General features: G+C 33.8%; 1 long non-coding RNA gene across 7 annotated transcripts; it reads left to right on the top strand.

Annotated features, from left to right (window-relative positions):
• The first annotated feature begins 63,729 nt into the window (after positions 1 to 63,729).
• LOC140632712 (uncharacterized) lies at positions 63,730 to 205,622 on the top strand. 7 transcript variants are annotated; one of them, XR_012030361.1, is made up of 8 exons: positions 63,730 to 64,081; positions 81,385 to 81,486; positions 94,050 to 94,118; positions 96,053 to 96,188; positions 134,779 to 134,803; positions 139,653 to 139,843; positions 145,949 to 146,055; positions 205,500 to 205,622. It is a non-coding gene; the product is annotated as an uncharacterized lncRNA (long non-coding RNA). The 7 variants fall into 7 exon arrangements; XR_012030363.1 differs by lacking the exon at positions 205,500 to 205,622 and adding an exon at positions 154,398 to 154,588 and having other exon boundaries at positions 81,385 to 81,469; XR_012030360.1 differs by lacking the exon at positions 205,500 to 205,622 and adding an exon at positions 154,398 to 154,588.
• Positions 205,623 to 288,358: the final 82,736 nt, after the last annotated feature.

Below are 288,358 nucleotides of genomic sequence, written 5' to 3'. Positions count from 1 at the left end.
CCCAGCAGATGAAATTTGGTAACTAGTTTTCACCTACTCATTGTCATCAATCCCAAGAAAGATAGAGCATGCAAAGAGAAACAAAGGGATTGGATAAGGGAAGATTGAATAAATACCAGGATATTGGGACTGCAATATTGTGTTGAGGGTGAATAAACCAGGAGTTAGGACAGATAATCTCAGTAGTTTCCTGGCACAAATTCATTCTGTTTAAAGTTAATTAACCTCCTGCATTAGGGAAAGAGTTGGCAAAGGTTTCTGGAACACACATAGTGCTCAGAAACAACGAGTGATGATGATACAATGTTACCAAATTACTTTATTAGACAAATGCTAGTTATACCATTTCAGTAGTCTATGATTATATTAAAGTAGAAGTTGTCATAGAAGTTTACAATTTGATTTTACATCATAAACTCATGTTTTAGTTCCTTGGGGCGGGGGAGAGAGAAGACTAAATTATTTTTGTCTATATTCTATTTCCTGACAGCCCCAACTTCCAGAAAATAGGATAATCATGGTCTTGGATCACAATCTAAAGCAATTCTTCAAACTATCAGTTATTAGTTTACAGAATCTTCACTTCTATAGTGCAGAGTGGTGCCAGCTGGTGAGCCTTGAGCACAGGTGTGACCCACTTTAACTAAAATAATTATCAAAGCAAATGATTTTTTAAGGCAAGTTACATTAATGGGCAGTAAAGGTAGTTTTTTTTTTTTTTTAGATAGTGTAATACTTTGATAGAACTAACTTTTAAACTATATATATTATATTTACGCATAAGAAATACATTAGTTACAGTGATAGAACACACTCAAGCATATAAATTCTATGTTGCCAAAATTTTAAGTTGCCTCTTTTCTTTTTTTTTTAATTTAAGCACTTCAAATCTTTTCCATGGGTAGAACAAGGACATTCAATAATCCTATTTTTTTAACTCTTTCTGCTTTTCATTGCATGTTAGTAATTAGATCTTCCTTGACCACCTATATTTTACTGACTTTAACTTGATCAGTTTTGAATAACAATGTTTAAACATTTTGCTTATGGCTTTGTCTGTTTTGTTTTATTTCATGTATTTCCTGGGATACTACAATATGAATGTTCTCATACAGGCTTGCTGATTTTTTTTCCAATTAAATCAGTGTATTTAGCTTCTGTCTTTACACATGGTTTCTATCTTATGTTTAAATTTTAAAACAAATAAATAAATAAATAAATAAAAATAAATTTTAAAACAATCAACTTGTGTCCAATATAACATCAGATATGGGGGGATCCCTGGTGGCTCAGCGTTTTGGTGCCTGCCTTTGACCCAGGGCGCAATCCTGGAGTCCCAGGATCGAGTCCCACGTTGGGCTCCCTGCATGGAGCCTGCTTCTCCTTCTGCCTGTGTCTCTGCCTCTCTCTCTCTCTTTCTCTCCCTCTCTCTCCCTCTCTCTCTATGTCTATCATGAATAAATAATAAATAAAATCTTTAGAAAAAAAATAACATCAGACATGGCGTAACTCTGCTTATGCTAAGGACAAAATTATGAACAATTAGCGTGCTATCAGAGCCCTGAGGAATAGATACACATACACACACAAGTATGTACATACAGACCAAAAAAAAATGGGGGGAGAGGTGATTAAACTATGCCTGGTAAAGAATAAAGCAACAGATTTTTAAAGTCCATATTAGTGAAAGAAAAATGTAATTTCTTTTAGAACACTTGGAGAATTTATTTCATTTCTAGAAAGAATATTCTAACATCTGATCTCCAGTCTATTTCACTAATCACGGAAGTGGCCAAAAATATTTCTATGTATTTTTAGGAGAAAGTAGTGACAATTTTATTTTGGCACACTAATTTTGTGATTTCTCAAGACAAGTCTGAAATAGAAAACACAAAAGCAGGGATAATAGAAGTCTTAGGATATGTGAGAATCTAGCAAGTTTAGAATGTCTAAACTCAAGATAATGACTTTGCCTTGGGTGTCTATAGAGTTAGTATATGGCAGCACACAGAAATTAGAATTCTTAAAGATATTGAAATAACGTCTGCATTTGCTGTTCTCATAAATGTATGACAAATCATTCACTGATAAAATGTATTGCTGCATACTCATGGCATAACTCACAAACTGACTGTCTAATTGACTCAAATAAGCATGTGCCCAAACACTTAAAATCACAATTACTACAATCTAACAACTTTATTTTTTTAATTTTTATTTATTTTTATGTTTTTATTTTTTTTCAATCTAACAACTTTAAAAGCCTTTATTAAAGAGCTATGTACATGGCATTTTCTAAAATAAATAAAAATTCTGTTTCTTCCTTAAGGAGCTACAATTTTAGCTACTTATCCTTTTTTATCCTTCTCCTTTGAGGTGGCTGCCTTGAAGTAAGTTTTGGAGTGAGGGGGGACCTACCATGGGATCTAAAAATCTATTAAAATTTCAAATTTTCTTTGTGAATATTTAAATACATGTTATAATGATGAACAATAAAAGGATGATCAAGGTTTGTATCCTTCACAGAGGAAAGAGTCTAGTGACAGGCTTTGGGGAAAGGGATTTTCAGTTAGGTTGTACCACCTTTGCTCCACTTATTCTACATTACGAGGAAATGTATACTGGTATGAATCGTCAGGTAAATTCTAAGATCTATTAGGAGCTTGGCTTTTGCCCTCTTGGTATATTCCTCTGGAGTCTACTAGGAAGAGATATTGGATCAAAACAAGATTTTAGCATTCTGGCATTCCTAGGCCTCTGACTTAATAACATTGTAATCATGTTGTGCCCAAGATTATGTATCAGAGAACCCACCAAGGAGCTGACACCGATGCAAGCACAGGAGGGTTTATTTGCAAGCTCGAGTTTGGGTCCAAGTATACCCACACAGCGGAGCAGGGACTTGGACCCTGAGGTTAAGAGGTGTAGTAGTTTTATAGGGGCCAGTGGCCAATGAAATTGTAAAACATACAGAAAGTTGCATAGTCATGTTGGTCCACACGTAGGTGGCCAATTGAATTAAAATTTACCCTATAATGACCTTTTGAACTAGCCTATCACTCTGGTCAGAATTGGCGCACAGGTTTGGCAGGCAAAAGGCGGGGTTTACAGGCTTTGGAGGTTAGGGGTTCTGCATTCCTATATGAGCCAGTTTCTGGTAAGGGTGTGCTCAGCGGCTTGACTAGGGTAGGGGAGTGCCTTAAGCAATAAGCAGGTCTTGTGGGGGTCATACAGGAGATGGCGGGTGTAGCACAAAATAGAGTTAGTCCTGCTCTGCTTGTCCAGGGGTAGGGGATTTTTGTTAAATTACTTGGGTCCCACAATCATGATCCATTTTTGCATGGCTTCATATGTCAGATGAAATGTAGATAGGGATGGGCTAACATTCTTGATGTTTCTAGTAGACTTAATTTCATAATTTAAAAAAGCATGATGATGGTGGACCTGGGTGGCTCAGTTGATTAAGTATCTGCCTTTGGCTCAGGTATGACCCCAGGACTCTGAGATCAAGCCCCACACTGGGCTCCCTGCTCAGCAGGGAGCTTGGTTCTCCCTCTCCTTCTACCTGCATGCAGCTCTCCCTGCTTGTGTTCTCTCTGTCAAATAAATTAATTAGATCTTTAAAAAAGCATGATGAAATGGCCAGTTCAAAAACAACTATTCCAAAATACTTTGTCTTATCCCATTCTGACTCTTTTTATTCCATTGCCAGACAATCTTGGGATGCTCATGTGATCTCATTGAATCTTCCATCTCCTTTTCTTACACCCAAACATCTTTATTTCTATTCTTGCCACTCCTCTATTTAAAAGCCATCAGTTACTCCTCATTTCCTACAGAGTGAATTCTACGCCGCATACTTTCAAAGCCATTTGTATCCTGACCCCAGGCTGCCTATTCAGTGTATTCCCCATTAGAAGCTCTCTTCCTGAGCCACTATGTATTCCTTTAACCTACGCATGCCTCTCTGGGATCATGGTTTTGTTTATTTTCCTCCCTAATGGCATATACAACCTTTGCTAATTCTGTTATCATTAAATGAATTTACTCTGGCAGGCCTATATTCTATGCAATTGTCTAAATGAACTTTTTAAAGTCACCTAACATATTTCAATATCTCTTGCAATTTTACGTTGTCCATTTTCATGTATTTTTTGTTATGTGACCTATACATCAAATTCTTCCAGTGATGGGTAGGTCACTTGTTCCCTTTCACTGGAAATATGTAAGAATAGAACAGATTTGATGGAACAGCTATACAAGGCATTACATTGCCTCTTGCCTGAGGGTATAGATTAAAAGAATAACCATGTGCCTTTTGATTCACTCAGCCTTCTCTTCTTAGGTGGTTTCATACATTTCTATGACAGTAACCATCCATTAATCTAGTATCCAACTATCTCCTTCTTTAGATTGTACTTTCTGAAATATTGATGTAAAGCAAAATAAAATTTAAAAATACAAAAATATAAATCTAAACAAATAATTAGATGAAAACATTCTTCTTCCAGAATCTACTATTGTCTTAGAAAGCAACCTCTCACTGCCAAGCACAAACTTGATGTTTTCCAGTATATATGCTATCTCATTGATGATAGTTATACCAGAAGCGACTTAGGTTGTAGAGGCAAAGCTTGTGTCTATCAATTTCCTAGTGCTCTTTGTAGACCTATATAGGACTGGTGTGTCAAGTAAACTTGGGATCGCAAAGTATTTATTTTTCTATTTGACTTGAAGGGCAACTCTATTTATAATACTCTATTTCTCCCACTACTCTTTTTTTTTTTTTTTTTTTTTGCAAAGGCCTTTACAAATGTTATCTTAATTTATTCCTCACAATAATTTTAGGAGGTAGCAATTATCATTCTTTTATTTTGTATTTTTATTTAAGTTCGATTTGCCAACATAAGAGTATAACACCCAGTGCTCATCTCATCAAGTGCCCTCCTCAGTGCCTGTCACCTAGTTTTCCCAACCCCTTGCCCACTCCTTTTCTGCATCCCTTTGTTTCCCAGTTAAGAATCTCTCTCATGGTTTGTCTCCCTCTTCCTCTGCCCCCATTACTTTTGTCCTTTCATCCACATGATACCATCCGGTCACTGGATCTTTCTCTAATCTTGCAATTCTTTTTGCCTTTCATTTTCTTTTTTTATGCAAACTAGTATTTTGGGGGGATGCCTGGGTGGCTCAATGGTTGAGCATCTGCCTTAGCTCAGGGTGTGATCCCAAGGTCCACGATCAAGTCCCACATCAGGCTCCTTGCAGGGAGCCTGCTTCTCCCTCTGCCTATTTCTCTGCCTCTCTCTCTCTCTCATGAATAAACAAATAAAATCTTAAAAAACAAAAACTAGTATTTTTTTTTTCTCTAGCAAATCCTGAAACTTTACCAATGTGTTAATAAACTCCTACATTCTGTGGTATTATTGGAAACTGTCAGTATGAGGTCCACACTTTCACAGAAAGAAGGCTGAATATGGAATATACCTGTGATTTTTGCCTAAAGGTGTTTTTCAGGGCTAAGGAGACCACTAGTTCAAGTTTAGGACAAGTCAGTGCTGGGACACAGGTGTCCCAGAAGAGACCTTCATCTAATGACAGATTTGGTATATAAATACCACATAATTCTTACCCCTTAGTAGGAAGAAATGAAGTCTATTATGTTGTCCCCAGGGTACCTCAGACCGTGCCCTCCAGGTATATACAGTGGTAACTGGTATTATAATAATACATACTTCATTGATCTATTTTTGTCACTTCTCCTCTCTCCAAACAATATTTTATTGGATAACTTCCTAAAGAAACAAATTGCATTCAAATCTTTGTTGTCCCATGTCAGCTTATAGGAAAACACAAATCAAGAGAGTTGGAAACAAAATAGGTCTTAGGAAGTAAATCCTGAAAGTGGGATGAAGAGATCAGATCATTTGTTGCACAAATGGTAGACATGACTACACTGCTGAAGTACTTCAGTTACTGAGACTCTAAAATGGTGGGAATTATGATACAATATTGGTAGGAAAGTATGAGCCAATTTAATGAATACTTCAAGCACTTAAGAAATATAAGGAATGCTATTAAATGAATCCTGGAGTTGTCTGGTGACTATAAAGGTAAACAAACCTTAGCCACAGACCTATTGTTGTGCTGCAGATAGTATGATTAAATAGAAAGGTTCAGCACACTTGCTAGCATGTGGTATACTGATGTTGATTTGCTAATCCATTTTTCCTAATCTCTATGAAGAAGGGAAAGCAATATTTCATATTTACCTGAAATGGATAGGACTTTATATTTATGAAAAAAAAAAGAAAAAAAAAGGACTTTATATTTATGACTGTGTCCTAGGGACATGTTAACTCTTTGGTACAAATGGACTTTCATTATATAGATCTCCCATAGACAATCAGAAGTCTACTCTGTTGATGTGATATGAATTGAACTTGTTAAGAAATGATAGCCTGGGTGCCTTTATAAAATATATGAAGATGGGAGACAAAGCTTACAAAGACCAAGCTTCCAAATAAAGCTATTACTTTGGGTGATTTTGGTGGGAGTTTATATGGGGCATGCTGAAACATCCAAGATGAAGACCTTTTACAAAAAAAAAAAAAAAAAAAAGTGTGTGAGAGGGTACTTACAAGCCTTTTTACCTAAAGTTCTCTAAATTTGAAAGAGCTCATAGCACATTCTGGGATACAAATTGGATCCATTCAGCAAGTGATTTGGTCACTTGGTAGGGACAGAACAAAAGATCTGTAGTATGTTCAGGCTTCAGTATACATGATCTTCTCTATTATATCATTGAATCATTTGATCCCATGGAGCTGGAAGTACCTATGGTAGATAAGAATGTAGTGTAGAGTTTCTTACAAGTGTTAACGTGAGTGTTTCAGTGGCAACTTAGCCACCAAGAGTTCCAGGGCCTGGTCATACCATCTGCAACTTAGCCACCAAGAGTTCCAGGGCCTGGTCATACCATCTGCAATTCAGAATTACTATCTGAAAAGTAGCTTCAAGCCTACTAAAGACCCTAGTAAAAATGAAACACTTTACAGTAGGACTGCAAATGATTATGTGACCAAAGGGGGCCCCATTATAAACTATATAGTCAGACCCAGCAAATCCATCAGACTGATTGATAATACCACCAACCTATTGTAAAATGGAAATAGCACATTTAGGATAAGCATGAAGAAGGTCTATGGGATATCACTAAGTCAGATGGACTACCATCGGGGAAAATTATATAGGCTATCTTTTTCAGTGGAAATAAGCTATTTTCAGACTTCAGCCACCCAGTGCATGCACAATGAGCACTTGAAATAGATAAGATATGGTAACATGGGAGACTTCTGTAGTATATTGGACCTGGCAGCCACAGACCAACATGGAGCCTTAGATAACACTACTGACTTAGGACTCAAAGCATTTGACTAACATAGCATCCTGCACAATATCCTAGATTATGTGTTAATGAGGTATGGCAAAGACACATGTCTATGAATTCCTCTGATCCCACCATATATGGCCTGGAAACTGAAAGCTTAATAGAACATCGGAATGAGCTTAAAATATGATGAAGGTTTGACTGCTGTTCTCAAGATGACACACAAACTTTGAACTGATGGCCATCCTATAGCTCTGTGAGCACAATAGCTAGAACACATAAGTTTGGAAGCTAAAGTCTGAAGTACGAGTAGGCGCTCCCATCATAATATCCACGAAATCACACGGACAATTTACACTTCCATCCTTGCAACTTTAGGCTCTAGTGGCCTACAGACTGTGGCTCCCAAAAGAGTGGCTACTTCTACCAAGAGAGGGTTTCTTCTAACATATAGCTATGGCTATTTCCCAGTCACATTTTTGAGTACTCCCACCATTTAGATCAGTAGCAGTTATTCACTCTCATTGTGAGAAAGTGTATTTGCTGCTACTAATTTGCCATAGGAAGAGAGAATCATATGAAAACAGATATTACTAGAATACCTCATTATGTTTCCATGCCTAGCAATAACAGTTGCAGCAATGATAGCCTGCCAAGAACATAACTCAGATTTACCACAGAGATAACTATATTAATAATAACATAAGAAAATAATAAAATACTTGTTCAAATAAATTTTCAAATAACTCAATGTTGTGCACAAAGCTTAATGCTTTTCTCAACTTTTTTGGATTATCTTCCTATTTATAAAAATAATGCATATAAACATTTATAAAAAAGTGATATAACAGGACAGCCCAGGAGGCTCAGCAGTTTAGCGTTGCCTTCAGCCCAGGGCGTGATCTTGGAGACTTGAGATCGAGTCCCATGTCAGGCTCCCTGCATGGAGCCTGCTTCTCCCTCTGCCTGTGTCTCTTCTTCTCTCTCTCTGCATCTCTCATGAATAAATAAATAACATCTTTAAAAAATTGATATAACAACACAAGATGAAAAGTAACATTTAATTCTCCTTTACCCTTTGAATCATTGGTGAGAAATAGCCAATTTCAACCATTCCATTTCTAGTGCTTCTGAAAATTATCATTTTAAGTTATATAGCTATATAAATTTTTAATTAAATAGCTTATTTAGATATCTCCATTGTTTGCCATTTTTAAGTTACGAAGAATTTAGCACACAACTTAGGATCATTCACTATATTTTCTTTTTTTCCAAAAATATTTAATGCACTAAGAGAATCTGTTTCTATTGCCTAGAACTAAATGAATGGAAGATGGAGGGATTCTTTAGACTTCTTAATGAACCTTTCAACAGGGAGAAATGCTTACACATAAAATTAGGCTTTCATTTAAGATTAGACTCTGTATTGGTCTTGAACAGCTTCCCTCATATTTATTTATTTATTTTATTTTTTTTGTAAACTTTTTTTTTTTTATTTATTTATGATAGTCACACAGAGAGAGAGAGAGAGGCAGAGACACAGGCAGAGGGAGGAGCAGGCTCCATGCACCGGGAGCCCGATGTGGGATTCGATCCCGGGTCTCCAGGATCGGGCCCTGGGCCAAAGACAGGCGCTAAACCGCTGCGCCACCCAGGGATCCCAACTTCCCTCATATTTAATCAAAGAACTTGTTCTATCAATAATCCAATATTCTGAATTTCTTTCCAGCCATAACTTTCCTCACAAATATTTTCAAATATTTTATATTAAAATTAAAAAATATATAGAATTTTTCTTCGTCCTAGAGGCTTTTTAGATACTGCTCTCAGACTCTCCCTGTCTTCTCATTCAAGTTTCTCAAAAATCAGTCCACTTCAGATCCTGTCACATCTATTTTCTTGACTTTCTGATGTTCAGCTTCTGAACTTCATTATGCCTTTTACACCCAGCTATCACTTGGATAATTAATGGCCAAATCCAGCATTTGCTTGTGAACCATTATTTAATCTTTTTTTCATCATTCACGTAGAAAATTGATTTAACCTCTAAAAATTGTTTTCCACCTTTGCTTCCACAGAGAAGATAAACATGCCCTCCTTGATCAGCTATTTTTATTTGATTTCTCTTTTCCTCCTTCCCCAACTTTATTGCCCATGCTTGCAGTTAATGATTCACAGGTTGGCACAGGCCTCCCCTGGTTTTCTGAATAGTCATCTTATGCAAATTTATTTACTCTAATAGTTTATATCACTGGCCAAAAGCTGATGAATTTTTTTAAAGATTTTATTTATTCATGAGAGAGACACACAGAGGCAGAGACATAGGCAGAGGGAGAAGCAGGCTCCATGCAAGGAGCCAGATGTGGACTTGATCCCGGGACTCTAGGATGATGCCATGAGCTGAAGGCAGATGCCCAACAGCTGAGCCACCCAGGGATCCCAAAGCTGATGAATCTTAACTCCTTGTTTGCATATATAATTTTATCTTCCTCTGCTAGGTCTGCATCTATGAATGGTCTCCATACACCCCCAAGATTACTAACCCCTGGTTATTCAACCAAACACTAATGTTGGGCTACTGTGAAGAGATTTTGCAGATGTAATTAAATTCCAAAGCCAATCTTAAAATATAGATCAAATTGGCCTGGTCTAATAACATGAGTCTAGGAAAGCAGAGACTTTTCTCTGACTGGTAGCAGTAAAGGAAGTCAGATGAAGCAGCAGATGTCAAGCAGATTTGAAGCATGAGAAAGAGTTGGCATGTATTGCTAGCTTTAAATATAGGGGTGTCACATGAAAAAATATAGGCAGTGTCAAAGCAGGGAGGGGCTTTCTAGCTGATAGCAAGAAACAAGGCCCTAAACATATAGTCACAAGAAACATCTACACGAGGAATAAGCTCAGAATCAGATTCTTTCTCAGATCCTTTAGATAAGAGCCCAACTAAGTGTACCTTAATTTTTGGCCATGCAAGACCCAACCCAGCTAACTTGGGGCATAAACTTCTGAACCATGTGTCCTACTACATTCAGTCATTTATTTATATACTAATTAAAAAATATTGGGGCACCTGAGTGGTTCAGTTAGTTAAGCATATGTCTTTGGCTCATGTCAGGATCTGGGGGTCCTGGGATAGAGCTTTGAACAGGCTCCCTGTTCAGTAGGCAGCTTGCTTCTTCCTCTCCTGCCAGCTTGTCTTCTCTTTTGCTCTCTCTCTCTCACACTCTCTCTCTCATAAATAAATACAATCTTTAAAAAAATAAAAATTATAAAAATCCTAACTATATGCCTATGATACATTGTGGGGGAAAAGTAGTAATATGTACTTAATTGTGCTTTAGTGGGTCATGGTGAGTATATTATATCCTTTTTATGTGCAATTAGCCTCAGTAATTCTAAGTGATTTTGACATCTTGGTATTACTCATTATTATGTGATTAACTTAGCCCTGGTAATGAGTACTGAGCATAATTTTGATACTTAAGATTAACTAAATTGAGGTGTTTTAATTAGGGACACAGGTGGTAGTAACGTTATTACACCTCAGCAAACCATATGTTTCCCAGAAGAATTTTGTCAATAATCATAAAATGACATGGGCAGAATATTTACATGCTGCTGAAACAGGACGTATTTTCCTTACTATAGTCATCCTACTTACATGAAGCTTCAATTCAATCTACATGAATCTTGCCGTATACTTAAGATTTCAAAATTCTGTTTTCCTAAAGTTCTTTCCAAACTTTCTTTGTGGGGCATGTTTAAATAAAGGGGACATTGGGATTGTTTAACTTGGAGCATATTTTTAAAGAATCTCTTCTGAATCCAACCTTTTTTTCTAATTTCTATTTTCCATTTTTCTTCTCTCTCTCTCTTTCTCTGGTATTAGCATGATTACGAAAAAGTTAGGTAGAGAAGGAAATGACTCTCAAAAAATGACTTTAAGATAGCTAATTTTATTTTATCTTATTTGTAATTATCACTAGAAATAAAGATTTTCCAATAACAGAATTAAATAATGCTCCCAAAGAATCTATTAAAGGTTATATTTTCTTTTATTTGCTCTTATTCACAAGGATGAGATTCTCCACAAAGTTCAAGAGAGTCTATATTTGTCATGACATTTAGATTGTAAATCAGGTCATCACAACTAGATGAATGGTGTTTATTCTACCATGTAGATATAACAATTTTATTTTGTTTTCTCCATGTATTAGCCAACGAATCCATCTGAGAACAAGTTCAGGAACTTCTAATACTTACTCTGTCTCTACCTCTCTGCAACAGACAGAAATGGAGAAGAATAAATATAAATCTCTCCCTCTAGATATAGAGATAAATATCAATATCACAGTATCTATATATTTATCGGGATTATCTATCTCTAAATATAAAATCTTTACATAGATTTCTTTATGTATGCATACATATGCATAAGTATATTGATCTCTTTCCAATAGATAGATAGATAGATAGATAGAGACAGAATCAATACATCCAGACAGACAAATAAGGAGACACATAGGTACTCAGATACACTTTGACAGGTAGATAAAATGATGGAGATACTATTGTAAATATACTATCAATAATTAAGACTCCATTTCAATTCAATCTTAACATAAAGTAATCCAAATGTCAATTAACAGTATCTTTTACTTATGTTGATTATTAACTCTAATTAGAAAATTCTTGGGTCTCTACAAGTTGGACAATTTATATCTAAACTATGCAACCAAGCATTAAAGAAGGTCCTATGAATACTTATGTCCATAGTATCCTTAAAACAGGAATTTGTCGCTAAAATATTAAGGTATATTTCTAAACCTTCCCCTGCAGCCTGCTTCAAGTGAATGGTATTGCTAGAAGTATTTTCTACTGATAGTACTTAAATATAGTGTATTAACGTGTTTGTCATGTATAATATTAGCCTTACATTATCAAAGAACATCAATTTTTATAAATATGTATCAGTTGTAATATTCTACAAATGGCATAAATTTTTTCTTAAATCATACTATCTTTAAAAAATACCTGTAGTCTATTTTTATCTATTTGACTTGAACAAAGATTCATAAAATAGTAACCATTGCATTTATAAAGTTAATGATCATTCCTTAGGTATGGGATCTTAATGTATTTTTAAAAATATACTTATATGGCCAAACTCATTCATTATCTCAACAAGCCAAATTTACAGGGCAAGAATCTTAAGTACAAATAAATTAAGTCAAGATCATATACAAAGAAAGTGACAGAGTTAAAATTGAATAATACCAGCAAGTTACTAGAGTTGAAACTGATTAAACCAGCAAGGCAGGATTATTGCTATGAATTGAGAGCAACCTTGAAGACTAGATTATTTTCCTCAATAAAACCTTTTTTTAAAACACATTTTACTATCAAGAAAATCTTAAGCAACAAAATTTCCTGCATATGAAAATGTCTTATTATGTTTTCAAAATAGGAATGGCTCCAAATAATCAAAAATTACGTTAGAAACCTGACATAGGCCAAATAGAATTAATGAGTCTGAAAGGTTTTTAAATCTAAGGAACATTTCATGGGAACTTGGTGCATCACATTTTTTTCTCAATTTTAACATAACAGTCCTAAGTGTGTGCCTAATAAGAGGGCTTCAACATTTCTGTCCAAGCAAGATGAACAGAATCAAGAAAGAGAACAGATCCCAAATGATGGTGAAGATTTTAAAAATACATTTTTAAGCAATTGATAAAACATATAAGTGAATATCAGTTAAATATATAAGATATGAGAAGAAATATCAATAAACTGGTCAAATTGGCATTTACAGAACAATACAAGTAATCCCTACAGAATACGCTTTTTTTTTCCCCCTCATGCCGACTGGCATTCATCACATTAGACTGGCTGTTGGCCCAAATAACAAAACTCATTAAGCTTTAAATGGTTGAAATACAGCAGAGTCTATGCTCTGATCAGAATTTAGGTAAATTGTGTATCAATCATCACACTATATCTCCAGAATCATTAAATATTTGGTGTTAACACATACATAAGTATGCATACGTACATATGTAAAAACAATGAATCAAGAAATAAAGCACCAGAGAAATTATATTTCAAGTTAAATAATTAAAATACAACCTATCTGAATTTGTGAGACAAAGTTAAACCTAATTTAGAGGGAAATTTTCACCACAGAATTCCTATATTGGAAAAAGGAAACATTTAAGAAAAGCAATGATAGATCTACATTAAGAAAAATTTGAAAACTGGCTAATGGTTTATCTATCTTATTAATTCTTTCAAAGAACCAACTCCTGGTTCTGTTGATCTGGAACAATTCTTAATCCATAGTAAATACAAAGAAAGAAAGAATAATAAAAAGCAGTCATAAAAGGAATAGAAGATTGGAAAAAGATTTTTAAAAAAGAGAAAACAAAGGCAAAATTATTTGAAAAGCAAAGCTAGTAAGCTCCTTATAATGCTATTAGGAAAATACGTTGTCTCTGTCGGTCTCTCTCCCAACCAACGGCAGGAATGAATGAGAGGACAGGATTACAGATACTTCAGACATTAAAAGAGGAATAATGGGAATTTATAAATAACTTTAAATCAATAAAATAGATAACTTACATTTAACAGACTCATTTATAAAATTTGGGAAATAATTTCACAAACCTTAAAAAATAATGTACCAAAACAGATTCAAAAAGAAGTGGAATACCTGATTAACCTTTTAGCTAGTACAGATATTTAATATTTAACCCCAAACCTTCCCCATAAAGAAAAGATACTGACAGATTTTATAGATAAATTCTAAATGAGAAGAGAATACTTACCAACTCATTTTTAAGGCCAATATATCTGATTATTCAAATCTGACATGGATGTTATAAGAAAATTACAAATATTCCTTTTATACAAAAAACTCAAAAAATTATCATCATTTTATGTGACAATGTAGAATTAAGTTGAATTTATACCCAGGGATACAATATGTTTTTCAATATTTCAGAAGAAAGTATTCGCCACCTTAACAAAAATATCTTTTCTGGTCATTTCAATAGGTTCAATTTTTTTAAACCATTTGCAATATTCAAACCTATTTATGTTTTTTTAAAAATATGTTAATTAGGAATAGAATAAACATTATTTTCAAATGGATAAGTCAGTTATGAAACACCTAAAGCTAATATCATATTTAATAGTGAAAGACAACACTTTTACTCTAAGATTTGCAACAAAGCAAAAATGTCCCACTCAAAGACTATTCCTATAGTCTTTGTCTAAAAAAAAATGTGAAAGAAGAGGCACCAGGGCCCCTGGGTGGCTTAGTGGTTGAGCCTCTGCCTTTGGTTCAGGTTGTGATCCTGGGGCCCTGGGATCGAGTCCCTCACCGGGCTCCCCCCGGGGAGCCTGCTTCTCCCTCTGCCTATGTCTCTGCCTCTCTCTGCGTTTCTCATGGATAAATAAATACAATCTTAAAAAAAAAAAAACCATAAGGGGCACCTGGAGTGACTCAGTCCAGTGACTCAGAACCAACTCTTGATTTTGGCTTAGGTAATGATTGCAGGGTCTTGAGATTGAGCCCCAATTGGGCTTGGCACTCAGCTCAGAATCATCTTGTCCCTCTCCCTTCACTCCTCCTCTCTCTCTCTCTTTCTCTCTCAAATAGATGAATAAAATCTAAAAATCAAAATCTGAAATAAATCTAAATGTATACAATAAAGTAAAAAAAATGATCTAGGCAAGTTTGAAAATATTAGATTAATGTATGAAGAGGAATTTTATTTTTTGAGACCATGAACAAAAATTTTGAATATGTTATATTTAAATTACATCATTTATAATAGTATTAAACCAAAATTCATGGGATGAATTTAGCAAAATGACTGCTGAAAATTATAACTTTTTAAACATAAAATTTAAGTAAACAAGTTATTAAGCCAAGTATATGGATTGGAAGAGAGCTTCATTTTATTTATTTTTTCTTAAAATTTTATTTATTCATGAGATATAGACAGTGGCAGAGACATAAGCAGAGGGAGAAGCAGGCTCCTTGTAGGGAGCCCAATGTGGGACTTGATCCTAGGACCCTGGGATCACGCCCTGGGCCAAAGGCAGAGACTCAACCACTAAACCGCCCAGGTGCCCCAAATAGCTTCATTTTAATACTAATAAAAACCCCAGCAAGATATTTTGCCTACTTTACAGGAAAGCTTTACAATTTCTTGTTAATGCAATTTTCCTAGAATAGCGAAAACTATTTTGAAAAGGAATTTAAAGGTCAGCAGACACTTTACTGCAGTTTTATATTAAATCTTAAGTGATTCATTATAAAAACAGTGCAAGGGCAGAAAATTTTTCTCCTTTTTCCCTGTTAAGTTTTTAGCTGGTTTCATGATTAAATTGACAGAAGCCAGATTAACAGGAGAACAAATTTAATTATGTATAAACAGGGACATATGAAACACAAGACCCCAGGGGCAGCCAGTAGGGGAAGCCTGTGTAATAGCTCAGGCAAAGGAAACGAGTAGAGTTCTGGGGATCTAAGGGGAGGACGGCCATTCTCAGGAGGATGAGAGAAGTTTGAGAAAGAAAACTTTACCCTCTGGGATGCCTGGGTGGCTCAGCGGTTGAGCATCTGCCTTTAATTCAGGTCTTGATCCTGGAGACCCGGGATCAAGTCCTGCATCAGGGCCCTGCATTGATCCTGCTTCTCCCTCTGCCTGTGTCTCTGTCTCTCATGAATAAATAAAATATTAAAAACAACAACAACAACACTTTACCCTCTTACATGGATAAGTTTCTTAGATAAAATGGAATCTCTGGTGATAACTCTCTTCCAGGTACAGGCCCCAGATGTCAACTTAAGTAGGTGAGGGGAGAGGTGAAGATTTTCTTAAATCTGCTGAGTTTTGCTTTGTTTTAGTTCAAAAGTAAGGTTCATGTCCAAGTGGAATATTTCAGGGAGACATGTTCCAAACCCCTTTAATAGTGTGGCATTGACCTGAGTGCATTTTATGGCATTTGAATTATATTAAAGTACATTTAACTTAAAGGCCTAAATAACAGTTAGTGGTGTGCTAATACAGTGCCCGCGTCTCCTGTAATCTAGCAGATGAACATTCCTTACGTTTACGATGTCAGACATCTGACGTTCCAAGTGAATTGCATTATACGTGCTGGGATGTGGGTAGTCTTGGATACTTCCCTCAAATAACTATTTTCCCAACATAATACTGTGCTTCTCCAACACAACACGAAAAAGAGGCTGGCAGAGAATGTTGCCTTGATTCTTCTAGCATTCGGTGGTTCACCTTCCCTTGTATGTTCATCCACCCCCACTGACTATTGGGACAAAGAAACAAGTGCTCCCGAGCACTGCAAACTGCAGACAACACCTGGAAACCCAAGAACACAACATATTTTTATACCAGGGGCAGCTTAACAAACTGCTGAAACTGTGGCCAGAGCAATATACAGCTCCTCTTACCCCACCCCACCCCCACCACCCTCCACCTGTGGCTCTTTTAAGTAATAAATTAAGTAATAATTAAGTAATTAATATTTAAATAATAATAAGTAATTAATTATTAAGTAATAATAATTAAGTAATAATTAACCCTTTTAAAGTAAATTTGAAATTTTACCATAACTTCTATATCAAATCCTGCTGAAGTAAAAACAGCCAACCCATCAGGCCAGAGAAGAAGATTTAATCACAAAACTGTTTAATCATCAAATCAGTCTAATTTCAGTTCATATGTAACTAATTTTCATGTAGTTTTTTGTGGAACTTGTTTGGTTTTCTCTCCCACCCCCACCCCCCCGCAAACCTCGAGAGCTGGGCCCTCCGAATGCTCCTGCTACCAGATTGCTACAGAAAAACTGTTTTGCCCCAGGTCCCTTCATATTGTCCTCACTCCCCACTGCAGGTTCTGACCATCTGGCAGGCGGCTTCTAAATAGCGCTAGTCTGTCATCTGTCACGTTCCACTTCTCCTGGGGATATCTTGAATAATTGCTCATCCCAAGCAATAATAACACCTCTTAAGGCCAAGAACGAGTTGTTTATATATCTGCACTGCCCCCAGCATTATCTAGGCATTTAAATTGAAAAATTAAATAAGCATTCTACAGCTAGCTATTAACTACTACACAATAGACCAGTAACCTCTAGGTATGTAGGCCAGATCCTATTAATGCAAGCTGCAAGAGACCATCTCAGGTTATGTTCTGTGGACACTATTCAAGAAAAGTGATCTATCACTGCAGGTGCAGAGATAAATTATGTAGAAATGTTAGGGCATCTTTGTATAACAGGTTTCTCCTTCAAATTCTGTCTTTAGAGCAATGAGAATGTTCAGTAATGAGCACAGATTTCATGGGATTTTGAGAGAAAATGAGAATGTGAATAAGAAACCAATGTGTCCTGAATGTCCCCACCAATTCTCTTCTATATGATAAAGCAGGCCATTAAATCTGACCGCATGTGCCCTTCTAGGACCTTTTTTTTTTTTTTTTAATAAATTCAGTATCTCCCTGAGAATGAAAAGATATTCCATCAAATCTATGAATTAAGAGAATACATACATTAAGGGAATTTCTTTGTTAAAAAAAAAAAAAAAAAAAACTCCTGGAAAATAAATGCTGACTGCTGTTTTTCACAGAATTGATATATGAACACATGCTATCAGGTTTGAAAGACCACTGGCCATAGCAGTAAAGCATCTCACCTAAAAGCCCTGACCCTCTAGGTAGAACCTGCGCCATGTCACAACAGAAAGAGAAATAGATATGAACGTATATGTTATGCATTATAATACCAGTTTTCAACAATGTAAAACGGATTCTTTTCCACAGAAACTACTCCTGTTTTATTTTAAAACCATATGTCAACAATTTGCTACTTTTTTGGCATCTTGTTGCAAAATTCATTATTTGTAAAATGAGTTTCAGGCCACACAGAGGGGACTTCCCAGGTGTCTTCCTCTCCCATCTCCACTACACCCACAAATACACAATTACACATCAACGTATTTTCCATAGCTGACAGATTCTTTAGGGTAGAGCCTCCAATTTCTGAATGTGAGTTGAGCAAAGTAATGACAACCTTGTGGGCAATGGAAAAACATATTCAACATGAGGTAACAGGAGTGAAATTTTACTCCATATAAAATTATTAATATTATTATTATTATTTTTGGCCGGGGGACACCTGGGTGGCTCAGTGGTTGAGTGTCTGCCTTTGGCTCAGGTCGTGATCCCGGAGTCCTGGTATCAAGTCCTGTGTCAGGCTTGCTACAGGGAGCCTCCTTCTCCCTCTGCCTGTGTCTCTGCCTCTCTGTGTCTCTCATCAATACGTATAAAATGATTTTTTTAACAGATGGTAGAACATCTATAATTTTAACCCATTCATAAAATATTTTGTAATTAGGAATTATTAAACATTAACATTTTTCAAATTTATATATATATATGGAGAATTTATTATAGAAAAGGAGAGTTATATGTCAAAGCTATTTTGCAGCATTAGATGCCTCCTTTTGGAGGTCATTCCTTAAATCCATTAATATTACACTTGATTTTATAAATCTCTACCAGTGATATAATGAGAGGTGTTGGTGACATCATTAGACAATTTGATTCTGTGAGCAGCCCCATTTACCACATGATGCAGTGACTACATTGTTTAATCTGCCAATTTCCTGTCAATTCACCTTGAGTGACTTTTTCTATAGCTAAACATGGCCACGTTAGTCACTGAAAAATGTCTATTATCAGATTTAGGTGAAATATCACTTAACAACATTCAGACCTAGTAATATGAAGCACAGTAAGTAAAATTTTAGGGAAAAAGACCTCTTCAATATCTATATGCATATGTCTGCAGTGAGTTTGATCTGTGAATGTAGAGCTCAGAAAAGTAATCTGAACTTCATGTTGAGAGTTGGCCATCATTCACATTCAATAGTTGAACTCATGGGGCCACTGTTCACTTATTGGATAAAATATACAAAAGAGAGAAATGGTGATATACAGGCCTATTAAATATTATGTATGCTTACTTAAAGGTAAAATAGAAATTAATAAATGGGAAAGTAGATTTTTTAGGTAAGATTGATATAAAAAATGTTTCACATGTATAACATAGCTTGATATTTGTATACATAACAAAAATGATCACCAACATAGGTCTACTTATCATCTATCATACAGTGGAGCCTCTCAACCCATTTCACTCATCTCCCAACTCCCTCTCCCTCTGGTAACCACTAATAGGGTCTCTGTATCTCTGAATTTTTGTTTTGTTGTTTAGATTTCATATTTATGTGTAATCATATGGTAATTGTCTTTGTCTGACATTTCATTTAACATAATACCCTAAAGTCTCACCCATGTCGTCACAAATGGCAAGACTTTATTAAATTTTATGGCTGAGTAATATTCCATTGTGTGTGTGTGTATGTGTGTGTACATATATATATCTGTGTAAATACATACACACACACTCTACATCTTCATCCATCCATCCATCCATCCATTGATGGACACTTATATTGTTTCCTTATCATGGCTGTTGTAAATAAACTGGAATAAACATAGGAGTGCCGATATCTTTTTGAATTAGTAAGTGCAACTGCTGGATTATATTGTAGAATTGTTCTTAATTTTTTGAGAAATCCCCATCCTGTTTTCCATAGTGACTGAACCAATCTACATTCCTGCCAACAGTGTACAAGGGGTCCCTTTTTGCCACATCCTCTCTAATACTTGTGTTTCTTGACTTTTTGATAATAGTCATCTTGACAAGTGCTAGGTAATGTTTCATTATGATTCTGAATAGCATTTTTCCTCATAATTAGTGATTTTTGAAATATTATCATATACCTGTTGACCATCTGTATGTCTTCTTTGGAAAAACATCTATTCAGATTCTCTGCCTGTTTTTATTGTTTTCAAATCAGAACACTTGACTTTATACACTGATGCAAGTGTGCTATTAGAGTGTCCTATTATTCTATCACTGTAGGTCTCTCCTCTTATGTTTGTTTTAATTACTCTGTATATTTATATTCTCCTATGTTGGATGCATATATATTTATAAATGTTATATCCTCTTATTGTATGAATCCTTTTATTATTTTGTAATGTATTTTTGTGTCCTTCATTGTTGTTTTAAAGTTTTATTTTCTGATGAGAGTCTTACTACACTAGTTTTACATCCCTCCCATTTGCATGGAATATTTTTTCCATCCTTTTAGTTTTTGTGTGTCTTTAGATCTGAAGTAAATCTCTTGTAGGCAGCATATAGAAGTTTTTTTTTTTTAATCAATTTAGCCACTTTGTCTTGTGATTGGAAAATTTAGTCCATTTATGATTTAAATAATTATTGATATATATCTATTGCCATTTTATTGTTTTCTGGGTGCTTTATAGTTCCTCTGTGTTACTTTCTTCGTTTCTTTCTCTCATGATTTGGTGGTTTTCTTTAGTCTTATATTTAGATTCTTCTCTCATTGTCTTTTGTGTCTACTCTAGATTTTTGCTTTGTGGTTATCATGAAGTTCATATATTTCATTCTACAGATAAGAGTCTATTTTAAGTTGATACCATAAGTTTGAGTACACCAAAAATTGCTATGTTTTTATTTTCCTCTACCATATGTTATGTTTTTGATACTTTATTAATATTCTTTTTATTCCATATATCCCCTAGCTAATTATTATATCTAATTTTACTACTTTGTCTTTCATCCTTCATATTAGCCTTAGAAGTTGTTAATTTACTACTTTGCTCTATATTTGTATTTATTAGTAAGGATTGTATTTTTATAGTTTTTTTTTTTTTTTCCTTGTTACTAGTTAGTATCATTTCTTTTCAGCTTAATGAAATCTCTTTAACATTTCTTGTGAGGCTGGTTTACTAGTGATGAATTCCTTTAGTTTTTGCTTGTCTGGAAAACTATCTCCTTTAATTTTGAATGATAATCTTGCTAAGTATAGGATTTTTGGTTGGAAGCCTTTGTCCTTTCATCACTTTGAATATATCATGCTAATACTCTCTGTGGCCTGCAAGTTTCTGCTGAAAAATTAGTTGATAGTCTTATGGGGGTTCCTTTGTATGTAACAAGTTGTTTTCTCTTGCTGCTTTTAATATTTACCTTTACCTGTTGACATTTTAATTATAATGTGTCTTGGTATGGATTTCTTTGGGATCATCTTACGTGGAACTCTTGCTGCTTCCTGGACCTGAAGTCTGTTTCCCTCACACGTTAAGTACATTTTGAGACAGTATTTCTTCAACTACTGTTTCTAATTTCTTTCTTTCTCTTCTCCTTCTGGAATCCCCTATTATGCAGATGTTATTCTGCTTGATACTGTCCCATAGTCCCGTTATGCTATCCTTACTTTCAAAATTCTTTTTTCCTTTTGCTGCTATCTAGGTGAGTTTTACCATTTTATCAACTTGCTGATCTGATCTACTTTGTCTAGTCTGCTATTGAACCCCCTTAGTGTATTTTAAGTCCAGCCATTGTATTCTTCAGCTCTGTGACTTCTGCTTGATTTTCTAACGTATTCTTTTTTGAAAATCTCATTGTGTTCATCCATTCATCTTCTGGGTTCAGTGAGGTTCTTCATGACATTATTTTGAACTCTATCAGGTAGATGACTTATCTCCATTTTATTAGGAAATTTTCTGGATCTTTTTTCTTGTGCTTTAATTTGGAATATATTCCTTTATCTTTGTTTTGCCTGACTCTGCTATGTAATAGATGAAATTGCAATCTCTTATGGTCTTGAAGTAGTAGATTTGTGTAGTAGAAGAAACTTATCATTCAACTCTGTCATAGGTTTCAAAGTTTCTTGGAATTTCATGCCTTTCTAAGTAGTCTGATTTATTCATTTAAAAAAAATGATTTGTTGATTGATTGATTTTAGCATGCACACAGAGGTTGAGATCAGAGGGAGGGAGGAAATCCCAAACAGACTCCCTGCTGAGCATGGAGCCCCATGCGGGGCTCAATCTCATGACCTTGAGATCATGGCCTGAGCTGAAATCAAGAGTTGGACACTTAACTGCCTGAGCCACCCAGGTACCCCAGCCTGATTTATTCTTGATATTTTCCCATTGAGGGTATGCCAAAACCTGTCAGTGTTCCAGGAGGAGGGATTTCAGATAGTGCCTAATTTCAGGTTAATTGTAAGCCAGATTTTCAGACAGCAGCTTAAGGTAAGTGAATATATACTCTGGTGAGTCCACAGTTATAAGCTTGTCTTATCCCCAGACCAGTAGATCTGTATAAGGGTTGCTAAAATTGTAGCTTTATACGTGTATAGTAGATCCTTTCTGAGAGGTATCAGCAAGCTGTAGTGAGGCCAAAGGAGTGTTCTAAGTGTCCCCTTGCTCATACGCTCTGGGGACACTTCTGTAGACTGAATGTGTGGCAAGTCTGATCCTTAGGAAGAAGCTCCAAGATAAGAAATTGACCTTCTTCATATGAGGACTGGGGGTGTTTTTCATTCTATAATTTGTGCAATGCCCTAGTATTTGGTAGCCTGCCAAGGATTGTCTTTCCAATTGTTTCAGACCCATGAGGACCCAGAAATGCAGTCCTCCTATTATCAGAGCCATGTGCTCCAGGGACATTCTCTGCAAGGGCATTATGTGTCTGTTGGCTGTGGCAGGGCTGGCCACAACTGTGGAATGTAGGGATAGAGCACTAAGCCTGTCCAGCTGTTGGAGGTTGGACTTCAGCTGATGTATAAAGGTAAGATGCTTCCACTAAAGTTAGAAACCTGGTGGGAGGCATGAAAGTGGTGCCCACTCCAACAAGACAGAAGAAGAATACAAAAGTGGTGCCTGCCAGCCCCTCTCTTCCAAGAGAGAACAGAGGCTCTTGCCTCTCTCTCAGATGCTTCAAGGTTAGTAAATAAGTTTCTATCACATATGTTCTAGGCACCTTTCAAACTGTTGTTTTATTATGGGTCCTGGGCAAGTAGGTCTATGTGGAAATTCTTCAAGAATTTTTTTTTTAAATTTTTTATAGCCCTCTGATTTTCCTTTCTAGAACTTTGGTGTCTCTTTTCTCTGGGTGGATAGATGCCTGATGCAGGACACAAATCCCTCACTCCATGATGACAAGTTCTGTACTATAGCATCCTTCCCAGCTGTGGTTCACCAAACTTGGGTTTGAGTTTCTTGCAAGGCCACGTTCAAACCTTCCTACCCATTCTGATGCAGCCCTTTTTTCTTTGTTGTGGAGGTACTGTTCAGCTAGTTTTCTCATCATTGTTCTGAGGGAATTGTCCCATATGTAGCTGCAGATATTTCTGTAGGAGGAGGGATGTTCAGGCCACCTTCTTGAACTTAACAGCAAATAATTTTTAGAGAAACAGAAAAGGAATCAATCATAAACCTATACAGATAAGTATCAAAAAAGATATGGGAGTCCCTGGGTGGCTCAATGGTTGAGTGTCTGTCTATGACTTAGGTTGTGATCTCAGGGTCCTCCTTGGGTCCTGGGATCAAGTACTGCATCAGGCTCCCCACAGGGAGCCTGCTTCCCTCTGTGTCTGAGTCTCTGCCTCTCTCTCTCTGTGTCTCAAATAAATAAATAAATAAATAAATAAATAAATAAATAAAATCTTTCAAAAACAAAAAGAAGATATTGTTCATAGGGTAGAATAGCAAAGTTGAAGTAATAGACCTTGAGAAATGTCACTATTGTTGGTATCCAAGTTTTTCCATAGTTGTCCTTCCATAGAGCATAGAAGAAATCCATTTACCACTACATGCTAATAACTCTTTCCCATCTGTCCTCTGGTAACACCAGACACAAATCCAGGTAATCACATTCCTTAATGTGCATCTTGTGAATATCTGTTATGTTCTTTAGTGCTATACTGTGTTGAAACTTTCTTTGAAGAGAAATCATAGCCTTTTGAAGCAAATTGATTTTTCATAAGAGACTAAAGATAAAGGCTGGCATAAGAATAAAATTTTACTGATGGTGATAAAAAGATTAAACTTTTGCAGGAAATTGTACACTTAGAGATCTGTTCTTGTATTCTTGCCCAGATCTTCAGTATGACATTGGAAAACATGAGACAGGTAAATACAATTTTCTATGGAGAATTAAGAATTATTTTACACGTATACATACATATATACAAACACAAATATACATAAATATGATATCTAATGTAATTTATAAACAAATATATAAATTGAATAATATAAGTTAATTTTATATATTAATAATGAATTTTAAAGGCAAGGCGATTAAAAAGCTATTCATTAATTTATAGTAAAATAAAATATCAAAATATGTATTCTTCTGTAGTATTAATTACATATTCCCTCACTTGTAAGATCCTCATCTTCCCATATTTTTATGAAAGTGTAGCTGAGACATGTTTGAAATTCAATAGTATATTACAATTGTGATTAGCAAGGTGGTAGTTACAATGACACTAGTTGTCACATGTATGAGTCTTGTTATTTGTTAACATGACTAGTCACCCTTAGCCTTTTAAAGTTTCAGTCAACAGTAATTTAAAAATTATTGGAAGAAAAAACATGGGTCTTATCTTCCATTCTGCAAACCTTTCATTGTCACCTTTAGATGTGATGAAAAAGAAGGTTCTCAAACTTGAGGGTACAGAGATAAATACGTTGGGAAAAAAATCTCAGAGCTATCATAATTTTTTTTTAAAGAAATCTTGTGTCAGGGCCCCTCGATGGCTAAGTTAAGTGTTTGACTCTTGATTTTGGCATCTCATTTTGTGGTTATGAGATTGAGCCCCAAATAGGGCTCCCCACTCAGTGTGAATCCTGCTTAAGATTGCTCTCTCTCGCTCTCTTAAAAAAAAAAAAAAAGAAAAAGAAAAATAGAAGAAAGGAAGGAATGCTGTACCACTAACACTATTAATGGCACAAAGTAGGATATTGAGTGGAAAACAGACCTTCAATAATAGGAGAAAAATTATTTGGAAGAGTTGGATTCTAAAAATAAATTTAAAAATTTAGGAATATTTAGCATTTTCATTTTATTGCTTTCCTATTTCACATATATGAGTGGATATATATTATAGAAATCTACATGCAAGTATAAATGAACTTTTTTTGTAAATATTAAGAAAATACCATGTTATAGATAATTATCATTTTTGCCCTTTTTCAATACTTGTAGCTCTATATAAAAGAATTATGTATATTAAACTGGTGTCTAAAATTTGATGTAGTGTTTCTAATCACCTTGATATTTCCCTCAGAAAAAAATGTTTTAAATTCTTAAGTACAAATATAGTAGTCAAGAAGTAAAAGTCAAAAAAAATTACCCTGTACTAACATGTTTCCATTTTTACTTAAAAGCTGTGAAATTTAAAATAAGCATGATTTCATGCTGTACTTTAAACAGCTATGTTTTGATATGGGTATGAAAATTTAGTTTACTAATTATATTGAATTATAGTTATATTCATCAATTATTAATTTTTAGGGACATGTTAAAAACTTTAATTATTATTATGCCACCTGAAGTTTAATTACAGTTAGTCTACTCAATAGCCTGTTTTTTTATTATGATGTAAATGTTGTTTTAAGAAATTAACATATTTGAGTCTCAGAGTACAAGAAATAAGATTACTATTGCAACACAATTCACGTTAATGTAATATTCATACAGTAATATGAAAACAGATTAATGCAATTTATAGATATAATTCCAAGAGTCTAATGATATTTAATTCATAAAAAATATAAATTATGTGTATGCACATGATTATCTACAGGTAGAGATATTCCTCAATTTTGTCATTTTAACTAACATTTTGAATATGTTTTTTCTGTTTTATGTTTAATTCCACTTAGTGCATTTTTAAATCCCTATAAGAACAAACACTGCTTTCTGCATAAAGTTTTCTAATCTTGCCTATAATTTCTTTATATACACTTAGTTGTGATTCCCATTGTGCCAACTTCTTGAGAAAATTACTTGTAGAAAAGTATCCCTGGCCCTTGAAAATCAAGGAAACTCTCAATCCTAAAACTCAATCTGCTCTGTAATTTTGAAGGAATATTCAGCATGTCTTTTTTTGAAAGTGTTTATTAGTGCATATTTGTTATTGTTAGTAAAACTGTTATCCTTCCAAAATTTTGAAGGGTATTGAAGGGCAGGACTGTGATGTCATGTCAATCTGAAAGTAATCAGAGCTCTTTGGTTTCTTTGTTTTGTTTTGTTTTGTTTTTTCAATTTCAGAACTTTCCTAAAGATTAGGTAAACCTGTACTCTCAGAAGCCACACACCTAGTGATTTATCGTTTGTTTGCAGCATGTATTTCCAGTACTGCTCCCACCTCCCCCCAAAAAAGAGCAAAAAGCCAGTCCTTTGTCAAAATGACTCAACTCATTTAGATTGTCTATTCCTACTGCTTTTTTTTGTTTGTTTGTTTCCTAGAAGGTTGGCCATTCTTAAAGTATCAGTATGAGACAGAGAGAGGCAGAGGCAGAGACACAGGCAGAGGGAGAAGCAGGCTCCATGCAGGGAGCCCGATATGGGACTCGATCCCGGGACTCCAGGATCATGCCCTGGGCCGAAGGCAGGCTCTAAACAGCTGAGCCACCCAGGGATCCCTGCTAATTTCTTAATTTCATTCTAAATTCCTCAGTTGGAAGATTTAGGCAGTGATTGTATGTCCCACACTGGCTATAATTCCTTGCTTCCTTGTCTTTTATTTTTTTTATTTTATTTTTTTAAGATTTTATTTATTTATTCATGAGAGACACACGGAGAGAGAGAAGCAGAGACACAGGCAGAGGGAGAAGCAGGCTCCATGCAGGGAGCCCGATGTGGGACTCGATCCCGGGACTCCAGGATCACACCCTGAGCCGAAGACAGGCACTAAACTGCTGAGCCACCCAGGGATCCCTTGTCTTTTATCTCTCACTTTGTGCCTTTCTCTGCTAATAAACAAAATAAAAGCAACATGAATTTGTTTTATTCCAGGTTCCCACATTGGCCATTCATTTCAATCAGTAAATGGGTAAATCAAAGTCATAAAAAGGAATGCCTAATTTTGCTAAAAGAATGTCTTAAGCAATCACCTATAAAACATACATCACAAAAATAATGTGTTTGATCCACTAGTTGGAGTGTCAGAACTATTGGACCATAGTATATATAAGAAAATTCATATTAAATTTCTTCTGTGATGGTATTCCTAGAGAAAAAATATTTACATAAAAATAAATATTTCAGTAAACATAGAATTATGCATTCTGAAATTCTGTTTAGAGATGTTAAAACTCTTTAAATACAAGTAAATTGTTGATTGATTAAATTTTTACTATAAAAAATGCATGAACCCTCCACAGACTCTTATTTCTAACTACTTTTCCAAATTTAGCCCACTTCATACTTTGTGAAGTCTTATCTTTCAAGACATCTACTTTAGCATGTGCTCTACAAACTAGAATGCATTATCAATCTTGGTATTCTATGTGTGATCCCTTTTAATGCCTCTCCCTTTATTATACTTTTTAGATGATTTATAAATGTCTTTTTTTTCTACTATATAGCATTTTAGCTGTTGTATCTTAACATTTAACACAGATTTTGGCATTTTCTACTTCATCGATAAATGTTTGTTCATATAGGAAGAGAATAAAATATGGAAAAGAAAAAAACATCCTGGTAACCCACTACGGTTTTTATAGCTTGGCTCATGCCTCTTTGTAATTTCAATTTTGGAGTCCATAAAGAGTATATATTGTCATGAAAATGAAATCAGTATACATTTACTATTTTTTTATTTTTTACTTTCATAAAAATATTTGAGCTTGCATGTGGTCATGACAATAATGTATGCTTTTAATTTACTAATTATTAACCATATTTTAGTCAGAATTTCTTTCCACTGTGGGTAAAGGAATCCACAAGAACAATTCTTCATACTTAACAATGAAAAAAATAACTTCATCTGCAGAATCAGGAGTTTCCCTAAGTATGAGGGCACTGGTATTGGAAGTCAAACAAGTAAAATAAATTCCAGAGGGTGACAAGTCTCTTCAGTGACAGATTGGAAACACAAGCTGTTTCACTTGGTAGGTAATGCGCCTGCCTAAAGCTGAAGAAATAAAACCAAGAAATCACCCATCTCACCAAGAGACTTCCATCAAGAAACAAGTGACCATAATCTACTGAGTTAGGTGCAAGACTGCAAGAGAACCACTCTGGAGAAAATGTGTTAAACCTGCTGTGAAAGCTGAAAGTGGCAAATGAATAGAGAAATCTCCGAATCTCTAAAACTCTGCAAAGCACAATGTAAAGCAAAATTTGAAGACAGCAGTAATCTCAAAGTAATTACAGCCCATACTACCCTCTTACTCCAAAATAAAATAAAAAAAAAAATTTAACTACTGACTATATTGACTGCACTTCACACAAATGTCCTGTCAGAAGAAGAGATGTGAGTACATGGTATGGAGTATAAATATCTTTCTCAAACTAAAATTTTTGTATTCAATTTCTGGCATTAAATTAAAAAAAAAGTAAAAGCAAAATCAACATATCAAAAGTGACTCATTTTTAAGATATAAAGTTATCAACAGTTGTAGAACCATAGAAGAATAAGATTTTGGAAGCAACAGTCAAAACTATTTTAATTATGATTATTATGTTAAGTTACCTAGTGAGAGAGATAGGGAAAAAAATAGATGGAGACTTTTAAGGGAAATCAAAATTTTACATAAAGAATACAATGAAAATAGAATTTTAAAAAGTTTTTAGGGAATCTCTGGGTGGCTCAGTGGTTTAGTGCCTGCCTTCAGCCCAGGGCATAATCCTGGAGACCCGGGATCGAGTCCCACAACAGGCTCCCTGCATGGAGCCTGCTTCTCCCTCTGCCTGTGTCTCTGCCTCTCTCTCTCTCTCTCTCTCTCTGTGTGTGTGTGTGTGTGTGTGTGTCTCATGAATAAATAAAATCTTTTTAAAAAAGTTTTTAGTTTCACAGATGATGAATCACTACTCAGGGGCTGTTAGCAAATTGGATATCTTAGAAAGTTATATACTTGGAAACAGGCCAATGAAAAATTACAAAACCTGAAACACATGAAAGCAGAAGAGTACAGACGAAACAACAAAAAACAAAGCATCCAAGAGCTGTGGATCAATATCAAATGATTTAATATACGTATAATTGAAGTCCAAGATGATGAAGAATGAATGGCAGCCAAAACAGACTGAGACAGTGAGAGTACAGTTATTTTTGTAGACACTGCCAAACTGTCTTCAAAAGGGCTGTGCTATTTTGCATTCCCACCAGCAGCGAATGAGAATTCCTGTGGCTTCAAATCTTATCAACATTTGATGTCAGTGTTCTGGGCCATCTTAGTAGGAGAGTAGTAGTATCTCAGTGTTTTAATTTGCATTTCCCTAATGACAGGTCATGTGGAACATCTTTTCTTGTGCTTATTTGCCATCTGTATATTTTCTTTGGTGAGGTAACTGATAAAATCTTTGGTCCATTTTTAAATGGGGGTAGTTTGCTTGCTCATTGATAAGTCTTAACAGTTCTTTGTATATTTTGAATTACAGTCATCAATCAAATACATGCTTTACTAATATTTTTCCCAGTCTGTAGCTTGTCTTTATATTCTTATGGCAATATATCCTGTAGAGCAGAAGGTTAGAATTATAATAAACTTCAACTTATAAATTATTTCTTTCATGGATTGTGCCTTGGTGCCATATCTTAAAATGTCACTTTCATTTCCAAGATCATCTAGATTTTCTCCTATGCTGCTTTCTAAGCAATTTTATACAATTTTTTTTGTTTGTTTGTTTATTTATTTATTTATTTATTTATTTATTTATTTATTTATTCATGAGTGACAGAGAGAGGCAGAGACACAGGCAGAGGGAGAAGCAGGCCCCATGCAGGGAGCCAGAGGTGGGACTCAATCCTATGTCCCTGGGATCAGGCCCTGGGCTAAAGGTGGCTCTAAGCAGCTGAGCCACCCGGGCTGCCCTATACAATATTTTATATGATATTTTTGCATTTTACAATTAGGTCTATGATCTATTTTGATTTAATTTGGGGAAGACTATAAATTCTGTATCTTGCTTGCTTATTTATTTATTTATGGATGTCCAGTTTCAGCATTATTTTTTTCAGCACCATTTGTGAAGACTATCATTGTTCCATTTTATTGCCTCTGCTTCTTTGTCAAGGATCAGTTAACCACATTTGCAACAATATGGATGGAGCTAGACAGTTTTATGCTAAGCAAAATAAATCAGTTAGAGAGAGAAAAATACCATATCATTTCATTCATGTGGAATTTAAGAAACAAAACAAATGAGCAGATAGACAAAAAAAAAAAAAAAAAAAAAAGTGAGAAAGAAAGGCAAACCAAGAAACAGACTCTTAACTATGAAGAACAGACTGATGGTTACCAGAGGAGAGGGTTAAATCAGTGATGGGGATTAAGGAGCACACTTGTCATGATAAGTACTAGATATTGTATGGAAGTGTTGAATCACTATGTTGTATACCTAATATTACAATGTGTTTTAACTGGAATTTAAATAAAATCTTTAAAAAATAAAATTTTGAGCAAAATATCAGTTAACTATGTAAATGAGGCCTACTTCTGGCTTCTTTATTCTGTTCCATTCATCTATTTGTCCATTCTTTCACCAGCACCACACAGTCTTGTTTACCATAGCTTTATAGTAAGTCTTGAAGTTAGATAATGCCAGTCTTCCAAGTTTGTTCTTCTCTTTCAATGTTGCGTTCTCTATTTTTTTTTTTGTTTTTGTTTTTGCTTCTCCATATAAACTTTAGAATCATTTTACCACTATTCACAAGCAACTTGCTGGAATTTTAATTTTGGGTTGCCTTGAATCTATAAATCAATTTTGAAAGAACTGATATCTTGACAATATTGAGTCTTTTTGACTGTTTCTTTCAACAGAGTTGTGTAGCTTTGCTCAAATATTCTTATATTTTGTTACATTTTTATTTCAGTATTTTATTTTTGGGGATGTTAATGCAAATGGTATTATATTTTTAACTTTAAATTCCACTTGTTCGTATCTCATATGTAGAAAAATAATTGACTTTTAAACATTTACCTTGTATCCTGCAACCTTGCTATGATTACTTATTAGTTTCAAGAATTGTTGATTCTTTTCAAACTTTCTACAAAGATGATCAAGTCATTTTTGGACAAAAGACAGATTCTTTCTTTTTCTGCAATCTGTATAACTCATTTCCTTTTCTGGTCTTATGGCATTAACTAGGACTTCTACCACAATGTGGATGGGCAGTAATGAGAGAGAATATTCCTGTCTTGTTTTTGGTATCAGGGGAAAGCTTCGAATTTCTCACTATTAAGTATGATGTTAGCTATAAGGTTTTTTTGTTTGTTTGTTTGTTTGTTTTTAACAAATACTTCTTGTCAAGTTAAGGAAGTTTCTATTTCTAACTTACTAAGAGTTTTTTTTTTTTTTTTTTTCATCTCCATGAGTGGATGGTGAACTATGTCAAATGTTGGTTCCCCATCTATTTATATAATCATGTGATTTTATTTCTTTAGTCTGTTGTTATAATGGAATGTGTTAACAGATTTTAAAATACCGAGCCAGCTTTGCATACCTTTAATAATCTACTTATTTGCACTTACATAATTCTTTTAGACGTTGTTGGATTCAACTTGCTGATATTTTGCTGAGGATTTTCACATCTATATTCATGAGATATCATTCTGTAGTTCTTATATTGTCTTTATCTGGTTTTGGTCTTAGGGTAATACTGACTTCGTCAAATGAGACAGGGAGTGTTCTTTCTACTTCTATCTTGTTAAGGAGATTGTAGAGAATTGGTATAATTTCCCCCTTAAGTATTTAGTAGAATTCATCATTGAACCCACTCAGAACCTGGAACTTTCTGTTTTGTATGGTTATTATTGATTACATTTCTTTCATAGTTTTAGGACTATTCAGATTACTTCTACATGAATTTGATAGATTGTGTTTTTCAAAAAATTAATCCATTTCTTCTAAGTTATTAAATTTGGTGGCATAAACTTGCTTATAATATCCCTTTATTATCCATTTAATGTCCATAGAATCTGTAATAATATTCCCTTTTTGACTTCTGATATTAATAATTTGTGTCTTTTTCTTAGTTCTGCCTGAAGGAGTACTGATTTTTATTGATCTTTTCAAATAACTGGCTTTGGGTTTCATTGATTTTTCTCTACTGTTTTCCTATCTTCAATTTCACTACTTTATGCTCTAATTTTACGTCTTCTGCTTGCTCTGGATTTCGTTTGCTCTTTTCTAGTTGTTGTCTAAATTAGAAGTTTTACTGCATCCCATGTTTCCTTGATTTTTAACAAATGATTTTGCATTCTTCCTGGCTTGTTTCCAAATTATGAAATATTCAGTTTGTATTCTAGGAAATGAATTCATTTCTCAGAAATGATCATTCCTTATCAGTTATCTTTTAATAAAAATTGGAAATATATTTTTGGTACTTCTTGGTGTTTTTGTTTTTCTTCTAATTGTATTCTTGATAATTTATTTTTAATTTTTATCACTTCCATTAGTTCACTGTGGCCTTTCTCTATCAAGTTACTGAGTAATCCATCATAAGATTTTTCTCTGGTTCCTCAGAATGATACGGTTTCTTAACACTCATAGACCTCAATTTGCTGATATTATGAAGTAAGAGTCAGCCAGTAAGGAATTAGAACAGCTTTTGATCTTATAGCCTGGGAAAAAATAAACCAGTATATTTATTGGGAGGCATTTTTTCTCTTCTCAGTTTCATCAGATACAAAAGGAAGTCCAATCCAAAGTAGAAATTTGTGAATAAAGAACACCAATGCAAGTTTTGTCTTTTCCTGTTAGGAGATTAATTCCTCCCTCTCCCATGCAAATTAAATAAATTAAATACCCTTGGATAGAAAGAAAAAGTTTCTCAGTCTATCATTGTGTCCTTTATATTACATGTCATGTCATTAAAATGTTGATCCTGTATAAAAAAAAAAAGAGCTTTCTAATTTTGAACTGGATATTTTGATTCTTGAGCTTCAGTTACCCCACTCAAGCTGATTCTACTGTCTACTTATTAATGGTGCTACCTCCATAAAGGTCATTAGCAGAAAAAGGGGGTCTTGAATGCAATTTAGTCTGTCTTTTTTTTTATAATGTGATTTAAAAATTAATTTATTTGGTTCATTAGTTTCCTACTTTCTCTGATAATAAATTTTTACAAACAACTTAAACACAAAGTTATTATCTTCTAGTTCCATAAGTAATAAACCTGATATTGGTCTCCCTGGGCTACAATCCCGGGGTCTGCAGGGCCACATCCCTTCCTAGAGTTTCTAGGGAAGACTTTCCTTGTCTTTTCCAGCTTCAGACAAACACTACTTTTCCACTTTAAGACCAACAATATTGCATTACTCTCTGCCTTTCTTTCATAAAAACATATCTCTCTGAATCTCCTCTTCTGTTTCCCTGTTCCACTTTTAAATACTCTTGTGATTACAATAGGTACATCTAAATAATCTGTGATAATCTATTTCCAGGTCAATCAATTACTGATCTTAATTTCATTTGAAACCTTAATCATCTTTGTCATGTAATCTGAAATAGTCACAATTATGGGCATTAACATGTAGACCATTTCAGGAAGCCATTACTCTCATTACCACAGTTTAATTTTGAAAATATTTAATCTGTATATACATACAAATATGAATAATATATTCATAACTTTGTCTTACATAATAACATATTCAAATTGCTTACAGGTGCCTAAGTGGCATAGTTGGTTAGACATCTGACTCTTGGTTTTGGGTCAGATAGTGATGTCAGAGTTGTGAGATAGAGCCCTGTATTAGGCTCTGCACTTAGCAGGGAGTCAGCTTCAGGCTTTTTCTCTCCCTCTGCCCTTTTCCCCTGTGTGTGCATGTGCAACTCTCTCTCTCCCTAAAATAAATAAATCTTTAAACAAATAAATTAGTTAAAAGAGGTTTAAAATGAAGAATGTAGCCTATCAATTAGTATTAACTTAATCACTATATAATATATAGTATTATTAACATATAACTATTATATATAATAGCCTTTCTCTAAAATCATTATTTCTCTATAGTTAAATTTAGTTCCTCATAATTTTTAGTTTCCTCTCACCTGTCATTTTTAAAGATTCAGTAAGTTGATAAAATAACATTTAAAAATAAGCACTAACTGATAGCTCAGTCCTAAAAAAAATATGTAGCTGTAGTATAATAGTTCCTGTATTTAATATTTCTAGGTATATATTGCTGAAAAACTTCTCTTTACTCAGATAAATCTGGTAATTCATAAAAAAAACGTTGCTCATTTTTATTGCTTGACAATTCCTAATTTATGATAAGTGATAAGTCACCAAGTATGCTAAAACACAACATCAACATTAGAGTCTTTAACAAGATTACAAAGATGCAAAGGTAACTCTATTTAGTATTGATGTTGTGCTTTCAGCATTTGTTAAGAAAATGTTATCTAAAAGCCCATTAATTACATTGCTAACAAAAGAGCATTTTTTAAATGTTTCCTAGGAATAGCAAATACAGATAATAAATTGGAGAAAAGAATAACATATATTGAATAATCTAGATTAAATTATTTCCATTATTGCTTTGGAGTTTAGACTAATTGCATCTGTTAATTATATTGACATTTTTTTTCCAAATGAAAACTTTTATATTAATTAGAAATTTTTTTTATTAATTAGAAATTTTAAAGAATTCTAAATCTAAAGGAGGTAAAAATTCTTAACATAATGCAGTAATACAAATTTGAAAGCTTTGTACTTTTCAACAGTACTCTACATTGCTATTTCTGAAAATCCTTGACTTCCCTTCAAGTAACAGTATATGATCAGGTGGAGAATTATACATTTGGTGACTAAAAAGACAATTTCAATACAATATTTCCCATGTGATTTTCAAGTGTTAATCACTGTTTAAGGTTACTGGTAGTTCTAATTTGTTCTGCAGTATTTGACATCATTTTAGCAATATGGAATTAAACTTTCTCCCATGATAAATGGCCCTTCCAGGGAATTATAATGGACACCAGTTTGTGTCAAATGTACTTAGAGATAGAAATGGGCATGCTGAAAGAAAGTGGTGGAAAAAATACATAACTGTGTGTCATAAAAATGTGAGTGACTAGACAGGAAACATGTTTTTTTTTTTTTTCTATTGAATGTCAGAAATGTTTATATGTGACCTGGAATTATTTGAAAGTTTAACTTTAGCAAATCCTTCTTTATAAATAAGAAAATGTAATAATTTAACTACTGGGATAGAATTTATATTGTTACTATTTATTGTATTGACCTAAAATTGAGTAAAATGATTCTAAAACATAAAAACCTGGATTGTAGTACAAAGGTGCATTTTTAGTTGACTATTGTAATTTGGCATATTGTATGTTGAAGTAGCCATGGAAAACTATAGATCTTAACTATACTATTTTTTACAACTGAGGCATAATTGATATATAGCAACATATTTCAGGTATATAGCATAACAATTCAGTATTTGTGGAATGGTCACCACAATAAGCCTAGTTAATATCTATCACCATACATAGTAAAATTTTTTTCATATAATGAGCACTTTTAAGATCCACTATCATAGCAACTTTCAAATATGCAATAGTATTATTAACTATGCTGTACATTACATCCCCATGACATTTATTTTACAATTGAAAGTTTGTAACTTGATCCCCATCACCCTTTTCACTTATAACCAGCCTCCCACCTCTAACAACTACCAATTTGTACTCTCTCTCTATATATATCTATATCTATTTTTTGTTTGTTTAAATTCCACAATAAGTGAGATTATATCTCACTTATTGAGATTTATCTTTATCTTATTTCACTTATAATAATGCCCACAGAGTCCATGTTGTTGCAAATGGCAAGATTTAATTCCTTTTTATGGCTTATAGTATTCCATTGTGTGTTTGTATCACATTTTCTCTATTCATTCATCAATGAACTCTTAGGTTGTTGTAAGTAATGCTGCAATAAGCATTGGAGTGTACATATCTTTTCAAGTTAGTGCTTTTGTTTTCTTTAAATAAGTACCCCAAAGTGAAATTGTTGGGTTATAAAGTAGCTATTTCTAATTTTTTGAGGAATCTTCATGCACTTTTCCATAATGGCTGCACCAATTTATATACCTACCCACAGTGCACAAGGATTTCCTTTTCTCTACATCCTAAAACTGTTATTTCTTGTCTTTTCAATAATAGCCATTCCATTGTCTAAATATGGTAGAGTGATAGTTAATTTTATGTATCAACTTGTCTAAGCCATTGTACCCAGTTATTTGGTCAAAGACCAGTCTAGGTGTTGTGATGGAAGTATGTTTTTAGATGAGATTAATATTTAAATCAATAGTTCAATAGTTGTTGAGTAAATTATAATGCCTTCCATAATGTGGGTGAGCCTTATTCAATCAGTTGAAAGTCTTAAAAGACTGCAGTCCCTGGAGAAAGCAGGAATACTGCCTCTAAATTGCCTCTAACCTTAAGCTAAAACATTAACTCTTCACTGGATCTCTAGTTTGTCAGCCTACTCTGAGGATTCTGGGTTCATCAGCTCCCATAATCAAATAAGACAAATCTCTGTCACTCTTTTTCTCTCACATCCTGTTTTGTTCTGCTTCTTTGGAAAATTCTAATATAGGTAGATTTTGAAAAGTTACTTTGAATCAGAAAATATCTAATGATCAATTTATATTTCTAGTATTTTAATGATAATGATCATATACCTTTTGTGTTTTTATTTGAAACAAACATTCAAGCATACTGTACTATCAAAACCTGATAAATACAAGAAAATTACAGAGCAGATCTCCTGCAAACAATGAAACAAAATATATAAAAATAATATATTTAATAATATATAAACATACGATTGCATAGCATGTGCACCAAGAATGGGAAACTTATTTACCATACAAAAATCTTTTCATGTAATTCGCATTATTAACAGATGAAATAAGGATGAAATAAAAGTTGGAATAAATTTAAAAGGTGTCTGACTGGGTGCCTCAGTGGTTGGGAGTCTGCCTTTGGCTCAGGGTGATTCTGGGATGCCTGGATCGAATCCTGCATCAGGCTCCATACAGGGAGCCTGCTTCTCCCTCTGCCAGGGTCTCTGCCTCTCTGTGTGTCTCTCATGAATAAATAAATAAAATCTTTAAAAAATAAAAAAAAAATGTCTGAAGGAGAAATTAATATCACGCTTGAGTTATTATCACATGTATATTTAACAAAGATACTTAACAATTGGTTTTTGTATTTGCTGAGCTGATAAATACCTAAATTTAACATTTGACCCACATTAAATTAGAAATGGTCGAATTTCTTTACCATAGTTCAAAGAAAGGAATTCAAAGGAATTTTGAAGAATGATAAACACTCATTTTCTAGGTTTTATTCTTGAAGAAACACATGAAACATATGTTGGTGAAAGAAATAAAAACATTTCTTAGAAGAAGTTTGATAGGGGCACCTAGGTGGCTCAGTGGTTGTCTGTCTTTGGCTAACGTCATGATCTCAGGGTCCTGAGAGCAAGCCACACATCAGGCTCCCCAAGTCCCACATCATGCTCCCCACAGGGAGCTTTGTCCCTCTGCCTATGTCTCTGACTCTCTCTTTCTATGTCTCTCATGAATAAATAAATAAAATCTTAAAAAAAAAAAAAGTTTGGTAACTGGTAGCTGTAATGTATGTTAGCTTTGTTCACAAATATTCTAATATTTCCAGAAACTTGATGAATTGTGCATTTTTTCAGTAATTTTTGTCCAATAAAATGAGTAAAGATTTTTTTTTTTTAGATTTATTTTATTTGAGAGAGAGAGAGCTCAAGCAGGGGGAGGGGTAGAAAGGGAAGGACAAACAGACTCCCCATCAAGCATGGAGCCTGACACAGTTCGATCCCAGGACTCTGGGATCATGACCTTTGCTGAAGGCAGATCCTTAGCCAACTGAGCCCCCCAGGTGCCCCTGAGTAGAAGTTGTAAAGACCAATGCATTGTTCACTCAGGCATTGTATAGTATCTGTGATAGCAGATTGTAATTCATGATATGAGTCTCTGAGTCTCTTCAGCCATTGTTGACCTACTGGACATGGAGCATGAGTAAGAAAAAACCTTTTTTTGTGTTAAGTCACCGAGATTTCTGGGCTGCTTATTCAGCATGCACTAGCCCATTTTTAATGCTATAGTCATGCTAGTTTGAAATACTAAAGTTAAAATGACCTTATTTCTGAGGATAGAATGATCTCATACTTACTCGTTAGTAAGAATTAACTCCTGGAGATAAAGTGAGCATTGATACCAAAGAGTCAGTAGAGTCAAGATGGTCATATTAGTCTGAACCAAAAATGCTCTGTAGCTTTTAATTGATCATGGAGTCCATAAAAACCACAAGTTATAAATGGACAAATAAGTTTCACCTTGGCTTATATAACCTCAGAGTTCTAGGTTCACAAGATATATCCTGATACACCATACTAGAGCCAATATAACTGTTCTGCACATGTTTAAAGTTGGCTAAGCCAAACTATGATATTAGTAGTTTAGATGTATTAAATTAAATTTCAACCTAAGATATTTTCAATTTACAGTGGATTTGTTGGGATGTAATGTCATCATAAGCTGAGGAAATCTGTAAATACCTTATTCTGCTCTTATGTAATGCATTAACACTTCATTTCCCAAAATTGAGTTCCTAAGGATCATAATTGCTCACCATCTCAGATGATATTACTCTGTTCCACACATTTATGACATTATCCCTCTTACCACCTGAAAAGCAAGTATCAGAACCTTCTAAGTTAAGACAGCTATGGTTAAGTCAAGTGTCAAAGAAGAGATACTCTAGGGATAATTCAATAGTCTGCCAACCTTTTACATTTCTTATGCATACAGTGGTAAGTTAAAGTACTATCTCTTAATTTAAGGACAAAATGTTATACTCTATTCCTTCTGGCTCTAAGAGTACTAAGCTTTTGTGAGACTACTAATTTTTGAAAACATGTTCTGTTTAGATATGCTATTTTTATCTATATAATGAGTAAGTGAGAAAGTTTCCACTCTGAATGCATTCAGAGTGTAAGAGGAGTTTCTAGCTTTTCACATAGTGTTGGAAGCATTTGGCTATCTTCACATACTAGTTACAAAAACTATAACTAAATTAACTTGATGTCTAAGGAAAATTATGATGTAGCATGGGACCCATGAAAACCCATACAATTGTGAGTAAAACTTTACGGGTTTTGGTCAATAAATCTCCCCTTGATTTTCAGCACCTGGTTTTCCACTGGCCTTGATGAAATATGAGGCCCAAGTGAACATAAAATCCAAGGTGCCTATTCCAAACTTAATCTGACCCACCTAGCCTTTGAATTAGGTACGTTTAATTACAAGGACAATTAAAAATGTGCAAAAGAGATCCGGTTCAAACATCCTGAAGGCATATTCATTCTGACTAAGCAGATTCTTTATCTTCCTACTGCTGTGACCTCTACATATTTGCAGTAATAGGAGCTATTTTTAACTAATTGACTAAAGGTTAGAAAAAAAGTGTGGTAAACAAAGAATTTAGTTCCATCAGCCAGAGTAGCCTGTTACAAATTTATGTCCCAGTGCATTAGAATCTCTGAGGAGCACAAACATGCCAAAATGCATCCAATATATTTATCTTTAAGCAGTACATCTTATACTCAGAATAGGAACTAACATGATAGAAGAAACAAGTAAATTCATAGAAATGACTGAAGTCTTGTCCTATTATAGGGTTGAGTTTAAAGTTTGGGGACATATCAGAATAAGATTTTTGTGCCTCAAACCTTCTGTACTGAAGACAGAAAATTTATTCTCTGAATGTTAGATTTTAGCTTAGTTTTAGCTCATCTTGTCTAGTGGGCTCCTGAGCAAAGTGCCATGAGGGTAATAATGAATATTAAATACTATGCATGGATTTAAGTCCATTTTCACAAGACTTAATTTCATTGCTAATGACTTCACTCCCCAGAAGAAGGACCATACATTAGTTTCTATATTTTATTGTACCTTAAAAAGGCCAGCTGTTTACCTAGTAGCAAGTTGACAATATTGCACTGTGCCATTGTGAAAGGCAGTAATATTTGCTCTCACTAAAATAGACATTTATTCTTTTTTATTATTATTCATTTAATCATGACAGAAAGAGAGAGAGAGAGAGAGGCAGAGACACAGGCAGAGGGAGAATCAGGCCCCATGCAAGGAGCCAAACGTGGGACTTGATCCCAGGTCTCCAGGATCAGGCCCTGGGCCGAAGGTGGTGCTAAACCACTGAGCCACCTGGGCTGCCCAACATTTATTCTTAACTAAGGTATACTTACCATGTGTGCCTTAATTTACCATGTGTAAACATAATAAATACCACTAATACTAAATGTATCCTAGAATCCTATGCAAACTTTCCCTGATCAAAGATCTCTAAAGAGGTCAATTAAAGACTCCATTCCTTTGACATCTTGGTGGTAATATGTTGTGAAGTTGAAATACAAACCCAGATATATGCATGTGCCCTGAATCAACAAACCATACAAGCTATTTTTCTTCTATTAACAGAATATTTAGGTTCAGGAACATAAAGAAGGGAAATCTTTTAAGATAGTGATCTAATGGTTGACTTACAAAAAAGTTCTTTTGTTCCTCAATACTCTGGGATCTGACAGTTTAGATATTTTAAGTTTAAACAATGGTTATTCTTTTATTAAACACATGCATTCAAGGAGAAAAATATTGTCAAGAACAGAGGTGTGTGAAAAGGTTTGATCAGTTTAAACATTTGGAAATAGTTCATTATTGACAAATGATAATTCATTAGTTTAATTCAAAATATATATTGAGTAGATACTCAACGATAGACACTCTTCGATGTTTAAATGCTTTATAGGTACTCACTGGACAAGACATTTAGTGATCCATTTCTTTTTTTTTTTTTAATTTTTTTTTTTTTATTTATTTATGATAGGCACACAGTGAGAGAGAGAGAGTCAGAGACACAGGCAGAGGGAGAAGCAGGCTCCATGCACCGGAAGCCCGACGTGGGATTCGATCCCGGGTCTCCAGGATCGTGCCCTGGGCCAAAGGCAGGCGCCAAACCGCTGCGCCATCCAGGGATCCCTAGTGATCCATTTCTATTGGTATAAAACAATCATAAGTTTTGGGGTGGTTTATCATGGAGCATTAGATAAATGATAAACATTATACAATTTAATGAAAGTCGCCATCATTCATCAAGACCCATACATTTTAAGAATAAACTAAATAGGCAAATTGAATATGGCTGAAGGAGAAATGCCTATATTTGCATATTTCAAGTCCTTCATGGTGGCATTATTCTCTAGAGTCCCCCTGTAGAGATAGTATTGCTTTTAACTTACCACTTTTGAAGATAGAGGCAGTCTTCTAGGGTTCCATTTGGCCTTTCCTACAGTATAAGTCATCATTCCATGTATCATGAAAACCAATGTGGATTTTCTGCCAGTTGGGTCTATTGAAACTATACATTCTGAAACGGGATATAATCACAGAGAGATTTAGGGAAGACCTGGACCAAATATAAAATTAACCCTAATCAAAGCTCTATTGATTACCTGTTTTTTTATGAACTTCTTCTCTGACTGGTAGAATATAATAGCATTGTCCTCCAGATATTAGTTTCAGTTTAACACTAAGACTTTATGAAAAGTCTGTTTATTTCCCCTTTGCCAATGTACCGTACACTCCCACCCCTTTTTACTGTGATAAGGACATGTGACATGAGATCTATCACAACACAAAAAAATTCAATGAATAATTCAGTATCATTAACTAGTGGGCACAATGCTGTACAGCAATTTTCTAGAACTTACCTTGCATAACTGAAATTTTATACTTTTTGAATAGTAGGTCTCTATTTTTTACTTCCTCTCAGTTCATAGCAACTCTTATTCTCTCTTCTATGACTTTATTTTAGATACCTCATATAAATGAATCATGCAGTATTTCTTTCTTTGACTAGCTAATTTCATTTAGCATAATGTCTTTGGGGTTCATCCATGTTGTCACCTTCAACCAGATTCTCTAAGATTTACTAAAGGGAAAATTACAGGGTGACATTGGTTACGTAGCAGGATACTCCTGCAAGGGAAAATGACTTCAAATTTATTTAAAGGTTTTTTGACTCTGTAAACTGGCTCAAGTCTGGGAATTAAGAGCTTTAGTTGCAGCTATTATAGTGATTCCAGTCACATTCTGTTCAATAGGTATAGATGTTTCCTGTGTATGCAAAACAAATATGACCTTTGCAGGCTGCTTGTCTCTAGCTTTTGTTGGGAGCTTGATCACCCAGGCACATCAAAAGGCTAACGGCAAAGGGAATACCTTTGAGGTCCCTCCAGAGAACACCGGTAGAAAGAGCAAGTCTTATCTTATAGATCCATTATAAACTTCTGATCTCTCTTTCTGTCTGTCTCTCTCTCTCTCTCTCCTTTTTGTACAGAATACCCAAAAAAAAAAAATTCTGGAGTTTCAAGTTTATTTTGTTAAATGCCTTTGTGCTTATGGTTAAATCAACTGATCAAGATGCTAGTCATTCCCAGAAAATTGAGTTTACAGATGGGAACCAGAATTTCTCCTGATTCACAAATTGAACATTCAAGCTGGTCCAACACTACATATCTTAGATCCTGATGCATATCTTTTAAGACCTATTCCTATATCTTTTCCATAGGCTTTGTATTAAAAATTTAATTTCAATCTTATATCTTTTCTAAAATAATTGTTGTGATTTTATGAATTTATATAAATAAGTAAAAATAAATCCCATAGAAGTAGGAAGTGGCTTTAAGCAAGGTGGTCTTAATCTTCTCAAACAACAATATGGCAACTATTATCTGCAGCCGTGAATGTCATTAGGAGTGGTGCCATGAAACTGAGCTCACTGAACTAAATGGAGATGATAATATCCATGGTAGCTTGGCTACCTGGCATAAATTAAATGTCATTTATAAAATTAGCTGTTTCCATAATGGGCAGGTGAGTCAAAGAATTAATCAGACTTACTTGGCTCATAGAATTCACATGATCTTGCTATGTCTCCAAGTTTATAGACACCCCAAATTTCTGCTGCTTGTCATATTTTGGGTGGATGCTGGTTACTGTATTTTCTTGTTGAGTGACTGGATTTGTTTCTTAAGGAGTTTTGGGTTTGTTTTGGCTGGCTGGTAAGTCATTTGTGAATCAGTGAAACACTAGATTTTCCATGGAACATAAACTATAACCTTTACTTCAGGGATAGTTCAGTCTTATTACGAGGAAGTGAGACTTCTGGTATCACTGACCCCTAATGATTCAGGTGATCATTGAAGATGACAGTTGACCCTTGAACAATGTGAGGGTTAGAAGTGCCAACCCCCCACACAGTTGAAAATCCACATAAAACTTTTGCTTCCCCAAAACTTAACTACTCACAGCTTACTATTGACTGGGAGCCTTATCAATACCATAAGCCATTGATTAACACATGTTTGGTATGTTATACGTATTGTATAATCTATCCTTACAATAAAGTCTGCTAGAAAAAAGAAAATGTTATTAAAATCATAAGGAAGAGAAAAATACATTTACAGTCCTATACTGTAAAAATATCCGTATATACCTGGACCCATGTAGTGCAAACCTGTGTTGTTCAAGGCTCAACTGTATCTCTTTTGCTTGTACATAGCTCAAATATCTTCCTGTTCTATGGGGTTGATGGATGTTCTCAAGTTTACAATTTTATACTTTTTGTTTCCCCTGGCCTTTTAGAATAACTCTCCACACTTGCATAATTTCATACTCCGCAAATATCAATTGGGACACTATCCATATTTCTGATTTATTTTTCTTTATGGTTCTCTCCTTTCTAGAACTTAGCTCTCTAAATTTCAGCCATCTTACTCTCACCAGATTTCCAATCTCTACAGTCTCTTCTCAGTAGGGCTCTTAGATTCTGTTTTATTTGCCATACCTGATTCTACGATTTAAAAGAAGCATATAGGCAGAAAATCAATATCAAGAATATTTCATTTATTTTCTTCATATCTTTAATCAAAATCTTACACTTCTTAGTGATAAATTCCTGAAACATGTGTTTAATCTCTTGCCAAGTTATTTTGTTTGGTTTTTGGCATTCACTTTAGTTATTTTTAGGGCATAAGTTGTAGTCTTATCCTTATTAATTTGTCATGAGTAGAGTGGATAAATTTAGTTTAAAAATGTAGACAAATGAAATGAGAATAAAAGGAGTCTTCACAGTTTCTTATACTTTATAAATAAAAGTGAAATACAGTCACTATTCTCAACATAAATATTAGTAATTTCCCTGAAAGTTAGCATGGTAGAATTTTGTCAGTTGGTAAACTACAAAAGTAAATAAGTAACACCTGATACATATTAACTTTCTATTGTTTTTATTGAAACTAACAATAAACCTATGAGAAATATTTTTTAAGTGAAATACTACCATGTTATGTAATTTTCATGTGAGAATACTGTATGATTTCTGTTAGGCATTGTTGTATTTTAATAATGTCAAGAAAAAATGAGTATAAAATTGATAAAAAGTAATCATTCTTTTCAATACTTCCATGTTTATTCATAGGTTTTATGCCAAAGTCAAATAGAGAAATGTGTATATGTGTGGTTTTGTGCATGTATGTGTGTAAATATATATATATATATACATATATATATGTAAATATATGCATGTATATTATAAATATATGTGTATAAATGTCAGAATAACCCGGAACAAGACATAGATAAGCAAACTATTTACATTATTCCTAGCTGTTAAATTGTTAGTTTCCTTTTAATAAACATATTTAAGGTTTTTACTTAATCCCTCAAGTTACTTCAAGTATATAATTTATTTGTTCTGATGGTTTTTGTGAACATGGTTTTAATATTTAAACTAATACATTTCTTCTTTCCTGGTTTGAAAATATCATTTCTTTCTTAAATTTATTTAACAAAGTTATTTTATGTATCATGCTGATAAAAGTAAGAAAAGCTCAGTTTGAACGAATTATGCTATTTTACATGAATGTTTTTAAGAAGCTGATAGTATAAAAAGTTACTAAGCCTTTGAGCTATATTGCCCAGGGCAGATTGATTCATATAATTTTAAAGGGCATAATTAGATATTACAAGTACTCCTTTTAAGGAAAGGAGAGGCTAGCTTATATCTCTTAGGTATTGTGTGTGCCTACCAGCCATTTATTATTCTAAACCAATTTATTTGTGTATTGAAATTTATAAAATCCTCACCTGACATATATTTATGGTAATTTTCATATCATTGGCAAACAAGTGTGGGTTAAATCTTTGAGAAGAAATATTCAGAGGATCTAGAAGTATATACTCCCTTAGGACTTCAAAAGGAAGAGAAAGACAGTCAACAGTGAAGAAGCATTTATTTTACCAATAGGGCATCTTTGTTATATATTGAATTTATTCTAAATCTAGAGAGTCCTAATTTTTAAGCCCAAACTTAAAAGAGTGATTAGAATGTATGTAACAAATCTTATTTAGCTCTGAAATAATTCAAAATTAATGAAAATAAGAAAATCATGAAAACTGTATTTTCCTACCAATGTAAACACGTTGCATAAGAAATTATTCAAAGATGCAGTGAATCATTGAATAATTTCTTATGCAACGTGTTTACATTGGTAGGAAATTACATGGGCACTGGGGGGCACTTGACAGGTTGAGCACCGGTGATATGCTCTATGTTGGCAAATTGAACTCTAATAAAAAAATAATTAAAAAGAAGAAAGAAATTATTCAATGATTGACATCCCAAAATTTTCAATAACTATGTTAAATATTTCTTCATTATGGAGTTCAATGTTACATTATTTAAATATTTGTTATGATTAATTCAATATCACATTGTCTTAAATTTAGTAAATATTATGTGGATTTGTATTTAGCTATGCTCTTGATTATCTGTCTCCCTCTCTGTCTGAGAAACAGCATATTACTATGTTTACATTTAATGAACATTTTTTCTAGTCTTTATTTTTTTTTAAGATTTTTATTTATTTATTCATGAGAGACATAGAGAGAGAGAGGCAGAGACACAGGCAGAGGGAGAAGCAGGCTCCATTCAGGGACCCCAACATGGGACTCGATCCCGGGTCTCCAGGATCACACCCTGGACTGAAGACAGCACTAAACCACTGAGCCACTCAGGCTGCTCTTTTCTAATCTTTATTCATGGCTTCATGTCCTTCAATTTCCCAGATTTTTCTTTAGAAACAATTTAGGCATTTAATTATTTCTGTATGTAGTCTGGAACTTCTCATCAGATAGTTTTTAACATTCCTGTTGCCTTTGGCATAAACTAAATGGCACATCTTCTGATTTTTGGCTACCCATTCCAGTGCTTCACAAGGATATTAGAAAGCATAGAATATTTCTCTTTTATCCTTACAAATTTTAGGTGAATTCTGTCTGTGTAAATATAACAGTAATGATGATGATGATTTTGACCGTGACAGTTTTGACAGTGATGACAGCACTATTCTATGTGTATGCTCTTTCAGTTTACTACTTTTTAAGTTAAACTCTTCATGTTTTATATTAACTTAATTTTTTCTAAAAGACTATGAAGTTGACAAGATTATTGTCCTCATTTAAGAAACATGAAAATCAAGACCCATATGAACCTCAATTATGTGATTTTTTTAATGTATAAAGAATCAGAAACAGGTTTCTGACACCAATGCCAATCCTCTTAACAAACACAATCTATTTTCTCTCAATTTATTTGCACTTTAAATCATTTTCAGATAGAGCCAATGTCTATATGAAAGATAATGATACATAGGTAAAACCAATGAGGATTGTTTTCTCTAGGTGGCTTATATGCTGAGAAGAAAAAATTGTAACCAGAAATAATTTTTTCCTCAAATCTCTACAAAAGGAGCATTTCATTAATCAGAACACAATTTAATGAGAAATTAATGAGCATATATGTTTATAAAATTATTAAACTAGCATTCATATTGAAAAAAATTATTAAATAATAGAAGAAAAATCAATTAACATTAAGAAATAGATGCATATGTGAGAGTCTTATTATACAAGACATAAAGGAAAAAGGAATTGCCAAATTCTGATTATAAGTAATCAGATATAAGTTTAGGTTTACATTTTCCCTAAAGCCTTGTGGTGTTTATGGCATGATTTTTGGATACCACATTGATTTTTATCAACACATATGTCATGTTATAGCAAAACTGACTGTGATTGTTATGAATTTGTTAAAATGACGTGAGGAAGGAAGGGAAGGAGGAGAGGATGGAGCAGAGGGGAAGAGAGGAGAGGGAAGGAGTGGAGAGAAATATTGAAGCTTCTAGGCAATCAACGTGGGAGGAAACCCATTGTGTATTAGTGTTTATGAAAGAAGGCAAGAATAAGTTAAATACTCATGGATATTTTATGTAGGTGGAGAGTAATGTGGAGAGTGTTTGTGGTAGGGTCAACGTCATGATTGATATGTGGGAGAAGAAACGAGTTCCATAGAAATAGGAGCCCCCTAATTGGTCTACCTTTAATCCCAGAACATTGGATTTATCTAAGAGCAATTATTAAACTGAGCAGATTGTCAATGTAGCTCTTGGTCTTACTAGTGAATATAAGCTTTTTGAAGAAGTAACACATTTACTTGAATCTATCTTTACTGTGTAACTGGTTAGTGCCTCTGTAAATAAGGGTCTGAGATATAAGATATCAGTAGATTTATATTGAGCAAATGAATGGAATAGTCAGAGAGGAATGCAGTGTTAATAGCTGTAAAATGCAACTTGACTTCCAGTTTTTTAATTCATTAATGTAATATTAAATGTTTAGTTCAATCAATCCTTAACAAGTGACTAACTGACATGTATTGAGACTCTGATATCCCAAGCACCAGACTACTGGGTGAGGTTAAAAGAGAGGTAAAACAAGATTTCTCCTACAGAAGGAGAAAGACAAAACAAAACAAAACAAAACAAAAAACATGCAACTAGAAAAGCTCAATAAAGCTGCATATGAACTACAAATGCTTTAGGTTCCTACCACATTGGGCCCCTCTTATTGTGTTGAGTTGTGTCTCTTGAAAATTCATATGCTGAGGTCCTAATCCCTGGTATCTCAGAATGTGACCTTATTTGAAGATAGGGTCTTTATACGCTTAAATTAAAATGAAATCATTAGGATGAGCCCTAATCCAATATGACTTATGTCCCTGAAAGAAGAGAAAATTGGGACACAGATACATACAGATGAAAGGATAACGTGAAGATGCATAGGAAGAAGACAGCCATTTACAAATCAAGGACAGAGATGTAGAACAGATTCTTCCCTCAGGTCCCTCAGGAGAAAAATAAAAACTAATTAGGACAACACCTTGCTTTTGAACTCCCAATTGCCAGATTGTGAGAAAATAAATTTCTGTTGTTTAAGCCACATAGTCTATAGTACTTTGTTACAACAGCCCTAACAAACTGATACAGGTACTCTAACACATATCATTGGTCCAAGTTCTTTTCCCGCCCTCCTGAGCTCTTCACAATTTCACAGGAGGCTGAGAATCTACTAACTTTATTTCCTAGGCTCCTTTACCAGATGATTTCTATTTGGTTGTCATAATTGGGAATCCCTAATGGGATATTAGAAGGGAATATAAAAGAGAAAATGTATTTCTTCTTCTGACTGTGGTAGAAGAACCAATAACAGATTTGGGGACCTCCAAGAAATTGCTAGTTCCAATACCATTGGCAGCAGTAGCAAGGAACTCTCCAGGTGCATAGCTGCAAATGTAGAGTTGTGGGCTCTAGGTAAGATGTCTTCCATGTTTCTGTAGAATCTCTTTTCTTTTTTTTTTTTATCTTTTGATTTTCAACTTTAGGTCTTACAGATAAATTTGTGACAAAATATTTTTATGCTAGAAATGTCCAGAAGTTGTTTTTGTTCTTTTGTCTGCACTGACACAAGATAGGCTACAGAAGTGAGTAGCACAAAGACAAATTAAGATACTTTCCAGAGGGAACCAAGACCATGGGTGAGGATATGTGAAAGACTATCATTGGTTGTGGCTGCAGTACATAATATAATAAAATTCCAGTAGTAAACTTTTTTTTTATGTGTTTTTTATGTGTTTTTATGTGTTTTATGTGTTTGGTAAAAGAGGTATAAGCTAGACCAAAAAAGTGCAGCATAAGTAGGTTAAGGAGGTTGGATTTCTTTATAAATAATTTGTTTTCATATTTGTCAACTCTTTTGATATTATAAAATCTTTGTGAGGAAGGCCAGATAGCTGTTATTATCTTCACATTACAGATAAGAAAACAACAGGTCAGTTGAAGTTAGTTATATTGCTAATTCAGCAGTTGACCGTTCCTATAGTCTTATTTTTCACAATTAAAAACAATTAACAATTTGCATTTTTTAAAGATTTTTATTTATTTATTCATAAGAGACACAGAGAGAGAGAGAAAGACAGAGAGAGGCAGAAGGAGAAGCAGGCTCCATGCAGGGAGCCCAACGTGGGACTCAATCCTGGGTCTCCAGGATCACACTCTGGGCTGAAGGCAGTGCTAAACCCCTGAGCCATCCGGGCTGCCCAACAATTTGCATTTTGAAGAGCCATGACTTTTTGTCTTATATTGATTTAGTTTAATCCTCTGTAGAATCACCAATCATGTTTTAGTCCTGTTGTTTTTTTCTCAAATTATGCTTTAAGAAGACATTACAACTTATTTTCGCATTCATTTGGGTAAAGATTTCAAAGAATGATTTTAATATTTTACCCATTCATATGTAACAAGGTATATATTAACATGAGCTAAACTATCAGCACATTTTTTCTCAAATGCAGCACTCTTTTTTGATAGCATAATATCCACATGTAAATCAAATGATATACAATCAGAACAAAGAAGCTCAAAATGAAGTTGAAGCATGTTAATCTCAAATCTCAATCAGTATTTTTTTTCTTCAAATTTTATTTAAAAAACTTGACACAAGTTATACATTTATTTGCAAAGTATCTTAAGAGATTATACAAGGGAAGGACAGAGAGTCTCTTATGCTAATATGAATGTCTGGATATTCATAATGAATGTTCAGTTAATAGCTTCATTATAAATTAATTTATAGTAACATTCAAGAAATGCTATGGAAGCCAAAAGTGGTTCTGTTTACAAAGTTCAATCTACTGTAAGACAGAGTTTTACAAAGACCATTCTTGAAAATCAGAGCACATAAAATATAGACCTGGAGAGAAGTCAATCTCAAAAGTATTTCAGGGTATTATAAGTATAAAAGTAAGAATAAGAATAATTTAATTACATTTTTATAATTGTGTGGATACCTGCCCATATAGTCTCTCACATTTGATCTCCTTTTTAAAATTATTCGTGTACATGAAAACATATTTCTTGGGAAGAAAAATCAATAGAAAAAGTAATGATTATATTAGAATATGTTAATATTTTAAAACATTTAAAGATCTATTTAATTTCCTAATAAAATGAGGCATTGTAAAATGACATTAACCATAGCAATAAGTATCCTTAGGCCAACTAATATTACACTTAAGTTTTCATTTCTTCATACTGAGTAGGGGAAGAAATTTGAGAATGTCAGTAGATGATGACCTTGGTCTCTACTGGAAGAAATTATTGAACTTATATTCTGGTAAACCACTTACTATATGTGGATAAATTTGAGTGAGACATTTAAACTCTGTAAACTGAAGTCTTTATTTATAAAAATAGGATATAATAAAACTCCATAAACATTTACAATAGTTAAATGTGCTCCTATGTTAACATATTTAGATTTAGATTTAGAAAGTACCCAATAAATATTATTTATTTAATAATAGCTTATTTCCAAAGTGCTTTTATATGTGTTTATAAAGGGAATTATATATGGTAAAAATTGCTTAAAGGACAAGTAATAGTGAGCTGATAATGAGCATAAAATGTCAATTGCTAATTCTCATTATGTTTGTTTTGTCTCTAAAGTCAGCCTTAGAAACTTAGAATCCTTAGTCTACCCATAACTTTGCACTACCAATTCAAGTGCATTTTAACTTATCACAGTTTAGAATTATTAGTAAGCATTTCAGAACAATCTCAGAGGAAAAGACTATGTATAAATTAAAGAGTGATTGGGATAAATGAAATTTAACTTCTGTTATTTTGTTTCCCAAAATACTAATTTTATTTTCCACTCTATTTGTGTTATATGACAACAAAATAAGTTCAATTAGGTATCAAGTAAATCTGATAGCATATTAAAGTGTGATAGGTTTATGAACAAACATTGAGTGGATATACAGCAGTGTTACGCCAAGGGAGGGAATGTTGAAATTTTCAATGGAGAAGTCAGGCTAGGTCTGAGTAGGAAGGTAATCAATCTTTGAGTGTATGTTATGAGAATGTGAGCCAAATAAATTTCTGGTGGAGAGTTCTAGCAAAAGTTTTAGAGTTTAGAATACTTTGAAGAAATACCAGCAAGAGTTCATGATTCACTGGGCAAAGGACTATGCAGGAAAAGACAAGAGTTGAGGAAAATTTCAATATATTTCATGTGAGGGATAGAAGAATGGGATTGCCTGAAATGAGAAAGACTGGAGTAGAAAAAAAAGGCATGATAAAGCCACTATATTTTGAAAGTAGAAAACTTGAGCTTTCTATCACATATCAATTGGACAATTGGGCAAAAATATTGAATAGACAGATTTATCTGACTTGTGTTTAAGAGAGGGAATGAGGTTTGAAATACAAATTTTAAAAAGTCAGGATATAGATACTTAAAACCATGAAACTAGATGGAGTCACCAAAAAGTAAATACACACACACTATAATTTCCTAAGGATATACACATACACATACTTACTAGAATGTAATTGATAAATTGATAGGTTTTATACCTGGAAGAAAACTCTTGATAATATAGTGATTTCCATCATGAATCAGAAATGTCATTAAATCACACAAGTTTCTTCTTAGGCAACCCTGTCATGTGGCATATTATTTGGCAAGTGATAGAAACTTGAAAAATAGAGAAAGCCAGCATCTATTTCTGAATCATGGCTTATGACATGAAAGGACAAATTGAGCAAAAGGTCAGTAGAGCAAAGCTGAGCATAAAATCTCTCCAGCTGGGAACACAGACTTGCCATGGATGTCACATTCAGCTACTTGAGCAGCTTCAAAGTGTCACTGTGAGCCATCCTCACCATCAACAGAAAAGACAGCCTCACAAATCAACCAGGCCACTAATACTGAATACTTTCGGAGACACATGAAAGTAGGAAAAGCCAGCAACTGCTTCCTGGCTTATTACATAGAATTTACTTAAGGAAAAAACTGGGAGTATAACATCAAGCAAGAAGATAAAACCTAAGACACATTGAAAATTCGCACCTGGAACACAAATGAGATGATTTTTAAAAAGCAAAAAAAAAAGAGATTTTGAAAACTGAAAAGTTATTTGCTTAGTACAGCAAGCCAATAACCAACGTAGGTATAGGTCTAAAGATTGTCATACACTAGAGGCAGTGGCACGGGCAGCTTTATGGTTTTCAAAAAAGATACTGAGAAAGGAAATACATGCCCATACACCATGGCCCTATTTACTAAGTCCATGACTTTGATAAATATATATCACTGTTAAGAACTATGTTTCTTCACATAAATGATGGTTTCTTTATAATACTACTTACAATGTGTGGTGGACTAGAGTAATGAAATTGCAACTGCTTATTTCTTCTGGAAAAGAAAAACTAGATTTTCTACATGAAATATGACCATTTAAAAAAATGTGCAGTAGTTTGCAAAAAGGAAGGGGAAATTATAGATGCCAGAAGTAAAGAATCCACTGAGAACTAGACATGGAAGTAAATAAGATGATACAGCGGCAGTTCTGTGAATTTATTGCAATAGTAATGGTTAGAGTACAGCACTTACAAGCCTACAAAATTCCTATAGAGTAGGTACCATCAAAGGCCTTTAGTGTCAGTGATAAGGAAACTAACTAAATCTGTCACCAGAGAAAACTAAGGTTGCCTCTCCCACGGCTCTGTGGGTGGGGTAAAAATTCTCACAAGAAATCAAAAGGATAGCCTTGCAACTTTGACATGTTTGAACATAAATTTACACTGTGCTTATAATATGGGGATATTGCAAGCTGAGATGGTAGCAATTAAAAAATGATCCTGGTGTGGTGCAAACCCTGGGTGGTCTAGAAATCAAATGCAAAATTGCTCTGGAGAGATATATTAGTCCATGTAGGATTTATAAATGGGGAGAAATCAAAAGAGGCCAGGTTAAGATGAGCTCAAAAGCTCCAGATCAGAAATTAAAACATTCATGGTAAGTGATAGCAGTCAAATGCTCAAGGAGAACTGGAGCTATTGGGTTTAAAACCTCAAAGTAAACCCCAAGAGCATGGGATCCTAGGATGACAGAAAAATTAGACACACATGCATACATACAGGTAGCCTAAGTGTGTTTTAAAGGGATTAAAGAGGTAACATTTGTCGTATGGATAAATGCAGGAAGTTTGAAAAGACGGAATCTTAATTTAGCAGTGGGGAAAGTTAGGAATGAAGTGAATATGTCCCCATAGAGCTTCCAGAAGCTGTGCTAATTAGTGGCAGTAAATGCTAAAAGGTGAAGGAAGGTGACCTTTAAAACAGGTGGACTGGTTCAAAGTCTAATTGAGAAGAAATTAGACCTAAGTATCTTCTTCCCACTCCACGCAGGCGGGAGATTGTAGCTGCCTTGCTTAAGAGGAGACTGAAGGATTGTACTCTAGAGAGAATAAAACACAATTTCTTTTTGCCTGGGGGGAAAAGTTGAAGGTTGGGAGACCATGCCGTTCACATGAGAATTAAGAGATACTTAAAGATTTTTTTTTTTCCTGCTATTTGGTATCCTAACTGGGAGGAAGGTATTTATCCTTCAAGCAGGAAATGGGCTTTAACTTCTTCAGAATGCATAGGAAGTACGAATGGAGGAAAAAATATCAGAGATTTCCACAAGAAGTACCAGCAAGATCAATCTACAGTAAAGGACAAAGAGGACCTGTATTCCCACATGGATCTTAGTTGAACATGATTTTCAGTACCCCTATTTTATATATAATAGATCAACCCACCAGGAAAGTAGCTAATAAAACAAACTAAAGCAACTTCTGAGAATCCGTTTACTCATGGGAAAGAAATACTACTTTATGGAGCCTGCTTAAAATTCCATTTCTCTCTCTCCCTCTGCCCCTCCCACCCTCTTAAAAAACAAAACAAAACAAAACAAAAAAAACTACTTTATACCCTTAAAGATATGAGAAAACTATCTACCAAAAATAATTAGATCTTTAAAAAGCCAGATGTAGAGACGCCTGGGTGGCTCAGTGGCTTAACGCCTGCCTTTGGCCCGGGGCCTGATCCTGGAGTCCTGGGATTTGAGTCTCACCTCGGGCTCCCCACATGGAGCCTGCTTCTCCCTCTGCCTGTGTCTCTGCCTCTCTCTCTCTCTCTCTCTCAAGAAAAAATAAATAAAATGTTAAAAAAACCCAGATGTAATATTTATAATAATATAACATACATATATAACATCTTTATATAATATATATATGTGTGTATCTACAATATTGAATAGAAAAGATGAAAGCAGATGGTCCAGTCTTGTTCTTGAGCTCAAAAGAAAGTATTCAGTCTTCTGTCATCAGACAACAAGTATCATCCTTATCAAAGATGCTCTATATTAGGATAACAAAGTTTCCTTCTGTGGCAGACGTGAGAGTGCTCCACTCAGAACTCTTTTCGAAAGAGAATCTATGCTGGGAAGAGTAAAGTTAGCTCACAACCTCCAGCTGCCACAAATTCATGACCCACCAGAGCATTTTATCAAAGCCACATTTCCCAGTCTACTCCCAACCAAAGACAGAACATGGTGAGGGTACTTGAAGTATCAGATCCTTGCCTCATGTGTGACTCCTCTAATGGACTATCATTGTTATGAGGCTCCCATCATCCTGGCCAGGGCCTGATCAGGGCTGCATTGCAGGCTGAAGCTCTTTCTATCCAAATTTGCTTCTTTTTTTTTTTTTTTTTTTTTTTCTCTCTCCCTGCATTGTGGTCTGATGGTCTCCTCACTACAGTCTTTTTCCTCTATGCTTCCCTGGCATAGAGTTCTATACCTAATCAAACACGAGAAATAAATATGGGACAGAAAATATACTCTGCTTTACTCATTTTTTTTTTAAGATTTTATTTCTTTATTCATGAGGGACACAGAAAGAAAGGCAGAGACACAGGCAGAGGGATGAGAAGCAGTCTCCACGCAAGGAGCCCGATGTGGGACTCGATCCCAGAAATCCACCTTATGACTTATTGTAATATGCCATGGACACTTGAAAGGACTATATATGCTTCAGGGGTGGGTTGCGTTTGTCCTTTAATTATCAGGTCAATTAGATCTACAGAACTTAGGTTGGCTTGATATCCAACCACAAATATCCATACCTGTGCTCATTTTTATACACTTGCCCTGTCAATTACTGAAAGGAATACTAAAATATTTAGCATTTACTGTAGATTTGATATTTCTACCTTTAGCTCTATTAAATTTTTCTCCAAGTATCTTGTAGTTCTGTTAAGAGGTGCACACTTAATGACTGTTAGATCTTTTCAAATAATACTTTATTTTTTATAAAATATCTTTTAAGCTCTAGTAATGCATTTGACTTGAAATATACTTTGTCAGGTATTAATGTAGTCATCACAGCCTTCTTTAGTTTTAGAATAGTAAGTAATTCTTAAACATTTTTGATTCCACTACTGCATCTTTTTACTTAAAATGCATTTCTTATAAGCAAATACACCATGGTCTTACTTGATCAAAAGTCTGATCTGATTTTTTTTTTTTTTTTGCTAATAATCTTAATTCAATCTATAAAATAGTTGGTATGTTTGGGCCATGTTTCCCATCTTGGCATTTGCTATTATTTGGTTCTTCTTTGTTAGTTCTCCTTTGCCTACATCGACTTAATTATATTTTTGCTTTTGGTATGCTAGAGATTTTAATATGCAAATAATATTACTGTACATCATAATAATTTTACAAACCAATCACAGTACATTTACTTTCTCCAAATACTTGTCATTTTTTATATTCCTTTCTATACTCTAAACCCAACATAACTTATTTTGAAAGAAATCACTAGATTTTTAATAATTCAATAATTTTAAAACTCTATAAAATATAAATACTAAAAGAATGCTACTATATATTTCCCAAGAGATACCCCTTTCCTGGTACTTTTTATTATACACTTTAAATCTGGCTATTTGTTAATTTTTCCCTTCTACTTGAAGAACTTCTTTTAACCTTTTCTTGTAGTGAATTTACTGGATAAAATACTCTTAGTGTTATCTGGAAATGTTCCTTGAGACTTGTTAAAATTCAAGCAATATTTTTAGTGAATATAAAATTGTAGCTAAAAAAATTTATTTTTGTTCTGCCATTTGACATTCCATTTTCCCTGGTGGAAGCCATTAGTCATTCATCTTGTTGTCCTGCTGTATGTTATATGTACTTTTCCCTTATCATTTAAGATTTACTTTTTGTTTGCTTTAAATAATTTATGATATGCTAGTGTGCTTTTATGTATATACTACATGCTTAGAGTTTTGCTAAGCTTCCTATACATGTGTATCAATGTCTTTTTAACAGTTTGGAAATTCTCCATTCCTTATTTCTTCAAATAGTTCTTCTGACTTATCCTATCTTTTTTCTCCTTCTGGAAGCTAGTTATATATAGTTTTTCCCTTTGCTATTATGGCATATATCAGAGATCCTCTCTTTCAGTTCTCATTCTTTATTCCTTTCTGTTCCACCTTTACTATTTTTACCTGCCTTAATGGTCACTAGCCTTCCTATTCTGAACCCAGACTGAGGTTAAGCCTATGTAGTGGAAAGTGTTCCAACTAAAACACAGGGAATAACTGATAAAACAACAAAAATGAAACATCACAGTTAAGTGTAATGCAGTGAAAAAGTTTAGTATGCATCTAATTTGATTTATAGGGGTAAAAAGAGAAGAAAATGGAGTACCCAAAATACCTAAAGATGTATTCACTATGAATTTTCCAAAACTGAAGAGATGGCAAACACAAGTTTATAAAGCATTATGAACACCAAGCAGTATAAATATAAAATAACATATATAAACATCATAGTCAAAATATCTGAAAAAAGAAAAATTAAGAAAATTAATTTTAAAGGACATTGTTTGGGGTTTTTAAATTTATTTTATTTTTTTAAGTAGGCTCTATGACCAGCATGGAGCCCAATGCAGGGCTTGAACTCACAATACTGATACCAAGACCTGAGCTGAGATCAAGAGCCAGAGGCTTAACTGACTAAACCACCCACATTCCCCTAGAAGACAGTGTTTTAAATTAAGAACCAATAAAACTGACATCTGATTTCTCAGCAGAATCCTGGAATCCAGAAGACAATTGAATTAGATCATTAAAGCAGTTCAAGAAATGCAAGATTCTACAAATAGTATTCTTAAAAAATTAACATATTTCACAATATTTTAACAAAGAAGCAATTTTAACTATGATTCCTTCCCTATAATTCTATAAAGTGAAAGAAAATTATCCCCATAGAATATTATAGAGATTTTTAAAAAATGTATTGACAAGAAATTGAATGTTAGGATACCCAAATTTGAGATTTCTTAATGAATGTGCCAAATAAATGAATGTTGATAAAATAAATTTAAATTAGACAAAGATATTAAAAGATCTAATATACAAAGAAGATAGCAGCATAAAGGGAATAGAAGTACACATTATCTTACCTCATTATATTTTAAAGTATCCTAACTTTTAAAGTGATGAGATTATATAAATTAAAAGGAACCACTAGTTTATGGGGAAGTGAAAGATTGAGGAACCTCATCCAAACTGTCAGTATCTTGAACCAGGAGAAGCTATGAAAATTAAAGCAGCTTAAAACCAACTTTAAAGTTCTGGTTATGTTGAAGCCAACCTTATGTTTTGGTTGTTTAATTAAAGTGCATTATAAACTGTTGACATTTTGCAAACAAGAGGGTGAATATTTTTTGCACAATAGCAAAAAAAAAATCTTTCTGCAAATTCACTTCAAAGTATGTCTAGTTTAGTGCCTTCTGATGCACTTGAATCTGATGAGTTATGAGTCTCAAAATTCCAAGTCTATTTCCTTGTTTTTTTTTTTAAGATTTTATTTATTTATTCATGAGAGATACAGAGAGAGAGAGAGGCAGAGACACAGGCAGAAGGAGAAGCAGGCTCCATGCAGGGAGCCCGACGTGGGACTCAATCCCAGGTCTCCAGGATCACACCCTGGGCTGAAGGTGGTGCTAAACCTCTGCACCACCAGGGCTACCCCCAAGTCTATTTCCTTGTATCCATCTAGCATGCATTTGTTGGGTTCTTTTGAAATGTGACATGAATATTGCCCAGATTTACCTAATTTCTCTCTCTATAGCTATCAGTTGATCTTATTGTCAACCTAAAAACTTTATAATTCTTTGGGTATTAGAGGTTTGATATCATTTATCTTTATATTCAGTATTTCTCAGAGGAATCATCCTCCCAGAATGTATTGCTAATTGTTAGCCCCACTCACATCCTGTCTTGTTTCTTAAAATGTCACCTCATTGGACCATATGATAAAAGATCTACTACTGCAGGATGCACAATTTTTAAACAAAACTGTGGCTACTCTATAGAAGCTATTGCAATAGATGTATAGTTATTTGGGTTTGTAACCAGCTTGAAGGCCTTAGGAAAGGTGTTCCCTCCTTCCCTAGGCAGCAAGATATCTGTATAGACTAATTACATTAGTGCCCTTTATTTATGGCCTATAAAGTCTAATTTCTCTCTGAAACTGACAAAAAGTTTAACGCTTGTTATTACCAGGAATTGTTCTCATAGTAGGTAGCAAAAGTCCAACCCAAGCTGCATTACTAAAAAAGAGTAAGGTGTAGTAATGATGCTGATATAAGTCCAGAGACTCAAAAAGGGCTGAACTAAATTCAGAAATACAAACCCTTTCAAACTCTACTAGTGTACCAGTTCATTTTTTTTTACATGATTTGTTATCACTTGCCCCATATTTCTTTCCTCCATTTTCAAGTTCACACATCAGAAAATGGCCAGTAACTCCTAAATTGACATGTCTACTATATGAGAACCATATTACTAAAGAACCCAGTGAGATCTGAAAGTGTTTGTTCAGTTACCCAAAGAGCTACTCATTTTCATATATTGTGTCTAATTCCCACTTCTGGTCAATAAGTTATGCATCATAGGCAGTATCTATTCATTTTAACCAGAATATTATCACAGTAAATATAAAGTTAGAATGAAAATAGAGAGTTAACAGAGCAGCCTGGGGAAGGGAGTTTCTAGGGAAAAAATGATAAAGAAATGGAAAAAAATAATATGTCAGTTCCACCAAAATTACAATTCTTGTTCTCATTATCAATTTTTTCATATTTCTTTAGAATTTTAAAATAATAAACTGGAATAATAACAGTGTCTAGTTGGTGCTTTAAGAAAAAAATGATGGCAATAGGTGAAAATAATCAACTTGTTTAAATGAAGTTTAAAAATTAGTCTTTGTTTGGGGACACCTGGGTGGTTCAGTCAGTTAAGCATCTTCCTTCAGTTCAGGTCATGATCTCTGAGTTCTACACGTGGCTTCCTGCACTGCAGGGAGTCTGCTTCTCCCTCTCCTTCTCCCTCTTCTCCCTGACTCATGCATGTTGTCTTTCTGTCTCTTTCTCTCTCAAATAAATAAATGAAGTCTTAAAAAAATTGGTCTTTGTTTAAATAAGCTGCATTATTATCATATGAGAATAAGAGAGGGTATATATAAAATTATATAGTAATTTTGCTAATGAGTCTGTAGGATATGTATATTATATATCCTATATAATATATATCATATATATAGGATATATCCTATAGAATAATAATGATAGAATAATATACTATAGAATATACATATATATTCTATAATATACATTCATCAAGGTTCTATACCTTTCACTTCTCTTTTTTCTGAAAGGTTGTTTTGCTAGTTTTTAAATATATCATGGTAACAATTATTTTGGTCCTTATTAAAGTACCAAGTAGTTGATCCAGAAACTAGTACAAATATTTTAAAAATAATGTTTCATTAAACATGCACACAGGGGCTCCTGACTGGCTTAGTTGGCTAAGCATCTGACTCTTGATCTCAGCTCAGGTCTTGATCTCAGGGTTGTGAGTTCACGCCCTGTGTTGGGCTCCGTGCACACGTATTTATGCCTATATTAGGAAACAAATAGAATGTTAAGGTAAATACAATTTAAAAAGGAACCATTTCTTAGAAAAATAGCATACGTTTTTTTATTTATATTCCTTCAGACTTGAACATTGCAAGGGATAATTTAGAGTTCTATATCTGGTGTCAAACAAAATGAAACAATCTGACTACATAAAGTAAAGTACATTAAACCACGGATGGTGTCAGCTTCCCTCCTGTCTCCTCAGGGAGCAAACATTACAACATCATATGAAAGGTAGTGGATTAATAGTAAAGTTGCCAGGATTCAAATATATGTAAATACGGCGCTTAATCCTTTTGACTCCTTCTGCTAAAATTGACTTGTCTGATATATGTGTACATTTTCAGGTTCAGTAGTTTAAATTGTGTTTTCAGAAGCTGCTGGAATAATCTTTGTAGTTAATGTTTTATGGAGTAGTTATACACCTGGAAGAATCTGATTCCGGATGTGGAAATAACATATTTGTACAAAACCAAGCAGTTTCAGAAAATTCCTCTGTAGACGTAGGGCATAGTGAGATATCTACAAGAAATTATTTTGATTTTTTTACACTTTTTTCAACGAGTATTTACTATTAGTTGAGGCTTGATTCAGGATCCCGTGGTGGAGATCTCCATGTACCCAGGTCCCCCTTCACCACCCTGGGAGAAGGATGGAGGCCAGAGGAGAGGTGGGTGGACCAGTTCAGATCTTCTTAGGCAAGTTGCCTTCTTCCTGGTGGTCATCCCAGGCTGGCACCAGGGGTATGGGGCAGAGGGACTTGTATGCATGCCCAGCACTGTTCTCACATGGAGATGTTATCCTCTTTAGCAGTCATTGGCTGCTCACAGCAGTGGAGATCCAGGTAGTTCTGGCAGCAGTTCCTAGTCTGTTTCTGGTTGGGGAAGCAGCTGTCAAGAGGGACAGTCTGGTAGTTCTCGATTTTGGTCCTGATGCCTTCTGCCCTGGTGCTCACTCTAAAGACACCCCTGTAGCCACTTGCAGCTCAACGTGACCCTCAGCAAAGATCAAGAAATTATTTTTAGAACATACTATTTGACTCTAAAGTATTCAACAAATAAGATGGGAAATGTTGCTACCCACAAAGTACAAAAAATACCAAATAATGGTTTCTGATTTATTTTCTAGTTTTGCTTCATTTATCATTTCAAATGTAGTTAAAATTTGCCTTTCATCTAATTTAATGCTTAACCAATACTATGACGTAAACTGTGGGTTGGTATTACTGACCACATTATAAATATAAAGAAGCCAAAAACTAATTAGGTTCTAATAGTTTGCCATGGTGACAGAAGGAAGACTAGATTATAGAGTTTCTATCCATTTCTGCATTTTATTTTACTGATTCATCTCTGTTTTAGGGCTAAAATGAGAACAACTTTTTTTTTTTTTTGGAGAAATATTTGGATAAAATGTGTTCAAAGCCAAAATTTAACTGTGAATACATTTACAGATCAATTGACTTTACCTAATGATTCATGAATCTAGCAGCATCCTATATATCAAATGGAAATGATCTCCAAAGAGCTGAACAAAATAGGAGATGTTCATAGGCAGAAGGGGACAGGGAACAAGGAAAGAGTGAATTATATCATCTTTGTGGGATGGAAAGGGCCTATCAGGTGAAGTAGCTCATTAGCACTGACCAGGAAATTTCAAATTTACTACTTTAAGATTATTTTCCTGGGACAGATTGAAATTGCAATTAGGTTAGGTATTGAGTCTTGATTTTCTGATGTGGGGTTTAGCACAAGTGATTCCATTGTGGGCCTATTGTCTTTTCTTGTTTTAATTTCCTTCTTTTGATCAAAGTCTCAGATTGAGAGAAAAGAACAAAATTTGAGGCATTGTCACCACTCCCAGCTACTGCTCAGAAGTTCTTGCGTGTTTTTGTTGATCTTCTGTGTGGTATTCACAGGTCATGACTTTTTTCCCCCCTTAATCTCTGTGTTACAAGCCACAACTTCAGATCTACAAATTTTAATTCAGTCATTTTCTTCATACCATTTCTGACATTTCAGTCTTAGGGAGATCGTTTGCTTGGTGATTGACAGGTGCAAATATGCATTTAAAGTTTTTGAGAGAGTAGAGCATGACACAGAGATTACTGTTGAGTTTTAGAAGTAAAAAAAAAAAAAAATCTAGCATATGGAGTGAACTTCAGAGCCACGGTCTCCAAGACACAATCAATCAAGATAAAATAAAGAAAGACACCATTAAGGAATTATCTTTTTAAACCAAGGGGCTAGCTCAATAATCCTACATACTTGGAAAATACCAAGTTTGAATTTCATGAGAAGTGTTAATCCTGGTCTAAAAACAGGTGTTGGCCACGGCAAGATACTAGTACTTGTTCACCTGAAAGATAATCAAATGCTAGCCTATATCAAGAATGATTTTGGCCAAAGAGTCTAAAGATTTTTGCTGGGCAGCTATTGTTTTAGCAGTCATGTAATACCTTCAAGAGTTAAGGAAAACTTCCTGATCATAGCCTCATTTCCACCTATTCTTAGCCAGGGGAGCTGTGATCTATCAAAGGAAGCTAAACTCCTCTTGGTAATTTCCACATGAGTCTATGGCTCAAGACTGGAAAATTTACATGAAAGCCAGTAAATTTTAATGGTCTGTAGACCACACAGTTTTATTCTGGTTACCAATGCCTTGTGCCTCTTTCTTTGCATAGAGCCTAGATGCAAGTTTCCCTGAGTTTGGAATTATTAACCACAGAGAAATAGAATCTCTTGGTTAAGTATTATGACACAATAGAGAGGGAACAGAGTTTGTTCCAGACAAACTGATGCTTTGGAAATCAAAGTAGTTTGTGATGAGCTGAACTACGTAATCACTGCAAATCTAAGAGTTGTTTGAAGGTTGGGTTACCCCCTTAGCAATGGCTTGGGAGATACAGCCCTCTTTGGCTGTGAGATGTATATCTAAGGTTCAGGTTTCTGAAGTTTGGCTTCCATTTGGGGAGTGAAGGCAGCCTGATATATTTACCTCTAAGGAGATTCAAGGGAAGTCTTTCTCTTAGTCCAAAAGAAGGTGGAAGAAAATTAGAAATGTTCGTTCAGAGAACTGTAGCCAGGTATTTGAAAAAAATTAGAAGATTTCAGAATCCAGTTCAACTTACAGGTATGTACCAAAACTTAATTAGACATGCTCACAGGATTAGAATCTAATATTTTTTATGCAGACATAATTCCTCTCTCTAAAAATATTTCTTCAAACATTTTTCTCTCTATAGTCAGCCCCATTTTTATCAAAGATAATAACATTAAAATAATATTTTCATTAAACTTGGCCTCATTATTAACAAAAGTAAAGCGAGAATAGTGATTGACCCTATAAGCTCTTTTTAAGAATGCTTTACCGACATCTTTTCAAAAAGGTCCTCTGTGACTTTTCCAAGAAGCTTTATTGGTTCCATAAAGTCAACCTTGCTTCCTGAGAAATGTCTTATCACCTCTCAGTGTATGCACATCTCTCTCAACTATGGCATTCCAATCAAAGCCTTGGTAATATAGTCAACATTTTCAATTGGGTCCTGTAACAAGAACAAATGCTTGTTAAACTTACATAAATATATTATTTTGCTAGGAAAATATTACTCGAGAGTTTATGAATTCTGAAGGCATCAGGCAGGTAGGAAAAATAAATGTTTTCCTCTTGGTTTATAAATGTGTGATTTACCAAACTGCCATAACCCATAGGAAGCTTAAGAAAAAATGCTTCCTTAAATTTTGGGAAACAAATCATCATAGAACCAGTAATGTTTCAAAAAAGTCATAGAAATTATGATCATACTTTTCAGTTCCTGTAATCCCAATAATTAATAATTCTGCTTTTTACAGTTTCTCCACTAGTTCAAGAAATTCCTACCCAGTTCAGTTTTAATGATCTTGATGAGGACAGCTTTCTGATAGCTTTAAGATTCTTTACATGAATTTCCTTGAAGATGAAGTACTTTTACAGGAATAACTTTATAAAAGCAGCAAAGTAAAACAATAAGAGCCTATGAAAAGACTTAAAGATTCTTATAGTAAAAGATCTGATAAGAGTTTATTATAATGCAATTGACAAGGAAATTTGGTTATTTTCATGCACACATTTGAAGATAAGAACTGGAATTATGACTGATAATGTTAGAACAGGAAATAGCAAATTTTGGAAATTTCATATTTCTGCAATACTTCTATCTATACAAATATAACATAAAGAAATCTTACTATTATTTCTTACTTGACATTCTTACCGTATAATTTAACATATCAAATTAGCCTAATTAGTTTATCATTTCTCTTTTTTTATAAAGAGAGAGAACAAATATTTTCAGCTATCTCAAGGACCATCTATAAAATCCTTAAGTTTGTTCCAGGTCAAAAAACTTCCTTTAGAATTTGATTTTGGAAAATTTGTCAAAAATTTTGAAAGATTTTAAAGCACTTGGTCAAATAGGATCATAGGTTACTGTGAAACAATATTTTTAAACAGTTACAGGCAAACACAGAAAATAAGTTTAAAAACAACAAATCTTAGCTCTTTTAATAGGGAAAACTCAATTTCTCCAATAAAGTTTTGCTAAAGACAACACAGAATATTATTTTCACAGAACACAGAACCTTTGTTGTCAAACATTAAATAGGAAAAATAATACAAACAGGCTTTTAAATTGCATGTAGTCAATATTTAGTGACTGTTAGTGTGAGTGGAAGAATTTATCTTTGGGACTCAGCAAAACCAGTTCTAAGAGCAAAGTGTGTAGTGATAGAAGCCTCCTTCAAAACAAGAGAAATCTCAAAAAATCTAACTTTACACCTAAAAGAAGTAGAAAAAGAAAAAAAAAGCCGAAGGTTAATATAAGAAAGGAAATAATAAAGATTAGAGTAGAAATAAATAATATAGCAACTAAAAATTACTATTAGGAATCAGGTACAATAATAGAAAATTTATCAGTTAGAAAAGAAATTGGATCTTTCTGGCGGATGGAATAAATTAAGATTATCTGCTCCAGATGACTAATGAATTACTAATTTTTGTGGAGAAGACATAATATTTTCCATTCTCCTAAATTTTAAAATACTCTCTCCTCTTTTGCTGTCCTTCAGATAAGAATTACCTTCCTGGGGCAGCCCAGTTGGCTCAGCAGTTTAGTGCCACCTTCAGCCCAGGGCGGATCCTGGAGACCAGGGATCGAGTTCCAGGTCGGGCTCCCTGCATGGAGCCTGCTTCTCCCTCTGCCTGTGTCTCTGCCCCTCTCTCTCTCTCTGTGTCTCTCATGGATAGATAGATAGATAGATAGATAGATAGATAGATAGATAGATAGATAGAAGATAGATGATACATAGATAAAGAATTACCTCCCTGAAGTTGATATTTTACAGATGGCCTGGGTAAGAGTTATGGAAAGAACGCATGTCCTCCCAGAAAAATTTGTTTCCTAAAGATAATATTTACAAGCCTCTGAGATAAATGAGAGATGTTCTGAGACTGATAAAAAGGAATAGGTAAACTTTGAACTACCTCTAGACCCGCATTTTGAGTTTTGCAAAGATTTGTAAGATAAGGACAGTTGTTCTCAATTCCTCAAATACAGAAAGGTTCATGATGTACCTTTCCCATGTCATTATCTGTTTCAAATGCCATCAGAAGTTCACTTCAAACCCCATCATTGCCAGCAAAACTGCTAAAAAACAAAATTCAACCGAATAAACTTAAAGATCACATTGGATTTATTCAGAGATTCATGAATTGGGCGGTATCTCATCTAGCCAAAAGAAGTTATGAAAAGCTGCACAAAATGGGACTTTAATAGGCAGAATTGAGCAGAGACATGGAAAGAGCTGATTATCTCATCTTTCTTTAGGGGATGCAAAGAGTGTAATGTATCTTGAAATCTGGGATTGAGCTACCTCTAGCTTTGTTCTTTGTCAAAATTGCTTTATCTATTTTTGGTCTTTTGTGTTTCCACACAAATTTTAGGATTGTTTTATTTCTGTGAAAGTGCTGTTGGCATTTTGATAAAGATTGCATTGGATTGAATCTATAGATTTCCTTGAGTGGTATGAATTTTTTAACAATATTCTTCCAACCCATGAGCATAATGTATCTTTCCATTTTTTTGGTGTCTTCAATTTTTTCCATCATTGGTTGTAATTTTCAGGGAATATATATCTTCACCTACTTGTTTACATATATTCTAGATATTTTATTCTTTTTGGTGTATTTTTAAATGGATTTTTTTCTTAATTTATCTTTTTGGTAGTCCATTATTAGTTTATAAAAATGCAACGAGGTTTCTGTATATTTTGTATCCTGTGACTTTTACTGATTCATTTATTAGTTCTCATAGGGTTTTGGTGGAGTCTGTAGGGCTTTCTGTGTATAGTGTTGTGTCATCCACAAATAGTAACAGTTTGATTTTTTTTCTCTACCAATTTTGATTCCTTTTATATCTTTTTCTGGTCTAATTGCTGTGGCTATGAATTTGAGTACTATGTTAAATAAAAGTGCCAAGAGTGGACATCCTTGTCATTTTCCTGATATCAAAGGAAAAGCTTACATTTTTAAAAATCATTAAGTATGATATTAGGTATGGGTTTGTCATATATGGACTTTATTATGTTGAGGTATATTTATTTCCTCTGAATTCACTTCCTTGAGAGTTTTTATAATAAATGGATTTGAGGGATCCCTGGGAGGCGCAGCGGTTTAGCGCCTGCCTTTGGCCCAGGGCGCGATCCTGGAGACCTGGGATCGAATCCCACGTCGGGCTCCCGGTGCATGGAGCCTGCTTCTCCCTCTGCCTGTGTGTGTGTGTGTGTGTGTGTGTGTGTGTGTGACTATCATAAATAAAAAAAAAAAATTAAAAAAAAATAAATGGATTTGAATTTTGTTAAATGTTTTTTTTCTGATCATGTGGAGTTTTTTAAGAGATATATATATATATATATATATATATATATATATATTTTTTTTTTTTTTGAGAGAGAGAAGGAGTGAGCACAAGCAGGAGAGGGGCAGAAGGAAAGGAACAAGCAGACTCCCCACTGAGTGGGGAGCCTAATGTGGAGCTTAGTCCCAGAACCCTGAGATCATGACCTGAGCCAAAGGCAGACTGAACCACCCAGGCACCTTGATCATGTGGTTTTTATCCATTATTTAATCAGTGTAATGTATCATGTTTAATTGTGGATAATATATCATACTTACATTCCTGGAATAAATCTCACTTGATGGTGGTAAATGATACTTTATTGTATCACTGTTTTTTATTGCTATATTTTGTTGAGGATTTTTGCATCTATGTTCATCAGGAATATTGGCCTATAGTTTTCTTTTGTTATAGCATCTTTGGTTTTGTTAGCTATCAGAGTAATGCTGACCTTATAATGAATTTGGAAGCTTTACTTCCTCTTCTATTCTTTAGTAGTTATTAGCTCTTTCATTTTTGTGCATTTAATAGGTATTAACTCTTTTTTATATGGTTGGTAGAACTCACTAGGGAATCTAACTGGTCCTGGAATTTTGTGTTTTGGCAGGTTTGTTTTTGTTTTTGTTTTTGTTTTTGTTTTTCACTACAGCTTTGTAATATAACTTGAAATTTAACATTATGATACTTCCAGTTTTTTTTTTTCTTTTTCAAGATTGTTTTGCCTATTCAGGGTCTTTCATAGTTCTATACAAATTTCAGGATTGTTCTAGCTCTGTGAAAAATACTGTTGTGTTTTGATAGGGATTGCATTAAATCTGTAGATTGCTTTGGGCAGTATGGGTGTTTCAACAACATCCTTCCTGTCCATGAGCATGGAATACCTTTCAATTTCTTTTTATTATCATCAATTTCTTTCATCAATGTGTTACAGTTTTCAGAGGAAAGTCCATCATCCTTTTTACGTTTATTCCTAGATATTTTCTTTATGGTGCAATTGTAAATGAGATTTCTTTCCCTTAAGTTCTCTTTCTGATGCTTCATTATTAGTGCAAATAAATGCAATGGATTTCTGTACATTTTTAGTGGAGTCTTCAGGGTTTTCTATATATAGTATCATGTCATCTACAAATAGTGGAAGTTTTACTTCTTCTTTACCAATCTGGATGACTTTTATTTTGTTGTTGTTGTTGTTGTTGTTGTCTGATTGCTGCGGCTAGGACTTCCAGTACTATGTTGAATAAAAGTGATGATGTACTTTGTCAAATTCTTTTTCTGCTTATATTGAAATAATCATATTATATATATATATATATATATAATCATATCTTCATATCCTTTCCCTTGTTGATGTGATGTATCACACTGATTGATTCATAAATATTGAACCACTCTTGAATCCCAAGAATCTTGGTGAATCCTAGTTGATCTTGGTGAGTTTCTTTTTCTAATGTATCAATGGATTCAGTTTTCTAGTATTTTCTTGAGGATTTTTGCATCTATGTTCATCAGAGATATTGACCTGTAGTTTGCTGTTTTGTTTTTTGTTTTTGTTTTGTTTTTTTGGTGGTGTCTTTATCTGGTTTTGGTATCAAGGTAATTATGGCCCTAAAGAATAAATGTGGAAGTTTTCCTTCCTCTTCTATCATTTGGAATCATTTGATAAGACTAGCTAGTAACTCTTCTTTAAATGTCTGGTATAACTGGTATAACTGGCCTGTGAAGCCCTCTGGTCCTAGACTTTTGTTTGTTAGGAGGGTTTTTTGCTTTTGTTTTTGTTTGTTTGTTTTGATTACTGATTCAATTTCATTCCTGGTAATTGATCTGTTCAAATTTTCTATTTTGTCCTGATTCATTTGGGGGAGGTTATATGTTTCTAGGAATTTATTCATTTCTTCTAGAGTGCCCAATTAGTTATATATTTTTCATTAAAATCTCTTAAAATTATTTGTATTTCTGTGGTGTTGGTTGTCACTTCTTTTCTTTGTGATTTTGAGTCCTATGCCTGCCTCTCCCTCTCTCTCCCTCTCTCTCTCTCTCTCTCTCTCTGGCTAGAGGTTTGTCAATTTTGTTGACCTTTTCAAAAAACCAAACCTGCTTATTTTTTAAAAATTTTAGATCCATGGGAAATTATATTCTTATTTTTTTTAAATTTTTATTTATTTATGATAGTCACACAGAGAGAGAGAGAGAGAGAGAGAGGCAGAGACACAGGCAGAGGGAGAAGCAGGCTCCATGCACCGGGAGCCCGACGTGGGATTCGATCCCGGGTCTCCAGGATCGCGCCCTGGGCCAAAGACAGACGCTAAACCGCTGCGCCACCCAGGGATCCCTATTCTTATTTATATACACTGTAGCATTTACTGCTTAAAAAAAGAAACTGTGATGTATTAATGAATCAGATGAATCAATAAAAACATTTAAGTATTTTACCTAAAACTATTAAAAACACTAAGGATTTTTAAAAAGGCCAACTAGGCTAGGTCCTTGTCAAATTGGTGATTATATAACAATTTCATGTTGGATTGTGATTTTTCAGTTATATAATTCTACAGTTTAAAATTGTGTGACTCTGTACTTCTTAAATGATTTTTGGCATTGTATTACAAATGTTCTTTTTCCATTTCTGCCATACACATATGTACAGACACACATGTAGATTTTCAAATTATATACTGTAGGGTTTCAAATATCCTAATGTCAGTAGAATTTGAAAATAGGTTTCTAACTTGTGCGCTGAATTTGAAAAGCTCCTAAAGCCAATGAAACTACTTTTACTACATTTGAACTAAAATAAGCAACCTGTCATCGACTGAGTTGAAAGCATGGTTCCAAGAATATATCCAGTAAAATTTATGTCTTTTAAAGTTTAACTTCTTTGGATTTGTTTTCTTTTCTTTTCTTTTTTTTTTTTTTTTTTTTTTTTTGTTCTCTTTTGTGTTTTAGGTTTTTTTTTTTTTTTTTTTTAAATGGGGATATTTGTATTTTGTGGCTCTTTTTTTGAAATAATTTTTAGAAAAAAAAATTGAAGAAACTAAATTCCACCTTAATTTCTCTATAAATTTGCATTTGTAGATCAATTTTAAGATTCTAGAGAAAATCTGATTTCCCAAATACTACTAAAATAGATTGTTTTTTACCACAAAAGGAAAGAGATCTTAAAAATGGCTTTAATAATTAAAAACAAAACCTGATTTCTCATCACCAGTGACTAAAAATATATTTGTATTTACAAAAGCTAAAATGATATACGGACAGTTTTGCTGCTCTAACTTTAGGTAGTAAGTAAATAAGAATCACAGTAGACCAGAGTGTGTAGTAGAATAAAGTCAGATTGCAAAAATCATTAGATTTTCTTTAAGTCACCATGTAAAGCATATATGGTACTATATATTCACTATATAAAGGTACCAAAACTCTTGATATGCAGATGACAAGATGGATGGCTCAGTTCACTAAGTGGAACACATACATGCATGACCATAATTCAGATCTGTGCCTTAGTTATTTAACAAGTTATGTTATACATATGTGTTATGTATATGTTGCAGATTTGGTGACTATCTTGTGAGCATCACAAGAAATAAGGTAAAATCTGTCAATATTAAATATGTGCATTTAACTTCTTAAATCATTTAGACTATAGGCTCTTGTAAATAAGAAAATTTAAAAACTGCCAATGGTGGCTAAAAGTTTCATATATACTCTATCCACACATTTTGTGTTCTTAATGTTATTTTCAGATTTTATGATTCCCCATGTCTCTGCTAAATAACTCAGGCCAATGGAAAAAATTGCTATTGCAGGCATTTACTTCATTGTTTTCAAAGTTCTTTTTTTTTTTTTTTAATTTAAATTCAATCAGCCAACATATACCACCACATCATTTGTTTCAGATGTAGAGTACAATAATTCATCAGTTGCATGTAACACCCAGGGCTCATCACATCACATGTCCTCCATAATGCCCATCACTAGGATTCAATTCCATTCTATAAATATTTGTAAGAACTCACTTTCTGTCATGCTGGATACCAGATACTGGCAAAAGATAGATTAATGAGGCACAGTTACTATCTTGAGTAAAGTAACTAGCTACTATACTAGGTGATAGAATTGTAAAACAGAGTAGAGGAGGGGCTTCAGTCTTCAGTATCTCATTGTCCACAGAAGTGTGAAGCCAGAAAAGGTGGTGGTTATATTAGATGCTATCACCAAAAATAGAATTTTACGCTTAAAATTTGTTTTTTCTGGTCCAACTAAGAAAGTAAAATTCCATGAACTACGAATACTAATCTTGTCACAAGTTCCTTCAAATGGATGATAGCTATTTGCTTGATAATGTGGGCAGCTTGGTTATAAAACACTATACTTAAATGGAGAGCCCAATTACAGTGGCACTAGATGGAAATATTTGAATTTTACTGAGAATAGTTGAGTGACAAGTATCAAGGGGCAGAGTAACAATCTGATTGATGCCATTCTCTGATCCTTGATCTCAAGTCTATTATGTAAAAATTGTAAGCTGTCTTGGATACATTATATGCTGTGTAGGATATTAAACTTCAATTTCTTTTTCATAAAGTTGACATATTTTTATATTATACGATGAAAAATGATTAGTCTATAGCAAAAGTCAATCAACATAGAGGAAAAAGAAGGCATTTAATTTTATTTAAAAAGAAGTGAAAAGTTAAAAGCCAAGATGGTAGACAATTATGAGCAGATAGATTGATATTTATGCTGAATCTTTCTTTTCAGGTTTCAATTTAGATTTTAAGGATATTTAGCTTAGCAACATCATATCTAGGTTTTCTTCATATGTCTATTAACAAGATCTCACATTTCTTGGCATGTTATTATTTTAGACATTTTTTGCTTAGGGAGTCCCCAGAAATTGAACTTGGATATTGAAATTTTAGACTTTAAATTCAGAGTTTGGGATCGTCTTATTTTCCTTTGTATTCCCCAGAGATTGTTTTGCAAATAAAATATTTCTTGACAAAGTTATAGGGCTTAATAAATATCGGAAGTAATAAGTGAAATATAAATTTTTATTTTTCCTAGCTTGTCCATGCATTTAGGAAATATTCTCATTAACAATTTATAGCATAGCATCAAATTAAATACTTAGGGAATTTAATATAATAAAAGGTACGGAACACATTAAATGTTGTAAAATTGGGATCAAACATGTCTTATCCATGAAAGGACCCTTAATTTCTTTTCAATATTAAGATATTTATTGTTATTAAATATGAGGCACAGTGTTCTAACACTCTTTTTCCAAATAGCCTGAGACTTGATAAATTAAATTTCAATGTGTGCTTTAACTAGTTTCCATCTTTCCTAGTGATGGCTCACACTCTTGTTCCTGAACTCAATGCTGCCTATAGCCAGGGGTGATATTTTTGATATGAGATAAAATAATCTCCATATGATTGAGAAATAAAAACTAACTTGCTAAATAAGATTATATTTTTCTCACGAATTCTATATAATAGATGCTGAAGAACTGAAAATTTCCAACTGACTCTTGCTAAACATTAGCCACATCTATTTCTCACAACTGTTCTAATAATATCTAAGCCTATTTATCAAATGAGGCTAAAACATTGAATATATCTGCTGTCTCTATATATGATCCCATGTTTATCATAAGTTCATACTCAGAACAATATGAATGGGTCTAATATTCTTTAATATATATATATAGAAAATGTGTATACTGTATTATATAATATATATACTGCATTCAGAAGGGTAACCTTGAAATAATATCATATTGCAATATTTAATAAAGTTTGAGCTAATGATTTTTGCATATCTCTTCCTTCACAGTATAGAAGATACCCAACTTATAATTTTTCAACTTTACAATGGTGTGAAGGCAATGTGTATTCAGTAGATACCATACTTTGAATTTTGATCTTCTCGTAGGCTAGTGATATGCAATATGATGCTCTCACATGTTGCTGAGTAGCAACAGCAAGCCACAGCCTGCCATCGGCCACATAATCATAAGGGTAAACAACAGATACACTTAGAACCATTCTGTATGCATACAACCAATCTCTTTTTCACTTTTGTGTAGTATTCAATAAATTATGTAAGATGTTCAACACTTTTGTTATATAATAGGCTTTGTATTAATTGATTTTGCCCATTTGTGGGCTAATATAAGTGTTCTGAATATACTCAAGGTAAGCTAAGCTACGATGTTCATTAGGTTAAATATGTTAAATGCATTTTTGACATAAGATATTTTAATTTTATGAAAGGGTTTAGCGGGAGGTAACTGCACTATAAGTCAAAGCAGATCTGTATATAACTACTCTATGCTCACAGTATTTGTTGTTAATAGATTTAGGGCATTAGAAAATCAATGGTGCTTTCAAAAATTTTATGGTGATTTGCAGTAATATATGAAAATATGCTGGTAAACTCACTGTTATTTCCAACTCACAGAATTGCATACCTTCAGACACCAAAAAAAAAAAAAAAAAAAAAAAAAAGATGAGATCAGAAAACTATATTCAGTGTTTTGCTACTTTTGCAATATTTTAAAAGTTTGTGTGTTGTGATAATTATAATTATTACATTATTCACTTCATATCACAATGAGAGGCATTATTAGTTATATGTTTTTAAAAATTACACATTTTTGAAAGACCTGAGTGAAACTCTTGTTACTGATTCTACTTTAAGTGACCAGCTCCATTTTAGAGATAAAAACAGAGGGTATTTGGTTGAGGAATTTTATTACATATAAATTTGGAACATTCTCTCTAAAGTTTTACAAGATAAGTTATGGGAAATATAGTTAAAATTAGATAAAAAAAACAATGGTCTTTTATTTATAAAGCCATTTATTATTTTCTTAATATTAGCTCCAGATAGTATAACAGTGAATGATAATTGAAAATGTTAATTGAATATTCATAAACAGTTTCAAGTATTAGGAAGAAATGTAATCTGAAATACAAGAAAGGCCAGAATAAAAATTCTAGGACTGTATGTTCCAGTGTGGCATAAGAGTGAGCCTATAATGAATACCATGGGGCTCCACTGCTCTATTCAAGGCATTCCCTATTTAGTCATCCTAAACACCATCAAACTTGATGCCATGATAAGCATTAACCTAGGTTTGGAAATGAGGAAATTGAAGTGCAGAGAAATGTAGTGATTTTTTTTTCAAGGTTGAGTGGCAAGTTAAAGGTGGAATCAGAAATAGAAAACAATTTTGTACCCCAACTTCAATAGATCATTCTCTTTTCTAATAAGATTGTAACTATGTATAGATGATGTCTATATATTTCTTCAGGCAAGGCTACAATGACCTCCAGTCCACATAAAATCCTTTTGATATCATTGACAGTAATGCCCAGTATCATTTTAGATAACAACGTAAATCTTACATGTTAGCCTATTGGACTTAGTTGGTAAATGAGGATATGATATACTCTAGCAATGGTTTAATAGTACTAATCAGTATTAAATTTCCAGTTAAGACAAACTAGATTTCAACAAACCAAAACAAAAAAATCATGAGTAGTTACAAAAATGTTATTTCAAAGGAAAAAAAGAGATAAAGAAATGAAGGACAATCATTGAATTAAGTCCCAAATTGGAAGGAACTATTCAGAAGTAAATTCATTGTAATTAGTAAAAACTCTCTTGGCTAAAGCTGAGAATCCAAGCGAGGCCTAGGAAGACAGTAAGAGAAACCAAAGATGATAAACACAGCAAAGCGATTAAAATGGAAAAATGAATTTACATGCCTTTTAAGGTCACATACAACATTTATCAAAATTGTCCATATTCTGGGTTGTTGAGAAATTATTAACACACTTTAAAGTTTGAAATCAGATTATATATTTAAGTTTCATTTATGAATATTTGCTTTCCTAAAATAGTTACATACTAAAATTACCAGTGTTTTTGCTATATAAAGAAATTATCGGAGCTGAATCTAGGGGAAAAAAAAAACAACTTTTATCTTCAGCACTATCCTATATATTAATATACATAGAGGTACATATGTTTTATGTTTATTTATAAACATTAAATATATGTTCTTACCCCTTTGCATCAAGGGTATCTACCATCAACATATATATAAAATATATGTACACGTGCATATATATGCACAAGTAAAGATGCACATCTGCTAAAAATATATCTCACGATTTTTTTTTAAATTTTTATTTATTTATGATAGTCACACAGAGAGAGAGAGAGAGAGGCAGAGATACAGACAGAGGGAGAAGCAGGCTCCATGCACAGGGAGCCCGACGTGGGATTCGATCGGGGGTCTCCAGGATCACGCCCTGGGCCAAAGGCAGGCGCTAAACCGCTGCGCCACCCAGGGATCCCTATCCCATGATTTCTATACCAAACATTTCCTATGTATGGTACTCCAAAGTTCGTTTTCTTTGATTCTTAGAAAAGTATAATCTGTTAGAAGGAAATGTATTTCCCTTAATTAATGATTTTTTTGTCTTTAAATGTCTAACTTCTTACAGGTAGTATGTTTTTATAATACAAAAAAAAAAATAGTTAAAGGGCACTTATGTGGCTCAGTTAGTTAAGCACTTAACTCGATTTTGCCTCAGGTCATGATCTCACAGTTGTGAGATGATCCTCACCTCAGAAGCCCTACTTAAGTAGCATGGAGCCTGCTTAAGATTCTCTCTCTGCCCGTCCCACCTCCTCCAAAAAATAGTTCAAGTAAAAAAAAAAAAAAAAAAGTCTGGTAGCAACAACTACACATAATGGACAAATACTGGCTTCTAATACCAGTCTTCAAAATGGAACCAGGGCTCTTTGGAGAAATGTATTATTCTAGGACTGGGACAGAAAATGTGCAGGATGAGCCTGGAGTATTTGTAGTGCCATAAAGCAAAGAAAGAGCACACACACACACACACACACACAAAATGATGAGAGAAGATAAAAGTGATACTTAAGCCAACTGAAAAAGCTAGAATAATGTAACAAACTAGTGTTATATTATAAGTGTAAAATAAATATCCATAAATCCATATAGGTATAAATAATTGAGTAAATAAAGTGGAAAAAATAGACAAAGTTCCTATGTGGAAGAATTCAAAAGCATTTGCGTAGGTATGCCCCCCTTCAGAAGATGAAGCATAACTTCCCACTTCTTATGTGTGTGCTGTGCATGATTTTCTTCCAAGGAGCACAGTGTGGAAAGAAGAGGAAAAAGGTTGATAGTGGAGAAATCTGATGATCACTGTCTCAAATTATGTGATCAAGGTTGGCATCAAAAGTGATTTCATATTGATGGCAGGTACCCTTGATGCAAAGGGGTAAGAATGACTTTTTAACTCTGTGGACTTCCTCTCCAAAACACATAATCCCAGACAAATTCCAATTGAGAAATATCCTAAAAAAAGGTTGAACAGTAATCCTGAAAATTGTCCATGTCAAGGAATGTCAGGAATCTAAGGAATCTGACATTGAGGAATGTCTGAGAAACTCATAGCTAAGTGGAATCTAAGGAGGTATCACTACTAGATGCAAGGTGGTATCGTGAATGAAATTCTGAAATAAAAACAGGACTGAAAAAAATAGGACTGAAGAAATCATAATAAAGCATAAACTTTAATTAATAATATATCAATATTATTTCTGACAACTGTACCATACTAAGATTTTGAAAATAGAAGAGACTGGGTGTAGGATATTATGGGAACTCTGTTTTATCTTCATAATAATTCTGTAAAAATAAAATGGTTTTAAATAAGACAAATAAAATTTTACCAGAAAAATTAAAGATCACTATTTAATCAGAGAATCATTTTCTGTGTACATATGTGTAACTCTGTGTGTGTGTGTGTGTGTATAGCAGATATTCACCAACTGTTCAAACCCTTTAGGGGAAAGTTCACATTCCTTTCACACAGACTATGGACCTGCCTTTGACTTGGTCTGTCCAATGGCAAGTGAATAGCTTTGGTTCACTTGCCCCCTTTCCCCCCTGTGATGACCATGAGTATAATACACCCTGGGTGCTTGCCCAAGGAGTATGCGGACACATGTGGAATACCTCTGAATTTCATTCAAAGCCCAGAGCCAGGTTGAGCTCTCTGAAATCTAACCCAGTGCCATCTGACTTGTTATACAGACCATAAGTGAGAATGATAAACATGTGCTGTATAGACCAGTATGTATTTATGTTGGTTTGGTTAGTTAATTTATTGCAAGAGCAGTGGAATAATTCAATTTGTAACTCAAATCATCAAGTGAATGTTCATTATTCTTGTAATATATTTGCATCCTTATTTATTAATTTTTGTGTATGTGTTCAGTGTCTCTAGAAGTCAACTGTAAAAGAGTGGAAGTTCTCTAGTTCGGGAAAATGCCATCTAAGGGTTTATACTATTTTAACTAATAGACAAGAAATCTGTGGAACCATAGGTAGCCGAGATACTTTGGATTATTATTTGTTCTTTAGGAAATATTTTTAGTTCATCACAGGTGTTTTGTAAAGATATGACTCAAATCTAGTGCAATTTCATGTCCATGCCATTTTTAAAATGTGTAAGTTAATGAATTACCAATATTGAAATGAGTTCATATATTAGGGGTTCCCTCTGTTTTTGTAATATAGAAACATATTTTGCTGATATCAGGTGATGATTAAAAGGAAATTTAACCAACATCAGCGATAAATGTAATACCACTTGAATATGCATACAATGTCTTGATTTTTAAATATATGGTATGTATTAGTTACATGTTTTCTGCATATATGACATCGCATATATATCACACACAGAGATACACAAAATTTTGTGTACATACACAGAAACATACAAATATGTATGCATAAGTAAATACCCAGGCAGTGAGCTAGATGGCGATAGAGCATGCAAAGATAACTTTACACTAGGATCCCTGGATTATGATCCCATCTAAATCTTGAGAAACTCTAGCAACAGAATCTGTATGTGACATGTTGGATATTATTATTCTCTTATTAAATAGAAATATTCACTAATATATGAAACGTCATCTTATATCTTTCTAAACTACTTATGAAAATGGCACTGATAAATGAAAATTATAATAAATGAAAAACAGTTTTAGCAAAGAACATTTCTCATGTTCAGTATAGGCTGAAATTCTTTTCATAACTGTCTATATAGTTAAATACTAAACTGTCAAAAATGTTTCCTTGTTCTTGGTAATGTGCTTTACTGACTAAATAGGCATTATGTTTACTTTTAAGAGTTTTATTTTTTTTTTCATTGAAGTGTAGTTGATATAGATTAGTTACAGGTATAAAACATAGTGATTCATTATATACATTAGGAAGTGATAACCACATAAGTTTAGCTACTATGTGTCACCTTACAAAATTGTTGAATGTTATTAATTATATTCCCTGTGTTATACTTTGCATCCCCATGTCTTGTTTTATAACTAGAGGTTTTTACCTATTAGTCTCCTTTTTCTACTTTATCTATCCCTTCATTCTCTTCCCCTCTGGCAACCACAGATTGTTCTCTGCATCTGTGAATTTATTTCTGTTCTGTTCCTTTCTTATTTTCATATTTATGTATAAGTGAAATCATATAGTTGTTTTTCTGTTTTTTTTTTTTAATTTGGCAAACCCTCTAAGTCCATCCATATTGTCATATGTGACACAATTTCATTCTATTTTATGATTGAGTGCTATCCCATTGAAGATATTGAATATCATATTGAATATATATGTATATTTATATTACATATTTATCCATTTAGCAATTAATGAACACTTAGGTTGCTTCCATATCTTGGCATTTGTAAAGAATGCTACAATAAGCATAGGGGTGCACAAATTGTTTCCAATCAGTGTTTTTGTGTTCTTTGGGCAAATACCAAGTGGAATTACTATGTTGTATGGTATTTCCATCTAATTTTTGAGAAACCTCTATATTGTTTCCCACAATGGTTGTACCCATTTATATTCCCACCAACAGTGTACATGGGTTGCCTTTGCTTCACATCCTTGCCAACACTTGCTATTTCTTGTTTTTTTGATGATAGCCATTCTAATTAGTTTTAGGTGATAACCTCATTCTGGTTTTGGTGTAAATTTCCCTGACAATTAGTGATGTTGGGCATTTTTTCACCTGCATGTTGGCCTTTGGGATGTTTTCTTTGTAATAAAACTCATTTAGTTGCTTTGCACATTTTCTAATGATTTTTTGTCATTGAAATGTATGAGTTCTTTATATATGTTGGATGTTAATCCATTGTCTGATATATGGTGTACAAATACTTTCTCCTATTTTGTATGTTGCCATGTCATTTGTTTGGTTATTTCTTTTGTTGTGCAGAACTTTTTAAGTATGATGCAGTCCCACTTAATGAGTTTTGCTTTTGTTTATTCTTTTGGTTTCTTATACAAAAATTTATCACCAAGTCCAATGTTGAGGAGATTCTTTCTTATGTTTTCTTGCAGGAGCTTTTTGGTCTATTGTTTTATGCTTAAGTTTTTCATCCATTTTAAGTTAATTTTGTGAGTGGTGGATGGCAGGGATCCAATTTCATTGTTCTGCATGTTTTTATCCAGATTTCCAAACACTACTTTTGGAAAAGGCTGTCATTTTTGTAATTGGGTCATTTTGGTTTCCTTGTCAAATATTAGTTGCTCATATATGCAGGGGATTAGTTCTAGGTTCCATATTCTATTCCATGTGTCTATTTTTATGCCAGTACCATACTGTTTTGATTACTATAGGTTTGATCTATAGTTTAAAACCAGGAAGTAAAATCAAGAATCCTTGTAACATTCCAAAGGCAAATCTACAAAATAAAAAAATATTTAGAAAAACACTTCTGTGTTTATTTTTAATTTATGCCCTTAACTCTTTAACGGAAATAACTTTTATTATGAATGTGATATTCATTTCATTGTTTTATTAAAGATTTTATTTATTTATTCATGAGACACACACACATACACACAGAGGCAGAGACACAGGCAGAGGGAGAAGCAGGCTCCATGCAGGGAGCCTGACGTGGGACTCAATCTCGTGTCTCCAGGATCACACCCCGGGCTGCAGGTGGCATTAAACCGCTGAGCCACCGGGGCTACCCCTGTGATAATCATTTCAATGCTTTCTTTTGCATATATATTTCATCTATTTCATGAATTATAGCAAACTACAGCATATTTTTTATATCTGTACACACACATGCAACTTGAATCACACACTTATAAACTTTAATATACAAAATCCCCTAAAACTTACAAATAAAATTAGATAAAGTGTTGTAATGAAAGTATAAGGAATGCTTATGAGATATAAGCATTATCGTTAAAAAGTGAACAGTTCATCTAAATTGTAATTTTTTCTTAATCCACACAAATATTTTTATAATTTTTGTATTCTTTTTCCCCCAGGCTAAATAATTTTATCCTCATTACATGATGAAGCTGGGGGTAAAAGAAGAAGAAATTAATATAATTTATTTTCTATTTTTCAAGGCAAGATTATTGGAGTATAATTTACAGAAAGAAAAATGCATCCGATGAATACCCACCATTTGCTTTGATGTGGATGGAACTGGAGGTATTATGCTGAGTGCAGTAAGTCAATCGGAAAAGGACAGTCATTATATGGTTTCACTCATGGGAATATAAAAAATAGTGAAAGGCACTATAGGGTAAAGGAGAGAAAATGAGTGGGAAAAATAAGATGGTGACAAAACACGAGAGACTCCTAACTCTGGGAAACGAACAAGGAGTAGTGAAAGGGAAGGGAAGGTGGGTGGGGGATGAGGGGGGTGGAAAGGGTGGGGGCTGAAGACTGAGTGACAGGCACTGAGGGGGGCACTTGATGGGATGAGCCCTGGGTGTTATACTATATGTTGGCAAATCGACTAATGTTAAAAAATATACCAAATAATATACCAAAAAATATACAAAAAAAGAAATGACAAAAAAAAAAGAAAAATGCATCCTTTAAGATGTACTTTTCTATGAACATAAACACTTTTACTGGTTAATGTTTTCTGATGTATCACAAAAACTCAAAAGACCTCAAAAACAGGTAATATCTCAATTTCATATCCCCTATCCCTCATATGCACTTATTGTTTCTTCTTTCTAAATCGTTGAACAGGAGGAGGTGGGTAGGTGTTCCCACCCAAAGAACATCCTGTGCTCCTCTTACCTCTCCACCCTCAGGCTTTGGATTCCATTCTATCTGATATCTCAATTATGCCTCCATTTACCCTCTTTTTGCCCATTAGTATTGTCAATTTTTTTCTTCTACTATTTCTATTAGATGTATACATATTCTATTGACTTTAAAGACAAAAAAAAGATCACAAAAATCTAAACCATAGTACCATACGTACAACCTCAGCTTAAATCTTACTGTCTGAAAACATTGTCTCCATTCAGGTTCTGATTGCCTCCCCTCCCAATTCCTACCCAATCTCTTCCATTTTTCCCATCACTCCACTGAAAATATCTTTATCCTTCCAACCAAATAATTTTTTCCTTTTGACTTATTCAACATTACAGTTCTCTTATGTTCACCTATGAGATGAAAGGTCCAGCTATTTTACCAGCAAAAATGACTTTATTTGGCGATAGCAGAAAATTGCAATTTGAGACAAACTATAGGGAACTATAGGCAAATTCATATAACAGAGGAGAAAGGTGTGCTATCATGGAAAAAGAAAGAAGCTAGGAGGGACTGATTTTTAAAGAGTTCAAAGTGATGATTGTTTCTCATTGGCTGAGTGTGGCAGTTCCTCACTGGCTGGACTGTAGCTGCGCAAGGAAAATTTCTTTCCTTCCCCCTGCTGAGGTATGCAAATATGCCTTCTGTTTGGGGTCTGAGTGGTAGTGCATGACAAGTCTCTCTTCTGGGCCTCCAAACTCCATTTTCAACAAAATTTCCTTTATTTATTTTCATACTTATCCTACATTCTGTCTAAATTTTGAGTCTGTGTTGTAGACTTTTTCTCCATAATCTGTGTAAAAGGAACCTCTTTCTCACCAAAAAACATTTAATGAAGACAAGTCACCCACAAATTAAGTACAATATCTGGCACTGCATAGACAAGAAATAATTTGTTGAAAGAGAAAATAAAGCCAGGAAAATAGACAGGTGGATGAGGGAGGAGAAGGATCAATGAAGTTAGCCTTCTAATTGTCTCATTAAAATATAAAACTAATTCTCTTAAAATAGAAAACAGTATTTTTTGCTATTAGTTATTGTGATTATATATGCGTATTGTCATTGCATTGAACCAAACATTAGTTGATATCCAAGAGTTTGATTCCCAACCATTGACAGATGGAAAATTGTAATTACTGGTAATGTTTACTGAAGTATTGTATGTATGTATGTGTGTGTGTGTGTGTGTGTTTACAAACACAGATACACAGAAAAGTTCACAAATTGTGACTTTCCACAAGGAAAGACACCTATGTATAGCCGTTAGTAGATGAAGAAATAGATTATAATCAGTATGCAAGATTGCTCTCACATAAACTTTCCCATGATCTAAGCCTCATTCTCTTTAAAGTAATTACTATTGTTTCTAACGATATAACATAAATTTAAATTTATGTAAGCATTATCATATCATGCGTTTTGTGTGTTTATAGCTTTTTCAGCATTTTGTGGGCTATGATGGTGAGATGAATCCATGTTGTTGTGATTTGGTTGTTTGGCTTATGAGTTAGCAAATTACCTAAATTAAACACTGGCAGAGAATACCAACCTTACATTGATGGACTTTCTTCCTTTAGGACTTAGTCCATCAAATCCAGTCTAACTTTGTGCTTTGATGCCCATAAGTAATATCATTTTAATTTAAACTACTTTCCTATTGTGTTTTTTTTCCAGTAGATGAATTAATCTATTATAGGCTATTCTAGTATTGAAAAAAGCAGAAACTACCTAAATCCATTTTTTTGCCTCCATAATTTTGCTATGTATTTTCCTCCCTGAAATACTTCCTATGCAATTTTTTAAGGTTACCTGCTTTCTGAAATGACATAATTCAGTATGAGTGAAGAAAAAAGGCTGATGTCAATATTAAAGAATTTTTAGAAATAATATAAAGATGTTTGCTTGTCCTTTAAGATAGAAAAGCACACCATATTAATGAGAACTCAAAATTGCAGTAGGTTTAAGTTCATAAAACAATAGATTAGATAGATTAGAGATCACTTGTCTAGATAAATGTTGTGTTTTATCCTTGTCATATTTATTTCCAAGAAAGACTGAAAGACTTTCACCAAAGAGAAGGATAAGCTCTATTTATAATTGTAATGTGATAAAGCAAAAGAGGAATTATAGTGAAAACTTAGCTTTGCTTTAGTCATCAGAAAAAAATGACAAGGGACACCTGAGTGGCTCAGTTGGTTAAGCATCTGCCTTCTGCTCAGATCATGATCCCTGGGTCCTGGGATTGAGCCCTGTGTCAAGCTCTCTGCTTAGTAGGGACCCTCTTCCTTGTACCCCCACCCCCACTCATACTCTCTCTTTCTTGATCACTCACTCTCAAATAAATAAATAAAATATTAAAAAACACAAAGATAAATACAGAATGACTGAGAACAAATGTATTTGTTTTCCTCCTACTTTTATTGAACATGCCAGATACTTCTATGAAGATGCTACCTGTGTTAATTCATTTTCATGTATTTAATCCTACAATCAATCCTATAAATTCGCTATTATAGTAGTCCCATTTTTCAAATAGGGAAAGTTGGCACAGAGATATAAAAATTAGACCTGGCATTAAAACAAGTTTTTGGAATTGTAACCACTATCACATACTGAGGTAGGCGCTGCTTTGAGACATACTGAGGTAGGTGCTGCTTTGAGGGTCTAACTGACCCTAAGAAACCAGATCTAACTAATGAAGCAGAGGTAAAGTAATGACCCAACAGGGCCATAGCACCAATATACTCCTCCAATAATACCCATCCTAGGGTAGCCTGGGTGGCCAGGTGGCTTAGCGCTGCCTTCAGCCCAGGCCTGATCCTGGAGATCTGGGTTTGAGTCCCACACCAGGCTTCCTGCATGGAAGAGAAGAGAGAAGCAAAGACTTCTCTTTGCTTCTCTCTCTCTCTCTCTCTCTCTCTGTCTCTCATGCATAAATAAATTTAAAATCTTAAAAAAAATACCCATCCTAAGGGAATTCTGAAAGGATGAAGATTATCTACCCTGTCATCAAATGGGAAAGTTGTTCTATTTATTTGCTACATTTAATGAATATCATTATTAATTAGTTCTTCAGTGCCAAGTTTTAGGCTACTTAATTCAGTTAAAATATTTGAAGGTTTAGAAGAAAATTACATAGTGTTTCTTAGTTATTTTATGTTAAACTCCCTTTTCTAGCAGTTAACATCTTGCAAGTCAAGTTTAAAGTAATCTATTTCTTAAAAATAGCCCCCCTCCTTGCATTGGCCCTCATGGAATCCCTGCTATAAAATCTATGGCTATACATTTGACTTGAATGGCAAGCACAATTTTATAAAATAATGAAATATTCCAGTAAGTACATGGCTGGTAAATTTCAAGCATGTATTTGCCAACTATGAGATTTTTAAAATTATTAGCATTTATGTGCTTACAAGGAATAAGAAAGAAAAAATAGTAATTACAGTTACTTTTACTCCTATAGATTTTGGATGCTAAGTACTTTTCTAGAGTCCCTTCATTCCCATAGATTTCCATGTTTCTCATCTTTTTGAGGATCCATTAGTATAATTTATATTTTATTATTGCTATACACATATATACTTTTACAAATGTGAATTTAATAATTTCATATATGAAATGTGTTCATTATAATATATATAAGGTTCTACTTATTTATACAATTCACATGAATAATGCATTGTCAATATAATTCTAGAATGTGTTTTTCTTTTTAACATTATAAAGTCAAAATGTATATATGCTGTTCTTATAAGTATATTTTGATTTGCTTATGTATTTCTCTACAAAGGTATGTTTAAGTTTTGATTATTATTTTAAACATATTGCTGAATAATTTTACTATATATGGTTCTTCAGGCTCATATGCATGTTTTACTACATGCTTATAACTGCCAAGTTCTTCTCTGGGGCCTGTATAATATATTTAACTAAACTCTGTTGCAAAACTGTTCTCCAAGATGTAGATGATTTTTGAGTGCCCCAATTTCTTTACCTCTGTGTCAATATTTTGTATTGAATAAACTGTTAGGATATTGAGATATTACTATCTATAATATAGTAGATATGACATGGTTATTTTTAAATTTGAATTTATCAAATTTTCATGTTTTCATGTGTTCAATTAACTGTAGGCTTACCAATTATGTAATTTATATTCACATGATATTCTTCACTCATTCTTCAAATGGGTTTTGAATTACTGTTTATGAGCTTCTGTAAATTTTTTTTATATATGCTGAATAGTAATGTGATCACATTTATTAGCTATATGCATTTCTTTCTATTAGTTGTTAGTCTTTTACAATCATTTTCTGATCATTTTAAAAAATTCTTAACATATTCTGTATAAATTATTTTGCTGTTCATATTCAAGTATTTAAAGAAAAAATATATTTAATGTGAGATGGATATTTAACTATATTTGTTTGCCATATGGAAAACCAATTATCCTATAATGGCTCATCAAAAATTCTGTTTTTTTCCTACTGATTTACAATATGCAATATGTTGTATATCACACATACCATCTGCAGAGTACATCTGTCTTTTAGCTATATATTCCTTGCCATTGGTATCACTGCATTATGTGACAGCTTTACCATTCTAGCTTTAAAAATCCCACCTATTGGTGGCAGAATGAATTTTAAAAATTAGACCTCTCTCTATGCTGCTTATAGGAGACTCACCTCAAACCTAAGGACACATGCAGACTGAAAGTAAAAATATAAAGAAAATATTTACCATGCAAATGGAAGTGAAAAAAAAAAAGCAAGGATAGCAATACTTATATCAGACAAAACAATTTTTTTAATTTATAATTTTTTTAAGATTTTATTTATTTATTCATGAGAAACAGAGAGAGAGAGGCAGAGACATAGGCAGAGGGAGAAGCAGGCTCCCTGCAGGGAGTCCAACGTGGGACTCTATCCCGGGACCAGGGGATCAGCCCTGAGCTGAAGGCAGACACTCAACTGCTGAGCCACCCAGGCAACCCGACAAAACAGAATTTAAAAAAGACTGTAACAAGCATTATATCATGACAAATTCAACAAAAGAATAATTGTAAATATCTAACACCCAACACTGAAGTACTTAAACACATAAAGCAAGGATTAACACACATAAAGAAAGTTGATGGTAATATAATAGTAGAAGACTTTACCACCCAACTTATATCAATAGAAAGATCAACCATGCAGAAAATCAAGGAAAATGTCTTAAAATAGCACAATAGAGCAGATAAATATAAATATACAGAGCATTCCATCCAAAAACAACAGAATAAACATTCTTTTCAAAAGCACATAGAACATTTTCCAGAATAGATCAATTAGGCCACAAAACAAAACTCAATAAAGTTTAAAAGACTGAAATGCTATTAGGCATCTTTTCTAGAAGACCACAGTGGTATGAAACTGGAAGTAAATCATAAGTTTAAAAAAATGGGAAAATCACACATGTGGCAACTAAACAACATGTTATTAAACAACCAGTGCATTAGTGGATCAACCAAAGGAGAATTAAAAAAAAATGCATAGAGACAAATGAAAATAAAATGGTCCAAAATCCTGGGGACATAGCAAAAGAATTCTAAGAGAGCAACATATAGTGATACAGCCTACCTCAAGAAACAAGAAAAAATTCAAATAAACAATCTAACCTTACACCTAACAGAATTAGGAAAAGAACAAACAAAGCCCAAGGTAAGCAGAGGAAAGGAAATCATAAGGAACAGGCAGAAATAGATGCTGGAGAGAGAGAGAGAGAGAGAGAGAGAGGGAGAGAAGAAAAGAAAATATATTAAAAAAAAGAGAGATAGCAATGAAACCAAGAGCCACTTCTTTAAAAAGATAAATAAAATTGATAAACTCTTCCCCAGGTTCATCCAAAAAAAGAGAGATAGAAAGAGAAAGTAAGGACTCAAAATCATAAATGAAAAGGAGGAAGTAACAACTAATACCACAAAATACAAAAGACTGTGTAAGAGAATTATACAAAAAAAAAAATCTGTGTCAAAAATTGAGCAATCTAGAAGAAATGGGCAATTCCTAGAAGTATATAATCTTAGTCTGAATCAGGGAGAAATAGATACCTAAACAGACTCATTACTACTAACAAAATTGAATCAAACAAAAGAAAAACAAAACAAAAAACTACCAAAAAATAAAAGTCCAAGACCAGATGGATCACAGGTGAATTCTACCATTTAAAGAAGTATTATCATCATTTTTTAGATTTTATGTATTTATTCATGTGAGACACAGAAAGAGGCAGAGACATAGGCAGAGGGAAAAGAAAGCTCCCTCTGGGGAGCCTGATGCAGGACTTGATTCCAGAACCCCGGGATCATGCCCTGAGCTGAAGGCAGATGCTCAACCACTGAGCCACCCAGGCATCACTTAAAGAAGTATTAATATCTATTGTTCCCAAACTATTCAAAAAAAAAAAAAAAAAGCTACGGAAAGCTTCCAAATATACAAGATCAGCAGGTAAACCCTGATATCAAAACCAGACAAAAACATCACAAAACACACCAAATACTACAGCTCAATATCCCTGATGAAATTAGATGTAAAAGTCCTCAAAAAAATATTAGCAAACCATATTTAACAATACGATAGAAGCATCATTCACTCTGATCAAATCAATTTATTCCAAGGATCCAAGGATATAATTCAACATTTACAAATCAATCAACATAACATCAGATCAACAAAACGAAGGATAACAATTATGTGATTATCTCAATAGATGCAGAAAAATCCTTTTAGAAAATTCAACATCCATTCATGATAAAAACTCTCAACCAAGTAAGTTCAAAGAAAACATGTCTCAACATAATAAGGGCCATATATGAAAAATCCACAGCTAACTCATACTCAATAGTGAAAAATGGAGAGTTTTCCCCTAAAATCAGGAAAAAGATAAGGATATCCACTCTCACAACTTTTATTTCAACATGGTTGGAAGTCTTAGCCACAGTAATCAGACAAGAAAAAGAAATGAGAGATTGATAGTGGAAAAGAAGATACTGAACTATCACTATTTGTAGTTGACATGATACTATAAATAAAAAATCCTAATGACTCAACCAAAAACCTACTAGAAATAATAAGTGAATTTAGTAAATTTCAGGATGAAAAATTAATACCCAGAAATTGGTAATATTTCTATATATTAATGTAGCAACAGAGAGAGAAATTTAGAAAACAAATCCATTTATAATTCTGTCAAAAAAGAACAAAATATCTGGTAATAAAGCTAACCAAAGAAGTGAAAGAACTGTACTTTGAAAACTCTAAAATTCTGATGAAATAAATTGAAGATGACATAAACAAATAGATATTTCATGCTAATGGATTGGGAAAGCCCATATTGTTAAAATGTCCATACTACTCAAAGCAATATACAGATTCAATGAAATCCCTATTAAAATAGCAACAGCAGACTCCTATCTCTGGGAAGCGAACTAGGTAGGGGTGGTGGAAGGGGAGGTGGGCACTTGACGGGATGAGCACTGGGTGTTATTCGGTATGTTGACAAATTGAACAACAAAAAATAAATAAATTTATTTAAAAAAATATCAACAGCATTTTTTACAGAAAAAAAAAAAAAACTTAAATGTCTATGGAACCATAAAAGACCCTAAATAGTCAAAACAATCTTGGGAAGGAAGAACAAAGGTAGAAGATCACAATTCCACTTTAATATCTACTACGAGGTTGTAGTAATCAAAACAGTATGGTACTGGCACAAAAACAGACACAGATCAATAGAACAAAATAGCCCAGAAATTAACTTAGGTTTATAATGTCAATTAATCTACGACAAAGTAGGCAAGAAACAAGAAATGTTAAAGGGTCTAACCATTTTGAAGAATTGTTAGGCAATTTCTGAAAAAAAAAAGTTATCTTGTGATCTAATCATTGTACTCTTAAGTATATAAGCAAGTGAATTGGTAAAATATGTCCTTACAAAGACTTGCACACACATTTCTATAGCAGCTTTTGCTGCAATATCCAAAATTAGAAACAAATGTATTCAAAATATAAATAGATGAACAAAATACATATCTGCACAAAGGAATAATACTAATTAATAAAATTTAATTCCTAATACTTGACAATCCTGATGATGAATTGTTAGCAAAATAAGGTAGGCATAAACTAATACATGCTGTATAATCCAATTTATATAAAATCTAGAAAATACAAATTAGAAAAAACAGATCAGTAGTTGCTGCAGGCATGGAGGGCAGGAGTGATGGTCTACAAATATTCTATATGTGATTCTGAGAGAAATGTCAGTGGACATTTAAAGCTAAAAGAATTACTGTATATGTTATACTTTGTGAAGTTGATTTTATAAAGTTAAATATTCTCTGCCCCCAAATAAAAAGTAAATCCATTATATATGTTTTACAAGTCTGTTATCATAAGCTTTAATAATGAAAACACATGAAAAGATTATCAAGGGGCACCTACATGGCTCAGTTAAAGTGTGTGCCCTTGGCTGGAGTTGTGACCCCTGGGTTCTGGGATCAGGATTGAGCCCCCGCGGGGCTCCTTCCTCAGCAGCGAGCTGCTTCTCCCTCTCCTTTTCCCTGCTGCTCCCCCTGCTTATGCACTCATTCTGTCAAATAAATACATAAAATTAAAAAAAAAAAAGATTATCAATATCATTACTTTTGAGGAAAATGAAAATAAAAACAAGATACCTGTTAGAATGTCAAAACAAGTACTTTCAGATAGAGAAAATAATTTAAATATATATATATAATAAAACTAATTACTGAAATGACTAAAACAATGTAACATTTAATTCCACAAAACCAAAATTTGCAATGAAGCAGATTTATTCATTGTTAACAATATCTCTTAAAGTTTATACTAAATATATTATTTTGAGAGCTTTATGCGATTTCTATTGTTTTCTGATTTTTTTAACATTAAATGTGAAATGAAATTTACCTTCCACAATATGAATATTAGAAATTTTGGCTAAATCTAGAATATGAGGTAAATATTTGACATATGACCTTATGTAAAACGCTGTAATAATCTTATCTGAAACCATGCCTTTTTATAAAAAGAAAAACACTATATGAAGTTTTCGTTACAACAAAGAAGATGTATTATTTTCTTTATTGTCTTTCTAGACAATGATTTTGTCAGTGTTTCATTGTTTTTTTTTTCATTTTTTAAAAATAATACTTTAGATGTGTGATTTGCTCTATATGAATTATTTTAATCTAAAATATGGACATTTTATTTTTCCAGTCATATAAAAAGATTACTTTCCTGATATAAAATTTGGAGTTCAAATTGTAAAGGAGGGCATGGAAAAGAATAAATTCTGGTGCCCCCAAATTGCATTTTTCCCCCATAAAGATACCATAATGGTTTTAAGTTCTAAATTGACCCCAAATTTACATGGTATAGAATGCCTCTTCATTAAGATTGAATTCACTATGATCTCTCTAATAAGACCAAAATTAAAATGTTAAGTATTTCATTCCATTTGTAAAAAATGTGTTAGCAATTCTAATCCTACAGTTTTGGCTGAAGTAAATTTAGAAAAAGAACTTTAAATAGGAAAAAGTTCATTTAATTTTTATATATTATAGCAAGTAGTTCTGTCATATAGGATTTGGGTGTTAAAAATGGAGAATTTTGAAAGATTATTGAAACATCTTTTATAGAATAATCATAAAAATGGGTCAAATGATAACATATATACCATAAAAATATTTTCAGTGCTCATGTTTTTTTCTGTTCTTTGTTTTGACATTGCTTAAAAAAGGTAAATAAATAAATAAATAAATAAATAAATAAATAAATAAAGTAAAAATTTGCTCTATTTATTTTCAAATAAAGTTTTGGTTATTTAAGGTATTTTCATTGTGATCATGTAAAAAAGAAGGTAGGCAAAATGATTTTACAGTGCCTTCCAGGTTTATGCTTCTTTATAGCTTTAGAATAAATGTTTGATTATTATTCTCTTACAAATATCAAGTGGGAGTATAAGTATTGACATTCCATGCATAATAATCAACGTAATATCTATTTTATGAAGGTACAGTGCTTAATTAAGTTTGATCCAAGAGGGTCACCTTGAGAAAATAATGACAAGTCGAAGTGCCAGTGCTATTTTGTTTAAAAATAAGTTTCTTACTGGTTTATACTTTTTATAGTACTATTACTAGTATACATACCTTTACATGTTAACAAAATGTTTATTTTACCCTCATTTTTTAATGAGATTTTTAGGGGTTTTGTTGTTCAAGTCTTGTAAAAGAAATTTATTTAATAGATATTCAAAATAACATCGGATTCTATAAAGGAAAAAAAAACAGCAAGAAAGGAAAAAGGAAAACCACAAATAATTTCCCAGTATCTTCTAAAGCCCACCTTTCTCTTGAAAATGACCTTTTACTGTGGCAGTATTCCCTTATGAGTTATGTATCTGGTGGTAAGTTTGATGGTTTTGCTTGAACTATGGTTTGGCTACCTTGGAGCTACTTATATCTAAAGCCTATTTTTTTGGACAGTAAAGAGCAAAGCTTAATGTCATGCTGTCACGAAACCAGTAGGCCGCTCAGCCCAATGCTCTGAGACCATGGTTTAGTACTCCCATTGTCTACTGCTTCCTAATAAATGTCTTTGTATTGCAAGGTTAGGTTTTATAGATTTATTTGGTTAATCTATGTTGTTAAATAGGGAAGGCTACAATAAGCTTTTTTTTTTTTTTTTTTTTGATTGCCCCTCATCAAACCCCATCCCTTAATTGGCTTAGGGTTTATCTAGAACTTAAAATTATTACTCTCTTCATTTTGTAAATGATCAAATGACCATTTAGAAATATAATTATCTAATAACATACAGTAACTAAATTAGGGCAGCTTTAACCCACCCTAAGATTGTCTCGAAAACATCAATGATTTAATTCAGTCAGTCTGTGAGTAAATCAGTCCAATAGATATTAACCAAGAGGCACTATTGTAAAAAAAGATGAGAGATACATAAGATTAATGGATTCTCTGCAAAATATTCAAATGCATGAATATCTCAGAATTAGTCTGGTTTTATCACTGTATATATCAATTTAGACAACTTTTATTACCTTACCTTAAAGTGACTTAAATCCTGAAGGGTAGAAGAAAAGAACTAAAATATTTATCCCCTTTCCCCCGTATCTTTTCTTGTATCTATAATGAGAAAATTTAATTATTACCTTAAAGTGTTTATTTCAAATATCCTTGCTTCAAATTTTCTGTTTTGAATTCCAACGACGTCTTTTTTTTTTTTTTTTATGATTATCACAAAACAGGAAAGTTTGGAGTATGCAGTTGTATACTAAGTCAACCAGAAAGAATGTAACATTGGAGGTTTTATGTTTTCATCTTTGTAACTTTAATTTTCCATCAATCTTTAAGATTTTAGCTTTAAAAACCTTGTCACAGGGGGAAAATTCAATATCTGCTTCTTTGGCTCTCATGTTTTACCACAAATTCTAGCTACATGAGGGAAGACCAAGAGACAAGATAAAATCAACAACTTGCACACATAAGCAACAGAAGGCAAATGGAAGCAAATTATGAAAACTGGGAGAGCATTGGAGATAGAGATACTAATTGTCAGCTCACCCACTGATAACTAGCACTACTTTATTTTTGCCTGGAGAGAATGAAATCTATTTTCCATCATATTTTATATACTATTCATGTACATTAAATACTTTTCTTGGTCAAGATTATCTTATTTGAGTTTCACTACACACGGAATTATGTGTCAGTGTTTCCATTTACCAGCTGTGGAAACCAACATTCAGAGAAATCTAGTAACTTACCCCAGGAAGCAGAGCTGGGAAAATGTAGAGCTTAGCTTATTCCGGACATCTCTTACTCATTCTTGAACTTTCAAACATATCTCACTCTCTTGTTCTACTCTTCACATAGGGAGTGAACCTACCTACCTGAAGTTAGTGCTCCATTGAAAATATAAATTTAAATGGAAGAATGTTTCAGGTAAAAGTACAGAAGCTGTTGTATAGTTTCACTTTATAAATACCTGTAAAGGGATCCCTGGGTGGCGCAGCGGTTTGGCGCCTGCCTTTGGCCCAGGGCGCGATCCTGGAGACCCGGGATCGAATCCCACGTCGGGCTCCCGGTGCATGGAGCCTACTTCTCCCTCTGCCTGTGTCTCTGCCTCTCTCTCTTTCTCTCTCTGTGACTATCATAAATTTAAAATAAAATAAAATAAATAAATAAATACCTGTAAAGGATAAAGGAAACTATGTATTAAAAATATTAACTCCCTGAGGGGGGAAAAAGTATTATATATGCTTTTAACGTAGTAACAACCCAAGAAAGTCCTTATTTAGAGAAGAACCTTACTTGAATTAAATGTGCTGTACTTTTAGAAATGGTTCTTTATTCACAATATAAAAATGATGTTCATATTTTAGTTCATATATAACATGAATAAGGAGAGATGTCGGGACTGAGTCGGGCCTTGTGATTCCTTTCCCCCACCCAAATGGATTCGTACTCTAGGCCATTTAATTTTTGCAGATCTGTTCAAATTTCAGTTATTTCTCAAGTTAAAGAAAATACTAATGTATTTCATTTTTATTTTTTTCCTGAATATGTTTGTGTTATCTTTTTTGTGCAATAATGAATCATTTTTTGACACATTCTAATATTTCTTTCTCACAAGCCTTTCCTTTTTCTCAGTTCTACATAATGAAATCGTCACTGACTCCATTGGCATTCATTTCTACTCTGATTTGTATGAAGGGATTTTAGACTGAAGTTTTAACCTGTCAACAACTAGAGGGGATTGCTATGATCTTGTCACAGTCTATTTGTTTTACACTGCTTCTCTTTCCTCTCCACACATTCTTTCGATGTAATTTCATGTGAAAATATGGTTAAGGGCTGCTTTACTTATTTTTCAAGATCATCAATGGAAATATTAACTCTGACAGGAAGGCTCTACACCACCCTACCAGATACCTGCCCTTGTAAGTTTATTATCTACTATAATTCATTTTCAAAATCTGCCAGTCATTTTTATGAAGTATTATACACATTTTGCTTTAAGAACCTCCTATTAATTTTGCTATTAATCTTTAAGCTGTTCTATTATTTGACACAAATATAAGAAGGGGAGAAAGTAGCTGTCCTGCTTCATGATCGGACTTGACTTCTAGGACTCAAACAGATGCCTTTCCTATGCAATGCAGGTCTTGTTGGGACATTTTCAAGGACCACAAAATAGTTGTATCTTGTGTCAAATGTAGATAAAATTTTGTGTTTTATGCCTATTATCCATATTCTATTTTCATAGTTAGATAATATTTACTTTAAAGAAAACTGAAGAGTTTTTAAACACTTTAAAAACGTAAGATTAATGTAAAATATCAATAGATTTTTCTTTCTGAGAAGATATTCAAAAGTCATTATTGGCAAACTTCCAAATACAAAATAACTAATGGATTTTTATGACAATGTTTATCATATTAATTATATATTTACTGCTCTTTAGTGCATACTTGTTTTACATGTGTCTGTTGCCAATGTCTGTGTATGGTATAAATTTGCAAAAAAGTGATGCCAAGTTCTAGTGAGGCTCTGAAAGTAGCAAATGATTATGGAGGATCCTTCTCTGGAAGGATTTTATAATCAAATAGAATGTTGGAGTTGGAAATAATCAAAGATTTAATTTAGGCCAAATTATTTTTTGCATAAGAGGAAACATCTCCAACAGTGAAGTAACTTTAATATAGTTTTAAATGTCATATCTCAGACTAGAATTCAGCTTTTTAGATATCCAGAACTTTGTTGTGCACCATAAAAATTGTTTAAAGGGAAAAGCCTATGTATTATTTTTCTCTTGCTGCATTACAGATAAGCACAAACTTGGCAATTTTAAACAACTTTTATTTATTATCTCACAGTTCTTGAGTCGGACACCTGAACACGACTTCACTGTCTCCTCTGCTCAGGGTTTCAAAAGGTTATAATCGGGCTATCTGCCAGGTTTTGGAGGCTCAATTAAGGAAGAATATGCTTCAAAGATCATTCAGGTTGTTGGTAGGTGTCATTTTCTCATGAATGTATAGCTGAAGGCACTGGCTTTCCACGGGTCCTCAGCTGGAGGCCACTCTTCAGGTCATAGAGGCTACTAAAAGTTCATAGAGGCCACATGAGTGGGCATCCTTGGCATGACTCCTTATATCATCAAACCATAAAGGGTATTGTTTCACCTTAAGGAAGTCCCTGTCCCTCTCTTAAGGGTTTTCATCTGATTAAGTCAGCCCAGCACAAAATAATCTGCATTTTTATTATCTCTAATAGAACTGATTGGGGAATTTCATCACTTTGGCACTATCGCTTCACCTTTGTCATATTCTTTTAGCTAGAAGCAAATCACAGATCCAACCTATACATAAGGGAAGGGATTATAAAAGGCATGAACACTAGGGAATGGATATCATGAGAGATCACCCTAGCGTATGTCCACCACAGCTTGCCATCTTAGATCTGAGCCACAGAGAAGCAATCTGCTGAAATCATGGCACATGCAAACCATCAGAAAGCATACCTAAACATTCATACTTTCTCCCAGTAATTCAAGAAGTTTTATTTTTTTTACATCTATATGCCTGCTCTAAAACATTGAACTCAATCAACCTTATTTATAATTTCATCTTCTCTTCGTCTTAAAAATTTCAGATAAATTGTTTTCCTCTTCCTTTCCTATCTCTCCCTCAAGTGGGTTAGACATTTAAATATATTTTATATCAGTCCTATGCAATAGAAATATAATGCAAGCCACACATGTAATCACATTAAAAAGTAAAAAATGTGAAAGTAATTTTTGTAATATATTGTATTTAACTCAACATATTGAATATATAGTCACCTTGATATGCACACAATATAAATATGTTTAGGAAAAATTTATATTCTCCCTATCGAATCCTCAAACTCTGGTGCACATTTTACGTTTATGGCATTTGGACTTTACTCAGTGCTCAACAGATACATGAACATTTCTTACCTTATTGACCAGTATAGCTCTGTTATAAACATCCTTAGAAAACATCCCCTTCCAGTCATGGCCCTATTGATTTGTTCTCTTTGTCTATTCTATAAAATGTTTCTTTCTTCCAACAGCTTCTACTTCTTAATCTATCAGTTACTCTTTTTATCCTTGTTCATCTTCCACCCTTACAAATCTATCATCGTTGCACTTGTTAATATCTTCATGTTGCAAAACAAAAATGGAATCTTTTTCTTACTAAAACTCTCATCAGCTTGTCACGTGGTTGAGATCTTATTTCCTATAGCTTCTTTCTCTTTAAATAATGCATCAGCACTCTTGCCTGGTTTCATCTGTCCATCTCTGATAACTTCTTGATCCTGTCCTTGGTGATATTAAATGAGATCCCCAGAAACTCTTCTTCTTCTCTACAACACTCCTGCTTCCAATATTTCCCATGGCAACAGATGGCACACTTATTGGCTCAGGTGTTTATATGATTGTATCACTCTCTCTATATATTTTATATACTTTTTAATTCCAGAAAAAAAATTGATTTTTAGGGCACCTCAGTGGTGCAGTCAGTTAAGCGTCTTCCTTCAGCTCAGGTTGTGATCTCACGGTCCTGGGACTGAGCCCCTCATAGAGGTCCCTGCTCAGTAGGGATATAGCTTCTCCCTCTCCCTCTGCCTGCTGCTCCATCTTCTCATTCTCTCTCTCTCTCTCTCTCTCTCTCTCAAATAAGTAAAATATTTTTTAAAAATTATTGTTTCTATTTGTCAAGAATTATTCTAGACAATAAAAAAAATACAACTAAGGACTGCTAAAGATTGCTTTCCTGTGCTTATGCCAAAAATAGTAAGAGAAATAATTGTATATATCCTATAATGATAATCTACTGTAATGATATAGACATAATACAATAATAATACGATTTCATGTAAAGATAAATGCTAACTAAAATTAAAAAAAGATATCAGTATGGGACTGATTAAGAATTGGAATTATATAGTTTCACCAAAAAATCCAGATTGTCTGTATATACATATATTTTTATATATGATACATATATGTGTTTAAATATTCATAGGTATACAAATATACTCATATATGTATATGTCTGTATGACAAACTCTAGCCACTGCTTGTCTGAAAAAACTCTTTCATTCAATTCTTAATTATAATTTTGCTGGGCATAGTATTCTTGGTTGAAATATTTTCTTTTCAGCACTTGGAATATATCATGCCACTGTCTTATAGCCTTCAGATTTTCTGAAAAAAAAAAATCAGCTGATAGTCTAATGGAGAGTCCCTTATACACAAAAAATTGTTTTCTTTCTTGCTGCTTTTAGGATTCTCTTTAACTTTTAACATTTTACTTTTCGTATTTTTAAAATGTATTTATTTACTTGAGAAAGCATGAGTAGGATGGGGGAAGAACAGAGGAAGAGAGGTAGAGAGAATCCTAAACTGTCTCCATCACTGATCTCATGACCCTGAGATCATCACCTGAGCCCAAATCAAGAATCAGATGCCTAACCACCTGAGGTGCCTCTAGCTTTTAACATTTTAATTATAGTGTATTTTGGAGTGGATGTGTCTTACTTGGGTTTTTGTGTTTCCTGGGTGTGGTCATCTGTTTCCTTCCCGAAGTTACAGAAGTTTTCAGTCATTATTTTGAAAACCAGTGTTCTGTACATTTCTTCCCATCTTCATCTCTTGGGACCCCTTTAATATGATATCTTATTCTGCTTGATATTGCTTCATAGGTCCTTTAAGCTATATTCCTTTTTTTTTAATTCTGTTTTTCTTTCACTGCTCTGTTTGGGTGAGCTCCATTACCCTGTTTTCTAGGTCAGTGATCTGTTCTTCTCCTTCTTCTAGTCTGCTGTTGAACCCCACTAGTGTAGTTTTCTGTTCAATCACTGTATTCTTCCACTCTGTGACTCCTTTTAGTACTTTCCTATATTTTTTACATCAGCTGAAATTCTGTGTTCATCCATTCTATTGCTGAGTTCGCTGACCATCTTTATGACCATTAATTTGAACTCTATCAGGTAGATGACCTATTTCCATTTCATTAAAGTCTTTCTTTGACCTTTTGTCAAAATCTTTCATATGGAACTTATTTTTTGTCTTATTTTTCCTGACTCTGCATTTGTTGCTACGTATTAGATGAAACAGCTACCTCCCCCAGGCTTTTTTTTTTTTTCTCCCCCAGGCTTGAAGTAGTAGCAGTGTGTAGCAGATGAAACTTATTGCTCAATTTTGCCCTAGCTCTTTGTTGTTTCTTGAACTTTTGTGATTGTGTAAGTAGCATGGCTTGTTTTTGATGGTTCCTAGTTACTGAGAGTATGCCAAGACCTGCAAGTCTTCCGAAGGGAGTGATCTCAGTCAGCACCTAGTTTCAGGGTGATTGAAAGCCATATCCTCGGGCAGAAGCTTTTAAAGTATGTTAATAGATCTAGTCTTTTGGGTCTGCAATAATAAACCCTGCTGATGTCCTAAAACAGGAGATCAGGAATTGTCTGCAAGGAAACTGTTATAAAAATTGGGGCTTCAGATGATTGTATAAGCTCTTTTTTGGGAAGTAGGAATGAAGCTAATGGAGGGCTCAAATGGTTTCATCCTGTGTGTGTTTCCTGAGAATGGCTCTGTAGCCTTTACAGTGTGGCATGTAAAGGCTTCCTGCCCGGAAGTCCTGAAGTCTTTCTTTAGCTTTAAACTTCAAGACAAGTAGATAGGCCTTTCTCACAGGTACATTAAAGGTATCTTATCGTCACTCTCTGTATAATTTCCTGAATGTGGTCCCTACCTAGAACTGTCTTCCTCAATTGTTATGATCCCATGCAGCCAGAAATGCAAGTTCCTCTAGCTGTCAAGGCAAGTGATACTGTGCCATGCCTTATGTGGACTGCACCCACCCACCAGTTTTAGCAAGGCTACAGAGAGTGCTGAGGAGGGGGCACATCCGTGCCTTTTGTGATAAAAGGGGAAGGGTACTTGGGCCAGGTCACACCTTCAGGTTTAGTGATACAGAGGAAGAGGGCTGGATGCGGGGCATGCCCATAGTTTAGTGAGGCTTTGTCTGCATGCACTCACCTGCATTAACAAGGTAGAGGGAGAATGCAAGAATGGTACTTCCCAGCGCCTTCATCCCCAGAGAAAGTCTCCACTGGTTCTTGCCCCTTGGGCAGGCACTTTAAGATTAGCAGCTAAGTGTCCTTCAGGTAGAAGCCAGTTCCCTCTCAAGCCATTGCCTTTGCACAAGACCCTGCGATGAATGAGTCTGCATGCAAGCTCCTCAAAAGAAGTATCTCAGATCCACAAAGCCTACTAGATCCCTTAGATGTAAACCCCATTGGTTTCCAAACCCCTGTTTTGGGGGCCTCACACTGGGCATCCCAGCCCTTGAGAGCTGCACTAAAGAAACAAGGCCCCCAAAACATGAATGTGTCCCATTTATCCCTCGTGGAGAAATCTGTTTAGCTAATGTTCAGTTCTTTTTCAGTGGGGATTATTTCAATGTAACTATAGAGTTGGTGTGTCTGTGAGTGCAGGTGAGTTTGGGGTTTTCTTACACTGCCATCTTGAATCACTTCTCCATATCTTTTTTGATTGGTGAATTTAATTCACTTACATTTGAAGTAATCAGAAAACTGAAAGGACTTACTATTGTCATTTGTTGTTTTCTATTTTGTACTTCTTTTGTTTCTATTTTTCTCTCTTCCTGTCTTCCTTTGTGATTTGTGAAATTTTTTGTAATGATATTCTTTGTTTTTTCTCTTCCTTTTTCTAATTGTCATAAGTTTTCCTTTGTCATTACCACAAGGTTTACATAAAACTTTTTATTTTTTTATTTTTTAAAGATGTTTTATTTATTTATTCATGAGAGACCCACACACAGAGAGAGAAAGAGGCAGAGACACAGGCAGAGGGAGAAGCAGGTTCCATGCAGGGAGCCCGACATGGGACTCGATCCCAGGTCTCCAGGATCAGGCCCTGGGCTGAAGTTGGCACTAAGCCACTGAGCCATCCAGGCTGCCCTACATAAAACTTTTTATAGTTATAACAGTGTCTTACTGTTAAGAACTTAACTACAATCACAGGCAAGAAAAAAATCTACAATTTTATTCCCTCTCCCCTGACTTTTTAATTAATGTCAGAATTTACTTCCTTTTTTTTTTTTTTTTTTTTTTCCACAGAGAACAAGAGTGTGAGCAGGAGAGGAGCAAGAGAGGGAAGGGAAGCTTAAGAAGGCTTCATGCTCACTGCAGAGCCCCACGTGGAACTTGATCTCACAACCCTGAGATCATGACCTGAGTCAAAATCAAGAGTCAGAAGCTTAACCAATTGAGCCACACAGATGCCCCAGTTATATTCTTAGTAATTCTGTCTTTTAACTTTTATACTAGGGATAAAAATAATATACTCACTACCCTTACATTATTAATAGCATTCTGAATTTGACTAAATATTTTTACCTTTCATAGCTTACTTGTTGCTATCTAGCATCATTTTGTTTCAATGTGAAGAATTCTTTGTATTATTTCTTATAAGTGGTGATGAATTCCCTTTGTTTGTCCTTTAGGCTTCATGAATCTTGTTGTCCTTTTCCCTCTTTGATATGGGAAATTTCAACCAGCATTTCCTTAAATTAGCCTTCTATTCTTTATCTTTTTCTTCTCCTGCTACTACTCACCTGGTGTATACACTGGTGCACTTAATCATGGTCTATAAATCCCATAGACTTTCATTTATTTTTTATAATTTTCTTCTTTTTATTTCTCTAACTGGATAATTTCAAAGCACCTGTCAAGAATTTACTGACTTCTTCTATTTGATGGAATCTGCTGTTGAAATTTTCTGTTGAATTTTGCATATCAGTCATTGCACTCTTTAGCTCCAGAAATTTCTTTGTTCTTTTTTTATTAATGATTTCTCTTTGCTAAAATTTTCATCTTGTTTAGGTTTTATCGTCCTGATTTCATTTAGTCATCGTTTTTTTTTTTCTTGTGGTTTACTAGAATTCCTTAAAATAAAGGTACTAATCCTCCCCCAACCTCCCAGGAAGGTAGTTCAATAAGTAAAGCTCTTCTGATATTTTATTTATTTTGCTCATTTGGTGGCATCATGCTCCCCTGGCACCTCTTTATATTTGTATAGTTGCATTGATGTCATCAGATTTGAAGGATCAATCACCAATACTAATCTTCTTGGTAGAGGTAGACTGGCTTTGAAAAAGAAATCCCTTCACCAGTCAGCCCAAGCCAGAGATTCTGGGTCAATTAGTTAGCAAAGTTTATGGAAATGCAGGTTTAGCATAGGAGTCCACAAGCTGTTGGTCATGATGCTGAGGTCCATGTGCATGCTGATGTCTTTATATTGTATTTCCCTCTTTTTTTTCAGGAACTACATATTGTAACTGAAAAAATATTACTCTATTTCTTATCTTCCTTCTTACATTGAAATCATTATTTTATAATTATAATTTCTAATTTATTATCTTACATGCTTATAGATATGAAGTTCAGTAATGAAAATATTTTAGGTTTTTGTTTTGTTTCATTTCTGTAAGAGAGCAGGAGGGAAGGGCCGAGGGAAAGAGAAAGAGAATCCTAAGCAGGCTTCACACCCAGCTTGGAGCCCCACATAGGGCTTGACCTTGGGACCCTGATATCATGACCTGAGCCAAAACCAACACTCAGCTAAATGGGCCACCCAGGCACTTGATAAGTATTATTGTCTGCATTTGTTTCCTGGCCATTATTATTTTTTCATTCTGTGATTATTACCAGAATGGGAGGGAAGCAGAGAAGGAAAATGTTACAAATGACCATTTCTGGGTGTCAAATTATGATATAGGTATCTCATATGTCTCATATATATATGTATATATGAGAATGGTCTGGTAGTAGAGAGGTGGCCCTAGGCTTTACACTACACTGCCCCAAGCCAGATAAGTAGAGCTATGAAAAACTATCCAGTCAGAAGGACAAAAAGAGCTAAGGCCCTGACAAAGGAACTAACTGGCTATAATAAGACATAAAGAACATGTAGTATGATAGGAATGTGGACAGTGAGGCAGATTGTCTCAAGATCCTAAGAAATTGCATTATGTACAGTTTTGTAGACCATAGTCAGCAGGTTGTTATTACTCTAATTATAAATGAGGCAAGTGGTTACATGAGGGAATTTTTTAAAAAGTTATATGATCTCATTCTCATTATGCCAGAAACTTTGTAATCCTCCTTTAAGCCAAATCCTGCCATTTTTTCCTTCTAAAATTAAGAGAGATAATGTGACATATTACCCAAAGGTGCTTCAAAGAATAACTTATTGCCCAAACACTGATACTCCTGTTATCAAATATTTACTTAACTTGCAACAACATTGAAGTTTTTGTTAAAAGAAAGCTTTCCTGGAACATAGCCATGTTTATTCATGTATGTATTGCATGGTTGCTTTCATGCTACAATGGCAGATTTGAGTAGTTGCAATGGAAACTATGTAGGTCAATAAAGCTTAAAACATTTTGTATCTGACAAAAAAAAAAAAAACACTTGAGGGATGCCTGGGTGGCTCAGCGGTTTAGCGCTTGCCTTGGCCCAGGGCATGGACTTGGAGACCCAGGTTTGAGACCCGCGTCAGGCTCCCTGCATGGAGCCTGCTTCTCCCTCTTCCTGTGTCTCTGCCTCTCTCTCTCTCTCTCTCTCTGCTTCTCATGAATAGATAAATAAAATCTTAAAAAAAAAATACTTGAAACAGAAAAATATTAAGCCAAAATTTGCTTATTGGAAAGAATTAATAAGTTAACAACACTTTGAGAAAGACTGATCGCAAATAAAATAGAAAACATAATTAAGGAATAAAAAAGGTAGATTTAACTATCAAAAAATACATATATTTAAAAATAATATATTAGGGGTATCACTTTTTGACAAGAAAATTAATATAAAAACATAAAATGAACATGAAATAAAGTTATCATAAAAGTGCCAAGAAAAAATACCCCTGAATGTTTTTATTTCTATTTAGAAATAAATGTTGATTACCTTCCCTTAAATAAAAACAAAACAAAACAAAACAAACAAACAAACAAACAAAAAACAGGCCCAGATAGCTTTAGAGAGTATAAATAAAGGATGTACTTTCAAAGTCTTGTTAGGACAATATAAAAAAGAGAAAAAGGGGTAAAAAAAGGACAAGGACACTAACATACACACATACCCCACAAAATCATTTGTGAACTGGTAACAATTTTATGGTGTGGTAACTAAGCACAAGATCATAATGTTTGCTAGATGTATCTTAAGTTGAAAACATCTGGGTATATTGCCTACTATTTTTCATTATCTGTTTGAAAAATGTTGAGTAATGTTTCCATTAAGCATACTTGAGAGACAACAATCCTTCTCACAGATGATTTCAACTTCTAATCAATCTCTCTTACATTCATTTTTCAGTTCTGAGCAAGACATTGCTAATGCTACATATTCTAGAATTCTCTCCCCTCTGAATGATTAGAATAGCCTTTAGTCTGGAGAGGATTTATTATATGTTTTTTAGTAGACTTCCTTGAATTCAGCCTGCTTTTGAAAGGGGTGGCACAACTTCTTAAACTTTTTAGAATATCTTTTATAGTAACATATCCTTATTGTAAATTCATGGAACTTAATGCAGTGTAGTCAGTGGATTTAATAAATTCTCAGATTTTACATGCCTGAAAATTAACACCAAGAAACAAAGAGGATTATGGTAACTTTTTCACCATTTTGTTATTAAGTGGTTTTTGTTACTGGTAGTTATTCTGACCTCTCTGACAGGAATGTCAAGGGAAATGTTTTATTAATGATTGAAGAGCATTTTAAATGTGAAGTGCCACATAAATACTAAATTATTCTTGACATAAGGAACTAGACTATACCAGCTGTCCTGGCCATAAATGTCAGATCACGGGATTATTTCTGGAAAACAGCTACTGTCTAATCCCTGTCACTTCAGCCTTTTGAAGGAGCTAAAGGTACATGTTTTACTGTTAGTAAAATTTAATAAACTCTACTGCTTTCTGTTATATTAGAATACTTAATAAGATCACAAAAATTCATTAATAATCAGGGAAGAAAGACCTCACTTGGAAAAAGAAATGGCATGAAATTCCAAAAATAGAACAAAAAATGTTTGTAAAATATCATAATATGAAGAGACTAATGAATTATGTTTAAAGAAATGCATACTTAATTATAAGAAGAATAAAGGGGATGGATTGGGAGTTGTGATTTTACATGACACACCCACAGGTGGCTCTCTCCAGAAATAAAAGGAATTTTATCCAATAGGCTTAATGACTGAAACTATTGTAAATATGATGTTTTCAAAACATAATAGTCATATTTCCATTAGCAGATAATAAGGCAAACAGAATCTCCATAAATAACAAAAACAACCAACCCAAGCAAAATCAATATGAAGGCACTGAGCTGTAATTTATAATGATTTTAAAGAATTAGTTGAATGTAAGAAAAGAGAGTCCATAAGATGGTGATGTCGAAAATATTTTCTTCTAGTATCTGAAGCTACTTTAAAATATTTTTATGGAAAGAAAGAAAAAAATAGACTAACATTTATATCTTATACTAAAAGTTTAATACTTTTGTCACTTTCCTAAATACAGGCATACCTTGGAGATACTGTGGGTTTGGTTCCAGACAATCACAATAAAAAGAATATTGCAACAAAACTAGTCACAGTTTTTGTTTCCTAGCACATATGAAATTTGTATTTGTACTATAGTCTATGAAGTGTATAATAGTACTGTTCAAAAGATACATATATGTATAAGATATATAAACTTTTAGTATAAGTCATAAATGATAGTGTATTTGTATTTGTTTTTTAAGTAAGCTCTATACCCAACACAGGGTTTGAACTACAACCCCAAGATCAAGCATCACATGTTCTACTGACAGGGCCTCTCTGTAAACCTAAAATCACTCCAAAGTAAAAAGTTTATTTTTTAATTTTTTTAATTTTTTTTTAATTTTTATTTATTTATGATAGTCACACACAGAGAGAGAGAGGCAGAGACATAGGCAGAGGGAGAAGCAGGCTCCATGCACCAGGAGCCCGACGTGGGATTCGATCCCAGTTCTCCAGAATCGCTCCCTGGGCCAAAGGCAGGTGCTAAACCGCTGCACCACCCAGGGTTCCCGAAAGTAAAAAGTTCAAACAAAAAAAAACGTTAGTGTAAAGTTAAGAATGTTGCTAATTTGAGTAACATGGAAGTTGAGGAAAAAATGAAAAAAAGACTATCATTATATATATGAAAGTTATAAATGTTACAAGAGATATCCAAGAGTATCATGGCAGAGTGAGAATTCATTACCCTCCACAACATAAAATCCTCCTAAAACAATAGTTTTAAGTACTAAATTAAAAAGAAAGTAGAGGAGGGAAAAAAAAAAAAATCAACAATGTTTTGGAAACTTCATAAGCAGTGTGTGAGTTACTAAACCTAAAACGCAGAATATTAAACCAGTTGTGACAAGCTGAAGAGCAATTGGATTTGTGGGACTGAACCCTCATAAGTTTCTGGAATTGGCTGTAACAAATAAACCCAGAAGTGGATATGAACTTGATGTGGTTAACAGGAAGATTAATTTATCTGAACGGAAGTTACACCCACCCTTCAGCTACTCCATTCCACTCAGCCTGGAGACCATTACACCTTCTCTATTACTGAAAAGTAAACACTGTACTGGAGGGCGATAAAAGGGTATGGACTGCAGTTAACAGGTATGGTTGGAAAGAAAGTCTACATATCAAATATGAATATTGGGACCCACCAGTTTCTTTCCCTGCTGGAATTCTATAATTTTTCAATGCTGTTAGCAAGGCATATATTCTTCCAAACTGGAAAATCTTACCAGCTTAAAAGAAGTAACTAAAAATTCTGACATTAAAAATTCCCCAGTGGGGATCCCTGGGTGGCTCAGAGGTTTAGCGCCTGCCTTCGGCCCAGGGCGTGATCCTGGAGTCCCAGGATCCAGTCCCATATAGGGCTCCCTGCATGGAGTCTGCTTCTCCCTCTGCCTGTGTCTCTGGCTCTCTCTCTCTGTGTATCTCATGAAAAATAAATAAAATCTTAAAAAAAACAACAGTAGGAAAAGAACAGAATCTGGGAAGATAACTATAATGGGTAGCTTCTGAGCATTTAAAGAAGGTACAGCATTAATCAACAAGTGGATGCTATAAAAAGCAACTTCTTTTTGTCTTCTTTTAGAAGACAAAAAAGAATTCAACAGAGAATTAAATAGAATTAAAAATCAAAGTAGAACAAAAACAAATGAAATGGAAATTATCGAAAGGTGACAAAAAAAAAAGTCAGACAACCTATCTGCCAAGTATACACAGAAATAAGTTCTAGAAAGAGATGAAAGAGAATATGGAGGTGAGGAGTTCCCAAAGCCAAAGAAAGGACACTTGACAAGGCACAGAGAATGCCAGTGAATGAGTCAGTGTAGACCCATAGTGCAGCATAAAACTAGCAGCACAATTCAATGAGTTTATTGCCCTCTCCATCCGTATACTTCCCCCTTCTCCTTCCAAGGCAGCCCACCATACCTAATTATCTCTTACTTTCTAGAAACTCATTCTTAGTCTCTTTTTTCTGCTTCTTCCACCTCTTGTTTTGTTTTATTTTGTCTTGTTTCTGTCGAAGTGTTCCAGGACTTATGACTCCCATCTTTTCTCTTTTTATACTTTCATTTCCCTTGGTGTACTTTTCCAGTTTTATGGGTTTAATCTATACGCTAACTTCCAAAATTAATTTACGGTACTGGCCTTTGTCTCAGTTTTAGCTTCCCAAGATTGTCTACTTAGTATCTCAAATCAACATATGTAAAAATGAACTGATAATTTTCTTCCTCAACTCAGTCTGCTCCTGCTAAGCCATCCCTATCTTATTTGATGGCAACTCTGTCTTTCCAAGTGTTCACCACAAAAACCATGATTTCATGCTTGAACCATCATTTTTACTTTTCACAACCAATGCCTTGGAAAATCCTTTTTGCTTACATTTAAAATACATCCAGATCTGAGTACTTATCATCCCAATTGCTGTCTCTGGGTCTGTTCCCCCATTCCTTCTTTTCTGTGATCTTATCACTGTTGTTCCTTCTCCTTCACTGGGAGCCCAACATCCTATTTTCAATGAAGCAACCAGATTAAAATTTTTTTAAGACTGCTGATTTCTATGCTCACAATCCTGCAGTGATTTGTCATTCCACTCATAGGAAAAAAACAAAGTTCTTAAAATAGTCTATAAGGTCTTCATGATCTAGTCATGTATGTCCTCCTTCACAGCATCCCCTACTAATAGGCTTCTCATTCCAGGTAAGCCAAGTTCCTTGCTTAAATCCTCCAGATCCAATAGAAACATGTTCCAGCCAAAGGGACTTTATGCTCACCATTTTCTCCATGTAGAATGCTTTCACCAACATATTTGCATGGCAAATCCCTTTATTTCATTCACATCTTTGCTCAAGTGTTCCCTTCATGTAGATATTGCAACGCCTGGTATCATATTTAAAACATATTCTCTTTTTCCTCTAAGCAACTCCAGATATTCTTTTTCCTGCCCCACTTTTTACTTTGACCATGGCATTTATCAGCTTCTGATATTCTTTTTAAATTTATTTGGTTATTATATTTATAGTTTATATTCTTCTCTTCAATGTAAACTCCTTACAAGGAGGCATTTCATCTATTTTCATTGAACAATGGATCTCAAATGATTAAAAAATTGTCTAGCATATAATAGGCACTTACTGGAAACTTCAAAAAAAGGAAGTACTGCTAGACATATTCATTTAAGTATTATAATATAACTACTGAGTAGCGATCTAAAAATTTGCCATGTATCTTTCAAGAGAATCAAAGGATGAAAAATGAGAGGGTATGATAGAGAAATCGGAAAGGTAGGCTAAACTCATTTCTTACAAATGAATACAAGTACATAATGACTAAAATATAGAACAAATGAATATCAGCATAAGCATGTAATTTTGAGATAGAAAAAAACCTCCCAAATACTAAAAATTCAACCAGAAGTGTTGAAAGTCACAGCCTGAAGGCGATGGGAAGTGAGTTCCTTCTGGATGGAGCAGGCTGTTATTTTGCATTCCAATCCTTATATAACTCAAATATAGTTAACTGTGCAAAGGTAACTTTGGAACATTAATTTTAAGAACTGTTTCCGCTAAATACAAGAATGAAAATTAATATTATAATTTTCTAACACATATGGGGTCAGGGATGAAGAGATGCCAATTCAAGTGAGTTAAATTTCCATCTTTCATAGTAGGGATCAATACTCTCTTATAGAACCTATAAATAAAAAAAATGGTGGTATTATATCATATAAATTTTTGGAGCCAATTCTCAAACTGAAATAGAAACTTAAAATATACCTTGAAGAATAGGGCAGAGAATAAGGCTTTCACATGTACCATTGTTTGTCATTCCTAAACTGCTCTGTACTATTTGATATCTAATATGTTCTTTAAAAGTATGGACTCAATAATGTTAAAATAGAAATGTCTTTATATCTCACTTCACTTTTTTTCAGCCATTTTGGATTAAATCTTCTTCCCTGTGTCTTAATTTTCAAGTCTAGGAAAAATTTAATTTTCATTACTCATACTTTGATGATTTCCCTTCAAGTGAATTCCAATCTTCTGAGCATATAGACTCTCCAGTCTGCTCTGATTACATAGATAATTGTGGTAAGGGAAGTGATAGCAAGGAATAAGTGTATTTCATCACAAGGTATGGAGGATGACACCACCTATTTCTATGTTGTTTCCTTTAAGAGCTCCTTGAAGGAGTTTTAGGAACTTTAGGAGTTTAGTCAAAAATCTGAGAGAAAAAAAAAAAAAAACTGAGAAAAAAAACCCCACAAAATTCCCATGACTTTTATTACACATATATCATACATATACAGTATTTGAAGGCTAGGATAAAGAAATATTGTGACCCACATCCATTATTTTTGGATTCTAGTCTTTGTAGTTTTATGTACATTTGTGAGAAGAGGTGAGAAAAAATAGAAATTGACCCATATCATTAATTTACATTTCAGTATGCAGTTTCTATACTATTTATTTTACTTTTTACGAAATCTGCTCTTGTGCAATTCATGCTTCCATGGAAAGGCATACCTTCAAAATTTCTTCCTAGCTCTAGAGATGACTTTAAAGTTCTGACCAAGTCACTCTTGTGTTTGGATAGAGCAATTTTCTATCTGGATACTGTAATGGTTTTGAAGCAAACCTAGATGTTCTAATCTATATACTCTCCTTTTTTTCATATCTTTCATAAATTTCATGACATTTATGAAAACTGTTAGTACCAATGCTTATCAAGTATTAATATTTGAAAGGGATATAGAAGTGCTAAATGTCCAAATTATTTTAACCTCTGTGTCTCAATTTCTTTATCTGTAAAGTGGGATAACAGTACCTATCAAATACAAATATTGTGAGGATGAAATGAGTCAATACATCTGGGATGCTTAGAATAGCATCTGGGTTATTGTTAGTACTAGCTATGTATTTCTCCTCAGTATCATTTTTTTTTTTTGGCTTTATTCCTGTAAAGACAGGTGTTGGCTCCCTGAATCTTAGTGAATTCCCAAGTTCTAAACCTTCAAGATCTGTCTGTGTATCTTTCATCTGGTATCTTACAGATGGAGGGAAAACAATGTTTTTATACAATAAATCAACTAAGTGTAGTAATGGCATTATTACATTTTACTTTTGGAAAAATAAGGAACTGTGTAGAAGATAGATTCATTGCTAAGTGGTAAATTGAGCAGAGAAACAGTGGCTGAAAAACTCTTTAATTAATGTATGTAAAATAGAGGATTTCAACTAAGGATGCCACTAAGAGAATATAAAGAAAGAGCTTAGATGCCAAAAACAATTCAAGTCAAAATTGATAGCTCTTTAGAGAATATGTGATTCTCAAATTCTATTTCCATTAACCTGAGAAAGGAATATAAGAAGAAATGGACATGGTGAAGGAGAGTAAACGTTATTGTTTGAATTGAATGTGGAAGTTCTAAACAGAGAAATCCAAAAATAGTTGAGACACAACAAGATAAGGATTTAGCTAAATTTAAGATTAAATCCTGGGTAACAAGTTTTAAATAGATGCCAGAGATGGGTCAGGTACCAGTATATTTTAGTTGGCATAAGGCACTGCATTTACTGTGATGGATAGATAACTGGGTATATGGCAACCTGTTCCATTGCTATATAACACACCACAAAACTTAATGGCTTAAAGGAAAAAATTTTAAAAACTGTTTTCTATCCTATTTCTATGTGTTGCTTAGGATCAGCTGGGCAGTTCTTGCTTGTTGCCTCTCATAGTGAATGCAGTTGAAGAGAAGTTGAAACTAGAGTCATTTTTAAGATTGACATGGCAGGAAAATCAAGATGTCTCATTCACATTGCTGAGAGTCCGTTCTGTTTGCTGGCTGGGAACCCAGCTAGAGTTTATCATACTTCATCCCCACATAGCCTCCTAACATCTCTTGAGCTTCTCAGAATAGTTGGGTCCTAAACATATATGTTTTAAGAGATAGAAAGCAATAGTAGCCTCCACCCAGAAGATAGAAGCATTTCCTCCACGTTCTGTGAATAAAAGCAGTCCAAAAGCTTGCCCATATTCAAGGAGAGGTGTCTCTTCACTGGATGAATGTCAAAAAAACTCAGGATAAACCTTATTTCATCACACAGTCTTAAAATGAAAATGATTATAAGACACTTAGCTTTGGGCTTACCCTCTTTTCCCCACATTTTCAAAAATTTTTTGTTATCACAGATTTATTATTAACTTTTTATTTACTTGAGGAAAAAAAGAAGGTAAAATGACATTGACTAGAATGGATGAAGAGACGATCTGGAACAGGGAGCAATGCCATGGCCTCTTAGTGGACACCAGAGTGTGGCCGCAGACAGTGAGAAGACAAAGAGATGATTAGGTTAGCCCTGGGAGAAAGACAAAAGTGACACATTTGAGATGACTTCCTATTTATTTTGAATTTTCTTCACCTCCACTACTTAACCTCTTACATCATTAGCTGGGAGGAAATATAATGTATAAAAGGTTAAGCTTGTGGGCTGTCTATGACATCTAATGACCTGGCGTTAATTACAGGTCCTCCCCACCAAAGGCTAGGTTGTACAAAATACTTTAAGCCTATTTTCTTCTCTGTAAATAACATCTATCTATGTTTGCTTTTTATAATCGGTTCTATTTCTCATTTCATACTTTAAATCAGATTCTCTGTAAATAAACTCTTACAGGCAAATGTTTCTCCCTAAAGTTTCATAGTGCAGAGTTTAGCCTGGATCTGTATCTTCTGATTCCTGGATTGGATTACTGCCTATACATTGCTTTTATCCAGACTTTTTAAAACTTCATATTGTCACCTTTAATTTGCTAAGTCACCTGCAAAATTGGTGGCTTAAAAACACTGTTGTAGCTAAATTCTTCCGTGATCAGTATCAAGACTCTCAAGTTAAAGCCGTACTTGGCCTTCACTGACACTCTCCTGGCCAACACCACTGAAATTCATTAGTAGATGCTGTGCCTTTGGCAAAAGTTCTGCATGTATTTAGATATCAAGCAACATGTTTACTACTTCAAGGCAATGTAATCAGGTTACCATGGAGCTGGAAAAGGACAGTCAGCATTAAATCACAGAAGATTTCAAACTCACAGGCCTATAATCCTGGGTATAGTGTATTGCCATCTTGGATAAATGGCTAAATAAAATTTTATAATGGTTCTCATTTTCAACAGAAAGGGAAATTCATTGCAAATTGTAGTCTCTTTCCTCAACAGCTTCCACAGTTTATGAAAGTACTGGCAATAAGACATGGCAAAATAACAATTGGCAGAAAAGTTTTAATTAAATTAACATACCAATCTTCCAAAGCTTGAATTATTTAAATTACTAACAGCACTCTATGGATGTGACAAAGCAGCAAATAAGACCCTGAATAAAACAGAATGGTTTAACAGTAATTATTTTGCCTTTTAAAATGCTTTATCAGTGAATATTTAAATGGAGAATCTAATTATTTGAGAAGGTTATAGGTGACATTTTAGTAATCAGTGCCTAACATGGAAAATGACCTTGAGTTTATCCTAATTAAGTCAGTTTTCTATGTTATTTGACAGCATCATGGAAGTATACAATGTTGTTGTTGTTGTTGTTGTTTCAAAGCAAAACATGTATTGACTCAAGTTGTTTTTTTGTTTTCTTTCTTTCCTCCTCTATTGCTATGGGCTACATTATGGTAGAGAAATCTTAGAATTGCAGAAGTAAAAGGGAAGGTCCCTCGGGTATTGGAATTTCCCAATTTTATAGATGTAGACTATTTTTCTTTTTCTTAATGGATTTTACAAGCATATGACATTAGAGAGTTTAGGGTGTATATAACTGAAACAGGAAAGTAATGAACATAAAATAAGCAATTTCTTGAAAGTTTTACAATATCCCTCGAAATTGGAAGTGCATATTCATGCTTCCTTCTGGGGAGAGATCAAAGACAAACTCAGAGCATAGAATGCTGAAGAAAAAATAATGTGAAAGTAAAGGCCAGTTGAAAGCAAGGGAAGATTGTAAGAAAGCTCATCACCTACTTATGCGTTTGATCACTCAAAAGAGAGCACTTGCAGATTATTCTTTAAGTTAGCTTTCATTTTGCTCTTCATGTATCTTAACAGAAGGTCAGGAAAATTTTCTTTAACCTGACAGCTTGAGTGGGACATTGCTGGAACACATAGCTCATAATCGTCACCGCATCTTTTTCTGGTTACATAGTATATTGGACTAAGATTAATGGAAAATAGGTACTCTTTCTTTTAGCTAACTGCAGTCTTTTCTTATTTATTGCAAGTGATTAAAAGGCCCACTTTTATATACTTATTCATTTCAAGATTACATGCTCCATGTAATATTTACCTACCAAATATGAAAAAATATGAATTCATCCTTAATTTTCTAGGTGACGAAAGCTAACCCAAAAAACCTGTTTTGTTAAAATGTGTAGTTATAGGTTTTACTTAATGCAGTATGACACATTTCCTCTGCCCTTGTAGAGTCCAGATCACTTAATAAATTATGATGTAGTTAAAAATAATTTCTCATTTTCCTATCTTTGCCTTATGTATTTCCTGAAAATAATAGGTGAAGAATAATGAAGCAAGAAAGTGAACTACTTCCTTATTTTTCCAGTAATAATTTTATCTTTAAAATAACTCATATGAGTCTCCGGATTGAGTCTCACATCGGGCTCCCTGCATGGAGCCTGCTTCTCCCTCTGCCTGTTTCTCTGCCTCTTTTTTCTGTCTCTCGTGATTAAATAAATAAAATCTTTAAAAGATAAAATAAAAGATAAAACAAAAAGATAAATAAATAAAAAAGATAAAATATTTTATTTAAAATAAAATAAGATAAAATAAAGATCATATGCAAGATGGCAGCTAGTCAGAAAAATAGAGCATAAAAGAACCAGTAATGAACACCAATCACATTCCAGCCAGGCCTATCAACAGAAGACTAGAGACGCCTGGGTGGCTCAGTGGTTGAACATCTGCTTTTGGCTCAGGCCATGATCCCAGGGTTCTGGGATCAAGTCCCGCATTAGGCTTCCCATAGGGAGCCTGCTTCTCCTTCTGCCTGTGTCTCTGCCTCTCTCTGTGTCTCTCATGAATAAATAAAATCTTAAAAAAAAAAAAAAAGAAGACTAATTCATGACAGCATTCTCTCTATGATAAACTTACTTTCCTTCCTACTATCATTTTTTATATTACTGCCTAAAGCTGAGCCTGTATTTAATACAATCATTGCTCAGACGTGCCACAAAAAGGGACAGAATAAGCAAATGCATTAATCTTTTCCTATAAAGGCTGGTGATGTTTCTGTCTGCTTCTCTGTATTGATAGGCTTGCTTCCTTAAATCTCTGGTAGATGAGCAAATTAAAGTAAGGGAGATAGAAATTGAGAAATTCATGACTGAGTACAGAAAAAAAAAACAGAATAAAAATATTTTTTGAGGACTAAAAACAGTGGTAAAAGAAAGAGTGAATACCAAGATAGCTTTTTTGTTATAAAGCAGAGTTTCAGGTGTTCAAATTTTATGCCAAAATTCAAGATACTGGAGATTAAACTTCTCTTAAAGGTAGAAACTATAGCTCACACTGCTTAAAACAAACCAAAGGTATACAAATGACAAATAAGCACATTAGAATATGTATGAATGTTGTACATGTGTTTCAAGATTCCCATAGTTTTCTCTAGGATTTTTAGTTAAATGAGACACCTTTTGATTTTCTCTAATAAATTTATAAAAGTTTGGAATTCAGAAATTTCTCTTTATTTAAATGTAATTTCTTAACATTTTAATAGGATATCTGCACACTACTGATCCCCCAAAGTATTTGAAATCATTCTTTTCTATTTCTTCCTATTTCAATCTACTCACATCCTGATAAAAGAATATATACATTTCTATGGGAATCTGCTTATATATACCTCAGTTTTAGTTCACTCAGTTGGATGAATTTACCCTATACTCAACTTTGCAAGCAGGCAATTTTTTTTTTCTAGGAATAAATACCTCCTATTATGCCCTTGGCCACAATCCCTGTCATCATCAGTGTAAGAGAAAGTCAAACTCAGGGCACCTGCTTATTTTCCCTTCTGGACATGAGGCTAAAGTGACATCACACTTGACATTGCTGCAGCCATCTTATCAGTAAGGGGAGAAACTCTGAGGATAAATCAATACAAGAAAAATAACATAATCAAGAGATATAAAAATAAAAAATTCTTAGGAATGGAGTGGCTTCTCTGTTAATCGGATTTTTGAATATATCCCTAAATCAAATAGTTCAAAGGTTAGCACAACTTTCTGATTTAAAGAAGGGGTGCTAGTATTTAAATAAATATCCAGAATAGGATTTAGATTGTGAAGATTCTAGGAGTTTGATGGCAATTATGAGGTCTTGTTTTATTTCCCCTGCCATAACATCCAAACATTAGCTGCATTAATATGAAAACACAGTAGTACTGTTTAGGAACTGCTGAACATTTTATGTACTATAACCTGTGGGAGGTACAAAATACTTAATAATAATAAAAAAATTCCCTTCACTGTACTCTAATTTCACTGGCAACATTTTGATTAAATTGCTTGTATTAAATAAGAGCTAGAAAATTGCTGATATAATATGAAACTTGAAAGTATGATCTAAAATTGCATTTAACCTGCAGAAAATTAATGAAGCAATGACAATAAGATAGAATAATTTGGTATTTACATAGTTACAAGTGGGCAGCTTCCAGACATTGAATTAGGGGAATTAGAACACTAAGTGCTACTTTTAAAACAGATTCTTCCAACATGGGAAATTTAAACAGAGTAAAGAAATTCAGATTGAGTGGATTTTTTTTAGAAATCACATAAGGACATAGTTGTTGACACTGCATTCCTCTAAAATTAACTCCTAAAAGCATGCTTATATACTATTACGTTGGGAGCTTATATAAATTGCATTTCTTAATCACATCGAAACATTATGTTTGGGTGCAATATTTAAGATATTTTTTAATGTCTAAGCAGATGCGATAAAACTCATTTTCTGTTAGCAGGCTAAGAGGGATATTTGTTTTTAGGATTATAGTAGTCCCCTTTCACCCATGGTTTTACTTTCCACAGTTTCAGTTACCATCAATTAACCACAATCCGGAAGCAAATAATCCGTATTCTGATGTATTGTCAGAAGCTCAGTATCAGCCTAATGCTACATCAAAATACCTACATCATTCACCTCACTTCATTTTATCATGTAGCCATGTTATCTTATCATAGCATATCATTACAAGAAGGGTGAGTAATATTTTGAGGGAGGGAGAGATGATATTCACACAACACTTATTACAGCATATTGCTATGATTGTGTTTTATTATTTTTGTCATTATTCTCTTACTGTGTCTAGTTTATAAATTAAACTCTATGCTAGGTATGTATGTATAGGACAAAAAGTATAATGTATACAGAGCTCAGTACTGTCTGTGGTGTTAGGCATCCGCCAGGGGTCTTGAGGTACCCTTGGATAATGGGAACTACTGTAAAAGAAACATTCTCCTCTAATCCAACTTGATTTCAGAGCTGTGTGTAGGAAGACGATGATTAAGGAGTATTTGCATTTTTCGACAAGAGAATTGTTCTTCTCTATCTTCCCTCATTTAAGAACATCACCAGCTCAAAATTATGTACATGATCAGCTTTGCAATGGTATAAAGCCAGTTGTATCCCACATGTAGACATCCCAGAATTCTAATGACTATTTTAACACAAAAGATGGAACATAAAGATTCTGGTGACTAGGACCACCCTGATGATGTAGGATGAACTGTTAATGGTTCTGGAAACGTAACTTCTCTTTCAACTTTATGATGGGATAAACTATATTAGTACTTATTAGTTTGCTAATTTTATTATATATGCGTGTTCATTCATGTTTAATTGAGATGTAGTCCACATACCATAAAATTTACCGTTGTGCAATGCATAATTTACAGTGGCAATTATTTACAGTAGATTTTAGTACATCACTGTGTATCCATTGCCACTAATTCCCCACTTTTAACACCCTCAAAGGAAACATGTATCCATTAGGAGTTACTCCACACATACCTCTTCTACCTGACAATCAATATTTTGCTTTCTATCCTTGTAGACTTTCCTATTCTGGACATTTTATATAAATAAAATCATGCAATGTCCAGCTTTTTGTGTCTAGCTTTTTAAACTTTGCATGATATTTTCAAGAATTATTCTTGCTATAGCAAGTGTCGATGCTTCCTATGCTTTTATGGCTGAATGATATGTTATTATATGGATATGTTTTATTCCGATTATATATTCGTCAGTTGATAGATATATATTTGGGTTGTCTATACCTTTTGGCTATTCTAAGAAATACTACTATAAAAAATCTCTGTGTAAGTATTTATGTGAACATGTGTTTAATTTCCTTTTGGTGGAATTTCTGAAAACTGCTGGACCATATAGTAATTTTATGATAAATATTTTGAGGCATTTCCAACTATCCTTCTAAATAGCTGTACCATTTTATAGTCACACAAGCAATACATGAGGGTTTCAAATATTTCCAATCCTTGCCAACACTTTTAATTTTCATTTTTTAAATTATAGCCATCCTAATAGGTCTGAAGTTGTATCTCACTGTGGTTTAAATTTTCATTTCCCTAATGACTAATGACATTGAGCATCTTTTATGACCTTGTTGGCCATTTGTATATCTTCTCTGGAGAATGTTTAATCCAAGGACTGTTCATTTTTAATTTGATTGTGTGAAGAGTTGGGCAAGCTACTGCATGGTAATAATGCCTTGTCATCCATTTGGTCTGGCCAAACAGCAATAACTGTAAACTGACACCAGACCCCTCATGCAAATGCACACATTGGCAGAAGCCTACAGAGTCATAAGCAAATGTAAGTTTTCAATGTCATTTTCTTAAAAGCCTTTATGATAAAAATTCTCTCTTGCCACCTTCTTCTCTGCCCCTTAGATAAGATTCTCATGTAACTTACCAAACTTATCGGGCTCTTTTGGATGGAATTGATCAAGTCAGCCTTAGCCCAGGAAAGCCACAGCACTTCACCCGTGGATTCTGGTAAAGGCATATGCCCCCCAGTGGGTGTCTCTGTCTTCATCTTCCTGTTTGGACCTTCAAGGCATGTCGGGTACTTCCTCCAGGACTCATGAGGATTTTAGTTCTTCTTATATTCTGCTGTTGAAACTTAGCTCACCATCTGCATACTCTGTTCAAATTCCTAAGTGTTAACTTGATAAATTCATAACAAGTTGCTCAACTTGATAAATTCATAACAAGTTGCTCAACAGAATTTCTTATAGACAGCATATAGATGGACTCCATTTTAAAATCCATTCTCTAAATATTGCCTTTTAAGTGAAAAATTTTCCATTTACTTTTAAAGTAACTATATTAAGGACTTTTGGAATATAGCTATTTGTTTTTTGTATATTGTACGTACTTTTTGTTTCTCAATTTCTTCATCACTGCCTTTTTTTGTACTTCTTTGTTGTACAATATTTTGACTCTCCTGTACTTTCCATTTTGTGTATATTTAGCTATATTTTAGTAGTTATCTTAGACAGTGTAATTAGTATCTTAAACATAGCAACATAGTTTAAGTGCTATCAACTTAGTGTCAATATGCATAAACATTTTGTTCCAATATATCTCTATCTCGCCTCTTTTATTTTGCTATTGTCACAGATTACGTTTATATGTGTGTGATTATTAATATAAATTTATAATTATTGTCTTATGTATTCACCTTTAAATCATACAGGAGATAGAGTTACACACTAAATGGTACCTATTTTTATAAGTACATTGTTTTTTTTTTTAACCTATGCAGTTACCTATATTAGTCTTCTTTATTTCTTGATCAAATTACTATCTCATATCATTCTATTTCTGCCTGAATGCCCTTTAACATTTCTTATGTGAAAAGTCTACTAGAAATAAACTTTTTAATTTTTTTTATCTGAGAATATCTTAATTCTCTCTTCATTCTGGATGGATAGTTTTCCACATACAGAATACTTGGTTGACAGTTATTTTTTTCAACTTTGGTGCTTTAACTTTGCCATCCACTTTTTCTGGCCTTTATTGTTTTTTTATGAGAAATTAGCTGTTAATCTTGTTCATGGTCCTTTTTATCCATTTTTTTTTCTGCTTTTCATGATTCTTTGTTTTTGTATTTTGACAGTTTGACTATAAAGTTCCTCTTTGAGTTTTCATGACTGGAGTTCATTGAGCCTCTTGGATGTGGATATGCATATATTTTATCCAATTTGGGAAGTTTTCTGCCACCATTTCTTCAAATATACTTTTCTGACCCTTTCATCCTTCCCCTCTTCAAACTCACATGATGTGTATGTAGGTGCATTTGACTGTGTCCCACAGGTCCCTCAGGTTCTGTTCATCGTTCTGAACTTTTTCTGCTCCTCAGAGTACCTTATGTCTAATTTTTCCTGATTCTTCCTTTTGCCTGCTAAAAGCTGCAGTTGAATTCTTCTAGTGATCTTTTCATCTTTACTATTTTACTTTCGGTACCAGAATTCTATACTTTCAGATCTAGAAATTCTATTTAGTTCCTTTCATAATTTCTCTTTGTTAACATTCCCTATTTGTTCAAATAACTTTTTATCATCTTCTTTAGTTTTTTTTACCCATGGTCTCCTCTAGCACATCGAGCATATTTAAGGCAGTTAATATGGACACTGATTATTAATATCAACATCAGGTCTTCCTTCTTCAGAAAGTTTCTGTTTATTTCCTGTGAGTTATTCATATTTCCCCATCAGTTTACTGTGTAATTTTTTAATGATAACTGGACATCTTGAGTACCATTAATGTGGTAAGTCTGCAATTCATATTCTTTCTCACATCAGGAATTGCATTAACTACTTACTGAGGGCTGCAGTCATCATTTTGTATATTATCTTTTCCACATTAACTTTGTTTAATCTGTATTCCTTGTCCTGTGGGATCACTCACCTGTGTTCTGCTCTATTATCTCTTCAGTAAGCCTGTTAATTAATTTAAATTTATTTAATTACTGTTAATTAATTTAATTAATTAAAAAAAAGAAACACCTGTGTTTCTTTGAATCTTACAAGAGAAGCTATGAGAGAGGTTGCTGCAAACAGGGAGCCAAAACAAATACAGGTGTGTGCCATGATCTCTTGGAACTGCTCGATTGACCAAAATATACAACTCCAAATATGGAGGACAAAGTTGCTTCTTACTATCTTGACACCAACCACTCCAGGAGTGTGGGGCACCATCTCTGTGGCTAGAATAGACCTGACAAGGGTAATAGTAGCAGGCCCTGTACACATTTTTCTCTTACCAAAGTTATGTAGACTCTTCAGTTACACAGCACTCCCCTCAGGGCACCTGGGTGGCTCGTGGGTTAAGCATTAGACTCTTGATTTCAACTCAGGTCATGATCTCAGCGTTGTGAGATTGAGCTCCGTATCAGACTCCATGCTGGGAGCCTACTTAAGATTCTCTCTCTCTCTCTCCCTGTGCTCCTCCCCACTACCTGTGTGCAATCTCTCTATATACAACACTCCTCTCATCACTGTATCTAATCAGGGTCTAGAGTATCAAGATAATTGATTTTTATAATTTTTCCAGCTAAATTGTTGTTTACTGGAGAAACCAATGTCCGAAGCTTCCTATTCTGCCATTTTCTATGATGTAACAATTCACATTTTTGTTTTGGTGGCTATTTTTGCTAATGACTATTCAGCATCCTTTCATGTGATTATTAATCATTTCTGTTTTCTTCAGAAGAATGTTTATTCAAATGTTTTGTCCAATCTCAATTGAGTATTTTTAATCACTGAGTTGTAAGAGTTCTTTATATATTCTGAACACTGGCCACTTATGAGAGATAGGATTTGCAAACATCATCTGGCATTCTGTCTTTTTATCTTCCTGATAAGTGTTTTTTGATGCACATTTAAAAAAATCACACAGCTAAAACTATGAATTTTTCTTTTGTGTTTTTTCTCTGCTCATTTTTAAAATTTTAATTCCAATATAGTTAACACACAGTGTTATATTAGTTTCAAGTGTACAATATAATGATTCAACAGTTCAATATATCACTCAATGGTCAATAAATTAAGTATACTCTTAATCCACTTCATTTATTTCACCCATCCGACCCCCCAGCTCCCATCTGGTAACCATCTGTTCTTAGAGTTAAGAGGCTGGTTTTGGTTTGTCTTTTTTCCCCTTTGTTCATTTGTTTTGCTTCTTAAGTTCCACATATAAGTGAAGTCAAATTATATTTTTATTTTTCTCACTGATTTATTTTGCTTACCATATTACTCTCTAAACCCATCCATGTTGTTGCAAATGGCAAGATTTTGTTCTTTTTTATGGCTGATTTTATGGCTCATGTATATATATGTATATACATGAGCTGATTCCATAGTTTGTTTATTTTAAATAATGCTGCAATAAATATTCGGGATGCATATGTCTTTTCAAATTAGTAATTAGTGTTTTCATATTCTTTGAGAAAATACCCACTAGTGTAATTTCTGGATTGTAGGATAGTTCTATTTTTACTCTTTTGAGGAAACTCCATACTGCTTTCCACAGTGGCTTACACCAGTTTGCATTTCCACCAGCACTATAGCAGGAGTCCTTTTCTTTCACATCCTCAATAATATGTTGTTTCTTGAGTTGATTTTAGGCATTCTGACAGGCGTGAGGTGATACCTCATTATAATCTTGATTTGCATTTCCCTGATGATGAATAATGTTATAAATCTTTTCATGTGTCTGTTAGCTGCATGTCTTCTGCTCATTTTTACTTGAATTATTTGGTTTTGGTTTGGGTTTTTTGGATTTTTTGCAGGGAGGTTGAGTTGTATAACTTCTTTATATATTTTGGATACTAACCATTATAGGATATGTCATTTGCAAGTATCTTCTATTTGGTATGTTGTATTTTAGTTTTGTTGATTGTTTCCTTTGCTATGTAGAAACTTTTTTATTTTGATTAAGTCCCAATTGTGTATCTTTGCTTTTATTTCCTTTGCCTTAAGGAGACATATGTACAAAGAAGTTGCAGAGCCATTTTCAAAGAGGAATAGGTGTTTTTCTCTAGGATTTTTATAGTTTCAGGTCTCACATTTAGCTCTTTCATCCATTTTGAATTTATTTTTGTGTATGGTGTAAGAAAGTGGTTCAGCTTCATTCTTGTGTATGTACTCCAGTTTTCCCAACATTTATTAAAGAGAATATTTTTTCCCATTGGATATTCTTTCCTCCTTTGCTGAAGATTAATTGACCAGATAATTGTGACTTTATTTCTAGGTTTTCTATTCTGTTTTTTTGATCTATCATTCTATTTCTGTGCCGGTATCAAACTGTTTTGATTACAGCAGCTTTGTAACACAACTTGAAGTCTGGAATTGTGATACCTCAAGTCTTTGCTTTTCAAGATTTCTTTGGTTATTTGGAGTCTGTGGTTCCATACAAATTTTTGGATTATTTGTTCTAGTTTTACAAAAAATGCTGTTGGTATTTTGATAGGGATTGCATTAAATGTGTAGATTGCTTTGGATAGAATACATATTTTAACAATATTCTTCTAATTCATTAACATGGAATGTCTTTCCATTTGTGCCATCTTCAATTTCTTTCATCATTGTTTTATAGTTTTCAGACTATAGGTCTTTCTCCTCCTTGGTTATTTATTCCTGGGTATTGTTTTTGATGCTATTAGATATGGTATTGTTTTCTTACTTTCTCTTTATGCTACTTCATTATTAGTGTATAGAAATTCAATGAATTTCTGTATATTGATTTTATATTCTGTGAGTTTACTGAAAACATATATCAGTTCTAGCAGTTTTTTGATTAGTCTTCAGGGTTTTCTATATAGAGTATCATGTCATCTGCAAATAGTGAAACTTTTACTTCTTCCTTACCAATTTGGATTACTTTTATTTCTTTTTGTTGTCTGATTGCTGTGGCCAGGACTTCCAGTACCATGTTGAATAAAAGTGGTGACAGTAGACATCTTTGTCTTTTTCCTGAGATTTTAGAGGAATAGCTCTCAGTTTTCCCCCATTGAATATGATGTTCTCCATGGGTTTCTTATATATGGTCTTCATTATGTTAAAGTATGTTCTTTCTAGACCTCCTTTGTTAAAGGTTTTATCATGAATAGATGTTGTACTTTGCCAAATGCTTTTTCTGAATCTACTGAAATAAATATATGGTTTTTACCCTCTTCTCTTGTTGATGTGATGTATCACATTGATTAATTTGCAAATATTGAACCATCTTTACATCCCAGGAATAATTCCTACTTGATCATGGTGAATGATTTTTTAATGTATTTTTGGCTTCCATTTGATGGTATTTTGTTGAGGACTTTTGCATCTATGTTCATCAAAGATATTTGTCTTTAGTTCTCTTATTTGTGTGCTGTTTTTATGTTGTTTTGGTTTCAGAGTAAAGCTAACGTCCTAGAATGAATTGGGAAGTCTTTCTTCCTCTTCTTTTTTTTTTTGAAATGGTCTGAAAATAATAGGTATAGCTCTTCTTTAAATGTTTGGTAGAATTCACTTCCAAAGCCATCTAGTCTTAAAGTTTATAGCTTGTTGGGAGTTTTTTATTATTATTATTGATTCAATTTCATTGCTAGTAATCAGTCTTCTTGAAATTCCTATTTCTTCCTGCATCATATCTTATAGGTTTTATGATTTCAGTAATTTATGTATTTCTTCAAGGCTGTCCAATTTGGCATATAATTTCTCATCATATGCTCGTGCACCCCTTTGTATTTCTGTGATGCCAGTTGTTATTTCTCCTCTTTCATGTCTGATTTTGAATTCTCTCTTTCTCTTTCTTCTTCTTTTCTTCTTCTTTTCTTTTTCTTTTTCTTCTTCTTCTTCTTCTTCTTCTTCTTCTTCTTCTTCTTCTTCTTCTTCTTCTTCTTCTTCTTCTTCTTCTTCCCTCCCTCCCTCCCTTATGAATCTGGCTAGAGGTTTATCATTTTTGTTGATTTTTTTTTCAAAGAATCAGCTCCTGGTTGGATTGATCTATTGTCCTCCTTCTCCCCCTTTCTTCATTTCTCTATCATTTATTTCTCCTTTAATTTTTATTATGTCCTTCCTTCTGCTGGTTTTGAGTTTTGTTCTTCTGTTTTTAGCTTCTTTAGGTGTGTAGCTAGGTTGTTTGAGATTTTTCTTGCTCCTTGAGGTAGGCATGTATTGCTATAAACTTCCCTCTTAAAACCACTTTGACTGCATCCAAAGATTTTGGACCATTTTGTTGTCATTTTCAATTTTATCCATGTAATTTTTCAATTATTCTTTGATCTCAATTGACCCATGCATTGTTTGGTAGCATGATTTTTTAACCTCCATGTATTTGTGCTGTTTCCAAACTTTTTCTTATGTTTGATATCTAATTTCATAGTGTTGTGGTCAAAGGAGATGCATGGTTATATGACTTTGATGTTTTTAAATTTGTTAAGACTTCTTTTGTAGGCTAATAGGTGATCTGTTCTGGAGGATGTTCACTGTGCATTTGAAAAGAATGTGGGGCAGCCCCAGTGGCTCAGCGGTTTAGTGCCGCCTGCAGCCCAGGGTGTGATCCTGGAGACCCGGGATCGAGTCCCACATCAGGTTCCCTGCATGGAGCCTGCTTCTCTTTCTGCCTCTCTCTTTCTCTCATGAATAAATAAATAAAATCTTAAAAAAAAAAAAGAAAAGAATGTGTATTCTGTTTTAGAATGGAATATTCTGAATATCTATATTGAATCCATCTTGTCCAGTATAACATTCAAAGCCACTGTTTCCTTATTAATTTTCCATGTGGGTGATTTGTCCATTGATGTAAGTGCAGTGTTAATGTCCCCTACTATTATATTTCTCTCAATTAGTTCCTTTGTTTGTTATTAACTGCTTATATATTTGGGTGCTCCTATGTTGAGTGCAGAAATATGTACAATTATATGTTATATCTTCTTGTTGGACTGTCCTGTTTATTATTATATAATGTCTGTTTTTGTCACTTGTTACAGTCCTTGTTTTAAAATCTATTTTGTCTGATAGAAGTATTGTTAATCTGGCTTTCTTTTGACATCTATTTGGAGGATAAATTTTTCTCTATCCTCTCACTTTCAATCTGCATGTGTCTTTAGGTCTGAAATGAGTTTCCTGTGGGCAACATATAGATGGGTCCTGTTTTTTATTCATACCGTCACCCTATGTCTTTTAATTGGAGCTTTTAGTGCATTAACATTCAATGTAATTATTGATAGATAGGTATTTATTGCCATTTACGTTAGTTACTTTGTGGCTGTTTTTGTGTTTTTTCTCTGATCCTTTTTTGTTCTCTTTCATGGTTTGCTGGGCTTCTTTAATGATATTCTTGGGTTCTTTTCTCTTTAGTGTTTGCATATCTATTACTGGTTTTTCTTTTTCGGTTACCATTAGGTTTATAGATAACATCTTCTGCATATAGTACTCTATATTATGTTGATGGTCACTTAAATTTGAACACATTCTTTTCTCCTTTATCCTTCACACTTTAAGTAAATGGTATCATATTTTATATTGCTTTATTTTATGCATCCCTTAATTGATTTTACAGATATACTTATTTTTCTGTTTTTGTGCTTCCTACTTTTCATACTGTCATTTGTGATCTTTCCTTTCCACTCAGAGTCCCCTATAATATTTCTTGTAAGGCTGACTTACTGGCCATGAATTCTAGCTTTTGTTTTTCTGAGCAAATCTTATCTCTCCCTCTATTTTGCATGGTGGACCTCCTGGATAGAGTATTCTTGGCTGCAGAATTTTTCCTTTAACTACTTTAAGCATATCATGCCATTCTCTTTTGGCCTGCAAAGTATCCGCTGAAAAATCTGCTCGTATCAGTATAGGCTTTCTCTTGTATGTAACTGCCTTCTTTCATTTTGCTGTTTTTAAATTCTTTATCACTACTTTTTGTCATTTTATTTTTTAACAATTTTATTTATTTATTTGAGAGAGAGAGAAAGAAAAGAAAAAGAAAAAGAAAGAAAGAAGAAAGAAAGAAAGAAAGAAAGAAAGAAAGAAAGAAGAAAGAAAGAAAGAAAGAAAGAAAGAAAGAAGGAAGGAAAGAAAGAAAGAAAGAAAGAAAGAAAGAAAGAAAGAAAGAAAGAAAGAAAGAAAGAAAGAAAGAAAGAAAGAAAGAAAGAAAGAAAGAAAGAAAGAAAGAGCATAAGTAAGGGGAGGGGCAGAGGGAAAAGCAGACTCTCTGCTGAGGGGGAGCCGACATGGGGCTTGATCTCAGGACCCTCAAATCATGACCAAAGGCAGAAGTTTAACCAATGGGATCACCCACCCAGGAGCCCCTATTTTTTGCCATTTTAAATACAATGGGTCTTGGTACAGACTTCCTTAGTTTGATTTTGTTGGGGGATCTTTGTGCCTCCTGGATCTGGATATCTGTTTCCTTCTCCAGATATGGGAAATGTTCAGCTATTATTTTGCCAAATAAATGTTCTGTCCTCTTTTCTCTCTTCTTCTTCTGGCATCATTATAATGCAAATGTTATTTTACTTAATGGAATTGCTAAATCCCCTGAGTCTAATCTCCTATTGCTTCTTTTTTCCCTGTCACCTCCTCAGCTTGATCACCTACATTACTGTTTTCCAAGTCACTAATTCATTCCTATGCTTCATCTAGTCTACTATTTATTCCATCTAATATATATTCAATTTATTTATGTGTTCTTCATCTTGGATTAGTTATTTTTTATCTCTTTGTTAAAAATGTCACTAATGTCCTCCACTCCTGTCTCAAGTGCAGTGAGTATCTTTATGATCATTACTTTAAATTCTCTATCAGGCACATTATATATATCTGTTTCACTTAGGTCTCTTGCTGTGGTTTTGTCCTATTCTTTCATTTGTGATATATTCCTCTGTCTCCTCATTTTATCTAACTCTCTTTTTCTGTGTTTGAGAAAATGAGCTATATCTCTTGCTGTCGAAAATAATGGCTTTATGAAGAAGAGATCCTATAGGATCCTGCAGTGAAGCATTTCCTGTCCCCCAGAACATGGCATTTCAGGGGTCGTCTATGTGTGTTGCATGTGTCCAGCTGTTATTTCCTTGCCACTTTTTCCTTCAATCCAGTCATCCTGCGGAGGCTCTCTTTACTTATTGTGGGCATGTGTCCAGCCATGATGGGGCAACATAATTTTAACAAAATACTTGCAGGTCTGCCTTCAAAATTATACATGTAGCCACTGCCACAGGGACCAAGAATGTGTAAGTGAGGAATGCACTCTTAACAAGGTCCACCTCAGAATTCCAAAGGGCCTGCCACCACCACCACCACCACCACCACCACCACTACCACAGGCACAGAGGCTCTACAAAGCACACTGATAAATAGATGCAGATTGGCAGGGGTTGTGCTGGCCTTCTGAGGGAAGGAACCTGCAATGCTGGGACTGAGACTAGTGTGACTGGAAAGGGCAGATCCACTGAATCACGGGGGTAGGACTTGGTTTAAATAAGGTAGGTAGTGAATGTCAGTGCTATGTGGTTCTCCCATATGGCCATGTAGTTACTCTGAGGACCTCAAAGGAAATGGTGCCTATCAGCTCCTTTGTTCCTAGAATGGTTGTCCTATGATCCCTGGACCTCCAGACATGCTTTGAGATAAGCCAATGGTTTCATACAGGAGTCTTGCAAATCTGTTCTGTTCTTTACTATGTCTTTGCCCTTCATAAACTCTTTGATATGGCCTCTTCTCTACCTTTAGTTGGAGAGTTTGCTCTGCCACTATTTCAGTAATTTTTCTGGTTTATTTATGTTGCTGTAATCTAGCAGGATTTGTGGGATGAGGTAAGCTTACAGTCTTTTTATGCTGCCATCTTCTCAGCCTATTATTGTGTTTTGACATATAAAATACACCGTCATATAATCCAACAACATAAAATTTTGGGTGTATATCTTCAAATAATTTTATCACTTTATTTCTTACACTTTGGTCTTTGATCTATTCCTAGGGTTTTTTTTGTTGTTATTGTTTCTTTTGGTTTTTGTCTTTTTCTGTATATTGCATAAGGTGGAGATTCAGCATTGTCATTGCATGTATTCAGTTTCTCAGCACCATTTTTAAATTTTTTTTCAGAAGATTTTATTCATTTATTTGAGAAGGAGAGAGAGAGTAAGAGTGAGTGAGAGCACACGAGCAGAGGGAAGGAGAAAAGGACTCTGCTGAGCAGGAAGCCCAATAAGGGGCTCAAACCCAGCATGCTGGGATCATGACCTGAGGCGAAGGCAGATGTTAACAGCCACCCAGGCACCCCTCAGCATGGTCTTTTGGAGACTATGCTTTTACCATTGAATTGTCCTGACACCTTTATCAAAATTAATTAAACTTAAATGAGTTTCTCTTCTCTAAATTTTATTATAGTTTGTCTGTCTATACTTATGCTAATCCATGAAGCCTTGATTACTGTAGCTTTGTTCTAAGTTTTGAAATAAATAAGTCTTCAAATATTGTGAGAGTTTTTTTTTTTTTCATTTTGTTACCTTTTTGAGTTTGTTTTGGCTATTCTAGGTCTTTTGCAATTCCATATGAAACTTTGTATCCAATTATAAATTTCTGCAAAATGTCAGCTGGAATTTTGATAGTTTGTGTTAACTCTGTGAAACAGTTAAAGAGTTTGCTGTTTTAATAATTTTAAATCTTCCAGACAAGGGTGGCAGAGTGCCTTAGTCATTTGAGTGTCTGATTCTTGGTTTCAGCTCAGGCCATAATCCCATAGTTATAGGATCAGGACTGTGTCAGGCTCCACACTCAGAAAGGAGTCTTTCCCTCTGCTTCTCCTCCTGCTTACATGCACACTCTCTCTCAAATAAAATCTCTAAAAAAAAAAAAAAAAAAAAAAAAAAAAAAAGTCTTCCAAGCTATAAACATAAGACACCCCTGCATTTGTTTTAGTCATTAATATCTTTTAACATTGTTTTGTAGTTTTTCATATAGAAGTCATGTACTTCTTTTGTTAAATTATCTCTAGTTTACTTGTTGATGCTATTATAAATGGGATTGTTCGTCAATTTCATTTTCTGTCTGATTTGGTTTATGCATAAAAATACAATTGTTCTTTGTTTATTATTTTTGTACTCTGAAGCTTTGATAAACTCATTTATTAGATCTAATCATTTTTGTGGATCCTTAAGATTATGAATATGTAATATCATATTATCTGTGAATAGAGATAGTTTTAATGCATTCTTTTCAATATAATTGTTCCTAATTGCCCTGGCTAGAACCCTTATTACAAGGTTGAATAGAATAGACATGGTGAGAGCAGACAATCTTTCACCATTATGTATAACTTTAACAATATGTTTTCTATAATTCCTTCTATTTTTTTAATTGCATGGAGTAAAACCTACAGAATAATTTTAAATTGATGTAGTGAAAGAGGACATTGCTGTTTTTTACTTGATTTTAGAAGAAGGGTTTTGGTCTTCGTTATTAAGTTTGGTATTTGCTGTGTTTGTCAGTGACTTTTTCTTTGGTTTATTGAAAGGACATTTTTATAGCTTTTGTTCTCTTAACATGGTGTTTTACATAGATTTACTTTCATATATTGAAATACTGTATTTTTGGCATAAATTCCACTTGGACATACTGTTTAATCCCATTAATATTGTTCTGGATGTGGTTGGCTATATTTTATTGATGTCTATTACATCTGTGAGAGATATTTGTTCTATAATTTTCTGTTCTTGTGATATTTCTTTCTGGTTTTGGTATCAGGGTAATTCTAGCCTCATAGAATGAGATGAGCAATGTTTCTTCCTCTTCTATTTTTGGAGGCCATTAAGTATCAGCATAAATTCATCTTAAATATTTTGCAGAATTTTTCATTATTGTATAAAATTTTTCTTTGTAGAACATTTTTGATTGCTATTTCAGTTTTATTGCTTATTACAAGTATATTAGTTTGCATTAGTTTCCGTTGTTTGTGTCTATCTAGAAATTTTCTCATTTCGGATATATTTTTAGGCATACAATTGTTTATAGTATTCCCATATAATTGTTATTTTTGTAAAGTCATTGGTATTGTCCTCTTTTTCATGTCTGGTTATAGCAATCTGAGTTTTCTCCCTTTTTAGTTTAGCTAAAGGTTTATTGATTTAGTTGATCTCATTAAAGGATAAATACTTAGTTGTGATTTTTTTATTTATTATATAGTACCTATTGTCTTACCTCTGTTCTTATATTTCTTATATCCATTCTTTTCACTTTGGGATTTGTTTACTCTTCTTTTTCTAGTTCTTAATTGGGAACATTAGGTTATCAATTCAAAAAATATTTTTAAATAGCATTTCTAACAATACATTTCTCTTAAGTAGTGTTTTATTAGTATCTAATGTTTTGGCATACTGTGTTTTCCCTTTTATTCCACTCAAATTATGTCATAATTTCACTTGTGATTTCATATTTTACCCAGTAGTGATTTTGGAGAATGTTATTGAATATATCATATTTCCTTTTATTATTGGAAGAATATATTTTGTATGATTTTAATCTGTTAACTTGTTAATATGACCTGACATATTATCAATTCAGGAGAATATTCTATATTACTTGAGATGAATGTGTATTCTGGTGATGTTGGCTGAACTGTTTTGTAGATATGTTTATTTATAGTTTGTTTATAATGTAGTTCAGTTTTTCTATTTCTTTATTGATCTTATATTAGTCTATCCATTACTGAAAGTGCAAAAATGTCCAAATATTATTCTAAAATCATTTATTTCTCCATTATAAAATTTTGTTTTATGTCCTATAGAAATCTCATATGAAGTACATATGGATATATAATCATATATTTTAATTAACTGACTCTTTTAGCATTAAAAATATATCTTCTTTTTTCTCTAGTAACAATTTATGTACTCGAGGGTATTTTGTCTGATATTAACCCTTTCAGGTTTCTTTCTTTCTTTCTTTCTTTCTTTCTTTCTTTCTTTCTTTACTTTCTTTCTTTTTTTCTTTCTTTCTTTCTTTCTTTCTTTCTTTCTTTCTTTCTTTCTTCTTTCTTTCTTTCTTTCTTTCTTTCTTTCTTTCTTTCTTCTTTCTTTCTTTCTTCCTTTCTTTCTTTTCTTTCTTTCTTTCTTTCTTTCTTTCTTTCTTTCTTTTCTTTCTTTCTTTCTTTCTTAGACAGAGAGAGCACTAGCTGGGTGGGGAGGGGCAGAGGGAGAGAGAATCCTAAGCAGGCAATATGCTCAGTGCAAGGCCTGACATGGGGTTCAATCTCAGGAGCCTGAGACTATTACCTGAGCCAAAATCAACAGTCAGATGCTAAACCAATTGAGCCACCCACGTACCCCTTTGGGTTTCTTTTGATTATTTTCTATTGCATGGTAATTTTTTTCTATCATTTATTTTCAAGTTACCTATGTTTTCAAGGTTAAGTGGTCTCCTAAAGGCAACATATTGCTATTTTTTTAATTTTTATCCATTCTTCAAATCTTTTCATTTTTATTGTAAATATAATCCATTAAATTTTGCATAATATCCCCTGTTTAGCTATTTCCTTTCTATATGTCATATATTTAATTTGTTCCTCTGTCCTTTAATTATTGCTTTCCTTTGTATGAAATAGATATTTTTATAGTGTACATTTGCTTGTTATTTGACTATATTTTTTATGATGTTCTCCCAATGGTTGTCTTTCTTACAATTAACGTCCTAAATTATGACAATTTACTTCAATTGATATGAACATTTTCAAGAGTACACAAAAATATATTTCTTTATCTTAATTATCTCTCCCTTCTTTGTGCTGCTGTCATACAGATTACATCTTTGTAAAATGTATGACAACACAGATTTAGAAATATTGATTTTTGTAGTTGTCATTCAATACATATAAGAGAAAAATGCTTCAAAAACTATGCTTATGCTGTCATTCACCTATGCAGTTACCTTTAATGGTGTTCCTAATATCTTCTATGGGATTCAATTAATTGCTGTCACTTATTTTAGTCTGAAAGGTTACCATTAGTATGTTGTGTTGTTGTTGTTGTTGTTGTTTTCTGTAGAGCAGTTCAACTAGCAGTGAAATCCTCAGCTTTGTTTGAGAATCTTTAAATCTCCCCTTTTATTCAATAGATAGTTTCAGATATAGAACTCTTGCGTTACTGTATTTTTTTCTTTTATTATTTTGGCTATATCATTCCCCTGCCTTCTGACTTGTATGGTTTCTGATGGAAAAAAAAAAAAAACCGTCAATCTTGTAGTGAATTCTTATGTATGATAAATTGTATTTCTCATGCTAATTTCAAGGTTCTTTTTTTGTAAAAATGTTTATATTGTGTCTTGGTGTGGATCTTTTATCCTATTTGGAGTTCATTGAGCCTTTAGATATGTATATTAATGTTTTTCACCAAATTTGTGAAGTTTTGGTCCATCATGTCATCAAATATTCTCTCCATGCCTTTTTCTTTCCCATTTTATTCTGGTACTCACACACACATCATGATGTGCCACAGGTCTCAAATAATTTTGATTCTTTAAAATTCTTTTCTCTTTCTGTTTCTCAGACTGAAATAATCTTAATTATCATATTATATTACTCAGATAATCTCAATTTAGTTACCTTCAAATTTGGTGTTTATTTCTTCTGCCAAGTGAAAACTGCCCCGGGGGACTTGTAGTGAATTCTGCATGCTATTTATTGTGATTTCCAACTTCTGAATTTCTATAATTTTTAAATGATTGCCATGTCTTCATAGATGTTCCACATTTCATAAATACCATTCTTGTTCTTTGCTCAGTACCACAGACATGCTTTCCTTAAGTTCTTTTAATATATTTAAGATAACTGTTTTAATGTCTTTATTGAGTGTTAAGTCCAGCCACCAACTTCCTAAGGGACAATTTTTATTTACTCTTTTCTTTTTTCTCTTTTCTCTCTTTCTCTCTTCCTTCCTTCCTTCCTTCCTTCCTTCCTTCCTTCCTTCCTTCCTTCCTTTCTTTTTTCCTTTTCTTTCTTTCTTTAAGGAGAGAGAGGGACAGAGAAGATCTTGAGCATGTTCCATGTCCAGCATGGAGCCCATTGTGGAGTTTGATCTCACAGCCCTGAGAGCACAAACTGAGCCAAGATCAAGAGTCAGATGTTTAACTGATTAAGCCACCTGGGCATCCCTTGACTACTTCCTTTTCTTTGTATTGGTCATATTTTCTTATTTCTTTGTATATTTTGTATTTTTTAAATGGATATATTAAATAACATGACAGTTCTGGAAACCTGATCTCCCCCAGTATTTGTTGTTATTGTTGTTTGTTTAGAGATATCTAAGTTAATTATGTAAAGAATATATTCTTTCTGTAATAGAATTTCCACTGAAGTTTGTTTGGCCACATTAGTGGACAGCTAATGATCTTTAGATGTTTGTAATTAGGTTTATTTGCTTGTTGCTGAGAATTTCTTCATGTAGAATGTGATTATGTCTACAACTCAGGGAAACACTCAGGCTTTAACTTGTGTATAACCTTCTAGGAATATGTGAAAATTATTCTGCCTTATGTGGATATCTTTTTCCCCTAGATTTTTTCATTAAGCCTTATGGTTAACTTATTGTTTGCTCCAGTTTTTACTCACCACCTGGGACATTTGTAATGTTAAAAAATTGCCACTGATTGTTTCAAACAAATATTCACCAGAAACATATCTGGCCCCTGGAGAATTCTGAGTCAGGTCAAATAAAGACAAGTTTTTTAGTACAAATTTCAGGGAATAACCAGAGAGATCAAATATGAACAATTGAGAATGGGGCTTTAAAGGAGCTTGATATCATTTGCATCTTCTAATGCTGTCATGCTGCTGATTTTCACTGTGATTTCAGGCCGTTGTTTTTCTTTTTGAGTTGTGAAGAGAGAGAGAACAGTCAGGTAAGTTAAATGTCATTATGCTTAATGCCCTGGTGCCTTCATTTCTAGGTTTCTTTACTTGGGGTCCTCAGCCAAAGTAGTCTTCAACACCTCCTTGTTAGGGTAACAAGAGAATACTTAACAAGGCTTTCCCCACTCTGGCCCAATAGTACTTTTCTACTTTCTACTGTTTTCCTCCTCTTTTCCTACTATCCACCATCCACCCCTAGCCTCAGGGTCCATAAATGTGCAGGAATATTTTGCTTAATGATCCATGTACTGTAATACAATTTTCATGTCTCTGCTGATCTATTTGATCTTTGACTAGCATACCATTCATTGGGAGGGGAGATGAAATGCAGTGTTGTCACTTTCTGCTTAGGTGGTTACTTATAATATTTCAGTAAATGACTAAAGGTTTATCTTTTTTATTTAGGCTTGCTGTTTTTAATCAGTTACTCTAAAATATATATCTCTAGCTCAGTTGTACTCTATACAGTACAATTCTGAGTGTATATATATATATATATATATCCCAGTCAGGAAATCCCTGGGTGGTGTGTGTATGTGTATATATATATATATATATATATATATATATATATATAGTTATCTGCATCCATATTAAGTTAATTATGAGTTAATACTAATGTCTGTGACTCTAATTAATGACCACATATACTGGATCTCCTGGGTAGCTCAGTTAACCAAGTGTCTGCCTTTGGCTTAGGTCCTGATCTCAGGGTCCTGGGATCAAGCCACAGTTGGGATCCCTGCTCAGTAGGGAACCTGCTTCTTCCTCTCCATCTGTAGCTCCCCCTGCTCTCTCTCTCACTCTCTCTCTCTCTCTCTCTCTTTCTCTCTATCAAATAAACAAAATCTTTTTTTTTAAATAACCACATGTATTATTTTAGGCTCTTTCTCTTACTTATGTGCAATCTCCCATTCCAAAAGTGAGAAAACTGACTCCTACCATCCTTAATCCATTTACTTAGTTCTTCAATGTATTTGTACTGTGGTACAAGAATTATTGACCTATACCCCATGAAAAACGACTTTATCAACTCGATAGTTTTTTTTTCTTTTTTTAAAATTATTTATTTATTCATGAGAGACAGAGAGAGAGGCAGAGACACAGATAGAGAGAGAAGCAGGCTCCATGCAGGGAGCCGGATGTGGGACTCAATCCTAGAACTCCAGGATCATGCCCTGCGCTGAAGGCAGATGCTAACCGCCAATCCACCTAGGCATCCCTCAATACAGTTCTCATGTACAGTTTCCATTGCCTCTAGTCTTAGAGATTACATTCATTTCCAAAATTACCTAGATTAGATTATTAGATTAATCTCTCATATCTTTTCCAGTGAGGTTAATATGTTTCAAATACAGTTAATTTTTCTCAATACTCTGAATTCCATCCTGTAATTCTCTGTTCTCTAAAGGACTTAACTTTCTTTTCATTTGTTAGGATTCTAGCATTGTACTTTAAAATTCTGAGTATTGACAAATGTATTGTCTTTACTGTCTCATACACTGTAGTTTAACCACACTGAAAATTTCTCCTGTGCTTCAGTTATTCAACCTTCTCATTACCTTCACATGGACACATGGGAATGACTAATTTGTTTACAATCTTTACAGTCGGGGGATCCCTGGGTGGTTCAGCAGTTTAGCGCCTGCCTTCGGCACAGGGCATAATCCTGGGGTCCCAGTATCTAGTCCCACATCGGGCTCCTGCATGGAGCCTGCTTCTCCCTCTGCCCCCCTCTCTCTCTCTCTGTCTCTCTCTCTCTCTGTCTCATGAATAAATACATAACATCTTTAAAAAAGAAATAAAAACAAAATCATTACAGCCTTACCTTTTCCAGAATATCATGTAAATGGAAAAAATAGTTTCCACTGCTGTGCATGCTTGCCAGCAATCAATATCGCCAGGTTTTGGATTTTAGCTATTCCGATAGAGATGTACCTATGTGGTGTTATTGTTCCATTTCGTAAATCCCTAATGACAAATGATTCTGAGCTTGAGTTCAAGTGATTAGTTGCCCTCTGAGCATCTTCTTTGGTAAGTGTCTATTAAGATATTTTGCACATTTCAATTGTTTTGTTTTATCATTTAGTTTTAAGAGTTCTCTGTATGATTTACATACAAGTTCTGAACAGATTTTTTATTGAAGTAAAATTAACTTGCAATATTTGTTTTAGGTATACAATATAATGAATTAACAATTCCATATATTATTTCTACATATTATTAAGTACTCATCAAGATAAGTGAAATCTTAATCTCCTTTATCTATCTTACCTCCCCTCTGGCAGCCAACAAAGTGATGGCTACAGTTTATTGTCTGTATTTAAGAGTCTGTTTATTTCCTATGTTTGTCTGTTATTTTTTTCTTAAATCCACATAAATGAATCATATTTGTCTTTCTTATTTTGCTTAGCATTATACTCTCTAGGTCCATCTAGACCTAGACCATGCTGTTACAAATGGCAAAATCTCATTTGTTTTTATGGCTGAGTAATATTCCTTTGTGAATACGTGTCTGTGTGTATGTGTGTGTACACATACACATCTTTATCCATTCATCTGTTGATGGACTTGCATTGGTTCCTTATTTTAGCTATTGTAAATAATGCGACAGTGAACATAGGGGTGCATATCTTTTTGAATTAGTGTTTTTATTGGGGGAGGGGTAAAAACCCAGCAGTAGAATTACTGGACCATATGGAAATTCTATTTTTATTTATTTATTTTTTTTAGTAACTTCTGTACTATCTTCTATAGTGCATGCTCCAATTTGAATTACCAACAGTGCACCAGGGTTCCTTTTCTCCATATCCTTATGAACACGTTATTTATGTTTTTGATTCTAGTCATTCTGGAAGGTGTAGTTTTGATGCACATTTTCCTGATGATTAGTGATGTTGAGTGTCTTTTCATGTCTTATGTTGGCCATCTGTATGTACTCTGAAAAAATGCTTGATCAGGTTTTCTGCTCATTTTTAATAGGATCATTGGGAAGGTTTTTGTGTGTATATTTTGAGTTGTGTAAGTTCTTTATATGTTTTAGACATTATCCCCTTATTGGATGTATAATTTGCAAGTATCTTCTTCTAGTCAGCTGCTTTTTTTGTTGATAATTTCCTTTGCTCTGCAAATGGTTATTTTGGTGTATTCTCAGTAATTATTTTTGCTTTTGTCTTCCTTGCCTGAGGGAATCCATCTGTAAAAATGTTGTTAAGCTGGCATCAGAGAATTTACTGCCTGTGTTTTTGTCTAGGAGTCTTATAATTTTAAGTCTCACATTCAGGTGTTTAAAACATTTTTAGTTTATTTTTGTGTATGGTATAAGAGTTTCCCAGCACTATTTGTTGAAGAGATTGTCTTTTCCCCATTGTACATACTTGCTTTTGTCACAGATTAATTGACCATATAAATGTAGGTTTACTACTGGGCTTTCTATTCTGTTTCATTGAACTATTTTTGTACCAGTATAATACTGTTTTATTACAGCTTGAAGTATATCATGAAATCTGGAATTATGATACTTCCAGCTTTGTTCTCTTTTAAGATTGCTTTGGCTATTCTTCGTTTTTTTTTTTTTTTTCATACAAATTTCAGTATTATGTGTTCTAGCTTTGTGAAAAATGTAGTTGGGGAAGCCTGAGTGGCTCAGTCTGTTAAGTGTCTGACTGATTTCTATTCAGGTCATGATCCCTGGGTCTTGGGATTGAGACCTGCTTTGCGCTCCACGCTCAGCAGGGAGTCTACTTGAGGATTCTCTTTCCTTCTCCCCTGCCCACTCTCTCTTGCTCACTCTGTAAAATAAATTAACCTTTTAAAATATGTTGGCATTTTTGTAGAGATTGCATTAAATCTGGATTGCTTTGGGTAAAATGTATGTTAGCAATATTGTTTTTTTCAATTCACTATCATGGGATATCTTTCCATTTGTTTGTGTCATCTTCAATTTTTTTCTTAGCGTTTTATAGTTTTTAGAGGACAGATTTTTCACCACCTTGGTTAAGTTTATTCCCAGGTATTTTATTACTTTTGATGTAATTTTAAATGGTATTCTTTTAATTTCTCTGCTACTTCATTTTTAGTCTATAAAAAAAATGATAGAAATGCAACCAATTGAATACAAAAGAATTATCCTCTGACTTTACTAAATTCATTTAACATTTCTAATACATTTTTGTGTGTGTGCATGGAGTCTTTAGGGTTTTCTATATGTAGTATCATGTATTCTGCAAATAAAGTTTTATGTATTCCTTACCAATTTGGAATTTATTTATTTATTTATTTATTTATTTATTTATGTATGTCTGATTGTTGTGTCTGGCACTTCCAGTGTTATGTTGGTTGAATAAAAGTGATAATGTCTATACTTGTCTTTTTCCTGATTTTAGAGGAAAAGCTCTCATTTTTTTCACAACTATGATATTAGCAATGAGTTTTTCACATATGGCCTTTAGTATGTTGAGATGTTATTTCTAAACCTACCTTGTTGGAAGTTTTTATCATGAATGGATATTGTACTTTGTCAAATGCTTTATCTGCATCTTTCAAGATGATCATATGATCATCCTTGATCATCTATGTTTTTTATCCTTTCTCTTACTAATGAAATGCATCACACTGATCAGTTTGCAAATATGGAATACCCTTATATCCTTGGAATATCTTTATCATGCATGACCCATCATAGCTTGATTGCATCTGCACCAATTCTGTTTCTAAATAATGTCGCATTTACATTTACAAGTTCAAAATGGACATGTATTTTGTTTGTTGAAGTTTCTTGGTAAGTCACCCTATTCTGTTCAAAAGCATGGAAAACATGATTCCCTGATTTTTGAATAGCTGTTGGAAAACAGGATCCCTCACAGTTAAGATATAAGAAGCACATAAAGGAAGAAGAGGCAACATGGCCACAGAAGCAGAGACTGGAAGTATATGGCCATAAGCCAAGATCCTGGAAGTGCAAGAAATGGAGTCTCCCCTCAAAGTCTCTCTCCCAAGGAAGCATGGCCTTGCTGAACCTTTCATTTCAGGTCAGTGAAATTGATTTTTAACCTCTAGCTTTCAAAACTGTAAGATAATATATTTCTATTGTTTTAAGTCTTAAGAGTTTATGATGATTTGTTACAGCAGCCCTAAGAAATTAATAAAGCTATTTTTTCCATTCCTAACATCATAAAGAACCTTTCTTGACTCTTCATTGTGAGAATCTAGTGGTATTTCTGGAAATAAAACCCATGAAATTTTGGGGTTCCCTCAAACTGTAGCACCCAGAAATTTCTCATTCATTCAGGACTCTGCGGACTAACCAAATCGATATTATCATTAAAGATGCCTTACCATTTTCTGGCTCCTGTAGTTTTTTTCTCTGCTTAAGCAGATCCTTTGAGTTCACCTGCTTTTCTTGACTTTGGGATGGTGATTTGCCCTACAGACTAGATTCCAGATCGAGCCACAGAAGATACATTAATTTCTAGGTTTTTCAGGATTTTCCTGTTGTGTGTCTTAGAGGGATGACTTCAGTGTTTTTCATGTGTTAGAGCTGAAACCAGAACCTTTGTTAGGTATATCTTTTAAATTGTAAGCAAAATAACTTTTAAGTTCTACAGTGAAAAAATTCACTGTAGATTGTCTAAATTCATTTCGAAAGCAAAAGAAATGAAGATAAAGGATTGCATTTTGTGAAAATCATTAAGTCATGTTTTCCAATTAGATACAGTGTTTAATTTGGACTTATTTATGAAATATCTGTTCAGTAAATTACCTCCCTTTTTCCATTTCATACAGTTACCTATTGTTTGATTTTAAAGCTCTAATAGAGTTTTAGATTTCTCCTAGAATTGTTTTTGTGTGTTGATATTATTCAGATATCATTAGCAGATACTGTATAATTAAAATGTGGGTTTGCTCTCCATAAGTGCTTTATGTATAAATGCATTGTATGATGTTCTTCTATAAACTGAAGAAAATGAGCATTTAAATATTTGCAAGTTTTATTTCTGGAAAGAATATACAATGGTTAAAAATAATTAAGAAAATAATGGAGTGAATCTATCTTTAATGAGCTCTCTTTTATTGTGTATATTTATCTTTCACAATCATAATTAATACTGAGATGCAATTTGTTAGCAAAATACTGAACACATTTCATTTGCAGAAGAATCTCCTTTAATAGTATTAGTCAAAATGTATTATAAATAATTTGCATTTAGTACAAACATTTTCTATTTTAATGATCAAGTTAGTTTTCATATTTCATTTTTAATATGCATTTCACTTTATATCATTGCCAACATTGTCCTTGTCACAAGTAAGGGTACCAATGGACAAAAGTTATTCTACTTTCACTGTTGAAGAAGATTTTTTTTTCATCAAAACTATAAAATGTTTTATATGAATAGTTATTTTCAACAGAACAGTGCGATATTTTGATTAGGTAATATTCTAACAGGTACATTCATATGACAGAGCTCTGCAATTTTTACATGTACAGATTGTTGTATAGTAATTGTACCACAATTAAATAGTTAAAAACATGATAGGAGAAAACTAGGGTAGTAGATACACTTGTTGGCAGAGAATTTTCATGTATCGTATTTGGTGTTGTGAATAACAATGCAAAGGGCACAAAGGACACACTGCAGAGAGGCGCATAGCTTGGCTTGGTGGCTGTTTGGAAAGGCTTACAGAGGATTTCAATGTGAGATGAAGCAGAGGGATAAATAGTGTATTAGGTTCCTAGAGCTGCAATAATACTTAACCACAAACTGGGTGGCTTCAAGTAGAAGTTTGATCTCTTATACTTTGGAAGGCAAGAAGGCTGAAATGAAAGTGTCAGCCCTGTCACACTCTCCCTGTAGTTTTCAGGAGAGAATTCTTTTTTGCCTTTTCTTAGCTTTGGCAATTTGCTAATAATCCTTGGCTCATAGCTACATCATAACAATTTCTGCCTCTATCTTTACACAGCCATCTTTAACTCCTTTGTAAGATCAAAGACAAAGAAAAACACAGAGAAGAGTTGGACTTAGGGTTCTCTTATCAAGCATGACCCCATCATAATCTATTTCTATTCTGTTCAAAAGCATGGAAAATACGTGATTTCCTGAATTTTGGTAAACAGTCACTCATAGTTAAGACATCTTGGGGAATCCTAAGGCATGGCAGGTTCCACCTGTCTATAGACCATGCTCTTATGTCTTTTGGGAAAATGGGTGAACTTTTGTAATTGCAGTGGCCACTTTGAGACACCTTTAACTTATGAGGGTGACCCTCAAGGTGGTCTTATCTAAGAGAGGATCTCAAACCTCTCAAAGACAAAGGAATGGATACCTCAGTATTCAGAAAGTTCTAAAAGATACAATGACTACAAAAATAGCTCTAAAAATAATTATGGTATGGAAATAGAAAACTTTTAGAAAGCAGAGGCACCTGGGTGGCTCAGTTGGTTAAGCATCTGACTCGACTTTTGGTTTCTGCTCAGGAGGTGATGAGATTGAGCTCAGCATTGGGCTCCATGCTCAGCCATGGTCTCTGCTTGAGTTTCTCTCTCCCGCTGCCCTCACTTGCTCTCTCTCTCTAAAGTAAATCTTTAAAAAAATAAATAACAATAAATAAACTTCTCCAAAAACAAAGTTGGCCCTCTAAGCAAGTAACCTTAATATAGCCTATATACACACAATTTGATCCAACTATTCTTTTGAGTTTTGTACCTGCCATATACACACACATAAACGCACAGAAATATGTAGAGTTCTATGTAGTTGGGTTACGGAAAAAATAAATGCTTACATATTTGTAAAACTTTAAGAAATACAGAAATTAACCCAAAGGTTTTTCAGGTTCACATGACCTTGAGTAATCTATAATAAATAAAAGCTAGTTTGTCTGTTGATTTAATAAAAAACAGGCTTGTCTTCAGAAATGTCAATATTAAATGTAATTCCAAACATATAACTTATTCTACTTTGGTTTACTAATCAAATAGGCCCAATATCTATGTCAAAAATTTATCATCAAGAAAAATGAGATTAGTTATTTAATGTGCAATCCAAGCATATTGGGTAACAACAAATATTTTAAATAAATGTAAATAAGCCCAAAGTTTCTACTCAGTTATACTAAGTAATAGCTAGATTATTTCCAAATAATATAAACAAATTTATCAACTTGGCTTTTTAATTTTTACAGAAAGACAGAAGATAGTAATATGTTTTTCACCACATTAAAAAAATTATACTATAAAAAAAGTCTTTATCATTACATATTAACTTTCCAGTAATCAGATGATTGCTTCTTAGTTTTCAGTAGGAATTATGGATTATAAGGGCTAAGAATTCAAATTAATATGTGTAAGTAAAACTAATAGAAATAAAGAATAAAAGAAACCAATTGTGCATAAAAAGTTAAAAAATAGTGTTTTTTGGATAAGCAATGATTTAAAGGACGTGGATTTTTGTTTTGTTAAAGGGAAATATTTATTGTCTGAAAATATTCCAGGATAAGAAAGTTGCAGAAGGTTGGTGGAAAATAGATCCTGAGAAAGAAACTTTATGTGGTCAAGCTAAAATAGAAATGGCTTTAAAAAATTAAAAAAAATAAAATAAAATAAAATAAATAAATAAATAAATAAATAAATAAATGATTTAAGTTAGAGAGTTTTAATATCAAATGTACACTGTTATAGAATTCAAATTCAGTTTTCTCTCTGTTAAAAGGACAAAGTATTTTTAAAAATTATTACTCTGATCTCAATAAGAAATTATGAACACAATTTCTTTACCTTTAATGTAATCTACCTAGAAAACAAGGCTCCTGTTTCTGATGAAACCATTTCAGACTTTGATTACTTAGGAAAATAGCTAAGGCTTTTTACAACTATATAACTTTCTGTATTTACCTTTGAAATCTGTTGTCACTTTGAATGGATACCTATTGTTTCATAGTGACCCTATTTCTTGAAATATCTTAAATATTTTGACATTTTAAACTTCTCAATATCAAATTCTGAATTAATGGAAAGAGAAATGTTATTTGATACATAAAGTAATTTTTAACTTTCTTAGACCACATTTTTATGGCCTATGTATGTCATTAAAATAAGTGATTCAGAAATTATATGAAATTTCTAAAAATCTGATATTCTGATATGTTATCAGTCATAATTTGTTATTGTTTTAAAATGTATGTCACTGAGATAACAAATTTCCTTGTAAATTATAATGAACTCATCAAATTTTTGGTTATGGCCATTTTTAAGTCCTTTGTCACTCACAGTTACTGTTTTACTCTGAGGCTCTTGGAAAAGACCCTGACTACTACTCTAAAATGTAGGTTTCTGGTAACTTTAATAAGACAGAACTGAGTAAAAGTTTCTAAAATTCTAATGAAAAATTGATTCATAGGGGATCCCTGGGTGGCGCAGTGGTTTGGCGCCTGCCTTTGGCCCAGGGCACGATCCTGGAGACCCGGGATCGAATCCCACGTCGGGCTCCTGGTGCATGGAGCCTGCTTCTCCCTCTGCCTGTGTCTCTGCCTCTCTCTCTTTCTCTGTGATGACTATCATAAATAAATAAAGAAAAAAAATATTTAAAAAAATTGATTCATAAAGCTGCTAATCCAAGTTGAAGCAAAATAAGAGCTATAATTCTTATGACTTCACTTAAAACGTTGCTGTTTTAATTTTTTTTTTATTTTTTTATGATAGTCACAGAGAGAGAGAGAGAGAGAGGCAGAGACACAGGCAGAGGGAGAAGCAGGCTCCATGCACCGGGAGCCTGATGTGGGATTCGATCCCGGGTCTCCAGGATCGCGCCCTGGGCCAAAGGCAGGCGCTAAACCGCTGCGCCACCCAGGGATCCCAACGTTGCTGTTTTAATGTGTGCTTTCCAGATTTACAAGGCCCCCTTTTCTATCTTTTAAGCAAACTATAGCTTACTGTAATTTGGTAAAGTAGATTTTTGCAACAAGCAGATACGTTTATCTTTTTCTCACTACCTGATCTCTGCAGAATGCAGAAACTTATTAAATATTCTTATTTTTCATGACAATATATCTATTTGCATAAGTTGAATAAAAGTCTGTTTCTGTGTCAGGATACAGTTAGACAAATCCTTAGCTTGGCTTCCTATTCTTGAGATGGTTTTAAGAGTCCAATCTGAGATTCCTTATGAAAAGTTTCATCAAATTAGGTTTAAGAACACCTATATCTGGTCAATCACATTTCTTGCTGCACTTTTGTAAATAATCAAACCAAGTGTTTTGAAACTAGACTTCTTCGCAAATAAGTTAGTCTTATTATCTTACTATGATTATCTATGATAAATATTAGATTATGTTTCAATAATATACCCTGGTAGATATCAGTTTTTAGTTCTGTAATGACTGTATTTGAGGTTTTGTTACCTACTTGTAAATTTCAGAGAATTCACCACAATAAATTGTATGTGGACAACTTTATGCCTATTGCTGTATGAGCAACTCAAGGAAGTTCAACAGAGGACCTGCTGAAATCATCAAACATTGTTAAACTAGAAAAACCCATTAGAATAAAACTGCCATCCTCATATTACCATCTCAAGATGTTTTGAAACCACTCTAGAGTGGGTGTTCTCCAAATTCAAATGTATAATTTTCTTAAACTACAATTTATATGAAAATTTTTAAAAAACTAACTCTACCTACCCAATTATTCCCATCATATAAAGGTCTAATTTAGGTAGAAGCTCTGCTGCAATATTGTCTCTTGATTTACAACAGGATAAATCTGAGAATGTTTTAAGTAATCATGAGAATGTGTCTGCTAATACATCATGCTATACTCATGAAAATAACTCAAAAAATTAAAACCCAAGTATACATTATTCAAAAAATTGATTTCGAAAATTAAAATCTGAATATAAATGGTTAAATCTTGGCTCCAGGAATTCACTCCAAGAAATTTTTAATCATTGGCTATTATTCCATTTATTCACCATATTGACCTATATAACACATTATATATTCCCAGGGATTTTAACACCTATCAGCACGTATTCACATACCAAGTGGTATCTATCACGATCAGACAACTAGATGAAACCTAATCATGGTAGAGTTCCTGACACTGTATAGGAAGACACTGAACTCATCTTCTCCCATAGACATGCGAAATCTACACCTACATATAAAGCAATCATCTGGAAGGAAAACTGAAGGCTGATTGAAAACTCTTTGCACAACAAATGATAGAAGGAAAACATGGAGAAAGGTAAGAAAAACATGGTAATGAAGAGAACCACACCCTCCTTGACAATCTGTAGGAAGGAGGAATATCACTGAGGAGCCCATGTGCAGACTCACCCACCTGGGTCACAGAGAAAAAACGAAAAACCTCATTTAAAAGGCAACAGGATTATAGGTGAAGGAAATTCACTTACTAGTCCTAAAGAGCCCAACAAGTAAGAATTTCTGATATTTTTCTCTGAGATTGAGGTACCTTTGAATACTATATTTTATGTTCCTTTAGCTTAATAACATGGGTGGAAATAGGGTCCAGGTGGGATCCCTGGGTGGCGCAGCGGTTTGGCGCCTGCCTTTGGCCCAGGGCGCGATCCGGGAGACCCTGGATCGAATCCCACGTCGGGCTCCGGGTGCATGGAGCCTGCTTTTCTCTCTGCCTGTGTCTCTGCCTCTCTCTCTCTCTCTCTCTCTCTCTCTCTCTCGCTATCATAAAAAAAAAAAAAAAAAAAAAAAAAGTTTAGAAATAGGGTCCAGGAACTCTAGCCAACCTGCTAACATTGACCCTGTGTACCCTGGGCTCCTGATCCATGCCACCTCCTGGTATCCCACCAAGGGGTCCCCAATGTGTCATACCCCTGGGCCTCCCTGGCTTGTACCCACACCACCTGGCCTGCCAAAAAAATATTTAAATAATTGTACACTGTTATCAAATGTGATTTCTTCCAGGGATGCAAGTGCACCCATAAGTGAATCAACGTTGTGTATTATATTAACAAAATAAAGGATAAAAATCATATAATCATCTCAATAGATGCAGAAAAGGCATTTGATGGAGTTCAACATCCATTTACGATAAGAACTCTCATAAAACTGGGTATATAAGAAACATAACATAAAGCCATATACTGCAAACCCATAGCTAACAACATGCTCAATGATGAAAAGCTTAAACTTTTTAAAATTAAAAATAAAATGCCCAGTCTTGCCATTTATATTCATGAAGTACTGGAAGTCCCATCCAAATCAATTAGGCAAAAAATAAATAAAATCATAGAAGATATCCAGATTGGAAAGGAAGAAATAAAATTATTTGTAGGTGACAGGATACTATATATAAAAACCCTGAATTATATATATATAAATCACAACAACAACAAAAACCCAACTATTAGAACAATTAAATGAATTCAATAAATTTGTAGGAGACAAAATTAACATATAGAAGTTGGTTGTATTCTTTTACACATATAATTAGCTACCAGAAGGAGAAATTAATGGTTCCATGTAAAACTGCATCAAAAAGAAGAAAATACCTAGGAATAAACTTAACCAAAGAGGTTGATGATACAAATGAATGTAAAAATAGTCTGGCTCATGGATTGGAAGAATCAATATTGTTTAAATATGTATACTACCCAAAGCAACCTCTGTACTTAATTCATTCTATTCCCTGTCAAAAATACCAATGACCATTTTTATAAAATTATCATAAAGAAACCTAAAATAGAACTACAAAACACATTGAATAGCCATAGTTATCTTGACAGAGAAGAACAAAAGACTCCCTGGCTTCAAACTATATTACAATGCTGTGGTAATCAAAACTGTATAGTACTCTCATGGAAACAGACACATAGGTCAATGAAATAGAAAGCCCAGAAGTAAAACCATGTATATATGATAAATTAATCTATAACAAATAAGGCATGAATATATAATGGGAAAATGACAGGTTTTTTTTAACAGTTTTCAATAAATAATGCTGGGAAAACTGGACAGTTCATGCAAAAATATGGACAAAAACTTTTATGTAAGACCTGTCACCATAAAACTACTAGAAGAAAATAGGCAGTAAGCTCTTGGACATTAGCAAAATTTGGATTTGTCACTTCAGAAAAGGGCAACAAAAGCTAAAATAAACAAATGAGATTACATCAAACTAAAAAACTTTTTCACAATAATATTGGAAATAATCAACAGAGTGAAAAGGCAACTTACTGAATGGAAGAAGGTGTTTGCAAACATACATCCAATAAGGGGTTAATGTCCAAAATATATAAAGAATTTACACAACTTAATACCAAAATGAACCAAATAAAAAATGAGCAGAGGACTTGAATACACGTTTCCAAAGAAGACAGATAGCCAACAGACACATAAAAAGATGTTTAACATCACTACTCATCATCAGGGAACTGCAAAATCAAAACCACAGTGAGAAAAAAAACAAAAGAACAACAACAAAAAAAAAACACAGTGAGATATGACCTCACACCTGTCAAAAATGGCTATTATCAAAAAGACAAAAAAAAATGATTTTGATGAGAATGGGAAAAAAAGAGGACACTTGTTCACTGTAAATGTAAATTGGTATTGCCACTATGGAAAAAAATTTCAGGTTACTGAAAAATTAAAACTAACATATTATCTAGTAATTCAATTCCTAGGTATTTATCTGAAGAAAATGAAAACACCAATTTGAAGAGAGATTTGCACCCCTAAGTTCATTGCAGTGGTTTTTATGATAGTCGAAGTATGTAAGCAATATAAGTGTTCATGATAGGTGAATCGATCAAGAAATTGTGTGTGTGTGTGTGTGTCTACTGGAATATTACTCAGCTTTAAAAGCAATGAAATCTTATCTATTGCAACAATATGGATGAACCTAGAGGTATTATAATAAGTCATACAGAAAAAGACAAATACCATATGATTTCACTTATAGGTCGTACCTAAAATAACAAAACAAATTAACAAACTCATAGACACAAACAACAAACTGTTGTTTACAAGGTGTGGGGTGTTAAGGGGAGGGCAAAATAGGTAAAGGGGAGTAAGTGGTACACACTTTCAGTCATAAATAAGTCATGGAGAGGTACCACATAGGCAATATAGTCAATAATATTTTAATAACATATATGGTGATAGATGTTAATGACACTTATTTTGAGGATCCTCTTATAATGTATAATTATAAATTATACATTATAAATTATAATTACCTTAAGTTAAATTACCTCGATGTACAACTTAAATTAATAGGATATTATATATCACTTATAGTTCATTTAAAAACTTATAAAAATACTTAAGACTTCCAAATAGTTATGAAAAGCATGAAGATCTAATGTAATGGACACTTCCTGTACATGCCCAGATCCTTTAGATTCTTTTTACCTGTGGGGTCACACCCAGCTCTTGTATGCATTTTCTTCTTACTTTTTCTTAAGATTTTATTTATTTATTCATGAGAGACACACAGAGAGAGGCAGAGACACAGGCAGAGGGAGAAGCAGACTCCAAGCAGGGAGCCCGATGTGGGACTCGGTACCAGGACCCCGGGGATCACGTTCTGAGCCAAAGGCAGACACTCAACCGCTGAGCCACCCAGGCGTCCCTGTATGCGTTTTCTTCCAATTCATGTGCCTAATATGGTCTTTGGATGACTGTTCTTGGCTTGGAACCACTTTACCTCTATATGCAATGATCCTGTAGCTCCTGGTAGGCTTCCAACCCTCAAAGGTAACCCTTAGTCAATGAAGAACTATAAGAGCCTGGCTTATTTTCTTAAATTTTGGAACTAACTCTGAAGTACAATTCATAGCCTAAGGCACCCCTGCAGGGTTAGGCTAGAGCCCATACTTCACATGAAATCATCTACTTAGTTTCCTCCTTTTCCCCACCCTGCTTCTTCTGCCATTGCCCAGCTTCTTCTGGAAACATATTGTTTATAAATTACTTGCACATGTGTTGTCATCTCAGGGTCTGCTTCTAAAGGACCTCATCTAAGACCCTTTATTAACTCTACAAGAATTCAGAAGAATTTTGGTAGAGAGAAAATGGAAATACAGTAATGGGAAATGATCAGAATATACTTAGAGAAGAAAACTCAAAGTTAAAATTTGAATTATATTAAGTACTATTTCAATAAAATAAAGAAAAATTGAGTCCACCAGATCAAACCCCTAGTCCCATAAATACTGAACAACTAAAAGACACTTTATTTAGCAATCAGAGACTGACAGAGTATGGACATGCACCAATGACCCAGAGCAATATTTTATCTAATATACTATATGAAAGTGTATTGAGTACAACACGCATAGCAGGTATACTTCTGCCCTATTTTGCAAATAACTGGAGCTATTACTTCTCATTCAATTATTAGGCAAAAGAACAACAGTATTAGACAAGTTATATCTGAGAAAGTTAAACTCAAAAAACTAGGGATAGAAGGAAACTTCTATCTCTTAATGATGGGCTGTTTTTCCTCTAAGACTGGAAAAAAATCAAGAGTCAAGAATTTCCACCTCATTCTACCCAATGCCATAGAGTAATAAAAATAAATATAAAATTATCTGTGCTACTAAAAGCAAAGCTTTCTTTACTGTCAAAAGACATGATCATATTTGCAGAAAATCAAAGAATACACATACACAAAAGTTTAGAAGCTAAAACTAAGATTTCTAGGAAAAAAACTTTTAACTTTGGATTAGGAAAAAATATCTCAGATATGATACCAATAGAATAAATCAGAAGTTTTTTTTTTTTTTAAGATAAACTGGAATTTATTTTTAAAAAGAAACCAAAATAAAGTGAAGATGGTAGAGTAAGAGGATCTTGGGCTTACCTTCCTCAGAGAGGGAACAAATAGATGTGATACAGCTCACTCTTAAAATGACTTGCACACTGCAGACCAGACATTCCATAACTGAAGATGTAAAGAGAACGCCACATTGAGAAGAGTAAGAGGGGCAGGGACATAGTCAAGAATCAAACCTCTGGTGAGGGACCCAGGAATATCACAGGCACCAAGGCCTCTCCGAGGAGGGGATCAAACCCCACAATGGGTATGCCCAGCCTGAGTCTTGCACCAGAAAGACAAGCGCTTGTAACATCTGGCTGCGAAATCAGCAAAGCTTAATTCCAGGAGAACTAAAAGTCTATAGGAAACCACTATTCTGCTATTAGAGAGCCAGCCAACTATATCACTCAGTAGGAAATAGCGTAGAAAAAGCAATTTGAAAAGTGTCTGGGTTATACTTGAAGGAGATTTATTAACTCATTTTAGGACATATGCTAGAAGAACAGGAATCTGAAGGATCGTCCTCTAGAAACAAAAGTAGTGTAGGGCACCACTTTTCTTACTCTCTTTTAGCCTTGCTGGCTTGATGCTAACGGGAGCCAGTTCTGACAGTCTCCAAGCACGCTAGCACCGCTTGTCCTGCCCTGTCATTCTCCTGCAAACCAGGCCCATCCAACCCACCTGCCCCAGCAGGTACTCCTTCAAAGTGGCTCACACTGCAACACCTGGTAGGCGGTCTTGGTCAGGACTGGAATACCCACAAAGTAACTATTGCCTCACCTCAACCAGCAATCAGGTTACGACTGTTGATCTTCCAAAAGGCTCCTGTCCTGTGAACCCCGCATCAGCACACCTGCAGCAATTTCAATCAGACCTCTCAGTCAGTTTTGCAAGGGACTGGCCTCACTTGCCAGCACATCTATAGCAGCCACAACCCAGCCTCTCAGCTGGTTGAGCTGGGAGTCAGCCCTGCCCAACAGTGGACCTGCAGGAGTCACGGAGAGTTATAAACAGCAGGGCTGAGGGCTCTTGCCATCCACTAGCATGTTCTCAGCGGTTGCAACCTGGTCACAAAAAAAGGTTATATAGGTACTGCTTCCAGTAACTAGGGGGTGTTGCACTACTGGACCCCATACAATGCCTTTGACAGAAGGCCACCATACTCAAGAAAAAGAGATGTAGCTGATCTATGTAATACATATAAGCAGAATCAGACAGACTGAAGAGATAGGAAAATATGTTCCAAATGAAATAAGACAAAACCTCAGAAAAAGAACTAAGCAAAATGGAAATGATCAGTATATCTGATAAAGAGTTCAAAATAATGGCCATACAAAATACTCACTGGAATTAAGAGTAGATAAACTCAGTGAAATCTTCAACAAAGAGATAGAAAATAGTTTTTAAAAGAACCAATCAGAGCTGAAAAAATACAACAAATGATATATACATATGCAGACTGGGTCAGTGATCTGAAAGGATGATGGAAGTATGCAATCTGAACAGAATTATAAAAAGGATAGGTTAAGGAGTCTCTGACAATATAAAAATTAATAATATTAATATAGGGCTCCCAGAAGGAAAAGAGCAAGATAGAGGGGGCATAAAACTTACTTGAAAAAATAACAGCTGAAAACTTCCCCAACCTGGGGAAGGAAATAGACATCAGGTCTCTGGAAGCAAAGAAAGCCCCAAACAAAATGAACCCAAGGAGGTCAACACAGGACACATAGTAATTAAAACATCAAAAGTTAAAGAGAGAATCTCAAAAGCAACAATAGAAAAGCAAATAGGAAAACACCATAAGGCTACTGGCTGAGTTTTTAGCAGAAATTTTGTAGACCAGAAGAGACTAGTGTGACATGTTCAAAGTAACAAAAGGATAAAAATCCTAACAACCAAGAATACTCTACCCCACATGGTTGTCATTCAGAATTGAAAGAGATTTAGAGGTACAAAGTTCCAGCTATAAATAAGTCACAGGGGTGAAAAACAGCATAAGGAATATAGTCAATAGTGTAATCACTTCATATAATCACAGATGGTAGCTACACTTATTGTGATATTTCAGAATCTTTATAATTATTGAATCACAGTGTTTTATGTTGAACATCTGAAACTAATATAGTATGTCAAACATACTTCAACTAAAAATAAAAATTAAAAGTAGAAAGAAAACAGCACCACAGCTTTGAACCTCTAGACAAACATGTTCATAAGAATATGAATAGGCAAGCCATAGATTGGAAGAAAATATTTTCAGATTATATATCTGATAAGACATTTGTACCCAGAATGTATTACTTACAACTCAATAGTAAGAAACTCAATTAAAAATATACGAAATGCCAAACGTTACCCTAAGACATATAAATGCCTAATAAAGGCAATACAAGGTGAATAATCTCATAAATTAGGAAAATGTAGATTAAGCCCACAATTTGTGGACTGTAAACCCAATGCTATGGCTACAATGAAAGACTCAGACAATGGGACGCCTGGGTGGTTTAGCGATTGAGCCAATCGTCTGTCTTCATCTCAGGGCATGATCCCAGGATCCCAGGATTGAGTCCTGCCTGCATCCAGCTCCTTGCAGGAAGCCTGCTTCTCCCTCTGCCTGTGTCTCTGCCTCTCTCTCTGTGTCTCTCATGAATAAATAAATAAAATCTTTTTTTAAAAAAGTTAAAAAAAAAAAAACCCTCATACAATACTAAGTGTTGGTGAGTATGTGGAAAACTAGATTTCTCAGGCATTGCCGGTAGGGATGTAAGAGGCTACAGATACTTTGGTAATCAGTCTGACAATCTATTTAAAGTTTATATTTACTGTATATTTCACTAGTCACAGTCTTAGTAATCTACCCATGAGAAATAAACATGTCTAAAGACACTTAGATTTCATAGCAGAATTATTCATAATAGCCCAAATTGGAAACAAACCAAATGCCTATCAGCTTGTCAGTGCATAAGTGTTATATCCATATAATCCGATTCTGTTCTGCATTAAAAATACTGATGCGTGCTACAACATGGATAAATATCAAAATAACTTTGCTAAATAAACTAAGCCAGTTGCAAAAATAATATTTATTCTATGACACCATTTACCTGAACTTTTCAGTGTTTAACAGGGCAAATTGAAAAATACATAAAGAAGACTACTGGTTGCCTGGGACTGGGTGGTAGGGGGAGAAATGTGAATTATCTGCACAGGCTCCATGGAAGCATGAGGAGTGATGGAAAAGTTTTAAAATTGAATTGTTGTGATAACTGATGAAGGAACAACTCTAGGCATTATACAAAATAATTTTAATATTTTAATAATATTTAATAATATTATTAAATTATAATAATATTTAATAATAATTTAGGCATTTAATAAAATCATTGAATTATTAAAATTATATGTGATGCAATATGAAGAGGACAAATCAAACTAGGCCTTGCAAACAAACCTCTCTACAATATCAAAGCACAGTCTGCATAGCTGGTGAACCATCTACATGAGGTAAACACAAAAGCAGGCGTAGAGTGAAAAGGTTCTAAGCCATCTCACAACAGACCATCAAAACCTTGAGCAAATGACTACTGTAGTTAGTGAGGGCAGTGCCCAATGCTGCTGGGACTCCTTAAAAACCTTGTACATAGGCTATGTTGGGTTATTAACTGAGGAGATGAGAGAGAATAGGAATTAGGTTATTTATAATAATTTATGTTATTTTTAATAACTCTGTTGCAGCCTAGATAAAAACCAGTAACAAAATATAATATATTCACATTTTATAGATGAGGAACTTGACTAAGAAAAATGAAGTAGTTTGCCCAAGGGCTATATACCTATTAGGTGACACAGAAGACTTCTGGATGCTGCAATGTTCAGTTTCTTGATCTAGGTGCTGTGCACGTGAGTGTATTAAATGAATATGCCTCAATCTTTGTAATTATGGTATGTTAACTTCAATGTATATTTCAATAAAAATAGTGGGTTATGAAAAATAAAGCCTAAGGCATTTTAAATTCCTTGTGTTGTAGGGAAATATAAAACAGATATTGAAATTACTAGAAAAAAAGAAAAAGTGGAAATTATAAATGACCTATTTACAAAGTTAAATACCTCCGTATGTAAATGATAAACAAATCCATAAGTAAATGGAGGCAAAGATTGATAAATGTGGAGATAAAAAGATACACATACACTAGGTCTTGAGTTAGATACACGTGGACTTTAACTAAAAACAATGAATAATTTCTATACAATCTCAATTTAATGTACTCATTAATCTTTATTATTCTCTTCCTCTTCCTTTGGGTTTAGTTTGCACTTATTTTTCTTATAATTTTTGAAAATAGTATGTTAGATTATTAGTATATATTTTCTTGGCATTTAAAACTATAATTTTTACTCAGGCAATGCTTTATCAGCACCCAGTAAATTTAGGTATGTGGTTTTAAGCTAATAGGTTTTAAGTGTTTACAATTCTGTTACTAAATAGAAAGCTATGAGATGCCTGGGTGGCTCAGTGGTTGAGCCTTTGCCTCAGGCTCTGATCCCTGGGTCCGGGGATCAAGTCCCACATCAGGCATTCTGCAGAGAGCCTGCTTCTCCCTCTGCCTGTGTCTCTGCCTCTCATGAGTAAATAAAATGTTTAAAATAAATAAACAAACAAGCAAATGAATGGCTAGTGCAAAGAGTATACATTAAATAAAACTTATTAATCATAATTCAAGGTAATTCTTATTTAATCATTAATACAAAAATATACCAAAATGATAGGCAACAAGGAAGATAAAGGGATAAATTAAAAAAGATAAAGAAATTAGTAAGACATTCAATGGAGGTTACCAGATATCTAAAAAGAGATGAACAGTAAAGGTGAATTTACAAACACACATTATCAACATCAGTCACAGTTTGTAACATTTTCTAAGAGTGTATGTAGTCTGGCTAACATATAGGCTGGTATCTTACTAGTTAAGTCCTAACATGTGCTTGAAAAAATAATATCTATGTATTTCATCTAAAACAATCCAATAGAGTTTATCCTGATTTTAAAACTATAAAAATGTAACCAATCTCCTGAGATTTCAGAGTAAATAAAATTAATTCTCAGGACATTAGTTCTGTGATTGAAATTCTTACATCTCTACAGGAAATGAAATTTTCCTACTAAAAGTTCAAGTGATAAATAATTTTTAATAACTGGTGGCTTAGTGTTTTTGATCCTTGCTTTTTCCAATAGTTTTTCATTTTCCCTGAAGGAAGCGTCATATTGTTGCTTTTCCCCCTCAAAATATAGTACTGTTTTCCCTCTCCAACATAAGTGTCTGGAGAGAGTTATGAGCTATTTTAGAAACTGCTAATGAGACATATTCACTTCCATGGCTTCTCTTTTTTTTAATCAATAAGGAAGACGTAATTAAAATATACTTTAGGGTGTGTGATTTCAGGTGACAGGTCAAAAGAATCTCATTTATTCAATAAAGTGAATAAAGCACATAACACATAAATAAATAAAGGGAAAGACTTTGGCTCTCAGGCCTCCCTCATACTCCTTTACACAGTCCATCTCAGTGGAAGAAGAGTGAATTTTCTCTTTAATGAATTTGGAGTTAGAGACTTTGAACTTCTTCCTCCCTCCATTCTAAATAAGATTGGATACAGAGAATAAATATACTGGATACGGAGAATAAATATACTGGTCTGGCCTAAACTTAATGGTAAAGATGATACCTTTATCCATTCAATCTGACCAATGATTTTGATTACAGTAAAAAAAGAAAAAAAAGAAAAAAAAAAAGAAAAAAAAATTAGCAACTATATATTATTAACCCAGACTTCCCATCCCTCCAATCGCTCTCAGGATGCACACAGTGTGATATCCTCTACCTTTGGGAAATAATTGTGGTGGTTCAGTGCTGCCCGTGGTAAAATGAATCCAATATGGGGATCAATATTCAGTATGGCACTGTTTCCCCACATCTAAATCTCCTCGGAATCTGCTCTCCCAGTGATATAGCTGCTGTGTTTATTTTTATATGTCTGATTCTTTCTTTCTTTCTTTCTTTCTTTCTTTCTTTCTTTCTTTCTTTCTTTCTTTCTTTCTTTCTTTTTCTTTCTTTCTTTCTTTCTTCTTTCTTTCTCTTTCTTTCTTTTCTTTCTTTCTTTCTTTCTTTCTTTCTTTCTTTCTTTCTTTCTTTCTTCCTTCCTTCCTTCCTTCCTTCCTTCCTTCCTTCCTTCCTTCCTTCCTTCCTTTCTTCTTCTTCTTCTTCTTCTTTTCTTTCTTTCTTTCTTTCTTTCTTTCTTTCTTTCTTTCTTTCTTTCTTTCTTCTTTTTTTTCTTTCTTTCTTTTTTTTCTTTCTTTCTTTCTTTCTTTCTTTCTTTCTTTCTTTCTCTTTCTTTCGACAGTGGTGGGATGCGGGGGGAGGGAATCTTACACTGGATATGGAGCCTGATGTAGGGAATGATCTCACAGTCCTGAGATCATGACATGAGCCAAAAATCAAGAGTTAGATACTTAACCAACTAAACCACCCAGGTGCCCCTTGGTTTATTTTATAATTTAAAATTTGAAAAAGAAATCAATTTTATTTTTAAAAATAAACAATAAGAATGTAGAAATGTTTGGTGTTCTTTGCTTTATCAGCTTTTAATTTTTTGAAGTTTCCTTTCTAAACAGTTTTCAATATTCAGAAAAAAATTCTGATTTTAAACGATACCAAAAGAAATGTGTATGGAATCATTTGGACTCCGTTTGCCCATGTTCTTCAATACATGTAGCTGATTAAAAAAATAAACAAAAAACTTTCTTTTATTTTTTTGCCACTGTGCTGTGAGAGACACTTTATGTATATATCATGTATTATTATGTGCTAAGCAGAATTAATTGTACAACTGTTGGGATTTTTAGATAATGTATATAAGTATTTCAAATGTTTTCAGGCCCAGAGTTACCTTTTGTGTTTTACTCTTATTGATACTTTCTCCTTGCCTTTGAAGAAAACAAATAAATAGTTTATATAAATGAAGAAAAGAATGAGCCTGAGCTCTTTGACATTGAACTTACATGTCAAATTCTGAAATCTTTAGGAAAAAAAGCACAAAAGGTACTCACTTAGGAAAGTAGCAACAACTGAGATAACACTATTACATAATGACTCTGTAAACACATTAAAGCAAATGCAAGAAAAATCTCTCACATTCCCTTAAAGCTTTAGCCCATTTTAGTTCCAATTAACTTCTGCTAGTTTTAAGTATTTAACTTCTTTTCTTTTCTATTCCAAATGTATTATAAGCATGAGACAAAGTGAATAAGGGAAAGTGGTGTATCGGAAAAAGTTTATTCATCTAATTTTACATGCTGGGTCTTTCAATTATTGCCTATATGACATAGTAAGCCATGCCAACTCTCATATATACATATATATATTTACATATTCTGAATATATACACATATATATTTATATATTCATATTTTATATATAAAACATTCTGAATATATACACATATATATTTATATATTCATATTTTATATATAAAACATTCTGAATATATATAGACTAAGAAGATAATAAAACTAAAAGTTGCTGTGTCTTTCACAAAAGATAAAGAGTATACATATGTCTAGAAAATATTATTCACTTTTGGCAAAAAATCTTTTTTAATGTCAAATTGGAATGCATCAAATTAATTTTTCTAGAGTTATAGATTTGAACTCCTATCATAGTCATATATGTATTACTACTCACAGAACTTATGACAATACTGTATTGATTAGAATCTGTTTTTAAATATTATACTCTTCAATATTTTAATTTGTATTATTAAGCAGATGAAATGTAATTTTAAAGTCTATATAGTATTGATATAGTACCAGTTCAGAAGTTTCAAAATTTCCTTTGTGAATTATAATATTCATTCTGTTCTTTATCCATACTGAGACAACAGGTAGTGAACTCAAGCTAAATAAGATCTTTCCAAGCATTCATCATGCAATAGTAACAGACACATAAAGCCAGATGTAATCTCAATAAGAAACATTTCTCCCAGGGATGCTGCAGCTCATAATATTGTAGCATGTCCACCACCTTTTGTCTTTGAGAAAATATTGCTTTCTAACTCAGAAATTCTGTTGTCTAAAATCACCAAATATCATAAAACAGTGATTTTTGAAATTACGTCCATAAGAAAGAAACAGCCTACTCATGTCTGGAGGACCAAAGTCACTTTGAAAAGGAAAAGTTGTTTTGATTTACAATCCAGGAAAAAAGCTTCAGATAAGAGGTTTCTGGACTCAGAATCCCAATTCAATCTTCCTACTGTAGTTTCCAAGGAAATGGGATTTTCAGTTAACTTTCCAGTAGAGATCTGATGTTCCCCACTTTATATACGATCCTTTTTTTGGGGGGGGGGGCATATAAAAGTACTGCTCAATTAAATTACACTTGTAAAACACTGTTTCCCAAAATATTATAATCCATTTTTACCTCGTTGAATTGTCCTATGGTTGTTTTGGTGGGCAATCTCCTTCAATGCAATGGCACACTAAAGTCTGGAGTTTGTTTGTTTGTTTTGTTGTTTTTTGATTTTTTTTTTTTGTAACTGATTTGGCTAGCACAATTTATAATCCAAAATTTTATGGTAGATGTGGATGAGCCAAGGGTTGTTCTAGATAACAGGGATACAATAGTGATAAAGTAGAAGTGCTCTTTTTCTCATAAAAATTACATGGTAGTAGGAAATGCAGAATATAGTAAAAAAAAATACATAATATAACTTGAATAATAAACTTTATAATAAGAGAAGTAAAGCAAATGGAAATATTAGCTAAGGAGGGAGAAGAATGTGCATAAGGTGGTCAGGAAGTCTGTGAGGAGGAGGTATTTGACATGCGTGCTAAATGATCTCAGGGTCCATTATGGGATATCTCCTAGAGAAACATTCCAGGCAGAAGAACCCCAAGAACTGGTAAAGATTATGGGATATGGTAAGAATTGGAAGATACAGGTAAGAAAGGCCAGATTGGGGCTAAATCATGTACATTTTAGAGATAAGTTTTATTTCATTCTAGATCTGAGGAGAAGCTTTGAAAAGTTTGGGAAATAAATTTTGGGGAAAAAATAAAAGAAAAATCCCATGTAGAATCTGTTGAGAAGTACAGCTAAAAAGGTAGACTGACAAGTATGTTGAGAGAGGATTCAAAGCTATCACCAAGCACATACCTCAATGTCATAAAGCCGTATGTGACAAACACACTGTTAACATCACACTCAGTGGTGGAAAGCTGAAAGCTCATCCTCTAAAATCAGTATCAAGACAAAGATGCCATGAAAAGTGCCTCTGCCACTTTTATTCAATATAGTACTAGGAGTTCTAGCTTCAGGAAGGAAGGGAGGAAAGCGGGTGGGGGTGGGGGGGAAGAAAGGAAGGAAGGGCAGTGAAAGAGGAAAAGAGAAAGAAAGAGAAAGAGGCATCAGAATTAGTAAGGCAGAAGTAAAACTACCACTATTTGCAGATGGCATAATGCCATATATATAGAAAATCCTGAAAACGCCACCAAAAAACAAATAAGTGAATTCAGTAAATTTTCAAAAACACAAAATTAATATACAAATTATGTTGGGCTTCTATATAATAATAGCAAACTATCACAAAGAAAAATCAAGATATTCTTCCCATTTATAATGGTACCAAAGACAATAAAATACCTAGCAATAAATTTAACCAAAAAGGCAATGGCCTATACTCTGAATACTATGACATTGTGAAATAAACTGAAGACAACACAAATAAGTGGAAAGATATACTGTATTCATGGATTAAGAGAATACCATTGAAATATTCCTACTACCCAAAGGAATCTACAGATTCACTGAAATCCCTATTAAAATACCAATTGCATTTTTCACAGAACTGGAAAAACTATTCCTAAAATTTGCACAGAAACACAAAAAGACCCCAAATAGTAAAATCAATCTTCCTTTTTTTTTTCTTTAACAGTACTGATGTACAGTTTATTTTGTCTTTAGTTATTTCCAAAGTTACTTAAGCCAACACATTTCCCCCTTCTCCATTCAGGAAGGTGTTTCATATATTATAACACAGGTAAATTAACTTTTTTCCCTTAAGTTTTAATTTTAATTCCAGTTACTTAATACGATGTTATATTAGTTTCAGGTGTACAATATAGTAATATAACTCTTTCACACATCACTCAGTGCTCATCACAACAAGTGCACTTCTTAATCCCCATCACCTATTTAATCCATTCCCCCACCTGCTGCCCTCTGGTAACTCTAAGTTCTCTGTAGTTAAAAGCTGGCTTCTTGATTTGCCCCTTTCTCTCTCTCTCTCTCTCTCTCTCTCTTCTTTTGCCTTGCTCATTTGTTTTGTTTCTTAAATTTCACATGAGTGAAATAATACAGTATTTGTCTTTCTCTGACTGACTTATTTCACTGAGTATAATGCTTTCCGGCTCTGTCCACATCATTACAAATGGTGATACTTCATTCTTTTTAAGACTCTTTTTAAGACTAATATCTCAACATACACACAAACATACCACGTATTCATCCATCCATTGGTCAATGGATACTTGGGCTGTTTCCACAGTTTGGCTAGTATAAATAATACTGCTATAAGCATTGGGGTGCATATATCACTTTGAATTAGTACTGTTGTATGCTCTGGGTAAAGAACTAGTAGCATATTTGCTGGATTGTAGGGTAGTTCTAGTTTTAAATTTTTGAGAAATCTCTATAGTATTTTCCATAATGGCTGCCCCAGTTTGCAGTCCTACCAACAGTGCAAGAGGGTTCCCCTTTCTCTGCATCCTTGCCAATGCCAAAACAAACTTGAGAAAGAGGAACAAAGTTGGAGGTATCACAATCCCAGATTTCACACTATATACTACAATGCTATAATAATCAAAACAGCATGGCAGTGGCAAAACAAAACACAACAAAACAAAACAGACAGATCTTTGCAACAGAACAGAGAGCCCAGAAATAAATCCATGTTTATATGTTCAATCTTCCACAAAAAGGCAAGAATATAATGGGGAAAAGACAGTCTCTTCAAGCAAGGAGTGCTGCAAAAGGACAAGACTGGAACACCTTCTTACACATAAAAATGAAATCAAAATACATTAAGCACCTAAGTGTAGACTTGAAGCCATAAAACTCCTAAAAGGAAACACGAGCATTAAACTCTTAGACAATGGTCTGAGCAATTTCAGGGGGTGGGGGTGGATCTGTCTCCTCAGCCAAGGGAAAGAACGGCAAAAATTTAAAAAGGGACTACATTATGCTAAAAAAACTTTTGGACAGCAAAAGAAAAACTCAAAACAAAAAGGCAATTTACTGAATTTGGAGAAGTTGCAAAAAATACATTTGATAAGGAGTTAATATCCAAAATATATAAACACATCATACAACTCAATACCAAAAACAAATATAAAAAACACCCAAAGCAAAACAAGCCAAAAAAATCCAATTAAAAAATGGGAAGAGGACCTGAATACACATTTTTCCAAAGAAAATATACAGATGGCTAACAGACACATGAAAAGATGCTCAACATCACTCATCATCAGGGAAATGCAAATCAAAACCACAATGAAATATCACCTTACATCTGTCAGAACTGCTATTATCAAAAAGATGAGACAAAAGTGTTGGCAAAGATGTGGAGACACTGTTGGTGAAAATGTAAATGGAAGTAGCCACTATGGAAAACATTATGGTGATTCTTCAAAAAATTATAAATAGAACTACCGTATGACCCAGTAAATCCACTTCCCTGTATTTACCCAAGGAATATGAAAACTCTAATTCAAAAAGATATATGCATTCTTATGTTTAATGCAGCATTATTTATAATAACCAAAGTATGGAACCAACCTGAATGTTCATTGATAGATAAATGGATAAAATATGTGTTATATACAATAAAATATTACTCAGCCATAAAAAATAATAAAGTCTTGCCATTTGTGACAACATGGATGGACCTACAGGGTATTATGGTGACTGAAATAAACAACATATAAGCAAATACTGTATGATTTCACTTATATATGAAATCTAAAAAAAAAAAACAAACAAAGAGACATAAACTGACTCATAAATACCGAAAACATACTAGTGGTTGCCAGAGAGGAGAGCGGCGGAGAAAAAGTGAAATAGGTGAAGAGATTAAGAGGTATAAACTTTCTGTTATAAAATAAACAAGTCACAGGGATCTAAAATACAGCATAGGAACTAGAGTCAATAATATTGTGATAACTTTGTATGGTAACAGATGGTAATTAGACTTATAATGGAAATGATTTCATAATGTACATAAATGTCAAATCATGTGTGTGTACGTGAAACTAACATAAAATTTTATGTCAACTATAATTTGAAAACAAACAACTATCACCAGGATTTTAGCAAGTAGGAGGTTGTGACATTACGTAAAAATCTAGGAGAAAAAAATATTTCATAAAGGATAAGGTGAACTTTATTGGAATTGTCCTCTAGTGGTAAATAACTTGAGGGAGTAAGGATATGAAATAGAGAATTGCATATTTTGGACAACAGGCAGCACAAGATTGTGACCATTGAGAAGGAAAATAAATGAGGTGAATTCAATAATGGTCCCCAGTGCACTGTCTGAAGGCAGTTTCGAAGCCACAGCAAAAAGAGAGACCAAAATAGATTTAACATTCTCAGTGGGCTAAAGAAAGAGTCTGGACTTCAGATATACAAGGGCACTGGAAACTGAGTTGCAGAGAGCCAGTGAAGAAAGTGTTGCAGATGTATGTATGGTAGAAAGCTTCCTAAACTCCTTAAGGAAAGAAGTACTTGAAAGAAGTAGAAAATACAATTATCAGAATTCACAAAAGATTTTGAATATTATTTCATAATAGACCAAGTGAAGATATGTTATAATACATTCAATTAGATTCTTCAGAATGGCATGTCTTAAAACAAAGAGAAATTATCTAAAAATTAAAATTGCTCTAAACTTGCCATAACAAAACTTAAAAGCAAGCCACAAAAGTGTAGAACTGAATTTGCAGGCACAGAAAATGCAATTAGAGAAATAAAGCACTCCAACCACATAAAATTTTAAATTTCTAGCATCTACTCAAAATTTACTCAAATGGGAAGAAGCAGGAAAGTATAATTCATAAGCAAGAGATTTAAGATAACAGAAGTTACAGAGATGAGAGTCATTATGAAATTAGGACAGAAAGGGACTTTAAAACAATCATCTTTTTAAAGATACTCAAAGATACAAAGGAAAAAATAAATATAATGAGACAAAAAATGGAAGATATAAAAATAAACTAAATAGAAATTCTAGAGATAAAAATTAAAATATCTGAAATTTTAAAAAACAAAAATTGATAAGGTAAAATGTTGGGATAAAAAGATTAAATAATAACAGAGGAAAAAAGAATAAAAAATAGAAAAAAATGGAAAGTAAGATCTTTTAGGGTACTCTGGGACAAAAATATAAGTGAGTAGAAAAGTATTTGAAGACATCTTAGAATTTTTTTTCCAAATTTAATAAAATTTATAAAGCCACATATTCAAGAAACTCAATGAATTCCAAACAGAAGAAACAGAAAAAAAATCATAATTCAGTTATTGATATTCATGAAACTTAAATTTATAAACAGATCCAAAGAAAGAATGACATATAAAGGGAACAAAGATAATGATCCCGGATTTTTCTTAAGAATCATACTGATAAGAAAAACAATATTAAATATAGTCTTAAATCACTAAAAGAAAACTCTATTAATCCCAGAATTAAATATTTAGCAAAAATTTCTCTCAAAATAAATTTGAAGACTATTTTTGAGTAATTAATGCTAATTATTAGAGACACGCATTTTTAAAAAGACAAAGCAAATTCTTAAAAACAAAAAATATTCAATATAAAATGGTATATTTAAATTAAAGAATAAAAAGCATAATAAAAGTACATAGGTATATGTTAGCAAAAATCAAAACATTTTTAATTTTTTTCTCTTTAAAAAGTAATTGTGTAAAAAAAATAAAAAATTAAAAAAAGTAATTGTGTAAAAGAAATTAGAATATTTTTATTTATAACATGTAATATCATCTATGATTGTTGTAAATAAACCCCACAAAAAAAGTACTACAAATATAAAGTATTACTAATAAGGGAATACTGAATCTAAAAGGAAATAGAATAGTAAAGAAAAAGAAGAAACAGACAATAGTAAGATTCTAGATTAAACCAAATTCTAATAATATTTACATTAAATGTAACTTGTCTAAATACTCAGTTAAAAAGTTTTGTCAATCTGAATGTAGCTATATGATATTTATATAAACCCACTTTAAATAAAAGAGGCATATAAATAATAGAATATATGAAGATAATCATCAAGAAGCAATCCAAGGAAGCCTGGATAGGCTAAACTAATATCAAGCAAACTTATTTCAGAAAAGTGAATATTATCAGGGATAAAGAAAGATATATCCTAATGATAAAGTACTTAGTTCAGCCTGCAGACATGCAAAATTCCACATTTCTCTGCACCTAAAAAGAAAACTTCATGATACTTGAAACAAAACTTACAAGATGACAAAGAGAAATAGATGCAGCCAAAATTATAGAGATGTTTAATACTCTGCTCATAATAATTGATAAAAGTAGCAAAAAGTAATTAAGGACAAAAATGAGTTTATCAATATCAACTAACTTAAGTGGCATTTATACAACACTCTAGCAAACAACAGCTGATTACGCATTTCTTTTATGTGCATATAGAGCACATAATGATAGGCCACATTCTGAGTCTCAGGACATGTTTCAATAAATGCAAAGGATTTATTTAAAATAGAATATTTGAAAATAAAATAAAATATTTGTTTCCACAGTGGAAATAAACTAGGCATCAATAACAGATATACAGATATCCAAAAATACTCCCCCAAATACATGTAAATTAAATAATACACTTCTAAATAACAAATTGGAGCAAGAAAGGGATATTGAAGTGTATTTTTAGTGAAACTGAAAACAAAAATACAACACATCAAAATGTGTAGGAAGATGCTAATGTAGTATTTAGAAGACAATGTATAACATTAAATATTTATATTATAAAAAAAATATGTGAAAGTGTTGTCCTAAGCTTCTACTTCAAGACACTAAAAAATAATAAATAATAGTCTAAACCAAAAGTCAATATAAGAAGGTAAAAAGATAAACCAAGAAAAAAATCAGTGAAAGGTAAATAGAGAAAAAAAGCATTTGACAACAAAATTCAATACCCAAGGAAATCATGGTAAAAATGTTTAGCAAGCTAAGAATAAAAGGGAATATCCTTAACCTATTAAACCCTATAGCTAACATCATTTCTACTTGTGAAAGGTTAAATATCTCTCCACTAAGATCAGAAATAGATAAAGACAGTCTTTTCATAACACTTCCATTTAATATTGTACATAATTTTTAACTATTGCAATAAGATGAGAAAAAAATAAATAAATTTAATGTCACTTCATAATTTTTTTAACTATTGCAATAAGACAAAAAAATAATAAATAAATGTAATGTCACATCTTCTTATATTTTGATCAACACATTCAGAAGCACAACATCACTTTTACTTGTATACATTAGAAAATAGTTGTGTTGGTCATGCCTTTTCAACTTTAAAATCTTTACTAGTGCAATTTAACATTCATCTATGTCTAACTAATATATTAATTCAACTATCAATTCACTTCATTCTCAAGGATAGTATATGCATAGTGGTTCCTGAAATCTTTCCATTTAGTAATCAAAAATGTCAATATCACACTGTCACTCATCAATATCAGAATAATTTTAAGAAAGACTTTAAACAATCCCCCAATGTTTTGACAAAAAAATGAAGATTACAAGTTATATATATGATTAGGAATTGATACATTTCAATCCTCAAGAAAGTTATATGTTGACAAGAGAAAAGGCACACATAAAACTTCAGTAAAGTCAAATGTGATAAGCAGTATGAAAATTTTAAAATGCTATTGGATACAAAAATTAATTTCTGACTTAAGATAAAATTTGGACATTTTTCCAAGAAAAAGAGTATTTCCAAAGAGACAATAAGTGGAGATATCTGTAGGAGGCAATAAGCATGGATAAGAATAGAAAATGGGATGGGTAAAAAGTAAAGAGATTAACTTGGCTAAAGAACACAATCTACATGAGGAAACAACACCAAAAGCTGGAGAGGAAGGTTTAGTTAGATTTTGGAGAATCTTGAATTCAGTGGTGAGTTGCCTATAATTATTCTACACACCAGATAAGTATTTCTTGTTTCTTAGTACAGAGGAGTGTATTCAGAAGCAAATTTTATGAAAAGTTATCTACCAGCAATTGTAAAAGAGACTAAAAAGATAAAAACACTAATTTCAAAGCAATTGCAGTAGAACAGATGGATTGAGTAAAGGCTAAGAGTAATGGATTGGACATAGAAAGAAGCCAATAATAAGTAAAAATGATGATGAAATTTGGCTATGAATATGAGGGACAAAGAGAATGAACGAAGATTCTTTAAGATTTCCAACCTGAGTGATCAAGAATTTCCTTAATTATAGGTATCAGTCTGAAATTCATTTGGGATTTGGAAAGATTGTGGATGAATTTTCAATGTATTTGGTTTGTGAAAGGATAGTAAGAGGGTTTTTTTAGCCAATTAAGTATGAGAGTGTAAGAGTTTTTAGCTAATTAAGAGCTGGATCCGCCTCAAGAAAAATGACAAAGCAGGACGCCTGGGTGGCTCAGCGGTTGAGCGTCTGCCTTCAGCTCACGGCAGGATCCCGCAGTCGAGCATCAAGTCCCACATTGGGGTCCCTGTATGGAGCCTGCTTCTCCCTCTGTCTCTGCCTCTGTGTGTATGTGTGTCTCTCATGAATAAATAAATTAAATCTTAAAAAAGAAAGAAAGAAAATTGACAAAGAAAAAAAGACAAAAACCAGACTCTTAAACAGAGAATAAACTGGTAGTTGCCAGAGGGGAGGTGGGTGGGGTAGGTGTGAAATAGATAAAGGGGATCAAAAGTACACTTACCTTGAGCACTGAATAATGTACTTAATTGTTCAATCATTATATTGTATGTGGGACACTAATTAACAGTGAAATATTCATGATACTTCAATAAAAAATTTAAGTTTTAAAGGATGACCAATAATTAGTACATAAAAGCTTCATTGTATTACTCATTAAGAATGCAATTGAATTGGTCATTCATCAAAAATTTTGCTATAGTATATAGGTATATAAAAATGAGTATATAGGTATATAAAAATGATAATAACTAATGTTAAAGAAGAAGCTGAGCAATTCTTTGCAAAAGATTGGGAAGCCAGTATGATGCCCAGCTATGAAGATTTGAAACAAACCAAAAACAACAACTGCAAACAAAACAAAACAAAAAAAACCAACCCAAGCAAAAAAACACAAGAAATACTAGAAGAGGGGCCCCTGGGTGGCTCACTGATTGAGCGTCTGCCTTTGGCTCAGGTCATGATCCTGGGGTCCTGGGATGGGATCCGGCATCAGGTTCCTCACAGGGAGCCTGCTTCTCCCTCTGCCTATGTCTCTGCATCTCTGTGTCTCTCATGAATAAATAAAAACTTTTAAAAAAATAACATAACATGACATAAAATATAAATCTGATCTTATTTATTCTGAGTGTTGATGCCTAGGCCATTGGAAACACAATTACTTCCACGGTTAAACTTTATTCAACTGATACTGAATTAAGCCAAAATTTTAAGCTCTGCATAAGGATAGAAAAACTAAAAAAGTGCATGCTTAGTGAGGAAAATTTAATGCACATAAATTCTTAAAAGTATGTATATTTGACTGTATATATCATTTATTCACTTAGAGACAACTGTATAATATAGAAAAAATGTAGTCAGCAGTGCTTTAAAAAAGCAAAATAATGTTATGATCTTTACACTCAAATTCAAAAGAAATAACGTAATGTCTGGTAATTATTCTGATGGCTTCTTCTGATTTGTTAGAAACTCCGTGATTAATTATTCAATGATATTTTAAATGTATTTAAACAAGCAAAATATTTGAAACTTAATTTCTCCTGGAATTCCAATGGAATATTGCAATGTGAGGAAGTAAATATCAGATATTCATGTCAATCTATTGTATATTCCCTCAGAAGTAAACCCAACTAAGTAATTTAAATAAGATAAAATAGTGTCCTGTAAACAGAGTCAGAATAAAAACAGTTTAAATATAGATTTTTCAAGCCTAATCCTTCATTCTTTGTGGTACAACATTGTGTTATGCTTTTCTATTTGGAGCATACTTTCCTCTTAATCATTTCCTCTTTTTCCAAAAGGACACCCTTTGCATTCATGTTAATTAAAGCCCACCTCTAATCTGACTATGGCAAACACTTCTGATGAATCCTTTAAAGGTATATTTTCCTACTATCTTCAATCTGCTGGGGGAAAAAGAGAGAGAGAGAGAGAGAGAGAGATCAATATGTTCCCTAATTGTGAAAACTACCTTAAAACCTTTGTTCAATTACTCTTTCTCATACTTCACCAATTTTATTTTATTATTTTATTTGATCTCTCTAACTTCTTTAATAACTTCAGCAATTCATTCTAATATATATAATATTAATATATATATATATATATATTTTTTTTTTTTTTTTTTTTTCTCCTGCAGCTAACATCTTTGGAAATGTCAAACTTCACACCAGTAGCCTATTTTTCAGTCTGGCCTAACAGTTTAAAAAATTGATTGACTCCTGTGACAGTCAGCTAAATCTTAGTATAATTGTTCATTAACACTGTAGCACTGCACAGGACTCTGTCACCTGGAAATATTTCAAAAATGATAACCTGAATATTCTTATCTCTGAGAAAAGTGTCTCAAAGGATCTAGTTTTTGCATTTGTTGGGAAGTCGAAATCTCAGTCCCTTTCTGTACACATCATTCAGATTACAATTTCACTCTTCCTCTAAGGAGTTGTGATGCATGAGCCTACCTTCCTTCATTCCTTCCTTCCTTCTTTCCCAGTTGTATTGCTATGCAGTTGGCATACAACATTGTGCAAGTTTAAGGTGTACAGCATAAGGACATGACATACATATATTGCAAAATGATTACAATAAATTTAGATTAACATCCTTCCCCCTCTTATAGCTACATTTTTTTCTTTGTGATGTGAACTTTTAGGATCTACTATCTCAGCAACACTCAAATATATCATACAGCCGTGTTAGCTATAGTCATCATGCTGTACAGTATATTCCCAGTACTTATGTATTTTTATAACTGAAAGTTTGTACCTTTTGACTGTCTTCACTTAATTTTCCCACATTCCACCTTCACCTATGGCAGCCACAAATATGATTTATTTTTCTATGAGTTTGGTTGGCTTTATATGCCACATAAGTGAGATTACACAATATTTGTCTCCCTCTGGCTTATTTCACTTAGCATAATGCCCTCAAGGACTGACTGTCCATGTTGGTACAAATGGCAGGGTTTCCTTCTTATTTAATGACTATTGTTATAAGTTATATGCATGTATATACCTATATATATAAATGTGTATAAGTATATACACATTTTCTTTATTCAACTGGCCTTAGATTTTGATTTGCATTTCCCTGATGACTAATGATGTTGAGCAATTTTTCATGTACCCATTGGTCATCTGAATATCATCTTTGGAAAAATGTCTATGTGCCCTTCGGCCATTGTATTTGCCAAAGGAGTTAGAATACTCAATGGATAAGAGACAGTCCTTTCAACAAGCGGAACTGGGAAAATTGGATGTCCACATGTAAAAGAATGAAATTAGACCGCTATCTTACACCACTCACAAAAATTACTCAAAATGGGTTAAAGCTTTAAATGTAAGACCTCAAATCATGAAAGATGTAAGAAAACATAGGGGAAAAGCTCCTTGATATGGGTTTTGGAAATTCTCCATCTCTCTCTCTCTCTCTCTTTTTTTTTTTTTTTTTTTTAATATATGACACCTAAAGCACAAACAACAAAATAAAAAGCAAGTGTGACTACAACAAAATAAAAAGCTTCTACACAATAAAAGAATGATCAAAGAAATGAAAAGGCAACTTACAGATTGGGAAGAAATATTTGCATATCATATATAAGGAGTTAATATTCAAAATATATAAAGAACTCATACAACTCTATAGCAATACAATGAACAAAATAGCCAAAGACAAAACCAAAAAACAAATCATCTAATTAAAAATCACTGCACTTTCCAATGCTAAGGGGCCCAACAGAGTCACAAGTCCACTTGAGAAGCCTCCACAGTCAGTGAACCACCTGATTCTACAGCATCCATTCTATTTCCTTTCACCATCCATGCTCTTAAGCTTAGAACTTCCTTAGAGAAACAGGAATAAGTAAAACAAATACTTCATATTTTCTTATTTCACATGAACTCTCCTCTTTCCTTTAATTTATATCTGGTAAAAATTATATTGCATTTTTATATAGGTCCTCAATTCTTTATTCTCAATCACTGGCTTAATGTAAGCTTTCTTAAAAGAACTAAGCTTGGGTCATTTTATTTTCTGAGCTTTTCATGTCAACGCTTTGAAGATGCACTATCTTTTTAAAACATCACTGTTGCCTCAGAATTAACATGAAACAGAGTTTGTCCTCAAAATAAGGATGAAACAGGATCTGGAGGGCTTATAAAAACACGTATTGCCAAAAAAAAAAAAAAAAAACACGTATTGCCAGGCCCTCCTTCCTGTCTCCAGAGTTAAATTAAGAAGGTGGCCACTTATAAACCAGGAAATGGACCCTCACCAAAAATCTAAACATGTTGGCATCCCAATCTTGATCTTCTAGATTCCAGAACTGTGAGTAATAAGTATTTGTTGTCTAAGCCATCCAGACTATGGCAATTTGTTATACCAGGCAAAGCCAACTAACAGAGTCTAAGTCTGCATTTCAAGTAAGTGTTTAGGTGATGCTGCTGAGGAAGGGGTCACAGGTGAGAACCTCTGATAAAGGGCCTTTCTCCCTTATCAAAATCAGCATCCCACACACTCTCCAAAGATGAGCACTTGACTCATGTATTTGGGGTTCTTGATCTGCAGATTATTCCCTTCCTCCTTTGTATGTATCCCTGTCTTTTTCTCCAACTCTTTGGTATTTATTACCAAATACAATACAATTTTACTAGTGTTTTCTCCATATTAATACTTTTCAGGATGCCATATTTATTTATTGTTACAATGATCTATGTTCAACATTTCATCTCACTGTTCATTGACAGACATTTATCTCGACAACATAGATAATATATTCTTGCATGGAAGCTTTCTCTTCATCAAGTAACACTTTTTTTCCTCGGACTCTGATTTTTCTTTTTAAAATAACTGAAATGTCTGTTTCCTGCCAATTAGCTGGAACCATTTTCCCAACTTCATCATCTTCCATCTTAAAGTTTTTCACATCATCCCAATCTTTCTCTAACTACAATGCATGTACTCTGGCAGAACTCTAACTATAGGAGCTATTTTGTTAGGAAGATAAAGAAAAAAAAGAAGGAAAGGAGCAGTGTTTCTATAGTAATTCGAACTGGAGGTACACTGCATATTACATCAACTTCTTTTTTTTTTACATCAAATTCTAAGTGATATACAATTATGAGTTTGCATATTAAATGCTCTAAAAACTCCTGTAAGAGTATCAACTGTGCTTAATTCAGTATTTCCCAAATTTATGTAGACACAGAATGCCTCTTTAAGTGATATATGCTGATATCCATAATGAACACTATCTTGGTACAATGTGAAAATACTTTCTATGTAATTGGATTGTTTTTAGCAAAAAGATAAGTTTTATTTTTAATTTTAGTTTTATGCAAAGTTCCCAGTACCTTTATTTCTTGCCACATCTACTATGGGTATAGTTGTTCTTTGTGTATTTAATGCTAGTAAAACCATCAACTTTAAGAATGCTCAATGAATTTATGCTGATGAAAATCACTTCCATTGACAGATGCATATTTAAGTCATTTTGCATACACCATCATGATTTCATTTAGCAATGTTTATTATAGGGAACTAAGTTATATTACACAGGGATTATAATAACATAGCTGAAGTGTCAATTTGAATCTGCACTAATCCTCACTTGTGTGATTTAAAGCAAACGATAAAGCTTGAAAGTCTCCTGAAAAACATCAAATGACCAATTGTATGCTAATTCTTAGTGTAGTGCATGATAGTAAATTCTCAGTATGTCACAGTTTTGCAATCAATCGTGTAATAGTTTCCAAAAACATAGTATTAAAAAAAGAGAGAGCTATTCTAAGAATTATGAAGCCCATCCATTAATCTACAATCTACTTCTGTTGTAAAAATAATCATTAGAAAACAGCAAAAGTGTTGCCATTAACTTCTATTTCAGGGTGTTCTAAGAAACTGTTTTGGAACTTCCCATTATTTCCATAAGGATACCATTTACTGAATGACTCATTACAGTGCGCAATATTTTTCTTTGAGTATTTGCAAAATCTTTAAGCACAAGTGTTTTCTTTCACTTCTTCTAAGTAACTTTTATTTTGTTATATGTATTCTGATTTTCATTATAATGTATCCTTTTTGAAATATTATTAAAAAGCAGTATAGAAGATTCCATATATGCATTTAGGGTAAAACACAATGCCTAGACCTACTGTATCAACCTTTCTGGGGGGAGGGGTATACATGTGTATGTGATATGTGTGTGTGTGTGTGTGTGTGTATATATACGTATATATGCACATATATAGAAAGATATATACATATATATGTATATATACATACATATATATACATATCACATACACATGTATGTTAAGGTATAAATAATTAATATGTAATAATATATGTAATATTATATATCACAAGACTAGTCGTATCTTTGTTTTATGGTACTTAGTTTTATAATGCTTCACAGATACTGTTTTACACAAATTGAAGATTGGTGGTAATTCTGAATCAGTAAAGTCTATCGGTGCCATTTTTCCAATAGCATTTGTTCATTTTGTGTCTCCGCATCACTTCTGGTAACACAGTATTTTAAACTTTTCATTATTATCATAGTTGTTATGGTGATCTGTGATCATTGATTATGAAAAGCTGAAAGCTTGGATGATGGTTAACATTTTTTAGCAACAAAATATTTTTTAATTGATTATGTGCAGTTTTTAAAGACATACCACTGTTGCACACTTAACAGGCTACAGCATAGTGTAAATGTAACTTTTATATGCACTGGGAAACCAAAAAATATCTTTTGGCTCACTTTATGGAGATACTTATCTTATTGTCATATTAGCTTTATTATGATAGTCCAACCCAAATACAGTCAATCGATCTTTGTAAAACAGTTAAGGTAATCAAAGAAGGAAGGATACTATTTTGAAAAAGAATATTCTAAAATTTGGAACTTAACTCACAATATCTCTGAGTTATGCCTATACAAGAAATTACTATATATCTTTTTTACAAATTCACCAGTCCTCTGAAGTTGGATACAGTGAACCCTGTTATCTCTACACAATTAGTGTATATATCCTAAAGACAAAAATATTACCTAGCCACAGAACAATTATTAAGATCAGAAAAATTAATACAAGTGCACTATCTAATCTAAATTCACAGTATAATTCATCATTTATCTTAATAGGGTAATTTATCAAGAGTTTTCTTTGCTAGCATCCAATCCAACATCAAGCCTTATATTTCATTGTTGTCTTTAACCCGAAGGAATTATTTAGTATTCTTTCTTTTTTTAAAATAATGAGTGTCCTAGGAACTAAAGGTAATTCTTAAAAATTATTTATTTATCTATTTGAGAAAGAGAGAGTGAGCTGGATTGGGGTGGGGGGAAGAGTGCAGAGGGGAAAAGAATATCAAGGGACTCTGTGCTGAAAACAGAGCCTGAGGCGGGGCTAAGTCTCACAACCCTGAGATCATGAAGTGAGCTGAAACCAAGAGTCAGACGCTTAAACAAATGAGCCATCCAGGCATCCCAGGTGATATATTTTTACAAAATAGTCCTTAATTAGGATTTATATAGTATTATTTCGGGATTCAAATTGTGCATTTTGGTAATATTGCTACAAATATGACGTATCCATCGTGGTGCATCATATTAAAAGCCTCCCGATATTAGTTTATCCCAAAATTATTAATGTTAATTTTGATCACTTGGATTAGGTGATGTCCACTATGTCTCTACTATGGAAAGTTTTCTTTTTCACATTGTCATTAATAAGTAATTTGTAGAGAGCTACTTTAAGACTGCAAATATCCTAATTCCTTTTACACTATAATTCATAGTATTAACAAGCATGATTATATAACTCTATCATTGTATTCAGATATTTTAACTGACATTTTACTGTTAACTCTCTTATTTATAATACTAACAGCTGATGGATTTTTACTTATTCAATGAATTACAATCAATTGCTACCATGATTTATTTCGACGTCCAAACTATTTCAAATGTCATCAGAAAAAAACTCTTCATGCTGTCCCTTATTTCCTTTTCCTCCGTCCCCATCATTCTTTGGCTATTTTCTTCATTTCTAGCACTAGGAGTTGTTCCAACTTCATCTTAGACTTTCTTGGCATAAGCTTAGGAAAGGACTTTTCTTTAAGTTTCTGTAGATTCCCTCCACGGAAAATTGTATCTAAGAATTAAGATATGGGAAAGGCAAACATGCCCACTCTCACCAGTCCTAGTGAATGTTGTACTGGAAGTCCTATCTATTTCAATAAGATGAGAGAAGGACATAAAAGTGGGAAGGAAGAAATAAAGTTGTATTTGTTTGCAGATTATATAATTATCTAGGTTGAAAGTTTTTTTTTAAGATTTTATTTATTTATTCATGAGAATACACAGAAAGGAGAGAGAGAAAGAGAGAGAGAGAGGCAGAGACACAGGTAGAGGGAGAAGCGGGCTCAATGCAGGGAGCCTGACATGGGACTCAATCCCGGGTCTCCAGGATCATGCCCTGGGCCAAAGGCAGCGCTAAACCGCTGAACCACCTGGCCTGCCCATAGGTTGAAAGCTCTAAAGAGTCAACAAAAAATCTCCTGCTAACTACAAGGAACTATGGAACAATTTCAGGATATAAATTTAATACATGATTCATTTGGTTTCTTATATACCAGTAACAGATCATAAAAATTTGAAATTTAAAACACAGTACTATTTAAATTAACACCAAAATTGTTTAACTACAGATAACTAACAAGATTTATATATGAAGAAAATTATAAATCTCAAGTAAAGGAAATAAAAAAAAAATTAAGTAAATGAAGAGACATAACACATGCCTGGTCAGAAAGACTTAATATTGTAAATATGTCAGTTTTTCCCAAACTGACATACAGATTCAACTCAATCAAAGTCCCAGTAACTTATTTTGTTGATATCAACAAACAGATTCTAAAATATAAATACAAAGGTAAAATACCCAGAACAGCTCACACAACATCAAAGGAAGATGGAGCCATAGGAGTGACACTACCTGATTTCAAGACTTATTACAAAGCTACCATAATCAATATATGTGGTATAAGCAAAATAATAGACAAATGGGCCAATGAAACATAATAAGAGAGCCCAGATATAGGCCAACACAAATACAGTCAATTGACCTTTGAAAGAGAGTAAAGGCAATCAAAGGAGAAAGGATACTATTTTGAAAAAAAATCTTGTAAAAACTGGATATCCACGTGTAAAAAAAAAAAAAAAAAAAGGACCTCTCTCTTCTTACAAAATTAAGTCAAAATTAATCATAGACCTATATGTAAAATTCAAAACTATAGAACTTATAGAAGAGAAAATAGAAAACCCAAGTTACTAAGTTTGGCAATAATTTTTTAGTTAAAATGCCAAAGGCACCATGTGGAAAGAAAAACAATTAATATTCATTAATATTAAAAACTCATTTTCTGTGAAACACAGTGTCAAGAGAATGAATAGACAAGCCACGTAGGGAGATTACAAAAGATATACCTGATACAGAACTATTACACAAAATATACTAAGAACTCTTAAAACAAACAATAAGAAAACAACACAATTAAAAAATAAGAATATTATCTAAAAAGCAGTTTCATCAAAGAAAATATACGAATAGCAAATAAGCATATGATAAGATCCATATATCATGTGTCATTATAAAACTGCGAATTAAAACAGTGAGATATCACTATACACCTAACAGAATGGCTAAAATCTAAAACACAACAGTAAATGATGGTGCAAATTTGGAGCAATGGGAACTCTTGCAATGGGAAATGCAAAATGGTGAAGACAATTTGGAACTCAATTTGATGGTTTCTGCAACACTAAATATAGTCTTAAGACAATCCAGAAATCATGCTCCTAGGCATTTACCCAAATGAGCTCCAAACTTATGTTCACACAAAAACCTGCACATGAATGTTTATAACAACTTCATTCGTGGTTCCCAAACCTAGGAAGCAACCAAGATGTGCTTTAGTGGATAAGTGAACAAACTGTGGTAAATCCATACAATGGTATACTATTGAGCAATAAAAAGAAATAAGCTCTCAAGCAACAAAAAAATAAGTAAATAAATAAAAATTAAAATAAAATGATGGAATGTTAAATGCATTGCTAAGTGAAAGAAGACAATACAGGAAAGGTTACATATTGCATGATTCCAACTATGTGTCACCCTATTAAGGCAAAATTATGCATAGTAAAAAGATCAGTGAATCTCAGAAGGTGAAGGTGGGGGTGGAAGGAGGGAGAGAGAAATAGGCAGCGCAGAACAGTGAAACTATTCAGTATGGTTCTCTGATAGTGGATCAAGGCCATTTGTCAGAATGTACATTTGTCACAAAATGTACAACACAAGGACTGGAACAATGTTATAAGTTTTAAATTGTATTTAATAATAATGTATCAATATTGGCTCAGCAAAGCAACAGAGTCATCATTCTAATAAGATATAATAATAGTGAAAACTGAGGGAAGAAACATAAGTAGGTTTATGGAAAAATCTTTGTATTCTGCTCAATTTTACTGTGAATCTAAAACTACCTAAGAAAAAAATATATTAATTTTTTGAAAGCAAGATATGGACACTAGGTATGGTAAAGGTTTGTCATTGCTTCTAGGTGTTCTTGAAAAGCAGAACTAGGGGGAGCCTGGGTGGTGGTTCAGTCAGTTAAGCGTTTGACTTGATTTTGGCTCAGGTCATGATCCCACAGTCAAGAGATTAACCCAGACATCAGTCCTCGTGCTGTGAATGGAGCCTGTTTAAGGTTCTCTCTCTCTCCCTCTCCACCTAACCCTCCTCTCTCCTCTCTCTAAAAATGAATAAATAATAAGAAAGCAGACCCAGGAAAAAAGTACAAACATACATGCATATATAACACATGCATATATATATACATATATATATATACACATTTATGAATGAATTTTATATTCATATATACAAACATATCAATATTCAAAACTATAAGGAGTAAATTTATATAAATCTGTTTTCTATATAAATATTCCAGTGTAAATCTATATACATTTATTTATAAATATGTACTTATAGTCATGAATTCATAGCTGTACCTAAAATTCCAATTCCAATCTACACCAACTGGGCATTCTATTCTGTTCTGTTTCTATATTTGTTATTACCTGCTTCATGTGTGATAACTGATACTCAATAAAATTAATTTTTTAAGTCTAGAATTCATAGATAATATTTTTGAAATCCTGACTCATACCACCATAGTAAACAAATCTATTAAGTTTATTTCTATATTTAAATTTGATCATTCAGAAAAATGATGGTTCATCCATGTACTTCTATCAACATACAGAACATTTTTCTTACACCATTAAGTTTTGTGTCTCTTATCCCAATGTCCTCATCAGGAAGCAACCAAATTTCTAGGGTATTTTTTCCATTAGTTTTGTCTTAAACATACATACAACCACATACACACCTTCATTTTTTTAAAGATTTTATTTATTTGTTTGACAGAGCACAAGCAGAGAGAGCAGCAGGCAGAGAGAGAGGGAGAAGTAGGCTCCCCGCTAAGCAAGAAGCCTGAAGCAGGGCTTAATCCCAAAACCCTGAGGTCATGCCCTGAGCCAAAGGCAGATGTTTAACCAACAGATCCACCCAGATGCCCTCACAGCTTCATTTACAAGGATTTTCTTTGTCCTGCTTCTTATACTCTGCATAGCATCTTGAGATTCATGCATGGTCTTGAGTGTAAGAATAATTTACTTATTTTTTATTGCTGAGTAAAATTCCTTTTTCCACTTTTCCTTCCTCATGTGGAGTAGTCAAGCATTTACAATTTTTCATTTTATTTTCTCTATTGACACTGTAGCTATAATTTCTTAGTAGCTTTTATGATTATTTTCTTGAATTAATATCTGATTAATTTTTCAGTTTACTTAGTGTTAATAATCTATTACTTACATAAAATACAAGAATCTGTGCTACTAAATCTACGTGTATCTGTGATGTATATGATACTTATCTTACACAGAGCTAGACTGTGTCTTAAAGATATCCTGAATCTTTTATGAGAAAGTGAATGTTAATATATTTAAATGAAACATAAGAGATAGTTCGTTGCTGATGAAATTATCAGCTTTAAAATATTATCACTATTTAATGTATATGGACACTTTAACACTAAAGTAGCTTAGAATCTTTCAGAAATTTCAGCAAAAACATACATTAAAAGCAAAAGTCTTTGTTGCTACCAGCAAAATTTAACCTTCATCAATCACAATCACCTATTTTTGCTTAGTTTATGAACAGTTTTTTTATTTTTTTTTTTTTGAATGTGCTGTAGAAAGTCTGGTTTCCGTGGTTTTTTTCATACCAAAGGAACTTTGAAAAAATTTTAAAGCAGAGACATGAACAAAGATTCTAAATTTGGAGTAATTCCTTTGTTCTGCTTCTATTTAGATAAGTTTAAAGTATTATCCATTCCAGGAGTTATTTTAAAATATGTTCCAAAGATACATTTAAGAAAACTTTAAGAAATCTGTTTCTATATTTATCTTTTCCTCTTTTTATTCTCATTTAAGTTTTATAAAACTATCATCCCTGGAAAGTGAGGTGATAATCTGACAATATACATTCCATTATTTGGTCCAGTTAAATTTTCCTGCATTATAAAGTTAAACTAGCAGTTTCCAAAAATGAGAATCAATTCACATACAGTGAAATTTAAAATTGTATTTTCTTGTCAAAAGTCCAAATTCTATAAAAGGCTTTAGTCCTAACATGGATTTTGGAGCAGTCTGTGATATAATAACTTCAAAGTAGAGTAATAGGGACCCATGTTACTCTTGTTTAATTTCTTCTAAATTTAAGTTGACAAGGAATGATATTTATGAAAACTGCAATGTGTATGATCATCATTTTCTCTCATTTTCACATAAAATAAAATAATTTTTCATGAGTCTCTGGAAAAACCATTGAAATCAAACTTATTTTTAGGCTGATTTTTATTATAATCTTTACTCAGTATACTAACATTGATGTACTAGCTTTTAAAGAGAAACTTTTCTTCCCTACTTTAAATATTTTGAAACTGGGAAGACACATTCATAACCCTGAACCACTTAGTAACTTTTTCCTTACTAAATTATTGAGAAGGTAGATTTTCTTATTCTGATTAAGTACAGAATAAGAATTTATTATTATTCTGATTAAGTACAGAGTTAGAATTTATTATTATTATTTGTACCAAATTTAAACAGTAAAACTAGGTGTATTGGGGTGGTGGAGTTATTATCCTCAGTTTTCCACCCTACCTGTATTTGGAATTATGCATTTACTCTTTGTCATGTGGGCTTTTAATGTCTCATATGATCTGTTCTATATACTTTGCAGTCCCACCGATTTTTATATATTCACATGACTTATTTTGGGCATGAAAATGTGAGTAGAATTGTTAATAGGCTGGTTTTGAGGCAAGGCTTTAAGAAGTGTTTGTTTCCATTCTGTGCTTCAGTGATCTGTCAAGAGAAAAGCACGCTCAGCTAGGTGCAGGTGCAAAGAGAATTTAGAAACCCAGGAGCAAACCTGAAATTCACTGCAGGCTTAAGTCAAGCCCACTAGGCTGGTAGCATGAAGTAGAGCCACCTACTGATACATAGATTGAAAAATAAATAAACCAACACGTATTGTTTTAAACAACTGAATTTGGAAGTAGTTTGTTACAAAGCACTCATGTTTGTATTGCTGTAGACTGTCCATAATCTGTGGCATTTCTGCTTCAGAGTAGCTTACACAAAGATAACACCCATCAGCTCTTCTCTACAGAGTCAGACCTATCCACTATCTGTCACTGAAAGGATAAAGGTGATGAATGCTGAAGTTCACTTAATAGGCCCAGCTGGCTCTCAAACCATGTCAAACCCTCCAACCTATTTTCTAATAAGAATGACATATGTATCACATATTTGCTGCTTATATTTTCAAAACAAAATAAGAAGGGTGTAATATATTGGAGATGTATTAAAAGCACTGGCAAAATGTCCGTAACTGGGAAACCTCTGTTCCCCACAAACATATCAAATGATCTGAGAAGGATTATTTTCTTTACTACTGTACAAAAAGAACGTGTTCTTATGTATAATTAGAGCTGGGCTTGGAAACACATCCAAATGACTGAAATGCAGCAAAGGAAAAATTATTAGAATAGGTTCTTCAACTTTTACTGAGTTTCCTAGGAATCCATATACACATTAATTCATCATTTATTTAGCTATATAAATCCATTAACATAGATTTTTCTTTTCAAACAGTTGATTGTGCACTTAAAAATCAAGGACAACCTTTCTTCAAAAAATGTTCTTCTGGTGGCAGCACTGTAGAGTTGGGCTTTAATATTTGCTAACAATGTAGTAATCTATATCTTCTCAATTGTCAAGTATGTAAGTCACTACTGAATATCACCCGAAATGTTGGTTGTTCATCCACAATGTGAAAAAAAACAAAGGGTGGAATCACAGTAAAAGATGGCTCTTTTTCTTTGTAGATATCTAAAATCACCTAGATAATTGCTAAGGAAGCTCCTTTTGCAAAACTGCATCCAACATTTGCAAAGTATACATCCTTTCCATGAACACATGGACTATTTACAAAAACAGACATAGTTGATACAAAGAACTGTAAAACAAGCCTTACCAAATACCTGAATTTGTAAGTCACATATAGTATACTCATCATAATAGAATTAAACTAGATATTAAAGATATAACTAGGAAATTCATAAATGTGTGAAATTAAGTAACATAAAATGTGTTTAAAAATTGCAATGGCAGGTATACTTTAGAATGAGAGGTAATGAAAACAAAATATCAATTTTGAGAGGATTGTGGCAAAATAAGTATTTAGAGAAAAATTTAATTTACATAAAACATTAAAAATAAAACAATGAAAATTTTTTAAAAAAGGGAAAAAAGTAAACAATGACCTAAACTTTTTATATATATATAAATTACTTTTTTATTGGTGTTCAATTTGCCAACATATAGAATAACACCCAGTGCTCATCCCATCAAATGCCCCCCTCAGTGCCCATCACCCAGTCACCCCCACCCCCCGCCCACCTCCCCTTCCACCCCGCCTTATTTGTTTCATAGAGTTAGGAGTCTCTCATGTTCTGTCTCCCTTTCTGATATTTCCCACTCATTTTTTCTTCTTTCCCCTTTATTCCCTTTCACTATTTTTTATATTCCCCAAATGAATGAGACCATATAATTTTTGTCCTTCTCTGATTGACTTATTTCACTCAGAATGACCTCAACTTTTATTGTAGAAAGATAAACACAAAGAAAACAATGAGAGACATTATTAAGTCTAAGCAAAAATTAAATATTAAACATATGTTAAAAAAAATAAAGCCTAAGGCTAACATTTAAATTTTAATAAAATTTATAAATGCTGAAAGTCAGAGCATGAAAGGAAAACAAAGTTATGAACTATTCACACTACACTACAGATACCTTCTATCCTAAAAAAGATGGTAATATAAACAACTTTGTGGCAACACATTTGACACATTAGGTGAAATGTATAAAATATTCAGGATGAAAAGCACATTTACCAAACAAACAAAAAGAAGAAGAAGAAATAAAAAAATCAATTATTTCTCTATATAAAAAAATAATTGACCCCATATATCATGAATCCAGAATAAGCATCTACTAACCCCCCAAAAACGTAAAGGAAATGTATTTTATTAGCACCTGCACACAAAAACTCTAAATAAAATATGAGGCAACATAATCTGGAAATACACAAAATAATAATATATTGTGACTCTCTGGGATTTATTTAAACAATTCAAATTAGTTTAATATTCAAAAATAATTCAGAGTGATCCAGCATACTCACAGAGTAAAAGATAACTTTTTGCTAAATAAATATATTAAAATACTTGGGAAAAACTTAGAGACAGATGATTGAGAAATCTAAATTAATTCAGAATAAAAGGAATTTCTTCAACCTGGAAAGATATAAAAATATGCAACTAATATTCTACTTAAAAATGAAAAGACACACACAAAAAAAAAAAAAAAAAAAAGAAAAGACATGATTTCTCCTGAGTTTGAAAATAGAATCTTCATTATCTCTTCTTTTGTGTGGGTGTAATATTGTATTTAAGGTACCCTTGTAATAAAACAAGGACAAAAGAAATTAAGACTGGTAAATAATTAAAACTGTCATCATTTTTAAATGACAAGATAATGTACAAATAATGCTCTATGGTAACTACAAATAAATAATATCTAGAAGAACTGATATATGTATCTGGTAGTTTTAGTGGGGGGAAAAAGAGCATAATGCTTCCATTTAGTTTTTAAATATTAGTAAAACTCTCATTATGCCTTCTGAGTTATTCAGGTTGTAGAATAGACGATTATTCAATAGATATTAAGTTCATTCATATATTTGACCCTTGAACAGAAGCAGATCACTGTGTTTTTATTATACATCCTATCAACATAGGAAAATACACAATTAAAGCTATGCAACACCAGTATCCTAAAAATCACAAAACACTGCTAAGTGAAATTAAGAAAGACCTAAGTAAATGCAGAAATATTCAAAGATCATAGATTAAAAGACTTTACAAAAATAAGATGTCAATTCCTACCAAAATGATTTAGAAATCCAAAATAAGCATAAGCAAAATCTAAGTAGTTTTATATGAAATCCTTTTTTAAAACATGTATTTTAAATATTTAGTGGAATGCCAACTGCCTAGAATATCCAAAACAAGGTTAAGACGAATGAAATAACAGGATTTACACTATCAGAATCAAAGACATACTATAAAGCTACTATAATTAAGAGAATATTGAGTACTATCTCAAAAAAAAAAAAAAAAGAAAGAAAGAAATTCCAGAAGCCAGAAAAAAACAAACCTCACTGTATTTAGTTTGAATATTATTAAAGATACTGAAAAGGAAACTAAGGTAACCATATAACATACTGTACTATCACCATTTATACTAAGACAAAAAGAAAACAAAAAATAACTGCAAACAAATACTAAGTCATATGCAGTGCATATGTGTTTTTCCCCCATAATAGGAGTAATTCTGAGACAGTTTTCTGTTTTATTGTATGATTAAGCAAATAAGATGTTGATAAAACTGGAAAATACATTTCTAATTGTCAGTGAAAGGAAGAAAGAAATATAAAGTAAGGGAAGACAGGAAGAATATTAGGATTGTGTAATGACTGAATTATTACTAATAATTTGAATTCACAATTTGAATATAGATTGCTGCTCCATGACAGATTGATGAGATATAATAAATGAAACACTGATGAAATATGATATAGATAATAAGTGATTGATAGATAATAGATAAATGATAGTTTACAGATAAGTGATAGATGATTGAGTTGATTTATTTGATAGATATTAGAGGGATCACTCCAGTTTTCTTATCAGCCTGTCCAGATGAGAGGCAGAAGAGACAGAGGGTAAGGTAAAGCTTAACAGCAGTCAGAGAGACACTGGGAGCACATGAGCACAGAGAAAAGTCACCTAGTCAGGGGCAATAAGCCAAGGAGAAAGGCTTCAGAAGCAACCAGACCTGCCAGCACCTTGAACTTGGATTTCTAGCCTCCAGAACCAAAAAGAAAAGTGATATTTCTACAAGTGGCAATGCATGAAGCAAGATCCATGGGAAGAATTGAGAAACATCTATGGAAAAGTGAAGTTCAAAATGATTAAGCAGTTTGTCTAAGGTACTACTGGTAGCTGAGGAAGAGAAGATGGCAGAGAAGTAGGAGTACGCCAGGCTCATTTCATCCCACTAACACAAGTAGGTATCTATCAAATTATTTGAATTAACCCAGAAATCAACCTGAAGACCGACAGAACAAACTGTACAACTAAAGGGAGAGAAAAAGTCACACTGAAAAAAGCAGAGATTTAGATAAAATGCCAAAACAGAGTAATTCTTCTCAAGTGAAAGAATAAGATAAGATCACAGCCAGAGATCTAAGTGAAACAGATGTAAGAAACATTCCTGATAGAGAACTTAAAGCAACAATCATAAGGATACTTACTGGCTTAAGAAAAGAATGAAAGACTTCATGGAGACCCTTACTATACAGATAGAAGATTTTTAAAAGCATCAGTCAGAATTGAAAAATACAGTGACTGAGATTAGAAACAGACTTGATGCAATGAACAGCAGCCTAGAGGAAGCAGAGGAAAAAATTAGTGATTTGGAAGATAAAATAATAGAAAATAATGAAATTGAACAAAAGAAAGAAGAGGAAATTCTGGAACATGAGAATGGATTTAGGGAACTCAGTGACTCCATCAAGCGTAAGAGCATTTGTATGATAGCAGTCCCAGAAGTAGAAGAGAGAGAAAAGCGGGCAGAAATTTATTTGAGGAAATAATAGCTGAAAACTTCTCTAGTCTTGGGAAAGGAAACAGACACTCAGATCCAGGAGACACAAGAACTCTAGTCAAAATCAACAAAAATAGGCCAATATCAAAACATTATAATTAAATTGGCAAAATATAGCAATAAAGAAAACATCGTAAAAGAAAGAAGAAAAAAGAAGTTCTTAACTGGTAAGACCCATAAAGCTAGCTGCAGATTTCTCAACAAAACATGGTAAGCCAGAAGGAGGTGGCAGGACATACTAAAGTGCTAAATGGGAAAAATATGCAGCCAAGAATACTCTATCCAGCAAGGCTATCACTTAGAATATAAGGAAAGATAAAGTTTCCCAAGCAAAAACTAACAGAATTCACAACCACTAAACCAGCCCTGCAAAAAAAAAGTAAAGAGGACTCTGAGTGGAAAGACCAAAAGTGACAAAGACAAGAGAGACACAGAAAAAAATCTCCAGAGACAATGAGTAATAAAATGATGCTAGATATGACCTATCAATAATTACTCTAAATGTAAATGGATTAAATTCTCCAATTAAAAGGGCATCTGAATGGATTAAAAAACAAGATCCATCTAATATGGTGCTTACAAGAGACTCATTGTATTTATTTTTTTTTATTAATTGTTTAAATATTTTATTTATTCATGAGAAACACAGAGAGAGACAGAGAGAGGCTGAGACACAGGCAGAGGGAGAAGAAGGCTCCATTCAGGGAACCCGATGTGGGACTCGATTCCAGGTCTCCAGGATCATGCCCTGGGCTGAAGTCAGTGCTAAACCACTGAGCCACCCTGGCTGCCCAGGAGACTCATGTTAGACCTAATGACCTGCAGATTGAAAGTGCGGGATTGGAGAAATATTTATTATGCAAATAAACATCAAAAGAAATCCAGAGTAGCAATACTTCCATAGGACCAACTGGACTGTAAAACAAAGACTGTAACAAAGGATGAAGAAGGGCACTAAATCATAATGAAGGGGACAATCCAACAAGAAGATCTAACAATTGTAAATATCTATGTACCCAATATGGGAACACCTAAATATATAAAACAAAAACATAAAAGAACTAATACCATAATAGTAGGGGGCTTTAACATCCCACTCACATCAATGGAAAGATAATCTAAACAGAAAATAAAAAAGGAAACAATGGCTTTGAATGGACCTAAAACAGCTGAATACACATTCTTTTCAAGTGCACATGGGACATCCTCCAGAATAGATCACATACCAAGTCACAAATCAGTCCTCAACAAGTAGTTAGAGTATGATCATATCATGCGTATTTTCTGACCACAATGCTATGAAACCTCCAGTTAACCACAAGAAAAATTTTGGAAAGACTACAAATATATGAAGTTAAACAACACGCTACTTAACAATGAAGGGGTCAACCAGGAAATTAAAAAAAAAAAAATACATGGAAGCAAAAGGAAATGAAAACAGAAAGAGCCAAAACTGAAACAGGAAGAAACAGAAAACTTGAACAGACCAAGAATCAGCAAAGAAATTGAATCAGCAATCAAAACTCTCCCAACAAAGAGAAGTCCAGAGCCAGATGGCTTCACTGGCAAATTCTATCAAACATTTAAAGAAGAGCTAATACCCATTCTTCTCAAAGTATTAAAAAAAAAACTGAAAAAGAATGAAAACTTCCAAATTCAGTCAATGAGGCCAACATTACCAAATCAGACAAAGACCCCACTAAAAAAAAGAAAACTATGGGATGATTCCCTGATGGAAATGGATACAGTAATTTTTAGTAACATACTACCAAACTAAAAGAATCATTCACCGTGAGCAAGTGTGATTTATTTCTGGGCTGCTAGGGTGGTTCAATATTCGCAAATCAATCCACATGATACATCGCATTAATAAAAGAAACAATAGGAACCTTATGATCCTTTCAATAGGTGTAGAAAAAGTATCAATTGACAAAGTATAACATCTACTCATGATAAAAACCCTCAAAAAGGTAGATTTATAGGTAAGGCAGTACAATATGATAAAAGCCTTATATGGAAAACTCACAGCTAATATCATCCTCAGTGGTGAAAACTGAGAGCATTTCCACTACAGTCAGACACATGATAGAGATGTCCACTCTCACTACTGTTATTTAACATAGCATTGGGAGTTCAAGCCACAGCAATGAGACAAGAAAAAGAAATAAAAGGCATCCAAATCAGCAAGGAAGAAGTAAAACTTTCACTAGATGTAATATAGGTATGTATATTTTTATTCCTATGTTTTAAATAGAATATTTTACATATTTTTGCATTATACTTGTCTATTTTAGTCTTATGATTTTATACTATTTTGTCTATTTTGTACATATTAATATTTATATATTTGATAATCCTATGAATGATATAAATACATTTTGGATTCAAAATCCAAGAAACCAGGTTTTTTTTTTTTTCTTCTTTCCCATTTGTTAGACTTTTTGACTATCTTTAATTAAGTTATTTTTCAATTTTTATGATTTAAAGTATTCTTTAAGGAATCTTTCTCCAAAAGAAAAAAAATGACACTATTGCAAGTACAAGTATTCCAGTTCAGAACCAAGTCATATATTAGCATTCTCTGTTTTGTGTTCCATAAATAGATCCCACACTTTGTCCCTAAGCTAACACTAAGATTGTCCCAGGTCCTTATGAATCTCTCCTTCAAATACTAGCAGTAGGCAGGGGTCACAGGTGTTTTTATTTTCTGTGCACACCAGGATCTCTCCTGCAGTCCTGTCTCAAAGTCTTGTTGCCAGTTTACATTTCCTATGCACATTAATTGTTCCTAGGTTGGTACCACTGAAAAGGTTGAAATCCTACCTGTGCTTTTTCCCAGGATAAGGTCTTTGCTGCTTTATGGCCTCAGTTCATAGGTTTTATGCATTATTTTTTCTAGACTATTAACATGTACATCTAAAATTACATGTACATCTATAATTAGAGATCCTGACTCCATTTTGATATCTGACTGCGGATAGCTTTTCTTTTTAAGTCTTTGTTTAAATTCCGTTAGTTAACATACAGTATAATAATGTAGTTTTTTGCATATTTTGAAAACATTCACACATTTATGTACTACATTATTAAAATAGACATTATAGCACACTAAATCATTCTTTATATTCACATTTAATAAATCATTACATTACCTTATTTCACTCTTTTATAATATTAAACACAATTTAGAGCAAATATGTGAAAAGCATATGCCTCTCTTTAAAGGCTATTCATAACTGACTGATACATATTTTAAAACACATTGGGAAAAAATAAAACACATTGGAAATGGTCACTATAGCTAAATAAGTATATGATATATATTCTAGAGTATTAAGACAATTCTTCAAAGTGGTTCATAACTTAACTATATAAAATTAAAGTGCTATGTGATATATATAATATGAAATCTGACTCATTTAAAAATAAATGCTTGATTATTTAACAAAATGAAACCACTATAAAAATATCAAGATTCATTGATATTAGTTTATTGTAATTTAAATAAAAAGTTTCCATTTTACTGCCTAAAACTAAATTCTGTATTTCTTGTTTAACATCATCTTATAAAATGTCCTTGAAGAATGACATAGGTAAATTAGATAAATTTTGTATCTTTAAGACCCTAAAGAGGAAGCTTAGTGATTTCATTTTTAACTTCTAGATTTTATCCAATAAAAAACACTTTGTATAAAGTTTGATGGGTTCTGACATGTTCATACAGTACTTAGTTTCATAACACAATTGAGAGAAAATATTTCATTAAAAATGGCATTTATCTTTCTAGACTTCTTTACAATACCAATAAATGTTTATTTAGTTGGTTAAATAAAACTGTTTTCATGATTTATTATAATAAAAATATATCTTATTTTATGTGATATTTTTCTTTTTCTCCATGAATTAACATAAAACAACATTGCATTAAATGACAGATGTTTTTAGAGCTGGGAGCAAATTATATTAGAAGACTTGAATGATGTTTGCAAAGATGTTGCTTTGCCTATAAATCTCTTCTAAATATTTGAAAATGTTTTAAAACAATAAAAAAATGAAAAGGGGGGAATATAAAATAAGTAACAATTTTAGTAATGTACTAAATCTATCAAAATGACATGCCATAAGGCTGCTTAATCATACTGGTATATAAATGTATATACAAGAATTCCAAATCATAGCCTGAATAGAGTATCATATCATGATATTTACTGTGAGGCAGCTTAAAAAGAACTCAAATATAATTAGATGACTATTTCCATAATCTCTATGCTGCAAATACACACACACACACGCACAAGTATCGTCTTATACGTAAATATGTGTGTGTTTCTTCAGAATCATCTCTCAACCACCCATGTACATACACAAGAGTTAGGGCCACTGACACTGGGAGACATGAACTGAGTTGGCAGCAAGAGTGAAAGGCTGGTGTATAGAAAGAAGATATTGCAACAAAAAACTCAGAGGTGAAAAGGTAAATAAATTTAACTCAAAAGTAAATAAAAGAAAGCAATAATTACAATTATTACAATACAATTATTGCAATAATGTATTAAATAATGTATTAAAGCAATACATTGTTGTTTAAAGAAAGAGCACTATTTTGATGGTATAATTTATTAAAAATGGCAGTTGCTTTTGATTTTGTTTCTTTGCTACTCACTATATGAAGCCCTTTAAATGAATTAAACCATTAAAATCACATAACAATCCTTTCACAAATGAAACATAATATTCCCACTTTAAATATAAACATGCATGGGCAGCCCAGGTGGCTCAGCGGTTTAGCGACGCCTTCGGCCTAGGGCATGATCCTGGAGACTCGGGATCGAGTCTCATGTTAGGCTCCCTGCATGGAGCCTGCTTTTCCCTCTGCCTGGGTCTCTGCCTCTCTCCCATTCTGTGTCTCTCATGAATTAAAAAAAAAAAAAAAAAAAAAAAAAAAATCTTTAAAATATAAACATGCAAATTTACAGTGCAATTAGCCCAGGGTAATTAGTAAGTGGTGGATGTGGACTTTTGGCTTTTGACGTGCTCTCAATCCAAATCTTACTATGCTAATCAATTTTCTCTTCTACACCTGTTTTCATACTGTAAACTTATTAGGGTACATATGACTTAATGTGTGCTAGCTAACTCTTAATCTTCACATTAATTCTGTGAAAGATGGTCATTTATTATCATCTGGCCCCCATACCATAGGAGAAAAAATAACCCACAGCTATATAGGTATATGAATTTAAGTAATCTGTTTCAGTTCACATAGAGACTAAATGACAAAGCAGAAATCGAAGCGGACATTTTGGACTGGAAGCCTATATTCCTGACCACTGGACCATACAAGTTTCCATGTTGTAGATAATACTTGTATAGTCATAAATATCACATTTGCTCCATTAAAGAAATCATCTGGAAAATGTGGCCTCAAATTAAATGTAATTTTTGATGTGGCTCAGAAATGGGTGATGGTAACAAGGAAAGACATTTGATAATTTCCTTTTTTAACTAATTATTCTAAGCTCTTTTAAATTTCAATGCAGCTAGAATATATTTGCTGCTAAGTATGTAAAAGTAATACATTTTTAAAGTGTAAAATTTAGGATATATTGAAGTCAGTTACATTTTAATCTCCTAGAGACAAACCAAACTTCCTGCTGTAAAACAGACTATACTTTTTATTGGTTTTATACTTTTGTTTTGTGTTACTAATAATCTAACATTTCCTAAAGATTTTTTAAACCATAATGAGATACCACCTCCCACCCATTAGGATAGCTACTATAAGACAAAAACTAAGCAGAAAATAATATACTATATATATACAGTATATATAGTATATATATAGTATATATAATATACTATAAGACAAAAACTAAGCAGAAAAGTATTGGTGAGGATGTGGAAAGATTGGAATCTTGTACCCTGTCAGTGGAATGTAAAATAGTGCAATTGCTAGGAAAAACGATACAGCAGTTCCTCAAAAAAGTAAAAGTAGAATTGGCACATGATATCTTCAAATGTGAGGGATCCCTGGGTGGCGCAGCGGTTTGGCGCCTGCCTTTGGCCCAGGGCGCGATCCTGGAGACCAGGGATCGAATCCCACATCAGGCTCCCGGTGCATGGAGCCTGCTTCTCCCTCTGCCTGTGTCTCTGCCTCTCTCTCTCTCTCTGTGACTATCATAAATAAATAAAAATTAAAAAAAAAGATATCTTCAAATGTGAAACAGAAAAATTGCCTTCCAGTAATTATTTTATAATCACATATTAATGTGAAAAAGATAAACAGCAGATAAATTTTTAAATACTTTAAAAAGTAATTACATATGTGAAAGAAGAATGATCAAAAGACATGAAGATTTACTCAATCCAACTAACAATGAAAAAAAGTAAATATAAAATAATACAGCAGCATTATCTGAAGATGAATTCAAAATCCATAATGAGGGCAGACACTTAAATATGACTATATAAGTCTGCACTGGTTTTGTGGACTTTTAGATATATAGAACATATAGAGAATATAGATATAAAAATCTACATATATCAAACAGATACAGACACAGAGATGGATGATACAGATAACAGATGAAGAGGTGATAGATATAGATAGGCAGGTAGGTAGGTAGAAGGGTAGATAAGGAACAAGTGATGAAAAGGACTCAAGCCCAAAATATGGCCACCTCTGGAAGTGTAAAAAAAAAAAAAAATGGATAGGATGGGGGAAAAATAAAATAAGTCCTTCACTTTATCAGTAATATATTACATATGTTATGAAAACTAAATATGAAAATATATAAACTTTTTAAACATGCATTGATTTTGAATAACCAAAGTCCTATTAACTTTCTATACCCTGAAAATTTTGATGATCATAACAATAGCATGAATACAAAACACTATCATCGGTCAAGGGATAGGATCAGTGGCAAATACAAAATAAAAGGATTCCTAGAGATTAGTGTGAACAGTCTTGAATCTTAAAAAAATAATTTTTCAATAAAGCTAATGAAGGGGAAAGAACAATGGAATCTAGATAAAATCTGGTAGAAATGGATTTTTCTAGCTTACAAGTTTCCTTTCTAGTTACATTTTATTTTTCTGAATAATGTATGTAAGTTACTCATTTATCCTTCATAATTGCAAATATTTTTCCACACCCCTTATAAGATATATCTGGTAGATAGTTTTCTATTTTTTTTAAAGATTTTATTTTATTTACTCATGAGGGATACAGAGCGAGAGAGAGAGAGAGAGAGAGAGGCAGAGACACAGGCAGAGGGAGAATCAGGCTCCCTGCAGGGAGCCTGATGTGGGACTGGATCCCGGGCCTCCAGGATCACCCTGTGGGCTGCAGGCAGCGCTAAACCGCTGAGCCACTGGGGCTGCACAATAGTTTTCTATTAATAGGACAATAATCATACTGTAAAATCAAAGAAAAACTGAATGTTCCATTCTAATATTTGCACATACAGAGAAAATATATCTTGGTTTGTGTAGGTATACTATTATAATTCAATTATTATTCTCTTCAGTTTAGTAACAGTTTCTTAGCAAAGCATTCAAAACATTTTGTAATCACTTATTACTGCTTTTAGTTACTTTCCTCAGTGAAAACTTTGAATATATACTTAGTTCCAAGCTTCTTGAAGCATTTTAATTCAATACCTCTTCTTTCTTCAACATGTTGCATAGCATCAGAGTCCTAATTAGATCTTATATTTAGCAAATATATCCAGAGGCACCTGGGTGGCTCAGTTAAGTGTCTGCCTTCCCCTCAGGTTATAATTCTGGGGTCCTGGGATAGAGCCTCCTATCAGGCTCCCTGCTTGGTGGGAAGCCTGCTTCTCCTTCTGCCTCTGCCACTCCCCCTGCTGTGCTCTCTTTTTCGCTCATATATATCCAGTATTTATTGTAGACTCTGACATCAAATATCTTATTTTGTGATGTTTGCTTAAATGTTTTGTATTATTTTCAACAGAGGTTTAAGGAGAAATCTAGAACTGTATTCTAATTTCATTAATACAAAATATTTTACCATTTTCATGTCAAGTATTTCCTTCTTCACAGCAGTGATACCAAGCTAACACTTTCATCAAATAGATTTTATGTATTTCTGTACCAAATACAAAAGAATGGAATTCATTTGTTGCAATGTTTGTCCAGTTCTCAGAAAGTAGACCAAATATGCATGTATTTTAAGACTTCATTTTTTAGAGAAAATGATGTTTGTGGATGGCATCTATATTAGAGTCCAGAAAAATAGATTAATAGGATATATAGATAAATAAGAGAAGAGCTATGGGAATTGGCTAATGCAATTTGAGAAACTGAGATATATGACAATACACCATTTACAATATGGAGACTCAAGAAAAGTGGTGATGTAATTCAGTCGAAGTCCAAAGGCCTGAGAACCAGGACCTCTGTTATTCATGAACAGATGGGTGTCCCAGCTGATGAAATGGTGAGAATTGCCCTTTCTCTGCATTTTTATACTATTTGAGCCTTCAGTGGATTGGCTGATAACCCATACCCACCAACACATTGGTGAGAAGGATTTTCCTTACTCAGTCTACTGATTTAAGTGTTAATTTCTTATGAAGACACCCTCATAGACATGCCCAGAAATAAATAATATTTTACCAACAATCTGGGCATCCCTCAGGGCAGTCAAGTTGACACATTCAATTAGCCATTACAGCATCTCACAACATGTATACATCACAGAATACTGCACAAGATTGATGTGATTGGCAATTATTTGAAGGATACCTTGCTTCTCATATCCCCTGATTTTAAACTGATAATTATTACTTAAATAAGCATAATGTTAAGAGACACAGGTACTAATATTTTGAAAGACTTGGCTCCATAAAACAAAGGCACTACAGGGTCAAGGTCTTGGCATAAAACATAAAACAGACATAGGACAAGTTTTGTTAAAATGAAAATTATGAAAAAAAGGAAATTATTCTGATGTACATGGCATCACTGTATAATGAGAATTTTAAGTTTTAATGCACTGGAAGCTTATTTTTGAGGAAAGTATTTCTAAAATTTTAATTTTTATCAATGTGATACACATCTATTATAGGAAATCTAGAAAATACGGATGACAGATACAGTTAATGAAAAATTAACCACACATCTTTTTGTCCTATATGTATCCAATCCTATTTTTAAGGTATGTGAAACATGTTTAATAATGATAGTGATTATCCAACACTTGAATGTTGTGAATACTTATGATTATGCACTTAGCATTAGTTCTTACATATTTTGTTACTGGAATAAATTTATATTATCTATAAAGTGTTTGAAAAAATTTTTTGAAAGATTTATTTGTTTGTTTCAGAGAGAGAGAGCTTGTGCGAGCAGGGGGTGGGGTAGGGTGGGAGAGAGAGGGAGAGGGAGAAAATCTTCAGTTAGACTCTGCTGAATGCATAGCCCTATGAGGGGCTTGATCCCATGACCCATGAGATCATGACCTGAGCCAAACCAAAGTCTGTCACTCAACCAAATAAACCTGAATCATTTTTAAAATTGACTACCCTCAGGAATGTCATCAGAATGACTCGGGCTGAGGTTTATAAATGGGTATTAATGAGAGTGTTGACTGCTTTTCAGTTTTAATTGTTATCCTTATTGCATTTTCAATAAACACATTTAATGTAGAAATAATCTGTTAAACTCCAATAAATAAATCATGAAACTACTCAATCTGACATTTATGGTCTATGATGTAAATCCAATCTAGCTTTAACTCTAACCACACCTTGATTTCCAATTATGCATATCCTGTATTCAATATTTTTGATATATGTGATTTTTATTCTAACCTTGATGGAGTGTCACACATGGAAATTCCATTGCAACACTATAAATTTATAAATCTGTGTGTATGCACAACTACTTCTCTTATGCTTCATTAATCCTAAAATAGACTGAATACAGTAGTTGTGCCCTAGATGAACCAATTTGACTCCACCTATAGACTTACTTTGAAGATTCAGGCACCTCCATGCATATGCTTATGTCTTTGACCAGGTTAGAATTTCTTTATTCAAAGAAAAGATGACTTTCTCCTTCTCTACCATGCGATACTATTTTGTTTGGGATGAAGAATTCCTATTAGGACCTTAACTTTTATTTTTAAAAATATCACAAAGTTTATGATATAGTTCAGTATTTTACAGAGTGTATTTCTCAGAATATTAATGACTTTTCATATTAATAGGCATTAAAGAAGGACTCCATGACATAAAGAATGTGAAAAGACTTAGTTGAAATATGTGAGAGTTTCGTCAGCAATCTTTTCAGTCTTTTATGTGAATTATGAATTTTGTCTTGTGCTGTTTCACTTAAGATTTTGTTAAGTGATAGCAGTAAATAATGTACATTGCATTTGAGAATTAAAGTGTTCAAAATAACAAAAGGATATATGGAAATGCACAAAAATTATATGAAATCTCACCACTATTAAATTTTAGAGTTTCCTTTGTTTTTTCCTATTAGTAACCTATTTGATATACATATTTATTATACATTGTTTAATGTTGAGCATACATATATATGTGAGACAATATATTCAATTTCCAAAGCTAGAATAAAGAGATTGTGTTCTTTAAATGTTGTACAATTTTATCAACCAAAACACTTGGAGGAATTTGAACCAATCCTAGGTTTTGTACTTGTTTTTAACTTTTCTCATTGTCATCAGATAAAAATATATCAATTTCATATCTTTGATAGTTTCTGAGAATTAAGTTCTTTAAAAGAATATTTATACGTTTTTTTTAAGATCGCTATTGTCTTTGCCAGTGTTTTTTACAGTTTATCATAATCAGATGCAAACAGTCTTCCATAAGGTTCTATGTTTACTTAGTTTTATTTCTTTTTTTTAAATCCACTCTTATTTTCATGCATTCCTTAAAGAATAATACTGTTGAAAAGAAGCCATTTTGGGTTCTTATGAATCGGTTACACTTATCCCAGGAAAATAAATCAGAATAATATCTGTTCAAATGTATTTGAATGTTTTTCTTTCTTTCCTCTTTTTCTAAAATGCTGATAGAGAATGGTATTTTTAATGGTATTTAAAATTTGTCAAAGTGTTTGCTATCACTATTGACAAATTTGGTTTACAGGATTATTAATCATCCTATGGTATTAATTATCATATTCCTATGCTATGTGTCTGTCTAATTTATGGACACAAACATTTCCCTCTTTAATAAAAATCTACTTCCTCCTAGATAATTAACTTTACATTGTTATTCTTTTTTTTTTTTTTACATTGTTATTCTTGTCTTAAACTCTACTTATATTCTAAATTTCCTTTAGATGTTATCTCTACCTCAAAGGGTTTTCTGACTTTAAAACCAAATATTAGTCTCTTTTTTTTTTTAGCTTCTTTTTCTTAATACCACTGCCTCACCTTTCATAATTATTCTACATAAAATTTAACGATTTATATTCCTGATTTTTCACTTATACAGAGATCTCATAGAGAAGATGTTCTTATTCATTACTGCACCAAAAACTATACTTAAAATTCAAATTACATTTAATAAATTGTTAAAAATAGGAAACTAATAAAAAATTACAAAATTCTTTAGAATTGAAAAAAAATGCACCAACTAATTAGTTGGATTTAATCAAAATAATCATTTTTCGTAATATTGGGTTACTCATATTTTACAAAAGACAAAATTTATGCAAAGAAAATAAATAGACTATTAATTCAGTAAAAGGATACAAAAGTTGATTCATTGTCTCAAAAGTGCAGGTAAACATGATGTTCAATGACCTTTGGCGTTTTCTCTTCTCTCTCTCTTTTTTTTTTTAAGATTTTATTTATTCATGAGAAAGAAAGAGAGAGAGAGAGAGGCAGAGACACAGGCAGAGGAAGAAGCAGGCTCCATGCAGGGACCCCGACGTGGGACTCGATCTCGAGTCTCCAGGATCACACCCCGGGCTGAAGGTGGCACTAAACCGCTGAGTTACCCGGGCTGCCCCCTTTGATGTTTTCTAAACCATTATTTTAAAAGTTTAAAAAGTAGCATTTCCATATAATGAAAAAACATAGAAAAACATTTTGTTGCTTTAGCTATTATTTCCTATAAAACTAAACACTTTAATAAGAAGTGAAGAAATATATTTTGGGTCTTCTGAGCATTGTATAATTTTAAATTAAAATCCCAACCCACATTTCTATTGAGATGACACGTTTTTCTAAGTGGGTCAAATTTCTATTGATACTAGGAAGTAGCAGATAAAGCATACTGACCATCAATTCAGAAAGCCTAGATTCAATTTCTGATAAGTGTGAGTGTAGAAACTTAAAAATATATGCAATATTTCTGTTGTTTAATTTCCTTTTCTATAATGGAAATCAATGATGAAATCATTCATGAATGATTATTATTTAAATTATTATTTCTTTGTTACTATGATGTAATTATTTTATTTGATAATTATATGATTATCAAGTGATTATTTAATTTGACTTAATTTAACTAAAATTATATTATTAAATTATTTGACTATTAATGTATTTATTTATTAAACATCAGAATCTCTTAAGTGATCAATTGTGCAAATATATACAAAAATAGTTAATTTTGATAATGATATTGGTGATGAATAGTGAAGTAATTAGAATCATTCAAATTATAGCAATTTTTTAAGTTACGTAAATTTTATGAATGAATTTACCTTTCTTGCCTTAAGGTTTACTTCTGCATATATTTCTCACAGGGATATGAATCTATGAACTGATAAATAAAATCATAGTTAAGTATCTCTGCTATTCTTTACTGATTATCTGATGGAGTCAAAAAATCAATCAATTTCCACAAAGAAAAATAAAATAAAATTTATATTTGTAAAAATGACTAGAGAACTACATAAGCATACAATTTAAAAACACTGCAGTTAAAATGGGTGCATGACAACAAGCTCTTAAAAAAAGTTTACAAGGAAATATGACAATTATTAACAAAAAATTCTGCTTTCAACAGAATTTAATAGTATACTATTGCCATGAATTAGAGCAAGAAACATAAAGATGGACTCCATGCCAAAAGCTACATGGAGATGAAAACACTATACAAAATTAATATGTCACCATAGCAGGGTGACAAAGTAAAATTGGATCTGGGGAATATAACATCTGAGATTCAAAGAATGACATCAAGTTTGGCTTGACCTAGAACTACCTAGAACAATAATATCTGGGTTTGCTTTACACAATTAATAAAAAATGAATATAGTTATGGAATATTGCAGTTGCCTTTCTTGTTGTAAAACTCCTGATCTATGGAACTGCGCCTGGTCATGGGTTATAGAGAGTGGACATGCAGGCTATACAATGCATACATGTTACTAGAATCTTATTTAAAATATATATATATGGGAAACTGAGACTGTGGCTTCTTTGTGTCAATGCGACGTGCATACACCTTGACTCTCACCCTCATGTGCCCCATTCTGATGAGGAATACACATAGGAACACATTCTGATAGGAATACACATGAGGAATACACAGGCCCAACTGATGAGATGAAGATGCTGAGCATGCTATATTTTGTTTGGTTTCTTTTTGTAAGTCAAATAAATACATTATTAAAAACCCAGTGCTTCTTTTTAAGTTTGATAGCCAGTCAACAACAGTGATATTTGCAGATAGTGAAGTAATATCTGAAAGCCCACTTACATATGATCAGATTTATACTTGGAATAAACAGAACCTATAGAAGCCAAAATCAATAATTAAAGAATATGTTAAGTCTGATGATTTAAAGGGTTTTCTATGTTGCAGAGAAGAATTTTGTAAAAAGTTATTAAAACCCAGGTATATTCTAGATTAAACACCTTCAAAAATAGTGAGGAGTTGGGGAGACCTAAACAGGATAAAGTGATTAATGAAGAGAAAGAGATAAAAGCGACACTTAGCATTTCCATAAGGAAACTTCTCCATGAAAATGGGCATCAACTATGAATAAAAGGGAAAAAATGAGATGGAAAATAAAACTACATACAGTAGATTATCTATCAAGCCTTCATGGGTGGGGGCAACTAAAGTATATTTTTAAATGTATAATAAATTTAAAATTTCTTTTAAAAGTCCCAGAGAAACACACCTCTCATCCAAGAAAATTATCAATATAAATTCCAGATGCGAAGGAGTTAGTATAAAAAATTCAAAGTGGTAAAGATAGAGGGCATTAGAAATTAATTTAAATAATATAGCTGCAACATTTATATAAATATTAAATTGGGGGGATAAAATCCAATGAAAAAAATAATCATTTTCCATTTCTAAAATTTCAATTTTTGAAATTTATAAGAAATTTGAAATGTGAAAGTTTTTCAAAATCCATAACCAACAGATTTAAAAAAACAGTTAATATTTTTAAATGCTATTATTAACATTTTTATCATTATAATTTTCATCATCATCATCATACCCCTCATTGTTATGTCTGTGTCTCTCAGCAGTACAACATATACACCCATGGTACAAAATGCAAGTTAAAATTGAAAAATGCTCTATAAAATTCAAATATTGATTAATTTATTATTAAGAACTAAGAAAATACTCTTAAAAACAGTCTTTGATCAAGTAATATGACTATAAATTGATAATAAAATATTACAATGAGTAAAGTTGTAGCTTTATACCATAAAAATATCATAAAGATAACTCTATATTCCACATATAATCATCAGCCAAGTTGTGGTTTGAATATGTCACATGCATTTAAAGAAATTATTAAATAAGAAACACAGAGCCTTACAATTTTGTTAATTTTGAGCAAAAGAGAGATCATAATTTGTAAAGAAAGAAAAGTTGCTAAAAGTTGTAAAAAAGGGTAACAAATTGGAGGAAAATAGGAGTTTTCAAAGTCTCAAGAGAAGTCTTGAATTTTCAGTGGAGTATACCTGAAAATGCATAAGGTGGGCTCACTGAAACCAAGAAGGATAACTTATAGGAGAGAATTTAAATCAAGCTATCACACAAAATAAAAAGAAAAATTGAGTTCCTATCATCTAGAGCAGAGAGGCATTTGGAAGGCAGCTATGCTCACTATACCACCAACGCGTGGAGAGACGGTTGAAATAAATAGGGCACTCAATAGTGAAACTAGAACTAACACACCTTAGAAGAAAGATTTTAGTCCCGAATGTAAAGAGTACTCTAGACTTAAAAGTGCTTAGAAGCAAGCCTAACACAATCAACCTGGTTTGTAAGTTAACAGCCTACCAGAAACTAAGTCCACAACTCTTTCACATAGTACAACACAATCCCATAATCAGCCATGTAAATTGCCTGAAAGCCAATCAAAAATTGCTAAACATAGAAAAAGCAGGAAAATATAGTATGTAACTAAGGTAAAAATCAGTAAGTAAAAACAGACTAGAAGTAACACGACAGAATTAACAGACAAAAACTTTAAAATAGTATTATATACATTATTATTTGGGGTCAGCTTTTATTTTCTTAATTTTTCATCTGTAGATCTCCATCTCTTGGTAAATTAAACTTCCTCTCCAGGAAATATTCTTTGTTCAAGTCTTCGCCATTTATTATGATGATGTTTTCAAAGAGTTTCCAGTTATAAACACTAATTCCTATCTCTCACACCCCATATTGTGTGGGTAAGTCAATAAGGAAAAATACTGGTTTTACCAGTCCCAGTGTGTTCAGAATTTCTGAACAAGTATGATGAGGAATCACCCTAGTGTCTAGCAAATCTTCATGAGCACTACCAACAGAACTCTTGGATATATCCTGATATCTCTCAGGCCAACATTAACTCTAAAAGATAGTAAATACAATCAATAATGAAAAATTATAGATATATGCATATAATTATATATGTATATAATTTCTCATATATATTTATCATTCCTTACAACTCAGATGTCTATATTTTCAGAGATCAAGTCATATTATTATAAAAATGTTTAGTTCTTTATTCTCAATCTGCAAATTATTCTGCAGGTTTGAAATAATGTTATTTATAAGAGATAACTCATACTTACATAAAGAGAAACTTTAATGTGGCTCTTCTGTTATTCACCAGAAAGAAATATTTGATTAGCCATTTGAGCAGAATAACTAGGCTCCAAGAAATGCTCAAATAGCAAAGATAAATTCTAACATACTTTTATTAATGAAGAAGTCAATCAGAGAAAGACAATTATCATATGGTTTCAGTCATATGTAGAATATAAGAAACAGCACAGAGGATCATAGGGGAAGGGAGGGAAACTTAGAAGAAATCAGAGAGGTAGGCAAACTATGAGAGATTCCTAACTCTTGGAAACAAACTAAGGATTGTTAGAGGGGAGGTGGGGGGAGATAGGGGTAAATGGGTGATGGGCATTAAGGAGGGCATGTGATATGATGAGCACTGGGTGTTATAGGCAGTTGATAAATTATTGAACACTACATCTGAATCTAATGATGTACTATATGTTGGCTAATTGAATTTAAATTAGAAAAAGAAGAGAGGGGAAGGAAGGAGGGAAGGAGGGATGGAAGGAAGGAAGGGAAGAAGGAAAGAAAGGAAAAGGAAAGGAAAGGAAAGGAAAGGAAAGGAAAGGAAAGGAAAGGAAAGGAAAGGAAAGGAAAGGAAAGGAAAGGAAAGGAAAGGAAAGGAAAGGAGAGAGGGAGGGAGGACATGTATGCACACACAAAAAAATGAAGGGGTAAAAAAAGTGAAATTTTTTAGATCAATTTAGGAGATTAATAGGAGCTTAGGGAAAGTCACTATTGAGCGTGGAGGAAAGAGAAGAAACAGAGCCTGGGTGGCAACACAGTTTTTAAGAAAATGAAACATGGGTAAGACAAAGAAAAAAAAAAAAAAAAAGTGTATTGGTTGGTATGAAATTCGTGGAAATGTATGCTCCCATGCATTTCCCCTAGTGAAATATTTGAAAAAAAAATGTTATATATGTAAAGATACCTCAAAAAAGAGAATTTGGCATAACTCTTGTAGGCTCTTGTTTTCCTTAGCTTCTCTATGGAAAAGAGGGATGTACTTTTATTTTTTAAAATTACAATAAAAAAAAATAATTAAACGCCCAATGTTGACCTAATCCTAGGTAAATTCCCAATGGCTCTAAATGAGTCAAAGAGTGAACTTTAACCCCTCCCTTGTCCCCATTGTCATTCAAAAAAATCTAAGTTCCTTATTCCCTTTTTAGAAGGCATTTCAAGTGTCATTGATAGCAAATTAGAAGTTTTCCAAAGGAAGTGGAACAGAGGATTTGAGGACAATCCATTTTCTGAATCTCTGATATGCTTTTTCTACAAGAAAAATGTCTCTACTGTTCTATGCTCATCTCCCAGCCTCAATACTGTCTGGTCTTCAGAAACTACAAGATTTGACTTTTAGAGAAAACATTTGTTGCCTATAAATCAAAGTTTTTATAGGACATTTGTGTCTTTTGGGGTGCTATTTAGAGAAGAGAAAAATTTGCTGACAAGGTACCAGTGACAGACCAGAAAGGGAGGAGAAAACAAACAACAGTATATTCTTTAAAATGTAACCCTGTTATATCATGTTCACCATCAGAAATAATATATAAGAATAAGTGTGTCAAGTCTTTCACTGTATAATTTCATTCAATATTTACAACAAATGAGCCCAAGATTCACATAAAAAGCGTTACCAAATTCTAAAATCATCAACAATATTTAAATATACATGAGACAATTAGACAATATTTATGATAAATAAATATAGGTTAATTTCTAAATATGTAAATTTTCTACAGAAATTGTTAAAATTAAATGTTTAAAAAAATGCTTTCATCTTATCCCAGAGGAAAAAATGCAAAGGATATAGTTTTTGCATTAAAATCAATAAAACATGTAAAATATATTCCACATGTTAGACAATTTTGCAACCTTTTGCTCATGGGTATTCCCAAATTAAATGCACATATAGAACTTCAGCACCAAAACCCATTCTGGATATGTGCTCTAGGACTTGTCTTGATATTGTGGTTATAGAGTGCATATATAAGAAAATACGGATTGTCCATATCAAAAAAAGTATATAGAAGAATGATAGAGATTATTAAAGACTTCTAAAACTACTTCTTGTTGCCTCTTTGATTGCTCTAAGCTTCCTTATAAATATACTCATTCTCTGGCCAGAAGACCTGAAAAAACATTTTTCAAAGGGGACATATAGATGGCCAACAAACTCATAAAAAAGGTGTTCAGTGTCACTAATCAACGGGGAAATGCAAATCAAAACCACATTGTGATTTCACATTACACCAGTCAGAATGGTTACCCAAAAAGACAAGAAAAAACAAGTGCTGGTAAGGATATGGAGAAAAAGGTACCCCTACACACTGTTGGTAGGAATTCAAATTGGTGTAGCCACCATGGAAAACCATATCGAGGTTCCTCAAAAAATTAAAATTAGAAATACTATGTGATCCAGGAATTCCACTACTGGATATTTCCCCTAAGGAAAATGAAAATATTAATTCAAAAAAGGTATATATATATATATATATATATATATATATATATATATTGCAGCATTATTTATAATAGCCATGAATAGATGAATGGATAAAGATATATATGTACGCATACACACACACAGAGGAATGTTACTCAAGTATTAAAAAAGATGAGATCTTACCATTTGTGACAATATGGTTGGACCTAGAGGGTATTATGATAAGTGAAATAAGTCACAGAAAGATGCATACCATGTGATTTTACTTCTACACGGAATCTAAAAATCAAAACCAATGAACAAACAAAAAGTAAAAACAGACCCACAAATATAGAGAACTGATGGTAGCTAGAGGGGAGAGGGACTAGGAAACTAGCAAAAAGGGGTGAAAATGAAAGATATAGGCTTTTAATTTATGGAATGAGTAAATTACAGGGACAAAAGGAACAGCATGGGGAATACAGTGGATCATATTGTAATAGTGTTGTACGGTGACAGATAAGAGCCACATTTCTGGTGAGCATATCATAAGGTATAAAGGTGTCAAATCAGGGATCCCTGGGTGGCTCAGAGGTTTAGCACCTGCCTTCGACCCAGGACATGATTCTGGAGTCCAGGGATCGAGTCCCACATCGGGCTCCCTGCATGGAGCCTGCTTCTCCCTCTGCCTGTGTCTCTACCTCTCTCTCTCTCTCTATGTCTCTCATGAATAATTAAATAAAAATCTTTAAAAAATAAATAAAATAAGAATAAAGTTTTCAAATCACTAATGTTGTATACCTGAAACTAATGTGACATTGTGAGTCAACTACCATTTTACATATGTGTGTGTGTGTGTGTATCCATTCTCTCCCGGTCTTTCACAATACCAAGAACCCTAACATTATAAATACAGTATGCAGTTTCTTGGGTAATTAAGGGTGGATTTCTTAAGAATTCCCCTAAAGGCCGGAGAGGAAAGCTGCTCCATAATCTGGAGGTGTCTGATAGAGCCCATAAATCTGTTTGATTCACATATGGTTGGTAATTTAAGTACAGGTAATACACATAGAATGCCACAGAAAAGTAAGCTGGTACTTTAGCCATATAGCTATCTCACCCATATTTAGTGCCGTGTACTGAATTGTGTGCTCCAAAAATTCATATGCTGAATCTCTCTTAACGTGATTATATTAGGAGACTGTGCCTATAATGTTTAAAAGATGTTATGAGTGAGATCCTGCGATGATAGGATTAGTGTCCTTACAAGGAGACACCTAGAGACCTTATTCTCTCTCTTCTCCTCCCTTCCCACTCAATCTTTCCTCATCTCTCCTGCCCATCTGCCTACCTCTCTCTTATCTTTTTTTTTTCCTCCCTTCCATGTGAGGACACAGCAAGAAAATGGATATCTGCAAACCAAGAAGAGGGCTCTTACCAAAAAGTGAATTCTGACAGACTTTGATCATGATCTTTTCATCTTCCAGAACAGTGAGAAAATAAATTTCTGTTGCTTAAGCCATCTAGTCTATGATCTTTTGTTATGGCAACCCAAGCTAACAAATATTTAGTGTACCCAAAATGGCATTTGGAAACAATACAAGTTCATGTTTCTTTGAGGGGGGATAAAAAGAAAACTTCTACTCTGTGCAATGCTACAGAGATAAATAAGGCAATACAGAAAATTATTAAAATTAAAGTATACTCCTCACCCTTACTGGGAGGAAATGTAATAAATAGTATGTATATACATGTCCATTAGGTCCTGCTTTGAAATCTGTCACTATGCAAAGTACTCTGAGGAAGACCCCCTACGTGGTCTGGAAATCTAGATCAATAAAAGCAAAGAGCAGTAAGATAAAGACTGTCAGAGATGTTCAAACTGAGATGTAAATAAAGAGTAGGATCATTTCATGGACAAGGTGATGACAGAATGACCCAAGCAGAGGGAAAACCATGTGTGAAAATTTCTTAGAAAAGGTGACATATTTATCCGGAGGAAATAAGGGAAAGGCAGGAATGTTGGGCCAATAGAAAATAGGATTAGAGAGGACAGATGGGAAGCTATGCTAGGGGTTATATGTATTTTTCCATGCCATAGATTGTAGATTTTATGCCATAAGGAAAGATTATAAGCATGGAGTCACATGATTAGATTTGTATTTCTAAAGATCACTCTAGTTATGGTGTGTGGAGCTGATTCCAGGAGCAAAAATAAATGTGGAGCAAGTATTTATCAAGTCAGTGTAACTTTCTGAGTGTAGATTAAAAAGTATTACCTAAAACAAAGAGTAAGGAGTTTTTAGAAAGAGGACTTAGTAATAAGTTGTGCAGGACTGATTTAGGGACGATTCAAAGAGGTATAGTTTAAACACAGGTGAATGGCTGCCCTGTCACTGAAACTGAAGAGTCTGGATGAAAGAAAATCTGATAAAATGAGAGTTGATTAGATGAACTTTAAGATGTATTTTTATTTTTTTAAGATTTCATTTATTTGAGATAGAGGGGAGAAAGAGAACGAGCTGGGGAACAGGCAGATGGAGGAGAGTCAGACTCCTTGCTGAGCAGGGAGGCTAACTCGGGGGCTCCAACCCAGGTGCCCAGGATCATGACCTGAGCTGAAGGCAGATGCTTAACTGACTGAGCCACCCAGGTGCCCCTAAGATGTACCTTTCAACACCCAAAGGGAACTATTAAATATGGGGTACATTATAAATAACAATAGAATAGCCTGGACTAGAGATTTTGATTGGGAAGTTATTTCATGTACATAGCAATGCAAGCCAGGTGAAGAGGGCCTAATGGAGAATCCTACCCAATGGTTGGAATTTAAATATGAAGGAGTCCACGAAGAAAAGGAAGTCATGGAGCTAAACTCTCTGATCATATTGTGACCAAAAAAATGACAATAGGTCACATTTCAAAAAGATGTGCCGGGCTGTGTAAAACACTGCTGCTAAATTAAAAAGTTAGGTCTAAAGCTGCTGATCAAATTTATTGGATGGAAATCCCTGGTGTTGTCCTTTGGGGCATTAACTATAAAGTCCACATGATTTGAAAATGAAAGGAGTTGAGGAACTTTTTCCACAAAGTTTGTTTATGAAAATCAATAGAGACTTAGGCTAATGTTGGTAAAAGGAGTCTAGGGTCTTCAAGTTTTTATTCTGAAATAATTTTAGGCTTTCAGAAAATAGTTGCAAAGGCAGCACAAGATGTGCCTAGTTTGAAGGATTTTTAAAAAATATAGTCTTTGGGTAGCCCAGGTGGCTCAGTGGTTTAGCACCGCTATTGGCCCAGGGCATGATGCGTGATCCTGGAGACCCAGGATGGATTGGAGCCTGCTTCTCCCTCCGCCTGTGTCTCTGCCTCTCTCTCTCTCTCTCTCTCTCTCTCATGAATAAATAAAATCTTTAAATATATATATATATATATATATATATATATACACATATATTCTTTATGAGTGGTACATGAAGAGCATTTTTCTTAAAGCTGTTTAAGATACCTAGTAAATAGGGAGAGTTAGGTGATTCATGTAAGATACTAAGTAGTGTATATACAAGCTTCCTGAAAGCATGGTCACAGGGCACTAGTAGAGAAGATGGCCTTGGATGTGTAAATATGGGAGAGGAGAAAAAATATGTGTTTCTTTTTTTTTTCTTTTTTTAATTTTTTTTTTTTTTATTTATTTATGATAGTCTCACAGAGAGAGAGAGAGGCAGAGACACAGGCAGAGGGAGAAGCAGGCTCCATGCACCGGGAGCCTGACGTGGGATTCGATCCCGGGTCTCCAGGATCGCGCCCTGGGCCAAAGGCAGGCGCCAAACCGCTGCGCCACCCAGGGATCCCAAAATATGTGTTTCTATGCAGGAATGTCTGGGGATTTGGAGTTATAAATTTGAATATTTTTATTTCTTTGAGAGTGTGTGTGTGTGTGCACAAGTGGGAGGGAGAGGCAGAGGTGAAGAGAGAGAGAGAGAAAGAGAGAGAATCTCAAGCAGATTCCACACTGAGCATGCAGCCCCATGTGGGGCTCAATATCACGACCCTGATATCATGACCTGAGCCGAAATCAAGAGCTCGAAGCTTAACAACGGAGGCACCCAGGAGCCCCTAGTGTTGTGAATTTGAAGAAGTTATGTCCTAATGTATTCTATTTTTCTGTGTAGTAGGTGAAAAATCTTGTCACCTTGAAGTAAAGAGAAACATGAGGACCTTGAAAGCCTGAAAATAGTAAAAAACAGATATTGTCCTTCTCCAGTGATTGTGAAAATGATGGAGCAAAGGGAGAGGGTGGGTTTACCAGCCAGTTGGAGACAGTTGACTGACAAGGCCATCCGTCTGACTGCCTGACTATATCTAGGATTTTTTTACCTGACCCCAACTGGGGCATAGGCCTGGACATGGCAGTTCAAAGACTATGGCCAGAGTAAGTGTAATTAGACCAAGGCTATATATAAAAGAAAAACAAGGAAAAGGAAGTACAAACTTGCAAAAAGAAAGTGTTATAAACGATTTTCAATTTCCTCTCCAGACTCATTTTTAAACTAATTAAGTATGAGATTTTTATTAAATTTATATATCTATACACACACACACACACACACACACTCACAAGGGAAAATATATTAACAATAATGTGTTTTCTTAGTTGAGAGTATGTTAAATATCCCAGTTTATGCAAACCTATATTATGTGACTTTGCAGTGCTGGCTGTTGTTTGCAATATAAATTGCAATTGTGTGCATAATTCTCATTCCACTGGGTGTTTACTCTGATGTCTCTAGAAAATTAAATGTTTAAGTCACCAAATTGATGACTGTTTCTTTAGCTATTGAGCAGAATTCAATAAAAGGGACTCCATGGCCTGTCAGTGAAAATGCTTTACACTGTTTGTAGGGATGGATCTGTCTATTTAAGCCTATAATTAAATCTTGAGCAGGCTTATGTCAATATATTTACTTTTGACAATTTAAGAAGTCAATACCATCCATTATTATGTATATATTATTGATCTTTTGGATTTTAGTTTTTAATTCCACACCGTGGATTTAAAAAACAAACAAACCTTAATTCTTACAGAAAAGTTGTCTTCTTTATTTCCTTTTGGCTGGTCTATAGTTAAGCTAAAAGAATACTCAAAATCAAATAAATATATAATATAAATTATCATGAAATAGAGTGCCACCAATATCTATCAATATGTACAATATCTATCAATATTTAATATATATACCAAATTTGGATTTAAACGTGGGTTTAAATGCATATATTTTTAAAGTTTAGCATCATCTCTTATTTATTAACAATGTCATCTTGAGCAACTACTCATATAAGTCTCTATTTTCTTATATCTAAATCACATATAATAGGGGATCCCTGGGTGGCGCAGCGGTTTGGCGCCTGCCTTTGGCCCAGGGCGTGATCCTGGAGACCCGGGATCGAGTCCCACATCGGGCTCCCGGTGCATGGAGCCTGCTTCTCCCTCTGCCTGTGTGTCTGCCTCTCTCTCTCTCTCTCTGTGACTATCATAAATAAATAAAAATTAAAAAAAAATTAAAAAAATAAAATAAAATAAATAAATAAATCACATATAATAATATAGGCCTCAAAGAGCAGTTGCATGTATTTGTCAGTAATAAATAGGTGATAAACTATTATTGATTTGACCTTCTTGTACCATATAGTCTATAAGGATTGATATATAAGATCTTTATAAATGTTAGGTGATTGAGCTCAATATTTTGAAGATAGAAGATATATACCCCATCTTTAGTTTGTATCTTATACAACAAAGTGCATAAATTATATGAATAATTTATTTACATATTAAACTGAGCACGCCAAATAATACCTAAAAAAAAAAAAAATTCTAAGAGCACAATGATAGAATTCTTGAAGTGTTTGTTTCCTATCAAAGGAAGAAATAAAGTAAGTCCCAAGATGATATAAGAGCTAAGCAGTTTAAGGATCCCTGGGTGGCTCAGCGGTTTAGCCCCTGCCTTCGGCCCAGGGCGTGATCCTGGAGACGGGGGATCAAGTCCCATGTTGGGCTCCCTGCATGGAGCCTGCTTCTCCCTCTGCCTGGGTCTCTGCCTCTCTCTGTGTCTCTCTTGAATAAATAAATAAAATCTTAAAAAAAAAAAAATCCGGTGTGCAGAATCCCAATTAATCTCCATCCATGCCCATATTCACTGTGTATTCTTTAGAAAAGAACCAGCTCTGTATCTTGAGAAGGGATGAGATTGTAAAAAAAAAGGAAAGTGTAATGAGGTGAGAGAGAGATTGAAGGAAAAAAATTAAACAACATTGGATAAAAAGAAATGAAGAAGAAACAATATAAGTGTATTATAATATGTTAACAACACAATTTTGCTGCAAAACCTAAAAAACTGGCCAAAGTCAAAATTTACATGCCATTTTACATAAAATGTTTTTCAGCAAGTGCAACTTTACAAAATTTGAGGATGATCAGTAGATAAGTGATATATCTGCTGAGCACCATCAAGCTGAAATCTCTTCCCTGTAATATGTATTTTTATGACTATTCTTTTAAAAAAACAATTCACCCATTTGAAACACACGTCTCTTTTCCTCCCTTTAAATAAAATTGACAAATAAACACATAGAGGAAAAAAATATGTAAAGTGTGTTCACTACATGACCCAGTTGTACACATTATTAAATGTCCCTTCTGTATACTCTCATGTTTTTCTGGAGATAATAGTTATTTCAGTGTCTCCTTTGCCTTTTCTTATCTGTTTAAAAATAGTTTGCACCAAATCGTCCTATAGATCTAGTCTACTTTTTCCTAACCATAATAGTTTCTTGCAAGTGGTTCTTCTATTCCAGTTAGCTCTGGTTGCTCCCAGTCTTGCTGCACCATCTTCCTCCTTGGACTTTCATTCATCTTCAACCTAGTACTTCCTCCACTCTGTAGCGCCCCTTGTTTTCTGATCCTCATGCTTTCCTATTTTTGATTAATTTATTAGTTTTGATAAAGTCCATCCATCAGTAATTATCTTGGGTCCTGGTACTGAACCTTTCTTAGATCCTATATCAAATTGACTTGGTAATGGACAGGATGCCCCTAACTAGTCACTCTGGGTGGTAGCTTCTCTGACCCACTAAAGGAATTATTCCTCTTTCATTACACTGCTTTTTCCTAAACATGTATTCTAATATATCATTTTCTTCTCTTTCAAAGAGCTAGAAGGCTGGAATTGGAGATTTCCCTTCTGCCATGTAAGTTGGATTTAGATGAATTCCAAACAGGCTCTGCCAAAATGGTTTCCCTTGAGGGCAGGCCTGGTTAAAAAGAATAAAGATTTCAAAAGAGTGATTTTTCCCCTCCCCATGTCAGAAGTAAGAGATGATTCTTCTCCAAACCTCAGTGAGACCATGATGGGGCTCCTGGAGATAAAACTCATGAGCCTGAGCCCACATGGAAATTTTAATTCTCAAGTTAGTGCACACTGGGCCTCTAGCAGTTGTCAATTGCAGTTTGTTTTCCTGCAGGCATTGTTACTAGTGACAAGACTGTGTTGCCCTTCAGGACTTAAACACCCAATGAGCTGTGATTCTCTGTATTCACCTATCTCTCCAGTTTCAGGGGAAACAGTTTGCCTTGTGGTTTTGATTCTCTGATGACTAAACAGAGTTGATTATTTTCAGTTTATCTTTTTTCTCGTTGTGAGGAAGAGAGTGACCACTTCCAAGCGCCTTACAATTTGAACTGGACACTGGAAGTATAATCAATACACAAAAATTCTGTTGCTAAGTCTTCTCTTAAATTGTCAATCTCTTGGATTTGTCCATCACCATTATTTACTCTGCCATGTTTTTAATTTGTTCGGTGTAAAAATGAATGCTTCATTTTATCCTTTCCCCTAAAGACCTATCTCTTAATAAATGGCCAACCTTATTGGCTTTTTGCCAACCTATTCTTAATCTTTGTATTTAGGGACTGTGTCCAGAATAATTCTCTCACTAATGTAGCATTCAGTAATCCATTTAGGAATTTTCTCCTAGGCCCTGCCATGTGTATGATACTTGCGCTAAGTACTGAGTCCAACACAAAGAGGAGCAAGATATGATTTCTACCTTGAAGTTCCTAGCAACCTACTGATAAGATTTCCCAAACACACATAGAATAGTAAAAGTGATAAAATAGCAATGCATTAGTTTCCTGTGGTTGGTATATTATCACAAACCGGGTGGCTTAATTCTGTAGAAATTTATTCTCTCATGATTATAGAGGCCAAAAGTGCTAAGTCAAGGTGTTGGCAGAGCTACAGTCCTTCCAAAAGCTACATGGAGTATCTGTTTTTGCCACTTTCAGCTTCTGGTGACTTCAAGTGATTTTTGGCTTGTGGGTACATTGCTCCAATATACCTGGGTCTTTTCCTCTTCTGTCTCAAAACTCTGTTTCGCTCTCACAAAGATAAATGTGATTACATTTAAAGTCCACCTGGATAATCCAAGATAAATCATTCCTCTCAAGATCCTTAACTTAATCATATCTTATGCCATACAATCGGTTTCTGGGTAACTGGGGCATGGACATACGTTTTGGGGGCCATGATTCAATTCATTATGACCAATGAAATACTAAAAGCTATAGGAATAAAGAACAAAGCCAGAGAACTCCTGCTCTTGAGGTAGGTATATTTAAACTGACAGAACGAGTTTTAAGTTTTTGGTTTTTTGGTTGTTTTTGCTTTTGAAGACAAAAACAATCCATGCTAAGTGATGACTTCTGTGTCTATCATAATCCTATACGTGAACACATATTATGTTATTTAAACATCAAAAAAACCCTCAATCAGTACATTATCTCAATTGATTTATAGCTGACTTCAAACTGATGTATAGGTGAGATGACCACATTTCAAGGAGACTTTCCTAGTCATAATTCTCAGAAGTGATAAAGTCAGGACTTCCACCCACATTTCTATGACATAAAACCCACAAGCTTTTAAGAAAAGAGACATTAAAATATTTTAATAAAAATAAAATACATAATTAGTGTCAGCCAGATGAATATCCCATTTTCTTTTTAACTTCAGAATAAGGTATATTCACTCTACTGAGTTTGCCTTCTTTTTTTATTAATTCAGAATCTGAGGACAGCGCTATTTGGATTATCTTACCAGCTCCCTGGTTATTATTAGCACTGCTACTGCACTGAACTAGTGAGCCAGTAAAAGCAGTCTTGAGAAGCAAGAAACTTTCTGCCATATGCCTTTGGGGCTTGCTGTCAAAGCAATCCTGACGCATCCCATAGAGGCAGAGGAAATGGAACCTCTGAGCCAGAGGTAACATCAGCAGAGCTGATGAAATGAGAAGTTGTGCTCACAGGCTTTGGTAGCGTCCTCACCTCTTCCTATTTATTGATATATTCTTACCAAGGATAAGAAGAGAAAAGACTTTTTGAGGCCGGCTTGCCATCGATCAGTTCCAGAATGCTTGGAGGTGAAGGAAGCTTGGCTTGTACTTGAAGGGCAAAGTATCTACATTCCATAAAGCTGAGCATCACATAAACTGTTTTGCCCTAAAGCATAATGGAGATCAAAGTAGTGAAGAGATTTAGTGGCACAAATTTGTCAGATCCTTGTTATTTGAAAAATAAATCATATGATAAACTAATAATAGAAGACAAGAGACCTGAAAACTCAAAGGGAGCTGGGCTGTTTATCTCCGGTTACAATACTGTTCGGTAAAATTATTTTGGGGTTTTGAGTAAGCTGTAGGCTTTGAAAGATCAAGTTATCATCCTGATAGATTGACCCTTTCTAATTTGTAGTTTTGTTTTCTTGTTGTTCATTCTATGATGGCATCAGTATTTCCAAGCCAACAGCTGATAAACAGAAAAAGAAGAATTTTATGACAGTAAATCTCGACCTAAATTTTGTACATTTATTAAAAATAGAGAAAGAGTTTAATTGATGGCCCAAGAGTTATCAGAAATGGTCATTCTTTTTATGGCTTTGCTTGTCCTTATTTTGTAGCCTCAGTGTCTGGAATATAACAATCTTTTAATAAACATGTGGTGAGTTTACATACATTACATTTATAGGATCTCCAATTTTAAACCTGCAGACTTGAGATCTTGTATGTATTCTTGGCTTCTCCTCTTCCCCAAATACCAGCCTAAACAGAGGCATAGCTTGTTAAAAGGGAATTTATTTTCTTTTGGTCACCCCCCGCTCACAGCCGATCCTCATTAGGGAAAACAAACCTTACTTTAAAAGAAACTAGTGGGAGTTAAGGAAGAGGTCAATGTAAATTAGTTCAGAAAGGGAGGCTTCAATAGTCACCTAGTAGAGAGCAGGAAGCCATATAAATAGAGACATCAATTTGAAAGAAAAGGCCTGGGGCCTGTTTTGTTCAAAGCTAAGCCTTTAAGTGAGCCTCTCTGTCTCTCACGCTTTCCCTTCTCTCTCTCACAGATGTTTACCTGTCTGTGAATGAACACTGTGCATCCTTTTTGAAGTTTATTTCCATGCAACATCTGTGAGAATTTTGGCTTTAGGTCTTACTTCAAAGCTTTTGTACCTAATGATAGCACAAACAGATGATTCCACAGTAACAGCGCACCCTCCCAGGAAGGCATTTCCATGTGACACGAGTTTTGATGTTTAATAGCAGCATAAATTTTCAAAAGGCAAACAAGGTATATTAGGTGCATGTTAGGAAAGAATCAACTTGCCTGTGCCAAAGAAACGATGCCAAAATGAGAGATTCTGATGCTATCTCTTCAGCACATCTCAACTTTTTTTCCTTAAGTTTTAAAAAAGAACAGAGCTTTGAGTGCTATTTAGTGATTGTCTTGCTCCTGGAAGGAAAAACATAGCTAATGCTTTGGGCTGGCTAACAAATTAACTGCCACTTATTTTGTGTTTTCTAGGTACCTAGATTTGTTCTAATAATCTCATATACTCTATCACTTAGCCTTCACAATAACCCAGGAATTAAGTGCTAGAATTATTTTATAGATGAGGAAGCTGATACTTTAAGGGGTCATAACTTTTCCAAGGGGACATACCTAATAATAGGTAAAGCCAAAATTTAAACTCAGTAGACTGAGTCAAGTTCATGGGCCACTGTCTAGATTGCTCCAAGAATATTCTTGGATTGATGGATACTTGTAACTATCTTATGCATAGCCTCTTTTAATATTTTAAGAGATAAAGAAGACTGAATATGAAATAACTATCAAGGACATACAGGTTTATGCTGTATTAGTTGAATTAGGACTTACTGTAATAATGCCCAATGAGGGCATCATTAGAATTTAACCTGGAGGGCACCCGGGGTGGGGTGGCTCAGCAATTTAGCACCACCTTCAGCCCAGGGTGTGATCCTGAAGACAGGGCATCGAGTCCCATCGAGTCCCACGTGGGGCTCCCTGCATGGAGCCTGCTTCTCCCTCTGCCTGTGTCTCTGCCTCTCTCTCTCAATCTGTGTCTCTCATGAATACATGAATAAAATCTTTTAAAAAAAATTAACCTGGATAAATGGGTTGATTGTTAATTTCTACCAAAAGAAGATCCACTTAATATAAACATATGTGTCAGGTACCATGCCTCTTGCAGTCAATAATAAGAAATCATTAGACTTTCCTTTGATGCATAAAAATAAGACTCTTGGGTCCACAGGTGTTCTACATAGTTTTTGTTTTTTGTTTTTGTTTTCTTTTCCATAAAACAATGTTATTTGAAACCTACATTTACCATTATAGGTCCTGAATGACTTTTATTATTCTGTTCATAACATTTTCTAACAAAATAAAAGTTTTTTGACTAAAAAAGTCATATAAATAAACTTTTAAATCCACCAAATGAACATCACCTAAGTGATTTCTAGGAGGAATAATGAATATGGAATTTTGTCAGCATATTTGTTAGTTAATCCATAATGTTACTGTTTTAAGACAAGAGTTGATTACACTGAATTTGTAAACAATTTTTTTGTCATTTTCAAGACCATTTATAATATGAAGCTTGCTTGTCGATAACCATCAAACCTTAATGGTAACCATCAAACAAGAAAATCTACCTTTTTCCCAAAGCATTTTATATCTTAAAGTTTGACACAGCAAAACAAACACCATTGGACCAAAACACATGTAAGTCATTATATAATTATGCTATTTATGTTATGACAGTGATAGGTACAACAATCAGACAATATCAAAGGGATACATTTTAGATGCTCTATATAAATTTAAGAAGCACAAAGTGACCACCTTGAACCATGGGAGAAAGCTGAGAGGTTTTAATCCTAGCAATGGAAAATTGAGCAGAATTAATCTGAAGCAAGGGCATGATTCTTAGACACACATTTGTTATTTTTCTTGTGTTCTATCAAGGGATAAAAGTTAAGACACTTATGTAAAATAAGGACCATGGGATTCTACCAAAAAGATGAGCTCAGCAAGGATCCTCAGTAGCAAGAACCTCTCTGACTTATTTCCATTTCCAAGGCTCTCCTTACTAACAGATTTTCTAGGCAGAATTGTTCGGAAAATTAATGCCATCTTCTTTTACAAGTGCCCCATTGTAAAGCCACTATTCTTAATGTCTTAAGTGGCAATATATTTTATTGCCCACTTAAAATGATATATGAAATAAAAATCCACCAGGAGAGGTTACATAGTACCATGTGTTCACACTAAAGATGCACAGTGCTCATTCACAGATAGGCAAACCTTTGTGTGAGAGAGAAAAGAAAGCAAGAGAGACACAGAGAAGCACACTTAAAGACTTAGCTTTGAATAAAACAGGCCCTAGGCCCTTTCTTTCAAACTGGTGTCTTCATATGACTTCCTGCCTCTCTAGTAGGTAACTATTGCTCCTTTTTCATTAGGATACCTTTTTCATATTACTTAGATATTTAGACATGAAATAGACAGGAAAAGAAAAACAAACAAACAAAAAGTTCTACAAATGGGACTCCTGGGTGGCTCAGCAGTTGAGCGCCTGCTTTCTACCCAGGGCATGTTCCTGGAGTCCAGGGATCGAGTCCCGCATCAGGCTCCTTACATGGTGACTGCTTTTCTCTCTGCCTATGTCTCTGCCTCTGTGTGTGTGTGTGTGTGTGTGTGTGTGTGTGTGTCTCATGAATAAATAAATAAAATCTTAAAAAAAAAGTTATACAGATATAACTTGGAAAAAATGAACAGCAGAGTACTAAAGATGATCTTCATTTACCCAACAAATTTCACATGAAGAAGCCAGTGGCCATTGCTTTGGCCCCCAGTACATTCTTTTGTAAATTCTTTTGTGAATACTAGAATGATTTGTACAGCCATAGAAAGCACAAACTCTATTAGAAAGAAGGGAGTCAAATGGAGTTTTGCATATGGACATATGTTGTCCTCTTTCTACATGGATGGCACTATTTGTCAGAAAATATTTTCATTGCCAAGGCCTACAGTCATTTCTCTCTGGTGACAGCACAGGAAAAAGAGCAAAGGGGTAGCTAACCAGGGAAATCCCTGCACCTGTCAATTGGAAATGCAGTCCTGTTCACAGACTCTGCAGAGAAAGATAAATTGATTGCTTAGGAGACATGGGCAGTGAAAGTCAAATAAATTGTTGAAAATGTGCTAGGGTTTGTCTTCTAAGAATGGGAAAGACTTGTCTACAGATCTTTTTGCCTGTAAATTTCAAAAGTACCTGCACAAAAAATTGCAAACACTTTCAAGATAGTTCTATTTATAAATGTTTCTTTCAAACATTCAGGATTAGAATAATATGATGTGATGCTGGGACAAAATAGCCATAGGATGGTGGGGAACTATAAAACCAGAAAGTTAAGTCTGGAATACTTTCAAAGCTGTGAAGGAACCCATCAAAAGAGTGATATAAAGTATAATTTTCCATAGGAAAAACATTTTATATGGGTTGTTGGATTTAAGGTACTGATTAACTATACATTTGCTTATACATTAAGAAAAAAAAAGAATATTAGCAACAGATAAAAAGAAAAAAATGTTTGTATAACATAAAGATGATTTTTCTACCAAAATATCATCTTCCCAAACTGCATTCTATTAAGGTAGTTTCTGCTAATGTGTTATAATTTTATTGGATGTAGCATAATATCCAGGAAAAAATATTTCAATATGTAAATATTTCCCACCACTTACCAAAAATATATTTTAAGTAAAATTTCAAAAAGAACAATAAGTGTCAAAGTTGTTCTGCTACTGTATCTTAGTAAGTAAATGTGCAAAAAATTACTTTATAAATGTTTATTTTGATCTCATATTCAATTTTAGAAATTCCTAAGGAAACTTTAGTCATATAAAAGAATGATTAGGATATCATGAACATATAAATAAAATTAATTCAACTTTGGAGTTTCTATATGAAATTTTAAGATATATCTGCATATAATTTTGATGTTACCTATAGTTTTGTTCTGCTCATTTTTCTAGCACATGATTTCTTGATTTTATGTATATATTCTTAAGTTTTAGGCTGAGAGTAGAAAAGACCCAACGTTTAAGTAGCAAAATGCATCACATATGAACTGTAGTACATGTTAAGTTATTAATTGCTAATAGACAACAAGGATTGTTTTTAGTCACTTATAAAGATTTATAAAATATAGGGCAGCCCGGGTGGCTCAGTGGTTTGGCACCGCTTCAGTCCAGGGCCTGATCCTGGAGTCCCAGGATCAAGTCCCACGTCAGGCTCCCTGCATGAAGCCTGCTTCTCTGTCTGCCTGTGTCTCTGCCCCTCTCTCTCTCTCCTCTCTGTGTGTCTCTCATGAATAAATAAAATAAAATCTTTTAAATAAATAAATAAATGAATAAATGAAATATAATTTCAATTCTCAAATGTCTTATGTTCTAAAAGAAGAGAATGCATAAATTAAGTATATCCCACTATCATAAGGTCAACTTAAAACTGTATAAAATTATATTAAAATTATTTTATATATATTGTATATGAATGTTATATAATGAACAATCCATACTATATAATACATAAGCAGAATTTATAATATATGACAAAATTTATTAACGTAATATATGAGTTTGTAAATTGTGTAAATACTTAATAGATTAAATTAATTCTTTAGCACGAATAAAAAAAACTTTAATATTATGAATAAATATAAAAATTATTTCTAAGCCACTAACAACAGGATCATGACTACAGCAATTTCTTTAAATCTCCCCAAACTGTCTCATAAAAACCAGACAGACCTTAAGAAATAGCAAATTAAATAATTCACAGATGACATATTCACTGGAATTACATGGCAGGAAATCCTCTAAGAACCTCTAAGGGTGAGTGGTGTGGCCAAACCACTTTACAGAATCAGATCCATGCTGGGTCAGCTGCTGGCCAGTGGTAGATGAGAAGAGACAGGTAAACACTGAAGGACCATACGGGTCATGGGACTCAGGAATAACAAACAAAACCTTGATCTCAAAAGTGTCTAGAACAATCTGAAATACTGTAAGAACTTGCAGGCTTCAGGTTTCAGAGACATGGCAAAAAAAGACCCAGAGAAACACACTGGGGCAAGGAGATCAACCACGACAGTCTAAATCCCCAGGCATCACTGTACATGCCACAAATATGTTTTACAAAAGCAAAGCTGTACCCTGCAGAAAACACTGTTGGGAACATTGTGCTAAGAAGATAGGAGGATTAGAAATTCCACAAAAAGATTGTTATGATGTTAGAAGCAAACAGATCCAAAGTAAATAGATCACAGAAAGCAATATCCCCAAATAATACAACATTAAAAGTGAAGCATTACTTTAAAAGTCAAGGCCAAAAACAAACAAACAAACAAAAAACCATCAAGGCCTAAAGCTTGCAGGACAATAGAGTTAGAATCACACTAAATCTAAGATAAAGAGTCATGACCAACAAAGAGGCTGTATTTTTTAATACTAAACAGTGACAACAGAAGAGTACAACCTTGAGCATAAAATTTATCATATCTACTCACAAAAGAGGCTCCCTCACTACAAAAATCTGTAATTTTCAGAGTGTAACAGGAGAATAGAACCAAATACACACACACACACACACACACACACACACACACACACAAAGAGAGAAATTTATTATAAGGAACTGGCTCACTTGATTATGATGGCAGAAAAGTCCCAAGATCTGTAGTCAAAAAGCTGGAGAGCATGAAGAGCTGATGAATGGGAAATATCAGTGAGGATGACAGAACATAAGAGACTCCTAACTCTGGGAAACGGACAAGGGGTACTGGAAGGGGAGGTGGGTGGGGGGACGGGGAGACTGGGTGACAGGCACTGAGGAGGGCACTTGATGGGGTGAGCACTGGGTGACATGCTATACGTTGGCAAATTGAACTCCAATAATAAAAAAAAAAAAATTGAAAAATGTAATTCCAGTCTGAATCCAAAGGCCTGAGCACCTATCGACTCATTGGTGTAAGTTCCAGGAGAAAGCCTGCAGGTTTGAGACCAAAGAATACCCAACATAAAGAGAAAACCAATGTCCCAGCTAGATGTCAGACAGAAGTTCCCTCTTACTCAGCCTTTTTTGTTCCATTCAGGTTTTCATTGATTGAATGAGAGGCACCTACATTAGGGGGAATAATCTGCTTTACTCAATCTACCAATTCAAATGTTAATCTCCTCTAGAAACACCCTTACCGACACACCCAGATTAATATTTGACAAAAATGTCTGGCCACCCAGTCAAGTGGATCTATAAAATTAGCCACACCTACTATGAGGGCCACTGCTTTGAGAAACAAGCAGCAGAACAGGAATACATTTGAAACCCACACAAATATATTGGCATAAAAATATGAAATTAGTCAGCATCATTCCATGAGGTTGTAACAATAAAACATGACTAACTACAAGAATAAACTAGAAAAAGGATGCAGAAATGTACCTCAGGGGACGCCTGGGTGGCTCAGTGGTTGAGCGTCCTTTGGCTCAGAGTCCCGAGGTCCTGGGATCAAGTCCTACATGGGGGCTTGCTCCATGGAGCCTGCTTCTCCCTCTGCCTATGTCTCTGCTTCTCCCTTTGTGTATCTCTCATGAATGGATGGATAAAATCTTAAAAAAAAAAAAAAAAAAGTACCTAAGATTGGAGGAAACAGAAGATAAAGTGACAGCACAGAGATCTCAAACTTGACATACATATGGAAAAAATTCAGAAGACAGATTTGGATTCATTCTCTAAAACATCCAGGAAAATACTTTCCAAATGACTTGCAGCCCTAATTAAAAAAAAAAAAAAAATCAATGAAAAGAAATAAAATTCATTTGTAGAGTGTACATAGAATTTAAAGCTCTTATTCACCACCCAAAAGAAATAAAATATTGATAAATTAGAGTAGATAAAAATAAAAATAATAAACTTTGCAAAATAAGAAACAAAAAGAAAAACAAATATGTTTGCTATTTAAATAACAGGAAAAAATAAGGTATCTCTAATCTATGAAGAGGTCTTAAAAATTGAGAGGAAAAATTAAAAATACCCACAAGAGTTAACTCACAGTAAAAGAAATAAAAATCATAAATTCATCATGCAAAGGTAAATCAATAATGTAATAATATTGAGATACCATTTATCACTTACTGTGGCAGTGATCTAAAATTTTTATAACAATCTATTAAAAATATTGGAAAATTCTTAAATATTTGGAATATAAACCGATACACCTTCTAAGGAAGACCAATTTGACAACTTCTAATAAAATAAGCATACATTCACCCTTTGTCCCTTCAACTCTTTCTAGGAATAATTTCAGAGATACATTTGCTAAAACACTAATTAGTAATTTGCATGATTATACACAGTATGATTTAAAGCACTAGATTGTAAATAACCCACCCAATTCTCCATCATAAACTGTGGTCCTTCCATGCAATTGAGTTTATGCAACTACAAAAAGGAATAAGGGAGATCTCTATAAAATGAAAGTAATAGTATATGTAGTTAGGTGGGGGAAAAGTACAGAACAGTCTCTAGAACATGTAATTTATATCTAAGATTATATATTACCTGCATACGCATACAAATAAATATATAGATATCACTGCAGGTTAGGTTGTTCAAAAATTTCAGAAACAGGTGCATTTAGGGCACAACATGTTTATTTAAGATTAACTCCTGCATCAGCACTGGACTCAGAGAAAGGAGTTAAATTATGATACAATCCCAAAACAACTATATGCCACCCCATGGAGATATCTGGGCAAATACCACCTTTCAGGGTGTCTCCTGTCAGACTACAATAGCCAGACCTTTCTACCCACCTCACCCATTCACCAAATGTGAACCCCCTTAGGAGGTACTGAGTCCTTTTGGGTGAGCTGGTTCTTGGCATTTGAGGTAGACCAGGGAAGAAGGGACAGTTTCAGGCTATTTTCAGACCAAATTTCCCATAATTGTACATTAAGTTGTTCTGGAAAGAAGGACATAGCAACAGTTCTCCATACTTAACCATGTGCTTATTGGATTCAATTGTCTACATATTTTCTGGTGGGTGTGAGAGATTAGTGGGGTGTAGGCCTCGTTGCTATAGGTAGTCTGCATTTCCTTTCTTCTCACCATTAGCTACCACCTCTGGTGGCCTTGGTGGCTCACCGGGTATCATGATAAAGGGGTCTAAGCCACAGGTCGCTGTAACTTTCTTAGGACAAGGTTATTACACCTGTCCATAAATAGTCACAGTTAGGCAAGGGAATACCAAGAGATACAGAAATCATGTAGGTCCCACACGTATTCCTTCATGCACCTGGCATGTAACAGATGCCCTGTCTCCTTTTGATCACTAGGATCAATTACCTCAACATGATGACTTATTTCCTGTCTAAAATTCTTTCAGTATAAGGAATTACCCCAAAGGGGTAACCATAGCTTAGAGTTTTAATGCATTTTTTATACCCCTTGGATAATAATATATATCTGTTTTGGACTAAATATTTGTGCACTCCCCCACCCCCCAATTATATGTTGAAGCTTTAACCTTGAATGTGATGGTATTTAGAGCTGGGACTTTTGGGCCATAATTAGATTTAGATAAGATTATGAGGGTGGAGTATCTATAATGGAATTAGTGCCAACATAAGTATAGAAGAACCAGAGTATATTTTCTTTCTTCCTTTCCCTCTTCCTCTCTCCCATCTATGTGAGGACATAAAGAGACTGTGTCTGTCTGCAAGCCAAGAAAAGGACTCTCATCAGGAAGTGAATCTGCTGGCCCCTTGATATTGGACATCTTAGCCTCCAGAATTATGAGAAATAAATTTGAGTCTTTAAAGCCACTCAGTCTATGAGACTATGGTATTTTGTTGCAATAGCCTAAGCTGCTAAGACAACCTCCTTGGGGTCCAGAAGCTCTAACCCTACTTAGAGCTTGTAGAGTGTAGCCATCATGGTAAAACTTCACCTGTGTCTCCAGTAGGCTGTTCAGATGTCTTGTCAGCCTGGTGCAATATGTGGAAAGACCAGTTGACCTTCTGGCTATGGACCAACACTCAAACTTCCTTTGCTGTGAAATATGGTGCAATTTATTACAGACCCTAACACTGATGGATCAAATATTTGGTGAACCATGAGATAGTGGGTCTTTCTGCTGAGATTCATCAGATTAGAAAGGGAACATTTTTGAAGATTTTATTTATTTTGTGGAGAAAGGGAGGGAGCAACAGCAGTGGAGGGCAGCAGGCACAGGGAGAGGGAAAGTAGGCTCCCCTCTGAGCAGGGAGCCCCATGCAGGGCTCGATCCCAGGACCCTGGAATCATGACCTGAGCCGAAGGCAGATGCTTAACCAACTGAGCTACCCAGGTGCCCCAAAAGGAAAACTCTTATCTAGAATGTGAATCTATTAAAATTATGAAAGAGGTTCAAAGTAGTCAACTTGCTACCAAGTAGATAGTAGATAGAAATTGTAGCATTTAGAAGATTGATTTTGATTTTGTTGCTTACAAGTTGGACATTTGGCAGCTAGGTCAGCCCTAATAAATAAAAATCCATGCTATCAGTCTCCATTTTTGCCACCATGATTACTTCATCTTCTAGAGTAGATGTGTCTTACAAAAACTTTCAGGGTGCAAACTAATTAAATAGATCAATATGCCATCCTCAAAATAATAGGTTCATGTACTGCTCTCTGCAATCTTTAGATAGTCCAGATCTTTTTTGACTATATTATGAGAGGAAAAGGGAGTTACTATTCAAGGGCAAACTTTCAGTGTTTATTGTACATTTTAAGTGACAAAAATTTCCTGATCTTTTTTTTTGTTTTTATTAGAAATCGAGAAGAATGCACATGTCATATCAGTATCCACATACTATGAACTCGAGGTTGTGTCTGTTTAAACAAATTTACCACATCCATCATGGAAGCATCGATTAGGGTAACTACTGGATTGACTTTAAAGTGGTCTACAGTCACTTTCCGGGCCCCATCTGGTTTCTACAGGGGCAATGTTAATAACTTAATGGGGGATATGAGAAGGACCACCACCCTTGCATCTACCAGAAACATAAAGCTGGGAGGAGTTGCCTAAATTCTGCAATACATATAAAATACAATTTTTATTTCTTTTTAATAACTTGGTCATGGAAGGAATGGCTTCAGAAGCTTCCACTTGGCTTTTCCCATTTTGGTAGTTATCCACAACCAAGGACACAATTTGGAGGTTTGTGTGACTTCTAAGTATGTAATACCAGCTAAATCTTCAGGGTTCAGGAAAATGACCTCCAGGGAGTTAGTGTAAGCCATTTATTTCCTGGTCCCCATACAACTAGGAAGGCCATGATAATATTTCAAAGTACCCATAGGTCAAAGTCACCAAAACTCAGTACTAACAAGTGCTAGAAATACATGGGTAGCCCTCATCTCCTAATTTATAGTCAATTGAGTAAATGGTATGATTTCCTTTGGGGAAAAACTGAGTAAATCATTACTGCATGCACATGCTATGGTGCTATGGTATTATTCTACTTGAAAAACCAAAGTACAGTAGGTTCTAAATCTAACCAATGGGCTCAGGTCTAGAAACTCTTAAAGGGATGATATTTTTATTAATGTGGCCACCTTCAGGTTTCCAGATATCCAATCTTGCTTTGTTCTGCTGGTTTAAGCTGAGTAGTACATTTGTCTGCCACCAGTCTATTTTGCCTCCAGGGATGTCAAATTCTATTAACCATTCTTACAAGGCCCTTTGGATTGGGTTCCCAGGACTGCTACTCCAATTTTGCTACTCATCACAGTATCCATGGTTAAGTACCACCTGTCAGTGGCAGTTAAATGCTGCCTCTGCACTGTACAGTTTCAAAGTCCATACATGGCCATTGTTTTCAGCTAGACAAGTTCTAAAAGAGCCCTTTTATCTCTAGCTCTAGACTGAAAAATTGAGCCCCACTAAACTTTTTAACGATGTTCCTGTTTTTCTCACCAGGTTATTCATGTTTATTGAACATTTAAAGTGAGTAAGTGATTTTCTCTATGTTCTTTGGGCTTTCCCCAGGAACATAATCATCATGTTCATCTTCTGATTGTACATATTATATCTATTCTGACATGTCCATTTCCTTGAACTTTTTAATGTCTTTATCCATTATCTGACATGGTGATTTACACATTGTGACTTTGCTCAGCTTGCCCATCATGTGTACCACGCCACTGGGAGCCACCTAAATTAGTTAATTTGCACAATCTCCTGAGTTTTTTCTAGGATGCTAAATCTTTTATCTCCAGAGAATATTCTCAAGTAAATAAGTTCTTCCCTATTTTATCTTTCAGCCCTTTGTTAAATTATCTTTTAGTCAAGTGCCACTCATACTCTCCAAGTGGCTACAAATATAGGTCAGATAGGTTTGCAGTTTTGTTAAATTATAGTGCTTTCTTTCTTGTCAAGCTCAGCATGACTTCAGTTGGTTATTGTGACTTAAACCTATGGTATAGGCCAAGTAATCAGGAAGCAAAATGAGGACATATGGTAAGTGGTATGGATGCTGCCTTTCGGGATTACTGAGATGATTTTTCTTAATCAAGAAGAAAGGAAACATTTCTTCAAGCTTAGAAGTTTCCACAGAATCAAAAGAATCAAAATCTTCAGGAATGGTCATCTGCATGTCTAGATTCCATGTGTTACAGTCCCAGATTTTCCCAATGGGGGTAATGTCTTTGATATAACAAATCTGCATTCTTTGAGAGTTTACTTTCCTTTGAAGTTAATTACACAAGACAATAAGTCTCAGATTTCATGCTTGACTTTCTCTGTATTCCTACTGCAAAATACGAGGGTTTCCTTGCCTTTACTAAAAAGTCCCTTTGGTTGTCACATTTCATTTTTAATTGATTATTGTTTTCCTTATCATTCTGTAGAGAAATTACGGCACATTAAGAGTATGCCAGTACAGTAACTGATATTACAGAAAATGAGAAAGGTATTTTTTTTAATTATTTATTTACTCATGAGAGACACAGAGAGAAAGAGAAGCAGAGACACAGTCAGAGGGAGAAGCAGGCTCCATGCTAGGAGCCAGATGTGGGACTCGATCCTGGGACTCCAGGATCACACCCTGGGCCAAAGGCAGGCACTAAACTGCTGAGCCACCAAAGGATCCCCGAAAATGAGAAAGGTCTTAATGATCTCCTTGCTTCTGGATAAATTCATGTCTATATTCATAACACTGTATTCTAACTTGTGAATCTGATCATTTTATTCCTTTCCCCGTATCTCTCTCACTACACACACATGCATACACACACACATACACACACACACACACAAATAGTAGAAGACTGAATTATATGTGATCTGCTTAAATGTTAAACTCATTTACTCCTGCTCTCTTTTAGGGCATTTTAAATATTATATATAATATAATATTTAAATAATATATATATATAAATATATATATTTAAAAGATAAACAGCATCAGAAACTATCAACACATGTCCAATCCTATTTTGGTTCCATTCTAGACAATTTCCCTTAGCTCTTAAATAGTATAGAAGCAAGTCCTAGGCAACATAATATTTCATAAAAAAAAAAAAAAGTCAGCATAAGAACTAAACAAAACAGGGACACCTGGGTGGCTCAGCGATTGAGCTCCTGCCTTCAGCTCAGGGTGTGATCCTGGAGTGTAGGATTGAATCCCACATCAGGCTCGTGAAGGGAGCCTGTTTCTCCCTCTGCTTGTGTCTCTGCCTCTCTCTCTATGTCTCTCATGAATAAATAAGTAAATACATAAGTAAATCTTTAAAAAAAGAACTAAACAAAATATTTTCTAGCTTTGACCTGGAAATTTAGTAATAAATCCTTAATGTCATAAAAAACTAATCAGTGGACATATTTCCATAATGTCTTTTTTCAAACTTGGTTTATTGAAATCAGGATTCCAATAAGGCACAAACTATTGATAGCCTGGTTGATGATTCTCTTGTCTTTTTTAAATTTTATTTTATTTATTTATCTCAAAGAGAGAAACAGAGCAAGAAAGCACAAAGCTAGGAAGGAGGGATACGCAGACTCCAGCTCAGGAGCCCTACCTGGGGCTCAATCCCAGGACCCTGGGATCATGCCCTGAGCCAAAGGCATATGCTTAACTGATAGCCACCTAGGCACCCAGATTCTCTTGTCTTTATGTTTCCCCCCACTCTCCTTTTCCATGGAATTTGTTTTTCCTCATAGGAATTCACTCGCCTTATAGAATTAACAAATTCTGGATTTTTGCTTGTATTCCTATAGGTTTTATTTTTAACATATGTCTTTGATTTTATGTTTTTCCTATAAATTAGTAACTGGGCAAAGGATTTGATTACATTTAATTTTGATTGGTAACTTTACTTCATAGTTGGTGTATTGTACTTCCTATTTCTTTACATCAGGTGGCACATAATATCTGGTTCTGCCAAGTTTTTGTTCTTAAATTTGATCACCAGTTTCATTGACTTAAAATTCCCCTAGATATGCTATGGTTTTTAAACACAATACATTTAGAAGTACTATTTTCTCTATAGTTTTGAATGACCAGAACATACTTTGTATAGTATTGTAATAATTATTCATTATAAAAAACAAAGTAACTGAAAAAAATTCATGTATAAGAATGGTTATTATAGAATGTTTCAGGATAGGAAAAAATAGAAACACATTTAATGTCAAGGAATAAAAGCATGGGTAAGTTAATGTGGTAGTAATAGATGGAATGTTTTGTAGATATTATCATACTTTCAAAAAATATTCAATAGCAAGGAAAATGTTCTTAATGTAATTTTATAACAAAAGTACCATAGAAAGGATTTATTGGAAGACGGCAGACTAAGAGGATACTGACCTCATCTTGTCCCCTAAACACATGAAGATAATAGCTGCAGCTATACAACTAACTGAAAATAGCCAAAAACTGGTAGAACAGATCTTTCGTGGTTAATCATAGAGAAGAGGCCACATCAAGAAGGATAAGAAGGTTGGAGGTGTGACTGGGAACTGAACCCCTAGTGTGACACACCCCAAATAGGAGGGGCACCACAATAACAGAGAAGAGAAAATAACCAGACCCCACACCAGGCCCCCCCAAGCTCTCAGAAACTGCACTTGGCAAAAAAGTCCCATAACATCTGGCTTTGAAAACCAATGGGGATTAACTTCAGGAGCTTTAAAAAATCAGTGAGCTTAACACAAAGCAAGCCAAAGGGCAATAGAAAGCTGAATTCCCGCCATTAAAGAGCTGGCACAAGAAGTAACTCATGCTGTGACACAGCACAGAAGCAACTGTTTGTAAAGTGCCTGACATATAAGTGAAGGTGATTCATTGACTAATCTTAAAATGTGTGATGGAGGGGTGGAGATCTTCAGGAGATTTTTTTTCCAGAACAGAAATACTGGGGGTTATTTACCTTCCCTCAGTCTGGATAGCCAGACACTTGCAGGGGCCAATGCCAACACTATAGTAAAGATAGTACATTAATCACTTATAAAACCAGTAACGAGGTAAAAACACAAAGGTAATGAAATCAATTATATCTACAAAAATTAGTCAAATGATATGTAAAGTAAAGTGATGCAAAATATGACATCATATTCATAAAATGAGTAGGAATAAAAATATAGTGTTTATAGGATGTGTCCAAACTTAAGCAACCATCAACATAATATAGACTGCTATACTCGTAATATATTGTTTATGACACCAATGGTAACCACAAAAAATAAAACAACTGTAATAAAAACCTATAATATCCCTCAGCCATTAGAAATGACAATACCCACCTTTTGCTTCGATGAGGATGGAACTGGAGAGTATTATGCTGAGTGAAGTAAGTCAATCGGAGAAGGACAAACATTATATGGTCTCATTCATTTGGGGAATATAAAAAATAGTGAAAGGTCGTCAAAAAAATAGTGAAAGGGAATAAAGGGGAAAGGAGAGAAAATGAGTGAAAATATCAGTGAGCATGATAGAACATGAGAGACTCCTAACTCTGGAAAACAACAAGGTAGTGGAAAGGAGGTGGGCGGGGGGTGGGGGTGACTGGGTGATCGGCACTGAGGGGGACACTTGACGGGATGAGCACTGGGTGATATGCTATATGTTGGCAAATTGAACTCCAATAAAAAAATTAAAAATAAAATAAAAAAATAAAAGCCAGCTCCTTTAAAAATTAAAAAATAAATAAATAAAAACCTATAATAAATACACCAAAAATAAAGAGAAATAGATCTAAGCATAACACTAAAGAAAATCAACAAATGAAGTATGAAAGAAAAAAGAAAGTTAGAAGAACTACAAAAACACCTAACAAAATGGCAGTAAGTATATAACAATTAATAATCATTTTAAATGTAAATGGACTAAATGCTTTAATCAAAGGATAGAGGGTGATGAAGTGGATTTTTCAAAAAAGGAGCCATCTATATGCTGCCTATAAAAGACATTTTTCAGACCTGAAGACACATACAGACTGAAAGTGAAGCAATGGAAAAACATATATTATGCAAATAGAAGTGAATAAAAAAATTAGCCAATTTACCAATACTTATCTCAGACAAAGTAGACTTTAAAACAAAGACTATAGTAAGAGACATAGAAAAGTACTACATAATGACAAAGGGATAGAACAATTAGAGGATAGAACAATTGAAAATATTTATGCACCCAACAATAGGAGTACCTAAATACATAAAACAAAGTATTAACAGACATAAAGTGACAAATTGACAATGATAGAATAGTAGGGCACTCTAACATCCAATTTACATCAACAGATAGATCATCCAGACAGAAAATCAACAGTGATTTTGATCAATACATTAGACCAGATGGATCTAACCAGATATACACAGAACATTCCATCCCCAAACAGCAGAATATACATTCTTTTCAAATACACATTGAATATTCTCCAGGATTGATTGCATGTTAAGCCACAGTACAAGTCTCAATAAATTTAAGAAGGGAGAAATAATATCACCATGTTTTTTTTAATTCAATAGTATGAAACTAAAAATCAATTATGAGAAAAAATCTGGAGAGAACACAAACACATCTAGGCTAAAGGACATACTACTAAACAATGAATAGATCAGCCAAGAAAGGAAAGAAGAAATTAAAAAACAAACAAACAAAAAAAAACATTTGGAAATAAATGAAAATGAAAATACAATGGTCCCAAATCTTTGGGATGCAGCAAAAGCTGTCTTAAGAAAGAAGATTGTAGCAATATAGGCCTACCTTAAAAAGCAAGAATGATCTAAATAAACAATTTGACTCTATATCTAAACGAGCTTGAAAAAAAGAAAAAGCCCAAAGCTAGAAGGAAGGAATACAAATTAGAGTAGAAATAAATAAAGAGAGACTAAAAGAACAATAGAAAATATCAATGAAATCAAGAGCTGGTTCTTTGACAAAATAAATAAAATTTATAAACCTTTAGCTAGACTAATGAAAAAAAAGACAGAGAGAGAGAGAGAGAGAGAGAGAGAGGACTCAAATAACATCAGAATTGGAGGAGGAGAAATAACAACCAACACAAATACAAAGGATTTACAAAGGAAATACAAAGGATTATAGGACAATATTATGAAAAATTGTAAGCCAACAAATTGGACAACCTACATGAAATGGATAAATTCCTAGAAACATATAACCTGCCAAAACTAAATCTGAAAGAAATAGAAAATTTGAACAGATTAATTACTAGGAATGAAATTGAGTCAGTAATCAAAGAACCTCTAATAAGCAAAAGTCCAGGACCAGATGGCTTCACAGATGAATTTTTACCATTTCTTCTTCTTCTGTTTTTAGAAAGGTTGAGAGAGAATGAGAGAGAGAGAAAGAGAAGGGAGGTACAGAGAGATAATCTTAAGCAGGATACGGTAAATCCCAATGTGAGGTCCTATCTCACAACCCTGGGATCATGACCTGAACCAGAATCAAGGGTCGGATGCTTCTCAGGTGCCCTTCACCAAACATTTCAAGAATGGTTAATACCTATTTCTTTCAAAGTATTCCAAAAAATAAAAGAGGAAGGAAAACTTCCAAATTCATTCTACAAGTCTAGCATTACATTGATATCAAAATCAGACAAAGACACTACAAATGAATAAAACTACAGGCCAATATCTCTGATAGACAAAGATACAAAAATCCTCAACAAAATATTAGCAAACTGAATTCAACAATACATTCCAAAAACAATAAAATTCACTAACAAATGAGATTTATCTCAGTGACATAAGTTTCAATATTTGCAAAACAATCAACATGATACACCATATTAACAAAATAAAAGATTAAATTATGTGATCATCTCAATAGATGCAAAGAAGCATTTGACAGAATTCAGAACTTATTTATGAGAAAAAAAATCACCTCTCAACAAAATGAGTTTACAGGGAACTATCACAACGTAATTAAGAACATATATGACAAAACCAAGGCTAACCATATATTAATGAGGAAGAGCTTAAAGCTTAGAGCTTTTCCTCTAAGATCAAGAACAAGACAAGAAAGTCCCCTCTCACAACTTTCATTCAACATAATATTGGAAGTTGTAGCCTCATCAATTAGACACAAAAAAGAAACAAAAGACATCCAAAATGGTAAAGAAGCAGTAAAACTGTCATTATTTGCAGATGACATGTAGAAGGCCCTAAAGACAACAACAACAACAAAAAAATAGAACTGATAAATTCAGTAAAATTACAGAGTATAAAATTAATATAGAGAAATCTGTTGCATTTCTACACACTAATAAGGAATAGAAGAAATAGAAATAAACAATCCCATTTATAAATAACCAAAGAGAATACCTAGCAATAAATTTAACTGAAGAGGTGGAAGACTTATATTCTGAAAACTGTGACATTATTGAAAGAAATTAAAGACTACACAAATGGAAAGATATACCTGCTCCTGAATTGGAAGAATATTATTGAAATGTCCATACGACCCAAAGCATTCCACAAACTCACTGCATCTCTATCAAAATACCAATAGTATTTTTCACAGAACTAGAACAAATAATCCCAAAATTTATATAGAACCACAAAGGACCCAAATAACCAAAGCAATCTTGAGAAAGAAGAACAAAGCTGGAGGTATTCAATCTCACATTTCAAAATATATTACAAAGCTATAGTAATCAAAAGAGTATGGTACTGATTCAAAAATAAACACAGAGGTCAATGGAACATGCTAGACAGCCGAAAAATAAACATGCACCAATGTGGTCAATTAATCTATGATAAAGAAGGTAAGAATATACAATGGGGGAAAGACAGTCTTTTCAATAAATGGTTTTGGAGAAACTAAATAGTTATATGAAATAAAAGAAGAAAAAAAAAGGAAGGAAAGGGAAGGGGAAAGGAAACGGAAGAGAAAAAAGAGAAAAGAAACTGGACCACTTTTTCACATCATACACAAAAATAAATTCAAAATGAATTAAACACCTAAATGTGATACCTGAAATCACAAAACTCCTTAAAGAAAACATAGGCAGTAATCTCTTGCACATTGCCCTTAACAACACATTTATGGGAAACAAAAGCAAAAATAAGCTGTTGGAGCTACACTGCAATAAAAAGCTTTTGCACAACAAAACAAAAAAGGCAACCTGTTGAATGGGAGAAGATATGTGTAAATTATAAGGCCTATAAAGGTTAATGTCAAAATATATAAAGAACTTATACAATTTAACCCCTCCCCCAAAAAAATTCCGATTTAAAAATGGGCAGAGGATCTGACAGATATTTTCCTAAAGATGATATGGCCTACACTTACATAAAAAGATGCTCAACATCACCAATCATTAGAGGAATATTAAAACCATAATGAATTACCATCTTACAGCAATCAGAATAAGTAGTATCAAAAGACAAAGAGGCACCTGGGTGGCACAGTCAGTTAAGTGTCTGACTTTTGGCTTTGGCTCAGGTTGTGATCTCCTGGTAGTAAGACTGAGCCCTGCAGCACAGACTCTGCATGAGCCCGTCTCTCCTCCACTGTGCTCTTGCTCTCTGTAAGTATAAATAAATAAATCTTTAAAAAAAGACAAAAAGTACAAATATTCACAAAAATGTGGGGAAAAGAGAACCCTTGTGAATATTTGGTAGAAATGTAGATTGGTGCAGCCATTGTAGAAAATAGGATGGAGTTTCCTCAAAAAGTTAAAAATAATAGTACCATACAACCTAGCAATTCCACTACTGGGTATCTACCCACAGGAAACAAAAGCACTAATTGGAAAAAAAAAAAATATCCCCATGTTTACTGCAGCTTTTGTTACAATAGCCAAGATATTAAAGCAACCCAAATATCCATTGATGGATGAGTCAGTAAAAAAATGTGGTGTATACACACACACACCCACACACACACACACACACACGCACGCACGATGGAATGTTACTCAGTCATTAAAAAAAGAAGAATGATATCTTGCCATTTGCAACAATACAGATGGACCTGGAGGGTATTATGTTAAATGAAATATGTCAGATGGATAAAGACATATACTATATGATTTCACTTATATGCAGAATCTAGAAAAATAAACAGACAAAAAAGCAGAATCAGACCTATAAATATGGAGAACAAACTGGTGGTTGCCAGAGGGGAACTGGGTGGAAGGATGGGAAAAACAGGTAAAAAAAAAAAAAGGTTAAAAAATACAAACTTCTTGTTATAAAATAACTCACAGAGATGAAAAGTAGAGCACAGGGCATATCGTCAGTAGTATTTTAATCATATTACATGGTTATAGATGGTAACTACAGTTATGATGAGCATCAAGTAATGTATAGAATTGTTGAATCAATATGCTGCACACTTGAAATGAATATAGCATTGTTATTGTATTTCAATAAAGGAGTACGATTTACCCACATTCTTCCTTAAAAAAATACAAAAGCTTATCAGATATAATTTCAAGAGCAAAGAAGTAATACATAATTTTAATATCCTGGTGTTTGTGGTAGTTTGTAAATACCCTAATTCTTAAGTTATATAATGGATAAAAAGAACCAATATTACTAAATATCACTAAATATAAAACTGATTTGTAATTATTTATGGCAGAATAAAGTTGTTTCTTGTGCCCGTTTCTCAGTAATTTAGTGCCACCAACAAAAGAAAAATGAAAAATAAGTAATGTGCATCTTCAGTAAAAACAGAAAATATTTTTGCTTTTCCATAGAAGATGATTTTGTTAATATAATATGGCCAAATTGAGGAAGAACTCTGAGATCACAGAAGTAACAACCCATGTCTCAATAATATGCAAAGTTTTAAAAGTAAGTGGCCAAGCTTGTGATTCCTGAATTGAAGTTTGGGAAAGGGGGCAAGATTTTCCCAGGAGAATGGATGACTTCTAAGAAAATACATCAAAAAAAAAAAAAAAATTGGATGGACAAGATTGTCCACTGTAGAACTGTTTGTGTAGCAACCAAGTGAGGACAACTCAATGTCTGCATAGGAATGGCAAATAAGTAATAAAGAATCCAGAATATATAAGACTATGAAGGTATTCTGAAAAAGTTATAAATCTATAAATGGATGTGGAAAAGTCTCTTAATTATAAAATAAAAAGCATGACCCAAAACAATATAAAGAATATTGGTCCTTGGGCAGCCCGGGTGGCTCAATGGTTTAGCGCTGCCTTCAGACCAGGGCCTGATCCTGGAGACGTAGGATCGAGTCCCACGTCGGGCTCCCTACATGGAGCCTGCTTCTCCCTCTGCCCGTGTCTCTGTCTCTCTCTCTCTCTCTCTCTGTGTCTCTCATGAATAAATAAATAAAATATTAAAAAAAAGAATATTGGCCCAATCTGAATACATTTAATTAATTTCATGAATCAAATACATAAATAAACATTTATATTAATTTTAAATTTTGTTTGGTTGAATGCTAGGAAGTTTGGACATTTTATTATATTATTTATTATAATTTGCATTCTGAATTGCTTCTTTGTGACAATTGTTTAATGTAATATTTATCTTCTATCTCTGTTTTAAGGAGTCTCTTGACTATTGATTATCTTGCATTGAAGAAATTTTCTATTTTGAAGTTGATCTTCACTTTTTGAAGTTTTTTGATATTTAATCAAATCATTAGGTCTGTTTTCATCGTGTAGCTCAGAATTTCACTTGTTTCCTATGGTATTTCAGTAATTTTATGCTCTACGCATTTAAGTCCTTATTCCATCTGCATTTTATTCTGATTTTTATTTCAAGTTCTATATAAAAAGAACAACCATCTGTGAATTAAAATGTGGATATTTAAGATATTTGCAAATGACATATCTGATAAAGGGTTAGTATCCAAAATCTGTAAAGAACTTATCAAACTCAACACCCAAAAAACAAATAGTCCAGTTTAAAAATTAGGCAAAAAGACATGAATAGATTTACAAATGGCTAATAGACACATGAAAAGATACTCAACACCATTCATAATCGGGAAAATCAAATCAAAACTGCAATGAGTTATCACCTTACACAGGTCAGAATGGCTAAAATTAACATAGGAAACAACAGGTGTTGGCGAGGATGCAGAGAAAAGGGAACTCTCTTGCAGTGTTAGTGGGAATGCAAACTGATGCAGTCACTGGAAAACAGTATGGGAGCTCCTTAAAAAGTTAAAAATAGAAAAATAGAACTACTCTATGACCCAGCAATTGCACTCTAGGTTTTTTGGGAGGCTGTTTTGTTTTGTTTGGTTTTAGAGAGGAAAAGCAAGCAAGAGCAGAGCATGGAGAGGCAGAGTGAGAGAAAAAACCTCAAGCAGGCTCCACATCCAGCATGGAGTCTGACAGAGGGCTCAATCTCACAAGCTGGATTTCAGAACTGATCTGTAAACAAGAGCTGGAGGACTCAAACAACTGAGCCACCCAGGTACCCCTGCAATGCTGGGTATTTACCCAAAAGATACAAAAGTACTAATCCAAAGGGATGCATGCACCCTCATGTTTATAGCAGCATTATCAACAACAAACAAATTATAGAAAGACCCCAAATGTTTATTGACTAATGAGTGGATGAAGAATTGGTATATATACACAATGGAATATTACTCAGACATCAAAAGGGATGAAATCTTGCCATTTACAATGGTGTGGATGGAACTAGAGTATATTATGCTAAGCGTCAGAGAAAGACAAACATCATAGGATTCCCCTCATGTGTAGAATTTAAGAAATAATGCAATGAACATAGGGGAAAGGGGGAAAAAAGAGAGAGGGACTCTTAATTACAGAGAACAAACTGAGAATTGGTGGAGGGGAGGTGGATGAGGGGTGGGCTAAATGGGTGATGGTTATTAAAGGAGAGCACTTGTGATGAGCACTGGGTGTTATACATAACTGATAAATCACTAAATTCTACTCCCCAAACAAATATTACTGTATATATTAACTAAAATTTAAATAAAAACTTAAAATAAAAATATGCATAAATATTTTGCATTAGCATATTATGATATTTGCGCCCTATAGAAATCATAGAACGAAACATACTATTTTACTGAGTGCAGTGGGGGGCTGTTTCTTAAGGGGAATCAAATAGGTCCGCAGAGAGGAAACAGAAAACTAACAGAAGACATTGACTTGCTGAGCAAGAGAAAAGGTGTTATTTCTAGTTTCTTTGTCTTTAGCTAACTTTTGTAAGAATGCCAAGTACTTGTGTGTATAATTTATAATAGTATAGGGGATGGGGTGTATTAAAGAATTTTAGTACCCACTGCTAGCTTCATGAGGCTGAGCTGCTGCTTTGGTTGCTTTGGAGAACCATACATATTTAAAACTGAATTTGCCACTATCTGTGGTTAATCAAAATTTTTATCATCCTTGTTTCATGCATTCTTAGTTTCTTGAGGTGAAAATTTGCTCTTTAAACACGTTTCTTTACCTCCTCAGTCCCCTCCTTCATTCATTCAGCATGGGAAATTCCTTCTCTATTAGTGGCATTATGTTTTTATCAGAGCAAATGTTTTGATAACTATCAGTTTATCTTGATTTTTGTCTTCAGAAATATTGGAAGGATGCTGAATTGACTAATCATTATGTTACTTTCTAGATTTAAAAAAAAGGGAAAAACTCTTTGTAATTTGCAAAAGTAACTAACGTAATGATTCATTAATTTTACTTGCTGTTTTTGGAGCTTTCTAAATTAAAAATTTTAAATGCAAAAAATAAATTTGTAAACTGAGCTCGTCTTTCACATTAACATGGTCATTTTTTCATTCAACATTTTATATTCTTTTCATGACGTTGCTATTTTATGTAGATTTTTAATTTTTTATTTATTTTTATATTTTATGTAGATTTGATTTTATTTTCCATTTCTCTCTCTTAACGTTCTCTCATCATCTCTAATTTCTATGTTTTTTTTTTTTCTGAATTCTGAACAAATTGATCAAATATGTGTTTCATTGCATCGGTTATCTTAGGAATAAAACTTGTTCACTGCTATCACAATTTTAAGTTTGTTAATTCTGCTTTTAATCTTCTTTTAATCTTAAAATTAAATCTTCTTAAAAGTTAATAATAATAATAAATTTAATCTTCTTAAATCTTCTGTTAATCTTTTAATAAAATACATATTTTATTTCTAATCTCTAGAATAATTGTGTGAATTAAGAGGTAATGATTGCTTTAGGTCAAAAATGGAGGTGGTGGCTGAGTCCCTGATTTCTGGGCTACTACATGGGTTCCAGCCACAACTGGAGTGGCCTATGTTGAGGCATTCCAAGTAAAGAGGACTCCGCTCACACACGGAAGGTTCTCATCTACTTCATCATTCTCCCTAGGGTTGGAGTCAACATGCTGACTGCTTCCTGAAGTCATCCCAGAGAAAGCACATGTTCTCTACCTATGCTCATCTCTATATCAGGTCCAAGCTCTTTCTCTGGAAAAATAGCAACCATACTCTATTTCATAACCTTCATGTAAAGCCATGTCCAATCCACAATTATCTGAATAAAGAAAATTTAGACCACTTCTCTGACACTGGACCATAGCACTGGTTTGGACCATTACTCTACATATGGATCAGGAAGGTATAAGGGACTTTAGCTCACTTCTTTACTTGCACGAAATGATGACGTGTATAGACTGATCTTCTAACCCTTTGCTTATGACAAGAAATGACTTAAATAATTTAGAATGGTAAAAAAGAAAAGGAAAGAAAAAAGTGCTAATAAGAAAAAAACCTTGCCTCATTCTCCCCCACCCCACCTTTTTTTCTTGTTGCCCTGGGTTTCATACTTCCAAGCAAGGAGTCAATGTGTGTGTGTGTGTGTGTGTATGTGTGTGTGTGTGTAGGAACCATATACATGTCTATGTGTTTTGGCAATTAAGTATTTTGCATGCTGTCTAAAAGACACAGTGGATCCAATTACAATTAAAGTTCTCGCTACTCAGCACTTTGCAAAGAAAAATAGGAAAAAAAAGTTTGAGACTAGTTCCCACTTTGGTGTAATGTCCTCAGCAGTAGACCTAGAGGTGTTTTAAGGTGGCTGGTCTACTATAATGAGTAGGTTATTAGAGGAGTACGGAATGATTTTCTTTTTTAAAGGCAAAAACAAAACAAAACAAAAAAAAAAACATGGGTTCAGTTCACAAGGTGAGACTACAGATGAGGTCAAAACCTAAGTTTACATAAGGACCAGGAACATAACTTGATAACCTTGAAATATTATTAAGAACCTTGGAAGAAATTCAGCAGTTAATTTGTTGTTCAAAATATTTTAATATGTTGGTGTAGGGTAAATAAAGCTGTTTTCTGCCCTAGACAGGCTGGTGGGATAAATGAGTAACGTAATATTCAGGGTGCAGCACTGCATTCTTTGTTATATTTAATTGGCTTATTTTTAAATATATTTTATAATTGTTGATTTAGATAGTTGCTATGAATTAGCTGGGTAAACATTAAAAGTGGATCTTCTTCAGTCTTCTAGTAATTAGCTATATTCTAGAACACTAATAAAAATATTTTATGATGTAATGGTGATCAAGATGAAAATTATCAGGTTGATAAAACTAAAATAACATTTTTTAAAACTTTTCAAATGCATTGAGAATTTCTGCCATACACCTCAACATTTTTTAATCCAACATTTCTAAGATAAATTTGATTACCATTAATTTGTTTCTATCTTAACATCTATTAATATATCACAGAATCAATATTCCAAAGTTTTATTTCAGATTATTTATTAAATCTATTTTTATGCCCATATTTATAAGTAAAAACACAAGAATCTGGAAAATTATCAATTTTCCATTTATTACAAGAGGATCATGATATACGTTGGTCTTTATGAGAAACTTTTTAAGAATGCTGTGTTACTTAATAAGAGACCTAGATAACATGAAATAATATGAAAGGTTAAACAAATTTAATTGTGTTTAATTACTTACCATATGTCAAATATTATATTCAGTGACCCACGATTGCTGAAAATTTTCCAAAAGATAGAAGAGTGATTAAAGAGAAAAAACTGCAACTTCAACACAAAACTAGTTTCCCCATGAAATGAGGGCCCTTATATGTAACGATATACTCCCATTGGCAAAGCTTTGTTTCTAATCTAATAAAATATACAAATTTAATCAAGAATAATACTCAAATACATTCATTACTTTTCCCTTGGGCATTGTGCATGACACTTAAAAAGTTAATTTTATAATAAAACAAGATGCCTATAGCTACATTGTGAAGTATTAGAAAATTGTTTAAATTGTCATTATTTAAAACAAAACTTTCTACTAAAGCTAATAAAAATTTAAGTCAACACAGAAAGCTAAATTTAAATAGATTAAAAAGAAGCTTACTATTATGATTAAAAACAAGCTTAAGAATGTAAAATGAATAAAGACTTGCAATAAATGTATTGGTAATTGATATATAATTATATTCTATTCACTAATTAATAATTCAATTATAGGTGCATTGGAATTTAGGTACATAGCTATCTGCACCATTATTAGAAAAGTAGAGACATCACATATTATATTAATAGGAATGAAGTTTAAAAACTTTTTTAAAAAACTTAAAAAAATTGTCAGACACTATGGAATCAAACAGAATCATTAATAAAATGTGTCACTGGTTTAGTGGATACTCCAAAAAGGGATAGTGGAAGAGGAGGGAACTAAAATACCTTGAAAAATTCCATAATATTTCTGGGAATCTAGAAGGCTGTGTTCATGTGTAGGACTGTACACATGCCCAGAAGAGACATGAAAATATGCTCTAACCTCTGCTTGACCTTGAGGCTTAACATAAGGAGGAAGTGACGGTTATGACATAGTTTTAATGTAATGGCTAAAGCAGTGAACATATCCCCAACATACAACCATATCTACACTTATACACAGAGCTACTCAGCAAAGGCCTAGAAACCTATTAGTTCAAAGTGTTTAATAAAACACCTTGAAATTAATCAAGTAGAGACCAGCAGATAACACACAACAAAGAATACAGACATTATAGAATTTGTCCAGAAAAATCCTAAACAATAAAAAAGGATTACAGGGATGATGGCAGAGTAGGAAGATACTGAGCTCATTTCCTCCCACATACACACCAAGGATGCAACTATAAAAAAACAATTCACTCTGAAAACAACCTGAAGACCAGCCAAACAACTCTTCTATAGCAAGGGATATAAAGAAAAAGCCACATTGTGGAGGAGAGAAGGGGCAGAGACACATTCAGGAACCAAACCTCTGGTGCAACAACCCATAAGTGGGAGGGATATCATAGGTGCAGAGGTCCGTCTTTGAGGAATGAGGGAATCAGGGCCCAACACTGTGTATCCGTGGTCCTGGGGACTGGCATGGGGAAAATGAGTCACCATAATGTCTGGCTTTGAAAATCAGTAGAGATTAACTCAGGAGGGCTGAAGAGCTATAGGAAACTGGTACTCACAGATAAGTCATGGTGATGAAGAGGACAGCATAGGGAATATAGTCAATATTGTAATAATTCTGTATGGTGAAAGATAGTAACTACACTTACCATAGTGAACATTTCATGATGTATGTAATTGTCAAATCATACATTATACACAGGAAACTAGTATTATATGTCAACTCTATTTAAATTTAAGTTTTAAAAAAATAAAAGAAAAACAGCAAATAGTAACAATAACAGCATTGGATGAAAGAAGAATATAATTTCCAGAGTTGTCACATTATATAATTTGTATGCTGTTTTCCACAATAAAAAAAATATAAAACACACAAAAACAATTTTTGGAACACACATGGGCAAAGAGCAGTCAATAGAAACTACCCATAAGGAAAGTCAAGCTTTGGATTTACTAGGAAAATAACATTTAACGACAAGGTATTACAACAGGCAGAAGAAATTTGTAGGGAACATTTTTTTTTTTCATGTGTCCTATAAATAAGATGTGAGACACACACACACACACACACACACACACACACACACACAACGGAATACTAGCCATCAGAAAGGATGAATACTTACCATTTACATTGATGTGGATAGAACTGGAGGGTATTATACTGATCAAAACAAGTCAATCAGAGAAAGACAATTATTTTTAATTTTTTAAAAGATTTATTTATTCATGAGAGACACAGAGGGAGAGGCAGAGACACAGGCAGGCAGAAGGAGAAGCAGGCTCCATGCAGGGAGCCTGACAAGGGACTAGATCCCAGGACTCCAGAATCATGCCCTGGGCTAAAGGCAGGTGCTAAACTGCTGAGCCACTCAGGGATCCCTGAGAAAGACAATTATCATATGGTTTTACTCATATGTGAAATATAAGAAACAGGACAGAAGATCATAGGGGGAGGGAAAGAAAACTGAGTGGGAAGTCATCAGAGAGGGCAAAAACCATGAGAAAACCTAACTATAACTATATATACTTATATAACTATAAGTAAGAATCTGAGGATTGCTGGAGGGGAGTGGATAGGGAGGATGGGTAATTGGGTGATGGGCATGAGGAGGACACATGATATGATAGCATTGGGTGTGATATGCAACTGATGAATTACTGACACTAAATCTGAAATTAATGATGTACTATATGTTGGTTAATTGGAATTTAAATTTTTTTTTTAAAAAGGAATTTGTAGGTAAATCTCTGGTATTTCATATTATGTGTAAACTAGGCTAAGCTATGACAACCAGCTACTTGGTCAAACACCATTCTAGATATTGCTCTGAATGTATACTTTAGATGATTAACATTTAAATCAGTAGACTGTGAGAAAAGCAAATTACCCACCCTCATAATGGCAATGGGCATAATACAATCAGCTGAAAGACTTAAGAGCTAAAGAGCTAAACTGCTAAGACTCGAGTCTCTAAAAAAAAAAAAGATGGGATTCTCCCTCCAGATTGCGACTTAGAAATTCCACCTAGGTTACCAATGTTTGGACTCAGGCTGCAACATCAGTTCTTGCTGGAATTACCAGCCTGTAGGCATGCACTGCAGGTTTTGGATTTGGTAATTCCATAACTACATGAGCCAACTCCTTAAAACAAAAATCTCTGAATTCCTTAAACATCTCTTCCCCTTTTTCAGTCTCTGTTTCTCTGTCTCTGTTGTCTTTTTCTTTTGCTCTATCTCAATATATGTGCATATACATATATCTTCATTCCATTGGTTCTTTTCCCTCTGGAGAACCTTAATTAATCCAAAATCAAGAGACAACACAGGAAACAAAACCAAACCAAAACAAACAAACAAACAAACAAGCAAAAAACAAGGACACTATAGGAAATGAAGCCTCTGACATCTATAGTTACACCAGATAGTAAAAACTCGTAGCTAGATAAACATAAAATTTCACACTAAAAGCCTATTTACCTTAGTTCTTATTCCAAATACAATATGTCTAATATGTAACAAGGATTACAGGGAATAAAAGAAGATAAGAAAATCTATAGTCTGAGCCAATCAGTTAACAGAACTAAACTCAGAAATGGCAGACATTTTGAAGTTATTAGGAAATTAAAAATAATGTGATTAATGTGTGAAGGGGGCTAATGGAAAAAAGCAGACAGTACACACAATAAATAGATAATATAAGCAAATAGATGGAAACCCTAAGAATCAAATTAAAAATAATGTGAAATTAAAAATAATGTGATTAATGTGTGAAGGGGGCTAATGGAAAAAAGCAGACAGTACACACAATAAATAGATAATGTAAGCAAATAGATGGAAACCCTAAGAATCAAAAGTAAATGCTAGAAACCAAAATCAGTATAACAGAAATGAAGACTGCTTTTCATGAGCTCATCTACAGACTGGATGCAACAGAGGAAAGAATCACTGAGCTTGAAGATATCTTAACAGAAATTTTCGAAGATGAAATGCATAGAGAAAAATCAATATAAAAAACTGAATAAAATATCTAAGAACTGGGGGCAAGTACAAAAGGCATAATATATGTGTATTAGGAATACCAGAAGGAGAAAAAAAAAAAGGAACATAAATAATATAGGAGATGCAAATGGCTAAGAATTTTCCCAAAATGGAAAACACCGAACCAGAGATCAAAGACCCAGAGATTTCCAAGCAGGATATACATTTTTTAAGATTCTTATTTATTTATTCATTAGAGACACACAGAGGCAGAGACATAGGCAGAGGGAGAAGCAGTCTCCCTGTGGGGAGCCCAATGCAGGACTCAATCCCAGGACCCTGGGGTCACAGCCTGAGATATAAGCAGATGCTCAACAACTGAGCCACCCAGGTGCCCCTACAAGCAGAATAAATAACAAAAAAACCTTTACCTATGCATATCACATTTAAACTACAAAAAATTAAAGACAAAAAGAAAAATATTGAAACATACACACAACCAGAAAAATAACAGCCTATCCAGGAAGAAAGGAGTGTAGGATTTATAGCAGACTTCTGTCATAAACAATATAAGCAACAAGAGAAAGGAGTGAAATATTTAAAATGTTTTTTTTTTATATTTAAAACGTTGAAGGAAATTACCAACATAGAATTCTGTATCAAAGGAAATTATTCTTCAAAAGTGATAGAGAAATAAAGACTTTCTGAAACTTATAAAAAATGAGATTTGTCACCATAGATATGCCTTAAAATGAAGTATTTAAAGAAGTTTTTAATGTTTAAGAAAAGTTTACAGAAATAAAATTAGGAAGATCAGAAACTGAAGTCTACACAAAGAAAGGGCCTTAGAAAAGGAATAAATAAAACTAAGTTAAAACATTTTTCTTACAAATTATTTGATAACCATTTAAGTAATAGTAAGACATATTGGATGAGTATAGCTTTTTTAATAAGTGAAATAAATGATAGCAATGTTATAAGAGATGGAGGGATGAATTTGAACATTTCTATTACAAAGTACCTGCACTAATCAAAAATGGTGCAGTCTTATCTGAAAATGGACTTGAATTAGTTGTAAATGTATGTTACAAATGTCCAGATAATCACTAAAATAATTTTTTAAAAGCATAAATAATTTGATTTAAAAACCAGAGAAAACTTGGCAGCCCCTGTGGCTCAGGTTTAGCACTGCCTTCAGCTCAGGGTGTGATCCTGGAGACCCGGGATCGAGTTCCACATCGGGTTCCCTGCATGGGGCCTGCTTCTCCCTCTGCCTGTGTCTCTGCCTCTCTCTCTGTCTCTGCATCTCTCGTGAATAAATAAATAAAATCTTTTAAAAAATAGAGAAAATAGATTCATAAAAAATGACTAAATCAGAAAAGGCAGAAATAGGATGGAAGATTGAAAGGAAAAAAGTGCAATGAATAGAGAACAGTACAGAAAGGAGAGTGAATTATCCAACTATATAGATAATTGCTTTAAATATGAGTGGACTAAATGCATTAAGAAACAAAATAAGAGAGCATAATAATAATATTTTTTTTAAAAAAAACAAACTAGATGTTGTCTGCAAGAAATCTACTTTAAATGGAAAGACACAGATATATTATAAGGAAAGGGATGAAGAAAAGTATACCATGCTAACACTAATGAAGAGAAAGCTAGAGTAACTATATTGGTGCTAGCAGAGTAGACTTCAGGCAAGGAAAATTATCAGAGACAAAGAGAAGCATTACATAGTGATAAAGGGGTCAATCTTCTAAGAAGATTTAGCAAATCTTAATGTGTATGTGCTTAACAGCAACATACCAGAATAAATAAGGCAAAAACTTCTAGAAGAGCAAGATGAAGTAAATAACTCTATTATTAGAGCTGGAGATTTCAACAGACCTCTATCAGTAATTGACAGATCCTGCTGACAGAGCATCAGTTAGGATGTAGCTGAACTGAAGCACCATCAATCAACTGGCTCTAATTGACATTCACAGAATACTTACCCAACAACAGGAGAATGTATATAATCCTCAAGCTCACATGGAATGTTCACCAAGACCTACCATATTTGAGTACATGAAACACACTTCAGCACATTTAAAAGAGTTGAAGTCATCCAAAGCATGATCTCAGAAGACAATGGAACTAAACTAGAAATCGGTAACAGAAAGGAAGAAATGCCACGATATGTTTTTAAATAATCTAAGTTTAAGGAAAGTACAGCTTATCAAAATTTGTGGTATGTAGTGCAAGTAGTGCTTAGGGAGAAATTTATAGCATTGAATGCCCATAGTATAAAAGAAGAAAGCTCTAAGAACAAAAATGTAAGTTTTCATCTTAGGATACTAGAGAAAGAAGAGCAATATAAACCTAAAAAAGGCAGAAAAGAAATAACAAGTTTAAAGCAGAAATCAATGAAGTTTAAAATAAGAAGTAGAGAAAAATCAATAGATAAAAATGAAAAGATCTATGGAACCAAAAATAAGGTTCTTTGAAAACAGTAATATAATTGGTAAACTTCTAGCCAGGGTAGGAACAAAAATGGAGTAACATAGTTACCAATATCAGAAATGAAAGTACCGTCATCTTAAGAGATGACAGATTATGTAAAATTTTATGATCTCAAATTTGATACTTCAAATGAAATAGATGAATACTTGAAAGATACAACCCACCAAAATTTACACAAGGAGAAATAATAATCTGAATAAGAATCTGTTCCTATCTGTTACAGAAATTCAAACAAGAAGTATCTTTCCAGAAGAGAAAATACCAGGTCCTTATTTTTTCTTGGGTGAATTCTACCAAATATTTAAGAAAAATAATTCCAGATCTTTTTAATATCCTGCAGAAAAGAGAAGCAGAGGAAATACTTCCTCACTCACTCTATGATACCAGAAAACCCTAATACCAGAACCAGATATAAAGACATTACAAGAAAACTACAAGCCAACATCACTTATAAGTAGATGCAAAAATCCAAAAGTTACACCACATCAAACACAAAAACGTATAAAAAGAATGATATACTAGACCAGGTGGGACTTATCCCAAGTATTTAAAACTGAAAAAAAAAGTATTTAAAACTGGCTACAAAAAAAAAAAAAAAAAAAAAAAAAAAAAAAAAAAAAAAACTGGCTACACTTTTAATAATCAATGTATTCAAGTACACCAAAAGGATAAAGAAGAAAATTTTATGTCAGACATGTTACCTCCATTCTGGGGTCTCATTTTTCACATTTGTTAAATGTGGTTAGTAAAGGATGTGCTGTAAACAGCTGGTTGTGAGCAGGTGTTGACTCATTTTTTTCATTTTACAAGGAGATCACTAAGCAGTAGTCTGAGCTTCGTAGGATAATCAGACATGGCTGGCATACAGTTCAAGGAATGATGGTACAGAGACACAAATATGGACCTAGAATATAGTAACTACCTGGTACATATCTGAAGAAATGAAAAAAAATAAACATAGTACTATATAGGGACATAGATGAGGGCAGTCAACTCTTTCTGGTAGTTTCATGGAAGACTTCATGAAGCAAGTGATTTTTGAGCCAGTTCTGGAGGGTGCAGAGGAATCTGTCCAAAAGAGGAGATAGGTACCCTACAAAATTTCATAGTCAAAGAGCAATGGGGCTCCCAACTGACAGGAAGTAGAACAGTGAGGTGGGGAAGAGCAGTAATGGTTACTCCTTCCTTCCTTTAGGTGTGTTCCTGTTATAGGTTTGGGACTTGCAATGTTCTGGTTTGGAAAAATGTCATTATACCTGTTTTTATAATATAATTTTCTTCCCACTGTGAAACATAACAAAACTTCAGGTACTCAGTGTCAACATTTTGTCTTTGGGATGGGTTGACATTCTATATTTTCGAAATGCCAGTCTAATTTTTAAGTGTTATACAGGTATGAATGCTATTTACCACCAATATCTGCTCTGACTTGACAGTTCTATACTCTACCATCCATTATCTATTTTAAAAGTCATAAAGTAAATAAAGATAGTCATTTTCTTGCAAAATTTTGGCCAAGTGAAAACAGTAATATTCATTTGATAGGAATTTGATATGAACCAAATGAATCACTTTTTAAAAGATCTGCTTTATTTTTATTTTCTTTTGCCTTTTTAAAAAAAATATTTTATTTATTTATTCATGAGACACACAGAGAGAGAGAGAGAGAGAGGCAGAGACACAGGAAGAGGGAGAAGCAGCCTCCATGCAGAAAGCCTGATGTGGGACTCACACCGGGTCTCCAGGATTTCACCCTGGGGTGAAGGCGGCGCTAAACCTCTGAGCCACCCGGGCTGCCCTTTTGCCTTTATTTTGACTCATTAGGTAAATATTTCCAAAATTTAGATAATTTTTAAAACAAAAAGAAAAAAAAAAACAGGCATAATCACATTGACTCTGTACATAGGCTTTTAATTTTGAGTGTATTTATTTCCAGAACCTGTCCTTCAAATACAACGAATCTATTATTGAACCATCCAGACCAGATGAATTTTAAAAATTGCTGATTATATATTTATTAGTAAACTTAGCTTCTAGAACTTTTAGACTTAACAAAAAAATGTAAACACGATATAGAAAGTTCTCACATATTTTATATCTAGTAGCCTCCATCAAAACATCATGTATTAGTGTTGTCCATTTGTCAGTTAATGAACCAAATTTTCTCTATTAAATAATTATTAGCTAAAGTCTATACTTTATTCAGCTTTGCTTAATTTTTACCCACTGTTTTCCTCTTTTCTGGAAACTCATTGAGGATACCAAATTATGTTTAGTTGTGGTGTCACCTTAGGCTCTTCTTAGGTGTTGATAGATTCTCATACCTTTATTGATTTTTATGATTTTGGGAGTTTGAGAAATGTTCAAGTATCTTTTAAAAATATCCCTAAATTAGAGTTGCCTGATATTTTCTTGCTATTACATGGGAGGCTAATATTGAGGGAAGATCATAGAAGTGATGTGACATTCTCATCATATCAAGGGTGCGTACCATCAACATGATTTCCAATGTTGATGTTGACCTTGACCACCTAGCTGAGGGAATGCTTATCTTCTTTTTTCCCCACTGTAAATTTTTTTTATTTTTTCTCCACTCTTCCCCTATACTAGCACTCATTGAAAGGAAGTCACCATGCACAGTCCACACCTAAGAAATGCTCCACATCCTTTAGGGTGGATCATCTATATTATTTGAAATTCAACAATCATGTATTTTTTTAAAGATTTTATTTATTCATGAGACACACACAGAGAGAGGCAGAGACATAGGCAGAGGGAGAAGCAGGCTTCCCATGGGAGCCTGATGCAAGACTTAATCCCAGGACTCCGGGATCATGATCTGAGCCAAAGGAGGATGCTCAAGCACTGAATGACCCATGTGACCCTCAACAATCATGTATTTATATCAATATGACCTCACTGATGTTAATTTTATATTTTGTTTTAACTCGATACACTTATCTTGATGCTCAAATTCCTCCAACCTTGGTCATTGGAGTCACATTCAGTTGGTTCCTCTATCTCTTGCAACTTACTCCCATCATTAAAAGTGTGTTCTGTTTTCTTGCACTTCTTTTCTTTCTGGCACGACATGATCCCCTGGCTCACAGGGTGTATTTCCTCCTCTGATGCTAGAAGCAGCCTCTTCTGCAGGGAGCACTGGCTCATTTTATTGAAGAATGGAATCAGAAACCAAGATAATGTCACTAAATGTAATCATTGCTACCAGAGAGTTGTTACTTCTAGGACCTTTCAGATGAAAGATAAGGTAAAATGTGTGTATATACCAACATGTGTATATACACATATCTATAAAAGAATCCATATGTAATCATTTATCCGTGTGTGTGTGTGTGTGTGTGTGTGTGTGTGTGTCAATATTACTGTATGGCTTACTCTGTGTCTCTTCTCATTTTTATCAGTAAATTGCCATTCCAACAATGAGAAACTCTGATTATATTTTTTACTTTTCAAAATAATACATATAAGACTTGGAGAATACAAATGTATCAAAAAGAACATCGAAATTGCTGAAAATCTTCTCACAAACAATACATCAAAATGTTCTTGAGTTTTATCTGAACATATACAGCTAAGAAGTAATTCTCAGGTTTTAGGGCAGTGCTATTATAATAGCCATCTATGAAACATTTCCCATACACAATTGGCATGAATTTAAAAAAAATCTATATGAAGTTTAAGAAATTTGGTCTATATAGAAACCTCTTGCCCTCTTTAACACATCTACATTTCAGCAATAAAAACAGGTACCACAAATCTAAATGAATCTTCCATATTAGGCATCAGACTAAATATGATCTACACACTATCTTCTGTAATATTCAGAGCTACCCTTTAATATAGTTTCTATCTCCTTCACTTTACACTGAAAACATCTGAGTTTTGTGAAGATGGGATACATTACCTCATATCACAGGGTTACTAAGCAGTAGAGAACTGAGTCAAGTAGAGCAAAAAGCTAATTTTTAAAAACTATTTATTTATTCATGAGAGAGACACACACACACACACACACAGAGAAAGAGAGAGAGGCAGAGACACAGCAGAGGGAGAAGCAGGCTCCATGCAGGAGCCCGAGGCGGGACTCGATCCTGGGCCTCCAGGATCACACCCTGGGCCGAAGGCGGCACTAAACTGCTGAGCCACCGGGGCTGCCCAAAAAAGCTAATTTTTTAACCATTCCTTTATATGGCATCTTGCATTTCGGTCCACTGTTCACTATTAAATTTAGAAATTAAAATTTAACTGTCTTTGCTGATTATTTTAGGCATATATATTAGGTAGGCCATAATTGCACCCTGAAATGGTTATAGGTACAATTATTGTATGTACATTTTACGTTTAGACATTATAGATATACTTCTATGTGTTGAATATCCATAAACTTCTGTCAAGGTCACTGGTTAGTCCTAAGGGGGAAAACCAAATTAAAAAAAAAGATATTATCTATTTCTATGCTAGAATGAAGTTCTATGAGGTCAGGGTGTTTGTTTTATTCTGAGATCTAGTCCTAAATCCTAGAAAAGCACCTTGTATGTAGATACAATTTTGATAATTGCCAAATATTTGTGGGGAAGCATGTATTTAAGATAGAATCATTTTAAAAATGCAATGCTACCAGCTTTGTTCCTATTTGTATATATGAACAAGAACCATGGCAACAAAATATTACCTTCATAGAGCTCAAATTTCAGTAACTCATAACCATTCCTTTTTATTTCTCTGAGAATTCTTTTAGTTTATTCATTTTAATGATATTTTAACGGAATTGGTTGATCTCAATAAAGTATAGACTTAATAATCATGTTGAGCTCTTAAGAATATGATGGCTACTTCATTTGGTAGTTGTGAACATCTTCATGAAAAAAGAGTATTTAATAGATATTTTAACGTCTGCTGGAATAAATTAAATGAAATGTGTGATACAAAATCATTTACAAAGCTCTTTTAGAAACTAAAGATTTGTTTCCATTTTGGTTTTATTCAGCTAGGAGAGTTAATTTTCTGTTCTCAGTGAAGTGCTGTGTGAAACTGTGATTATAAATGAACTGAATTTCATAAACTAAATGAATCTGCAATTCTTGTTCAAGTAAGGTAGATATGTGGTATACAGCACACACACATACACACCCACAATTAAAATAATGAAATAGTTCAGGGAATATATTACATGTAAATTAAAACATATATATATATATATAACTTGTAAAAAAAAACAAGAGGTAAGATGCATAGACTGAATTATGCCTCCCAAAATTCATATGTTGAAGTCTTAACCCCCAAAAGAAAACAGGGCCTTTAAGGAGGCAATTAAGTTTAAATGAGGTCATTAAGGGTGGAGCCCTAATCCAATAAGACAGCTGTCCTTATTAGAGAAGAAGAGATATCAGAAAAGGTCATATGAGGACACACCAAGAAGACAGCAGCCCGAGGAGAAAAGTCTTAGGGCAAAACCAAACTTGCCAACACTTTGTGGACTTCCAGCCTCTAAAACTTTGGAAAATAGGGACATTTGGGTGTCTCAGTCAGCTGAGTGTCCAACTCTTGCTTTTGGTTCAGGTAGTGATCTCAGGATGGTGAGACTGAACCCCACCCACACTGGCTCTGCACTCTGTGTGGAGTCAGCTTAAGACTCATGATCTGAACCAAAGTCAGATACTTAAACAGCAGCCACCCAGATACCCCAGAACTGGCAAATCTCTTATAAAGTACTGCCATCTCACAAGACAATTAAGAGGAGTAAATAAATTAACATATGTAAAATATATGGAATAAGGCTTAAAACAAGTAACGATATTTAGCAAATATTAATGCCCTTGGCGAACTAGACTCAAAAATATTGATCTGGGATCCCTGGGTGGCGCAGCGGTTTGGCGCCTGCCTTTGGTCCAGGGCGCGATCCGGGAGACCCTGGATCGAATCCCACGTCGGGCTCCCGGTGCATGGAGCCTGCTTCTCCCTCTGCCTGTGTCTCTGCCTCTCTCTCTCTCTCTGTGTGACTATCATAAATAAATAAAAATTAAAAAAATATATGATCTGATTTATTCATCTTTTGGTGTATCAACATTTTATAATCATCTTATGACTTATTCAGCAAACATTTTGCATACCCTCATTGTGCCAGGTTACTACATGGTATGATCTTTCCACGTTTGATCCTATTAAATAGAATGTTTCACATGAAGCTTTCCTATTATATAAAGAAAAATTCTTATCCAAATTAGTAATTTTTTCCAAATTAGTAAATTTGAATCATAAATCATTTAAGGCATTTTTCTATAATCACTGAGAAAAGCTGATATTCATAGATAAAATGATATTAAAGTCATTAAAGGTATAAGAGGAGATAATTCTAGGGCTGTTAACAAATGCCTATGTTTTCCTTTCATATTAACTCTTTTTGTGATCATATTCACTATTTCCCACTAGTTTGAGATTTCTAGCATAGTGAATGAACTAGTTTCTTTGATTCTTCAATTTTTATCAAAAAAATCCATTATATCTATTTATCTATATCTTATGTATTAAGAATATTAAAACTATCCAATAGAGGGTTAATATCCAAAATATAAGAAGAACTTATACAACTCAGTACCACAAACAATACGAAAAACAAACACCCACAAATAATCTGATTAAAATGGGCAGGGGACATGAATAGACATTTTTCCAAAGAAGACATATAAATGGCCAACAGACATGAAAACGTGTTCAACATCAGTAATCATCAGGGAAATACAAATCAAAACCACAATGAAATATCACCTCACATCTGTCAGAATGGCTAAATCAAAAACACAAGAAACAACAAGTAGCAGCAAGGATGTAGGGAAAAAGGAACTCTCATGTACTGTCAGTGGGAATGTAAATTGGTGCAGCCACTGTGGAAACAGTATGGAGGTTCCTCAAAAAATTAAAAATAGAAATGCCATAAGATCTAGTAATTCCACTACTGGGTATTTACTCAAAGAAAATGACATTAATTCAAAAAATGCATCCCTATATTTTTTGCAGCATTATTTGCAATAGCCAAGATATGGAAGCAGCCTAAGTGTCCACTGATAGATGAATAAAGATGTGGGATACACACACACACACACACACACACACACACACATACTGGAATATTACTCAGCCATAAAAAAGAACGAGATCTTGTCATCTAAGACAACATAGGTGGACATAGTGTATTATGCTAAATGAAATAAGTCATACAGAGAGACCCAAATATCATAGGGTTTCAATTCAATCATATGCAGAATCTTATAAACACACATACAAATGAATAAACAAACAAAAAGTGGAATCAAACCTATAAATACAGACAACAAATTGATGGTTGCCAGAGAGGAGGAAGTGGAGGAATGGACAAAATAGGTGAAGGGAACTGAAGATACAGACTTCCAGTATGGAATGAATTAATCAGGGGAAAAATGTACAGCCTAGGGAATATAGTCAGTGGTATTATAACAGGTTGCATGGTGGCAGGTGGTAGGTACACTTGTGGTGAACACAGCATAATATACACAATTGTTGAATCACTATGTTGTACAGCTGAAACTAATGTGACATTGTGTGTCAGATGTACTGAAAAATGTATATACCAAAACCAAAAGTATGAGTGTGTTCATACCCTAAACCCTTTAGAAATGAGAAGTCATGTAAAATACAACTGGACTCCAAGTTATATCAACACCTTGTGTCCAGGAAATGGTTAAATTTTATCTTAACAGAAATGCATATTAAAAAAAGTAATAAAAGTTAATACTGCTGTGTGATATATAGGAAATTGAGAGTAAATACTAAGTTCTTATCACAAGAAGAAATCTTTTTTCTTTTCTTTCTTTTCTTTTTATCGTATCCATATGAGAAGATGGATATTAGCTGAACTTACTGTGATCACTTCACAATATATGTAAATCAAACCATTGTGCTGTACACCTTAAATGTATATAGTGATGTAAGGCAATTATTTCTCAATAAAACTGGGAAAAAACAAATGAACGTCTTAAAATTTATGGATATTTTATACATATACTAGAATGGACTATAAAATTCTGCAACAAAACTCATGTGAAAATAAAACAGCAGAAGAAAAAAAAAAGAATGAAAAAGCTTCCGCATGGCAGTATTTCTCTGTTACCACTGTTCAAATATTTAAGCCTTTGAAGAAAATCTCTGTAACAAACGATAGAAATGATCCCTGAAAGTCTTGGAGAAAACCTCTGTAAAACAACTTAAGTGTCTTTAAAATACATCGAGCTTGTTGTTAGTCCTTTCAATTTAGATTGTATCTTGTTCATATTGATAAATCAATAACTAAAGACTAAATAAGGAAGCTAAAGATTCAGATTTTGGAACTTTTACTGAATTGCAATGTTTAGAAAGAAAGTTGGCAAAAAGAAGATGCTGAAATGTATCACTACAAGAGTAAAGAAAGGGACAATTTAGGAGACCTTGAATTTGGTGATGTTTTTAGATACAATATCAAAAGCACATTCCATGAGAGAAAAACGTGTTAAGCTGGGCTTTATTAAAACTAAAAATTTACATGTTCTAAAAGAAACTTTTGGAAGAGAAAGACAAGCTGTAGGCTGGGATAAACCGTTTAAAAACCACATACTTGACAAAGGTCTTGTATGCAAGATACAGGGAGGGATAAACTCTAACAAGCATGGTAAAAATTAATAAACAGATCCTTTGCTGAGAAAAAAAAAAGAGTTCAGATAACATATCTACCTAAGTTCAGGCATAGCATCCTCAATATCCGGGGCCTCCGACTCCAGGAGTGCTCAATGGCTCCCCCTGCACTGTCACGTCTGTTGCCTTTGAAGTCTGTGAAACATCAGCGTCTCAAACAGATGTTTCAGGCCTTCCTAAAGACTCTATCCACTGCTCTCAGGGACAATTTTTCCAAAAATGGGATTTGAAAAATGTCTTAAACCGTGGAGGGCCCCTGCTTTAATGCTGCCCCATGCCCAAGCTGCAGATCTTGCTAAGTAAGACTCAAGATATACACTTATCACAGCTGATGGGTTCAAGCAGAAGTGTGAGTTGCAAAAGTGCAGAGCCCAGGGACGTTGAAGAACCCTGCAGAGGTTTGTTGGACCTCGGTTCCTAGTCATTAAAGCCAATGGCAAATGCAAAGTCAACAGGAGGTGACACAGGTTGCAAAGACATCATTCATTGCTTGGGTTTTCCCTGGTGTGTGCTGATTGTCAGGAGTAGGTTCCCTCTGTCATCCATTCCCCACACAGCATGAGTTAGAAATTTTATCAATAAATGTTTTCACTGTCAATGTTCAACCTATTCTAATAGACCATTAAATACAGTTTGTGGGTTCACCGCTTGTCATCATTTGTCCACACCTGTGGCAGGGACTACGTAATAAGATACGTTCAGCATTTTTCACCCATAGACTAAAATGATGAATGCTGTGTTTCAAAGAATGATCAGGATCATAAAATTCAGAGACCAACTGACATGCTGTGGATATTCAACAGTAGGTTTGGAGTTTTTTTTTTTTAATATTAATAATAAAGGGTTATAAGTATTATAAAGTTGAGTATGCATTGTAATGAAATGAACTACATGAATTAGCAATAGGCACAATACAATTTATTCTTTATCCTGATTTTTTTTTTTTAGAATTCGTGTTATGTTTATAGATTAATACACTAGTCTGGGATTTTTTTCTATCAGAATAAAGTTAAATAGAGCTATAGTGAAAAGTACTATGTTTTAAAATGAAGATAAGCTTTTTCAATAGGCAAAGGGAAGGAAAGTGACTTTGACTCATCTTTCATTTCTTACAAGCATATAAGAAAATCACTTTGTTGTTAAAGCCTCTGTATCAAAATCAGTATTATAAAATATGCACTGTAATCCATAATTCTCATAGTAGATGGTTTGAGATTGAAACAGGAGTTATAGGAATTACGCTGATATAGATTTATGGTCCTCCCAATAAAAATAAAGTTTGGGCTGTGTGAGCCAAGAAGGCCTATGTCTTACCGCTCACAGTTTGCTTTGTAAAGACTTAGCACATTTCCAAAATGCGTCATCACTAAACTCATGCAGATACAACCCATTAATAGGTAACTCCTTTAATCAGTGCTTCAGATATTGGCAAACTATAATGAATGATTAATGAAAATTTTAAAATTACACAATTATTAATCTAATAGTATAATGTCAAACAGAGCAGATTAAATTAGGCTGTGATGATTTACAATCGCAAAAGCTCATTGGTTTAACACAAACAAAATGCACTTCTTGCCAGTTAAATATATCTGTTGTGGTCCTCAGGGATGTTATGTTACTAACTGCCATTCCGATATCTCAGGTGGTAGAGACTCAATCTTGATAGATATTTCCACAATCATTGCAGTAGGGAGAAGGCTAAATAGCAGTTTGCACCTGGACTTCAAAAATCTCCGGCTGGAAATCCATATGCTACTTCTGGTCACATTTTACAGGCCAATGCAAGTCACGTGACAATGCTTAACTCAAAGTTTTATTTATTTAAGTAATCTCTACTCCCACTACCGGCTGGAACTCACAACCCCAAGATCAAGAGTCAATTGCTCTTCTGATTGAGCGAGTCAGGTGCCCCAATGATGCTCAATTTAAAGATAAGATAACGGAAGAAGAATAGAACTGGAATGATTTCCAACACCAATCAGGACTTCTCCAGTCACTGAGGAGTCTGCCCCAGGGCACTTCCCACCCAAGTGGAATCATACAATACCCATCCTTCTGTGACTGGCCTACTTCATTCAGTGTAACATCTGCAAGGTTCATTTGTGCTATAGCATGTGCCAGGATTCCTTTCTCTTTGAAGTCTGAAAAACAGTCTGCAGTATGTGTAGACCGAATTTTGTTTATCTTCTTATCCTTGGATGCACGCCTGGGTTGCCTCTACTCCCTGGGTACAGTGAAAAATGCTGCCATGAACATGGATGTTCAAGCATTTTTTTCAAGTCCTCCTTCCACCTCTTTTGGGTGCATGTGTAGAAGTGGAATTATTGGATCACATGGCAATTCCATGTACAATTTCCGAGGAATAGACCTACTTTCCTCCAGAGCCACTGCATAATTTTGTATTCCCATCAGCAAAGTACAAGGATTCCAACCTCTCCATATCTTTACCTACACCTGCTGTTTTGCTTTCGTTGTTTTGTTTGTTTGTTTGTTTGTTTGTTTGCTTGTGTGCTAACAGCCATCCCGGGGCATGAAGTGGCATGCCATCATAATCATGGTCCAAATTTTCCCCAAGATTAGTGATGTGTGACATCTTCTTATGTGCTCATGGGCTACCTGTATATCCTCCCCGGAGAAATGTCCACTCAAGTCCTTATACTTTAATTAGGTTTCCTGTATTTTTATTATTGAGGTATAGATCTTTATGTATCATAAATATCTGTCCCTTGTTGGATATATAATTTGCAAATATTTTTCCTCCATTCTGTGGATTGGATTTTCACTCTCATAGTGTCCTTCGATGCACAAAAGTTTTTAATGTTGACGTTGTCTATTTTTTTCTCTTGTTACCCATTTTTTTTCATATGCTGAGCCATTATTTAAACTAAACAATTCTTTTAAAAAATCATAAAATAAAATAAAATAAACAAATTTAAAGTTAGGATGAATCTCAAAAATAATAAAAATATTTTTACATATATACAATCATGTAATTATGTTATACATTTAATGATTTATTAATGTTATGTAATATTTAATCTATAATCAATTTACCCCATTTCCTTAAAAAAAATGGTGTTTTTATTTGACTATATCAGAATTTAAAAACCGTGAAAAACCTTCCATTCTAATTTTTCATTATTCTATTCCATCAACATTTTTAAATGTAGTCTATTATTTTATAGCATACTCCACATTTTTAACTTTATGGATCATTTCCTTATAAATTAGTTTTTCCTTTTTTCTCTATATTTCCTGAATGTTTCTAAATATAAGTTCAGAAGGGTTTGAATATATTGAACTTCAAAAACATTGGCAAGAATTTTGGAGTAGTTTTGGATGGTTTCATCGCATGACATGGGGAACCATGTTTGTCTCGATTCTAGTGATTCTAAACAGGAATAAGTCCAGATGATGTGAGGCCTGAGGCTTTTACAACCTGAAGTATCCTCTTCTTTTTTTTTTTTTTCTTTTTAAAGATTTTATTTAAGTATTTGAGAGAGAGAGAGAGAGAGAGAGAATGTGTGTGTATGTACACGCACAATCTTGGGGAGAGGGCAGAGGCACAAAGAGTTGCAGACTCCTCACTGAGCAGCACCTTGATCCCAGGACACCCACCAGAGATCATGACCTGAGCCAAAGGCAGATGCTTCACTGCTTAACCAATGAAGCCACCCGGGTGCCCTTTAAAATATCCTCTTTAACAAATAAAAAAAAATTAAAATTACAAAAAAATTAGTTACAACCTAAGTATTCAGTTAGAGATAGTAAAGAAATCACAAACACTGTTAAAATTCAAAAACACCTAACTTTTTCAAACATCACACATTGCTCTGGTCCCTCATAGGGTTTGGAAGTGGCAAATACAAATAAGGGAACTCGAAGCCAGGCTATTACTTTCATGGTAACCTGTTTCTGATACTAAGACTGATTAATGCTTTCCCGGAGGGACATAACTCCTTTATTTGAATACTTCCCATTAACATTCTACCTTAACACAATGGTATCAGCCGTCATGGTTGTTGCTTACATCAGTTATTTCAATACAAAGTGCAAAAAAAGTTATTTAAATTTGATCATTTCTTCACTTATGAGGTAGATTTCATTTTTAAGGACAGTGACTCTCATATCTATTTGATATTCCTAAAAAACAGCTTCTACCAGAAAGATAGTAAAATATGTATGTCTTTACTATTATCTATTTTCAGAGTAATGAGTTGATGCTTTAGCAAATGCTAATGATTTTTATCATTTTGATGTTACTTTCTTCTTTTCATGAATGTCTTTATGAACACGTTTTCTACATTTGAAGAGACTTAATCAATTTTATAGTCATTTTTTTTAAATTCAAACTATCTTATATTGGCCCACAAGATTCTGTTGAGGCTAACTCTTAGATTCTCTTGACATGACTTTGTTAGTTTTGAGCAGCCAATTCTTCTTCTTCCTCTTCTTCTTTTTTTTTTTTTTTTTTTTTTTTCTGGTGTTATGGTATGTGCCAGATTCATCTTTCTTACCCCAAACACAGAAACAGTTGTTTCCCCAAGGCAAATTCAGGCTCCCTTAATTGGGTGATTTGTATTAAAGACAACAATTTTGGCATTGGTACAGCTTTTATATCATTGTAAAAAGTGGCATCTCTTGCGTCTTTACAAAAATTATATTTCAAATTATACCATAAAAAATAAAATGACTGCTTACAGTCTACTCAGGTATTATTTTTTAAATATAATTTGGATGTATTTTTCTTTGGAATCTCACGAATCTTGCATTTCTAAGTGGATACCTAACTCACTGTTTTCATTTAAAAGAACCATGGATGAATACATTGGTTTAAAAAACTGAAACATCTTTTATAATAGGACTACAAACTGAAAAAAATTCTTCTAAGCTTACTAAATATACATAAATCATACATCATGATATATACAAATTATGTGTATGTGTCTCTGACTAATATTTTATACAGTTCACTCTGTACCCATGGCTGAATAAATAGATATCATTATTATGGCTCAGCTGCAAGTTACTGTTTCCTTATTTCTAATGACAAGTCCTATAACAAGAGAAAATCAAGGATATTTCTGCACATAAAGCCTGTAGCATTTTTCCAAAAATCTTTCCCTCCAGGGCTGAATTGTTCAGAGTATACCCGCATCCATTATTAAATGATTTCCTCAATTATAAATTCAGCAAAACCTGAATTTTATGTTCAGTTGGTCAAATAAGATGGGACTAATCTTCAAGGGTCGTTTCTGAGACTGTGTTCAGTATTCCCCACCCTTCACTTCATCCCCATGCCTATGACTCAAACACATAAGCTACTGTCACGGGGACCTAAGGTGGCAGCACTGGTGCACTGCTTCAGCTTCGTACACAGTAATTACTTCTACTTAGAATCTGTGGTTTTGGACAGTGAGTGCCTGTCATGTCTGTCATCTAGCTTGCCCTTAATTGGGAAAAATGATGGATCGATGGAAAGACAGGAGACAAGAAGATGGACAGAAGGATGGAAAGCAGCAAATAAAAACAGCAGTGCACAGATTAAAATATATGTTAAGCTTTGCAAACACTGCAAGAGGCCAGACAGCTTGAAAGATGCTTATGTTCAGTTTACAGATTTACGACTTGCTCTCTCCAATATTCATGAACACGGAGAGTATTTGCCTAAGGCATGATACAGTGGCAAAGCATTAAAACTGACAATAATTGCCTAACACAATGAACAACATAATTATAGACTTTTGGCCATTTTATCCATTGAATTCAAGATATATTTACTACTCTTAAATGTATCTGTATGTACATAAATGCATTCATCTGAAACAAAGGTCAGTAGCCTAACAAGATTTTCTAATCTTTTTATCTTTTAACTAATGCTGTTTTTCCCCTTTCATTTTGTTTATAGCATATAAATTGCAGTTTTACTTAATTCGACAGATCCTTGACTAATTGGCTGTCAGTTTCATTGTGAATGCTATATTCAATAAGCCACAATTATAAATCCTTAAGAGAGCTCTTATTATTGAAAAGGAGGTGAACACAAACAAACAAAATAACATTATATTTTACATTTAACCAAGATTATCGGTTCTTTGCAGCAAGTTTTCAGATGATAAAAACAACTGATGTCATTTTATTTATCTCCATGTATTTTTTGCAGAGCTGAGAAATAATGCTCTATTGTCCTATGGGCCAGTCAACTTCTTTGCAGATGTATAAACATATTTTGCTTTTCAATTAAGAAATAATAAAAAAAGAAGGAAACAATTCATATTGAATTATGTGTATATTTATAATATATATTTAATTATATATAATATATAATTATATAATATATATTTATATTTATATATTTATAATATATATTTAATTATATATAATATATAATATATATTTATATACTTATATATAAATATATATATATATGTATATACACACACACACACACACACACACACACACACACACCTTTCCTGGTAGACTGTACTCTTGTCTTCTATTCCATAGCCAAACTTCTTGAATAAGCTATCTACATATAAAAATTTTTCAAACCATCATCCAAATACTACAGTGAATTTACCTAATTAACTACAATCTGGCATCGCCTCTCTCGTTCTCCTAACAGTTTGGGACCCCCACGAACCTTACACTGCCAAATCTAAGGATCAGGTATGTCACTGAAGGTATCTTACCAGAAATCTCACTGCTTCACCTTTCTCAAACGACACTACTCTGCTTTCTAGTGCATCAGCCTACCCAGTGCTTCCTTCTAACAATCTGCAGGATTGTAGTAATAAATCCTTTTACTCCCTAGTGATGTAGTTCTCACACTCACACTCTCGCTCTCTCTCCCTCTGTCTTCCTCCTTTATTTTCCTTTTCTTTTCTTTCTTTTTTTTTCTTTTTTTTTCTTTTTTTAAGAAAGAGTGGCTGGAGGAGTAAGGGGTAGGGAGAGAGAGAAGCCTGAGCAGAAGCTCAACATTGGGCCCGATCTCATGACTCTGAGATAGGACCTGAGCCAAAATTAAGAATTGGAAGCTTAACCGCCTGAACCACCCAGGCACCCCCCTCTTTCCCTTTCCTTAAACACTCATATTAAAAGTCTACTGATTTTGTTAATTTTTCTCACAAAAAAATTGTCTCTGAATTATATTTATATTGAATATTTTTATTTCATTGATTTCTATTCCTACTATTTATTATCTGTTTATTGTCTGGGACACTTATATGGTATATTGTAATTACTTTGCCTTAATACAGACAATTGTTTTCATCTACTTTAAGAGCAGGAAAGAATGCTGGGTTGGGGTTTTTTGCATGTTGATTTAAATGATTTCAGTTTCTACTTCTCTCATTCCTCCCTCTACCTGTGAGTTCCATTGGGTGGTGTCTCTCATCAGCCTGAAGAATGTCCTTTAGTATTTCCTTTCATATAAATTCCACTGGGAAGAAAGTCTCAGTTTCCATTTTTCTAAATGCATTTTTAATTTATCCTTATTATGACTGGATACTTTCTCAGTCTATAGCTTTCTGAAGTTTGTTACTTGTTTGAAGCTATATTACATGTTAAAATCTAGAAAATTCCCAACTAACCATTCACTTAGAATAATTTTGTGGCCAGTTAGACACTATGACTCACCACCAACACACCCGGGTCTCACACAGGAACTGCAGGACCCATACAAGATCAGAGACAAAGCAATACTTGACCAGAGATCACAGGAGATGTGTCCCCAGCACATCTGGTCAGCTTCCACTGGAAAGACTACAAGTAGGGGGTCTGCAGGTAAAGTTCTTGACTTTCACAGTCAACCTTGTTGTGGCTTTTTCCATGTGTGTGTCCCAGAGGCTACATCCCATGAAGCACATTGTAGAAGTTGAGCCAATCTTCAAAGAACTTCTCCTGACTCTATCAGGCTCACTCTCCAGCCCACCTCCTGTGCTGGCAGTGGGCAGTTCTCACCCCCTCCTCATGCCTTTTTGTACATAAACTTCTCAACACAGACAATAAACAGTTCCCAGTTTGTAAACAAACAAGGCAAAGGAAAACTTTTACACCGGCTTTAAGGACATAGCATAACTTTAAAAATGGATTTCAAATTGGGATCACATTGAATTTTAATATGATTATGGAAAATATGAACATGCTTATAAACATGTATGTTTTCATCCTACACTATGGTATGTCCCTTCCTCTCATGCTGGTCTTGTTTTATATCCTTCAGTAAAACTGTCTTGGCTTATTCCAAAAAATCTTATAACTTTTCTACTGGGTTAATGGATTTTAAAAAATTCTATTACTACTTCTAATAGGAGAGATGAAGTAATAATTTTTTTTCATTTGTTCAATTTCTCTAGATCCTTCATTATATTTTCTAAGAATTTGAGTCTTTCAGTTTTTCAGGTATAAAAATTATGTCATTAAAAGGATATATATTTTATTTCTTCATTTTTTATATTTATAAAGATGATTTCATGTTACCTTATTAATTATAACAAAACTTGTAATGATACTGCATAATAATGTGGATATCATTTGTCTCTGTTTTAATCCTGGCTTTTCCTTGTGAAGACTTTATAATTCCATTGTCTAAAGTGGTGCTTGCTATTAAAATTTGAGAAATGATTTTGATTTTGATTTTTTCAATGTTAAGTGGTTATTATATTCCTAACAAATCTTAACTGGCACAGCATTATATTCATGATATAATCCAATATTTTACACATTCCAGTTTCTCCTTCTTTACATATCTTGTGTATTTTCTTGCTTCTGAAATATATAAATAGGCATTTGAATGATATTTTTATTAAATGATACTGGTTTTTGTAAAAATATTCACAGAGGCATTGCTTACAATGCAAAAGTCACTTTAAAAATCGAAGTATAAAAAAACATACAAACAAAACAAAAAAATCTAAGTATAAAAACTTATGAAAAAAGTTCACACATAGATAGGACTGACTTGTAGTTATTCATTACACATAATGTTCTAGAAGAAATATTTAACAGCATTACTATTATCAACCATGTGAAAATGTTATATTTTGGGGGTTATTTTCCTCTGAACATAAAACCTTCTTAATTGACAAAACCAAAATAAAATAGAATATTCTCTCATAAGCTGTTCAGTCAATAAAATAAATTCCCCATCTAATGTTTTGCTCTCAAGGAACCCTAAAGTCACATGGCTATGTATTGAATAGTTTAGAAATGGGGTTCAAAAATGTACACACCATCCTTTTTATAGGGGTTCATCAGCAAAAGGGTCAGAATAAAGTAAAAAACACTTAGTTTTTCTGGAAGAATAGACCACACAGATAGTTGATGTGTTGACAACTGTGGATACTCCTATAAAATTGTTCTATATAGAATCTCTTGACAAGAACCCTCTAGGTTTTCTGAAGGGAATAAATGGGGAACATGATTACATTATTTGGGGGTGTTTTGGACTTAATTAATAGAAGTCTTGTATAAGCTTGCTAAAATAATGAGAACATTTATTGTCTCATAGAACTGGAAGTTTCAGCAGGTTTCTAAACTCATTGAATACATGACTTAATGAGGTTATCAGAGTCATTAATATTATCTGCCTTTTGACTCTTGTCCTCAGGGTTGGCTTCATGCTAAGATTGGTTGCCCTCAGGGTTACAAGGTGACTGCCAGCAGCAATCAATGTTAGAGGCTTACTCCTATTCCTAGGTTCTTTGCTGAAGAACAAGGAAGAACTTTCTCAGAAGCCCTCTGCAGATTTCTCAATTCTTTTGATTCTGAATAAATCCCATATCTGTTTTCCAACCAATCACTGACAGGTGGAAACATAGATATTACCACTGATTTAGGCTAAACACAGACTACTAAGTCTCTACTACATTATAATAGAAAAGGGTGGATATTTGGGGAAAATGTGTTCAGTTTTTAGCAGGAAAATGGAAAGGAGAGATATGGAATACAGATGGAGGAACAACTATCACAATTCAATTCCCCACCCCCCCCAAAAAAAAACACAATATTACAAGGTCATTGGCTATCCAAGAACTTATTCTACAAATATATTTTTTAAAAATATTCATGCCCACATAAAATATGTCTCAATTCCTCCTGAAATAGAGAGAAAAGTTAATTAGTATATTTAACCTAAAGTACCAGATCTGTGGTTAGTGTTCAGTTCTCTTCATCAAGTTTAGATGCATGTCCTAAAAGTTTGGTAATGTCATGCTAAAGGATGAATTATTTTCCCTACATGCACAGAGATACAAAGTGTTATAAAGAATGATAATTACAATAAAAACTGCCTTTTGGAGGTGACTCTGGGTGGAAAGGAAAGACAATAAGCAAGAGTAAGGAAATTAGGAAGTATAAAAGCACTAAAAATAAATATATCTGTAAAAATCAGTCAAGGAATACACAAAATAAAGCATAAAAAGTATACCTAAAATGTGGGGAAAGAGGAATAAAATATGGGTTTAAACTTAGGTGACCATCAACATAATATAGACTGTTCTATGCAGATCTGTTCTATGGAGATACAAACTAAATTGTAATCATAAATCAAAAGCCAGTAATAGATATGTAAAAATAATCTGAGAAAGGAATCTTAGTACTAACCACACCAAGTAATCACAAGAGAAGAAACAGAGAAAAGCTACAAAAACAACCATAAACCAGGTAACAAAATGGCAATAAATGCAAAGCTATCAATAATTACTTTTAATGTAAAAGGACTAAATGCTCCAATCAAAAGACATGAGGTGATGGAATGGATTAAAATGTAAGATCCATCTATATGCTTCCTACAAGAGATTCATATCAGTCCTAAAGAAGGAAGCAGATGAAAAGTGAAGGAATAGAGAATGTTTATCATGCAATGGTTATAATAAGAAAGCCAGGGTAGCAATATTTCTATCACACAAAACAGACGTTAGAACAAATATGGTAACAAGAGATAAAGAAGGACACTATATAATTAAAGGGAACAATCCAACAAGAAAATATAATAGTTGTAAATATTTATGCACCCAGCTTGAGAACAAATACTTAAACATGGAGGAAGTGATCAATTGCAGTGCAATAACAGGGGAATTTAACATCCCACTTACATCAGTGGACAGATAATCCAAACAGAAAATCAACAATGAAATATGTATGTATTTATTTATTTATTTTAATAAATTTATTTTTTATTGGTGTTCAATTTACCAACATACAGAATAACACCCAGTGCTCATCCCATCAAGTGCCCCCCTCAGTGCCCGTCACCCATTCACCCCCACCCCCGCCCTCCTCCCCTTCCACCACGCCTAGTTCGTTTCCCAGAGTTAGGAGTCTTTATGTTCTGTCTCCCTTTCTGATGTTTCCCACACATTTCTTCTCCCTTCCCTTATATTCCCTTTCACTATTATTTATATTTAAATGACATGTTAAACCAGATGTATTTAACAGATACATTCAGAATGCTCCATCTTAAAGCAACAGAATACACATTCTTTTCAAATCAGAATAAAAGATTCTCAAGAAAGATCACAAATTAGGCCACAAAATAAGTCTCTACAAATTTAAAAAGATTGAAGTCATACCATGCGTCTTCTCTGGCCACGATGTTATGAAACTAGGAAATCAACCACAAGAAAAAATCTGGACACAACATAAATACATGGAAGTTAAATAACATGCTACTAAATAATGAATGGGCCAATCAATAAATCACAAAGGAAATAAAAAATTCAAGGAAACAAATGGAAATGAAAATACAATGGCCAAAATCTTTGGGATGCAACAACAGCTGTTCTAAAAGGGAAGTTTATAGCAATACAAACCTACCTCAAAATAAATAAATAAATAAATAAATAAATAAATAAATAAATAAATGAATAACCCTTAAACAACCTAACATTACACTTAAAGGAGCTAGAAAAAGAGGGAAACATAAAACCCCAAACCAGTAGGAGGAAAGAAATAATAAAGCTTGGAGCAGAAATAAATAAAATAGAGGGGCACCTGGGTTGTGTAGTCAGTTGAACATCTGACTCTTGGTTTCAGATCACGTCATGATCTCAGAGTCCTGAGATAGAGGCCTATGTCAGGGTCCATGCTCATTGCAGAGTCTGCTTGAGATTCTCTCTCCCTCTCTCTCTGTGCCTCCTGTTCATTCTCTTTCTCTCAAATAAATAAATCCTTTTTAAAAAGAAATAAATAAAACAGAAACTAAAACACAACAGAACTGATCAATGAAACCAGGAATTGGTTCTTTGAAAAGATCAACAAAATTAATTAAAAACTAATTAATAAACCTTTAGCCAGACTCCTCAAAAGAGGGAGGGAAAGTGGGAGGAGAGAGTGAGGACTCAAAATCAGAAATGATTGAGGAGAAATAACAACCAACACTACAGTAATAGAAAAGAGTGTAAAAGAATATTATGAAAAATCATATGCCAACAAATTGGACCACCTAGAAGAAATGGATAAATTCCTAGAAACATATAAACTTCCAAAACGGAATCAGGAAGAAATGGAAAATTTGAACATACCAATCACCAGCAGTGAAATTTAATCAGCAATAACAATAATAATAATAATAATAAACCAACAAACAAAAGTTCCAGACCAGATGGCTTTGCAGATGAATTCTACCAAACATTTAAAGAAGAGTTCATACCTATTCTTTTCAAACTATTCCTAAAAAATAGAGGAGGAAAGAAAACTTTCAAAATCTTTTTGTGAGGCCAGTATTACCCTAATACCAGAACCAGATAAAGATGTCACAAAAAAAAAAAAAAAAAAAGAAAAAGAAAAAGAAAAACTACAGGCCAGTATCTCTGATGTACAAAGATGCAAAAATCCTCAACAAAATATTAGCAAACCGAATCTAACAGTACATTAAAAAAAATTGTGGTCAAGTGAGATTTATTCCTGGGATGTAAGGATTGTTCAATTTTGCAAATCAATTAACATGATGCATCATACAAATAAAGGATAAAAAACATATGATCATTTCAATAGATGCAGAAAAGGCATTTGGCAAAGTACAAATTCCATTCATGATAGAAGCTCTCAACAAAGTAGGTTTACAGGGAACATACTTCAACATAGTAAAAGTCATATATGAAAAATATATGTCCCCCATTGCCAATATGATGTTCAGTGGGGAAACACTGAAAGCTTTCCCACTAAGATCAGGAGCAAGACAAGGATTTCCACTCTTACCACTTTTATTCATCATAGTACTGGAAGTCCTTAGCCACAGAATCAGAAAACAAAAAGAAATAAAAAGGCAGGGATCCCTGGGTGGTGCAGCGGTTTAGCGCCTGCCTTTGACCCAGGGCGCGATCCTGGAGACCCGGAATCGAATCCCACGTCAGGCTCCCGGAGCATGGAGCCTGCTTCTCCCTCTGCCTATGTCTCTGCCTCTCTCTCTCTCTCTATGACTCATAAATAAATAAAAATTAAAAAAAAAAAGAAATAAAAAGGCATACAAATTGGTAAGGAAGAACTAAAACTTTTACTATATGTAGATGGCATAATACTATATATAGAAAACCCTAAAGATTCCACCAGACAACTACTAGAGCTGATAAATGAATTCAGTAAGGTCACAGGATACAAATTCAGTGTACAGAAATCCACCCAATTTCTATACACCACAAATGAAGCACCAGAAAGAAAAATCAAGAAAGCAATCCCATTTACAACTGCACCCAAAACAATAAAATGCCAAGGAATAATATTAACCAAGGAGGTGAAAGATTCATACTCTGAAAACTATAAAACACTGAGAAAAAAAATTGAAAATGACACAAAAAAATGGAAAGATATTCCATGCTTATGAAACAAAAGAAACAAAAGAAACAAGGATGTGGAGAAAAAAGAACCTCCGCGCACTGTTGGTGGGAATGCAAACTGGTACAGCCACTGTGGAAAACAGTATGGAGTTCTTAAAAAAATTGAAATACAATTGCCATACAAGTTAGTAACTGCATTATTGGGTATTTAGCCAAAAATATGAAAACCCAATTAGAAAGGATTTTGCGCACCCTTATGTTTATCACAGTATTATTTACCATAGCCAAAATATGGAAGCAGCTCTAGTGTCCACTGATAGATGAATGGATAAAGAAGATATATATATATATATATATATATATATATATATATATATATATATCTGGATGGAAAACTATTCAGCCTTTAAAAAAGAGAAGGAAATCTTGCCATTTGCAATACAACGGATGGAGCTAGAAATTATAATGCAAAGCAAAATAAGTCAGCCAGAGAAAGACTAATACCATCTGATTTCACTCATATGTGGAGCTTAAGAAACAAAACAAATGAACAAAATGGGGAAAAAGAAACAAACCAAAAAAACAAACAAACAAACAAAAAAAACAGACTCTTAACTATAGAGACAAACTGATGGTTACCAAAGGGGGGCCGGGGGGGGGGGGAGGATGGATGAAATAGATGGTGGGGATTAAGAGTTCGTTCATCAGATGAGCCCTGAGTGATATACAGAATTGGTGAATCACTATATTGTACACTTGAAACTTAATATAACACTGTATGTTAACTATATTGGGATTTTAAAAAAAGTAATTAAAAAACCCTGCTTTTCATAAAAGTGGCCAATGGGAAACTTTGTAGTTGTGTATTATATACTCTACTTGTTGGACAAGTATACAGAAAGTTCCTGTTCTGTCAGAAAAGCGATTTTCATACCCTGTGAATTGGAGACCTTTGGTTCTCCCCTTTCAGAGTATAACCCTGACTGTCTCTGTAATACTGTAAAGTGGATGTTATAGAAAACTTCTTTCCTGAGTACTGCACTACTTTAACAACATGCTATCTGTAGGTTAAAATTCCTGGCACTTGTGTTTACTTAGAAAGTTTAGCAGAGGGATCCCTGGGTGGCTCAGTGGTTTAGCACCTGCCTTTGGCCCAGGGTGTGATCCTGGAGTCCCAGGATCGAGTCCCACATCGGGCTCCCTGCATGGAGCCTGCTTCTCCCTCTGCCTGTGTCTCTGCCTCTCTCTCTGTGTCTCTCATGAATAAATAAATAACATCTTTAAAAAAAAAATAAAGTTTAGCAGAGATATACTTCCCCTGGCTTGAGGTCACTTTGTTAACATAATTCTTTAAAAACATCAGGATTGAAAAAAGCATCACATAATTTTTAAAACTCATAGCAAATCAAATATAATAATTCTAAATGTGTGAACAATTGAAAAACCAAAATAATTAAGGTACGAGCTTTTAAACTGTAACCAATTTGTAAACATTGTCAGAATACAGTAAGCCTGTAATAGGTACTAAAGGTTGGATTATTTTTATTTTCTTTACAGATGCTCTTAAAAATAAATTATTTAATGATGAAAAAAAAAACTAGTAGTTTATTCTACTTGTTTTCATTCAACTTCATGACCAGATATACATAATCAGGAATTGTTTGAGGCTGCAGATCTGGAAGTTTCTGTTCATCATAATAAGCTCTCTGCTCTATTTGTGCCATAACGCCTTAATGTGATGCCTTCCTTCCCTCTTGGTCTCAGCTAACAGGTAATTTAAAAATTTAATTTAATTTAACCAATTGTCTCTGGCAGGTACATATTTGTTTTAGACAGCCATATCTTCACAATAACCAGGTTATCTCCTTTATCAGTCACATAATGCTTCACAGGTGGTGTTTGGGAGAGGCTTGGGGGTCAGTATTATTTTTTGGTTTCAGTCTTATTTTCTCCCAAATTGGAAAAATTATGTTGTTGTTCTTATAAGCCTTAACTTTTCTAAATCCCCATGATTACTAATTTTTCACTCATTCTAAGTGAAGATGGCCACTCTTAAAAAGATATAATTTTAATTTTTTCTCTCCAATTTCAAATGAGTTACCTGTAAACAAAACTTTTCCCCATATTTTAAGTCTCAATATACACAATAGCCAAATAGTTAAAAATTTTCTGTAGAACACTAGTATCCCCAGACTCCTGTGACGAAAAAAAAATGGGATCTTACTGCCTGTGTCAGTTTTAGTCAAACATACCATATTTTACAATGTTATTTTCAGTTTTCCATTTATGATATAAATATCTGATTCATTTAGGATGATGATTCTCATGTTCATAAATCAGAAGAGTTAATATTGTTAAAGTGCTCATACTACCCAAAGCCTACTATAAAGTCAATGCAATCTCTATGGAAATTGCAATGGCATTTTTTTTTTTTTTTGCAGAAATCTGAAAAAAAAAAAAAAATCGAAAAACAAAAACAAAAAAACCCTAAAATCTGTATGGAACCACAAAAGGCCCTGAATAGTCAAAGCAATTTTGAGAATGAAGATAATTAAAGACATCACTCTCTCTGATTCCAAACTATATTATTAAGCTATAGTAACCAAAATAATATGATCTTAATATAAAAACAGATACAAAGGGCAGCCCAGGTGGCTCAGCAGTGTAGCACCACCTTCAGCCCAGGGCGTGATCCTGGAGACCCAGGATGGAGTCCCATGCAGGGTTCCCTGCATGGAGCCTGCTTCTCCCTCTGCCTGTGTCTCTCCCTGTGTGTATGTGTGTGTGTGTGTGTGTCTCATGAATAAATAAATAAAATCTAAAAAAAAAAAAAAAAAGATACATAGACCAATAGAACACCATCAATAGCCTAGAAATAGACCCATACCCAAATGATGAACTAATATTTGACAAGGGCATTCAGAATATGCACTCGTAAAAGTCTCTTTAATAAATGATGTTGGGAAAATGGGATATTGACATGCAAAAGAATGAAACTGGACCACTCTCCTATACCACTCCCTATAATTAACTCAAAATGGATTAAGGACTTAAATATAAGATCTAAAACTATAAAACTCCAGAAGAAAATATGGAGGGAAAACTCCTTGACATCAGTTTTGGCAATGATATATTGAATGTGATGCCAAAAACACAAATAACAAAAGCAAGAAATCAACAACTGGAACTAGATTGAACTAAAAGCTTCTGCAAAATAAATAGTCGATAAAATTAAAAGGGAAAATACCTAAGAGTCCATCAATGGATGAATGGATATAGAAAAAGTTGTGTCTATATTTTCATATAATAATATTAATACTAATATTATATATTATTATAATATACACAACGGAATATTATTCAGCCATAAATAAAAGTAAGTCCTGTCATTTGCAACAATAGGTTGGAACTTGAGGGTATTGTGCTAAATTAAATAAGTCAGACAAAGACAAATACTGTGTGATATCACTTACATATGGATTCTAAAAAAATAAAAAAAAAAAAGCCAAACTCATAGAAAAAATACAATGGTGGTTGGTTTCCAGGGGCTAGTGGGTAAGGGAAATGAAGAGATGTTAGTCAAAGTGTACAAAATTCTGGGTATAATATGAATAATTCTTGGGGATGTAATGTGCAACATGGTAACTATAGTTGATACTGTATTGCATGCTTGAAAAATTCTATGAGAGGAAAGCTTCAATGTTTTCAACATAACAAATTAAATTGGCAATTATTTGAGGTGAAGGTTGTGTTAACTCACCTTATTGTGATAAGAATTTGTCAATATACACAAATATTATATCACCACATTTTATACCTTACATTTACATAATTTTATCTGTTGATTATATCTTAATAAAGCCAGAAAAAAGGAAACCAACCCATAATTAAGCCACATGTCAAAGTTATCTACATATTAAAGGATTGAAGAAAAAGCTCTTTTTTAAAAGGTCTTATTTATTTATTTTATTGAGTAGATAGACAAATGATAGATGATAGCGATTAAAGACAGAAACATGATAAAGAGAAAAAGAGAAAGAGGTGGGGGGGAAAGGAGAAAGGATAGAAGTAAGGGAGGTATGGATGGATAGAGGGAGGAAAGAATGAAAGAAAAGGAAGAAGAGAGGGAGAGAAGGGGAGGAAGAGTCAAGGAAAAAGTAATAGGATGGGGGAGGAAAGGAGAAAATAAACTAAGAAAAGAAGATAGGAAGAAAGAAAGCTAGAAGACAAGGAAGGATGGAAGAAAGGGTTCAAGGAAAGAGAAAGAAAGAAAATTTATTATTGATCATCTCCTACTGAGTATTGTAATTATACATATTCATAATCTATGATGCTTCATCTCTTACTCATTTAATGGAATACCTTTTGCTTAAATGTCTCACCCTGGATAATTTCAAAACAATATGAAGAACTGTGGGAGTTAAATGTCATATAAAACTTATATTTTTAATAAAATGGACATATTCATGCTCTAGAACTTTTATTCCCCTTAGCACTATTAATTTCTAGTGGATAAAATACCAAATGTCTTGAACATTCAGTATTCCTGCAGTGTCATTCATATCTTGCACATCACAGTAGCCTATTAACAGCCCGGGATGGTCCTAAGACTCTGATCTGTGAATAAAACATTAGGAAATCTTGAGGTGTGGTTTTAGATGGTAATGGAATGCAAAACTTTGCTCTTGACCAAGATGAGACTAAACATAGCCATTGAAAATTCCCCCATGAGTTCAGGTGATTATAGAAATAGTGTCCCTGTTACACAGGCGCTTAATCACACTGTGTTTTTATAACAACCAAGGTAAACAGCAGAGTCAGAAAAGAGAGTGATGAGAACACATTCCCTGGAAGAGACTGGAAGGTCTACCCTGAAAATATATATTAAACAAGCTCACTGTTTTCTTATTTAAAAGGGAGATCCATAGTCTTGACATATCGGTTTGTTGTTCTTATGAGTTTTAAGAGATATCTTCTATAAAGCTTTATGATAATACTGGTCACAAAATGTGCATTCAATAAATGTAGGCTATTATATTAACGGTGGTACACAGCTATTGATGATGTGCAATTTATATTCCTGATGCATTTTATAGTAGAGATTTTGAACTATGAGTATATTTCAAAAGAAACTGTTATTTTCTCAATTGTTCTGAGCTGGAAACAACAGGAACCTTCAAATGATCCTTTTTCTGGCAAGGGTAGAGAGGCAGTCTCCAAGGTAACTAAATCCCAAACCTTATCAGAGTTTAGAAATAGAAATCTATACTTTAAATTTCACTAAGAAGCACAGGGGTCATCAGTAAGACTTTGCGGCTCAGTGGCAATATGCCTTGGTAGTCAGTCCTCTATTCACCCAGTCTTCAAGGTTAATAACCAATTATTACTAATTTCATACTATCAACAATGCTACTCAATTTAGGAAAATTCGAGTCCTTCAGCATTGTTCTGTGTTTATACTTGGAAGTTTGGGTGTCTCAAATTAACTATCCCACTGAATTTTGCTTTCATTGTTATACAAATAACCCTAAATTGACTATTATAAAATAGAACACAACTTAATACTTTTCACCCCTACATTAAGACAGAAGTTAGAATTACATTTAGACTATTCACAACATAATTTCCTGTTGGGTGAAACAGTTGTATTTGCTGTTTCTCTTAATTATTTGATAACATATATAGATGAGATAAATTGACAATTCTATAAAGAATATGGAGTGAGGGAGGAATTGCAAGGTGGAGTACTGGGGGAACCCTGGGCTTGCCTCATCCCTTGAACACAGCTAGATTGGCACAAAATATTTTGAACAAATAGAAAATCGATCTGAAGATTAAAAGAACAATCTGCACAGTTAGAGGGAGAAAATGTAGTGGCTGTGAGGTTCAGAAACATGAATTGGGGGACAGAAAAGCTACAGTGCCACAAAGGTGGTGGGGGCACTTCTTGAAGAGAGAGGACAGGGAGAGAGGGAGAGAGAAAGTGAGAAAGAAAGAGCAGCATGTTGGGTTTGAGCAAGAAAAACATTCCCCCACAACCACCAACTGAGAAATCAAGAAGAACAAGTATTTTGACAAGTTTTTTGCAAACTGTGGAGCCCAAATTAAGGTTTTACAAGTCTGCACCATTTGCCAGAATCAAGCCAGGTGGGCTATGGTGCTCCCAGGGAAAGGAAGGTGGGAGGCCCAGGTGCAGACAGTGGACAGCATGGTGTGGGGATACCCTAGGTCATACTGAGAATGTCTCCCTTCCTGGAGTACATTTGGAAGAGGGTATATTGCCTCAGCAAGGACAAGGGACCCAGTGGGCACCACAGAGTGACCATTCAACAGCAGGGGACAGAGGTATATGCAGAGGGCAGATAATATGGTTGCAGCTTTTTACTGTGCTGCACCCATAGACTCCAGCCACCTTCACAGTCATGCAACTGCTTTTCTGAGTCTGAGTGGCCCCCAGTCTCCAAGGGAGAGCAGGTCTGTGCTTTGCCTCGTCCTTTCAGATTTGGAGTTTTGAATCTCAGTGGCATACCAGAGATAAAACACAGGAGACCTGGGGCACCAGACATGCTGATGGCTGGGCAAGCACAGCTTGAGGTCAGGGATCTGACAGGCTTGGCCACAGGTAGGGAGATTGTTCACTTTTTTGTGAGAGCCCCCTGAACAGTGGTGGCAGAGATTTCCCCTCCCCTGGGGATAAGAGAATGGGGTGATGCCATCTTCTACCACCCCCACCCACAGTCAGACTTCAGAGAGAAGCACTGCACCATCAGTGGAGGCTCCCTGGGATAAGAGGGTTGGGTGATGCCATATTCCACCCCCCCCCCACCCACACAGTCCGATGTCAGAGAGAAGCACTGCACCATCAGCAGCGGCTAGAGCTGCTTATACCAAACCCCACCCTCTTGCACCCTGCAGGGGCATCTTTGCTAAGGCAGATATGATTGAGCCAGTGCAGCAGGCCTATCCCAAGGCCCAATACAAGCCCCTCACATGTACTTTTTTTCTTTTTCATTGGAATCAAATTCATAGTTTTTTTTTTGTTCATTTGTTTATTCCCTTTTCTCATTTTTTGGATCACACTTCCTTTCTTCTTTTTTCTTTCTGTATTTCTTTTTCTTTGGAATCAAGCTTATAGTTTTTTGTTTGTCTGTTTGCCTTCCTGTTCCTTTTCCTTTGCTCTTTTTTTTTTTTAACCAGGTTTCTTCTTTTTTTTCTTTTATCATGCCTATCTTCATAAACAAGGCAAAGCACACCTAGTTAAAACCCCAAACACTTCCCACTACAAGCAAGAAAGAACTCTGTAGATGACTGATGTATGGGAATAGAGCAACCAAAATACAACAGCAGAATACACACAGCATACATCAGAAACACTTCCTGTAGTGCCAGGCGCTGGACAGTGCATGCTCCCTTTTAATATAGCCTTACTCTCAGGAACAGGAAACATAACAAGCTTTCAAAATATGCAAAAGATAGAAACTTAGCCAAAATGACAAGATGGAGAAATTCTCACCAAAGGAAAAATCAAGAAGAAATCACAGCCAGGGACTTGCTCAAAACATATATAAGCAACATATCTAAACAAGAACTTAGAATGAGATTCATAAGAATACTAGCTGGGCTTGAAAAAAGTATAGAAGATAACAGAGAAACCTTTCTGCAGATACAAAAGGCCAAAAAAATAGGCCAAAATAAAAAAAAAATGCTATAACTGAGATGTAAAACTGACTGGACATAATCACCACAGTTGGAAAAATCAGAGGAATGAATAGGTTATATAGACGATAAAATTATGGAAAATAATGAAACTAAAAATAAAGGGTAAAGAAAACTATTAAATCGTGCATATAGGCTTAGGGAACTCAGGGATCTCACAAAGTGCAATAATATCAGTATCCTAGGAGTCCCAGAAGAAGAAAAGTAGGAAGTTTATTTGAACAAATTATTGCTGAGAAATTCCCTAATCCACGGAAGGCAACAGGGATTCAAATCCAAGAGGCACAGAGAACTCCACTTAAAATCAACAAAAACAGGTCAACAGCAAGACATATCATAGTGAAACTTGTGATATACAATGATAAAGAAAGAATTCTGAAAACATTTAGAAACAAAAGATCCTTGATCTACAAGGGTAGACACATAAGGTTAGCAGCAGATCTGTCTATAGAAACTTAGCAGGCCGGAAGAGAATGGCATGATATATTCAACACGCTAAATGGGGAAAATAATGTAGCCAAGAATACTATATCCACCAAGGCTGTTATTCAGAATAAAAGGAAAAATGAGGCATGCCCGGGTGGCTCAGTGATTGGGCATCTGCCTTTGGCTCAGAGCATGAGGAATTTTTAAAGTTCATCAAGTTGATAATAAATTTCATTTGAAGAATAAAATGATGAAGAAATATTCTTCATTAAAAATATAAAAAAATAAAAATAAACATGACAGAAAGTGTTCCCTGTTGGGCTGAGTCAGTAAAGCATGCAAGTCTTGACCTCAGAATCATGAGTTCAAGGCTCACATGGGGTGTAGGGCCTAGTTAAAAAAAAAATAAAATGACAAAAATAAAATGTTGAAAATCTCAAAGTTAGCTGAAAAATAAAGTAGGTAAATTTATGTGAATACACATAGTAGTTGTAACACAGTAGAATCTAGACACATTCAATTCATGTTAGGAATTCAGATAGATGGGGAAAGATGTAGTAGTCAATAAAATATTTGTAAACAATGGCTAACCATAGAGAAAACAAAACAAATAGAAATAATTATCAATGTAATATGTTAATAATAATCAGAAAAAATAATTTCACATGAATAGTATAATAAAATAAAAAGCATCAGGGATTCCTGGGTGGCTCAGTGGTTTGGCGCCTGCCTTCAGCCCAGAGTGTGATCCTGGAGACCTGGGATCGAGTCCCACGTCAGGCTCCCTGCATGGAGCCTGCTTCTCCCTCTGCGTGTGTGTGTGTGTGTGTGTGTGTGTGTCTCATGAATAAATTAATAAAATCTTTAAAAATAAATTTTATAAATGCATCTATATTACATATATATATATTTATTTATAATATATAAAACATCATTAGGACCATACTTTTTGAGTAAGGTTGAGGACGTCTTTCCAAAGCAAAAGAGAAAACCCACGAGTTATTAATCAACATAATGATACCATAAAGTTTTAAAATCAGACAAAACAACATAGAATAGATATAATCTTAAAAATTAGAAATATTTTAGAAAATTAAAACAAAAAATAAAATGACTCAATTAAAATGGGCAAATGATAAGGTCAAAAGAAATGCATAGTAAATAAAATATAATTTGTGCCCAAGGGGAGTGGGATAAAGCAGAACATATGAATGAATTATCAATAGATAATGTTATCTGTATAAAATAGGCACAAACTTCTGATGGGGAATATTATATTTTCTGAAATTTAAAATGCACTTATCCCTCAGTATAATAATTTCATTACTAAAAAACTGCTTCGGGAGTATGATATGAAAAAAGACATAAACAGTATGTTCATTGAAGATTTATTTTAAAATGACCAAATGTGGAATCAAGCTCCTTCTCTGTGAATATGGGAACAGTTAAATATGGCCAAAATGACAGTGATAGTTCCACACTCGTTGATATGCTCATATCTTTAAGACACAAGACCAGTTTTAAATAAAAATAGAACATCCATATTATTCACATATATTAATGTAACAAATGAACTAGCATGTTATAAATATATATTTAGTGTCTATGAGTCTGCATTTTTTTATGAATCCATCCTTGGATTAACTCTAACCATAAATTAACTAGGATTTGGATATTGCTGGATTGGCCAACCTTCCTGAACTAATATTGGAAGATGAGAATGCACTATTTTGAACAATATTTTTAAAAATCGTGTGGAAATCATCACTCCTTAACATAAACATTTGCAAGAATGCAATTAATGAAATTCCATTTAATTAAGAATTAAAATCTACCCTCCATTATTGTAAAACCCTTTCAAGAATTAGTTTAATGCACAACTTTATTTTATTTATAAAAGTGTATATGTAGCTTGATTTATAAAATTTAAATGTCTTGACAATATTTACTAAAACTAGAAATTGTACAAAGCAATAAAATTATTCCTCAAGGAGACATAAACCACACACATTTTTAAATAAATGTTTACCTTATGTTCTAAGTTTTGTTAAATAAGATGTAGTTTATTTCTTTAAAAAATACCCATTTGAAATGGAAAATATTTAAAAGATAATGTTTTAATCAAATTAATTTCATAGACACAATTTAATAATTTTGTCTTGTTTTCTTTCAATATAGTAATTACTAAATTTCTAAAAATATCTTATGTTGTGTGTGTTAATATGACACTGAATCTCAAGTGTACTGATTGAATAAATAAGGTGTTTATGAATAGACATGAAAGAGTTTAACAGAAATATTCTGAGCTTTCAATTTTAGGTACAGCAAGGAAATAAAAGTTGTTTGATAGTGAATAAATTGAACAACTTACAGCAAAAATAAGTACAAAAATCGAAAAAAGGAATAAATATTATGCTTCAGGCCCAATTTTCATTTGGTATATATTGGCGTGTTATTTTTTGCCAAGTGCCTTATAAAGTTTTTCTTTTTTTCTTAACTTTTATTTTTACTTTTTCTTTCATTTTTCCTTTTAAAGTTTCTTAAAATTACTTACCATAATATACTCAAAGGAAATTTTATAGGCATAAGTGCCTCAGGAAAATCCTTGGGCTATACTTGGCTATAGATCAGCAAGGCACATAAATGAACATGGAGAACCATAAAATATATTCTGAACCAAAAGAATCTATACATGAACCACAATAAACTCAAAGTTTTATAGTTTATCAGAAGGCCATAACATGGAAATATAAGCCCATTGTTTTCTCATCGATATCTAGAATTCTATTTGGCCTCAGTAACATCAATAAATATTTGATGAATGAATAAATAAAAGCAAACCATTGCTATAGTTGCATTTATTGAGGCTTTAGATGAAAAATGTAAATGTTAGATTAAGGATAGATTGACGATAGATATAGGACAAGATAATTTAGTTAATGCATGTTCCCAAATTCTCAGTTTATATGCAGTTCTTTATAAAGTTCCACATTGCAGGAATATCTTCAAATGGTATTAAGAAAACTTATAGGGACTGAGTAGACCAAACATTTGCTGACCTAACATTCTTACTGAATTTTATCAGTAAAGGTATTGTTTCAACTTCTGTAACAGTACAGAATAATCTGTTCTTGAGCCATAACTATAGGCAATAGTTAATATAGAATATAGTTTATTTTTCCTCATAATGAATTAATATTAGCAAATTTTAATTATTTAAAATGCTCAGTATAAAATAAAATGAGAACTCTTACATTTATATTGTCTATCTTCAAATTATATCAATTTCATGTTAATAGTTTAGTAGCCAGCCTTCTTCCCCCTCACTAAAAAAATGAAAAAAGAAAAATAAAGTGTATACATGTGTGTATGAAATAAGTGAACAAATACCATTTATTTCCAAAATAAAAAGTTGAATACAAGAAATTATATAGTTGTGGCTTTATCAACTTATTGAGAATCTTTGTTATTTATTTTGAGGCTATGTGGTTAGGCAACTTTAGTTTACAGATTTTGTTTTCAAATGAATTGCTCTTTTTATTAGGTCATAATCTATTTCATCACTAATATCTGACTTTAGGTTTGAGGGTTTTTTTAAATATATAATATTAGTAAAGCTTTTCTTCTTTTTAAAGTATCTGCCAAGTACAACTTTAACTTTTTGAGATAATTCTGGAATTACAGTCAGGATAGTGTTACCTATTAGAGATAATGATCACAAAGGGACAGTACTTCCGGGGTTTTATTAATGTTCTATTTCTTCATCTGAATGGTGTCTAAGTGTGAAAATTCATTGAACTGCTCACTGACAATTTTTGTACTGCCATTAATTTTACTAACACACACAAAAAAAAATGTTAAGCATTTCTTCCGATGTTTTCAATGCATGTTTGCTCTCCATGTTATCAAATAGTCTAATTGCTCTTTAGCAATGAGCTTTAGTAACTGGGAACAAAGAAACTATGGGTAATGAAGGATACTGCCCAGGAGATAGTGAGGCCCGGAGTCCTAGAATCTTATATGATAGCCAGATGCCTTATAGCTGACTCAATAGGGACAAATGGTCAGTATCCCTAAAATTAGTTTTAATGTCAACAGGGATGAAACAAATAAAAGATGTTGAAAGGTCATTTGATTCATCTGGTTGGCTATTTGGGTTGCTGCTATTAAATTCTAGATTTATCACTCCCTTTTGGGAGAAAGAAATTCTGGCATATTTCTGTAAAAAGTCTCCAACCACTAAGTAAACAGAGGTAGAGGAACCAAGGACACTTGTAGTACTTGGAGGCACAGGCCATTGAGCTATTCATTCCCTATCTGGAGAATCCCTTATCTGAGCCAGTTAAGAGGAAGGAGTGGAAAAGACCCTGTAGTTCCTCGGAGCCAGTAACTTAGTACTCTGGGCTGAAGGTGCCCAGCGTACTAAGTTTGCAATAGTCTATTACCCAGCATCCTGGCTTTTTGTAATGATGGCAGAGATGGGGGATGGGGCATTGTTTAGGGGTCTCCATTTGTTGTAGTTAAGAATTACAGATTTTAGCAGTCTTTTTAGTTGAATCATCTATTGTATGTGTGAACTGATTTCTGATTTAGTTAACTAAAAGAGGAGTAGACATAGTTTTTTGCTTTTTTGTTTTTGTTTTTGTCTTTAATTCTACTCTGATCCTCTTAACTAGTAGAAAAATGTCTCAGTTCAGCCTATAATGAATATAGAGTTAAAGGCTACCTGAGCAGATTCAACATCCAGAGTAAGGCCAGGATTTTCCTTAAAAACAATTTGGAACCATGCACAGGTTTACTGAGTTTCTGAGTACAAGCCTGCATTTTATTCCAATCAACAAGTTTGGGAAAGCCCTAGGGATTGCCTAATTCTGTAAGGAGGCTTAACCATACACCAGGCAGGACGTTGGTCTCCTATTTACAGTTCTAGATATTTTCAGGATCCCAATTAGTTGTTTTCATTCAGTACGAGGCCTGGCCTTCTTCAATGAGTATGTGAACTAATTGGTACAAATTGGAGAAAACTTTGTTTTCTTTCCAAACTTTGAAATACTCATTAAATTCATCAGCAAATCTATGGGGATCTTAAGCTACTTTGGAAAAATCTTTGACTGTGGCTCACAGTTTATCCTGACTTTTAGGGAACATAAAAATTAGGGTCCAAGTTTAAGCATCCTCAAAGGATCTGATTTTAAAGGTGCAGTTGCTAAGTTCACCGAGAGGGTTACATGAAGAAGTGGAAGGTATAAAGAGGTACCATAGAGGAAGAGAAACTAAGTGTAGAGGATGGAGCAAAGAGGCCTTTGATGACTTTTTTATCTTTTTTTTTTTTTTTTTTTTTGCCTTGGTCAATTTAGAAGTGGTATTTTGTAAAGAAGCAAGTTTAGAATTATGAAAACACATAAAACCTCACAATACCAACTGAGATAAGTTCTATTCAGTTTGTTTTATTTTAGAAGTGTGATCTTCTAATTTGGTTCTAAGAAAACTAAGTTTGGGAAGGAAGTTCCCCATAATATAATTCTCGTTGGAATTATAAAATTATTTTTCAACTTTTTTTTTTAATTTTTATTTATTTATGATAGTCACAGAGAGAGAGAGAGAGAGAGAGAGAGAGAGTGGCAGAGACACAGGCAGAGGGAGAAGCAGGCTCCATGCACTGGGAGCCCGACGTGGGATTCGATCCCAGGTCTCCAGGATCGCACCCTGGGCCAAAGGCAGGCGCCAAACCGCTGCGCCACCCAGGGATCCCAAAATTATTTTTCATTAACCTAATCAATTAGTCAAAAATGCACATGAGGAGGGACCATAGTTTTTAAATATAAAACTGGCTGGGATCTCAGAAGGGGATGCTCCTGAAAGAATTTAGCATATTGAGATACCATCATTCAAAATCAGAGGTTCAAAACAAAAACAAAGGCATACTCGCCAGGAAAGATAAAGCCTTTAAACAGATCCCAAATAAAATCAGAGAGGTCACTGAAAAGGAAGGAGTTCAGACCTGACAGGAGACTTACCAAACTCTAAAGGAAAGACAACTCACAAAAGCAGAGAGTACAAAGGAGTTAGGTGGGTACTTCACTCACTTGTGGGGTTAGTTCCTTAGGGATTTATCCTTTTTGGATCCTTCTTTGATCACCACATAATGTTGACCTTTAAAAACAAAAGAGCAAGCTAATTTACCAACAAAATGAGCTTATTTCGGAATAACAGAGAATTAGGGTTCAGAACAGTAAGCCATAGGCGAGTCTGGAGACCAGTTGAGAGGGGTTTGCTTTTATAAGGGAAAAGCAGAACCTGGGAGGTGCTATTATGGCTTCTCAGTGGGTGCAGTGTGCTGGTTTCTCATTGGTGAGGCTATTGCTGGGACAGGAGAAATCCTTCCTTCTGCTGGGATTTATAAAGCAAGCTTCTTCCTGTTGGGAAGGGTAAAGTATGCTTCTTACAATGAGGGGTAGAACATGAACCCTCCCCCCTCCAGGGCTATCCAACTCCGTTTCTAATGAGATTTCCTTTATTTTCACTTTAAAGACACAAATGGATTGAACTCAAGGCCTTGGAGAATTGTTTGTTCTCTCTTTCGGCCTCAAGGAACTATAACGCTCAGTGCCTTGGGTCTAGCTCCCACTAAAAACCTTCCTCTCCAGAGTTTAGTAATACACATTTAGAAAACAACTGAAATTGTTGACACTATGTGGCTTCTTTCATTAGTTTTATTGCTTGCTGAATTGCCTTTGCCGGAGCATGAGCTTAGTTGTTGAGGCATTTCTAAGTAGTTTTCTGTAACAAGACAAGAACTACTGTTCAATCCAAGCATAGTTAGTCCCCCCACAGGTTAGAGATAAGGGGAAGTTTATTCCTAAACAATAAATTACAGAGCGTCTCCTTTTCTAGAAATTGTCAAGAGAATTTCTGATCATTGTTATTAGCTTAAAACAACACGTAAAATTGTATAGAACTGGTTTTCAGATTTTGCTCAGAATATTGCCCTAGGAGCATTTAGATGCACTTATGTAACAGGCATGGTAACAAGTAGTTTATGTGTATAATTTAATCACCACATCAAGTCTATGAATTAGTATTAGCCTCATTTAATAGAAGAGGACTGAAGCACAAAGATATTAGGTCACTTCCCAAAGACTCAGTAATGTCTCTTTTATTTCATGTTGGTATTATAATGATCAGCTCTGCCCACCTAGGGTCCCATCCAACTAGCAGTTATTCTTCTCAGGCTGTCCTCTTGGTTTTATTCAAGAATGCCAATAATGAGATAAAAAACTGAGTTTCAACCAAATTCACAGCAATCTAAGGTAGAACATCAAAAAAGTAATTTAAGCACTCAAAGACTGCAACAATCTATAAAACAAATTGGAAGTGATTGTACATGAAAAATGACAACTCACATTTTGTCAGTTCTTATTCACACCTCATAATGAACAACTTCAGGCACCTCTATAAAGCTGTGTTTCCAGGTAGGTCTGGAAATTCTCATAAATGTCTCACAAAGTTTCAAACATAATTTAATTCCACCATGCTGCAAACACTAATTATAGAAAGGCCAAATGTATGAGAGGCAATTCCCCCAGATGCTGGGACTGGGATTTTCAAAAAAGAAATAGCTTAGGATGCTGCAGGCAAAATAACAAATAATATTACTAATAATAGCAATAATAATACAATATCAATAGTGAAGAGGGGGAGGAAGAAGGAGATATTCTCCCTTTGTGTAGGCACTTTGCTAAGCCTTTTATATCCCTCAGTGTCTCACTGTATGTTATAATGACATTAATGGAAAACAACTCATACCCACTTTTAATGGATCCAGAAGCAGAGGTTTAGGTAGATTTAGTGACTCAACATCTCACATGTTGTCAATTTCAGAACTGACTTTTGAACTGATGCTTATTTAGTATCAGAATCCATAAGAACACTTTAAAAAGATTTTTGTGCCATGCATACTCAAGAGGTTCCCAAAGCAGGGCTGTTTATGTGCTAATATTTTATAGTTAATATTTTTTTGTTGCATATGAACTACTACTACTCCGATAATTAGTATTTATCTGAAGCTACTTTTAAAAATTTTATTGTATGTTCTGGAAAACAATTGCAGACAGGTTACTTATTGCAGAGACAGCTGATGGCTCCCCCAGTATGGATCTCTCCATTATCATATAAGAACTCTTGATTTTAGTTGGGCTATGGCTGGCCAAATTTGATCCTCTGAAAGAGAGATGACAAGATAAATTTTCCATTCAAAACATTTATTGAAGGAAATGCCTGTGTAGGATAAAGGAGAGAAGAAACATGAATAGGCAGAGATGGCCTTGAAATGGAGATTTAGGTTTGATATTTGTGGACTGAGAGAAGGAAGGGAGGAAGATTGAGTAAGAAGAGCTTCAGAATGCAGTACACTTCTAAGAAATATTTAGGGTTAAGAGAGACCCAGAAGATAGATTGTTAGAGAAGTCCTATGTTGGGAAGGGACAGCCTGTCTCTAGGATACCTTTAATGCTAAGTCATTAGCTAGTAACAACCAAGGAAGAGCGTGGCCTCAGTTTGAACACTGGTGGCTCCCAAATGTGTGGCAGGTGGAGGTCATCAGCTAGCTATATTTCTATAAAAATTCAAATGGTGCATTGTCAAGGCTGGTACAACTACCCAGTCACCTGTGAATGTAAGTATGTCCATATAACTAAGATTTAATTCATGAGATGTAAGCTAAAGAGTGCAATGCTTGACCTTACCCTTTATCCCCTTCCTCCATCCTCAGCGAACACCATGTTCACAGCAGCTGGTCACCTCAAATTATTTGACGGATAGAAGGCAAAGAAGACAGGAGGAGCCAGGGTCTCTGGATAACTGAGAAATATCATCACACCACCCATTTTCAGAGAAAAAAACGTCTATACCCATTCAACAAATGACATTATAGGGTTTTATGGCACACAGCTGAATTTCTATCTTAACTAATACAGTCATGTTTAGAGATGAAACAGAAAGTTTTTGCTGAGGAGGCAATGCTTTAGGCAGATTAAGAAAAGGAATTTTAAAATAAATTATTTTATAAGAAAACACCGTGACAATACAAACAGGTTTTCACATTGGCAAAGACATCGCTGTTTTGATGGAAAAAGAAGGAAAGTTAACTACTTGGTCAAGATGAAACCAATAGAATTGCTGACATGATGAGAAAGAAGGAAAATTAATGAAGAGTTCAAGATCTTGAAATTGTTGATTGGGTGAATGATGATATCATTAAACAAAACAGAAAGCATGAAGATGGATCAGGACTACTGGGAGGATGATGATGAATTTAGTTTTTGTTGAATTAGATTGAATTGCTGATGAAACATTTAAACTTGGTTGCCCCATGTAAGGAGAAGATTGAGTCTGTTCAGCAAGTGAAACAGATTCTTTATGAGCATAGTATCTTTCCTCTAAAAATTTCCTAAACCATTAGAGAAAGTTATGCATGTGAAATAAAGTCATAATGCAGTATTTAGGGCTTCCATTTGTAATGGATGATGGTTTTTTGTTTTGTTTTGTTTTTGTTTTTCATTTACTGCATATGGAAAATATCATTGAGTAGTGAAATGACACTTCTTTGTGAGTTTTTTTTTGTACATTTTCTAGTTTAACCATTATAAACTAAGTAATATAGTGATTCATACCACTCTTTCATATAGTTTCTATATCCTTATATGACTAGATCCCTTACACCTTATCGTCATATATTTACCTCTTAGGAATAGAGAAAAATATATAGCTTAGCCATAAATTCCACGTTCTCCTCTCTTCATTCTTAATTTTTTTTAAAGATTTATTTATTTATTCATAAGATACACAGCAAGAGAGAGAGAGGCAGAGACACAGGCAGAGGGAGAAGCAGGTTCCCCACAGGGAGCCTGATGCGGGACTCGATCCCAGATCCCAGGATCATGCCCTGAGCAGATATTCAAGCACTGAGCCACCCACGCATCCCATCTTCATTCTTAATTTTGACACACTCTGTTAAGGAACTTCCTAAATTTATGTAAATATACTCAGGTTAACTTGCATAAAAATTATCAAAAACTTTTGATTGAAGTTAATCTGTGTTTTAAATTATAAAAACAGTATTCATATTTGTTTTTTACCTTCTGATTTTATACCCTAGCGTTATGTAAAGGTAAACTTCACAATGATTTTTATTTATAAACTTGAACATTTCTGCTGTTTAAACACCAGAAATTGAGCATCTGTATTTATTATTTAGCCTCTTTTCTTTTCTTTTTTTATTGTTTTTTTTTAATCTTTGTTGTTTGTACTGTTGTGGTGATTTTTACCCTGGGTGCAAATAAATAGATGCTGATCCAGTCAAGTCTTCGGGTGATTGATCTTTGGATTTCCTGACAACTTACAACATATCTAGTAATTATGTCATTCAGACATGGAGATTGCATTATCTCAAATTGTCTGGAATAATAACAATTTATCAAACTTGCTACAAGAAGTTCATCTTCACCTTAATGTGATCCTTCTTTTCCCTGTTAGGTTGTTTTAGCTAATGAAATCAGTCCAACAGGGCCTTCATCTATTTTCTTTTCCTACTCCTTTCATTTTGATTCTCCTTGGTCATTAAGCAGCTGAAAGAAGAAGGCAGACAATATTTTGTTGTCTGTACTGTTTATCTCATCATCTGTCAGGGAAATAGAGATTCAGATTGTATGATTTGATACAAAAGCACAAGACAAGTCAAGCAATAGAATTTCAGAGTGCCTCCACCAAAGTTGAGTTATACATGTCCCACACAGTTGAGTTTTCCAAGACACACTTAATTATGAAAACAATGCCAAAAAAATAAAATTACTACAAACAGAGGTCAGTTTCCAATCTTACATTATCCTGCTGACTTTTTAAAAAAAATATTTTATTTATTTATTCATGAGACACACAGAAAGTAGACACACACACACACACACACACACACACACACACACAGGCAGAGGAGAAGCAGGCTCCATGCAGGGAGCCCAACATGAGACTTGATCCTAGGTCTCCAAGATCATGTCCTGGGCTGAAGGCAGCACTAAACTGCTGAGCCACCCAGGCTGCCCTCCTACTACGTGAGGGATATAATATATAATGTTAATAGCAATATTAACATTATATATTTCCTGGATCTATGAAATGGAGAAAAACCAAAATTACAAATTACTACCATGATATATCAATATGAACTGATTCAAAGATAAGTAATTTGAACTGATTCAAGGATAAGTAAT

This window comes from Canis lupus, chromosome 4 (genome assembly GCF_048164855.1).
Source record: "Canis lupus baileyi chromosome 4, mCanLup2.hap1, whole genome shotgun sequence".
NCBI classification, from domain to species: Eukaryota; Metazoa; Chordata; class Mammalia; order Carnivora; family Canidae; genus Canis; species Canis lupus.
Note: the sequence above shows the minus strand (reverse complement) of the source record. Positions and strands in the feature narration are given on the sequence as shown.